Raw genomic sequence first — 269,830 nt, forward strand, 5'->3', positions numbered from 1 at the left:
TTGCCTATAAATAATGTGCTAAAGTTTGTCATGGAAAATATAATTATTTCCAGTGCTGATCACTCTTTCTCTTCTTTCCTTTACCCTTTCTCTCCTCTTTTTATGTACATATATATAGATAGATATACACCCAGAGATGACATCCTGCTATACATGGAATACAGGTGTCACCAGCCCTTGAAGATAAATGTATGAAGTGCTAGCTGGATGTAGCAGAACAATAAAATGTGCACTGCTAAAAGTTTCTTTCTGGTGCAGAAAATGATAAAGGGATGCATGTGGAGATCACTTGAGATAACTAAGACAGATAGATTAGCTGTTACTGACAGAGTAGGCAGCCAAATTCATACTTTTAAAAGCTGATGTGTTATCTTTCTAAAATACAGAGAAATAAGCAGTGGAGACACAGGAGTGACACATGAAAGCCTATCACAGCAGTGTCTCTGCAGCTCTGTGCCTCCTGTGACCACTCATAGGCTGGAACTCAAGAGCTGAACTTGGAAGAACAAGCTGGATTTACTATAGTGAAGAGATTACCTAAGTAATCAATGATGTTTTTCTCATGACAGTATTATAATCTGATCCTGAAAATATTTACCTACAGTATTATACAGTAGCATGGGAAAAACAAAGTGCTTAATGTGACTACTTACAAAGAAGTAAGTAGTGTATTTGGTATACATGGGCAGAATCAGGTCCGTCCTTAGATTATATGAAATATTTACAGGATAGGAGTCTCTGAATTTCATTTTGAAGTTGCAATAAAAGATGCCAGTTCCCCAGCGAACTGGTCTTTGTGAAGAAAAAAGAGAAAATCCTCAGAACACAAGAATGGTTTTATTTTTGAGATAAGAATTTTTAATTAAAATTTCTGAATTGTATGACTTCATTTTGAATACATTTTTAACATCTACAAATTTCTCATGATTCTGCTCTCACATAAGACTGACCTGTCAGAGAATATTTTATAAAATTAATTTCTTAGTTTGTAAAATAATAGAAAACAAAATTACAAATAAGATTTGTAAAAACACATTTGAACTAAACATATTAACTTCTCTTTCTCATCCCTATGCCACCCTTGGATCACCAAACTCTAAAATCCAGATAGGAATTTTCGTTAACAACAGCTCAAAGCAAGATTTTACTCTCTGGAAAAATGTTTACTAAATGGATTGAATCAGTGAAATGCATTTCATCAAGGCAACGGTAAAAAGAAAAAAAAATTTATGACAGTGACACTCAGTACTATGTAGAAGATCATCACAGAGCATATGTACTTTCACATCCCACAGAAATTCATTAATTTTACTAATAGACTGTAAGTAGACAGAACTCAAACTTTGTTCTTTTCTTCAAACTATACTTTGTCAGTTTTTGTATTTTTCTCATTCCCTTCTTTCTAATTGTTTCTAGTTTTTGCCAAATCCTACCTAAGTGTTTGTACCATATTCTTACTTTTTTTTGAAACTAATTTTGTAGCAGCCCTTCCTTTAGGAGTTAAAACTCTAAAGTTGAATGATGAATAATGAATTACAGCTCATTAGGTAGTCCTGGTCCTACAGTTGGTATTTCTCAATGTATTTCCTACTCTCTTTTTACAGCATGGTTACTCATGCTTTATTTTTATCATTTATTATTTACAAAGTGCCATGCGTTCCTCATTCTTCACAAAACAGCAAATGTTCCAGGTCCCTGCCCAGAAAAGTTTACGATTTATAATCAAAAGGACGTGGACTTTTCTGCTTTCAAACTTTCTTGAATGTTACATCACAGAACAACCAGTAGAAATGTTAACAGACCATCCCAGTCCACTGCTGGCCAAACAAGCCCAAGACAACAATGAGGCGTCCTTTGTTACCGTAAAGCCCTAACCCATTTCCTTTCCATGATTTCCATGCCATTATATCAGCACAGTGGAGCTGATGTTTACATCACAATTTGGTACACATCTATAAGGTGTGTTTAGATGCTGATCTGTCCTAGCTGTTCAGTGAAATCTGAATAGATAAAGAACTTGAAAAGTGACTATGACACAAAGCTGCATTGCAGAGCGTGACATCTAATTTCTTTTGCTCTTTTAAGGTCAAATTCACCAGCACACACTGGATATCTGGTTTAAAGGAACTACAGGTCTATAAATATAACTTATAGATCTGTAAAGGCAACTTGTTCATTCAATCCATGTCTGAGAGTCAGAGACATCTCATTAAATTCCAGTCAATGGCCTTTTTTGCTATTCTCTGATGTCCCAATGAAATGCCTGAAAAAGTCACTAAGATGCAGAACTGAACTTTGATTTTTCATCATTCTTTTTACACTGGTTGATGAACAGTTCATCCTGTGACAACAGAAGTTAAAACCATTACCAGGTTTCTAAACTGCCTTGTCCTTTGGGTAAGCATTTCAGGCTTTCAATAAGCTTGAGTTTTGTAACTTCTCAGAGATGAGAAAGTGCTGAGAAAACACAGTGTGCTTGAAGTTCTCAACATTAAAACAGACAAACAAGTGATTTTTGTTAAATACTGTTACAGCCATGATCATCTAGGATGATAAGCAGAGCTAGCTTTTTTATCAGACCAACTAGAATAGCTGTAAAAACCGGAGGGGCTTTCAAGTATGCGAACCTTTCTTCAGGTCCGAAATAGCAGTTAACTTTAAAGCTAAATACAAGTTATGAACAAGTCAATTTGGCACATACTGGGCCTTCTGAGAGAGAGTTTCTAGTTTATAAAATATGCAAGTCTTACTAGTGTGAGGGAAGGAAAGTTCCCAATCTCCTTCTAGAAACCATTTATTTCCAGATATCATGCAATTGTGCCCTTCTTCCTTTCTAAAGAAAGAATTAATCTTCTTTCTAAAACAACCAGTCATGATCCTCATGATCTGTTCATATCAGTTGTTAAGTTGCACAGTATTACATGAGGCCACATCACTGACTTACATAACCACATTATTGTATTTTCCTTATTATTCTCCAACAAAGACCATATGTATGTCAGTGTCAGCTTTGCTTTGTGACTGCAGCAGTACATTGTGGCACCTTGTAGCAGAATCACCTGCAGATGTGTATTTTTTGCAGCATGCTAGTACAATGAATAAAGCTGAAATATGGACAAAAAAAGAAAGAGGAGTTCAGCTATGAGAAGAAATTAACTTTGTGACAGTGTTTTGGCTACAGAGGAAGTCCAAGGCCACACAGCAAGGTTAGAGGAAAAGTCCTGTTCTGCAAATACAGAAAGTAGAGTATATAGTCTCTTCTTCTCAATTCTATTCTTCCCTTTGCAGCTAAGATTTAAAATGGTGAGGGAAATACAAGCTGGTGGAGGAATCAATGCAATTGACTTAAACTTGAAGCTAAATTCAGCTCTGTTAATCCTCTGTTATGTTTCTGACTGAACCAAGAAATATAACTCTGGTTTGAGGTAAGGCACATTTCTTCTGCTAGTCCTTAGGCTTTGTATTTGTGGGCATGACAAAACCAGAAACATTTCCCTCTACCTTAGGAGTCTTAGTTATAGTTCAGAAACCCATTATGCTAATCTAAGTACAAAAAACAAAGAAAAAAAAAGGCCTCAGGAGGTAACAATCCAGATTCAACCTATCTCTGCTCATGTGTTTACAGTAACCAGGAAACAGCTAATCATCTTTTATTTCTAATAACAGCTCAGTTCCTACAGGATGGCCAAGTGAGAATGTTTGTAATTACTGATTGCAGGAAGTGATTACTCACTTCCCTGGCCTAAAGAAACGGCTTCAGCCATACCTGAGATGTTTAGGTATTTCTGGGCTAATACAAACACTCTTCTGACTCCCTTTGGAAATTGCAAATCGTATTTTGAGAACACAGTTTTACAGAAATGACAAATGATCTTACATTTCGGAGAGAAGACTTGAAAGTTGAAGTTGTCAGTACTTCAAAGTTTCCTCTCCAAGTCATTTAGCTTTCCTCTGAGATTCAGTACATTCCTCTGTCAGATGAAGATGATAACCATATCATCATGATATTTCAAGTCTAAATTCATTAAAACTTATAAAATGTTTTGCAGTGCTTAGGAGAAAAATGGTACAGAAACTGAAAGCATTTTTGCTATACTAATTAGCTGAAGAATGAGACCTTTACAGAACTGTAGTTCATGCTTTGGAAGGATTACAGGTGTTTTTAAACTGTAAATTTTTTTTAAGTCTGAACACATTTTATTTTTTTACTGCAACTGAAACACATATAAAAAAATACTGAATGCCTGGTGCCAATACACCTCCCAGAAACACTGGCTTAGCTGGCCTTAGTTCTTCACATTTACATCTGAAATTATATAGCCATACTGGGAAGGAGTAACTCATATGTTGCCTTTTGACCTAAGGAAGTGCTGTGAAAATTAACATGTAGATTATACATAGGAATCATGACTAGAGCTTCATAGCTTCACAGCTCACAATAACTGCTCAACAAGTTAGAGCAGAAATAAAGGATAAGTAAGGGAGCCGACGGGAGCGCTGAGTGCATGGGAAGGAGCTAGAATTAAGGTGGGCAGAACGTAATTGTTTAAACTGGAATTTAGACAAGACAGCAGAGCTAACATGCCAGTAATGTAAGAAAACTGAGATGCAGGTACAGTAGATATTTTGATCACTATTAACTCACTTCACAGTTCTTGTAGGGTGATAGCACAATCTGTTACCATGAAAAGAATTGTGAAGTTTTAATGGAACATATTAAGGTCTCTTTATCCATCACTGGAGCAAAGGCTTCAATATTATATAGTCTAAGTGCATTTTCTGAAACCTTAACGGAAAACACCACTCAGTTTTTGAACCAAAGCTCGCATAAACAGTGCTTGAGCAGCAATTTGCCTGCTTTGATTTATGAAGAGGCACCCAGACTGGAACATCAGCATCCCAGAATCAGCTGTTGGAAGGATTTACAGCACATCAGAAAGAGACACCGTGTGTGTCATGAGGAGCAGATATACTCTAAGCAAGGTTTCCCTAGCAAACGGAAACAGCAGATGAGCAATACTGCAGTTTCAGTTGGAAATCACTCCATACTTCAGAGAAGAACGAGTTTTGAGAGCTTCCAAGGCAGAGAGAGAAAGACAGGACCCAAGCTTTTCTCCAAAGTGTCTCCATCTATGCGTTTGGTTACAGAGCAAAGCAGGATAGTATGCAGTAATCCAAATAAAGTGAGTAAAGGAGAATGCATTAAAAAATTAAGCTGCTGCCTCCTCCTTGGACCTATCAAGTAGTTTTTTTGCCAAAGTACAAATTATCTACATGCCCTCCAGCTTCCAAACGTCAGCAACAGTTTTGCTCTTCATCAGCCTGACACTTCCCAAGTTAATTACTTTGCCATGAACTTGTCTAACCAAATCTCCCAGCACGCACTGCATCTTCCTCCTTGTCTCATGAAACAGGGACCTCACATGCTACCTATATCTCTCTCGTATCTAAGCAAATGCATGTCTACTACACACAATATCTTAATCACTGGTACTTCCTGGAGAAAAGTTTCAACATCTGCTGTATCTTAATTATAGCATCTCAAGGGACACCAGCTGACTTTCACATTAGTTAGAAAAGCCTTTCCTATTAGGAATTCTTTGGAGGCCAAATCGTTCATCTTAACATTGCCACAACACAGCACGTGAAATACTCCGATGCAGCAAAGCAGCACAAGACCTGTTTGCCTTCCAAGCCCTTCATGTAGGATTTATTTACTAAGCCTACAACAGAGGAGGTAAACACCCCTCTGCAAAAAGACAAATTCCACCTTGAAAGAATTGTTCAGTACAGAGCAGGCCTTTGTCAGGTATAAATTATCACAACTCTGTTGTCATGGAGCTATGAGAATTTATCCCTGCTGAGGATCTGCTCCAGGATTTTGCAGCTTTTATTGCTGTGTATGTATTGTAGCAGTGAAAGGTTGTCTATCATGATGAAAGTAAGCGTAACACAATGATTTGTTTGTATTTATAACTCTGTGGTTTTATATCTGACTGTTACTCATTGCTTTCTTTTTCTAATGACATATGTTCTTGCTACTTTCTGAATCTGTAATCCCCCATTAAGATGAACCATCAGTAACAGCCTTTATCACTCTCTACTGGCCCTGGGACACATGCAGCTAATTACATGCACGCACCTCTGCCCCGGTTTATAACTGTAAAGTGTACAACAAACAGAAGTAGGGAGACTGCATTAGTGACAATTTTAAAGAGAAACAGTGCTAGAACAAGATTAGGCAACATAAGTTCCTGGTCTAAGTCCTGTGTTTACATGACCAGATAACATTCCCTGACAAAGTGAGGAAGTGTTTCTTTTTGAAAATGATGCAAAGACATCATTACAGAAAATCAAGAATTCACCTTAAAAGTGAACAAAAAGTGAATAATGAAAACTTGTAACATAACAACAGTTAGGATTAAGACTTTTTGAATCTCCTTTAAAGGTTTAATTTCATGCTTTATTCAGTTGCACAATTGAATCACTTCTATATAGTTGTTTGTAATGAGCAGGCTCATTTTTGGGATGAGATTTGCAAAAGCACAAAGAGACCTCTAAGCACAAATCCCATGTCTTTCTGTGAGACTTGTGTTATTGTATCACTCATGTTTGCTTTGAAAATCACCGCTTCTGAATCCAGTGGGGGTTTTATTCTGTTTTTGGCAATAGGGACAGAGTTAGTTAAACTGGCCCAAAGCCAAAGTAAAAATATTTTTCCTTCTCCTCCCAGTAGAATCTTAAATTATCATATGGAGATGAAAGAAACCCTAAAATAAACTTGGTTTACCTGACACTAACAAACTAGAAGCCAGCTTTCAAAGAAAAAGTTTATCAAAAGACAGACTTCAGAGCCCAGCTGTGCACTTTAATCACTTGTTTCACAGGTGTGAAAACAGAGACATTTCTCACATAGGCATAAGACGTAATTGATTATTCTTCTTGTATCTCAGCCTGCTAAACTGATGATTGCTGCTGATATTCTAGATCACAGGATGTGCATTCTTTAAAGAACTTTAAAATCTACAGTGAACTTTTCATTCTGTCTATGTCAAAGGACGTCAATCACTTTTGTCTCTGTTACCATCAACACATCCTAAAATTTTATTTTTTAATTTTAATTTAATTTAGCTATTTTGTTACTAACTGAAGAAAAGATAAAATGCATTTTTCCCCTCTGTGCAATCAAAATGAATACCTCTGTTACAAATATGCTTAGAACCATTAAATCATGAGCCTGAAACACAGGTTATTTGTGAATGACAGAGAAGCCAAAAGGAAAGATTCAGCAGAATTTGTTTGTGGCAGACTAGTCTTACATGCTGAGTCTCACATTTGAAAAGTCTCACTATTTAAAAGTTACTTCCTTGCTATTAATCGTGTCTAGCCATTTCTATGAGAGCGGGAGAAAAGATGAACTGAAGCTGGTATATTCACATAACTTGTGACCCTGCAGCTTTTCCCTTGGCAGGTCTCCATCAGACCTCCCCCCACCAGCTGGAATCAAATGGGGATCCATTCTCTTATCAGCTAGGTGATGTACATATTTCTCTGCATGGTTGCTTTTCCTGCTGTGAAATGATGTAAAAACAGAGATCGTTGTGCTGGCTCTCCACATGACACTACATCAAGCGTAAAGAATACCAAATGACTTAAGCAGTGACACTGAATCACTCAGGGACTGGCCCAGTTGGACTGAAAAATTTAAGAGTACCTCTCATATTCAAGCATCTGGGCAAGGACATGAGGATTTGGCCTACTGAGCTGGTGGGACAGACACACGTTCAGGATCCCACAAAGTCAGGACTCAGAACAGTCTTTTTTTATGTGCTCCCTTTTCAGTGGTATGCATTTTCTGTGTATCAGCAGCCAATTCCTGATCTGTGTGACAGGAACTTTTTAACCCACACAGATGTTTCAGACAAAAAAGAAAAAGAAGGAATCATCATTAATAAAAAATATTCTTACAGGTTGAAACTGAGCACGCCTTATGAAAAATCAACATCTGAAACATGAACTTCCTGCTCAGCAGAAAAAAGTAATGACTTTGGGAGCCAGCACAGCATGGGAAGGCCAAAAGCTGTAATGAAAAAAGGTTTGATGGCTCCAAGGGCACTGAGGAAAGCACATTCTCCATCTGATATGGGTGTATGTGGGAGATTGGCCCTGGCTTCCTGGAAGAGCCCTCCCAGAGTGACATCAACTGTCTAGAGGAAAGGGACCGAGGTTCAGGTTGGCCACATGTAGGGTTTCAATGCTGCTGCACTCACACAACAAAAAGTACAGCTTTATAACTGTTTCTGGGCCAGGTGTACAGATGGGAAAAAAAGCTTCCTTTAATCTCCCACACCAAGCATGAAAGCAGGATTCACACACACACACACGCCTGTTTAAAAAAATATATTTAAGAAATCCCAGCCTTTCTCTTATTTAGTAGGAAGTCATATGGTATAAAGGGTAACACCTGTAGCTTGCGAATCAGTACTATCCTAACTAGTATCTAGCAGATACTATCCTAACTTCTGCCAGTGTCCTACTAGGTAGTCTTGAGTAAATCAGTTTAAAGATTACAAAACCAGTAATTACAATGATCAACTGTTTGTTCCTATAACAAAACTATAGGTCCACTCTAAATCAGTTCCTACTCGAAGCAGAATATATTTTTCAGAAAAAAACAAGGAATCTTGATTTTAAAAACTCCAGACAGAGAATCCATAATGATCCTTGAAAAACAATTTCAACGGTTTACTACCTTCAATATAAAAATGTGCTCCTATAGTCTACTGTAGCCTAACATCCAGCTTGCCACCATTTTATTTTTTTATAACTGCTATGTTGAAAAGTTTTCCAGTATCATATTGTGTGCCTTACATAGATAGAGGCTGGGACAAATTATCTTTGCTTAAACTAAATAGGTTCAAGCCCTTGAATATCTTGCTGCACAGAATGTCCAATCCATTAGTCATTCTCTAAGCCTTCACCAACTCTTTATTCCTTTTTGAAACATGAATTTGAATCTTCACACATACTCAGATATTTAGGAAGTTATTGCATCACTACTGTCGTGGTTTAACCTCAGCCAGCAACTGAGCACCACACAGCCGCTCACTCACTCCTCGCCCCCCTGGTGGGATGGGGGAGAGAATCGGAAGAGTAAAAATGAGAAAACTCATGGGTTGAGATAAGAACAGTTTAATAATTGAAATAAAATAAGAACAACAATAATAATAATAATATAGAAAGCAAGTGATGCACAATGCAATTCCTCACCACCCACCGACCGATGCCCAGCCAGTCCCCGAGCAGCGGCCCCCCCGGCCAGCTTTCCCCTCAGTTGATGTACTGAGCATGACGTCACATGGTATGGAGTGTCCCTTTGGCCAGTTTGGGTCAGCTGTCCTGGCTGTGCCCCCTCCCAGCTCCTTGTGCACCTTCAGCCTTCTCAGTCGGTAGAGCATGGGAGGCTGAAAAGTCCTTGACTAGTGTAAGCACTACTTAGCAACAACTGAAACATCGGTGCGTTATCAACATTATTCTCATGCTAAATCCCAAACACAGCACTGTACCAGCTACTAGGAAGAAAATTAACTCTATCCCAGCCAAAACCAGGACAGTATCCACCCCTTATTCTATACTATCTATGTCATGCCCAGGTCCCACACTTTCCAATACATTCCCATTAATCACCACCCCTTTTCCTGTTTTTTAATATATATACACACAGATATCATTCCCTTAGTCTATGGACCATCCCTCTAAAATGTTCGTTGAGTTCATTTAGTCCATGCCTTTGGGCTCCATCTGTCATAATAATCTTTCAGGGCAGGAGAGATGGAGATGGTATGTGGTGTTGGATTGTTTCATGTTAAGTCAGTTCTGGTTCCGTCATCACTGTGTTTGCTTGGTTTCATTGAAGTTCATTCTTCATTAATCTGGGTGATTCTTATTGTAATATCATTAGTATGGCATATAATATTACATAGCAATTAACATCATACAATTAGATTCATTGGCTATTCTCACCCAAAATCAAATCCCCCTGAGGTACACATCGGACTTCCCCATCCTCCTGCATCACCCACCAAGTGCACCCAAGTCCTTGAGCAAAAGCAATCCCATGGATGGGTTTGCCTTTGCCCGAGGCAGGAATAACCCAAACTGTTCTCCCCAACATACTTTTTATGTGCACCACAGGGACTTTATTCCCATCTACAGTATGTAAGCTGGGCAGGGCCAGCTCGATTGGCAGATCCCCTAGTGTTGACTAACCAGGTGGCCTTTGCTAAACGTGTAACCCAATGTTTGAACATCCCGCCACCCATTGCTCTCAGTGTAGTCTTTAACAGTCCATCGTATCGTTCAATCTTCCCGGAGGCTGGTGCGTGACAGGGGATGTGATACACCCACTCAATGCCGTGCTCTTTGGCCCAGGTGTCTATGAGGTTGTTTCGGAAATGAGTCCCGTTGTCTGACTCAATTCTTTCTGGGGTGCCATGTCGCCATAGGGCTTGCTTTTCAAGGCCCAGGATAGTGTTCTGGGCAGTGCCATGGGGCACGGGATAGGTTTCCAGCCATCCGGTGGTTGCCTCCACCATTGTAAGCACGTGGCGCTTGCCTTGGCGGGTTTGTGGGAGTGTGATATAATCAATCTGCCAGGTCTCCCCATATTTACATTTCAACCATCATCCTTCATACCACAGAGGCTTTAACCACTTGGCTTGCTTGATCGTAGCACAAGTTTCACATTCATGGATAACCTGCGCAATAGTGTCCATGGTCAAGTCCACCCCTCGATCACGAGCCCATCTATATGTTGCATCTTTTCCTTGGTGGCCTGAGGTTTCATGGGCCCACCGAGCTATAAATAATTCACCCTTGTGTTGCCAGTCCGTATCATAGAATCATAGAATCATTAAGGTTGGAAAAGACCTCTAAGATCACCGAGTCCAACTGTCAACCCAACACCACCATGCCCACTAAACCATGTCCCTAAGCACCTCATCTACACGTCTTTTAAATACTTCCAGGGATGGTGACTCCACCACTTCCCTGGGCAGCCTGTTCCAATGTTTAACCACTCTTTCAGTAAAGAAATTTTTCCTTACATCCAATCTAAACCTCCCCTGCCGCAACTTGAGGCCATTTCCTCTCGTCCTATCGCTTGTAACTTGGGAGAAGAGACCGACACCCACCTCACTACAACCTCCTTTCAGGTAGTTGTAGAGAGCGATGAGGTCTCCCCTCAGCCTCCTTTTCTCCAGGCTAAACAACCCCAGTTCCCTCAGCTGCTCCTCATAAGACTTGTTCTCCAGACCCCTCACCAGCCTCGTTGCCCTTCTCTGGACACGCTCCAGCACCTCGACGTCCTTCTTGTAGTGAGGGGCCCAAAACTGAACACAGATCCACCTGAGCCACTTCAATCTTAGCAGCCTGATCCACCTGCTGGTTGTTTTGATGTTCTTCAGTGGCCCGACTCTTGGGTACGTGAGCATCTACCTACATGACGGACTTTTACAACCTGGTTCTCCACCCGGGCAGCAATATCTTGCCACAATGCAGCAGCCCAGATGGGTTTGCCTCTGCGCTGCCAGTTGCTCCGCTTCCATTGCTGCAACCACCCCCACAGGGCATTTGCCACTATCCATGAGTCAGTCTAGAGATAGAGCACTGGCCACTTTTCTTGATCAGCAATGTCTAAAGCCAGTTGGATGGCTTTCACCTCTGCAAACTGACTCGATTCACCTTCTCCTTCAGCAGTTTCTGCAACTTGTCACATGGGACTCCACACAGCAGCCTTCCACCTCCGATGCTTTCCCACAATACGACAGGACCCATCAGTGAACAGGGCACATTGCTTCTCATTTTCTGGTAGTTTGTCATACAGTGGGGCCTCTTCAGCACGTATCACCTCCTCCTCCGGCAATATTCCGAAATCTTTGCCTTCTGGCCAATCCATGATCACTTCCAAGATTCCTGGGCGACTGGGGTTTCCTGTTTGAGCCTGTTGTGTGATCAGTGCGACCCACTTACTCCATGTAGCATCAGTTGCATGATGTGTACAGGGGACCCTCCCTTTGAACATCCAGCCCAACACCGGCAGTCAGGGTGCCAGGAGGAGCTGTGCTTCAGTGCCGATCACTTCTGAAGCAGCTCGAACCCCTTCATATGCTGCCAATATCTCTTTTTCAGTTGGAGTATAGCGGGGCTCGGATCCTCTGTATCCCTGACTCCAAAACCCTAGGGGTCGACCTCGAGTCCTCCCCTGGTGCTTTCTGCCAGAGGCTGCAGGTAGGGCCATTCTCCCCGGCTGCGGTGTAGAGCACATTTTTTACGTCTTGTCCTGCCCGGACTGGCCCAAGGGCTACTGCATGGACTGTCTCCTGTTTAATTTGTTCAAAGGCTTGTCGTTGCTCAGGGCCCCATTTGAAATCGTTCTTCTTTCAGGTCACTTGATAGAGAGGGCTTACGATCAGACTGTAATTTGGAATATGCATTCTCCAAAATCCCACAACACCTAAGAAAGCTTTTGGTTCCTTTTTGCTAGTTGGTGGAGACATGGCTGTTATTTTGTTGATCACATCCATTGGGATCTGACAACGTCCATCTTGCCATTTTATTCCTAAAAACTGGATCTCCTGTGCAGGTCCCTTGACCTTACTTTGTTTTATGGCAAAACCGGCTTTTGGAAGGATTTGGACTATTTTCTTCCCTTTCTCAAAAACTTCTCCTGCTGTGTTGCCCCACACAATGATGTCATCAATGTATTGCAGGTGATCTGGAGCTCCTCCCTGTTCCAGTGCAGTCTGGATCAGTCCATGGCAAATGGTAGGGCTGTGTTTCCACCCCTGGGGCAGTCAGTTCCAGGTGTACTGGACGACCCTCCAAGTGAAAGCAAACTGTGGCCTGCACTCTGCCACCAAAGGGATTGAGAAAAACGCATTAGCGATATCAATTGCGGCATACCACTTGGCTGCCTTTGACTCCAGTTCATGTGGAAGTTCCAGCATATCCAGCACAGCAGCACTCAGCGGTGGCGTGACTTCATTCAGGCCATGATAGTCTACTGTTAGTCTCCACTCTCCATTAGACTTTCACACTGGCCATATGGGACTGCTAAAGGGTGAGCGAGTCTTGCTGATCACTCCTTGGCTTGCCAGTCGTCGAATCAGCTCATAGATGGGAACCAGGGAGCCTCGGTTGGTGCGATACTGCCACCGGTGCACCGTTGTGGTGGCGATTGGCACCTGTTGGTCTTTGACCTTCAGCAATCCCACAACAGAAGGGTCTTCCGAGAGACCAGGCAAGGTGGACAGCTGTTTAATTTCCTCCATCTCCAAGGCAGCTATACCAAAAGCCCACCGGTACCCTTTTGGATCCTTGAACTACCCTCTCCTGAGGTAGTCTATGCCAAGGATGCACGGAGCCTCTGGGCCAGTCACAATGGGGTGACTTCTGCCACTCATTCCCAGTTAGACTCACTTCGGCTTCCAATACAGTTAGCTGTTGGGATCCCCCCATCACCCCAGAAATACTGGTGGGTTCTGCCCCTTTATAGCTTGATGGCATTAGGGTACACTGTGCACCGGTGTCTACTAGAGCCTTATACTCCTGTGGGTCCGATGTGCCAGGCCACCAAATCCACACAGTCCAGTAAACCCGGTTGTCCCTTTCCTCCCCCTGGCTGGAGGCAGGGCCCCTCTAGTCCTCATCACAGTATTCATTTCTCATTTCTTGTAAATATGAGTCAGAAGTTTCCTCATTAAGATCAGAAGCAAGACTGGCCCTTCTACTCTATCTGGGGAACTGCCCGCTGGAAACTGGAGCAGCAGTTTTCCTAGAAGAACCCTCTTCTGTGATTTCCCTTGCAACTCACGTACCTGTGCCTCTAGGGCTGAGGTAGGTTTTCCATCCCATTTCCTCATGTCCTCTCCATGGTCACGCAGGTAAAACCATAGGGTGGCCCATGGTGTGTACCCTTTATATTCTCTCTCTTGAGCAAAAGAACGCTGACTCCTAATAGCGGAGATATTGGTCCGTACAGGTGGGGAGTAGGACCTATCCTCTCTGAGTTGCTGGATCTCCCAGGACAGTTTCTCCACAGCCGAGACGAGGGAGGAAGAGAGACTTTCTTTGTATTGCCGGAGTTGGCCAGCCAATTCATCCACTGTTTGTTCCTCTCCGTCTTTCCAGGTCATCACTGCCAATGAGTTGGCATATGACGATGGTGCGCTCTGTACAAACTTCCGCCACATGGGTCGTGTGCACTTGACTTCATCTGGATCTTTGGATAACTGCTCGTTGTTCAGGTCACCATAAATCACCTCCAGCACAGCTAATTCCCTCAGGAACTGGATACCCCTCTCCATGGCGGTCCACTTGCCTGGGCGACATATGACATCTTCCTTGAAGGGATACCTTTCCTTCACACTTGACAGGAGCCGCCTCCAAAAGCTGAGGACTTGTGTCCCTTTTCCAATCACTTTGTCAATGCCCCCTTCCCTAGAAAGGGATCCCAGCTGCTTGGCTTCTTTACCCTCTAATTGCAGGCTACTGGCCCCATTATCCCAGCATCGGAGCAGCCAGGTGACAACACGCACGCCTGGATGATGGCTGAAATCTTTTCGTGTATCTCACAGCTCACTCAGAGATAGAGATCAGGTGGTTACCGCCTCGTTCATGAATTCTTCCTCTTCTTCCTCCCCGAGCAGTTGCCGGCCCTCCTTCTCCTGTTCTTGTGATGGCCCTTCTCCAGGATAGTCTGCCTCGTCTGCTTCTTCCTCTGGCTCCCTTTTAGAAGTTTATTGCTCCCTTACTAAATGAGCCAACTTCCACTTCCAAGATTTCTTCTTGTGTACAGGGGCAACTGATACCGGCACAGGTTGGCTTTTTGGTTCAGCCACAGGGTGTGTCGCCAGGGTCTGAGTGGCCACAGGGCCTATCACCGGGGTCAGAGTGGCTGCAGAGCCTGTCACTGGGGTCTGAGTGGCCGCAGGGCCTGTTGCCGGGGTTGGAGTGGCCGCAGGGCCCGTCGTTTTATCATCAGATCCAGAGACCTTCTCTTCCCCTTGAGGGTACTGAATAGTGTTGAACAGGGCTCGGTAGGCATGGGCCAGGCCCCAGACGCTGCAGTGATCTGTGTCTCTCTGGAGTTGCCAGGGTCACAGCATACTTTTTCCAAATATTCTACTAATTTTTCAGGATTCTGCACTTGCTCAGGGGTGAAGTTCCAAAACACTGGGGGTGCCCACTGGCCTAGGCATTTGCCCATGCTATCCCACACACCCTGCCACTCATAACTATCCAGCCTTGGGGCAGATCTCTGGATGATAGTCTTAAATTGCTTATTAACCTTAGACAAAACCAAAACAATATTCCCAAGAGATACCAACAGAAGTATCTTAACTGCCCAAGGATGTTCAAGATACTGAAAAGTTACTGTAATGAAGGAGGAAACATCATAGAAGAAGGTAGTGACACTGCCATTCTGCATTTCCTCCATAAAAAACCGCTCAGAGGAAGAACTATAATTGCTAATTGTCTCCACGAAGTCGTACCCGAAGTACAGTAATGGCTTCAGTACAAAGCTCAAATACCAAATTAAGCTCAAGGCCAGTGTTTTAATAACAAATCTCCCAGGCAAAACATCACTAATCACTGCAGACCACAGCAAACTGCAAAAAACAACACTAATCTTTAACATGTACGGCAAAAAAAAGAGCATGGTGCAGATCAGATAAACTAATATCAAGAACAGATGAATCAATATTGTGACCCAGAACTGTTAACAGATATAAATTCCTTAATGTGCTCTGGTTAATCTGTTATTATCTCAAACTCTTTGTGCCCCACGCTGGGCACCAAAAAGGACTGTCCTGGTTTAACCTCAGCTGGCAACTGAGCACCACACAGCCACTCACTCACTCCCCGCCCCCCTGGTGGGATCGGGGAGAGAATTGGAAGAGTAGAAGTGAGAAAACTCATGGGTTGAGATAAGACCAGTTTAATAATTGAAATAAAATAATAATAATAATAATAGTAATAGTAGTAGTAGTAATAATAATAATATAGAAAGCAAGTGATGCACAATGCAATTCCTCACCACCCACCGACCGATGCCCCGCCAGTCCCCGAGCAGCGGCCCCCCTGGCCAGCTTTCCCCTCAGTTGATGTACTGAGCATGACGTCACATGGTATGGAATGTCCCTTTGGCCAGTTTGGGTCAGCTGTCCTGGCTGTGCCCCCTCCCAGCTCCTTGTGCACCTCCAGCCTTCTCAGTCGGTAGAGCATGGGAGGCTGAAAAGTCCTTGACTAGTGTAAGCACTACTTAGCAACAACTAAAATATCAGTGTGTTATCAACATTATTCTCATACTAAATCCCAAACACAGCACTGTACCAGCTACTAGGAAGAAAATTAACTACCCCAGCCGAAACCAGGACAACTACTGACACAGAAGTAGCATAACTTCATGACTCCTGTTTGAAGTTTTTCTTTAGGCCATTGGCCACTGTGTGACAGTGAAATCCTACATTCAACCAATTATCTAATCTATCATGATCTCCCAAAACCTTTTCAGTCATTATTTCTCAGGATGGAGTCATTCATCCTGCAAATGTAAGCTAAATCATTTGTTCGTATATATGAAAAAATACATATATAAAACAAATATATATGTATATGCATACGGTATTACCTTCAGTTTTACTGAACATATATGATTTAGGGATCACTTCATAAACTAACTTTATTTCCAAAGTCCCAAACTTTATTCCATCTACATAAATTTACCATTATTAATTTTTTAATATTTTCTTGGTCATTAAAAGAAATGGGAAACAGAGCATGACCCAACAATTCCTAAGGGATGCTATTAGATAATGATTCCCACTTTGCATATTAAGACTACCAGATAAGCAGTTTTAGGTCCTTTTAATGTGTTACCCAGTTGAATTTGCATTATTCTCACATCTTAATCAAAGGTTGTGTGGTACCATGACAAATGCCCTAAGAAAGTGCATTACATCAGCACTACAACATTCATTGACCAAACCTCATATATAAGAAAGCTACGGAGTTAGTCTGACAAGATAAGTTTTCCATAAACCAATGAGAACTGGCATAAATTACATTATTCCTGATTATTACTTTACTAATAATGTCCCATATCAGTCTTCCATTATTTTGCCAGGGATTGGCACCAGGCTGAAAGGCCTGTAATTACTAAGCCATCCCATTTAAAATTCTGGCACAGTATTTCCCTTCCCAGTGCTGTATCAATTAATAAAAAACAACATTAACAGTCCACAGACATTCTTAAGCAGTTCCTTGAATACTCCCCGATGAACATTATTGGAACTGTTGATCGTAAAAAGTCTTAACTTGAACAGTAGCTATTTAACAACCTCCATAGTTAGTGATGAAATGAAAATAATTTCCCAATCCCTATCTCTACCTGTACAAAATGCAGACAACAGCACTTACTCCCAAAATGCTTTGAGATCAGTAGTTTAAAAACAATTCATAAGAGCTAGGTATTTGAGTTTTTTAACTCCTTTGTATTGCAGTACCTCTCCAGTGATTAAGAATATTCATACTTCAACAAAAATCCTTCTTTCTTTTGTATTGAATAGGATTTGAGGTACAAAGTATTCTTGTATCTTTTTCATGCTGGCTACCCAGATTTTATACAGCAACATTAAACCTTTCACTGCCAGAAAATCCCTTATGTAACTGTGTGGAATCACTTTAAATGGATACTTCACTGAATCCAGTAAATTCACAAGGTTTGTCAAGTATAGTGAAGCAGTTAATATGGTAACAGGAGTATGTGTCATCTATGTTATCAGCAATCACAAGTGGATAAAAACTGATTAAAGAGCAAAAATTTTCACTTTGAGATCTGTAAAGCATTTTTGTACTTAAGAAAAAATGATCAGAAGAAAATCCTTGCAAATCATCCTTTCATTTGAGGTCTAGCATGTTTTAAGTACTGTTTGTACTAATGTTTACACAGTTTACTATGTAAACATTTTTAGCAATATTAAACCATTTAAACCAGATTTTATAGAATCATAGAATAGTTTGGGTTGGAAGGGAGCTCTAAAGGTCATCTAGTCCAACGCCCCTGCCGGGGGCAGGGACATCTTCAACTAGAGCAGGTTGCTCAGAGCCCCGTCCAACCTGACCTGGAATGTTTCCAGGGATGGGGCATCCACCACCTCTCTGGGCAACCTGTGCCAGTGCTTCACCACCCTCAGCATAAAAAATGTCTTCCTTATATCTAGTCTAAATCTACCCCCCTCTAGTTTAAAGCCATTCCCCCTTGTCCTGTCGCAACAGGCCCTGCTGAAAACTTTGTCCCCATCTTTCTGATAAGCCCCCTTTAAGTATTGAAAGGCTGCAATAAGGTCTCCCCGAAGCCTTCTCTTCTCTAGGCTGAACAACCCCAACTCCCTCAGCCTTTCTTCACAGGAGAGGTGTTCCATCCCCCTGATCATTTTTGTGGCCCTCTTCTGGACCCGCCCCAACAGGTCCGTGTCTTTCTTATGCTGAGGGCTCCAGAGCTGGATGCAGTACTCCAGGTGGGGTCTCACCAGAGCAGAGTAGAGGGGCAGAATCACCTCCCTCGACCTGCTGGCCACGCTGCTTTTGATGCAGCCCAGGATACAATTGGCCTTAATTTTCATTAACTCTATAGCGAGTATTCTATATAAGTAATTTTTCCTAACTTCAAGGTAAATTGATGTGTTTGCATTGCACTCACTGATGTAATGGCAATGTAGTGCAGACATACCTATGCTAGCTTTAAACCAAAGCCTGCTTGGATACTGGCACCCACTTGGCCACAGACATCAGAAGCTTGGAGTAGGTAAATGCCTGTGTATTTATGCAGCTTCTAAACCATGTTTTGGAACGCCCAGTGAGCCATATGCTGTTAAAATATTACTGATATCTGAAAAAAACTAGTTTTAAATTACCTAAGATGGTCAGCTGTGATCAGAAGTCTAACAGACCTAACCCCAGTGACGGGAAAACACAGGGCTGAAAGTATTTAGGCAAGTTAGTTGTTTTCCGAATAACTACACCTGATCAAATTCACCCTCAGACACTTTGAGCATAGATTGAAGCAATCTTAGAAGCATTAAATAGAACTTGTAAACAGGTACAAACATAGTGCTTAGCATTAAAAATAGGGGAAAGAAAGGCCAGAAAGCTTACTTCTAATTACAGCAGAAATACTATAACAATTAATCAAACAATTTAAGTATCTAGAAGACAATAAGGGGATGAGTAACCAGCAATACAGACTGCTTTCTCTGTACAATAGGGTAACAGGCATTACAGACAGGTAAAAAAAAGACTAGATATTTTTAATAAGAACTTTATGATGTTGTCATGAACAGCCGGGGGAAACATGGTCTAGAAAAATCACTGTTAGATAGCTGCTTAACTCTACTCAGAAAACAGTTATTGATGATTCACTATCAAACTAGAGAGGTTTCCCAACTGGCATTCCATAGATCAGCATATAATTCAATATTTTGATTAATGATTTGGCTAAAGGAATATAAAACATATTTGTTAAATTTGCAGGCAACATGAAGCTGGAAAAGCTTGTGAGAACAAGACAAGGATGTGATCAGAATTTAGGAACATCTAGATAAAGTGGAGAAATGGTTTTGAATAAGTAGGATACAAGTCATTAAGCACAGTGGCAAAATTCTACAGTTAGGTAGGACTAATCAACCACAAAAAACCACAATGGGTAAATGATTCAGGAATATCACCAAAGGTAACAGCAGATCACAAGCTGAACATGACTCAACAGCATCATGGTGCTGCAACACCATATGGGGGGATATATAAACAGAAATACTGCATGTAGTACACATGAAGAAATTTTTCTGGTCCACTGAACAAGAGTACGCTAGAGTACTTGTCCAGTTTTGGACATTACTGAAGTAAACCAGTCTAAGGAAAGTAATAAGAAAGATGATGAAGATCTAGAAAACCCAACCTATGTGACAAGGTTTAAGGAACTGGGATTGCTTAGTCTAGAAAAGAGAAAATTGAGAGAGATTAAATAATTTTCTTAAAATGTGTACAAAGCAGCTACAAAGGGAAAGGGAATACATCCTTCTTCACATCAATTTTGGCTAAAGCAAAAAGAAAAAAGTCATAAAGTTCAGCAATGCATATTTAAGTAAGGTCAATAGTTAAAACTTTCAAATAGTAGGATAGTTAAGCACTGGAGCTAATTATCCTGGGAGTTGTGGACTTTCCACATTTTGAGGCTTTCAATAAGAGGTTGCAGAATCAACCCTAATACATTTATGCTACACTACAATCATAGTAACTGCAGTACAGGCGTACACTTAGAGATTCTACATCTTCCACAAAACTTTTTTCTAGTTCATAAACGAGGAATGGTTGGTTTACAATTCTGCAACACTTACTGTTTCAATGGAGTCCGCGAAAAGTTTGTGTTTACTTCAGCAGAAGCATGCCAGGCTCCAAATTCAGGAAAACTTAAGAGCATTGGCCATTTGGCCAGTGAATTGTAGTTTTCTTGGAATCTGCAGTCAGGTGCCTGGGCAGAGTGGAGAGCCATACTTTCTCCTCCTTTCTTTGTCTAAATAGGCAGAAGATCCTTTTTGTATAAGGCACTTCTGTGAGGAGAACAGTGTTACTACACGTCGAAAACAGCCTCTCTGCAAACAAAGCAAATCTCCTCTGCTAGGAAACTGAACATATGGCTGGACAAACAACAGTAACTATGGTGCTAACAAATACAACCACACAGGACAAAGGCAGGACAGATCTACTAGAAGGCCATTTCCTGTTCTTATGCTTTTATGTGGGTGATATGTTAATGGATAACCATGACTTGTATCCTCCCTCAAATAGGCCTCATTTTGCAGCGCTAGCTGCTGCTGAACTCAGTGCAAGCGTATGTGAAAAGCCCACTCAGAGCCCACCTTTCCCAAGGAAGTTACAATTTCTCCACAGCGCTTGTTTCAGATATAGGCATAAGTGGCACAGGCTATGTAGTAGCAGCAACCTTGCCCCATCACATACCACCACCTCTACAACATGTAAGACAGTGCTAAGAGGGACGCAGATGGACTGCTCCCTCCTCTGCCCACTCATGGCACTTACCCTATACGTACAATTGGGGTAACAACAACGGGCATGCTATACATAAATCAGGGTAACAACAACGGAAGCTTCAACTGAAATAGGACTGTGGCGTTTGTAATTATGCTGGTCATAATGTGGAATAACAGGTATTTTTCTTCATTCTGTTGACAACTTCGAGGCTGGTATTTACCGACAGGAGCAGAGTTACAGGTGAAAAAAACTCATGTGACTCCAACATAACGACGAATTATCCTGTTAGTATTCTACTCAGGCTATTTACAATCTAATTGCTATTTGTTACTGTGACTTGTGGTTTCTACGTTGAGTCTTGTTAATCAATTGTTTTATATACATCATTAGCAAAACTTTCAGCTTTTTAGAATTAATTTAGGATTAAGCGTTGCTCAAATTTATTATTCCTTAAAGTATGTAAAGCACCTTAAACACCTCCTTTACATGCATTCCCTAAACACATATAAATCATGTTAGCATATAAAAGCAATATATAAATACACATAATATAATTAGCACTTTCATTGATGTGTGGTTGTACTGTTCATACCTTACAACTGCAAGTAGAAAACAAAGTATAAAGTGTAATTAGAATGTCAGAACTAACAGTATTATAAATCCTTAATTCTATGTTATTAATAAGATTTAAGACTATTAATACATCAATAACTGAATTTAATTGTCACAGTTTTTGCACCTCACTTGAGCCTAAGAATAAGCTATGTTATTTTCGGTAGTTAATTTTTAATCAGCTCCATGTTTTCACAAATTAGGCCAATTATTTTCAGTTAGCAGAAAATATTATTCATGAAAATATTTATTAGTATTAATGTTTGTAAAGATCTATTTCTTAATAAAATACAGGTGTTAGGCCTAAAAGAACCCAAAGAGTTTCCATGTACACAAATTACTTATTATCTCCATGGTTACATGAGCTAATAGACCAATGTTTTATACAAGGTATATGCACCAGAACATTAATCTACTATTGAACAAAGCAGCAAATCTGTGTCTTTATGACCAAACATATGCTCTCGTTGGATGCTAGCAATACAATCTGTTGTCATACATGAGAAACACCAAAAGATTCAGAGAGATCTGAGAAGCACAGCAGAGTGATGGAGACAACAACCTGCCGTGCACACAGAGGTCCGAGTTCCCCCAAGTCTTGCTTCTGAAGCTGCAGGAATACAGCACATCACAGGCAACGGCTGCCTCCGATGCCACTAATCATCACCCTCAATTTGCATTTAAAACTCTTTCATTGAACACTTTGCTGCATGCAACTTACACTGTGGAAACTCATTTTCCTTCAAGTTACCTATTGCCCACCTTCAGAAAAGCATCCCTATTAAGGAAGAGCACTTAACTACGTTTCACATTGAGTATATATTCGCTTTTCTGACTTGGAATGTGCAGATCTGTTCATCATTGCATGACTTCCCTAGTAAAAATCATGACTTGCCCTTACCATGTGGTTTCTTAGCATGGAAACCACAGACTTTGCCATTCCAATCACTTTGTTAATGAAGAATACTATGATAACTGTTATTAACTTGGAGTCTATATGTGTTGTCTTGTGCAGTTTCAGAGTCAGCGATTTAAAACTATGTTCTAAATTTGCAGGATGACATAAATATCAGTAGGGCCTAAAGGAATGAAATATCTACTGCTATTGAAAATCAACAGGCCTCTCAGTGGGAGTTAAATGTCAGGTTTTTGACAGTAACCAGGTAGCTACCAGATTCTCCAAAAACACCTTGTGCACTTCTGTATTTCTGAAAATGCCCCTGCACTCCCATTACTATCTCTAGGCTTCCTAATAGTCCTAATTGCCCCAGAAACATATTTGAAAACAAATTCTGAGCATTTATTTGTAAAATAAAGGATTTTTATTTGACTTCTTGCAAAATTTCCCCTGGCAATTTAATATTAATTAAAATCTGTTGAGCCATATGGTGATTCTTCTTTTTCTTAACATTATGACTTTCATGTGTTCTACCATGATTTTTCCCATTTTTGCCATAACAAACAAGAAAGCTTAAAGAGCTCATAGCACACAGACATCACTGGTTCAAACACAAATGCAGCCACACAGACAGACCAAAAGGCACCACAATAGAAAAACGTTTTCAAAGCATTTTAGGCAAGTGAACCTTGTGCAATTAAACATGCCCTGTAACAAAACAGACCATCACATTCACAAATAAAGCAGAGTCACAAACAGCGTGGGTCGTGGCACTCACCTTTTTCTAAGCTGTAAAGAACTTGCCTTTGTATTTATATTTACATCACAGAATTGCACGTTAATGCTTTCTGTCCCACCCACCATCACATTTTTTAAATTGTACTATAACTGAGCAATAAATATCATGGATTGATTCCAAATTAGAACATGAGAGAGAGAAACGATCTTGCCAAAGCTGCTTCTAGTGAAGAGTTAGAGCAAAGGCAGAGTTTACACTTGTGGAAGCACAGCACTGTGTACGCGTGAGTGTGGCTTGCACTGCAAGGTATTTAAATAACAGCTCCTTAAGAAGAAACCACTGCCACCCATCTATCTATGCATACATCTCCCTCTGTCTCTCCACTGCACCAACTGCTGCTTTGCCAGGCTTCTTACTGACCGATGCCAAGTGATTTAGCTCCCTGCTAAGGAAGAAGGTAAAAGCAGGATCTACCCGGCTTTACTGGATCTGCCAGATCCTGCCAAACTGTGGCATCTGTATGCCACTGCATCAACAAATTGCGAAATGAATGCACCTGCTTCTGATGCATTAAGAAAAATGCCTATTCCAACACACACTATACGATAAAATCTATCTAGCATTTGGATCTTGCCAAATTCTACCAATGTTTGTCCCTCGCCCACAAATAACATGGCATGAATAATCATTCCTGAACTAACAATTCTGCTACTATAAGCATACTTTTTCCTACACTGTAGGAAAAAATTAAATCATGATACATATTCTTAGATTTAGCAAAAACAGATATTGCTATGTACTGGCGTTGACAAATTTACTCCAGCTTCCCCCCTGAGAAAAACAAAAGAGCCCCATGCTTAAAACAACAAAGGAATTTTCACATGCCTTAAAAACATTCAGCTACTATAGAAAGCTTGCACACTAACCCAGGAAAGGATAATCCGGATCTACTGTAACCAGAGTGAAAAAGTGCACCTTCAAGATTACTAAAAGCTTAAGAGCCTAATACATCTCTGTTCAACAAACGGCAAAGATACCAAGGCTCCAAGTTTAAACAGGACTTGCTTTTTTTCATCTAGACCTAAACTTTCTTCTAAATTGAGCACAAAGGCAGCCAGATATTTATATCTGAAAAATCTGTACTCCATGTTTTATATTTTAAGCGGAACCACAATAATTCAAATATGGTATTTTCATCTAAGTAGTCACCTTTTGTATAATAGAGTGAAGTTTTACAGTAAGATATGTCTAACATGTATAGACAATCCCAAAGAAGTATTTTAAGCTCATCAGCTCTTAATTGAGGTATTCAAAGCAGCTTAAGGGATTTAGACAAAAAATATTTATTTCTTATTTCCTTTTATCGCCAATACATGGCTAAACTCCTAGGCTGTTCTGAAAATCTCAGTAAGCTAAATACATATTCATTGGATGTAAGAGAACTGTCACTTTTGCTATCTATCTAAAACTCTCAAGCTGAAGTGAAAAAAATAATTAGCTAGATTTTGCTTGTGCCACCACTGACAACTTTACGAACTCGTGTTCTGCAAAACCCCATTTTTTTAGCTGAATAGGAACACTTCAAAAAGGCATATTTAGTCAGCTGAAATAAGAGCTGTGATGATACAAATGTACTGGTTTCAGGAATAAGAAATCTATTTTGCATTGCTCTAGTACTAGAACACGCTTGAGGTTGGATTGCTCTGGTCAATCAAAAGCATCATAAAGTTTTGTGCAGTTTAACAGTAAGACTTGAGAGCTCAGAGCCAAGAAATTATACAATGTAGCAAATTCCAGGCGCTAGATATTTTCTGTGCTACTGAATATAGATACACTGGGTGGGACAGAAATTTGCAATGAAATTGAAGCAGCTGCTTTTTTTAGCAGATTAGAAGTTTAAGGTTTGAGGTGGGGGAGAGGAGAAAAAAGCTGGACCCAGGATGATGCAGGTATCACTTGCAAGATTTAGCCAGGCCTGTTGTGCCAGTTTAGAAGGTCAGAATTTTGCATGTACGGGCTATTGCCAGATTTTTTTTCTATATGACAGTATCTTTGATAAGTGTTGAAAAACATTACCAAGTGATACTATCCAACCAAAACAAGTGTCTCCCGATATTTTCTGTGAATCATGACAGACCACCTTTGCTCTTCGTATGCAGAGCACGAGATAGGGCCTGACCTAAGCACGTTACTAAAATTCAGTTTAATTATGACCACAGCCTGTACATCCCTCTCGTTCTGCAATGCTAAACTTTTTCAGTGCTGCAGGGAGCAGCAAGCAGCCCTCTTCCAGCTGCAGCAGCAGTGGGGAAGGGCTGTGAGCCGGGTGCAGCCGACCCCAGGTTTGGAGGCAACCATCCCCCGGGATGCGCCTGCACTCGGGCCCCTTTCCCTGCGCGCCCCCTCTCATTCCACACGAGGAGGCAAAACTCGAGGCCATCCGGGAGGCTCCGTGTGCCAGATCCAGGTTTTCCCGTGTTCTGGCTCCGGGACGCTCCGATTTTTTTGTTGTTATGCTTACTATTTTTTTTTAATCGCTGCAGTGGAAGCCGCCAGCCCTGGCGGGGCGGTGGGGCCGGGGGACCGCGGTTTCCTCGGGACCCCGGCAGGGCTCCGCCCGGTGGCCGCGGGGCTCCGCGCGTTCCCCGGATGCCGCGCGCTCCCTCTGCGGACGGAGGGAGGGAGGGAGGAAGGGAGGAGGGAAGGAAGGAGGGAGGAGGGAAGGGGGGGGAGGGAGGGAGACCGGGACTGCCTCCGGGAGGCGGGGGAGGGCCGCCGGGGCCAGGGCCGCCAGGCGGGCAGGCCGGGGCGGCTGGCAGCGGGACGAGGCGAGGTGCGGCGCGGCGGGCGAGGCCCAGTAGCGGGCGGCCCCGCTCCGCCCCGCGGCGCTCCCCGCCCGGCGGCCCCGCAGCCGCCGCCGCCTGGGTCCGGCCCGCCTCCCCCCAGCACCCCGCGAGGAACAGCTCCTTTGCAGTTTGCAGCACCGCATTAAAAAGGGAGAGAGAGGGAGAGAGGCAGAAAGGAAAAGAGAGGAGGGAAGAAAGCAGCCCAGATCACTGGGTTACTGAAAGCAGTAAAGAAGCTTCCAGGACAAACTGAATCTTTAGCAAAAAATAGCTCTTTCAGGGTAGGCTTTTTTTTTTTCCCCTCCTCTTTCTTTTAGTCGAGTGCACAGGAGAAGTGCCCTCACTCCAGCGTACGCCCAACCTGTCGGCCTGAGGGGCACCTGAACCAAACAAAGCAGAATGTACCAGGGACACATGCAGGTAAGAGGCTGCAAGCAGGCTGGAGAGGAGAAGCCCTTTGAACGGGCTCCGCTGAAACGTGATTCTGTGAAGTTTCTGTGGGTTGAACGGAGGGGAGATGCCACCTTGGCACCGTGCAACAAGTGAACTGGTGCAATATGATCGTGGCACTCCAACTCAGGGCTGAAGGGAATAGCTTGCCCGGGGCTAGCTCTGCTCGAGGGGGAGGATGGAAAAGGGGTTCTAGCAACTTTATAACTAGATGAAGTTTTGTGTGTATTTATTCATTTATTATGCCTGCTTGTTCAAACAGATTCAAGGGAGCATTCCAGGGCAAACATTGTTATGGCATGCTCTAAGTGACACATGTCTCCTGCCATCCTCTTGATGCATCTCTTCCTGTATGTCAAGTGAAGGGCAAACAATAAGGGAAAAGACAGAGCACTTGCTTTGCAAAATCTGCAAAGACTTCATGCCACCCTAAAGCTGTGGATTTGCACAGTGTGTTGTGTTTAAAGGTGATAGATTTCTGTTCTTCCCTCCCAACACGGGATGAGGATTGATTTTGCTAAGCCCCGGAATGACTTTGTAGAATGAATTCAAACACACATCTAAGTGACTTCAAAATTTTAGGCAGAAATCTTGTCTCATGATGCTATTGATCCACATCGCCGTAGCAGAAAATGCCTCTCCCCGACAAAAACATACTAATGCCTTGGACGTGATGACTTTAACCTTGACTCCCGCTCTCCTTCACATGGCTCTTCCTTGGAAAGCCAAGTCTATTTTGAAGGAGGAGGAGATGCCAAAGTGGAGTAAAGGTTTCCGCTGATCTCCCAAATTAATTTCTTTGCTTTTGGACCCAATCTGGCTTTGTGTTCATTGCCAGGAATGATCAGCTGCTTTTATCACGTACAGTGGCACCAGCCTTGCATGTAGTATTGTTAGTACTAAGGCTGTTTACAGAGAAACTGCAGTCTTGGTGAGTGCAAGCTGACCACTTCTGTTTGGTGTGATTCTGCACAGCATTTAAAAATCTGCTGAATGATCATCAGGGACATTAAACTTAAGTCAATGTCAAACACAGGTTGTGTACAATATATGTGAGTTAAGTGAGGACTCTGATTCAGCACTCTCTGCTTTCCAGAACTGAATGATAGCAGTTACTCTTTCATGTTTGTGTTATCTGATCTCAACAATGATACATAATGTGTTATAATATTGCTCGTGATAGGAGAGCAAACGGGTTTTAACAAGAAATGGAATCAATGGAAAGAGTATATCTATTATTATCTATTGCTGATAATAAGGTTGAAGTATGCATTGTTTTATGGTAACACAAAAACAATCCTGTAACTAATGGTACTGAATTGGACATTGGCAAATAGGTATTTATACCCTTAAGAAAGCAGAAGTTCTTTGCTATGAGTAATATATTGCAAGGTTTCAACAAACATACAACACTTTTTAAAAGGAAACATAATGGAATATTGAGGTGTCTGGCAGCATTGTAAATTTTCTGAGTAATTAAAAGGTTGAAATCAAATCTGCAATAGAAAATTCGGGTCAAAACATACAAATATGTTGTGACTGATGTCCTTTGAATTTTTCTTCTTTCAAAATATTTTTATTTTTCTAGCCCAAATGTAACCAAATTCTAACCAAATTCTCTGAAAAAGTCTGCTGAAATAAAAATACTACTCATACTGAGTACACTTGTCATTGTTAAAAATAAAAACCCACCTGAGTTCATCAACCAAACTTTTTAATATATTTCTGTCCTAACAGGAAGCATTAATGTTCTTCAGATAACACGTAAAAAAGGCTAAAGCATTAGGAGAGATTTTCATCTTTACTATATCCTTGATTAGAGCCTTTAATGAGTCAGACAAAGACAATAAAGAGCTAATTTCTTTGCAATGAAATTATCTACCCTAATGTTTATTAAACCATGTTGGAACACAAGCTATCAAAGTTACTATACAAGTACAGTATCAAACCACATGCTAGCAAAAATGTAGACACATCCTAAGCATTACAGGTCCTTTCTTAATATCTCCAAGACTTCTGGTAAGACTTCTACTAACTTAAGGAAAACTATTTGCAATTACCTGCCAGTCTAAAATAAGGTGAACCATAAAACCATCCAAACTTGGGTGGATTAAGTCAGGCACCTAAGTCAGTACCTGGACTCCTAAACAAAAGTGATCTTGTTTTTAAAGACACTGAGCACTCACAGAACTTCCACTTCTTTACGTGAAATTGGAGTGTTTAGCTGGACCCTACCTGGGTACTTAAGCATCTAACTTTATACATGCAAATGCAAAATGATGTGCCAATATATAACGCCTGATCCTACACTCTTTAAGGCAAAAGCTCTTCTGAAGTTACTGTGACCAAATGTAGGATCTGATTTAGAATGCCAGTTGTCGTTTCCCTTTTTCCTAGTATTTTGTTCTCAGATGTAAAAGTAAAATCTGCAGAAATAATTCCTTAGTCCAATTACTTTAAAAGATGTTTAGAGAGCCAATGTTTTACTAATAACCTGCTGTAACTCAGCTAATTCTTGGAAGACTTCTGAAAGGTGAGAACATTAACAACTGTAACAATGTAACAAGCATAATTACAGAGATTGAGAATTTACCTATCTTGAATAGGCATCAAGTATTATCAGCTTCAGTGGGGAATTTCTGACTAAGCTCAGTAAATTCTGCAAGTGTAGATGAAATATACCTTGTATTTAAGCACTGCTGAAGTCCAGCAAGCACCTAAAGTACTTTACTACATCAGGCCATAGTATGTGTATCTCTTCTTAATTTTTAGTTTATACTACAGATTGGTTTTTATTTTTTCTGAATCCCAGAAAATCACTTCGTTTATTCCAAAGACCTAGGTTTAGATTTTCCTCTTACTGTTTTATAAATGAATCCTCACAACACAGAAATATTAGAGAGGTCCTAGGCTAAAATTCCAAAGACAGTTGGAAAAAAAAAAAATCTAAAAAGAAGTAAGTAATCTAAAAAAGAAGTAAGACAGTTCAACCACTGTCTTTACATTTCCATGTACCTTTATATAGGGCTAGCTTTTGTGTTACTTGTGCACTGCATGCTTTCACATAAAATACTAGGAGAAAGGTGAAGTGGCCTTCCGCAGAGCCAGCACCACAAACAGAAACAGGATGCAGAGAAGTACAGTGCCACGGGAGCTCTTTCAAAGCTATTTCACTATCATAATAAGCATGAGCATTTGATTTAGCCATATTTACCAACCTGTTTGGTTTACACAGTAACTGTCTAAAACATAACAGGGACTGGTATAGGTTCTAAGGCACGTAGCTACCTCCTGAAGCCTAAGCCTTTAAGGTGGGGCTTTTGCATGAGAAAGAGAACTTCAGATGAGATGCGCAGAATATTTGCCTACAAACATACAACTTCAATTATGTAAGAAGTCCTGTTTAATTCAGTAAACTTAGGCTCCAACAGGATAAAACCTGATCGTTACTGGAGCACACCCTGGGATTACACAGATAGGGCAAAAGAACTGAGTCTAAATGCTAAACTGTACAGGTGAAAGAGAGTATTTGTTTCTTAGGACAATGTGTGCAACCCAATGTGTGCTGTTTTCCATCTTCTTCGAGGAAACAGTAGCAGGCCAGATGGAAGCAGAACATAAGCTGAGTTCATCCCACAGTCACTGTTCTAAAATATCTATCATTTTAACAACCAACAATAAGATGTTTTAAAGTTTTTACAGTATATTATATACCTGGTACCAGTCCCTCCCATTGACTTTTATGAGAGTTCTATAAATGAATGGAGGGTAAATCACAATCATAGAATGGGATTTTCAGCAGCATTTGGCTTCCTAGGAAATTCAAAATAAATGCTTTCAAAACTGTTTGCCTTGATGCTGTATATAGTCAGCTTTCTCCAGCACAAATGCTTGAACAGAAGAAGAGCTTTGCCGAATGTTGGCATGGGATTTTATGTATGGCAGTGTTATGTTTCGAGATGGCTTAATTTAGACGAAGCAGAAATCTTGACCACAGGTGGCTATCAGACCTCCTCTGGCATTTTTTCGCAAGAACAGACTTGTTAGTCACAATGATGATGCCTTGGCCAAGTTCAAGATGAGATAGTTAGTCTCCTAAACTTCTAATTGCATAGGCAATCAGCTTCATGCCCTTAATTGTTGTGTTGTGTTCTGTATTATTAAAGATATTTAACATTCTACCATTGGCATTTCATACTTACATGAAATGATCCGTATTAATCATTCACATTTCAGTAAGATCTCAGTCATCAAACACATACCTGTATGATTGTAGTTGGTCTACAGAAAAATAACTATGTACACATGAAAATTCTTGCAAGATGAAACCTCAAGAGCTTCACATATTTTACTGGGCCTGAAAAGCATTGCTAAATATTTTAGAAGTTATAAAAAACATTTTTGCACTCATTTCCTAACACTTAAGACACAGCTAACTCACTGGGAGAAATGAAGCAGAACTGTCTCAAGATTAGCTGCAGATGCAAGTCCCATTTTTGCTTATTTGGTAACCTATTAAAAATACTGTAATAGCGTTGGTTACACTGCCACCTAAAATAAATAAAACCCAAGCTATTAATCAATTATGAATTAAAACAGTAATCTCTCAGCTATGCATTTTGTACATGAATAAAACAACCCACAAAGAATATGCACAACATAAAATTTAATTCAATGCTAAATTGAATCTTTGCTCAGCTGTTAAGATCAACATAAACTTAATAACTTTAAGCCACAAAATTCTAAAAGTCTGGGCACATAGCTGGTATGCTAACTGATCCCTAGTGATGTTGATGAATCACAATTCCTAGCCTAGCTGAAATTCTATTATGATAAACTGATAATTTTTCATTATTACAAGCCTTTTCTGAAAGTACTCACAGTAATAGGGCAGTGTTTACGGTGGCATGTTTTTCATTTTGTCTTGATAATTTCCAGTTATTCACTAGCAGCTTCTCAAGTTTTGAACAGCAGATTATGAATTGCTTATAAATGAAACAAGCTAAAAATAATGAGCTCGCTTTCATTGAAAGAAGTTCATTCAAAGAAAGTAGGTGATATACTGCTTTTGGCTAAGACGCATACTGAAACTGTACAAATTGTGAGTATTTGTAATGCAGGTATAGAGAAGTGTTCCTTGAAGCTGTTAGGCAGTTTTACAAGGACCTAGCAGAAAATCTTGCAAAGGCTCAGAAACTCTTGGCACACAGTGTATTTTTGCTGGATGCAAATTAAGAGGAACTCTTGCTAACTAAATAAGGATCCATCCCTCTATTCTGGAATTAAATTCCTTCAAAACATGGAAAAAAACAGTCCCTAGCACTGTCATTTATTTATATAAATATGTTAGTCTAAATCCAGTATATAGCTTTCACAAAAAAGGCACTGTTTACTCAATAAATCATGCTGTATTTTTTTTTTAAATCTACCACTATTGTCACAATTTATGACAGCACGATGCAGTTGCTAGTTCTTTAAACTACACATCTAGAAACCTGGATTTTACCTCTAGCTTCATCATATAGCTTCAGCAAGCCCAGTTACCTTTCCACACATCCATTTTGCCCCACCTATGTTGTCTACTCTGATTACCTAGCATGTAAGCTAAGCTTGAATAGCAGTTACTTTTTTTTTAAATCATGTTTTCAAATATCTTAAAATGCACCTACACAACTACTAAAACCAAGGATTGATGATCAATAGCAAAACACTCAGCTGCATGAAGACCTAACAGAGAGAGAGAGAGTCTATTTTGATTACTTAGCTTATACTTATTTGAAAGCTTAGGCTTACAACATGTTTGAAAACTACTTAGTTTAATGGGGCCCACTGTTAATATATCAGAGAGAGAAAAAGGCAGGCCAGCAGTCTCAGAATGGAAGAATGTAGATGAAACTGCTATGCAAAGGAGGAGGCCAAAAAGTTGGAAAAAAGTCCACAAGCTAGATTAGGACAAAATACCCAAGTAGGACAAGGTGCATGAAAGGATGGGAAAGATAAGATAACCACATACAGAAATTTAGAGTTCCCTTTAGGAAATGCAGTCTCATAAACATTTATCTGTAGAAAATAATTCCTAATTTATAATAATCTTGTTTCTAAGTAAGCTGATTCTCCAGAAACTTTAAAAAAAGGGGTTTGATGTCAAAAGCAGGTCTGTTTAAAACCATCTATCTAGTTTAATTTGCTAACCTTTTTGCAATAGTTAGAAAATAAAATGGTAAAAACATTGGAATATTACTTAGAATGAATCTGACCAGCTTGTTTTTTCTTACATACCCAGCACAGGAAGTCTCTACTAGTTGTCTGTATCACAGAATGTAAGTTTGCGCAGTCTATTTCAGAAATAGCTGATACTGCAAAACTGAGAAGTAATTTTCTTCCAAATCAAGTGTCACGACATGTAAACTAGGAGGTGACTTTCTGTAGTTATGCATTTTCATCATTGTCCAATAACATTACTAACAAAATGCCTAAGGATCACAAAGACCATACTCAGCAAATTCTTCTACCAGGTTACAATTATTATGAACGGTATGATACTTCATTGCTCTCTTCTCAGGCTTTTGAAATTCTGAGTCATTAGTACATGAGTTTCACTTCCAATGGTTTATTTGCATATAAATGAAGTAAGTAAATTTCTAAAATATCAAGTAATTGAAACATATTATACTGAATGGAAAAAAACACGTCTCATCAGATTACATATCCCCATAAACAGAAAACACAAACCAAAGTTTGCACGATTATTCACATGTATCAGTATTACTGCAGTTCCTCCCAAACATTTTTCATTAAACTTCTGTCAGGTTGGCATAATAGATGTAAGCCCCAAGTTTCTTTCCTCCACTTCTTCGTGGCCTACCAAGACACTCAGATTTGCTAGTGTTTCTTCTCTCACTCTGTCCTATTTGTTCATTTTTTCCTCCTTATCTGGGTTCAAATGCTTTCTCGAAATGTTTTGCCTCCTACCATATTTGCACTGCAGTTTCATTTATGCTGCCTACAGTAGGGCAAGCCAAGCTCACCCATGTCATGACTGCACGCTATGTGCAACAGGGTCTGGATCACCTCTCAGCAGCACTTGGTCACAAGGCAAAACTGCTCCACAGTGCAGTTCACTGCCACGAGTAGGAAGAAGCAAACTGATGGCTGAGAACTTTTCTGCCAGCAGAGCTCACTGCTCACAAACTAAATCCAATTAGGAGACAATAGGGGACCACCAAGAAAAGGAAAGTAGCTGGCTTTAAAAGAGCAACCTGACTTTTTGCCTACAGCATGTTTGTAGGGTAGATCAATGTCCGTGAACTCTCTTTTCTCACATGCTTATCTATTTTGGCAATCCCTAGAGAAAAATAATCACACTACAGTCTTTGTGACTTTCTCTGTAAAATATGGGAACATTCTACTGCCTCATGTTCACTTGTCTTAGAGCAGTCTACTATCTTCTGGTAACTTGCCACTGTTAATTTCATATCAATCCCTTAAAACACCTTGTCCTAATATGGATGTTGCGTATAATACAAGTTACATGAATACAAACATCCTTGGACAGCATTTTTCAATTAACATACAAAATAACAGCTATGCATTTACAATCTGTCAGTATAATAACAAAAGCATATGTGATAAGGAAAGTACTGTGCAATGAATTCAGACAAACAATCTTTCTTGATTACATTAAGACTTTGTTTTCTGTTATGAGATAAATAAAAGAAATTTAAATACTCTTACCCACTGACATTTAGAAATGACAACTTCAGAATGATTTTGACATGCATTTATTTTAGGACCAGTCAATTTTTCCTTTGGTTTTTTTTTTTTTTCCTTAGATCAATCATTTGGCTTTATAGGCTAGTTTTCAAAGCTGAAAAAACAAACTTTAAAATTTGCCTTACCAACATTAGAGCCAGCTGTATCTGTCTTTCCATGAGTGAATGTAAGTGGAAATTATACTTATGTAAATAAAAGAATAATTGGCCTCCAAGCCTTCTTCATGTTAATCCCTGTCTTTCTAATGCCACCAGTTGGGTTCCAAAGTTACAGTGTCAAGTAGAGACTACAGCATGTCCTGAATAGGGGCAAAAAAGCTGTTACAAATTGCATTTTCTAATTCAACATTTTCTAACTGGTACCTGCATCAAGAAAAAAGTTCAGGAACTCCTACTCATTGTTCATTAAAAGTCAATTGAGAGATAATACTTGCCTGTTTAAGCCTACCCTGGAATATAGAGATCTGTTTCTCAATAAGTAACACTGAATATTAGAGTTTAAGTTCACAGAATTTACTAAGGTCAAGTTTGCTAATGTTAATGTAAGAATAAGCAAAGACTATAATAAATAGAAGCTTTTTGAGTATTTTGAGTATTATGTAAAACTGAGAGAAAACATCACATTTTGATGCAATGGTAGTCTGTCACAGCTTTTTAAAATCCAAGGGAGTACCCCCTAATAGGAAGATCTGAAAAAAAGTCAGTATCTGGTATTTTGCACAGAAGAACAGATTAATATTATTTGTGTAAAGTAGGAGGATGGCCTTAGTCTTCACTAAGGCCTTGGACACTACTGTCATAGAAATAATTATAGTAATGCCATAGAAATGATTAATGAAATAATAACAAGTGTAGCTCGACATGTGTCTCAAAGTGACAAGTTATTTCTGCTGTCATTCACTGAAGTTTAACAAGGAAGATAATTTTCCAGTTACAGGCTTCAGATGTAGACAAGTCATCTTTTGCTATTTGTCGTCTAACACTCCTTCCAAGAACCAGGACAATTTAAAGAAGGCTTTGAAAAAGGAATACAAGGAAGAATGACCAGCAGTAGTAAGTAAAAAAAAAAAAAAAAACAACCAAAAAAACCAAAACCAAAACCAAAACCCAACAACAGCAAACAAAACCCCACAACATAAAAAACTTCTCAAAATAAGAATGACAACAGAAGGTTAGATGATAATCATATTATCTCTAGTTTTTTAGATAAAAGAAAGAAGGAAAACGATGCACAACAGAAAAATAAGGCAAAAGAATGGAAAACTAGGAAGGAAGGAAGGGCTGTTATTGTTCTGAACAGTAGAAAACATTGTTAATATTACCACTGTACTTAATCCAGGTAATGTACACAATGTGGCAAGGTATATAAAACTGGAAGGGATGCATAGGCTTGCCTGAACCTGTGCAACAAAACAAAGGAATCTGAATTATTAGAAAACAGCTGGACACTACATGGAAACAGTGAAAGAACACTTATCCCTGGAGCACTCACAATAAAAGATTACGTGCTGTTCAGGAAAGACAGAAAACCAAAGGTGTTGGTTGCATTAGGAACCTGGATCCCAAGAAAGTGGGGGAAAATTTTGTACGAAGCTTCAGAACTCATATTTTCCATTGTTAAAATGTTAAGACTAAGCCAAGAACACACAAGGAATGGAGATAAAGTGCTCCTCAAAGGCAGAAGGAAGAAGTACAAGTTGCCTAAAGTAAAGCTTACTTAGATCTTACAAGTATATTAATACAACTGTTGAAAGTTTTTCAGTTACATGATTAAGAAGGGGGGGGCGGGGAGCAAAACATACTCAAAGTGGCATTCATATTATGGATAGCCTAATTTATGGTGCAAATCCCAAATGGTTATGAGGGTATGAATCCTGCAATTATTACAAATATGTGAAGCAAAAGTTCGTGCAGAGGTACAGTATATAATCTCTATCCCAAACTGCTGATGGAACTGGTATATGAAATTGAAGACTTGGTAGCAAATATTTAATAGTCTAGTTCTGAATCCGGGCATGGTGTCATATAACAGGACAATAGGAAATACGTCAAGATTTAAGATAAGGTGAGAAAAATGGTAAGACAACTAACAGCCCAGATACTCACATGGCTATCCATAATCTGAAAGGTGTAAGGGGACAGACTTTAAGAAAAATTAAACAAATAAACATACACAGAAAAATGGAAAAAATGCTATTTGAATTTATCAAGAGAAGATAACGTCAGGCTAACTTGAAGCATTTTCTGTTATCATAACTGGGTTTTTAGGCAAGGGAGATGTAACTGATTTGATCTATATGGTGTTTGGTAAGCATTTGTTATGGTGCCACAAAATAAATCATTAGTGAAGCTGGAGAAAGTAAGGAATAGTAGAAAAATCTGTAAAGAGGGTAAGAAACTCATTCATGGGGAAATGAAAAATAAGAGCATTAAAAGGAAGGACTGTCAGACTGAGGAAAGTTTAATAGGGAAAGTCTTTGTGGATGAGTGTTGGAATTGATGTCTGATGTTTCATCCAAAAACCTGCTAGAAACAGGAAGATGTTTACTCCATTTATTGATTACTCAATGCTGGGAAACATCATCAGTATTGGGAAACATCATCAGTACCGATGAGTTTCAGGTCACTATACAGAGGGAACTGTGTGAACTTCAACAATACAAATACGATTACATTTAACAGCACAATATGCTGTTGAACATCAATAACAAGAAATGACTGTAAACTATAATTTAGAAATTATTAAGAAAGACTTGCACATACAAGATGACTATATGCCATTAATATGATATATCCATAAAAAAGACAGATGCAGTTCTAATTTTAGAAGAGGTTTTTCCAGAATAGTCAGGAAAATATCAATGCCAGTTTACAATGCCACTAGCAAATTTTCATTTGAGAATCTTGTACAGATTTGGTCAAGAAAAGAGGCATGGAAACAGGTCCAAAGAAGGATGATCAAGGAGAAGGGAAAGTCTATCTTATGAGAAGAGACCAAAAGATTTTGGCTTACTTCATTGAGCAAAATGACAGCTCAGCAGGAGCATAATCACAGCATGTAAATGCATCGGGGAGATAAACACCAGATATGGAAAAACCTAAATTAGCTAAGGACAAAACTGGCACAGGAACAAATGGATATTAACCGGCTGTGAATAAATTTAGGTTGGAAATTAGAAGAAGGTTTCTGATCATTAGAGCAATCAAGATTTCCAATAGCCTTCCAACTGGAATAGTGGAGGCAAAAACCTAATTACTTTGAAGATGAAACAATCAATTTATGAAAGACTTTGTATGACATGCTGCCTTATGAGAGCAGAAGACTGAACCTCAATAACCCAGCAACACTCTCCTTGCCTTCTGAAATTTCTCTGACTTCAGCAGAAACAAACCCTGACTCTTGTTCAGCAAGACCAAAATCCTCAATGTCAAGAAGTCAAAAGTCTTCCTATTATGGCTGTGGAGGCCTTGATTGTCTTCACAGCTTCAGTAACCGCCTGCTAATAGAGCCATACAGGAACTGACAAATTAGTCTCACTTCTCCTCCCATTGCCTGGTCCAAAACATCGTTTTGACTACTTGTAGAGCTGAGCTCTACAGTTTGAATACTCTCTCTGCCAGCTTCCTTATCGAGTCTCCTGCTCAGCTGAACTGGTAGTTTTGCTACATATAAAACCTTAATAATCAGAGGAAATGTATTTCCCCCATACAGCTAAACTCAATGGTTCATGCCAGAAGCACTGAAGCTTTTCCTCATCTTGTATTCATGTTCCCGCAAGCAGGTACTGAGGATTTGAAATCACCAGCTGTGTTAACATTGTATAACAGTAAGCTTAAATTTATTTTAATAACAGCTGAAGTACATGTGCATGAGGATCTAAACTAGAACCCATCAGAACCAGTAGGGATATTTTCCCAGACCTCAGCAGAGCTAGGATACAGCTTTTTCTCCATACTACCACCAGCTCACTTTTCTCTCCTGAGCTCCAAAAATAAATGCAATGGTCATTACTCAGGGCATATGCTCTTAAATAAGAGAACTCAGTGCTCTGTTTTGCAGTCCTAGTCAGGAAAAACTACTGAACTCACTCTGGACTGTTCTCTTTGAAGGGATCATAAAACCACGTCTTATAGTCAGTCCCATGTGCCTTCTAGTAGATTGAGTCAGAAAACTATTTCTTAATTCAGGCTCAGAAAACTACTGCTGGGGTTCCTGTCCCATTTCAGATCACGATGGCTGTGATTTGCATCCCTCAATGTATCAGGCAGACAGATGTCCATGAACACTCCATCACAACTTGATAACATCATTACAGCCTTGCAGCTCTTGGTTGCTAGCAGCTGTTGCGCTGCAGTTTACTAAGCATCACTCTGCTACTCATATTTTAGAATTTCAGGAGTCACGCTAGCAGTTTCCAAATAGGTGAGATCACTGGATAATGGCTAGTCAAAGATATGCAAAAGCATATTGCTAAATTTACTGAGCAAGGAAATGGGATGGTCATTTGGTGAGTTAAGTAATTTCTCCTGCCAGTACACAAAAAATGAACACTTATTTCCAAAGTGTTTTATAGTTGTCAAAGAGTAACAAAATTTCACTGCTCTTTTCTCAAGTAGTCACTGACAAATATCAGAAATAAAGTTTCAAATAAAATTCCAAGTAATTAACTCAGACTCATTAATCATCACAGAAAAAAACTGTACATTCAGGTTGCTGCATATATATTTTGTGTATTTTCTAAGCACCAAGCAAAGTAAGTTTATGTGAATTTACAAATGAGAGTATTTACTATTCCCTCTTGCACACAAATTTGCTCAAGTTCCATCCTGTGTAAGTGTCATTTGCAGAATTAGGGAGCAGAAGGATTACATTACTGAAGTGGCCAACCAGACAAGATAGACATAGACTAGAAAGACTACATATATCAAGACAAAAGTTTGTCAAATGGCTAAAATGTATGCAGATAGCGTGCCCACTGAACAATTGCAATTGGCTGAAGAATTGCAAATGGAAAATAGGGGAATAATAAGGTTTTTACTAACTTTTGCACAGCTCTTCACAAGGAAATAGAGTGCTTGGCTTACACTAATCCACAATAAACAATCGACATTTATTTTTTCAACTATGATGAGTTGATGCCTGCATGGTGCTTTCGGTATATCACTGCCAACAGGCGTTCTTTGATTTCTGGTCTTCCTTACTAAATCATCAGTTCTAAAAATTAAAATCCTACCTAGCATTTCAGCAGACAAGAAAGTAGTTGCTTCAACTGCATAATCTTTCGGATAGGGGTCAGCAGGGCGTGCAAAAGGAACACATTTACACTCATCTACAAGTGGAAACAGCACTGTTAGGTTTTTCACTATGACATTTATAGGACAGATTCTGGTTTATGCTTTATTTTGAAACCACTGACATGATGGCTAGACTATCATTCCCACTTCAACTAACAATTAAATACATACCTATCAAAGACCTGCTAATACTTTACAGAATACTCTAAGTTTAATAGTCAGAGACAATTATGCATCTATATTTTTTCAGGGGTTCTTTTGATTCTTTATAACTGACACTTCTTGAAAAGCAATAGAATCACTGCTTAAGAGTTCATCTACACTTGTCATTTGTTTCTCCTCAAATAATTAAATCATTTTCTTAAAGGACAAAATAAATATATTACAGACATTAAATAAATTCTGCTCTGACTTATATTTACAGGTTCTCACTAAATAACAGGAGAAAGAGTTATTTAGTGTATCTGGTTACCATTTCTTTCCCGCCAGTTTTAATTTGGGGCAGTCCATCAGAATTTGTGTTTATGGGCAATAAAAGAATTTCTGAAATTTCTGAAATATGAGAAGCATAATTTCAAAAGAGGAAATTCATTACAGATTTCTGTCTTATGTCACCTTCTTATTAATACTTATTACTGGCAGACAATCATGGCACCATGTACTCATGTACTGCAAGATTCATTTAAAAAGATGCTACTCTGTTTATCTACTCCCCATCCAGTGAAATCCTGAAATCCTGGTTCCAGTAAAATCAGTGACAAAGATACCATTAATTTCAGTGCAATCAGGATTTTGTTTAGAATCTTTCACAGTAGGAAGCATTGTTCCTTGCCTCAAAGCAGTCTTAAAAGGGCTATCTTTATTCTGTGAACACAGAGAAATAACTAGTATAGAAGTAGACTGAATTCTACTTTGGGAATTTGTACCTGTTCATACTCCATTTGTATGTGGTACATTATCTACTTTCTGCAGAAATAGTTGAAGGATTAAAATACCTATGTTACCGTAAGTCGGCAGATGATGAACTCTCTAAGACTCAATTTGGAGTTTTAGAAAGCAGGCATTCTTTATTGCGGTGCCGGGTGCAAGGTGGAATTTCCACAAATCAAGCACACCTATGTCGAGATCACCGTTACATTTATACACAAGAATTACAAGGTAATACACTCCCAGTTACAATGATTGGTTAGTGATTTACATATAATTATAATATCGGTTGTGTCATTCGCTTGTTACTATGCTTGCACAGGGGAAGGGTCTTCACCTGGGCAAGGGTTGTCTTGACCTGTGGGTGTGTTTTTTAGTATTATAATGAAGGCAGTTCACTTCAGGACACCTTAAAAGTAAGTTTTGTTGCCAAGTTGGCCAGCTAAATATCTACCTTGCCAGGTTGTCAAATAACTCATCCTATATACAATAGAACCTAGGGGCTCTGTTTATGGTCTAGAGAGTCCAGAGAATAGGGAATAGGGACTTCAAGCAACACAGCCTCAAATAATAAGTAACAGCATCCTATACATAACGCTATCATAGGGGCTAACTTATTGGAATCAAAATGTTCTTATAGTTGATTATTTCACAACCTACAGATTCAGTAAAACTTAAGATACTCTTCAACACCTATTGTACAATTTGAAGGGTTTTAAATATGATCTACTCTGTCTATGAGAAAGGCAAATTCCATTATTTTTAGATCATTTCTTCCAACAGGTTAGGTAAGAAAAGCACTCAATCAACTATGCAATTTTTGTGAAACTGTTGTTTACTGATCAGATTTGAAAAAGGCAACACTTGGCTCAGCTCTGGGGAGAAAGAGAGAAGTTTGAAGACCTAGCATAATCAGATGTGGGAACAAAGGGCCTTCCTTACCTGACAGTTCAGTATGTGGGAAAGGTACTGGTAGGACAGTTAGAGCGACTGAAGTCTGTTTCCCCAGCAAAAATGAAATTCTCCCAAGTGTGCGCATGCCAGGTCTTAAGTCCTTCACTGGAACTGCACAGAATCTTATCTGCTGGTTACAAATCATTTACACTGGGACCAACCCCAAATGGATTGTATTTTTATTTAAATGCAAGTTCTGTCCAATAACTTTCTGGATCCATATGCATAATGAAGTAACCTCCAATGATTATGGCAGTACTACAGAGGCATCTGAGGTGAAGCTCCTGCTTTGCCATTGCTACAGATTTTTCTGTGTGAACTTAGACAAGGCACTTATTGTCTATGTGCCTCTGCTCTCCATCAGTAAGACAGGAATAAAAGCACTTCCATCCTCACGGGGTGTTATCCAGATGTATTAGAGCATATAGACGCACACATTCATACAATTATGGAGACCACTTTTGTTTCTAATTCCTAAGCTGATTTTTTTTATTCTGATAAAAATGAAAAGTCATCTTAAAAAATAACCTTTAGATTTGAATCCAAGCTTTTTGCCAGATTTCACGCAGAAATTATAGTGCAACAGCATGCTACAGGATTCAGTGCCCTTCACATAACTGAATTGGTAGGGGAGTTGGAAGATATATACAGATAATGGAATCCCAAATACAAGAGGGCTCTCTCCAAAACAGGGAAACTTGGCCAAGTAAATGTAACTCTTCCTTCTGGGATATTGCTGATAAGACACGGATAGAACAATGATTCATGTAAGAGAAGCAGATGAGTACTACAATAACAGAGAACCATAAATGGATAAGGAAAACTAAAAATAACAAAGGAACTATGAAGCAAAGTCTAGCCAGGAGCGTCCTGCCCAGTTACAGCACACAGCACTGGGCACGCAAGTCACGCCAAAGTGGGGGCAGGATTGCATGGTCGAAGCCCCAGCCACAGGGGGCAAGGAGGAGGAAAAATCTCATTCTGAACCAGGCTCAGTACCTGAGTGAGAGGTCAGAGTTTTAAGACTGGAGCTGGTTGAACTCGTGTTGTAGCAGATAGCTCAGGAACTCCTTGTGATTTTATCCATTGGTTCTATGAAACTAGAACAAATTTTTTGCACTGCAGTGCCCCACTCTAATCCCAGCTATGTCTGGCTAATCAACTGTAATGCAATTCATTCAATGCATTACTTTATAACTGTGGTATACGCAAAATCTGTAATAAGAGGTAATAAAAGAAATACAATAAATGGAATAACACCGTGAGCCCAGTCTTGATTTCCACAAATCAGTTTGCTGCACTGGGGCACACTAGCAAATGATATGGTCTTCAGGAACAAACCAACATTGCTTACTTCAGTTAAAAAGTCTTGTTTACCTGTCGCTTGCAGTGAAAGATTATTCTGGTTTCTCCATTTTTTCACATATAATGCAGAAAAATAACAATGTAGTGCAACAGATAAACCTAGTATTTTTCTAAAACAAGATGATTTGGTTTCAGAGTGGCTTTCTAAGGCTAACAACACATAATATGATAATTGTAAGAGAATAAGGAACAGAGCGGTGTTGGGCAATGGGATGCAAAAAACCAACTACTGTACATTTCCAAAGTGGCTTTTCAAGATACAGTTGTGAAAAGGTATGAAGTGAAAGAGTTTATCGAAAGCAGTAGAACCAGTTTGAATAATTCCGAGAAAAGGGCCAGAAAATGGGTGTACTGTTAGAAACAACAGAGCACACCACTTGGAGCAGGAAAGGGTTCCTAACACAGTAATTAGCAGGCATATCAACCTGAAATTTTGAAGATCATGAGATAACATCTCAAAGACTGTCTGATAGCTGATGAAAGAGTTAAAGGCTTCAGAAAGAGGCATTTTCTAGACAATTAAGATATTTTAGTCTCCACAACTAAATTCAGATGAAACACTTCAGTGAACGCTGGAATTGAAGATTAACACCTTTATATTACCTGGAGCACATCCTTGGCCATGTGATTCTTAGTTTGTTACAGTGCTAAAAAGCAGCCGTGAGAGTGGGCCAGCCAGTTAAGATAGCTATGAGACACACAGCCCCAGCCATTAGAGCACTTCTACAGAAGGAATATGCCAAAGCTGTCCTAAGTATCACCGTGGTCACCAGCTGTTTTAACAGCCTTTCTCTACAGAAGGAGACCGCAACTTCATAACTGGTATAAATCTCAGCCTGCCCCATGGGTAGAGGAGGACATATACATGCACTTCCACCCTTATCTCAAGCTATGCTAGGAAAGACAGTTTTAACAAAACCTGCTGTTAAGGGTCATAGCTTTTGCTTTAAGTAGTTTTCAGTTTTGAATGCACTTTGTCATTAGACTATGTGAGCTGTAGGCTACTGCTTGTAGAATCCCAGACCAGCTCTCCAGGGAAGATCACCAACCTCTCAAAAAAGTTAATAAGGAAAGTAAGATACTTGGATCTCAATTCCCTAGGGATTCTTGTTTAGGAGGAGGAAGGAGTCCTGAGTCCTATTCCCTCTATACGCTCTGCTGCCTTTAGAGCTATTACTAACTAATGACCATACCAAAAATTATCTGTAGTGGATCTTAGTCATAGAAAACAGAATAAAATCAGACAGATCTTGAGTTGAATGGAACAGAGCACTGCAAGTTGTTGAGCTATACCCCCCCCGACATCTGCAGAGACCTTTAGTTCAAAGGATGATACAGATGTAATTAGAAGAGAACCTGATGCAAGATATTAGAAATAACAGCTAAACAACATAATGTCATAGATTAATATTGAGAAGCTATTTAGTAATAAAAGTTTATTTTTCACCAAATGCTGAAATACAGAACATGCTGAAAACATCCAGAAACCATTAAACCCAATCATTTTAAGAGAAAGCTACATAGGTTTTTTAGAAAAAAAGAAAGAACAGAGGGCACTGCTGCTGGCTAGGTATTTGTTAATTTTTCATGTGAATTTACTGCATATGTAAGTGATTGAATTAGTAGCACTGACGGGAACCCAGGCACAGTAAAAGCTTCCTGATACTGACACAGCACTGCTCAAGCTGTACAGTCCTGACCATTAGAGTACCGCTATTGAAGCCCTGAGCCTTCCTCTCAAGCAGAGTCTGCAGAGCGCACTGGAACCGGACTGAGCGAGGTATTGTTTCTGCGATGTGAATTCGCAGACATCCATAACAAAGACTAGGATGAGACCACTACACTTTTTTAGATTAATGACCTCATTTGGACTCTGATGCCAGGCTCCAGGGAAGAAAGTCCAGTGCAAGCTAATATCATGCTACCAAAATACTGCAAGGTAAGTTTGGGGGAAAAAAATGTTAAGAGGATTTTGTATTTTGTGGTGAAGAGACTAAATGCAAAAGGGAGTCAGAAACAGCCAGCCTGCAGAAGAGACTGTAAGGTAAATCAGAATTATTTCCCACCTTTGAGAAAAAAGGGTCATGTCCAGACACTCAGAGGCTGAGCAGTGAAATCTGGATCTTCTATCACAGAGCGATAGATTGCTTCAGAGCAGTGAGGCTTTGAGAGCAAGCTAGAGGAATGTAAATTGCATATCTACTAATTTAAGCATGTAAGTCTGTTGCCAAATATTACCATCTGAAAGGAATATAGGTATCATGGCTGCTATGAAGTCCTTAGGGAGGCTCATAACCTTTCAGGAACCCTTTCCTCCTTCCCTGCAACGTATTAACCTTTTGACCACGTCGGTGCTTGGATCTGTGTAAAGAAGTCGTACACACAGACAGTAATAGTTGGGGAGCAGTAGAAACAAAACTGTGCAAAACATCAGGGATGCAGGATGCTGTGTGAATTCTGTATGAAAACCTCATATCCAAGAATAGATACAGATCTAAAAAAAAAAAAAAAAGTATTTCAGATGCATTATGAATGTGCAGATGAGCAGCCACGGGGAAACATTTCATTGCTGTCTTATAAACTACATTGCTGTAGCGTCAGATTGTAACAACTTATACGAACGTAACATGAGCTTTTTCTAAGAGTAACTCTGCTGGATTTAATGGCGCTGCTAACGGAGTAAGATTTTTCTTGGAGTAAGGGTGCCATAAACCAGCCCTCAGTCACCACTTCCTGTTTACTACTTGTGGTTTATTCTCTAGAGCAAACACGTATTTCTCTCACTTGAAACTCCTGCTTGTTACAAAAAAATCATTGCTTAATATTTTCCTTCTCACACCATTCAGCCTCATGGAAGGCACTTCTTTTTAGGTGAACCATTTTACATGTAGAAGAGTGAAAGAATTACTGTTCTCTGATTAGCAGAGTGGTAGAGCTTCACTTAATGCGTTCTTTTTCGGTAGGTCTAGACAGTCTCTTCTAAAATTTCATTTAGATATCATTTGTAATTCATTTGAACAATTTTAGTCACTTAGTAAAGTTACTTCAATATTATCCTTTTTATTGAAAGTTATTGCACTGCTGCAAGCAAGGTATTCTGATGAATTTCCACAAGGTTGATCCCAAAGGAGAGAGGACAAAACACAAAAGACCCCCAAATTAAATTCTAATCCAATTTAACAATAGCTGTAAGGAAAATGAGGAAATATTAGTTACTCTAGAACCTCAGCCTCATGGTAACATGAAAAATGAAGCTGATCATCCAGAAATTTTAACTAGTTAAGTTTTCACCTATATACAAACGTTCCATGAGCAACTACAGACAAAACCAGACAGAAGCTCCCATTGAACAATGACACTGTACCAACGACAAGATTCATGGGCTAGGATTGAGATATATATTATAAATAAACATACACTGAGGTGCACAACAATAGTAAAACTAGCAAATGTTTCTGACATTTGGACCACACTTGAAATTACAAAAAAACCCGTTCTAATTCATTGACAGATTTTGAGCCTAGAAGGATCCATTTATTGTCATCTCATATGAACGGTAACATAATACAGGCTGATGAACTTCACCCACTTATTTGATCTTCAAGATCATAGTTTGAATGAGAAAAACACACACTCTGGAAAAGCATCTCGTTTAAGTTTAAAGACTTAAAGTAATGGGAAATCTACTACCACTTGCTCAAGATATTCTAGTAGTAATTCTCCAGATTGTTCAAAGTATTCCTACTGAGTATTAGCAACATATTATAACATTTCTTTCATACTCACACAGAATACATTGGAAACTATCTTACAAGAATATAATAAAGCAGATAATATTTTTAGAATTCTCAGGTAAGCTGAATTATAATGAGAAGGTTTGAAATAATATTTATAGGCATGGAGAGTGCACCTAACTCAGTCAGGACCTGTGTAAATAAGGACATGAAAGAATCAGTTAAAAGTCACTATCTTCTTGTTCCCAACACAGCATTTCAGTTCACTTACAGTGGACAAAAGTGGCAGCTGGAGGAGTTAGAGGAATAACCCTCAAGGCAGCAGCAGCCTCTTGCTATATATGGCACAAAACGATCTTGCAGTATAAAAGTTTCCATTGCCTTTGGAGGAACCAGGATTTCACCTCTAGTCTTGTGGGAGGAAATTGTGATCAACTTTTAGAAAACAGCTGGGTCAAGAAACAGACAGGCTGCTTTGTAGAGTGAACTTAAAATCTATTCGCATATATATGTCAGGAGTGTGTTTTCCTGTCCATTATAGTAAGCAAAACATAGTCTACCTACTCTGAGGTAGTTTAATCATACACCTATTTTCGAATTTTCTCAGAAAGTTCCTGGCAACGAGAGTTTTTACCGTCCAATTAACAGAATAGGGAGCGACAGTCTCTAAGCCTGAAAACAATTCCCAATAACAATAATCTGGACAAGGCTACAGGCAAAGAACTCCTCTCTTCCTTACACATGGAAATGAAAAAGGTTATTCAACCAGTTGCAAAAAAATGGAAGAACCATTTTTACCCACACTCAGAATGAAAGCAAAAGACAAAGGAGTTTGAACTTGTCAGTGTAAGAAATAGGTTAGCATATATCCTGATTTGGGAAGAAGAATCATCAATATTTAAAGACACTAAACAGACTATAGTTGGAGACAATCCTCTCATCAAGAGAATGCTAGAAGCCAAGAAAAGACCAGAGGAAAGCTGAAAGGGGAAATTGCATTGTGCTGGTAAATCAAGGTAACAATAAACACAGGTCAGAATAGCAAATACATTGACTCTACTACTAACCTCTTATTTCCCTATTCAATGGAAAGGAGAAATATTACATGCAATACCACCCACCCCCACAGCCTATCATTTATAATAACCAAGCCAATACTACCAGCACTTACAACACTAACTCTATTCCATGCTTTCCAGTTACATTCACTGCGTTCATTTCTGTCCTGTTAACTCCACGAAGACACTCATTTCTTGTATTAATTCCCTTCTCCCCATCTATTAACGTAAATAATAGTAAGTTCTGTGCAACTAATACCAAAATGAAGTGCACTGATTTGGAAATGTACTGTATACAAGTGGAACAGAAATGGAGTGACCTTGCCTGCGAAATACATTACTTTTTGAACATTTACCTGAACTAGTCAGGAAATATTAAATTATAGAAGCTTACATATTTTGGACAGTATGATATTTAATTTCTTTCACAGAAATTATTCAGTATCATTAATTCAAACCAAAATACATCTACCATGTATTTTTTTAATGCTGGATTAGGATTGAAGGGATGTTTTCACTATTCCCTCGTGACAATACAAAGGCAAAAAATCCCTCTATAGGGACTCAGTAGTTGAATCAACTTGTTTATGAAGCAAAGCCTACTTGTTTTATTTAGAACAGTCTCAGCAGACCTCAGGTAGTGCAATGAATCTCTACCTGGATGCTGTCAGCCTTACTTAGCTAAAGCAGCTTCTTACCTTGAATTTCTAACATTTTGACCAATTATTTTCTTCTCTCCCAAGTACTTTAATTGTATTTATCCAGCAGAAAGCATTGATACTTAATAATTCACTGACAAGATTATGTGCCTGTACCTTTCCCTTGCAGCTGTATTTACTCAAAACAAAGCTATTCAAATAAGCCTTAATCAAGACACATCATTCTACCACACTGTGTGTGTGCAAATCTACTTGGATCCCTTCAGCTGGGAATACATCAGTGAAGCCCCAGACTAGCAGGGCAGTTAACTGGCAGGACAAACCAGGTCTATTGTGATGGGACATCAGTGTCACATTTAGCTGATTTAAAAGTCACCTGGGTTCCCTAAGTACTCAGCAAAAGACATGCTGTTTCTCCTGTGCCTGTTGAGTTATTGTTTGGAAGCTAACAGAGGATCTCCTGACAGCCCTGGCCTCCACATTCCTTCTCACACAGTGTTTGCCGCCCTTTCTTAAAGATGGCTCCACAGAGGTGCCACAAACACCTCTGATAGGGAGGTGTCTGGCCCCTCTGAACCAGATCGGTTCAGCTGTTGGCAGGGCCCTTGGGGAGCTGGCTGGAACTGGCTGTGACCAGCACAGGGCAGCCCCTGGCCCCCTCCCACAGCAGCCACCCCTGCGCTACCAGAGCCTGGCCAGTTATACCCAACGTGTGGAGACGGATGCTTAACCATTTGTTTTGGCAGTACAGCTTTTCCTAGTCTAACATTCTAATGGACAACATAGGTGTAAGTCTTTGTCCTGCACTGTAATTGTTTAGAGTTGGGGACTGTAACTGCAGGTCATGGTGAGCAGTTCCCTGGCAGTGGTGCCACGTAGAGAACAGTGTTAGCTGGAAATTCCCAGGGAAAGACATCTCTCTTTTTTAAAGCTTACTTTATTACAATTAGGGGTTAAATTACAGTTAAAACTATTGGAAATGGAATTACGAAAAGATAAAATAATTAAAAGCTTTATCAACAACTACAGAGTGCTAAGAGTCTTGCTTACCTGAGGCCTAATCTCCTGAATACCATCCATCAGTATTATTTAAATAACATTTTGAGAATCCAACATATCAAGTTATACTGAAGAGTTTTCACAGAAACTGAATGTGATACGTTAATAACGCAGACAGCATTTGAGGTACTTGCGATTCCCTCGTATGTCAGACTCGTGGGATTCTGCCACACTACCCTGTATAACTCAATTAAAGCTAACTTCATATGGGTGCGTACAAGTTAACAAGCTGCAGTCATATTTTGGAAAAAGGAGGAGATCACTTTGCTGAGTAATGGTACACGTTCTTTTAATTACTTTTACTCCCCTTTCACTCCATCACCTCCCACAAAAAATAGCATTTCCAGTGCTTTCTGCATGAAGAGTGACTATGAGCTGAAGTTAATTCAGTGCCTAAGACTTACCAATACATCAAACAGTGACAATACAGTGGAAGGAAACAACAAACTTCCAATGGGTCCAAGAAAATAGCTTGAACATGAGACAGAATCTTTCATCTTTTGACTTGAAATTACAGATCCTGTATATTTTATGCTCTAAGCACTAAAAACAATACAATGGGCAGATGCCAAAAGTAAGATAACAATTTTAAAAACATGTCAACACTTAACAGCAAACTCTTTTTGCCAATACACAGTTGTGGGAACTTTCTGCTAGTCAGCATCGATCTGCACATCCGAGTCCATGACAACAAGCAGGCAAGGCCACCACTGCTGCAGTTCATGCTGCAAGAGGCTGTACCGTTCTGTAACTTCTTAAAATAAAGCTCTATATATTTTATCAGTACAGCAATCTGAAGTTCAAGCATCTTGAACGATTTCTCACTTTATTTTTAAATACATTTCACATTTTAGATAAAGTTTTCCTGTAAAACTAGCATTTCTGGCCCAATTACTGCAGAAGATAATGGGAGCCTTGTGGAAAATAAAGCTATTTGTGTAAGATTATGAGGGACCTTTTCCAAACAGTATACTTTTGAACATATCCAGCTCTATAGCCATATTTACTTGAAAAAGCTGGTTTTAACTATGTGACTGCTACTCTCAAACGGTAGATTTAAGAATGAACTATATAAATCAATCAAAATCTGATTCCACATGAGTTTTAGATCATTTGTATACAAGAAATAAAGAATTGAACTTTTCTAAATAGACAACTTGTATAACTAGTACTTCAAGCACAGAAATGCAGGATTAGACAGAATCATTTGGAAGGTCACAGAAAGAGCCTGCAAAAATATTTCCATTCTGACTTCCTACCAGACTTATAATGAAAAAATATTTCATGATATTGTGAAAATTGGTATCGCTGTAATCTCTACATAAGAGCACTCTTGTCCCCAGAAGAATCCATAGCTGCATCTTCATTAGATCTAATTGCTAAGGCTAAAATTCTAAATGCATTTTGGCAAAACTATTTTATTTACATATGCATTTTTATATAGATAACCAGAGAAACAAAATTAAAGGAGACATATGACATTAACACAAAACTGCCAGTAAACACCAGAATATCAGCTCCACAGGAATTCTAAAAATTCTTGCGCTGTGTGTATGGACTTTAATATTTCCTTACTAACCCCTCTGCCTTGAATATGAACTTTAGTGCCATGCTGGAAATCATTCCATACAGACCATAAAGTTAACAATCAAAAATAAACATTTCACACCAATATTTATTGGTATGTTGTCAGCCCTGCACATACCAAAGATCTTTTATTAGGATTCCAAAGTATTTGAAAAGTGCCAGCACTCTGGAGGATATTACTGGACACATGGTTCACTGTGCCTATGAATACAATCCTGTTTTCTGAGGTTCTCTGTGCCTCAGCTTCTCTGTTTATAAAAATACTTTAGGGACAGTACCAACCTACCTTACAGAGATCTAGCACAGTTAAATTCACTGCTGCCTCTCAAGTGCTTCTAGATCCTTGGATTAAAAAAAAGTGAAATGGTACTGGAATAAGTATTGGCAAATAAGGTGTTCTAAACTAAGGTAGAAAACACACTAGCTTCCCAAAGTGCATGCAGTGGAAAAAGGAGCTATCCTCTTCTTATATGCAAAGTACAGATGTATTTTTTTCATATGTTGGTAATTAAAGTTAAAATGAGACTCCACATAGCTGCAAATGAAATTTTTATCACCTTTTCCCATTTTCCTCCTTTTTATGTCATCATTTACAATGCTTTTCTGGACTATCACGAAGCCCTTCATCTGAGAATTAACTTTCTGAACTCCATTCCCTGCCTTCCAAACCTCACAAAATGCAGAAATTACCTGCCTCGTTCACTGTTCTAACCACATTTTTTTCTTTTTAGTAGTCTTTCTATCATGACAAGTTTAACCACTTCACTTAATGTGTACATATGAAAATGAGATCAAGACAAAGCCCTAAATTACCTGGTCAGTGTGGGATCACGCTCACAAAACCATTCAGATCTGCCATCACACATTTTGTCCATCACTGTCCTATTGTAACTATATAATCCCTTTAGCATTGCATTTTAATACCTCAGCATTTTAATGTACAGTGAAGTTTCAGACTGCTTCATTCCAGGTTTTTGTTTTATGTAATCTGGATCTTGAAATAGTGGGAATTGTTAACCATTATAATATAGCAAGTTATTTATTTTTGAGGCATAGAACAAGAAATACTAAATCCTAATTAAAAATTATTCTGTACATACATAGCATAAATCCAAGAAGAACATATATACATACACCAAGAAGAATCTATTGTTTCAGCACATCCACAGGGTTGTGTGGGAAAACAGCTCAACCTGTTAAGAAACAGCTCACATCAGCACTTTCTGCAGTATGACCTAGCTACTTCATCTTATTGAGCTTCGGCGGGTTTTGCTGGCTGGCAGCAGTGAGCAGAGATACTGAGAGAGAAAAACAAAATGAAGTTGGGGCGAGACATTAGCTTGAGAAAGCTGCAAAGGGAATCTCTTTACCCAACTCTATTTCTCCCAGGCTTGCAGGCACTCACCAGTGAACAGCAAAAACCTGCTTGTTTTCCTCACATACATGCAACTTAATTTTTCTTGCATAAGATTTAGTGTCTTTTAAAAAACACATCGGGAGTCTAGATACTAAAATCAAGATTCTAACTAATAAGAAAATTATTGTAAAACTTCACCATAGCTGATAAATTTATAGACAGAAGACCTGAATACACTAATATGTGATCTCTTCAAGTTTTTCTGGGACTTGAGCCCTTGGGTAATGAGAAGAAAGCCCTTGCTGGTTCTGCTGTTCTGTGGATAAATATGAGTTTTCAGTGCCTTTAATACTTCTGTTTTTACCAGTGTCCCCATAATGACTTAGAAAAAAAATAACGACAAACACAAGCACTAAATACATGTACCATCTCATTCATATGCAGGCAGAGAAGTGCAAGTGTAACAGTGGTCAAAGAGCCCTGCCCTGAAATACTCATTGGAGTAAGAGGTGAATGGTGGAAGTGGGAGCCCAGCTCTGGTTAGAAGCTGGTATGCAATCACCCAACCACACTGAGGTTGCAGCAGAGACAAGTGTTGTACCTACTACCTTTCTTACATACGTAGTGGCTTTATCAGTATAGTATGTTAAACAATTCTGACTTATTTCTGGACTGTAATTGGAGATTGGGGCAGTAGTTTTATCTCCATGTTGTAAACAGTAAAATGTAAAGAAAGAAGTCACTTTTCAATTGTCTGTGGCAGACTGGAAGTTAAAACAAAGCAGAATTTGTATACCTAAATTTCAGTATCTAAATTAGCTCCCTAGGTGCCCTTTGAAATCAGCAGGCTCCCTTGGAGAGAAAGCGTAGGCTGAACCCCTTACTTCAGCAGTTAAGTGCCTAATGTTGGATTATATGAATGGCTGTCCACCGACTTCAGAATACCACTCAATAATGCCACCTTTTTTCTTCATTCAGTTCCTTCTCTCTTCCAAAAGTCAGTGCCTGAAGGAAACACAGCATTTGCAATTCCAGTAAGCCCGTACCATATGTGTATGAGGCTGATCAACAGAAAAAAACTCCTCCTTCTGCAGTCCCCCCATGAAGCAACAATTTGTCTGACACAAATTCATGCTTTTAGAGCACAACTAGAACACAAACCAATTTGCAGTCAGCAATTTTAATAAAATTAACAAGTTACATTTCCTACTGCAAATCTTAACATTGACATCTCTTCATTCTGATGCTCCAGCATAATGTAATTGTACCAGAAATCTTTATGAAAGACATTGTCTGTCTGCTTTAAAATTGGTTCACACACACAAAAAAAAAGTCATGGAGAATAATCCTGAGCTGTGAGCAGAGGAAGTAGCATAACATGCAGCTTTTTTCCACCCCTCACATCTAGGAAGCAGTAATACAGTAGCCTCAAAGAGCTTTCAAGTTTCATTTTTCAAAACATTGCTTCTTTTTAAAATAACAACTCACCCATTGCTAACAACCTACAGGCAGCTATCCCAAACACAAAGTCTGAGAAATTAAGCTAAATGCTGTTACCCTACAGGTTATGTTTATGCTAGTAAAAGGTCAGGGAAAGTTCCTGGGCACTGGACTGTAATCATTGCTACTGGTAGACTGCCGTAGCAGTCCCTGAAATACTTTTGGCCCATGTTAACTTGCAATCTTCCAAACAATTCCCAGGCTTGATTCAGGAGGTGGTAGAGGACAGTGACCGCTTCTAGTAGCAGTCTGGTTGCAGAGTACCTTCGCGGGAGGGTAAGAGTTTGGTAGTATGGATGACAGTTGTTCTATGCCAGTTAGGTTCAACAACGAGGAATGGACCTAGGTACATTTAACTTAGTACAGATGTAGCCAGAGGAACTAAGGAACCCTCCATTTCTTCCACTGCAGAGTATGTCCAAACAACACGTACTCCATGAAGGAATCACTTTTGGCTCCAAACACTCGCAGCTCCCTCCTCCTACTTCAAACCATTCTTCTGCTCTCAGCAGAAATGCAGACTTCACATGCTGGTTTTGTATGGACTGATTCCACCAATATGGCACATACAGCTTTTAACTGTGAAAGAAACCACTGTGATCATCTAGGCTAATCTCCAGTAATGCAAACCAAAGAATATGACTCTGATTCCTCAGTTGAGTCCAAGAGACTGTGTTCAGAATACATCTTTTAGAAAGCCAAGCAATCTTGACAGAAAGACAAGAGACAGACAAGCTGCTGCATCTCTCAGTGCATTCACAGTTAAACAGTATGCAGCAGTTTGCTTCAAATGCACACGGTTGGTGTATTTTCAGCACTGTTACCTGCTTTGTCTAATTAGTTTTTCCCAATTTTATAACCCAGCACTAACTGCATGGCAATAATGACTTAGGAAGAAGCTTGTCATAGCTGAGAGAGAGAAGGTATTTTGCTTAAAAATCCCCAAGTTGAAAACTCATTAATAGAAATTATAGCATGCCCATTATGCAAAAATATGCAGAATTATCTGAAAATGAGCAGTCAGCAAAGGGCAGGTAGACTGTGCTGATGTCTCTGGGTGATATGTACATTTTGCTGTCTTAACCATTCTCAGCAGTTTATTTTGCTAAAAAAAAAATTATGCTTTCTGAAAAAGATCATAGGCAATCTAATGCTTGTTGCAGATTTGCAGCTAAGAATTTGTTTGACATACCTTTTCTTCAGACCAGGCTACAGTGAAGGTTTATTCCCTATATAATTCTCATCTGGAAAGCACTGATACTATGTCAACATTGGAGATTTAAGACAATGAATGTTTACAAAAAGTATATCTGTAATAGACTATGTTTATAAAGAGTAATTGTATGTCTCTAAATATCTGCATAAATTATACCAGTCAACTAAAGACACTTCCTATTCTTACCAGCCAGCATTAGCTTATCGTTTCTGCGCCCAAGTCCTGTTCTAAAGGCTTGTAATGGACAAACGCTTTGAGATTACTTCCTTGCAAGACTGAATCTCACTCTCAATGAATAGATAATCCTAACATCAAGCCAGTCGTCTTCTAAAAACAAACAACAAAACAAACAGCCACCTGGCCAAGGGGTCCAAGCTAATTTAACATTGTAGGGAACATCACTACTCTCAAAGCTATTCCTGCCAAACTCTCTTCCCTACTGATGGAAGTGGTTGGGTTCTTTCAGTGCCAGCAGCATGAAATAATATAACTACTCTACCATAGAGCATGACATCAGATCTGTCATTGCAAGCCAGAAAATCCATCAAGTTGAGACTTTGTTCCCTCAAACAGTAATTTACTACAGATCATTGAGGTGCTTATTTAATATTCATGCAAACTCTTCATGATATTGTACTGGACCATGTATAAGACAATCTGTGCAAAGACAACTTATCTCCTAAGAGGCTAAAAAAAGTCCTAAATACATAAAGGAACACTTGTATTCACTTTGCTCATAAGACCAACTTCAGTATACAGCTGCTTTTGAGAGCCCCATCAGTGATATTTTTGAAAGCCTGCATGAACCCAAGGGGCTACCACTCTCGTTACTGTCTAGTCTGGCATATAGTGCTCCAGATCTTAGGATTTGGAATCGGTGATCTGCTTGAGGTCCTGAGGAGCGAGAGTCCAATACTAGGACACAAGCAGTTGTGTAGTCCTAAAACTAGACCAATCTTTGCACACCAAAAAGGAACTTGGATGGTTCACTACAGGGAGCACTGCTGCGCAGCAACTCAGTATGGGCACAAGTAGCTGGATACTGAGTTTGAAACAGGTGGGTGCTACAAGCTAAGCTCAACATTTTTCCATTGATCAAATATATGTAGACCAGTTCAGATTTGTATTACAGAGAACAAGAAAAAACAAAGGGAAGTCCTTTCCCTTTGTGTTCTCCCCAGTCCCCTTAAGGAAGGTTGTCTAGACACATGGAAACACAATCACCTAACTGTGGTTTCTCAATTGCAGTTTCCTCTCCAGCACAATTCACTGGCGGATTTCTAAATTGGAAGCACAGTACAAACCCAACTGCCTTCCAAATTGGTCTGCTTGGCACAGCGATAAAAAAAATCTCAGATGCCACATCATTAATCAACCTAGCCCTTACACAACTATTTCCACCATGAGCTCCACTCTTATGTAAGAGTCACAAATACCATAATTAGTATCAGCTCATGCCAGAGGAGTGGATCAAAATCTGTTATTTGATCATTTGTTTTTGATCAGAACTCACTTTTGGGAAAGCAAAAAAGAAAGATAAAAGAAAGAAAATTCACTTTGATCAGGACTTATTTTGCATAATCTTGATCACAGGACTTCCTCGGTATTTGCAAACTGTAGCAGTCATATCTAACTTACACCTTACCATCCTAAGTAATTCATAAAATAAAATAAGCATAAAATTAAAATCCCCTTAACTCTTAAAATTTTAAAAGTATTTAGGATCTAGATAATGTTTAACTAACAATTTCTCCCTTGGAGTTATTACGTTGATTTTATTATTCCTGTCATGTTCTGTCTGTTTAATTGGATAATAACTGCAGTCATATTATTGCCTTGTAAGTACGTACAAGCACCTAACAGTGTTTATGCAAAGAACTCCATATGCCTTGCTGGTTAAATGGGAACATTATATTTTGAATGTGTAGCATAGGGTGGCGAGTTGCTTCATGAATGTGAATCACAGGAACGAGCAGAACAGAAGGTGAATTAATAAGAACTCTGGTATCTGACCATTGAATCATTGCTGCTAATAACACAAGTGAGGACTAATGCTTTAGTAGCACAAGGTCTCCTCCTGACTTCCCCTACAGTCACTACCGATGCTCTGTCTTTTTCTTTCTTTCCTCGTACTTGTTGGATTAAAATAATAGGGAACAGAGAGGAATGAGTTATTTGAGTATAGGTATTGATAGTTCAAGCTTTCCCCTCCACACACTATTGCTATATATATTTCACAACACAACAGGTTTCCAGGTCACATGCCAGGGAAGAAAAGGCAAGCACAGTTTTTTGCTTCCTAATCTGGCAGAATTCACACAAGACAGGGAGGTAAAGTACAGTGACCTCAGACTTCAGTCCAGCTGCTTATTATAGGTCAGATTCAAAATTCTCTACAACTCCATTCACTTATGTAGCTTATCATTAACATCAAGAATAGATTATAAACATTTCTTTTATTGTCACGTCCTAGACTCTGAAGACACTGGGTGCAACCCAGGACAGCACTTTATTTACCATAATTTATAATGAAGTTAGCACAATCTGAGAGCAATATCACTGAAAGCTCTCACAGAGGAGTTATCAGATGTTTACATTGTATAACTCAGTATAAGCTTGATTTGCATCAATTTAATATTTGATATGTAGAGGAACCATTTCCAGAGGGTTCCAAATTGTCTCTTCCAGAGAAATTGGGAGAGAGTTAGACTTTTTATTACAATATCCATGTAAATACTCTTTTTCTCTTATATATATATATTTTTTTAGGGAAAAGTTTCTCCTCCTACTGTACACCTAGGTAGATTTAAAAGAAAAGGTGCAGTTGACACCATCTCAATTTATGTTTTCCCCCAGTGAGCTCATTCATTCTACTTCACAAAAGTCTGAATCCTGACGGAAAAAAATGAAAATGTAGATCAGTCTTCAAGCACTAATGTAAATGATTGAGTTCTGACACTAATAAAGGCATGTTGTTTTCCCTCCAGGTTGCCTGCTTTTCACATAGGCAAGCAAGATTAAAGGCATAAGACTACTCTTCATGTGGGGAGGTGATAACCTGCCTTCTCAGAGTGGTTTGATTATCTCAGAACATGTGCAAAGAAAAAAATGCACAAGCAACTTCCTGAGGCGGGTTGTTTTGTAAAAGGTTTTTGTCTTTTAGTTGGAATGTTGTTCAGGGAAACAATGTTTCAGTATATTTTTTTAAGGATAAAAGAAGGTATATCTTTAATTTTATACCAATCAAGTGACTTCAATGGTCTATGCAAAATGAAAATCAGAAAAAGTCCTCGGTTATTAATTTAAATCCTGACTACCTACACTCAAGTCATAACTCCTATAGATACGAGTTCTTAAGTACCAACTAGTAAAGAAAAAGTAAGAATTTCAGAATCTGGAACACCACATGTAAGGATGGTACTCTGTATCTCACAATCAACACAATCTCTGGACAACCTATAATAATACGTTAGGGAGGTTAAAAAAAAAAAAACTTCCAACAGATATTTTGCCAAATATCTGACAGTGTCATTAGATGGGCATCTCTCTCACTTCACAAGGCAATGTACGACCCCAAAGAAATTTCAGGTCTCAGTTCTATGAAGTACTTCACAGTTCCTGGTGATTAAGAGCATCCCCAGTACCATACTGGTCTCATGTTTACTATGGTATCATAGAAGTACTTTGCTTTCAAATAATGGAAACTAAATCAACAGTGGGAGACAAACCATTTAAATGACTGAGATAACTTCTGACATTCCCTTAGAAGGTTCCACTTAAGAAACTGATGAGGTGAAGAGGAAAAAAAAAAGAGAAAAAAAGTGTGAACTCATGATTTCTTTTCCATACGAACAATTAGAATCAGCAGTAATAGGTTACTTTGCTGCAAGGCAATCTTGCATTTTTAAGATTATAACCACATCTCAGAATCCTAAATCTTCAGATTAGGATCAAAAGGTTAGGTAAATATGAGTATTTTCATTACACTGTATTAACAAATTCAAAGGAATGGTGCCTTACTAACTGTATGAGTTAGTCAACGCATCATTAAGAGATTTTTGCTTGAAACACTCCAGCATACACTAAAGAAATGTGCTTCTAATCTCTTTACCTGCCACATATTTAATTTATTTACAGCAACTCCAAAGCATCCAGTTCAAATCAAGCATATAAGAAGGAAATACATCCACACTACCAGGTGGTGTATGAAACTGCTGTTCTAAGCAGTTAGGCTCTGAGGAAAGGAACCACTGAGAAGTACGCAATTTAGCGTACCACTTTGCATGGCTCTAGGATTTAATGTCTGTACATAAGTCTTTTATGCAAAATGAGAAAAGTTACATTCTAAAAAAAATTTCAGGTCCTCATCTCTCACTTAATTTTCTTCCTAGCAATTGTCTCCCAGGAGAAATACTGCTGAGCAGATACATAGCCAGATTCTTAAGGCATTTTGCATGGTATGCTTGGGAACCTTACACAAAAACAGCCCAGTTTATTTTTAGAGTCCCTTAACTTTATTTATGGATTTAGGAGGATATGAAGAATGGGCATAAGCGAAGAGAGTTTTGTAAAAATGGTATCTTTTATTAGATTAGCTGATACAGCTTGAAAAAGCAAGGATGCTTTTGGGCACAAGGTGCCTTCTTCAGCAAAATCTAACTCAATACAGACAACTGCAGTTTAAGCTTATTATATTGATGACAATGCTATTATGAAATAACTGTGGAACTAAGTAAGAAGAGGGGTATGTTGAAGGTTTCTTTATTTAATTTGGAATTTCAAACTTCCACATGAAGCCAAATGAAATGTCTTGGTCAAGATTATGGGGAAAAAAGCACAAGATTTCTTCTAAACCCCTCTTCATTCCCCTCATCACTGCTCAGAAACCTGGCTCTGGCTGTTGCTGCTAATCTTAATTTTTATAAAACCAATAGTTATTCTAAAGTTTCTGTACAACAGTAAAGATACTATTGTCAGTAATGTTCCACGCTTACTAGACACATAAAAGAAATGGTGAAATATCATTGGTTTTACACAGTCTTGTTTGTCTCCTAGTTCCTGTTAGAAAAGGACTATGAAAACAGAATGTGGGAGATATCCAAGTGTGGATTGCTAGTGCAACTGCAACAGACTGAGAAACAAAGTGCAGTGAATAAAAGGCCATCACGTAGCTTCACTATTTAAAGATCTAACAATAACAGAGAACTTGCACTAAAAATGAAGAGAAGGAGAGAGAGTCAAACAAGACTAGAGAGAAACCACTAAGGCCAGTTGGGAAATGGTCAGGAGAGAAATAAAGGCAGACTGCCTGAATGCTAAGATGTGTAAGAAAGACTTATAAATTCATGAGAGTAAAGAAAATATCAGACAGCAATCCATTAATAAGTGGAGACCAGCCTCCGTGGTGATTCCTGGCAATGCCACTGATAGCTTACAATTAGATTTTTCCACAGCAAAACATAACTGCACAACTAAGCAAAAATACACTATTTTTTTATAATGAGCAGAAAAACAAGTCAGCAGTGTCAGTCAAAATTATCCTAATTAATTTACAACTAAATAAATGTGAAAATCCTGAAGAACCAGGCATTTATTAGATGAACTACAGCAAACAAGTCAAGTGCAGCACTGATTATTGCACCAACACAATGTTTTTACTCATCTGCGTCAAGTACAAGACTTAGCTTTCTTTTAATTCTTTCTGACTCTGTTGCTAGAAAACTCCTTCCTGACAGCAGGACCATGAAAGCAGCATTTAGACACAAAGGCTAGGGGCTTTGCAACCTATCTCAGAAAGATCATCCTAAGCACACAAAGCTGCAGAAAAGAAAATGATGCAGTTGGAAGAAATGGTCCAATGAGGCATCAAAGCTGACATCCGTAGGACTGCATGGGAGAAATGTGGAGAGTGTTACTGTGTACAGAGGATGACACTATTCTCTATTTTTCTTTCCATCCTGTCCAGGCTTCAGCTTCCATTAATGTTCATTAATAGAAAATATTTCTATTCAGTATTCATTAAGCAGAAAATGAATAGGGAGAAAAGTTCTGGCTGGTTTTAATCCTATCTCTGTTATTAGTGAGCTGCAGAAACAGCAGGCAAGTTATTTATCACCTTGTAATAAGACACTGAGGGAGAAGGCAGCGTATTTCAAGTGCTTCTAGAGGCTACTAAGGAAAAAGAACAACATTGCCTCTAGATTGAAATAGAGAGAGAGGTTCACTCAGCTCAGATAGGTCTGGTTCTATCTGGGATTACTATAAAACGGTATCGGGAATGACTATGGCCACATTTCCCAGCTCTTCTCTGCCCTCATTGTCACACACGTACTGGGATTAATGGTACGGGGATTAAAGTTTGCCTGTGAGCTAAAAGAAACAAAGGATATTTGTATATCTCCTCTGCTTTTGTACTTTTACTTCTCTTTGCTTTGAATTATCCCATCTGTAAAACAGGACCAAAATAGTTCTTTACTGTACCTGCAAGTGTTACTGTGGCTCTGCAGCTCAAGTACAGTGCTACTTAACAAGGAAGACAGAAGTCATAGCTCTTTATTCACTACCTTTCATCCTACAGTACTGTGCTTTACTAACCTAGCTGGCATGATCTTCTTTAGTAAGCTGTTTCATTTGTGTTTTGACATATGCTTTTCAAATTGCATCATTAAAAACACAGCTTGTCTTTTCCATGTACTATTGATAGTAAATTTTATCATTTGAGCAACCATTTTGCTTTATCATTGTGAATATTCTGAAAATCCTTGTGAATAAAAATAATCCTTTAAGCTGAAATACAGACAAGAGATGAAATCTTTGCAAAACACTTGCTCATTAGGATTCTTATCTTTCCATCAAGCACCTGGTTAGGGCAGCAGAAGCACAGAGGCACTGCGGTGCTGAACAGGGCATCGCCTAACTCAGAAGTATTGCACTGTCTCCCGAAATCTATAGCTCAAGCTTGGGCCCCAGGCACCTGGGGTGAGCGTGTGCCTGAAATCAGCATTCATGTTCATTAGTAGCTGGAGTAGGAGCTGCTTAAGAAATCCAATGCTCAGAAAAGGCTGCTTTGGCTTATTTCTGGGGGCTACAGAAACCCCTTCATTAGACCCCTTACCGGGAATCTGATGCCCAACACTTTGCTGTTAAGAAACTGAGATGGCCTAGGCCTAAGCCCCACCTCCCAAAATACAGAAAATGGAGAGCAGCAGTGCCCTCTCCAGCACGCAGCACTTATTCAGGTTCCAGAAGAGAGGTATCGCATTCTAGAATATGCCTTAGGAATCCAAAACAACGTCTGCCATCTTCAAGGTGTCCCCAAACCAACAGATGTAGGACAATCTGCTATATTAATGGCATTTCATTCCTTCCTGCTGAATTTGCTCCACTGTGCATGGAATTGATTAAATATTCATGGCAACAGTCAGAAAAGGGATAAAAGCAAACTTGGATATAGCCCAGCAGCCAAAGTAGTCATGCTGGAAAGAAAAAACACCTGAGTTTTAGGCTTTCTTTTGCTGAACACACTTCAAAATAAATAATGAAAAGTTCACTAGGAGCATGGGTCTGAAACTCAGGGTATTCCCCCCACCACTAGGCTTTCTCTATGTTGATAAACATAGGCTTTCTCCAGCCCACTGAAAAATATTTATTCCACACAAATTAGAGTTGATTCAATAAAAAAGTAGCAAGAATACCTTCCAGCTACCCCAGGATATCCTACAGTTTGGCATGTGAGTACTCTGATGGTGCGAGGAAGCTTAAATAATTTTGGGAAAACGAAATGGGACACAGGATGATTATTCTAACCATGGCATTACTGGGTGAAAGAGAAGGCTGCTGTGGTTGTATGGACTTGACATGCTCTGAGAAGGCCTGCCAGATTAAACCGAGCAGGCAAAATAGACATGAGAACATTTATTTCATGAATCTTATAGATGCAGTATGAGATAGTTCAGTACTATCAAGATGGAGATGCCCAGAAGCAAAACTTTAGGTCGTTGAGAAACTGCAAGATAATTAATTTTAATGTAAGGCCCTCCTTCCCCCACCAAAAAAACCCTCCAAAACACACAAAGAGCTTTTACCTCATTTGGAAGCTCTTTGGGCAAGACAGCATTTGATTAGGCAAATAAATTTACAACTTATGTACCTAGAGTAGAAATTTTGTATCTAAAGTCTGCCTACCTAAAGGAAATCATCACAACAAGAGAAAGGCAATGCATAGAAAGGGACACATACACAATATATAATATATAATTAATATTTAACAAATTTGAAAAATAACCTATCCATTGACTCAGTTTTGGAGACTGTGTAAAGTGATAAGGGATATGGACCATCTTGCTGTAAAGCCATGTAACAGGGGAGATGATCTCACAAGCACTCAGAGTCCTCCTGGGCCTATTCCTCACTTCTGCTCAAGGATGGGAGGTTTTTTTACCTTCAATTAACAATAAAAGAATTCTGGAGCTTTCTAGCACAAACAGCATATGTCACACAACATATGACACATAAAATACATATAGGCAAGTACAGAAACAAGAAAAATGTGATAACATATATTATGGAGGTCTAGCCTGAAATGATAAGAGGTGGGTGCTAATGCCTGAGACTGACTGAAATACAGCTGTACCAAGGAGAAGGAAATAACCTCCCTTGGCACTATGTGCTATACATTGTACACTCTGAACTTTACTACAGTATTAATTGCCCTCATTTGTCAGTGTTTAACGTACAAAGTGCAGAATAAAATCACTTAGGCAATTCAGTCCAAGTAATTAGCTATTTTACATCCTTTCTACTGTAAAATAATCTGGTCTCATTTTATGACTTTTCACTATCAATTTAGTGAAAATATATTAATAATTGTGCAATGTTCCAAACAGTTTCAATAGATGATGTCATGTCCACAGAACAGCTTATTATCAAGAGAACAGATCTAAGATGCAAATCAGTGAGAATTTAATTATGTTAAAATGGACACATGCTCTGCCATTCACTGAGCTGTCTATTGACAACACTCAGTAAAACATAAATTGAATGCAAGTTGTTACACACAACTGTTACTTCCTCGGTCATATAATCTACATAAATTGCCCCTTCCCTGTACACACTCTCCTGGCTTAGTAAACAAAATAACCACATACAATGAATTCCAGTTGACTTCAATCCAAGCAACTGTGTACCACAAAAAGGAGCTTTCTTCCATACATTTCTTTCTTATTGTTATTGCATCATTTTCCATTTTCACCAATTTGCTTTTCAGTCTCATTCTGTTCTTTTTTAAACAGCTAGCCCCTAGAGTTACACGATTATATCTAAAGCTCTCTTTTTATTTCAGAAAAACGTTTCTAGGTTTTATGGTTGTTGAGAGAAACTTTAAAATGTAAAAACTTAACAAGCCAGAAAGCAAGTAAAATAATTGCCAATTTTATTTTTACCTTCTCATTATTTTTAATGAATTGGCTCATGATTCCTAAAGGATTCAGAAATTCTTGACTTTCAGAGCCACATTAGGACAACACTGAATCTAAGACATGAAATTTTCTCCTCAGAGAGCAAATTTTCAAAAGGCATAGACCTACAAGTAGGACAAGTTCATGAATTTGAGAGTATAAAACTCCTCAGGTTGAAAATACTTGTGTGTGCAAAATGAATCATGCACATACTCCTAGAATGCTAAAGTATATATAAAAAAAGACTTTTTTTATTAAAAAAAAAGATCAGTCATGTTTAAGCTGATTTGACTTGACTGCACTTGCAACTATAGATAACATACTGAAAACACAGAACTTATTTTCTTTTAAAAACAAAGGCGCAAATATCATTAAATTTAGTGACTGAAGAGAGAGTTGCTAAAGCAACAAAATATTTTGATGATGAGAATATTCCTCAAAACCTGACTGGTGCCACGTAAATCTAAGTAACAGCAAGCTGAAAAAAAATCTCTTCTGATCACATCTTCACTGTAAGATGGGCTTTTCCACGTCCACATCTCGCTCAGTTTAAAATTGCCTCCATATAGGTGAATACAGCTACAGCACGCTATTTCGTTCTTGCCATGACACTACAGGAAAGATTAATCAGTTTACTTCTTCCCTCCCCAGAATTGCCTGCATTCATTTTTTTTCCTCTGATTTTTCCTAACCCCCAATTCCAACAGTGAAAAGCATCTTACAATAAGCAGCCCTTCTGTACTTAACTCAAAAGTAGTCAGATGTGAATCACTATTCTAGGCTTTTCCGCAGCTTCTCTCAGCTGTTCCAACAGTATTTGGCTTTGAAAAATGTCTCAACATACATTAAGCTAGGGAAATGTCTAGGGATTGATTATTGTTAGTGTGCTGTAAATGTTTTTTCCTATTCATCCTGTTTAGTTTATCTTCAAAACCTGAAAGACTGTGTAAAAGATTAGCTACATAAACTAATTAGCTGTTACCAAATCTTCATTCTAAAGAGGGATCTGCTTCTTATTGAAAGCTGCAAGAAGCAGGTGACTTCTGGTTTCTTTGAGCATGCTAATTTATACTGGGCTTTAATCTAGAAAATGCTTGTAAGTTCTCATGTCTTTCTTGTGATAGGTACATAAAGCGAGGCATCCCTTGTTTGCTTGTTTGAAAGGGACAGGAATGCTGATAAACACAAATTACCATGCTGTGGAAAGTGGTATCAGATCTATGTAATATAGGAAGCATGAATGTTCAGATTTGTATTTAATATGCAGAACAACTATGTCTCCATAACTTTGCACACAGAGTTTCTATTAGTACAGGCTGAGCACAGATAAGTTGATATGGCTTTTGGATATTTCTTTTTAAACTTTTTCAGCCTTTAAAGTGTCTTCTCATAATCACCTACTAACTTTCAGCTTAAATCTATGCTTTCCTGACCCTGCTCCGGGAACCAAGATCCAAAGCTTCCAGCCTCTAACCTGCTTGAAGTCCTAACCATCTGCAAACATATGCATGTGTACAGCAGACATCTCCTTTAGGACTGCCTTTTTCGTTCTTCTCCAGTATTTTGCCAAAAGCAATAGCCAGTCTTAATATGAATGGAAAAGACAACATCTGAGTCAAGCTCTTCTACACCAATTTGAGGTCAATAGACAGCTTTAATTAGGATTTGAAACGTGCACATTTTGTCTTTTGTGGCCAAACTATTCTCTCAGTTTCAGTTGAATAACTCCACCAACCTAAGTCCTCATGGACAATCCTGTATGACCAAAGTTTGCAGTACATGCATTAAAAGAATTTACATAACAACCATTTAGCTGAAAATTAATGCAAATTAGAAAAGTTGGTGTATTATTTATGTTAAATTTTTTTAGCAGAATGGATATATTTCAGTATGTAGACTTCAGCTGGCTTAGGAGAATAGACTCTGCAACTGTGGAAAATATGTATTCCTGCTATGCTTTCTCCAACATAATAACATGCAGTCTCAGCAATTTCTTGTCCTCTTTGGGAAAAACTGCAAAGACTCAGTGTATTGTAATCTACTGTGAATTCAGCATCTGTTTATGGTATTCTCAACAGGAAAAGTTGTTTCTTTTCATCATCTGCAGATGCAATTATAACAGCAAGGCCTGCAAAATGTTCAGATATCAGATGTTTAAGACTAGCAAAAAACCTAGAATGAAATGTTAACTTTTGTCATGAAAAAAGATCCCCGGGGTTCTTCTGTTCAGAACCTTTTAGCTTGAGCATAAGTATCATGTAACTATAATACTTTGCACCTTCGTTTCACCTTCCATCTAAGCCTCTCAATTCATTTTGCAAACATAACTGGATTAAGTATTCCAACAGAGAAGCATTCTGCAAGATGCAAAGCCAAAGACCCCAGAGGTCACACTTACACATTGAGTTCTGCATGTCTCCCACTGTTTATACACAAATATGCTAGCACTGTACATACAAAATAGAAATTTAAACCTTTCAATGCCAACATGCACATTTTCAAAATAAGCATGAGAATATATCAAGATTTTGACCTGCTAATGACAATAAGATCTGAGTTTGAAGGGACATTTCAATGCACAGTTCAGGGAGGGTTCAGAGCCATATTCCCCACAGATAAAGAAACAAAAGCAGTCCCACGCTCAAAGACTTCAGCTAAATTTGTCAAAAGTACCTATATAATTAAGGACACTATGGGCTTAGATACATGAAATTGTCATGAGCTAGTTAAACTCACCACAATAGTTAACTCAGTCACAATAAGGATTGACTCTCCTAGCCTGCACCAAATGCAAAACAATTCAAGTTACTTTAGCCATTCTTCATCGATTTCACAGAATCACATAGTTGTTGATGTTAGCAGGAACCTCTAGAGATCATCTAGATCATCTCTGCTCAGAGAAGAATTAACTAAAGCAAGTTGCCAAGGACCATGTCCATTGGGATTTTTTTTAATATCTCCAAGGATGGAGAGTCCACAGCTGCTCTAGGCAACCTGTTCCAGTGTTCAATCACCCTTTTAGTAAAAATGCTGTCTCATGTTTAAATGGAATTTCCTGTATTTTAGTTTGTGCTTACTACTTCTTGTCCTTTCACTAAGAACAACTGAGAAGAGCCTGGCTCAGTCTTCTTTACTTTCCCTATGAGGGATTTATACACATTGACAAAATCCCAGACTAAATAATCCCAGCTCTCAGACTTCCCCTCGTATTTAAGATGCTCCAGTCCCTTCATCATCTTCATTGCCCTTCGCTGGTCTCACTCCAGTGCGTTCATGTCTCTCTCGTACTGGGGAGCCCAGGAATGGACGCAGCACTCCAGATATGGTGTCACCAGGGCTGAATAGTGGGAAAGAAACACCTTCCTCAGTCTGCTGGATATGATTTTCATAACGCAGCACAGGACACTGTTGGACTACTCTGCTGCAAGGGCGCGTTGCTGGCTCACGTTCAATTTGGTGTCCACCAGGAACCTCCGTGTCCTTTTCTGCCAAGCTGCTTTCTAGCTGGTCAGCCCCTAGCCTGTACTGGTGCAGGGGGTTATTCCTCCTCCGGTGCAGGACTTTGCAGTTCCTTCTGTTGAACTCCTGAGATTCATGTCAGCCCATTTTTCCAGCCTCTTGAGGTCACTCTGAATGGCAGCACAACCATTTGGTGAACCAGCCACTCCTTCCAGCTTTGTGTCTGCAGTCGTGCTGGGTGCACTGTGGCCCGTCAACCAAGTCATTAATGAAGGTGTTTAACCGTATCGGGTCCAGTATTGATCCCTGGGGTAGACAAGCAGATACACAGTATTTCCCTACAGCTGAAGTAATTTATTTCTGTCTGATCCTTAGTCCCACTTCACTAAGTGCCTAAAGATGACACTTTGCAGGATTTACACGATCATCAAACAGACTATGTCCCAAACTTCCATTAAGATCAGCAACCTAATCTTTGTAGATACTTTGAAAATACCACTGGACACCTATCTGCATCTTTTGGCAACCAAAAGCTTGGCAAAAATCTAACAGGAATAACATTTTAAATGAAACTCCAGCTCCTAAAAAATTTGTCACATTTGAAATTTTTATTCTTACTTTGTAAATGGACAATTAGTCATCACTGTCCTCTTAGAGGTGACAAATTGAAACAATAAGAATCTGGGCAAAGTTTCACAAAAAGAATTGTATGTGAGCCAGAAGCTGAACCTAATCACATTGATTTAAGCATCATTCCTTTCAGAATTAAGTTGTGGTAGAATGGCTGAAGATATATGAAAGTTATGCAGAAGGAGCATATATATCCATTCTCATTACAAATAATGGACAAGTTCGTTTTGATTAAAATAATGTTTGTCCTTTATTTTAGGACTCTCCTTGCTGCTAATTTTCTCCAGCTCTGCCCTTCTGCCTCATGTTTCTCATACCAACATTTATGTCTGGTTCACAAGTCTACTACAAGCCGGAGTAGGAGGCTGACAGAAGGAGCAATCAGAAGAAGGTGGGCAGCAAAGCAGGAGACATTTGCTTTGTTTTTCACTTGCTTGGTGCTGAGCTGATATGGTTCCAGCTAGGAAGTCCAGACCAAACAAGACATCTGAGACAGTACAGAGGGCAAGTAACTGAAAGACAGACTTTAAAGCAGTGAATTGGTGAAAATTCTTGTGTGCAAGACAGGCGACTGTTGCACACCTCCAGCTTATGCAATCTAAGTAGATCCTAAGATAGTTTTTCTATCACTAATTAAAACTACCCAAAATTCTACTGCCAATATTCAGTGGGATGATTCTGCAAAGATGAATAAGTGTGAAGTTACAGGAAGCAGCGTGGTTTCTGATCAGCTGGCAGTTAGTTACTCTCAAAGATAGATGATTTACTGGAGAAGACCTCGTCTCATTTCTTGCCACACAGTCGTGGTCAAATTTAGATAAACTGTATAAAGGGATTAAATTTTACTGTAAGGGTAGTAAAGGCTAGGCTTTAAGTAACCATTTATTGCAAAGGAACAAATGAGTCAGGGCCAAATCTGATCCAGAATGTCCAAGTGACTATAGAGCCATCCAGACGGCAGTAGTAAAATACAAAACAGAGACAAAAATACCACCATTACTACTTTTTTTTTGTCTGCTGCATATTGTTGCTTTATCCAATAAATCTTAGCCCACACCAATGGTTTTCCATCTGTGGCCCACAGAGAGAGAAGATTCACAATTAAGGAAAATTCATAAATAATATCTAGGGAGACTAGAAATGCGATTAACAAAAGCAATGTCACAGTTGCGAGGCCTAAGTTCCCTCTGCAGAGATTTGTACCTCCACTGGAAATGTACAAGGGCCTACCAGTGAAAAAGATTCAAAAATAGTACCCACGCTTCCCACCCAGGAGAGAAAGAACAATTCATTGATTACAAAGCAAGCTTATGAACTGGAGAAAAATATTCAAACCTCTGCTCTGCCATGCACTTATGTGATCCTCAGCAAATCAATCACTCTGTTCCCAAGTCTCTACCTGCAAAATAGGGCATGCACATCCTTATCTCTTCAGATACTTGTGAGAATAGCATTAAAGATGTTCACTTCAAATGGATTATTGTCAATAGGTGTCACTAGATGGAGGAACAGCTGCCAATTGAATTATTTCAGAAACGTTCATAAAAGAAGCTACCTGTAATTATCAGTGGATTAACTGGCTTTACCGCACTGTGGAAGAAGGAATATGAGAAACAGCACCCAGTCAACTGTGTAGTCATTTATGAGACAGCTATGAATAAATGAAAGATTTTCAGGAAAAAAATATGAAAAACAAAAGCCAAAAGTATCCCTCAACTGTCATATATGAGATTAATCACAGGATAACATCAGTCACTGCATTCCATTGCTCAAACTATACTATTACACCAGAGAGCCTACAGGAAGCAAGAGAAAAATCAGTCAGTAGCTTAAAATTATTTGGGATGTGCTCAGTCATAGCATAAAAGAGATTTCATTTTGTACTTGCAAAGAAGAAAGTACTTATATAGGAATTTGTTGTTTCATAGTTTCTAGATACTAAGGAATGACATTAAAATGCCTCTCATAACTATTTATAAGTTCAAAGATAGTCAAAGCTTCCAGTATTTTAAACAGTACTCCACGACCATTTCTGGGCTACTATGTATTTCCTCCTCCAGCAGAAATGCTGATGCACAAAGTATCAAAAGATCTATCTACCTTGTGAATTTACCTGTCAGTATGGAAATACAGGCTCAAAAGGAGTATAAATTGCAAGCTGTTGCCAGTGGAGTTATTACAGCTAGTAACAACCAAGGATTTTGTCTCTGATATCCAAGATGAAACATACATCTACCAAGTGCACAATAAGAAAAAATAAAATAACATTAAAAAAAAAAAATCGAGCTTGTAGAAGTAACATAAAGTACGAATATTTTGTAAAGCATTATAAATAATGCTGAGTATTCTGAGGGCTTTGGTCAATACAGATGTTTCAAAAATGTCACTAGTCATTGAGCCATTCCAGGCTGCTAAAGACCTTTAAATATTTGTCTTAAGCTCTTTGTGCAAGATATCCTTGCCTCTTGGCTATACTGTGAAGTCAGAAATTCATGGCTGAACAGGCCACTCCTGATTCCAGAGAAGGTGTTACATAGTGCAGCCTAGACCATTAAAAATGCAAGTGGCACAATTCACAGTGCACAGGTAAGATGACTTCCAATACCAGCACCCATATGCTGAAACAGGCAGGGTTAATGCTCTCTTTGTCAGGGTCAAGACAGATCTGGTAAAGGTTTGCAAAGATAAATATTTGTGAAGCATTCAGATACTACAGTGATAACCACAAATAACAGAAAGGTGATGACAAAAATAACGTCACTCCTAAAACATCTTTAGAAGCAATAAAAATCTCACTAGGGATTATCTTGATTTTCTCAAATAAAAATGAGTGATATTACATAAAACACAAACACAATTAAAAACATCATCAAATCTGTAAAATAAAGTACTGCAATATATCATATTTAGTCAGCACCTTCTATCTAAAGCCTTCTGTAACAATCTCATTTGCTCGGCAGCTACATTTCTGAAGTGGAATCTTATGGGTCTCCTATAGTGAAGGTTTCCTGAGGTTTATCTTTGAAAATAGTATGCCCTATCACTGATACATTTCTTAGAAAATGGCCTTTGCATCTTGGGCAACACTATTAGATTCCAGTTCTATTTCAAATCACATAATATATGCTGTCTTCAGTAAGATGACAAGTCTTGGAATAACATGATTTTCTCAGTAAAAAAAACCAGGAAGAATATAAAAAGTCTATAAAAGCAGAAGGTAATAAAGAACCTCAAATGAAGCATCTGCAAATTCCCAAGGCTTTTATAGATGATTTTGTCATTTTGAAGGGTATGGTGCAACATTTTATCATTTAGGTTAGATAGCTCTCATTTTGCCTGCCAAAGCATGACTGCTTTTAACATTACATATGCAAATGAACACACACACCTAAAAGCTGCATATGTGGTCAATCAACACTCATATTCAAACCAATAGAAACACTTGCCCATACATTTTCTCAAAATCCCCAAAATGTTAATGCATCTGGAACTCAAAAACTTCTCTAAAAGATTTCAAAGGAATAAGATTGAAAAGTTTGCTAATAAATTGCTACAAATTGCTTGAATGCTGATCCACTTAGTAACATTTGTATTGTAATGCAATTCATAACCCAAATTGCATTTCAGAGTCTGCTACATTTCAGTAATGAATATAGCAATTCCTTCACAATAGGTTCATAAGAGTAAAGTTCAGCAAGTTCGCTAGGAAAAAATGTATAAAGAATTCAGTTTAAACATTTATTAGTTGCTTATGTTTCTTGAAAAAGTGTCTACATCTGATTTCCAATGCAAGTGTTTTTAGAAGAATTCTGCACAACCTGGTTATGGGCACAATAATAATCATAGAATCATTTAGGTTGGAAAAAGACCTTTAAGATCATCAAGTCCAACAATTAACCTAGCACTGCCAAGTCCACCACTAAACCATGTCCCTAAGCACCACATCTACACGTCTTTTAAATACCTCCAGGGATGGGGACTCCACCACTTCCCTGGGCAGCCTGTTCCAATGCTTGACAACCCTTTTGGTGAAGAGATTTTTCCTAATATCCAATCTAAACCTCCCCTGGCGCAACTTGAGGCCATTTCCTCTCGTCCTATCGCTTGTTACTTGGGAGAAGAGACCGACACCCACCTCGCTACAACCTTCTTTCAGGTAGTTGTAGAGAGCGATGAGGTCTCCCCTCAGCCTCCTTTTCTCCAGGCTAAACAAACCCAGTTCCCTCAGCCGCTCCTCAGAAGACTTGTTCTCCAGACCCCTCACCAGCCTCGTTGCCCTTCTCTGGACACGCTCCAGCACCTCGACGTCCTTCTTGTAGTGAGGGGTCCAAAACTGAACACAGGATTTGAGGTGTGGTCTCACCAGTGCCGAGTCTGAAAAGTCTTGGAAGTCTTCAAGGAAACAGCTGATCATATGCTCAAAATATACAACTCTGCCAAAATTTCAGTCTACTACAGCTTGGACAATGACAAATACTCAAGAATGTTACAAGCAGGTGAAAAAAAAGACCCTTAGAAATGGAAAAAGGCATGGTCTTTTTTTAATTAAAGGAGTCCATCTGTTCATATGCAAACAGTTGTACCTAGCCTGGGCCCTACTAACCTTTTACCTACAGCTATCCTCAGCACCAATTTCAGAAAGAAAAAAAATTGAAAGCTCAGCAGAAATTTGCATTAAGCAAATTAGTAAGCAAATTGTTTCAAAAAGTTACTAAGTAGATAAATTGAAGGAGAAATTAATAGTATACAAAACCTAGGAGAATTGAGTTTCTGGCAATAAATTATAGATTTCATCAAGTCACGCTAGCATATCTCTTTCTCTCAACCTCTGGCAAGATCATCAACCGTATCTTATCCTGCTAACTACCTTTTCCCTATTCCCTGTATTTTGTCCCAAGACAAAATAAAGTAACATCCATATCCAAAGTTTCTGGGCGTAGATAGCACCAGAACAACGGCAATATCTCTGACACAATATGCAAGTTATATCCGTGGAGTTAAATTTATTTGCTTGGCAAACTCTTTCCTCCTTCATGTATTATCACCTTCAGCTTACAAAATTTGGTGATGATTAACACAGGTCTGCAGAGCCTAATGCTTAATGGATTTAACAGAAGGTGTTGAAGAAATGTCCACGATGCTTGAGGCATAAGTCCTGACACAGAAATGCATATGCATACATATGCTTTAAGTTCACCACATCAGATATTATACAGGATATTTTCTCCTTGTAACAATGCCTCTAGCAAGGTTCAGCTCAAGAAACCCAGAATAGAGTATGTAAAGATCCCTTACTCAGCTAGTCATCTTCTATCAGCTTTTAAAAAAATGTTTTTAGCTCTGATTATATTTCTCAAGTCTTTGCTAGAGCTACATTCATCCAACCAAGAAACAGAGAGCCAATACCACATCCTCAAAGTAACAAATCACACAGAAGCTGAGTATTGAAAACACATCTTTAATCCTTCAGTAGCCTGAAATATGTTTACATGAGAATCCATTCAATAGTTCTGAATAAAAAGCCTGCAACTGAGAAGCATGGAATGTTCACACGTGATTTCTCAACAGGAAGGAAGGACTGAATATTCAACCCATCTCTAGTGCTGTTTATAAAGTAGTATATGATTCATTATTTACATCAAATACTCACTGGAGAAAAAGGCTTACACTCCAAGTTGTTAACCTTTTAGGCATGCTTTCTTTCTTTTGAAGATTTATTTTAGCTGAATGGTTATGTGGGTGACACACTACTAAGTAAAAAGATTATCCAAAATTTGCAGCCTAACACTGAAAACTGGCTAGTTTTAGACTATACTTAATCATGGATTTGAAGCAAGGATGCAAATAGGGGCCAGTGCCTATATCACAGTTAATACAATTGGAAAGAACATGATGTTCAGCAGAAGAGACAGAGCCTGCCTGCTTCAGGTACACAGGAACTGATTAGTTTCATATAATAGCAAGAAAATTCAGTGAGCATGGATCTGTCAGAGTATTTGTGTGATGACTTACACTGAATGATGTGCACCAACACAAAGAATTTACGGTCTAAATCAACTACAATGCGGGAAGAGATGAAAATAAAGAAGTGGAAGCATGTGGCCATTTTTCTTGTTAGAATTTTACATGTGAAAAATTGAGTTGATATAGACATCAGTACTCAAAGGGCTACTTGAAAACAGTGAGTCTGGAGACATTTTTGTTACCGTACAGGTAACAGAAATTAATTTCTTAGTTCAATGATTCTGTAAGGTACCAAGAATTTTTTTAGAAGGGTGAAAATGAAGATGATCGTTATCTCCTAGGAGACAATCTTCAGTAGGATCATCCTCCTGACCATATTTAGCGATTCTGTAGGGTTCAGTTGTTTTACAGGAAGAATTCAGAGTTCACTTGTGCTTTTAAATGCTTCTAAAGGGAGGATAACAACTGAAGCTTTTCTACAGCTTTTGAAAGGCCAGTAAAGAGAAATTATTGGAGAGGGACCAATACAATTTACAATTATTCCTTGTTTATAGTCTCCTGACATAACATAGTAGCAATATGTATTTCTTCAGAAGTCTTCTTATCTCCATGGACAGATTTCATGCTTTAGTCTTTAGAGCCATCCTCTCCATCAGCTCCATCACAAATCATGTAAGAATTTCTCTTTTCAAAGCAAAGGTACACATTCAAAACTCCCAACAGAAATCTAAAGGTCAGGCATTTACATTTTCACCAGTTAGTACCCTTCTAGCAAAAAAGTCCCATGTGTCTGTTCAGCACATTCCTTATTATTCTAACATTTTTTTTACCCTTTAGAGAACAGAGGGCGATACACCCTCTTTTAATGGGAATATTGGTGGAAACCAGTTATTAAACAGCGTCATTTTCTCTTAATACTGAAACAAATAGTTTATAATTTTAAAATGATTGCCTTGTGTAACAAATACAGAACGTAACATTTCCTTCCACTGGAAATGCCCTAATGAGCCACTGTCTTCTCTGCACAAGAGGATTGCTCATACATATCAATCTTGAAATGTGTCAAAGACTTTTGTTTCTTTGACACAGGCTAATCTTAGATCAGCCTTGACTCTGGAGAACATCCTTACAAAAATTAATCAAAGTGACAGACACAGAAAGAGGAGCAGATCAAACAGCAAAGTTACCATCAGCAATTAGAGAGAGCACTCTCTGAGGCCGCTGCCTGTTACGGGGCAACCCTTTTCCTGCTCCGGACCAAAAGGCCCCTAACTGGAGCAGGAGGGTGAGCAAGAAGAGGGGCAAGCGTGACAGTCTGCCGGGGCTTGCACCTCCCTGTGCTGAATGGACTCAGCTCTTGCATTCGAGTTCAGTAAGAGGGATAGGTTTTCATACTCTTCCCTTTCAGATACCCAATTACTCACTCTATCAATTTGAATGTTTTCATATTTCCAGCTCATTCACATTCCTTCACAGCTGTTTTTCCCTGAGTCAAGACTCAGTTTGCTGCAGGATTTTTCAGGATTATCACACAGTACATGCTTTATATGACATACTGGAGATGAAATACTCCCACCATTTGTAAGAAAGTCTTTTGCCAGATGGCATCTACAGAACAAGAATCTTGGACAACTGCATAAACACTGTCCCTCAGTTCTTACCTAGGTACTGAATGATTCACAGGCAGAAATGTACCACAGGTGGCTCTGTGCTCCCTCACCTTGGGTGTGCTATTAAAAATTTAAAACTTTTTTTTTTAAAATGAAGTGAAGATTAAATTCAGGATAAGATAATAGAAGCATAGATTAATTTAGTTTGGAATAGGCCTCTGGAGATCACCTGATGCAAACCCCTTTGCCCCACCAAAGTAGGGCTATTTATCTAATACAAAAAGTATCTATAAATCTGCAGAACATAATCTTATACAGAGTCCCATACTATAATATCCTTCATAGGACATAGATATTAATTGAACTTATAACAAATGTAAACAGAATTGACAACCTTTCTTTTGATACCCAGTGGCTGACCTAATCATAGGCTTTAACTGGGAAATGCATTCAGGCTCCCGTGATAAGCATTAACAACAGTTTTCCCAAATACGAATGATTTCCTGCCTTACACGTGGTCTAAGTCCCACAAAACCCACAAACAGAAGGAATGAACAGTTACAATAAAAGAACGAGTATTTTACTTTGTCTTCCTTCTTGCAAAAGGCAAAGAGGAAGCTTTGCTCAGTGACATCATAGCACAGCTAAAGTAACCAAGAAGCTGTGTCACCCCACTCTTCCACACACAGACACAGCAGCAGCCAAATGCAGAAGACATTTAATTAAAACTCTCAAGTTAGTTCTTTCAGTGGAAGTACTCCAAACTTAAATACGTTCTCTCACATAAAAAGAAAATTATAATCAACCAGTATTGTGGGACCCACTGACAAGAGGATCAACGGGCTTTCTGATGCTGCCTGCAGATTTTATTAGTACTCTCTAAAAAAAATACTATTTTAAAATTATTTTAATGACAGCAATACAGCAAAGTCAAAATACAAAGAGATGGACAAGGATTGAAAAACCCATATAACTCCATCATTTACTGAGAGAATTTTACTATAGCTAAGAATATACCTTGCCACATTTTTAACTAAATGCTATGAACCCAATAAGCATAATGTAAAGATCAAATGCCAGGTACAGTCCAGATCATCCATTCCTTCTAGTGCAAGTAAATTAAACCAGATTCAAAATAGAGATTAGGATCAGATTATAGCACTTGAGTTAACTGCAAATAGTTTTTGTCATTTCTGCCTACAGACCATAGCTATTATACCATCAGCAATATTCACAAAATTGGTTATAAGCAATTTCAGAGGGAACCCTGTGGAAAGCTGCACCGTGATAGAGCTGTCTGGGCCACCTCTTCAGCTGCATTTTCTGCAGATACATGCCAAGTACAACATTTTGAAAAAGATGAAACTCTTTAGATGCATCCAGGGACCAAAGCTCTCTCTATGGCAAAGCAGATTTAATAACTCCTTTGAAGAAAGCTCTTGAGGAAGTTAGAGGAGCCACTAGTGTCTTATAAGTAGCACTTCTAATGATTCAATTCCAGCACCATGCTGTGGTGCCCTTTACTTCCTCCATTTAACACAAAGCCTGAATCACAGTATTAGCAGGCAGATAATAGTTACATAAAGTGGGCTTAGACAGGAGGACAGTAAAAAGAAACATTATTTGTGCTCCTCTTGCTTGCATCAGTACCTGGAGCGTTCCTAACTCAGCTCTTCCAGGAAGGATATACAGAAGACGAGTACCCAAAATCCATACCGGGCAGCTGGTAACAGAGTGATGAGATTGCCTGGTAGCAGCACAGAATTGTCTTTCAGCATGACTCATGAACACAGGGGCTGCACACAGCTACAAGCAACACTGACTTCAACCTTTCTATAAACAATTAGGCTCCAGACCTGCTTCTGTTATGAATGTAGAAGTCCACCTACATTTGCCAAAAGGAGGATACAGGATCACACATACTTTGAATTGGTTTAAAAGATACTGCAACAAAAATACAACTACATTTTCCTGGCAAAGATATATCAGACAGATGGGAGCTACTAGCTCAAAAGAAGGGCATATTAAAAATTACCAAGGCAGAATTAGGAGGAACAAGGCACCTGGCCTTCCAGGTGTAGCATATTCCCAAGAAACATCCCTTCACACCTGAGTCTTTTAGAAAGAGCATGCTGAATTTATAACATATGTAAGACTGAACAGCCACCCAATATGATGTGCCAAGGCACACAATTAGTTTCAGAAGGTGCACAGACATAGATAGGAGGAAAAAAAAGAAACTTTTTACATTCCCCTCCCCCCCCCCCCCCCCCCAAAATTAACGTTAATCTTTATCAATAAATTGTCCTCTAGGGGAAGGGGAGAAAAAAGATTCCTAGAGTAGATTTTAAAACTTCAGGTTTTTGGCATTCTCCTTCAAGGTTTTTTCAGCTGGTAGATACCATCATAAACAGCTGCTCACAGTCACAGTACACTTACCACTGCCAGACTGCACACTGAGAGCTGGAAATCTACTGTAAGAAGAGGATTGTACAGAGTAAAACTCCACAGGTTACTTTTAAGGCTGATTTAGTACTCTAGACGTTAATAATTGAATTCCAGTTTTTACTGGAATTTTACAATTTTACTGGAAGCTTTACTTCTATGTTTGATTATGTGATAGACCTTTAGTTTCAAAAAGAAAGGTTGCACGCTCTGTGCAACTTGTCACTATTTGGTATTTTACATATGCAATAGGTAAAATAACATGACAGCACAAATCCTGCAAAATTTTGCAAATAATGTGACTTTTCAGTTGAAATCTTCATACCTATTTACATCCTTCTGTGCATTTAGGAAAGCAGCATGGATAACATGATTAATTGCAAATGAGTGCATGTTGTTGAAATATGACCATCCAATAGTTAGAAGCTTTAAAACTCCCATATTCATGTTTCTGCTGTTGCTGAATCTTCTTCCTAACTGGTCTTTTAAAAAGATTTCACTCTAGAAAAATTAAATGTCTCACTTCACTGAGTCTTTTCACTAATTTAAGCAGTAAAAGAAGTTCATTATACAAGGTAGATCACATATTTAAAAGCTTAATTCTCTAGATTATGACTTTTAACTGGATATATATAAGTTCAGCTAATGTATCCCTGCAGAAAAATGTTACGCCTCAGAATACAATGCCTTTTGCAGGCAGCAGCTGGAGACAGTATTTTCTAACCACATGCAGTGCATGGAGACGCAGGGCTATAGGATTACTGCAAGTCATATTTGTACAATATATTTCTGGAGTTTAAGACAATCAACTTTCACTGTTTACTACCAATTTGAACTTTATATCTCAATAGGAAGTCCAGGTTCATTTGTAGTCCAGAAACTGCCAAAGACTGGACACAAGATGGTTTTGAGCTTTAGCAAATCACAGCAAAGCTTCTATTGAAAATGGGCTCATAGGAGAACCTGCAAAGACACCTTTAACCATTACAATTCTTGGATGGTCCTGAACAGACACGATCCTTCCTCCCTTGTGAAAAGGTCTAGGGAACTTGGTCCTGATGTAGCATGACTTCATGCAGTTGCATACGTCTCATAAGACTGTCAAACATATGAGATCTACCTCTCTGAAGGCCCAACAACACAATTAGAAAAAAATACAAGAATGATTACAAAAGATAACACAAAGACTGGGAGATAAAATATAAATTGCACAAGCATATGTCAATTACCTGCCCACTCTAATAACATTATTACTTATTAAAAATACTTTATTACAAAACAAATCATACCAGGGAAACAGAGGCAGTGATGCCAGCTACACGCATAACAACTCCAAAGCCAGCCAGCTCTATTTCACCTTCCCTCAAAATAAGTACATAGGACAAGTTCCAAGTGTAAGGTGGTACAGTTAGAGCAACGTGCTGTGCTGGTATTCGGATTTCACAACTGCCATGAGACTGCTCTAACTTGAGTGGAAGTCTTCTGAAATCCACAGATGGTGATCATTACCTATAAATGCAAACAACAGTGAAAATGCACTGCCATGATGAATTACTTACAACGCAGATACAGTTCCCAAGCTTTGCTTGCTGTAGCTCCTGATTGATCCCATGCATTTCAAGCTCTCTGTGCTACAAGTTCTGTGGCAGACTCTTTGGAAAGATTACACTGCCAAAGTCCACAGGAGAACGGGTTTTTTCCCTTTGAGGCTTTAATCACAAACATGATCTAAAAAAATTCAGTGCTACAGATATGTGAGTGTATAAGCAGAGAAGCTTTCAATGTATGGTATATGCTTATAATCTCACTTCATCATGTCTAACACTTTTGCCTCTTATAAACCCTTGACTGAGCTCATCCCATGGCATGCTTCACTAGGGCTCATGATCTCATCAGTCTTCTCGTCGTCTTTACTTCTGACATTTTTCATTATCTGTGTTCTCTCTTCTTCTGTGTGACCTCAGCAATTTTCACCTCAACAGCTGTCTACTCTCCTGAAACCAGCATTTCTCTACAAGTATACTTAATCCCTGATGGTATTTGGAAGAGGGAGATGTGGTGAAACTGGTAATAGGATTGTGAATTTTGTCAAGAACTTTTTTTTTTTTAAATCTGTGCAAAGAGTAACTGATAAGGAGTATTTACCATCCAGGAGTTTTATGGCTTGCCTGTGGCTGTGCACACTGGCTGGGGCTACCTTCAGACTGTCCCATTTCTAAATATTCAAGATGTTTCATGATCGTAATTCCCTATCATTCATACAATACAATTATGAGCTTCATTTGCTGCTTGGAACCAAGTTTAGTCTAAAGTTAGACATTTCAAATCAGACACAGTTTTGTGCTGACTGAATATAAATTTTAGGCTGATTTTCAATGTTTATTTTGAATGGATTCTGAATGCTTCCACTAATTCAGGAACTCAACTGATTACAAGAAGAGAAGGAGCACTTATTTTGCTAAATGTAATTCCTGCTTACGGGATTTACTGAGTACCCCTTATAGCTGGAGAAGGCAATGGGATTGTGAGCATTTAACATCTTACAGGGTCAGGCCATAACCACTGTCTAAATTCCACCAGGTTAATGCTCTAAGGGCAGATAACAAATGCTAGCCTGTATCACATCCCTAACTACAGACAGGGGATTATATTTAGCATTTAAGTGTGTGAGGTTTGGTTGTTATACATGTTAAAATAGATTGTTATATTTAGATCTTAGACAAGCTTTTCTCTTAATACAAGTGTCACATGTAGCTACAACTAGAATCCAGGATGTAGTTATGTAGTTATCCAGGATGTAGTGCAGTTATAAAAACAGAGACTCAGACCTTAATAGAAGTGGAGGGGATATGCAAAACTACCTATTCCTGCTGTGAGCTACCAACAGTTTGGCTTTAGGAAATACTTACAGAACATGCTGTACTCATGTTCTCATGGGCTTGTAATCTAGCAATACCAACATGGATGGGCAGCAGTATAAAACCTTACAATAGGAGTATTTGTAATATTTTAAACTGGCTTCTAGCCATTTTGATAATTGCTAGTTTTACAGTACAAAAGCTAATAACTGTTCTGGATTTCTGAGCAAAAGTGGTATTATTTTTCAATAGCTTATTTTACAGCATAAATTTCCAACAACCTAGATGGGACAAAGCACCTGTGTGATTTTTTGTTGCTCTTCACTCTTATTTCAATAGTTTTATATATAAAAGAAGTAAAAGACTAAAGACATTATTACTGCAAGAAGTTTAAGTACAGTCTCATCTTTGATTTCACATTAATAGCTGAAACTATTTTAGAAAACTGAACTATGGAAAAATATTTTCTCTTTAAAGCGGTGAGGGACAGCTGTGCTTATTCATTACCCTTCGTGCCACATTCCCATATTTCTTTCGATTTGTCTTTCACAATGGTATCCTCTTAGCCAGTATGCTGCTATATGGCCTCTAGCCTTGGTTCACAATTCTGAACAATTTTTAAGTTAATACTCCTTTATAGAAGTGTTTCCTCACATCCATCCACTCACCAGGACCCCAGGGAGAAAAACATCAAACTCTCAGAAGTTGTTTTGTTCTACTATAGAGATGACAACCACATTGCTAAGATTTCCTGTCGAGCGCTGAGCCTTGCCATAAAATTCAGAAATTCCTTTACATCCCTCTAGTCCTGCTGTTTTTATTCCACTTGCTGCTAACATTAGGTAGTTCTTACAAAACAAACAATTGAGAAAGGAGATATGATTTTTTTTTTCCTTTGGAATCCATCCATGGAAATAGCAAGACCAACAAAGAAAAAAAGATATGTCTAATGCAGCAAGCTCTGAAGTAGCGTTGTAAAAAATCCTATTGATTGAACATATACAAGTTGGTTTTAAACATCCACATTTCTTTTCACTGAGAGGGATTGACCAATATGACTGAGAGTTGCATGCAAATTTTATAAACATTCAATGAACATAGATTTTTCAGGAAAAATATAGCATATATGGACTGGCAGGCTGGTGATGTCTGCAGTACACGTCAAATGAATGTGCGATAAAAGTAAAAGTTTGGATAGGGTCAAGCCTCTCTAGCCATCTTGATTTCAGAGACCCCTATTCATTATTACTATGAACTGTGTTCAGGTTTCATAAAAGGAGAGTATTAGAAACGTCAGCACTGCATTCAAGGAATAGGTAATCTCTCAGGGTGCATTTACCTGCTCTGGTGAGCTTCACCAAGACACAAATACAATCACCCCATGACAGCTGTTGTATTAGTTTGTCAAAAAAAGTTTTGTCACATGATTCGTATGTGCCATAAAGCACATTTCCATATTTGTTTTAACATCAAAATTATGTCATGGAAACATTTAAAAGATGAATCAACAAGAGAATCTTTTTATAGATTCCTAAATGTAGGAAGCCTGCTGGCTTTACAACATGCAAGTATCCTGCTGAGAGAGAACAAAAATGCAGTTGGGACAGAATTTCTTAGTCAATACATCATTCACTGAAAAAAGAAGAGTCAGCATGGTATATTTACCCAACAGGTATGAAGTAAGCTGCTTAGTTTGAAAATTTGTTGAGAGTTTTTGATCCTCATTTTGAAATGGCATTCTGTTCAAAACTTACGTGCACTTATGTTAAAAATAAAGCTAGAAACCCAGGAACATGGATTCTGTTGAATGTCCAGTCCCCTACAGTAATAGGTCACTGTCCCTTCTGTATGCAGAGATCCATCTTAAAAATAATTTTTCCCCATTACTTCTTTTAGACAGCTTCAGAAACTTTTCATTCCCAACCTAAGTCTACTCATTATCCATCTTTTATTCTGCTAAAAATACAGCCTTTCAATTTTTCCAATAAAAGCTTTCATCTCCTCGATTGGCCCTTTTGTGCATCTTTTAGTGTCAATCAACCCCTCTCAAACGTGACTACTATGGTATTTAAATGAGGACCTAGAAGTGTTTGTACAATAGAAACATTTCCTGTCTTGAACCAAAATACATATGATCAATTCACAGCTGCATAATATCACTAGCTTGCAGTAGTCCTGTGACTGACTGGTGTTTTTTCTTACTGGTTATTTCCAAATGATAGACTCCCAGATGACAGCAGAAGTTCCTTGTTATTAGAAGGACCTTTCATCCTGGTTCTATTATTCTGATAAGCCTCTGTATTAATGATGCCTTCAAGCCTTGTATCATCCATAGGTTTATTAGCATCCCCAGCTTTTGGTGCCAGTCTTCTGTGAAAAATATTTGGAGATATCAAATCTCAGATATCCCAGATGTTCAGCTACTGATTTCCTTCCGACCTCTATTTTTTCTGCCACCTCAGTAACTGTATAGAATACTTGGACTTAATAAAACATCCCATTTGATTCAAAGTTAAATATTTTCATAATTTTGCATTGCATTGATAGTCACTTTAGTTGTGGGTCAAACAACAAGAATTTTTTCATTGTGATTTTTCCAGTCAGCCAATGAACCAAACACGTTTGGTTCAAACTCACACACCAGAGGCAGATACAATCTGGATACGAACAGAATGTTTACAAGGGTGTTCCCATAGCACGTACACTGCTGCTGGTGCTAACTGAGCAGAGGTCCCAGCAGTTCTCCTGCTAAATCTATGCTTGGACATTGCTTTATTCAGATCATCTTGTAAGGTGCTCGGTATTCCAGACCATTCACATATTCTTTTTCTAAATAAGGATATTAAATCAATATATAAACAAGTTAGGAGAAATGTCAACATTGTACAATAGCTACTGCAATATAATCTGTGTCCCTAAGAAGCCACAGTTGTGCTTTATTGGTCCACAGTGTAATTGTAACTTGTCAGTTTCATTACAGAATACTTCACATCCTGCTTTACAAACACTTCCTATTGTTTCTAGGTATGATATTCAGTATAACAAACAGAATAGTGGGCAACCTGCATCAGGACAAACCTCCTGTTAGTCAAAAAGTGAAACAGAAATACCTAATTTTAGTTCTGTAACAGCATTTCTGACTCACTGAACATGTAATTCTCAGAGGATGAACTTCAAGTGTTGATATATTTATTGTAAAGTAAAATTAAGGGTCAAAAACTAGCCTTCATTACTATTTTATAGATATTTACTAGGAGGGTTTATAGAAATCATAACTTGAAACAGCTAGCAAGCGATTATCTGAAATTCAACCATTACATACAATAGAACACCACTGTGCTAGCAGGCTGTCTGCTACCTTTTGGGCTGTGCTATAGAGAGTAGAAAAGTAGCAGCAAAAAAAAGAGGAAGACCAGCAGAGAATCCTAAGGCCACTGAAGGGAGATAGAGAACAGAACTGAAAATTCATGAAATCCTCTCTGCATAACATCACACCTGACCTGAAGTGTGGACCCAGGAGAAGAAAGGTAGCAGCTTTCCAAAATAAAGCATTCCCCTCCAGATCAAGTAATGCCACTTGAACATGCTGCTGAAGTCACTGCCTGTGGGAGTATTCTGCACCATCTACTCTCACTGGAGAAGTGAGGCACAGACATGATGGAGTGAATAGCAGAATGGTTTTTGTGGATGCATCCCATGAGGTAGGAGTATGGAGCAAGTCAGTCTCTCAATCTGAGCTTACTTTTTCTCCGAGCTGAGAGGTCAGGTAGTCAACAAACATGCTCCTCTCACTTAAGAGCAGCACTAGGGAGCTTCACAAGCAGAATATTACAAATTCCATTAATTGACTTTTTAATTATAAAAATATATATATATAATTGACAATATTCCCTGTGAGATACAAGTGACGTACAAAACTTTTTTTTATATCAGTTATATATGAGCTCAACTAAGGTAAGCACATCGAATATTATAACCTTAAAAGCTATGAGTTACTAAGAATTGCTCCATCACATGGTACCACACAGCCCAGAAATTTAAAACTATTTTCTTAATGGTAGAAAAAACCTTACTGCAAAACCTTGCAAAGGAAGTCCTCCTTTTCTTAGCTCCTACAGTAGTTGTAACAATTGAAAGTCATCTATAATTTGCCAATCTGGTGATATCTGTAATACTTCTCATTAGACTTAAACAGCTAACTTGAAATAGTCATAAACAAGTCACGCTTGGTAATAGGAGTTCTAAATTAGGCAGCTACAAGACAAACAACAGCCTGTATTTTGTTCTTGAGCCTTCTCTTGTGCACAGGAAAGCGATTGTGCATACAGCCTTTGATTCACAAATAAACAAGGAAACTTCAGACTGAAATTTCAAAATGCCCCAAAATACAAGCACTTGCTTGTGTTCACTGCATGTGTGTCTGATCTACATTTACTCTCAAAAAGCTCACTTTCGCACAGAAGACAATGTCTCGTTTTTATTAACAATTGATTTCCAGCTATCTATATGTATGGAAACTAACATGTATTTTTAACATTTGCAAGCAGATCTTGAAGAGAGTTTCTATAAACCCACTTACAGCCTCTGGTATTGTCAGAATGCTTACAGAGTGCAAAAATAAATAAAAAAGCCCATATGCAGAAATAATACACAGTTAATATTGTTGAGTTCTCACTCTTGAAGAGTAAAATTTAAACTATATTGTCACAGGCAATAAAGAAATAAAAGGTCAGCATTTGACATAAATGCCAACACCAAAAAAACCCCCCCTTTGGAGAAAATAGCCACAGCCTCAGCATGCATACAGGGAGTTAATACCTCTACTTGTGAGAGCACAGGGGCATGAAAGAAATAGGGGGTTTTTTTTCACCTCTTTCAGGATAACACGGTAACATTTGAAAGGAGATGGTCTTTCATGTACTAGAAAATAAGAACAAGTTCTGGGTCTACCTTAGTCAAACTGTCTTCAATCATTGGCACTGTTACTGACCAAAGAAACTTATTCTATTAATGAAATGAGACAAAAATGTGTGAAAAACTCAAGTGCAGTTGAGGAGAGGACAGTGCAATTCAGAAAGGAGTGTGTGAAAATAGCTCCAAGCTATCCTTTCCACTTCACTGACTGTGAATCAGCTCCTTGTATTTTTTATTGGCTTGTAATGACTCCAAGGGCACTTTATGTTAAGGTGTGAACAGGCGGTGGAAAAAGAAAATCCTAGCCATACTGTGTAGACTCTTAGTTCAGCCTTTATAGATCAACCACAGCTTGGCAGGGTTTCAAACAAGACAGCTCATATGTGGCCCAGGTAACACCCTCCCTTACAGGAGAACACCAGTATTTTCCTATTCTACCAGGCATTTTACAAAATTGTAGGTAATTCTTCCTTACCCTGACCATGCAGTAGCTACACCATGCCAATACCACAGGCTGCCTCACTCCTGGAAATCCTCATTCCCTCATCTCTGCTGGATGCTCTCTGGCACTGATCACTTGGGACAGACACACACATTTCTCAGTTCACTTTTCTACTCATGAACATCTCTCCATAGAAAGGAATGATTCGATTCACTCTCTTTACAAATATGCAAGTCTAATTAGTTAATAAGCATGTTTCTTAGAGCCTGAGATTTTGGCAGTTGCTCTAGTATGTTACCCTACCACATTTAACTCCCCTGTAGCAAACTTTGGGTTGAAGCACACGTCACTGGGCCTCTCACTGCTATCACCATCTGCGACAGCTTCTTTTTTTCCTTAATTATGCTCATGCTATCTAGGCTGGGGGAAAAAAAAAAAAAAAAATCAATCTTCCAGTCCTTGCCAGTCTAAGCATATGCCTACATATTTATTCAAGTAATTTTTATCGATCTGAGTTGACCATGCCATCTTTCACATCATTTCACTGGGGTTTCATTAACATGAAGTGTCTGAACCTTAATGGGAAAGAGTCAAGTTCGGATCAAGACTTCCTTATTTTCAAGTTTTTCAGAGTGAAATGGAGCAGCAATGTGTTTCAGTGAATGGTACATACAAACTCAGAGTGCTGCCTGATAGACTGATTTCACAGTCAAAGCATTGTCACTAGAAAAGCTACCTAAGGCCACTCTACTCTCTTCCTAAACCCACCAGGAGACAATATAGTAAATTACTGCTGGACTATACCAAGAGCAAACTAGTATTTCTTTTCCTGTGGTGGCTCAGTTGCTCTCCTCAGTAAGTAGAAAGCAAAGTCAAGATACATATAGATACATATATTTGAAACTCCACCGCTTATCCCCTACACCCAGGCCTAATATCTCTCTCACCCATGCTGGGGTGCCAGAAATACCTGTACCTCCCTCCATGTGTTTTACAGCTACGTCCCCGTCTATTACTCAGTACAAATGGCAAACGCAAGCTGCTGCACCCCTTTCCCTCAGATACCAGCTTGTTAATTCTCTGATAATAAGCACATTTATTGAGGCTGTCTGCAAGCACTTCAGAAAGTGGTTAACTCATCCCTGCTCTTTCACTTGATCAAGATTTATTTTGATGTTCAAGAACAGTCCTGCTAAATAAATGTGTTCTTGTGGAAGGGCACACAAGCTGCGTATAGCACTGGACTACAAGATTAATACAGATATTTCTTTTTTACAGAACCTCTGAGGAGAAATATTTCTTACAATAGCTGTCATGCTATTGTCAGGCAACTTAACCTCCACAGCATTAGGTTACTATGCCCTGAACTACATGGAAGATTTAGTTTCGCTTTAACTACATAGAACAGACTGGCACTAGATTTGACATCCCAGCTGAAGAGACAGAATCCACTAATTAGCGCAACAGTACATCCAAGGGATTTTCTATGCACCAGAAGCCAATTTTGAAATACAAGCAGTATCATTTACATCCCAAGAAAGTAAGTGATAAAGACGCTTCACAGCAAGCACAATTGATGACTGAACAATTCTTTGCATATGAAGTCCTAAGTAAGATGTTTTGAGAATCAAGAACCTCTCTGTAAGAGGCATTTACCATTACCAGCTTCTTTTTATTACCTGGTCACAGGTATCATGCTGTAGGTACAGATTTATTATTATGCAAAATTACTACTCCACCAGCCAAACTAAGCTGGTTTAGATAGTTGCTATGAAAAGTGTGGACACACCACCTTTTTCATTATACTGCAGACTTGCAAACATCCCCAAACTGATAGGAAATAATTGAATTTGGAAACTGTTGAATTACCGGGGGGGGGGGGGGGGAGGGCGGGGAGAGACTTTACTTCTCTAATGAGGAACCTGGCAACCTAAGCACATGCGACTGCAAAATGTAGTGTGCTTTATAAACATTATTATTATATAACGTTAAAGCATACATTTTAAAAGCATGCGTAAGGTGAGTGAATAAGTACATTTTTTCTTCTTTTTAATAGATGCTTGTTACTTTATAAGTATGCAAAAATAAGAGATAAATTATGAAATATAGTGCTTTTGATTGCATTACAGTAACTTGATATAGGAGAGGGTGAATGCCTATTTAAACAGAACAAAACAAAGAATATCTGATATCAGTGTTGTGGTGGCTATTACAAATAGAGATACTGCTTTCAGCCCCTTGTAGAACAGGCCAAATGCTAATCACTGTCATTGATGTAAAATGAAATTAAATCCACTGAAGCCAGAAAGAATACAGAATACTTGCAAACATATACAAAAGAGCACATTTATACAAATGTAACTGATGTGGCCCATTATGCTAAAAAATTATCTTAAACAGTAAAGATAGAAGAATGAGCTTTTAATAGTCCAAGGCAGCTGAACTTCTGATTAGGTCTAGAAGTAATTATCTACTAGTGCACCTACATTTTTTCATTTTTGTAATTACAACATTTTTGCAGTATTAGAGAAGTCCATTCTCCACACTAATAGTACACATCAAAGATTAGGAATATCTTTTAAGAGTACACTCATAATACCTCAATTTTAAGAACTTGCTTCCTGAAGGTTTCCAGACTGTGATAAACGAGGGGCTAAATGAAGGGACAGTAGCATAATCCTCTCTAAGTGGGCTTATGCGATGCTGTTAATGCTGCTTTTGTGGCATTAACATACTTCAGATGAGATCATTCCAAAGCTGAAACTGTGTGCAGAGGCCATCTCCGGGTCAGGGACATTAAGTTATTTTGCAGTCACACTTACTGCACTGCCTCATCTACTATTGCTGTTGTCTGATAAATGGCAACCTGCTATTTTTAGGGAATAAAAATAAGAGGGTAAACATATTCTACTATGCTGTGTTAAAAATAGAGGTTTATTCTAGCAAGTAAGTACACTAAGACTCAGAAACCTTTGTTACCAAGATCACACAGCACAAGAGAGAATGAAGAATTTTGGGTCAAGGATAGAGCATAAAGCCCCTTTATTACCAAAGTGCTGTAACAGCTCTACTTTAGTCTCCATTCATTGCAGAAAGGACTCAAATCTTAAGGTCGTGGCAGAAAAATGACAAATTCAAGGGTATCAAATGTTTATATTATGGTGGGAATCAAATGTTTGTATTACAGAAAGTGCTAAATCTATCCTGGCAACATTCAGAATGGTGGCTGGAAAGAACTCAAATAGGTCAAGAAAATAAGTCCTAAAATTATTTTTTAATCATAAACTATCCTGATCTGTTGTTTTCAAACCTGCCATCTAGTATATCTTTTTCTTATTTAATATGTACAGGTCTAATCACAGGCCTGATGAGAAAGTAACAACAATCTGCTTCAAAACAAATCCAGATCATAACCCTCCATCTACCCCTTTTTACTTTTTTTGTTCCATTCATTCTCTGCCTCACCATCTTTCTATCCTTTTAAGTAGTAGAATCACATATATTGTTATGTCAGGATTAAATACATTTTAGCATTTCATGTTAAGAAAATTTTCCATTCTTTTTACATAGCATTTGAGCAAGGCATTTAACAAAAGAGCCAAAGAAAAACAAAAATCCTAAATAGAATTAAATCTTTTCCTATAATTATTATACACAAATCATGAAAGAATCTATACGAAAGAATTAAACTGAAGGCATGGATTTTGATCACAATGTTTATCCCATATTTATAGAACTCAAATCCTGAGATTTTCATCCTAATCTTCAGTAAGAGTTAATACTGATGAGAGTACATTACAAACTGTCTTCTCCATCCAAGCTGTCTTCCTTCATAAACAAAATCAGAACAATCAAAATAACAGTCATTTTAAAAGCAATACAAGTTTAAACTGGTTCTGAAATTAGGCACCTAGCAAAAGACATATACCAATTCATTTATTTGAATACATATCTTATTATTCAAAACAGTATGCAGAATTTTATCTGACTCTGAAGTCACAGAGCATCTGAACAGTTGCCCTTATTCAACATAGTTTCACCTTTCCTAAATAATACCACCTTTCTTAAGGGCTTTCAAAACAAGAGTAAAGCCATCCCTATAGCAACAGTAAGCAACATAGACTCTTAATCTGGCAATGTAAAAGCCAGAGGAAACAACAGACAACTGCTATGTCCATCCAGCAGTTTTGATAAAAATTTGTTATATTCTCTACAGGTATGCCAGTTCTTTTCTGTGCAGAAAACCACAGTTTCAGGACTTAAATGATCTTAAGACTCTCATAGAATTATAACTATAGGATATGATTGGATTTGTATGCATGCAGAGCCTTCTTTTAACTCTGTAAGAGATTTCTTCTTTTAAATTATGTTTATTTCTTTGCCTCTCTTTTTCTCATTCTAAATGTCTGATGAGTCTCTGCCCAATCTAGAGAAAGTATCCACAAACAAGAATATTGGGCTAATGGTTTTATAATGATATCTGGAACAAGAACAAAGTACTTAAGCTTGCAAACACTGGAAAAAAATACACATTTCTTCTATGTTCCAGGCAGGAAGAGCACAGATTATACCATTTTAACATCAGAACCTGCATCACTTTCTTTTTTAAAAGAACTTGCATCATATTCCAGGCACAGTTATACTTCTAGTTGTCTTTTATGCATACTTAAAAGTATCGTCATACACTTTTCAGAGTCTCTGGTCCCAAGTGAAGAAGTAATAAAAGAGAGAACCAACCCACAAACTGATCTCTGCCCAGAGACCATCCACTTTTTTCTCTGCAAAAGCTGGAGTCTCAGACTGAAGACAGACTGCTGCTAGGTACTTGGAGATTGCCTTTTACGTGAGGCCAAAAATACTTCTATGTTGCCACATCTAAGTGCATTTTTTTATTGAGAAACATTAGTGATATCAAGATACAACAGTTAAGGCACAACAGTTTCTGGGAACAGCTGGATCTGTCTTTTTTTTTTTTTAAATAAACAGGAACATTGAAGCTATGCCATGACTGACTCCACATTTTGCTCTGGTCAACACTGCCTTTGCTATGTTAATATCAATAAATAAATGTTTTGACTCTCAGGGCACCACACCTGAGAGTACAAGAACCTCTCTCTAACAGCAACAGTTAAAGGCAGAGATAATTCAAAAGCAGATCCAAGCAAAACTGTCAAAATCAAGATTCCCAACATCTATAAACATTTGTGACAAGTATGCAAAAAGTTAAATGTTTGTCTCAAGCTTTGTAAGCTCAAGCCATTGTCTGAGGTTAAATAAGAACAGCTATTCATTTCACTGAGGGTTACCCTATCACTACACCTATAAAATATTTTATATAAAACAGGCTCAGAAACAGCTGTCTTGTAATCATCAGTTAGCTCAGAACAATGTTCTATATTCTAAATTTCCTATGAAGACTATTCTGTATTCCTGCTCTTCGAAAAGCCTGATTTTTCCACATAAAAAGATACCACCTCTCAGTTTCCTTTCATTGTTTTTCCTAAACAATTCTTTTTTAAAAAAGCACAAGCTATGTATATATTTTTCTAACTGTCCTGTTTACTCAGCTTACCATCAATTCTGTGTTTAGTCTAGCTGTGGCATTACATCTTGAACAGCTTTAGCACTAATACAAAAGTTCTACAAGTCCACAGATTACTTATAATCCAAATTGATTTCAGCTGTATTAAATGGTTTACTTATCATACTGGATTAACATCCTCTGTGTCTGGGGGAGAGAGTAAAAGAATTGAAATATAATTTCAACTTCTACCCCCTAAAATAACAAATTCTAGATTTTTAAAGAGAAAACATTTAATAGCTAAATAATTCTTAGACAGTTTTAAAATCAAATGCTGAAATTTTTACTGTCTGTTTTAAGTCAAAATTCTCAATAATTCTTAGTGATGATCAAACTTTTAGTTGATCAAGTTATTCAGGAAATGAACTAAACTTATCGAAAAGGTGGGAGGTGGTGGGGTGGTGGTGCAAATGACCAGCCAGTGCTTCAGGTCTACATACATCTAAGTCATTCTTAAGGCATATTAAGAAGGGTATATGGAAGAGGGCATACTTCTGTAATGCTGATAAGAAATCTTATGGATTTATCAAAAATTCTTCCATTTGGTATTTATGGTCCACTGACCAACCTGTTTCAGCTGAAACATCTGGGTTTGTGAACCAGCAGAGGAATATAAGGAAAATTTGCTAGAGCATGTTCCTGTCTCCCATCTGAAGACAAGCACATTGAAGATTATTCAAAACTATCTCCTGGCCAGTTTCTTATATGCTGAAACATTGCTAATTAGTAAACACAATGTATGTGCACTAAATGTTTTAAGGCACAGATTTCACTGCTTTCTCACTGATGTGAATTTTTGACAAACTACCACAGTTCCAGCACACACACGTAACTCAGGTGGCATTTTTTCTTTATTAGGAAGTACAATTTCAATTATCATTTGAAAACAACAGATAAAATACAATGCCTAACTATTTGTATATGTGATAAATGTCATCGAAATTAAATTATCTTCACTCCTATGGCATGAAAGCAAGATCTACGTTACACACACAGACATCACGGCAGATCCTGTCTGCCAGACATCTGTTCCAGGAGCTCTCTGTGCTCCTGACTTTATCCTTAGTGTCTGCTGTTGCTGTAGCCCTTCATTCAACATGAACTGCATCCTGGGAAACTCCACTAAAGATAACATGTGGAGCAGTGCACAAAACTGGAAGTCATATCAGGAGAACTTGTTTCATCAGTAATATTATGTGTATCAAAGTAGCAAGTCAGACTTACTGTATAGCCTTTAATCTCACTACGTTTGCCGCAGACTGTTAGTCTGAGTTCTCTGAACATCTCATGAAACAAAACCATTAAAAATTGTATAGCAGCTTTCAGAGGTGAGGAACCCCTACCACTTTAGAGAACAATACATTATGCGCTGGGAGGAAGTGAACAAAATACATAGTTTACACATCACGTGTGCAGTAAACACACATTTAAACAATGGACAGTACATTAGTCACCAATCTGTTTATTTTGAAAGTGATCTGAGCTCCTTGAATTTCACTTGAACTAGTACTAGAGGAATGCGTGATTCTAATTCAGTACATGCATTATCACAGTAATAAACTAATTCTGTTGTTATTATGTGTATGTTATGATTGGGGCTCATGATCTGAAGTCAACATAAAATGAACCCCAATTGAGAGAGAGAAAATACCTTAGCATATTAATTCTCTGCTGAAGACTACCAAAGAAATTTGAAATTGCCAGTTGCTAAATCCAATGATTTCACAATGTTCCTTGACACAGACTAAGCAGAGACGAAAGAAATTCTACACCTATTCCCTGAAATTTTTGAGGTCAAATACCATTGTGCAGTCAAAAGACTCACCCCTTTGATAATGCAGTTCCAAATTATCACGAAGTCAATCAAATAAGTGCTAAAAAAATAGTTTCTACATATTCACAATGGCCTTATTAAAAGATGACACTTACATAGAAAGAAAGGACTGCAAACTGTCTCGTCCAAGCCTGCTATCACAAGCAGCTATATTATATAACTCATTCATAAAAGCATCAGAACCTTAAACAACCTTTACACAGTTAGTTCTGTCCCAGACCTTGCTCTTCTTACCAACTCTATATTCCAGGCTGGATTTACTATTTACAGTTAGGTCAACATTATTGTTCCAACATTAGAAAGTGTTACCTTGCTCAAAAGATACACTCCCTATGTATATTCCAAATAAAAATTTTTGACTTAAAAGAAAAAAAAAAAAAAACCCGAGTTTCACTGCATCTTCCTCCTATTAGCCTGCAGGAATCATACTAGTTTATAGAGAATGAATTACATTTGACAGAATTGTTTATTAATTACCAGTCATATGTGTTCAGATGCATTAAGTACAATAAATTTGCATAAGTTCTTAAAAGCAAAACAGGTCTTGCAGAGCTTTCACCGGAGATGCTTTGGAAGCAGTCCCACTTGGCTTTCAGAATTAATCTATAGGCATCGGAATGAGACAACTTCTAAAGGGAGCACACATAATGCAACAGTTACTGATGGTCAATAAACAGAAAACCTAACAATGCCATTTCAATGCAAATGCTTCTCAAACTGGAATGCAATTTAACCACAGTATTGACATTTAAATGGACATAAGACAATCCAACGAAGGTAAATGTGAACGTTTGTGCTGATTACCTTTTATCAGCTATTATCCCTTTCTTTGCCAATTTTCTTGTATGCAGTAAAAGTCTTTCCATATTAATATTGAAATCTGTTATTCCATCAACATAAGAATGAAAAAAGAAAGGAATGAAAGATGAGTAGTACACTTCAACTCAGCCAATATGGATTTAGCTGCTTTACTGTAAATTACTTCTTAAGCAAGCCTTCCTATACCTGATTCCTTCTCCGCAGCCAACACTATCTGTATTTCATCATAATCTCGTAAGAATGAACTCCTAAAGGTCACGAGTCAAGAGAGGTTAGACCAGGACTAAGAGAAAGCTTGATAAGAGGTTCTGAAGGATGCAAGTACAATATGGAAATACTAGCTCATGTCCTGAAACCTGGTCTACCTTGACAATACTGCTTTCAGTTCAGGACATATAGCCTGTTCACATGTCTCCACACCACAGTCAACTGAGCACTGCCTAAAGGAATTATGTTCCCATTTATCTTAGATATATACCTCACTTTGTTAAGCTCATAATAAAAAACTACCAAGAGCTTTGATAAAACAGAATTTTCTGTTTAAATATCCGTCTTATATTGGTTCATAAAACAGCCTCACCATATGGTTTCTCATTATTTTTAATGATATATAAGATGCAAGATATAACACCACTAGAAAACAGTAGAAAAGCATAGATGATGAAAAGAAAGATATATGGAGAAAACATGAACAGAAGAGCCTGAGAAGGGAAAAATACAAAGTAATAAACAGATCATCTGTGAAATCAAGAGCTCAAAGTCGTATTGTGGACACTAGAACTCTCATGGTACCATTGCATAGCTGTGTGTGCTCATTTTGAGAGGTAAAAATGTTAGCGCTGCATAATTTTAAACAGCAAAGCCAAGTTTGTCCCTTCATTTTTATTTTTAGATTGCACAAAACACAAAGATTTGTGGTGCATGAAGCCATTTTGAATAGGCTGCTTAATTGGTACTGTAAGTCTAATATATCAGCTGCCTGGGGATCTAGACAGCAGCCGAGCATCCCAAGTTCAGTATGTACAGTAGCTCTATCTGTTATTTCTCCTAACATAGAAGGACTACAGCTATTATAACTTAAAGTTACCACTAATGCATCTTTCATAAAGTTTGCTTTATAAAAGCCCTCCCCAACCTATTAAAGCTATTAAAAGAGCAGATCAGTACTTCAAGATATTCTGGACTGAAAAGTACTTGGTATTATTTTGTTTTTAAACATACTTCAATTCAATAGCCCGATGTGAAAAGTTCAGGATAGCTGGTCACTTTTTTGGCATTATAGTCATAAATATAGCAAGTTGTTATTCTGTTTCTCCTCAACCAGAAAGGAGAGATGCCACATGAAATCAGTAATTGTATCATACATGTACTAGCACTGTCCGCATATCACTTTTTTCTATCAAATTTCTTTACAAGGGAAGCTGTGTTAAAACTTCTATTTTACGAACGCTTAAATTTAAATATGCCCATGTTGAGATGATTTTTCAATAGCTCGGTGAATAGCGATGCATTGTAGTGTGTCAAGTAAAGCTGAAACAGCTTGGCAGAATCTTTGGAAAATAAATGGAACAGCACAGGTTTATAAAAAGGCAGAATTTCTTTCTCCGTGTATACATATTTTAAAAAAAAAAAAAAAGACTCCCATCACTCAATTTCTTTCCATTCACTTTCTCACAAGAATAAATGGTATAAATATTCCTGAAAGGTGAATTTGGGACTCAAGTACCTTAAATATTTTTCAAAAGCAAATTTCTAATTATGTTATGGATTTAGATAAAATCCTTTTATTGCATAGATGATGACAAAGAATTTCTGTAATTAATCATTATAGTTTAAATACTGTTGTCAAAATGTTAAATATTTACAAGGCACTAGCCATTGGCTTTTCATATACAAGAACAAATTTGTAAACTGTAATGAAAAAAAGAATTACAGAATTATATAGTATTTCACCAAACAGTAATGTTTCAAATAGGTCCATGTATTCATTCTAACTGATCTGCTCATCATGACTTGAAGGTGATCTATTGGTCCCATGTACTTAGAGAAGAAAAGCTTTATCGTACATGAGCATGGTTACAAACCTATATGCATCAGTGATTTAAAAAAAACAGAAGCCTGTATGCTGTCCTAGAAATTTACATTAATATGCTCTTACAGTAGCTTAATTAAGTACTCACTACTAAGTACCACATCTAAATAGTGTGACTTGTACAAAATTTAATTTGGAACTATTCAGAAACATCAGCTGCAAAAAAAATAGAGTATTTCCTTACAAAATCCTGCCAAATCAGCATACTCCTTTGGAAATGTCAATTACTATCCATTATCTGATCCCAAAGAATAAACCTAGAGGAACCGTTATTAAGTTTTGAACCCAATTCTATTATAAACATTTAGCATCATGGGAATACTCTGAACTCTACTCTTTATTTTGCTCTGGAGACATCACCTAAAGGAACCATTCCATTTTAAGTAAATCAAATAATGAAATACTGGCACGTCTCAGTTTTTCTTAAGCAATATGTTCCATGAAAACAAATAATGTATTTTTCCTTCATCAATTCATGTTTGTCTTGATTTGTACATAAGTTGTCATGCTCTGCATCACAATTGTTTCCATTTATATATGGCAGACAAATAGGGAATGATGAAATTTATTTACTAAATTATTAAACTGTTGTTTACATGAGAAAATAACTTACCTTGCAAATCTGCACTGTCACCAAACTGTTCATTTTAAAGATCTTGCAAGCGTAAAATTAGCTGTTACAGAATTACAGGGTTTGAGCAATAAGCTACTGTAACAGATAAATACATACAGCAAGCCAAAATGCTAAGAAACAACACTTAATATTGAAGGAGGCCAAGTAAATAACACCTTTAAAAAAAAAAAAGACTAATCCCTCAATGGTTATTGTAATAAATATGCTACAGATTATCATGTCAGCTGCAGTTCACAACAGTAACAAGGTTGTTCTGGTCATAGAAGAACTTGTTATTCCTCTCCAATTCTTCTGCCTAATCACTTCATAGGCAAGGATTAAACATATAGTATTCACTACAGCGAATACAGCAACCAACATTTTCAAGCTTACATACACTACATTGGACAACAAAATCCATTTCTAGTCACCAGAATAAAAAAAACTGGATTTTCCAATGAATACACACCTGTGTATCCCTCCACCAGAATCTGAGAATTTAAGCTATTTCACTGCAGTGCCTTTCTCTGCTATCCAAGAAATTGCCTACTAACTTCTAGTTTCAGAATAATGTTTTTCATACCATAGGCCGAATAGCCAGAAATAAATCAACCTGACTTACATGTAGTCTTTTAGGAAAGCCAAAAAAAGACCTAATAAAAAAAGTAGTATCAAACCACTTGCTTTGACTAGCAAATATACAGTCTGCTCATAAAAAAAAATAGCAGAGAGGTATTCATCAGGTTACTATTCCACGTTGTACTATAGCCACTTTAAACTGATAAGACAAGTTTTACATATGGTATCAACCACTCCCAGGGTTTTGCAGAGTTATGTTTACGAAAGGTTAACAGCAGGCACTAATACGAGTATCATGACTCTTTTCAGGCAGTAGGTGAAACCTTGAAGAAAAAGTGGCTCTGTCTTCAAAAAAGTGACCTGACCTTTGCTTTGGTGGGTTTTTACTCTGCAAGAAATAAAAACCACTGCATGCTTTCCAATGCATCCTTTCTAGCTGATAAACTATTTTGTTCTAGCACTCGGCACAAAAGGACTACATTTTATAAAGATCAAATAGCATGTTATTAGTGCTAGCTAACAATAGCTCCATGCATCATACTAGAAACAAGCTTCATAGACCTGGAATATGTCATGAATCATGAACAGAGTATATACATAATTGGCCAAGAACCTTTGATAAGCTTACCAATTAGAAGTAATTCTCATTGAATTAAATATATTTAATTTTACAATGACTTTGCAGTTCTTTGGATATCAAAGGCATCACAAATCCAGCATGCTTATCATTTATGACACTTCTGCTCTGAGAATTTCTTGCAGCATGCAAAGAACTCTCTGTAGGGTAACTGTGATGTGTTGCACAAGCAAGCTTACCTAAGATTGACCAGGTGATTAATAAAGTCTGTTCAAAAACTGCAATAGTATGTAATGTTTTTACCTGCAATTGATGAAATGTTTCTGAAACAACCTGTAGTTCAGTATAAGCAATAGTGGTTTTTTATTGGACACAGAATACAGCGCTAGTGGAAGTAATTCTAGTATATGATGTGGTAGTAAAGAACCCCTTCTGTTAATAGACTTTTAAGTATTTAAATATATTTAAGTCTAGTGTGAAATACTGCTTTTATGGAGCCAGATCCTGCAGTCTTTGCACAGCTAAAACTTCCATGGAAATCAATTGAAGCATTTAAAGTATAATAGTAAGGACATGCCCAGGGTCACTAGCATAATACAGTTCTGCTGCTAAGCTTTACGTGTATGCTCGGACTTTCTCTGTCACTTGCAAGAGTGTAAGAGATCAAAATACAGAAATCCATGTGAATTCAAGAAGAAAAATACCCTTTTTAAATAGAGTGTGGCTTCAGAAAGAGTATAGCACATAATGTTAGTGCATTTTTTTGTTTGACTAAAGTATTAAATAATGTTAAAATATTTTAACTTTGTCTTCAATATTTACAATATATTAAGTGAATTTTAAGAAAAGTGAAGTTTAAAAAAAAAATCCTTACAGTAAGTTCAACAACAATGACCATTTTTGGGAAAACTGTAGCAATGCCTATGATGGCAGAATTTGGCTCCATATATTCTGTTAGCAAAAAAACAGACTGTTTATATGATGTAAATTGCTTTTTAAAAATGTTACTAGAGCTAGAAACACTGTGGGCCCAGCCCTACAGGTTATACTTTCAAATTTCAGGGAGAGTTTGCCTCAGTGAACTAAAGGGAACTGTGCTTTATTTGCAAAATCAGCTTGATGCTATTTTTAAGCAAAAAAACAGGTATTGCAGACATAACTTTTGGGCAAATGAAATTAAATCAAGGGGCTGATGCTCCAGACGGGATTCCTGTGGAGATCCTGTACTGCAAAAGGTCCAAATCCTTCCCTTCACACTGGAGTATTTCCAGCCAGCCTTGCCCCAGCAAGGCAGCACCATATTCCCGTTGACTTCAATGGGGCAACTCTTAACAAGTCACGAGACTACGGCTAGACCCCAACTGCACTGCTAACTAATGGGTTCGCAGATAATTTACTATTATTTTTAAACAGTGTTTGTGTATTCTACTTTGAACCAAGCTTTGCTTCCAGCCGTAAACACCGTCAGTTTAACGACTGGATGGTTCTGGGGTGTATTGTTGGGAAGCGGTTGTTGCCAGGCTCGCTGCTGACTCGCGCCATTGTTGATTTCGCTGTTGTAGGGGAAAGGCTCTAGGGCGGCAGATAAGGCTGTTGCCATGGTGATGAAGGAGATTCCGAGGGAGGAGTCTGCAGAAGAAAAGCCCCTCCTTACTATGGCATCACAGGTGGGCGGAGCGCGGGGCTCTCAGGAGGCCGCGGACAGAGCGCGAGTCACCGGCCGCGGCGGCGCCGCCCGGCTGCAGCCGTACGGGAGCTGCAAACGCCCCACACCGACCACGCACGGCACGCGCAGCCCGAGGGGAGCCTCACCCTCTCCTTAGCTTCCCCTCGGTGCAATTTCAGTTGTAGCGGAGCGGGGTGAACCCATCTGCGGGAGGATCTCACATCCGTGTCCCATTTCCTCACTGACACAGGGAAAAACGGCGTGGAGTAAATAATGCAATCGCTTGGGGTTTCAGATGTTTTGACCTGAAAACTGAAACGAAAATGCATTTTCGTCCCCCAAATAAAGGGAGTTGTAGGAAGTACAGGATATGTCAGCTACCAGAAAGTTATCTAAAACTGATTTAAAACGGCAATTATAATTCATGCCGTCAGCATTCATGCCACAAGCGCTCATTTGCAATGCATATATAAAATATTCAATGCATATATAAAGTAAGAAACAACCACTTCACAGTAGTATCATCTGCAGTATCTCAGATCCCATCCCTAAGCTCTCGGTGGGATTCTACTCCTGGTCCACGTCAGAGTATGTTGTTTTGCACACCCCATTACTTTCATTTCCACAGCTTCAGTCGAAGGAAGGACGTAATGTCATCACACTAAACCCTACACCTTGGAGCTGCCATCGAGCCTTAGGTGGTTTCATTAGTTTATTGAAGACAGTGACTGAACACTACCATAACACACAACGCTTCCATCTCACTGCAAGAGTGGATTTTATTCCCTCCTGTTGCTCGCATACATAAATTTGTTCCCCAAGCAAGGGCGTTTAGTTTACTGTTAATATTTAGTGCACATAAGTTATTCCTACTCAACAGGAGGTTTAATGGAAGTAATCTCACCACATAGGCGTTCTTTTGCAAGAGCCTCCAACAAAATCCACAATCCTGCTTTATTCCTTTCATGTTTTAGGATAACAGCTACTGTACTTTTTGAAAGTATTTAAGATGCACACCAGGCCAGAGCATACTTCTCCTACAGAGCACCACAGATGCGCTGCACTAATACACCCATGTCGTAGAAATATCATCTACTACTTTGGAAACCAGATCTGGCAATCTCCTCCTCAGCCCCTGTTGAACACCATATTTTGCTCATGGTGAACTCTATGAAGTAATTGCACAGAAGAAAAGGATGCTGTCTTTAAGGCATCATTTCTAATTTTCTACTAAGCGATTAACAATCAGAAACCAGCATAAAATGCTGCCCCCCTCTACCCCCACCCACCCCCCCCCCCCCCAAAAAAAAAAGTGCAAAACTTCCATTGGCTTCAACAGGGCCAGGGGTTCAGTCTGGGTTCATTAAATGTTTAATGCACCATTTGTAGTGGTTGTCTGTCAGGCTACTCAGCAATAGTCTATGATAAATTTATGAGTAAAATGCTTGTGTCTGTTAGTCAGTGTAATTTCTTCCACTAAACACAAATACCTACTTCCCTGCTATGCACCAAAGGGGTGCAGAAGCCAAAAGGAAGCAGAATCAAGTGAAAAAGTGAGTATTTTCCATAGCCATCTCTGCATCATGTATGTGTGATGTGCAGTTATACGACCATATCACATACATCATTTGTATCCTAATTGTCTGGCTGTAACGTTGTTTTGAGATGCTTCCTCTTTAGTGTGTCTGTGTAAACCTCTCCTTCAGACCATTCGTTCAGAATAACGCACTGCTATATTGTGATACACATTAAGCCATCACCATCAAAGTGTTTGTCTCTGCTCTTTACATGATGAAACAGATGGACGTGGTTGCTGCTCACAGGGTGAAACATGCAAGTTCCAAATTGGCTGCAAATGAGTTTCCCAAGCCAGATCAAATTGGGTCATGAGAATAAGGCCTGGTCTTTCTAAAGTTATCACCACCACCAAACCCAGTACAGGCACGTGCGTATCTTAGGAAGTAATTATTTACATTAGGTATCTATGTTGCTCTATCCCTAAAACTAAGCAAGAAACCTGCAAGTAAAATGCAAGGATCAAGCCCAGATAGAGGAGTATTGGCTTTTCTAAAAGTAAAAAAAAAAAAAAAAAAAAAGTGAAATGGACTCGATCTTAGAGGTCTTTTCCAACCTTAATGATTCTATGATTCTATTTCCAAAATCTTTGATGAATGGAGGATTAATCATGTCTGACTCTGGAAGCAGACTCCACAGGAAGCATTAAGTAGAATCTGATACACAAAGAAGAGACCCTAAATCCTCGTTTTGAGAGAAATAGATAGTGATAATGAACAGAGGCCCCTGAATTTATATTTTAAGAGATGCCTCTTCGCTCTCTTCCTCTGGAAAATGTTAACATACCCAACACAGAACAAGTCAGATAAATATTACTTTCAATGAAAGTCACTTTATTAGTGTGAGAAGCATTCAGTAGTTGCCAGATTTAATACTTTCAAGCATCGAGTGAGCTTTCAGTACTAATGGGTTTTGTAGAACATAACTCTATACTATGCTGCTGTCTCCCTTTATGTTTTTAAAGATAATTCAGAAGAGACTGGAACAAATGAAAAAAGGTATTTTTATATGAATAGAACCTAGAAAAAGTGAAAGAAAGTTTGCTGAAGGTTCAAAGATTAACTAGAAGTTAAGCTATGAGCAAATATCCTGCTAACTGAGGCAGAGAAATAAAGGAGAAGAATTGTGCATAAAAGTTTGATTTGAATTCCAAAATAAAATTTTTGTTTAACCTCTTCACAGCTTCTTTGCATTTTACAGGAGGAAAAAAGATCACTTCAGAATTACTTTGTAATGAGAAATTTAAACCTAAATATCCCCTGGAGTCAAAGTTTAATTGTACAGTCAGCTATGAAATTCCCAATTTACTACAGGTCAGTGAACTTCAAAGGATTTGATTCAATAAAGTACTTCGATCCACACTTATACTTTAAAATATGATTAACTGCTTTATTGAGCAGTAAAAAGTGCATGCTTAAATGCCTTGCCAGCCTGATTTTAAACAAACAAATCTCCTAGTGTCACAAGAGTTATTTGTCCCAGATTCATCACACCTAATTTAGATTCTTCATTAGAGTACATAAATTGGAAAGCTAGTGATGGTAGGATCCCTATCAAGATAATAGAAAGAAAAAAGACCTGCAGGAGGTGATTCCTGTCCAAGATGATCCTGTGGCAAATATAATCTGGTATTATATGGAACAAAAATGGGAGCCCATGAAAAATTCACCAGTAAGAAAAAGAAATGCAAAGTATATCTTGAAAGCTATCCCCACTTCTGTTTATAACTGAAAAATATGAGACTGCCTACCTAGAATTTACATGAACTACACAGACATTGCTCAGAGTACAATTTTGACTACTTATGATTTTTAAATTTAAAAGTTAACCTACAGAACACTTAGTTTTAGAATTTGAACTGCAAAGACTTTTAAAAAGTTGAAATTACGTTGTAAGAAACATGCTGAAATTCATCCTATCCCATGAAAAATGCAGGCTACAACACACAAGTTGTCAAAAAAGAAATGTTTCGTGACTGCACCCCAATTAGCTCCACCAGATGCTTAAGACTTTTTTTATAGACTCTCTATGAGGTATTAGTATTCAGAGTAGGAACTTTTTTTTTTTAAAGTGACCTTCATTTGCATGCCATTTGTTGATCCAAGCACATTTCTATTTGCTCAAGGGCTTATAAGTAAAATACTCAAACACTTCCACTGCCTAAATTCCACTGTTTTTTGGGGGGGGGGGTGGGGGTGGGGGGGTGTTCTTGGTTGGTTGGGCTTTTTGTTTTGTTCTGGGGGTTTGGTTTTTTGTCTGTTTTGGTTTTTTTGTTTGTTTGTTTTAAACTCTGATAAGAGATCTTTTGAATGCTTCCCTTCAACTTTATAAAGGAAACAGAGTAAAGATAGCTAATATTCAGTTCCCAATGTCGTTAGTAGATTTTCTGATGTGTATCAAGGACTCAGTACATGAATTTGATTGCATAATCAGTTTTCCTTATAAAAGTTATAGTCCCATTTGAATCAATCGTGTTCACTCTAAGCTTCTTAGCATTAGACTTGCATTGACTTACAGCCCACTCCATAAATGTTTACTAAATAACATTACAACAGAATGGCAGAAAGTTAAAGTGCATGTAATTAGCTTCTGTTCTCTTTTATACCAATCTAAACCAAAATTAACTCCATTTTAACTAATTGATATACATTAACGTAAAAAAAAAGGCAGAAATTGTGCCAGTTTTAGATAATGACAATAATTAAGTTTGGACTACAATAATTCACTCTACATTCCAATCTGCTCTCTGAGAACAGTGGCAATTTCCTCACTGATCTTAGGAGGACTAGACCCAAGATCATATTTTTATATTCTTTTTAAAGGATTCATGATAAATTCATTAGCAGTATTTTCCGTACATCTCAAATCTGTCTCATTTGATTTATTATAAATTTTGAGTAGGTTAGCAGGAGACATTTAAGTCCTACTGATAACTCTTTTTCATCTATTATTAAAACAGGGTAAATAAAAGAAGGGTAAAAAAATACAAAATTCATAAATGCATGCCTAGCAGCACAAACATTGATTGATTATTTACCTCTAAGTTAAATACTGCTCAACACTATTATTGCTTTTAGGGCAGTATGAATAATTTCAGCAGAAATTCTCATGAGTATAATAAAGTTGCCTTGACAATATGCTTAAAAGTCATAAATTGGCTGCTTGCCTAACAGATTTTTCTGTCACATAAATTAAATACATTTTCCATGAAATAACAGTTTTAATTTGAAATTACCATGGGAATTGATGGTGCAATTTTTTCATAAAATAAAAAATTAATTATACTGTTTCATACATTTTAAAATGCCTTACCATTCATTAAGCACAGAAGGATTTGGACAAACATTTTTTGTAAATAATATATTATGCCAGTTTAACCCTGTTTTTTAATATGAATTATTTATAAATAGGAATTAATTTTTAGAAATTTTTTGGTTCTTCATTCATGAATACCCTAAGTAAAAAATATACTATCCTTTTAAAGGTTGCAAGCCATGTACTACAGTTGTTCTATATTCAATGAACTCGCTGTTTGTACAGTGAAACTGTTCCACTGAATTGCAAGTCCAAAAAAATTCACAAACAGCTTTCGACTTTCAAGCTTTTCAATCTGCAAAAAACATTCCAAAGCAAACACACATGCCATGACAGATCCCTACGGAGAAAGGCTGTATAACTTAACAAGAAATTATGACTTGCTTCCTATTACTGCCCACGGTAATTCATCCAAAACCACAGCCTTATTCTAGATATACTACAGAACTCTGTTTTAAAAGAAAAATCCACAGAAAGGACAAGAAAAATCTGTGTGATTTCAAAGTAATTACAGCCTATATGCAAAGATACAGCAAGGGTACAGTAAAAGATGAATTTTGTTGCATGGGAAATGAACAAAGGTCATTTTCCATACAGTTGAAGATCAGTAGGAATGGCATAAGCTTTACAAAAATTAAATTCTGTGATAAGCCACGATATATTTGATACTGTTAATTCTGTCTTTACAGTCTTCATGCTGCCATAGCATGAAGATTTGGTCTTAAAAAAGCATCAGTTGTGCATCTTTCATCTAAATTGACATTCGATTACGTACCATGCTCAGAATAGCGCATGAGGCTGTATACAATGCACTACTGCTGAAACTCTTGAACTTATCTATGGATCACTGGTGGTTCACAAAGAATTTGTACATGCAGCTCAGTTCCATGTGCTGGCAGCCTTCTTTACTTTCAGCTAATGAAAAACATTAAATAATTTTCTAATGTTTTGTAAGCAATCATCATAGTTGCCCCCAGAGAGGCTGCAAGAGTACAAATGTAATACCTGCAATGCGAGTGAAACAGGACTCCTCTAGTTTCTGTCCTCTGCACCTTATTTAAAAGCATTTGAGAACTGTGGTTCTCAAAGCCTGACTTCCTCTTCAGCTGGAGTTGCCACACAAAAAGTAATTTCAATGAATGATACAGAAACCAAAATCTAGCATCATGAGTTACCATTTGTTCCCAGTCATGACACTTGTGCCCCTCCAGGTCTCCCACTGTAGAAGTTTCTTCAGGGCTTTCTCAACAGATAACTTTGGATTCTGTAGCCTTCCTGTTCTACAGGACTTTCCCAACCTGTATTTAACATGTCAAATTTGTTAATCCCTCAGTTAACTAGCAGGCCATTTTAGGAGCACAGACTAGGTACTTCCATAAACTAACATTACAGAAATAATTTCTTTAAAGGAACACTCTGTAACTTCTTAGTGACTATATTACTTTAAGGATCTCTAAGCATCTATGATGAGTTAATTTTGTCTTTGATCACTGTTGCAGAGTAATTCTCCAGTTCTGATAGTGGTACGGGGAAGGGGAGAGGCTAAAACACAAATCACAGGGTAACATCACAAAGACAATGCATAGCCAAGTGAGGGAGAATAAATAAATAAAATCATCTAACACCCAGGAAAGGGAGGTGCTCCATTTTAGTAAACAGCTTCCTTTACTTAAAAAGTGCATAGAGCATGCAACAGATTTACAGTAAATCACATTTTTATGAGTAGTAAAGGCCAAATTGTCAGTCACAGCAGAAATATGACAACAAGAGTAACTTTTCTCCCCTTCCCCCATGGCTCTGATCCAGCAAGACAGTTAAGCGCATGCTTAACTTTGAGTTTTGCAGGACATGCGTAAGTGCTTTGCTGGAGCAAGGCCAAAATGCAGGAGCCAGATACAACTACAATTCCCATGTTTAGTTTCCTTTAGCCGGACCAAGAGGAACAGAGGGAAGGAGATAGTGAACTGTGAGATATTTTAGCAGTACACCATAACTTGTATAGGTCAGTACTTACAAACACAGATAGGATGCTACTGTGACACAGCGATCACAGAAAGAGTTATCACCAAGCAATGCAACTGTTATCAAGACACAACATAAGCATGTTATCATTTACCAATTTAGATATCAAGCACAGGTTTTAAACACAGCTGGCACATGAATTTAAATATCCAACACAGCATCTATAGTAATCCTCCCACAGCTTCTCTGACTTCACACAAGCCCTCTGTCAGTTCTTTGCATTAAGCCCCAGGGGGTCACTTGGCTTGTGTGATTTCAGGTAAGATATTGTCACATCTGATTCACAGGCCGCTCCACACACTACCTACTACTTAGCAACAGAGTACCAGTTATCACCTGCTGAGCAAGACTAGTCTTCAGAGAGGCAGCAACACCAAACCGCTCTTTGCAGGAGGGTGAAGTGAGGTTGTCTCAGTTCTAATTTAGAGCTTCCTGCAATTCATGTTAGGTGGATGTCTATTATACTGTGTGCCCTATGAATTGATTCTCTGATCTTGTGAAAACCAAGTAATTGGCTACATGTCAGTTTTGTCAGAACATAAATTCACACTAGAGTGACAGAGAAAAAATTAGTATGACCCTGGCACAATGACGATGCAAAAAGTCAAGTAGTGATCACACTTACTATACGATAGTAAATAAAGTGCGTGAGGTGGTAATTTTGATTGTGAAATATTTATAAACATGCTAGAAGAGCAGGTGAAGAAAAACATAACACGCAATTTGAACTTTTAGCACGCAATTTGAACTTTTAGCATGAGACTAGTGATTTTTTCAGGAGTTCCCTTTCCAAACATCCCTCAGTGAGCTGAAAAGGAGGTCTTCCAGTTCTTATCCTGCCAAGATAATGATCTGCAAGACAACTGTCAGGCCAGTACTTCCAGTTATGCTCTAGAGAGCAATAACCTCAATTTCTAGTTGTCATTCCCATTTATCAGTTTTCAGAAATAGCTAGTTAGTGGAAATGAATTCACTTGTTTCCTCTTACCCTAGTGAATGCCACCAAAGATCACAATGTGCCAAATAGGTGCAGAGAACCTATCTATCAAGAACCATTACTGTGTATTATACAAATTAATTAGTGATTGAAATTCATGCTTTAGTAGATGCCTCTGGTTAAGTTCAAAGAACAGTATAACACTGAAACTACTCAAATTAATCTAACTCATTCACCTATTTGTCTCATCTCACCCAAGCAGCAGACAAGTTTCTCAGAGTACAGTTCAAAAATACAATTTCTCCAACAGAAAATCTGAATTAAAAGGTTCCTACTTTCTCCCATGCTCATTACCATACCCTGAGCTTTCTAGGTCAGATCATTTCACTGATGCAGTCAGCAGCCCAAACGCAGTCTCACCAGCACACTGAGTGGGCAATACAGCAAAAGACCTAAGTGCCCAGGAACAGCTTTGCTGCTGAACTGTACAGGAGGATTACCCATTAGTAGTTTGGGGCTTCCTAAATTAGCGCATTGAGTAATTCAATCAGCCTCAGGTGACAAAATGGGTAGAATCCAATCCAACTAACTTGGGTAGCTAATTACATCTAAATTTTAGGTGCCTCTTGAACCAGTCCTTCTAAAATAAGTTCCATGTATCACCAGTGGGAAAGCTAGGTGCCTTTGAGAGCCTCCTGAGGGACAGCCTAAATTAGGCAGGGAGGATCTCCCTCTGGAGTTGCTTTTCTAGGCATTTATCTCTTCCTATTGAAGATAGGAGGAATTTAGGCACTTAATTTAAGAGAACTAGTTCATTATGTGCTCAAAACATAGGTGCTAATTAGCTGCCTATGCCTGACTGGAACCCCCCAATTTAGATTCCAAATAATTTATCTTAAAGACTAGCATTATGTCATGCCCTACTAACATTAAAAAAAGAAACAAACCAGCATGCATTGTGCACTGCAAACAGATCAAGATCAGGAATGCAGTAAGAGAGTGTATAAAATGGGATGTCAGGACCATACCTTACTGACAGCCTGGGTGCGCTCCAGCACTCCCACAGAATAAGCCCCAGCACTCTAGGAAGAGAAAGCAGACAAAGCACTTGTAGCCATGAGCAGGGCAAGTTGTGCAGGTGAACATTATCAACTGTAAATGTGACACTAGGTAAGAAGTTGGTCCTCTCAGCTATTCCCCTGAGCACCAGGTATGCTCCAGCTCCCTCTGCCTCAAGGCCAAACTAAGGTGCTCTGTGGAAACTTTTCACAACAGAGCCCCTGTCAACTGCCCACCTCTTTTTTTCTGTTTTTTTAAAATCAGGCTACTCCCTAGGTATTTCATAACCCTCTCACTACAACGTAAGATGTAGACTGGGAGCAAAGCAAAACCAAAGCCGTAGCAGTTGCTGTGTACATACATAAGCTCACATTGTCTCTGGCACAGTAAAACACAGCACCACTGACACTAGCATTGCAAGAGGCACCTGCATTAAAACCATAAGCCAAAGACCCTGAAGACGAGCAGAAAACAAGTTTTTACAGAACAGCAGAGCTGCCACCATGATAGCAACTGGGCACTCGCTGTGCCCCATGCAGGCTCCCTAGGGCAGCGCCAGGCCTGAGGAGAGGCCCTGGGGCCAAGGCTTCAGGAAGGTGTTTTACCAGGCAGGGCACTCCTGTGGGAGCAAGGGGAGAAAATAAGGCCTGGGAGGTTTTAGGGGTGACTGCAGGGCAGAGGTGCTAGGTGGGTGACTGAGGCAAGCCGAGGCCAGGCTGTATATTAGCTAGAGGGAAGAAATCCCTCTCATGGCCACTGCTCCCTTTCAGGGGGCCAGCACCGCACCTCTTCCACAGCAATGTCTCCCCTCCTGCCCCAACACACCCATGCCCAAGCCCACCTAGGGTTTGATATTTTTTACCCCAAACCAGCACCATTCATTGGGCTCCCACTTACCTTTCAGGCCTGAGGATCACCCAGAGAGGGAACTGCCATGAGCTGCTGCTGCCGCCTCCTCCTCATCTCACAGCAGCTCTAGAGGCAGCATGGAGACCACTAGCCAAACCAGAGCACTGAGGAAAGGAAAATTCGTCAGCAAAGGCAGCTGCAAGTAATAAACTACATCAGCTGAATAAATGCAGACAGCTGGAGATGGGGCAGGTGACAGGGCACAGAAAATGGAGACCAGGTGATTCTCCTCAGTGCAGGCTGGATAGTCCTGCAGCCCAGGGCACTGAGGGAAAACATGGCAGACATGGCTTCCAGCATAGCAATTGCCACTGCCCAACCCGGCCTCTGTGCCTTGTCTTAGATCTCTGCTAAATAATCCTTGCTTTGAGTATATTTAAGCAGTGGGGCTGATATCAGCCATCAGATGACACTTTTGACTCTCCCCCACAGCACGGAAAAAACCCACAGATATGCTTTTTGGAACAAAAAAGTCCAATAGCAGTATTGGGGTGAGAAAAAGTGCTTTTTTCTGTGGTGCTGTCCAACAGCAGAAGTCAGTCACAGAAAATTCATTTGAATTTAGGAGTAGTTAATACTATCGATAAGTCTCTTCAGATGTATTAGTAATAGGGAGTATCACCCTCCACAGATTTTAGACATCCTTCAGTTAAAGGAGCATGGGGGATTTTTCTTTAGTTAAAATAGATTTTATAAAGAACAATTAAGTTCTTAGAGACATTATGAGAATTCGTGGCACTCACTGGTTAAATTAGTACTCAGAAATCAACAGTTTCACAAGCTGAGTCTATACAGCTTGGCATGTGTGCAAATATTGCACACGTAAATACTGTGCGGCGGTGCAGCGCCAGCCACCTGGCTTCTGCTCCCAGCGCCGCTTCCTCCAGCGCTGGGTGACGTTGGGCGGCTTTCTTAATTTCATTTTGCTTCTCTCATCTGCAACATAGAGATAATACTTCTCAGCTCTGCGGTGGTGCCAGGCTTGATTCATGAATGTTTTAAAGCATTCTGTGATATTCACCCTGAAAGGTGCTTGAGAACCATAAATTATTACTTTAATATAGATAATAGTTTTCATCTCATGAATGCTTTACAGCACTACTCCAAATTCATGCCTGATATAACTCTAATAACTTGAGCAGATTTAAACTAGGGAAAAATTTGGTACAATATATGAGGCAGCAAAATGAAATCCAAAGTGTGAGACCGAGGGCTTAGCAAGTGGCACTGCATACACAGTAATGTCAGAAACCTACCCCACTGCCCACTTACCTACGGAAAAAATAGCAGCTCATGGCACTCTTTAACCTGTTAAGGTTTGATTCATCATGACATGCCTGCCTCATAACAAAAACATATTTTTCTAATACATTCTATTGCTACACATATGTAGTTTGTATTTATTGAGAATTAATAGACTTGATCATATATTGGCTCTCGGTTTTGACCCAGATATTTCAGTTGAAAGCAGATTATTTTTCACAGGAACAGTCCTTTTAATAAGACACTCCTACAGCTTCCAGTCCTTAGTCATGGGAGTATAGGACACAGGACTGGGAGGTATCCTCTGGGCCACAGTCCACTTCTCAAAAGCAATCACATCATAAACAACCATGTAGAAAGCTTGTCAAAAGCCATTTTAAATAGTTAGGCTTTTTCTCCCCCTACCCTAAAAAAATACTGTTCATACACTTCACTGCTGTGATCGTTAGATTCTTTTAATTCCCAGACCAGATATATGCATGGCCGGTTTAGATCTCTTTGTTGTCGTGCCAGCCTTTCTCTATAGCTGAAATAACTTTCCTCCTCCAATGTCATCTAACCACTCTCCCTTTATGTATACATGAAGAATAATTATATTCCTACTCAATCTTCATTTTGTTAGCCTAAGCAACAAAATGTAAAATCTTTTAGTCTCCCTGTAAAATGCATTCTTTATTCCTCTGATCATTTGGGTGGCCCATCTCTGATGAATTTAGTGTATATGTTCACAAAGTAAGAGTCAGAGAAGATTAATCTATTTGTTTTCTAATTAAACAAAAATGCTGCAAATGCAGCAGAAAGAAGACACAACTTAGTAAAAATTAAATCTTGGTGTTTGCTGGCAAAATTGATGAAGTGGATATTACCGCCAATCTTCTTTCAGTTTGATGGTAGAATTTTTTCAAGGGACTTTGAACAATACACTGCTGGTGTCAAACTAATGAAGGCCTGTTGCTGAGCAGGTCTTCCTTATATAAACAACATAATAAAGAAATGTCTAGGGATGTGGTAACCAGCTTTGAAAAGAAAAAAATATTTGCCACACATCTGCTACTTCATACTTCACCTGAACCCTGGAGAAGTTCAGATCTTTGTTGATTCTAGTCTCCTTCCCCTCCACGATTCTGATTCTCAGCATTACTGCTGCTCTTCCCAGAGCTTATTCTCTTACCCCACAACAGGTTTGGCAATAATTTGCCTTTCCAGTTGGTCTTCAGATTTTCTATTCTTCACTGTCTCCAGTGAGTGATCTTGGCTGTCTTGGTTCTCATGATCCTTCTTCATTCCCCCCTTCTCCCATTCTTTCCTATTAAAGAAAATTTCCATGGAATGTAATGGGAAACTTGATAAGCATCCAAATCTTACATGATAATGTACCCTATTGATACACTCTTATAGATCCAGAAACAGAATATTTCCTATGAAGTTTTACATTTACAGTGATTCCTATGGAACCTCTTCTTTCATCCCTCCTGTCCCCCTCCGAATGGTGTAGGATTTTTCTTTATGCTGTTAGTGTATCACAGAATAGATCATTAAAGATCCAGCTGATCCAGAGGCTTTGACAATCTTTCTGCTGGATGCTATGTGCACCCGAATATGCAACTTGTTGCAAAAGTGCAGCAGCTGTTACTGATGCTAGTTACTAGAATGGGATGTGTAAATGCAGAAAGAAAAATGTATTCAAGCAATTTTTGCTGATAATCTGGATTTGATCATAAAGAAACTTTTTAAACATTAAAAATAATTTGGACAAGAATTAACTAGGCATCCACCTTCATTTTTTCACCTATAGAAATGAGTAAGGACTGTCACCTAATCAGAAACAGAAAAATAAGGTCCTCTTAAGTCTTAAATATCAGTATTAGGTAAAAGTATACACCTGGAGGTAATGTGGGTACTGTAGAGCCACCTTTAATGGAAATCAAAGGTGTGCAGTTGGTATAAGTGCAATTTCCAATCAAGTGCTGAGATTTACAAAATTAAGCAAGTAACTTCTATGCGTTGAATGAGACGGCAACCTGGGCAATCAATTCGGAGAGTTAAAAACCCACATGATTAAGTCACCCGTAAGGTGCATCTGCAGTCTGGGTTTAGCATATGCAGAATTAGAGTTTGGGACAATATAATTGCCAGATTCTAAATTAAATGCCCGCATTTGCACGTTCTGCTACACACAGTTGGGCAAGCAATCACTCATCTGTCTTCCATGTTAATCGTGTAAATTGGTATTTCAGTGCAAAGCTGTAAGGTCCTGGGCAAATGAGTAAGTGCACATATTCTACAGTCAGTCAGTGTTAGGTACCAGCTTAAATGTTTGACCCGTCAAAATAATGGACTTTTTATTTCAATAGCTCCAGTATTTTCTTGCAACCTTGTAATACAAAAATCAAGTACCAAACAACAGTGAATCTAAGCTGTTTCACTGTAATAACTTTAGAGGCAATTCTGCTACTGGAGTAGCTAAATGCCAGTAATTAACAAATATCAAATGAGGATGAGTAAATACCTTTTTTGCCAGTTTTACTCCATGTTAGCATCCTAAATTTAAAAGTTCAAATATATCTGAGAGAGTTTTGAAAATTCAACAATGGAAAAAGAGTGAGAACAGAACAGAGAGAAGGAGAGCAGAGAGGATAAAAGTAAAGCTAAATAGCTCCAGATGAAAGTAACAGACAGAGGGAAAACACGTTTTCACATTATTAAAGATGAAGTAAATGCAGGCCACACCATCAGGCATCCATCCAGCTCAGCTTAGGTCTTGATCCTCCAATCAGAGATAGATTGCAGAGCAGAGAGTTATTTATTTATGAGACTATTTTACTGTTTTGTCTTTTTAATCCCTAATACATGAAATAGCCTGTAATATAGAGATTTCTTTTAGGTAGCAGAAAACCAATGCATTCATGCAATTAAAATAAAAAGGAAAAACTGCTCATAAATAAAAACTGTATTGTGAGTGTTCACACAGTCAAAACTCATGCGGGAAGTTCATACATTCACCAGGCTCCATCCACTGTTACTCATATGCCTTTGTATTGCAGAGAAGTGTTTTCTGTCTCAGCAGGTTATTGTTTAATGGGCTAATGCACATTTGCTAGATGAAATGGTATTGTGCAAGTTCTGTGGGGAGGCATGTTACTGGTGAAAAAAATGACCACTTCCAAATACTAAAAAAGCCCTGCTTAGCCTCCTGGTGATAGAAAAGGCCAACTTCACCCATTGATTTGAAGGGAGATACATCAGGCCTTGTATACTTTAGCCCTATAAGCAATAGTATGCAATAATTGCTATGGAAAAAAATCACCTTGCTGCTTTATTTTTGTGCAATCTGTAAAACTGGAATATAATTTTGCCCCAAAAGAGTGACTGCAGTTTTTTATTTTAAGCCCAGAGCTATTTGTACATCTTCTAATTGCAATCTCTTACTTTCACAATCAAAAATAAAGCGCATGATTTTGTGAGAATATGTTTTATTTGTTTAAATTCTGCATCCCAACAACACTCTATGACCCTGGTTTTTTTGTTGCTAGCTGGTGAATGAGCAACAAGAAAGCAGACCCCTTCTGAGCCCCTCCATTGATGATTTTCTCTGTGAAACTAAACCAGAAGCTGTTGCAAGGCCTGTAACATCAAATACTGCAGGTAAACAAATTTTTTTACTATCCCTCATTAGGGAGAAATAATTTTAGTTTTATCTTAATTATGGTACGTTTTTGTCAAGTGATTTCTCAATTTGTTACTATTTGCACAAAATTACAAGCTGGTATTAAATTATAATTGCCTGACCTATTAGTGGAAAAAACTTTGTTCATTACATTTGAGGGCAAATCTGATGTGATCCAAATCACATGTATTCTAGCAGATCTCTGGGGCTGAATTAAAGGGAAGTTGTTTAAGTTCAACAGGAAGTACATATCAGTTTGACCAATTCTCAGTCTTTGTTTTTGCAAAATTTTAACCTATGGGTAAGCAACATTTAGTCTGGTTTTAACCAAACCCATTCCTTACTCTAGAAAGATTTTCTTTAATAAAAACTTGGATGGGATGTCAAAGAAAAGGGAAGAGATAGCAAACCAGCTTATCCAGGCTGAGTTCAGACACTTTATTAGTGAAAGGATCTAACGCATTTTATAGCTCCTTTGTGTTGCACTGAGCTAGTAGAGCAGATAATAAAAAGTAAGAGTGAATCCTGAAAGCCTTTTGAATTATATTGAATTATGTTTGAAGTATATTGTCCTTTGGAAGTGTTTTTAGAAATTGGCCTCCTCCTATTCAGTATTTGTGCAAAGGTAATCAAAGCGGTTGAGCAGATCAACTGAGATACAATAAAATCAGCATAGCACTACTATGTTCTATTGCTGTCTCATAAAATGACTTGGCTTGTTAGAAGCCATTTAGTTAAAATCTATATACATGCAAATTATTAAAATGACTAATTGACAGCTGGGTGATTATCTTCACATCTAGTTAATATGTGTCTAAAGCAATATGCAAGTTTTAATAACAGGAACACTGAATTAAATAACAATTGTAAATAATATTTTTTCCTTTATATATAGCGAAAGCTATTACAGGGATGAATAGAAATATTTCAGGTTGTTTAAGAGTGGTGTTTATTGTAAAAAAGTAAGTATCTGTAGATCCTATATCTGCCTTGAATATCTATCAGATTTGGGGGGGGTAATCAGATTTATTTAATAACAGAATTAAAAATTCTATGAAGATTGATGAAATTCAGTGATTTACCAAGAACACAGATAAAGCACTGCAAGAGATAATACAAATTGATCTGTCAAAAACACCTGCCCTATAAAGTGATGATAAAGAGGGAGTTTTTATCTTTTAAGTGCTAAAGAATTTTAAATGTTACTCTTTAAGCAACTTTTAAATGAAGAACTCAGACTGAACATGCCTTTTATACTGATATAGTCCTTAATAGAAATAGCAGTAGAATTTATAATTATATTCAATATTTATCCCCCAAAAGACGAACAGCAACAACAGTAGAAACCATCACTAAACGTACCATTATTCCTTTATGACCCAAGAGGTCCACCCAAGAAGCTGTCTACTTTTCAGCTTTTTCCATAATGGCATGTGGCACAACAGTAGTGCCCCAAGCAGCTGTAACCAGTACTTGATAAATCATAAGATTAAACCAAATCTTATCTAAAACCTCAGTTGTACAGGGAACCCTCACAACATAAGAAAATCTGTGGAGTGGGGCCAGAGCCTTAAGACCTAAGATGTCTTTGAGATTTTCAGAGGAAAAGCCTTTTATGCAAATCAAGTGTTTTTAAACTGCATCCAGTTAAGCACCTGAAATCCCTAGTCATATTTGGATATGCTGGTCATTATCTTTAGCCGGGAAATATACACCTACTCTAGTCAAATGCAAATACATTAATAATTTTTTTCCCAACTAAAACAAATTTTAAAAAGTGAGCTATTTGAATTAAAGCAACATTGAATTCTAACATTTTGTCTCTAAGTATTATCAACAGGTCTGGATCTATTGGATCTTAGTGAACCTGTCTTACAAACCCAAAACAAAGCAAAGAAATCAGAGACTCCATCAAGAAGTGAAGGCTTAAAAGCCTCAACCCACAGAAAGAAGACAGACAATTCTGACCTTATCAGTGTGGATGCTGAGCAGAAAGTCCAGACTGCCAGAGTTTCAGACAAGTCTTCACTAGATTTAGGTAAGAGTGTAGCTATTATATCAGTGCTACATAGCCTTGCTTAGCACAAGTTTCTCCATGCTACTACCACAAAATAACGAGCAACACTGGGATTTTTGTTGCACCGCATTTTAGCAGGGAGTGTAACCTTTGTTCCACATTTTAAACTACTTGAAACGCTAAACTTGAAACACTGTAAACACATTTTGCCTTTGCCATTATACCTATTAAGTTGTCACTAAATGTGCAAATAAAGTTTTAGGAGGATTCTTTCAAAAAAGAATTTAGTCAGGGAGAGTAAAATCGTAGAAAAATCTATAGAGGGATCATGAGAAATTGGTAAAGGACACAAATCAGAGGCAGCCCACACTGGATGTCCTTTGCAGAACTGCAGATGTCAGAAATACACATTATATTTGTAAATACTGCTTTATCTATGCATACAAGAGAAAAAAAAAACATTCTTGACAAAAGAGCTATTTTTATACAGATTGAACAAAAATCCCAAACACAACTCAATATCCTGCCCAGCATGATCTATAGATGACCTTTGGAAAAGGTGAATTTAATTTATTTCCATCCAAACTAAATTACTTGCACCGCAACTGAAAAATTTGCATGGTAAATGTAATTTATTCCAAGGTAGCAAATCTTCCATTCATCAGCACAGAAATTCTTTTAGAGAACTTTATCTTCAAACAGGAGCTGAACATCTCATTTTTGCAAAGCAAGTCCAAATTATGACTTAATATCAGTTGCCTACACAGTCATTTTCAAATGGTAGTCAGTAAAAGAAGTTTTATTTTTACAATTTGACTAAAATTAGGAAATTAAAAATATCCAAAACTATCAAATAGTATAATTTTATCAACAGATCTAAATTACATACAAATCACTGATTTTAAGTCAAGAGTTCCACTGACATTCTGACCATGAATGCTAATAGATTTAGAAAAATATTGTGAATTCCCAAATGTTTTCACAGAATATCAGCTAGAAAGGTGCACAACATTTCTGTATATTGGACCTTAACTAAAATACAGTCTTTGGTGGCACCATTTTTATAACTTACATTTAACAGAGGAGAGAAAATTTTCTGCAGTAGTTTCTTTAAAAGATTCATATTTTCTTTTCTTATTTTTTAGTTGATATTCAGACACACCTAGAGAAATGGGATGATGTCAATTTTCATGGGGACAGGAGTAGCAAGGTCCACCCTTCTACAGAGCGAACATCATCATCATCTAGAGCTCCATCAAAAGAGCTTTTATGGTACAACTTTTTGCTTTCCTTACAAAAATATTTCCAGTCCAGCTTTCTTAATTCACAGAAATGCTTGCTTGATGACAAGTCATATTATTAAATCTGTTATGATTACATTAAATGTGTTCAAGCAGACATTTTGGAAAATGTATCATAAGCAAGTATAAAATCATAAGCACTATAAAATGACATTTTGCCAGCAATTTTTAATGTTGTAAAAAGTAGCAGGTGCAATTATTAAATAAATGGTGGTGAGAAGTCTAGAGAGGCATGCAGAGATCTGAAACCAACTACAAACATGTGAGTAAAATGAGTAAAAAAGGATGCTTGGCAGTGATTTGACAGTCACTGGCTATCCAGTGTATTTTGGTTTTGCTACTGAGGGCAGAATTTCTGTGTATAACTGGAAGAGGCAAGATAAAATATCCAAGCCAAGTACTACCTCTTTCATGAGGTTCAACTAAAATTGCAGGGGACGTAAATGAGGGAAAAATTGGACTTTGCCTTTAGGAACAGTTCATGTAGATTAATTCTGCTGCCCTCTTGATATGTAAGCAACACTCATTCACTACATTACGCATGACCATAATTAGCATTTTCATACACTAGAAGAAGTTTTCTGACCAAATGATGCTTATCCTGTATCTTAACCTGCCCTTTATCTGGGTGTTTCATTAACGTGGAGCTTTACAGTTCTCAGTTAACTTGATTTTGGTCTACAGGGTTTCATTTTCTAGGAAGAAAGAATATTAGGGTATTGTGGCACAAAAATGCACGTATGCCAACATGAAACCTTGTAATGTGGTGGTTGATTCTTAGACACTGACCGCAGGTACAGTCTTGTGTCACTGCCTAACCTCATTTTGCCTGGCTATGAAATAGAAGCACAGTGGTAGAGGCGAAGTCTTCGTTCCATTATACTAGTTTCATGCCAATATATACCCAGGGCTCTACTGGTGGAATCAGGCCTGACTCTGTTCTGTTGTATTAACTATTGTCTGCCTGCGACTGAAAAGTGTAAGAGTAAACACTGAAAACACTGAGAAGGGTCCAGGCACTTTTGATAACTGCCAGTTGAACAACTCAGTTAAAAGAAATAAACTAATTAATCAGTATGTACTTATGAACCTGAAAGACATAAGGCAGCATGTCTTAGTGTGCAGTGGTGAGTATGTAAATGCATTATTTCTAGGTCCACAGAAAACAGATCACAGTCTGAGCTGACTAATGTCAAGAGTGCCTTGGAGTCTGATTCAACGTCAGAATTAGAACTTGCACCTGCAACACAGGTAAGAGGATTTGGTAGATTTAGTAACAATAAAAAGGCAAGTAGGAATTGTCCCAGTGGCTAACCGTTCACATTCTGGAAGAACTATTTAAGGGATATTTTCAGGATCATCAGTTAAAAGATTCATACAGCTGAATCTTCACACAGCTTCCCAATTAATATGTTATGAAAATAACTTAACTATGTCAGCATCTCAAACATTCAGAGTTCCATACTGCAGTGAACTGTGACCTTCCTGTACAGAGAGAAAGACTTCAAACTACAGTTTACAGCATCATCATTTTTCCCTTCCTCCAGTTCTGAAATTCAAACTTCTAACAGTTCCCTCTCCTTGTAGTATATCTGTTCTCAAGGTCTCTTGGTCAACCAGGAATCCCCAGAATTGGGAAATGGCTAAGGAATACAGGAAGGAATCATTAGACCAACGTTCATTAGCAGTTTATCTCCACAGGTGGGAGAGCAGTGTGGTCAAAGGACTTTTTCCTGCTGGAAAAGGAACTCTAATATGGAGGGCTCTGGGCTGAAGGTTTGTAGATTTGCCCAGTTCCACTGTCATATTGTATATTGGACGGGACCTTGTGGAAATGATTACTTAGAGTTGTATGGTTTTAGAGACATATGTACGCATATATATGTGCAAACACACATTTATATATGCATTCACATAGATCAGGTTGCTTATACACCTTCTCTCCTGCTTCTTATTTTCTAACTGAAAGATTTCAAGTCCAGCCAATGCCACTGGCAAGGGGGAGAGAGAGTTGTTTGGTGGATTAACTTTTAGTTGAAAATAATTTTCTCCTCTTCCACAGCTATTTTTAGGCCTGCACTTCAAAACCTTTCTGTCAGATGTAAAATCTGGAAATTAATGGAAAATAATAGCCTCATTTGAAAATGGAAAAATGAGACACTAAAATGCCAAATGTCCTTCCCGAGATTATGCACCAGTTTTTGCTGAAAATAGAAATAGAACCCAGTTATCAGGATCCATTCCTGTGTTTTGGTTAGGAAAAAAGTCTCCTTTACTTCCCTGCCATCTCTACATTACAAACAGGACTTTTTTTTCCCTTTGGAAAGTCTAACACTAGTTGTAATGCATGGTATCTTTCCTTTCTGTGCAGTAGATTTATACATCTTAGTAATGGAAAAGATCTATTGCATAGTATCATCCACTTGAGATGGACGCTGTGTTTTCACGTGCTTTGTCCAGCTTATCTTTAAGTACCTCTAACCCCTTTTTAGGACGCTGTTCCTCAGCCTAATAGATCTAAATGCCAGGAAGTTTGTACTCAACAGAGATATGTGTAAATCAAGTAGACAGTCAGAGAATTTAAGTACTGTGGCTTTCTGTAAAAACAGTTACAAATTTAGTTTATAACATCTCTACTTTATATGGTCCATTTCCTGTTTATCTTCCACTAGAATAACTGCAGAAGCAAAAATCCACATTTTTAATTCAGTACAAGTTCAGCCAGTTGAGGGTCCATACTATTTTGTAAAATGACTGGTATTTCAAAATTAAAAAAAGTAAAGTTGAATCAGCCAACTTGAAAAAGAAGCAGAGTATAAAATTCTTATCTGTCGTTCTGGTATATTTCATGTTTTGTTTTGTTTTATCATAAGCTGCTTTTTTTCAAACTTGTGATCTATTCAAGTAATGAAATGTTGTTAAAACTGGTAATTAGTAGTGCAGAGAAATGACCTGAAGTGAGATTGCGTTCTTATTCTAAGTTGTTTACTTAGAATTTGAGTATTTTCATTCCCTGCCTGCTTCATCCTTCTTATACTTGGGCTGTCAAAGTTGTCAGTTCCCAACAAACAGGCTCATCTGTCTTGACCGAGTTCTTAATCTGCTTGTAAAAGAAATCACGTTAGAGCTTTTATCAAAGCATGTTTTCCATACTTTGTCCTCTATAGATCTTGTCTATCTCATTTAAGGGTAACCTTTGCATATGCAACAGATTTTGCCATACCCTAAAGATTTCATCTTGTCAAACTTGCTGCAGTTTTCCATCAGCGATTTCTCAGACAATCACCTTCATCACTCATATTTGACAAGTTAGATTTAGTTCCTCAAAGTGAAATACTAAGTAACTAGGTCATATTTTCATTAAGATTATGCAATCTTCTTAACAAAATCCTGTGTTTACCAGCACTTATGCCAATACAAAATCACAAAGGCAAGCTTTGAATTAATAAGGAAGAAATATGTTTGAAGGCTGGAACGGGCAATAGCATAGTGGCTGTCATTGGATATGGCCGTCTTGCTTCTCAGTATTCTACTCACATCATACGTTACCTATTATTAACTCTTAAACTGCATTGGCCCAAAGTATCTTTGTTCTTTCTTTTATCTGCCATGCTGGAAAGTTCCTTGTTACACTTTTATTAGTACTGAGATATCCTACAGTGTTTGGGGGTTTTTGAAGGTTTATTTCTTCTCTTATAATTACAAACTGCAGAGGGAGATAATGTGTTCAATTGTATATGCATAAAGTCTGCTCATGTTTTAACTCTCTAAATACAGTTTCAAACCTGGGCCTCCCTGGGCATTTTAGATATTTTATTGCTCACTCAGAATGCATACACAAAACTCTGACATGCTAAAAAACTGTACCTAATTCTAATATGTCAGCACTCTTGGACAAAGATATAGTGCAAAGCCTGTAAACCTTAGAAATCTGCAGTTTGGGGCAACAATATTTAGAATGCAAAATTTATTCCCCACTTCTCCCAAATAGCTACAGTCAGACTAATGGCCCTAGCTCTCCTTGGATGTGCCCATTACTCTAATGAAATGAAGAGTTACAAGGGACAGATTTAGCTCATTATTTGAAGACCTGCTCAAAAATTAAGACTATAATTTAAGCCTCTCACCAACAGTTAAGGTCCACCAGCACATAAGCAGACTACAAGTGCAGGAAAGTGTGTGCAAATGCATTGGAATGGAAGATTTTGTCCCTGAAGACAGCAGCCAGTGATCAGCTACAGCACCTCCACTGTAGAGTGGTGAGCATATCAAACCACAGTGTGTACAGAGTGTCCATGCCTCAGACATACCCAGCCCACCCTGACCCATACATACCCCACCTTGCGCTACCCTTAAGGGAGGCAGGTGCAGAGTTGCACCCCATCGCCAGCTGAAGATGTGTTCTCCAGTGCTGGCACTCCATTCCCATCCCCTCTCTTCCTGCACTAGCGAAAGGCCGTGTGTTTGTTATATGTGGTGTCTTTCATTTCTGGGTATCACAACTCAGAACATGACTCTGCATTGTCTATATGTAAATGCAGCTTATGTGGGTTTTGTTAATTCTTTTTTCCCTCTGTTTGAGGGCAGGTGTGCATTTAATGGAGGAGAAGGTATATTTCTGTGGGGATTATGCAGGGACAATGTATATACTCTGACATGTGGGAGAGGAGGGGCCTTCTGTGCTTCTTGTCCTCTTCCCCCTCACCTCTCTACTGCCCCAACAAGCCCACTCTCCCCTTCTGCAGTACTACTCAGTCTGAACATCGTGATTTACAGTCTTGTCCTTGGCCTAAGGAAACTGCAGTCACTGGAAACAAAAGATTAAAAAGCGGAAGTAATCAAATGGTTTGCAAAAGCCAACTCATAAATAATGAAAAGGCTAGGAACATAATTAATGTCTATCAACAGAGTTTTGTGTCAAGAAAACCAAATTTAATTCTTTGATCAGATTACAGGTCGGGTTGATAAACGTTGCTGTCTGATATTCTGCAAGATGTTTTGTAGGGGTTAACGCCACAGACTCTTGCTTAGTTCCAGCATTCAAGTCCCTGTTCATGTGCCATTTGTGGGGATTTAAGCAGCACGGACTCTGGCAGGCACGGCAACCAAAGACCTTTATTGCTCTTTGTTCACATCTTTTATAGCAAGCAGAAGTGTACACATGCTAGCTGCAGCTTGCAGAGAGGTTATAGCCTCGTGTTCACATGCATCTATGCTCTAGCAGACTGACCCATTCTTCCTCCTGCTTCATCCTCCTGTGAAATGCCTTCATGGCCTTTATCTGGTTTTCTCCTTCCAGCTGCAGCACATTCCTTTTCCTCCTTTCAGCTGCAGCATATCTTCTGTTTACGTGCCTTCTCGTGCCAGGTGGTACAATGTTTGCTCATTAAGGTCAAACTCAGGAGATTCCCATCCCCACAACGTTTGAATTAACATACCATATTCTGATTTTAAAATTAGCACCATACAATATGAATAAAGCAGCTGTTAAACAGCTTAAAACTGGCTAACTTAATTTCTCAAGAACAGTAGTTATTTACTAGGAATTGTAACCACATGGGGGTTCTTCTGTGATTCCAAAGAGAACCGGTTACCTCTTCTGCCCTAAATTCTATTAATCAGTAAAATGACTATTTAGTGTATAGGATTGTTTTTTGGTATGTTTTCAGTGACAACCTGAAATCTTTTCCTGGCCTCACCAAAGAAAAAAAATATTTTTCAAACAACATGGACCACAGGTACTAGATGTGAAAACAAATGATAGATCCTCAGTGTAGACCTTCCCTCACGCTCTGTGCTTCCTGTCACCTGCAGCAAAGTCCAGAAGCCAACACAGTGCCCCCCCCCCCCGCGCTTCTCACAGAAACGGTGCTGTATCGGTCTTTTCTAACCGTATGTGTATCATGAACCCAATATACATTTCACTCATCAATCTCTACTTGAGAGACCAAAGACTCAGGAACAAAACAGAAACTTTAGGGCTAGATTAACAAACGAATGTCATCTTTCTAGGTAAAAAACCATGTGTGTACACACACAGACATATGTGTTTGACCATGCATTGCACATTACTTATATGAACACCCAGGAATGTATTGGGTGTTTCATCCCAGTAGTGCACATTCCAACACTTGGAGATGCAGCCCAATGAGTCTGAAGTGAGCAAAATTAGTCTTTTAGCAACGTGCCTCATTGAAATTGAATATTACAAGTAAAGTAATCAGAAATATAATCACATAAATTAATGCAGTTGGGACCATGGTCAGGCAAATGGCTAATGAGTTTAACCTCTGACAAACACAAGGGAAGGGATTAGCAGTCAGAGCTCTGTTTAGCAAGATTAGGCCACTTTGTGCTTTTTTGTACCATCATTGAATACTGTTTGATTTTGTACTGTGCCTTTTGTGCAAAAAAACCCATAAATAAAATGTTTTTAATAAAAGAATAGGGAGAAAATTGTTATGTATTTCCAATCAAATCGACTGATAGTAAGGCACAGAAGAGAGCTGACTGTAAAAAGGATTTGTCCTTCCAGTGAAATCCATAGCAGACCTTGCTCTCCAATGTGATCCCAAAGCAGAACCTGAAAGAAAAACACTAAATGTACAGGGAAAATGAGATGCTTTCTTCCTGGAGCATAGCGAGTGGAATGCATTGCCACAGTCATAATACAGGAGTAGAAACAATTAAGGTAAAAGTCTTATACAAAATAGTCAGCTCTTCCCTTTGTAGCCCAACTCTTGCATTGTCTTTTCTCGGATGTCTCTTATCTTTCATGCATCCTGAGTGAAAAGAAAAGTCTGGAAAAGATAAATTACTCTGCTTCCCATGAGGAATGATCTCTGCTACAGTGTAAGAGAATTCAGAGGAATTCATGCAGGGACACAACTAGTTTTGTGCAAGAAAAAGGACATTTGGGGCTCTAGGCAATTAAGGAAATAACTCAGAAATGTGGCAGAGACTATATCATCCCTTTCTGATTTATTCTTTTATTTTTTAGGCACGATCAACTAAGGAGCAGCGTTGGGGAGGGCCTCTTCTCTCCAGAAATCACTCCTTGGAGGAGGAATTTGAAAGAGCAAAGGCAGCTGTTGAGGTATTACTTTATTTGTTTTCATTTTCAGCTAATGTTCTATGGATTTCTTATTCATCTTGCAGCACAAGTATAGGAGAAAGTTGGAACCGGATTATTTAAAGCAGAGAAAAGATACGTTTCCTGGAGTTACTCATTTAAAATAGCAGTTTCTCTCTTAAAAAAACCAAAACCCTTAGCTATAAATGAAGATTAGACAGAACCAACTTTTCAAGTTCCATTTTGTATTGCTATAGCAAGTGGGTCAAGAAAAATTCCCCATAAATGTAAGTACTTCGAAACTGAAAGTATAAGAGTGAAGCGTATTTTTCCCCAGCAACTGAATGTGTGCAATCAGTTCTTTAAGCTCAGACATAAACCAGTTCTCCACAGGGAAACTGGAATTCAGAACCATTGATAAACAGAATGATTACCTGCTGTAATGGGTAACTGCACGTATAGCAGTAACTGTGCACCAATGCATTTTTGTAATTAGTGGCAGAATGTTAAACACAGTACTCTCGTTTCCTGGTAAATCAATTCAGTTTGAGAAGGTGCAGGTATTTGGATAGTTCTCCTATTGCACTTCTGTTTTTTTCACCAACTACTACTTTTCCAACATGAAAAGTGCCTCTTGAGTGTTGTCCTATACCACTAGTCCCAGCTGAAATCCTGATCCTGTCTAGAGACAAGGTGGCATACATTTTTTTTAACAGAATCCAATAAAAAATTTGATACAAACATCGATCTTCAGCATCATATCTTCTCAGGGGTTCTGTCAGTAACCCTTCAAAATCCCATCGCCATAAAGAGCCAAGACAGCTGCATCCCACTGAGGACAGAAGTTCAGGCTGAATTATGTAACAGCCACTGAAATGAAGTTTTAGGGTGAAAAGGATGAGGCTGTGAAACTGATTCCTCAGAACTGATTATTTTTAGCATGAACTGCAGTCTCATTAGTCTCCAAACATCTAGAACACTTTAGGGATATTTGGGTTTAGATTTAAATTTTAGTGTCTGTATTTTAATACTACTCTAACTCAAGTTTTATACCATTGTAATTCCAGTGTTGGCAGTTGAACTATTCTAGATTAGTATTGGTTGATTACAAACAAAACTAGGCCTAAATAATATGCTGGCTTCTAGCTAGAAACGGAATTTCTTATTTAAGAAATTAATTTGATTTGTAGGATTTTTTCATGATATGCTAAGGTAAGACTGCATGGTTTTGACCATGGTTTTGTAGGATCATATTGCACGCAAAAAAATTCTTCTATCAGTGTACAAAGCTAAAATGGACACAATCAGTAAGTTTGCTGTTTTATAAACTATACACTGAATGCATTTTTCTTGTATTTTCTGAGTGCATTGTTCTTTCCAGATCAAATATATTCTTTATAAACAATGGCTGGTGACACACAATAGGTTTTTTGATGTCACACATCATACACATTTGCTCCAGGCAGGAAAGGAGGGGCTTGCTTTCAAATGGCCACTGCTTAAAATGCTGTAGATGTTCCTAATCGCACTGCAGAGTGATCCTAAAGATGGGACGTGTTGTGCCGTAATCTGTGATTGTGACACAGGGAAATTGATGATGAACATCTCTGCGTTACAGTTAGTGGTTAAGTAAATGATGTCAGTACTCTTGCAATTGCCAGAAACCATGTGTGATGGGGAGTTCCCAGACATTCAGCTGAAAGAAAAATGAGTTGAGGCCAACAATAGCTTACAAGACATTATTGAATTACTTTGTAAAGTAAAGTAAGGAGGAAAATACATTGAAAAAAAACCATTGCACATTAAAAGGTCATTCTGAGGCAACAAAGGTTGTTAAAATGCTTTAATGTGGTCTCAAAAACAGCTATTAAAAAGAATCTAATTAAATGTTTCCCTAACTGTGTACCTGGCAGCCTTAAGTTATTCTTTCTGCTTAAAATAGAAACTTGGACCAGGTAGTTAAAATGTAAAGGAAAGGATTCTTCAAGACCTTATAGAGCAGTTATTTCCATTTGCATATGAAAAAAGCTGGATTTTCATCTTAGCTAAAATGAAGTGGTAAGAAAGCTAGAATGATTGAAATAAATTGCAGCCCATCTCAGAAAGATTAGTGCTTTCTTAAGCGGAGAACAGATACAGCTCAAAAATTCATCTGTTAGGCTTTGGATGTTTCTGTAATATTCTTCAACTGGGAAAGCTCCAACTGGTAAGGTTAGCCAGAAAACTGATCAAGAAAAGGAAGCAAATCTCAGGTTCTTTGTGGCCTAGTTCGAAAGGAATTAATTAACAATTCAGTAAATGAAGACACCAAACTTTATCCTCTACCCAGTATTCACTGTAGAGTTTTGGGAATGGTTTTAAGATGTCAAACTTTGAGATTAATGAAGATCTGTGAGGTAATTCTTTCTTAAGAAGGTTTAAAGATGTCTATGCCATTGGGGAATCTTTTAAGAATGAAGAGGTAAGTAAATTAGCTTTTTTACTAGAGAGGGTCCAGATTCACTTGCAGTGATTGGATGCTTGCAGACTTGGCTACCTGTTCTGTCACTCTGGAAATTGGATTTGATTTTTGCCTCATCCCTTTGCTATACACGTCAGGGAAGCACAAATAGCCTAAAGTCTTCATGATTTCCAAGTGCCATACCAAATATGTTTTAACGGAATCTTTCTAATAATTAGCTGTGTTTTCCCCAAAATTGGTACTTTTGAATTTTTTAAAAATGCCAGCATGAGGATTCAGATCCATCCTGTACCTATATTCTGTTAAAACGATTGTTTTATCATCCACTGCCCTATTGGTAATGAGTTAAAATAAATAAAAATGAAACCAGGAAAGTGCAAAAACTTCCAACTGAGAAATATCTCAGAGATGGAAAAAAAGCAATTTTTATATTTTCTTATTCCACATTTCCCTGATGTAGAGATTAAACTGCAGATGCCATACTGTTTTGTGAGCTTATGCAAAAGAAATTTTGAGCGGTCCTTCTCAGCATCATTTTATTTACAACACCGTGTCACATGAGCCATCGGCTGTATAATATACTGTTAAGAAGCATCAGAACATATTACGGCTAAATTATGTGACAATAGTAGGAAGAAGATGGGATTAATTTATTCTAGCCTAGCAAAACATAGCCCAGAATCATCAGCTCTGTGGTTCCTGTGAATACCGGTTAGAATCCTTTCTGTACCTATGATATTCCTGTTTCACTGTTTCAACGTCCCTTTTAGATGTGCCTAAGACTGCCTAAACCACATTTTAAATTGGGATCTAGGAACTCGAGTCATTCAGCTGCATTTTATTTGGTACGCTCTCAAATCACAATGGGAAGCTTTGCCTTGATATACATTTTTTTACCTCTATCTTTACTAAAAAGGCATACTTCAACTTTTGTTTTGAGAAGGTATCAGCTAAGGAAATCTTACGTCGTTAGCACATAAGTTTAACTTACTGTGTCTTTCACATTGAAGAGTATGTTGCAGTAATTCAAAGAAAGACCAACCACAGAACCTTTGTTTCTTATACATTGGTCGAGAAGGAACATTGCAAATTAATTTTTGGCAGTACAGGACAGACAAAGTTCTATTCTTAAAGTTATGAAAATAGGTAAGTTTAGAAATTAGCCAGCAATATTCAGAAAGTACACCCCCACCCCCCTTCACTGTATCGTAGGATGTAGAGAGCCTGGAAAGATTCTGCCTCCCATTTGTTTAACTGCTTCAGCATATTTTTAAATACTAAAAGTAAAAATAGCTTCTTTGACAAAATGCAGAATATTCTGCTTGCAAGTAGTCAGATGGTACAAACATTTTTCCTGGTTGTCATTCCACTTAACTGCTGCAGATGATCTGAGAACGAGTTAAATGTGTTCAACTGGTCTGAAAACTTTCAGTACATCCAAAGTAATTCGCCAGCATTAAGGTAGCAAAAACATCGAAATGAAGTAATTGGCACCAGTCACATAGCAAATAGAGTTAAAATTAGATCTAGGAGTCTTGATCCAAAGCCAGGTTTTCAGAAACACTCAATATTAATTTAACCCTCCTGCCACTGAAGTCAATGAAAAAATTACTGCTAACGACAGCTGAAGTAGACTTAGGCCTTTAACAAAGACTGTGTAATATTTATGGTCCTCTTCCTCAAGGACATTAAACTGCTCTGCTGCTGACATTGTTGTTTTTCACGGCAATATTATAGCATTTTATCGGTTGCCATAATTGTGCATGATCCAGTTGCTCAGTGCAGCTTTGCCATACCAGTTTCAGAACCCCCACATGCTGGATGTACTTAGGAAGCTGTAGCTGGGACTTAAGCCCATTTGGCCCAAACAAGCAAATCTTTGCTTATAGTTGCAAAATAGCAGTTGGGTCCTGGCCCATGTCCAAGTAGCACATGATGAGTTGGGAGACGTTATAGTAAAGCAGGTCTTCTCCCCATTACATTTTTCCTCCACCTTTGACTCACTACAGATAGACATTAAGCACGGCTATTTGAATACATAGTAATTCATTAGCTTTTTAAGGGCAGTTATGCAGACAGTGAACTTCTGTGTGAATTATAAATAAGTAATTAAGCAGCAGAATTTGAGCTTACGACATAAAACCACTCATATCCTTGCTTACAATCTGCAGAAATGTGATTTGGTATGTTTCCAAATCATTGATTCATAAGGGATTTTTGTGGGAAAAATACAAGCAAAAATTCTGATACAAACATCATATATATATATGTATCTATATATAATTAATTCTGTAAGTTAATCTGTTTAAAAAGGCATTACTTTTCAGTAGTTTTATTAATATTAATCTGTAGGAAAGGGAAATTTCCACTCCTTTACCTCATCCTGAATCTCAAAATAACTGCTAGTAGAAACATGGTCAAGTAATTTTTTCTTCAGTGCAGTGCAGATTTGCACTGAATGCTGAATAGTTGATAGTGACATTTGTTGAACAGGATAGTTTAAGAGATTCAAGTGCCTCTGGTCACGGCTGATAAAAGAGGGAGCAATCTGATTCATTATCCTAGCCTTTTCAAACCCTAAATGGACATTTCAGCACAATCTCACAACTATTTAAAAGACTGTATTTCCTTCAAATTTGTAATGAAAGCAGATTTTGATACCTCAGAAGTTGTTGTGTAACAAGAGTTGTCATGTTCTGTTCGCTTCTATTACAAAGAGTGAAATCTCCTCTCCAGGAGTGAATGATTCATGTTTGTTTCCTAGTCCACAGAGGAACATAGCAGGTACCTTCACAGATCCAATAATTGCATAATTTGGACAATGCTGAGTCTCCTGGAAGAAAGTGTTGTATATCAGGAGGCACATGCTACAGTAAGAGCCAAAGGGAAATGCCTGTTAGATTTCTAGAGAGGGAATGCACCTTGCCACTTGTAAAGAGCCTTATGATTTCCAGCAACCACACCTAATGTTAGCCAGCGCAAGTCCTCCTAATCCTTCACACCTAATCTCAAATGTTCTCATTGCTGACTCATTCTAGATATGTTAATAGCCTGTGCTTTCCTTTTTCCAAGTGCCTAAGAATGAGGGTTGTAGCAAGTCATGCAATCACAGACTAAACTCTCTTTTTGCAAATCATGCCTAGCTGTGGAGCAGTAGCAAAGTGGCCAGTCTTGGAACGAAGATTCAGACAAAACTATCTGGACCAGTTTATAATACCTTCAATTAATTTTGATTAGCACCTCCCTTTCAAATAGTTCTGTCTAAACCTCAGTAGAATTATTTGTGCTGATGTCTTTGACATAATTAAGCTGGGAAACTGTGCCCTCAGTAGTGTCAGTTCACTGGAGTTCTGGCCATGACCTTGTAGGAACTGGAAAACTTTGCAAAGGCTCCTAGTGCTGAACCTATATTCTGCTATGGAACTGCTTTTCAGGGCTTATGACTAATGTGTGGAGGCTGAAAAAATAGCATCTTAAATTTGATTCTCCCCTCTTTTTTTTTTTTTATCCTATTTCTGTTTTTTGGCATCATTTTCTAGTAACCACAGTGGTTCCCCCATTCTGGTCGTTACATGTCCTAAATCTCATTCTTTTTTCATTATTTCTGTTTCTCTTGTATATGCATTCTTCCCTCTTGTCTTTGAGCTGAATGTTAATCTTACTGTACAATTTTATAATCTCTTATAGTTTCCTCTCACCAGCACAGTATATGATAAAATATTAGGATTTCTCCACTATGTCTAAAACCCCCATTTATATTAATTCTCTTGTGCAAAAACCGTCTGTCTAAGCTTTGCCATTACTCTTTTACATAGTTGAAAATGATGCTGAACCTACCAAAGTGGGATGTTTGTTCTCTTTTAAACTGTTTCATCTATTGTTACTCTTTAGCATGTATGCTTAGTTTTTTCTTTTTTTTTCATTTCCTTCAAATTTTATGTAACAATTTGCTGTTAGCATCAATAAGATGCAGTGCTGCAAATAGAACATACGCTGCCTCTGAGATAAAGAGTTTTCTGTTGACGAAATGCATTCCAATATAAGAGATGAAATTTAATTATATGGAATTCCAAATGTGTGCTGTAGTATTTCAGTCAGTATGATTATTAATAGAATTAATGCTGCTCAGCAAAATTGCCAGACTCAGAACACTGGTAGAAAGAAACTAAAAGCTTACCATTTTATTTTAAAGTTTTGTTGTTCATTTTCTTCCCTTTTTACCTCTTTTTCTTCTAGTCAGACACAGAGTTTTGGGATAAAATGCAAGCAGAATGGGAAGAAATGGCTCGCAGAAACTGGATTTCAGAGAACCAGGAAGCACCAGGGCAAGTCACCATCTCAACCATTGAGAAGGTAACACAAAGTTTTTTAATACAGTACATCCTTCCTGTGAAACTTTGAGATGAGCCTCAGCTATTCAGGGGAACTCAAGAAAATTCTTTGGACATGGAAGCTAATTTTACCCAAAAGAGCTCATCCTCTTTAGGTGTCTGTGAGCGGGGTAGATTTAAAAGACCTTACCATAGTGAGAATACATCTAGACTTGCACACGGCCTGAATTCAGCTGAAAGGATCACGAAGCAAACTGCTGGATTATGGGCACTTTTGAAGATGGGCACTTAAGGAAGAGCACCAAATATAAAAATCTGGGCTGGCACATTCAAACACTGTTGAGGATAGAAATGATAGAGATTCTGTCTCTCTTCTTCATTCCCTCCATTGTATGTTTTAATTTCATTTATATTACGTAGCTGATATTAGCACACACCCTTTACACTGCAGTGGCAAGAAGAGAAAAAGGCAAAATTTAAAGAAATCCTAAAATAAACTCAGGTGCTTGCAACACTGTTCTGTATCTTGAAGGTTAATTGAAGATTTCAGGGTATTAACTGAACAGACATCAGGTTACAAGCACTGCAGGGAGTCAACTGCTTGATGTGTGCTCTTTACCATCAAATTGGATATACTGGGCTCATGCTAGGTTCAGTTCTGCTTTTACTGCAGTTAGTGTGAGTTGTTGACATTATCTTTGATGGGAGCAGGAGAGTCCAACATGAGTACCAGTTAGTATAACTTCAGCGCTAAAGTAAAAATAAAGAGAGCAGGAACGTCAATGTCCAGTGATGCTGACTTTTTACACTTTTTGTCATTGAAATTTCATGGGGGAGCTCATACCGTTTTTACAGAACAAAGGATGTTTACATCCAGTTGGAAAGTAGTGAGTCACTTAATTTTATAGAGTTGCCATTCCTTGCTTACAGTGCTTCATCATGGGTCCGCTATCTCTCTTCTCCAGGGTTATTATTTCCATACTGAGAATCCCTTCAAAGACTGGCCTGGTGCTTTTGAGGAAGGACTGAAAAAAATGAAAGAAGGTGACCTGCCAGTTACAATCTTATACCTGGAGGCTGCTATTCTACAAGAACCCAATGATGCAGAGGTATTCACTCATGTGCCTTTTACCGATAAAGGAAAAGGGGACTCCCTTTAGCATGCAATGCTGGAAATGATTTTGGGGCCCAAACCTTTGCTAGTCATGACTGACTGAAACAGAATGAACGCTAACGGTGGTTTTGGAATAGTGTATACCTTGAAATAGGTACAGGTGAGCTCTTCGTAAGATGAGAATCCATTTTTCAAATTATAGAATTTCCAAGCTGTCATTTAAAAGCATTCAAAAGAGACAATATTTCAAACCTTGCCTTCTTTTCCTGATGTTTTCAAACTATCTTTTAAACACTGCTATTGAAAAGGTGAACATTTTTGATTTAACAAGAAATTTGACAAATTTTTAAAAGTTATACCAATTTCTGCAATATTGATGTTTTCAATGAGTATATATTTGAAGTCTATTTTCTGTGAAACATGAAAAATATTTACAGTGTAAGTATCTAGGTCTCTTTGAATCTATTGCTACATTAAATTAAGCAGCAGTATTTTAAAAAGCAGAGAGAATTCCCAGACTCTCTAGAATCCTTTATAGCTATACAATTTAATAATTGTTCTTTACCGTTCTCCATAAAATTCTAGCAACATTTAAAATGTACAGTAACTCAAATTTAAGAAATCAGCATGTGATCATACACTGACAGAATACCTTTGCGTTCATTGATTATAAATATTGTCAGGCCCAAAGATATTCAAAACTGCATTGATTTGTATTGTTGGTATGCATGCCGTAGAAAAATCTGTAGTTAGTGCTGGACAGATCTGCTATTTTTATTCACTCCACTGCTTAACAGTGATATTAGTTGTAACTCTGCTTGCAGTTAGGTATATATAACAAAATAACACGACGATGATTATTTTTGCAGGCCTGGCAGTTCCTGGGCATAACACAGGCAGAGAATGAAAATGAGCAGGCAGCCATTGTCGCCCTCCAAAGGTAGATGAAGATAATTGCTAAATAAGGGGTCTGATGACTATTAGGTAATGGAGGCCTAGGTATATTTATCATCATACTTACCTTGTAACATGAAGCATTTATTTAACTAAGTAAAGCATTGACATAGATACAGAAATCTTCCTAGTGACTTCAGAGGAATGACTAGTGATTAATATTTCTGTTTTATTAAGTAAGTGCAATATTTAATCTAGTAATTTAAGTAGTTGCACAAAAGAAAAGTTACATGGCCTGATAAACATGAATTAGGCATAATGCAAATAAAGTGCCTTTTTGATATTCTAGCCACTTGGCATATTTTCTGTAGTTTGTCCTTTAATGAAGAGGTTTTCTTAATTGGAATGAGCTCTGTTCAGCTGCTGAATACTAAACTGACAACATTTTTAGGTTGATAGAGATGTGAAGATCATGGTATGCTTGTATGTAAAATGTCAGTTCCAAAATATCAGCATTAGTATTACCTTTCTGTAGTGGGTTTTCATGTTTCCATTTGAAGCAAGTACCACATTAGTGATGTTAACCATCAAGTCATTTCACCTAAGGATACTCTAACTTTTTTATATGTAACTTATTAGCTTACCTGGATAGAAATCCAAGGGGTTGCCTGATTTAGGGCTTGCTCATCCCCGCAGTTTTGAAACAAGCAACAGTGATGTTCACAAAATAGACTAGATTCTGTTTTCAGTTAATGGTATATAACCGTAGAAAGACTGCTTGAGTTGATTGGCTCCAGCTTTATCAAAGGAAAACTGAGAATTCCGGATGACTGAGAAGATTCACAGGGATGGAAGAAATTTTATCTTCAAAATACTTTTTTGTATAGCTGCAAACCATATTAAACTGTTTGCTTGAATTTACATAAAGCTTCTCTTTGTTTACCGGACAGATACTATAAAAATGAATCTACCTACATTTATTCATAACCAGAAGAATGACAACAAAACTTGTATGCATATGTTTATGTACATATGCGTGTATGCAATGTGCATGCATATATCTGTGTATACATATGCATAATGCACTTATCACAGAAAAATTAGACAAAGTCCCTTCTCTAAAAGTATTATTGGGTAGATCTTACTTGTATGAGTGATTTTTTTACACAGATTATTTTGGAAGAATTCAAGAATTGTGTTTGGCTAAAAAAAACCCTCAATATATTTTTATTTTCTGCCTAGGTGCTTGGAACTACAGCCAAACAACCTAAAAGCTCTGATGGCCCTGGCTGTAAGTTATACTAACACTGGCCATCAACAAGAAGCCTATCAAGCTCTAAGAAACTGGATAAAGCAAAATCCCAAATATAAGTATATAGCTAAAAGCAAAAAAGGGTCCCCAGCACTTACCAGGAGAATGTCTAAGACATCAGTTGAAAGGTAAATGCAGTGTAAATCCTGATGGTGGAAATTTTAACGACATCACTAGAAATGATGGTGCATGCTGTGCCCCCTTACTCTGTAGAAGTCCAGCCTGTTCCCTATGGTGGAAGACTGAATGTCTCTAGTGGCAGGAGTGGGAAACCAACACAGGACATTTGGTTTAGCTGTATCTTATGCCATCCCTGGAAGTTAAAAAAACCCCAAACAAAACAGCTAAAAAGAGATGCTTCCCCTCAACTCCCATCACTTTCCTTTGACCTTGTCTGCTGCCTCTGTATTCCCACATCCTCATTCTTCAGCTGCTTCCAAATCCATACCAGGCCTGTATCCTGCTCTACATGTGTGTGTTCTTCTCACTCTTCATCACATTTCCTATATCCCAACCAAGCCACTAGAATCCAGGCATGATAGCCATTTTGCAGTGGGACATGGCTTCAGTTCACTGAAAATATTGGGAGGTAGCATCTGCTTATTTAAAAGGTTCTCTCTGGCTCTAACCAAAGAGACAGTGTAGTCATTTTATCTGACTTCAGCCTTGCATACCGTAATGGGAGCTGGCAGGCATTTTAAATAACAAAAAAATTCATGAGTTGGCAGCCCTTCGTCATGATTTCATGAGGTCGATAAATAAGTATCTCTGAACTGCGAGATGCATGATAAAGTCATTAAAGGCATAAACGTGATTTATAGAACTAAAACACTAGGGCTATCTCACTGCTTGTCATTTTGAAGACAGGCCTTATATTATACCCTTATCACTAACAAGCTCTGGGTTGACAAGATAATTTAGTATAAGCAAAAATAAAATATGCAAGTTCTGCTTAATTGCTAAGTGTGTTATTCTACTTTGGCCTCATCCGGCTGACATCTGGTGTTGTCAGTGCAAAGGTTTTATGAAGCCTACAGTGGGTACAGAAGTCTTAAATTTTGGCATCTTTCTTCAGGGGTCTTGGCTAGTCACTTGATCTATTCCTCTTAAGAAAGTCATTTTTAAGAAAGACTATTTTTGCCAGTAAAGAACTCTTTTACATCTGAGAAACTCATCCAATTCTAATAGTTTTAATAAGCCTTCATGTTATCTCACTTGGGTTCATAGCTGCACTTTGACTTCATAGAATAGTAATCATAGAATCATTTAGGTTGGAAAAAGACCTTTAAGATCATCAAGTCCATCTGTTAACCTAGCACTGCCAAGTCCACCACTAAACCATGTCCCTAAGCGCCGCATCTACTCGTCTTTTAAATACCTCCAGGGATGGTGACTCCACCACTTCCCTGGGCAGCCTGGTCCAATGCTTGACAACCCTTTCGGTGAAAAGATTTTTCCTAATATCCAATCTAAACCTCCCCTGGAGCAACTTGAGGCCATTTCATCTTGTCCTATTGCTTGTTACTTGGGAGAAGAGACCGACACCCCCCTCGCTACAACTTCCTTTCAGGTAGTTGTAGAGAGCGATGAGGTCTCCCCTCAGCCTCCTTTTCTCCAGGCTAAACAACCCCAGTTCCCTCAGCCGCTCCTCATAAGACGTGTTCTCTTCATTATATAGGTGAACTTCATTATATAGGTGAACTCTTTTATTCCAGACATGAGTTTACAACAGCACCTGGAAATAAATCTTTGCCATGATGAAGTTGAAGAAGCTTATTTTCAAATTTTAGGAGTATATCACTTCTGATACGTCCACTGCAAGGATTTTATTTTCTGGCTATGCAATCAATATTGCAATACTTGTAAAGAAATGTAAGATGGAACTTCTAAGTTATTTTTCGCTCTTGTCTAGCTCATTACTTGAAGAAGTAAAGGATTTGTACCTGGAGGCTGCTCACCAGAATGGTGATATGATAGACCCTGACTTGCAGACGGGACTTGGAGTTCTTTTCCACCTGAATGGAGAATTTAACAGAGCAATAGATGCATTTAGTGCTGCTTTAACTGTTCGGCCAGAGGTACATTTTATGCTTTTACATTTTTAAGAATTTAGCTTTATGGGCCATTTTCTTTTTTCCCTCTTGATCAGGCTAATATTAATGAGATGTCACTTCAGCCATTAATATTTCAATACCTGAAATAGAAATGTTAATTACAAGACAGTCCCATTTAGAAGCAGATTTATACATGTCCAATTTCTAGCTGTGTGCTGATTAATAGTACTAGTTCTATAAAGTTGCCTGTAATCATGAGTCAGAACCTCACATTCCGTGTCAATTAAGAGAAGATACGATACTGTTATTTTCTGCAGTCCTCTCTACTTTGCAAGCAAAAATGGGCTATTCTGTCCCTTTTTGACACCTACAGTAGAAAACTCATTTTCTCACCAGGACTATACATTATGGAACCGTCTTGGAGCAACCTTGGCAAACGGGGATCGAAGTGAAGAAGCTGTCGAGGCCTACACACGTGCTTTAGAAATACAACCTGGCTTCATTAGGTCCAGATACAATTTAGGGATAAGCTGCATAAACCTAGGGGCGTACAGGTAAGTCACAAAAATGTGTAAACAAAAAAGTCAGGGATCATAACTACCAAGTGAAAATTCATTTTCTAGCTGGAGCTATCTAAGAAAAAAAAAATAAGCAGAATATAGCTACATAATCTCAGCTATTGTAAAATTTTGTAATTATTTTTTACAAAGTACTAACAAAGCAAGGATACTTTTCTTATATCCACAAATTCTACATAACAGAACTACTCAATTTCTGTCAAAAGAAAATAAATCACTCATCGAGCAAGCTGCTTAAGCATTTTTTTAGCTCTAAGTGCAAGTACTCTTATTATAATCAGTGGGATTGTTCTCACACTTAAACTTAGTCCTGTGCTTAAGAGCTTTTCTAAAAGAAAATAGAAGAGCCTGTCTTCAGAAGGGAAACTTCAGTTAAACTGCTTCAAGTAGGTAATGCCATCAAAAACACTTTCAGTACATCCTTCAGGAATCAAGGGTGATATTCCAGGGTCCCAACTGTCATCTTAAGACAGTTAAGATGAAGGGGAGCTACACAGCAATGAAGACAACATCCCCAGATGTATGCATAGACTGAGCTCTGCATTACTACAAACCACGTCCACTTGTGTAAAGAAAATCAAGCAAGACTAACACAAAGAGACTGATGAACTGCATTGTAAAATAATATACTTGAGTCTAGCATAGAACTTCAGAAAGTTTTACTCTAGCTGTTAAGCAAATTATATTGCTTGTTTCTTTTTTCTTCTCCCCTACAGAGAGGCTGTCAGCAATTTTCTCACTGCTCTCAGTTTGCAAAGAAAGAGCAGGAATCAACAACAGGTTCCCCATCCTGCTTTATCAGGCAATATCTGGGCAGCACTTCGAATTGCTCTGTCTATGATGGACCAGCCAGAACTATTTCAAGCTGCCAATGTGGGTGATCTAGACATTCTGTTAAGAGCTTTTAATCTAGAGCCGTAATAAAAAGTATCCACAAATTGATTAAATTGTATTAGGAAACAGAGAACTCTTTTATTACTCATCTCAAAATGACCACATTTTCCAAAAGATCATGGCTGTAGATCAGTAGGGGAATTCTCTCGGACATTATTCAAAAAGGAAAAGTTCAAAAGCACAAAATATTGTAAATAAATTCAAACTCAAAGGATTGAAATGAGCTGCCGCTAATCTGACAAAGCCCTGAACTAGATGAAGTAGCCATTTCTGAAGAATCTTCATCCCATGCAAGCTATATCTCTCTATATATACACAGCTATACAAAGGAAAATATGTTACGAACAAACCTAGATAATTGTTACTGCACATTAGAATGGCAAGCAATGCATCCAAGGAACCTGCTTAGTAGCTCATCGCACTATGCTGACATCGCTTTGCCCTACAATGTGGATTCCCTATCCTTTGGTTTCTTTGTTGAAGTCTTTTCAAGGTCCATTTTTAAAATAGCTCTGAAAATAGATGCATGTGAAATGGATGTATTTTGTTTTGAATATATTTATTAGTTGGCAGTCAAGAAAATTTTTGCTTCCAAAGGTACCTTGATTAATTTGAGCCCAATTCTGCAGGCTCATAGAGTTGTAAACCATGTGCAATGTTAAGAGGAACACTGTACATAGAGATCGGATTAGGCCATGTACATATGGGAAGGCCAAGTACTGCCAGCAGAAGTGATAATTTGCACTAGAATTGTTGCTGTTTAAACCAGCTATCCCTGATCTTGGACAGAGTATGTCTGCTTCAAAGGAGCTCATAGCAGGATCTGCACCTATCTATGTACTTATGCACTTTAATCCTTCTTTTTGTAAAATAGCGCTATGCTTTTATTTTAGTTACTAACAACAGAATGTACAGGATAGCCTTGTTGGCATAAAGGACCAAATATCATTTCCTAAAATGTGATGAGAGGGTTTTCAGTATTCTTATGTTTAAAAAATGCAAATACAGTATAAACTGCAATATCTATTAGAAAGATTATTCTATTATGCATCCATCAGGTACTATACACATACATGCATGTGCATGCACATACATGTTGTATGTGAATTATGTCATTTCGGAACATAATAAGCCACAGATCTTTATTGCAAATAAAGAAAAGTCTTCATAGGAGTTAATGTCTGCAGACCATGCTCCATGGAAAATTTTCCCTGAAAAATTGGTCTATATAATGCTTGTAGGATTGAGGCTAAGATTTGATCCTGCTGTTACGGCAAGCAGTAGCAAAAGTTTCAGTGACCTCCATGATAGCAGACTAAATCCTTAGATAACTTCAGTATTTGTAGCTGCTTAAAAATGTATATATATATACACACACAATCTTAGTTTTCCCTGATTGGATGAATAGGGAACAGTACTGGGGGCAGTACACTGCCACATGATGAACAGATTGATTCGGCTACAGTCAAACACATTCAGCTCAAGGTGAATGTGTCAATCAAAGATATGAAGAGAAATTTTTAAGGAGGTAATTTTCAGTTGCTGATATTTTTAATATTTTTCCTAAATAGTGAAAGATAAAAAGTGTAATTAGATGGCTACTGCGTTGATCTGTGGTCAGGAATTCAATGTGGACGATAGCTATTGGAATGTGTTAAAGTGGGACAAATAGCACATATCCTATAAACAGCATTAAAAGAAAAATCCAGCTTCATCAGCTGGACAAAAAGAAAAATCCAACTGCACAGATCACAGAGAAAGAAGCTCTGTGGGAATTGGACAGTTTCACCAGTACAAACCTAAAGTTTCTTGCAGCTGTCTGTTATTTTGAGCAACCACTTAAAGGAAAATTCCCTGTAAGACAGTGTAATCACTGCATCTAATCATCAACTATAGTTTGTTAAATAAAAATAATCCATTCTCATTAAAAAATAAAAGGCTTACCCCTCACTCTCTCCCACCGAATAGAGATGCTAAACAGCTACAGGAATTTTTTTAATAGTGCTTTATTAATTCATTGCTTTCATATATATTGCTATTTATCTATCAAGCGTTTCATAACTGATTCCTGCAACTTTCTCTAAGGATTGGTTATCAAGGACTGACTGGGAATGTCATTTTAGCTAAGTGGGCTGCTGTATGCGTATCTGCTGACAACAGTTTGCTCTTTTGCTTTGACAGCAATGTGTGATGACAGCTCTTTATTGATAAGGCAGAGCAGAAGGTGCAGTGCAATTGAACCTAGAAAGTGATAAAAGAGAAGGGAGGCAGCTTTGAGAAGAGGCTGTAAAGCAAAGGCATATGTGCTTAGATTTTGCTTGATGCCCTGCCATCACACAAGTTCTTCTAGAATATCCTCCGTGCTGTGGTGTAGGATAATCAGTGCTTTTCCAGCTGTTCAGGAGCTTCATTGTTATACCTTTCAAATAAAAAAAACCCCTTAACTGCTTGACTTGTCAGAGTCAGAATACGGGGCATTTGATACTGATGGCAGTTCACCAAACCTCTTCTCCTCTAGCATGCGGATGAGTAACACAGCAATTCTGTTAGGAAAACCTAATGCAACCCCTAGCCTCCCCAAAAAGAACAAAGTAGGTAGCTTTTGATTTATCCTGGGATGCACTGCTCAAAACTGCATTTATCTGCCGATGCATGTCCACACCCATGCGACTGGTACGAGGAAAGTTGTCTGTGTAAACCTAGAGACAAATCACTGGGGCTGAACTCTGCCTCCCAAGGGGCTACTCAGGCCCCCATTCATCACAAGCACTGCAGTTCTGCTGTATGGGGGACAGGCTACAAAGTGTATCCAAAGAGACTGTGCACACTCTCAGAGATTATCTCAACTGTTCTCTACTAACTAGCCTATGGCCAGTTAACTACGTACCACTGACCAAGACACTGCGTGAGGGAAAGACTAAAGCCGATAGAGTTATAGGGGGTGGTGGCACATCTCCTCATACTAGACACCAGTTCTGGCCTGGTCCGTGTGGGAGGGTGGCCGGTGACTGAGCTCACCTCACTCTTAACAGGTCAGGCTCAGCAGCTCTTGGTACTTCTGGGGACTCCTTCAATATCCTGGGCTTTATTGTCCTCCTCTATCCCCCCACTGCCAAGCACTGTCAGTGCAGAAGACAGGATTAGATAGAGCTTTGATCTGACCTCCTCATGGTGTTTCTTAAATATTCAGTGGCAAGCATGTATATTTGCCTGAAACAGCAAGAGGAAACATGTGAGGAGGCTGCAGCATATTAACACCCTGAAGAGGAAATTCATCTACTCATACTTCTAACCAAGCATGAGGTAGGATAAATAAGGCGGCTGCTGAACAGTAGCAGATTGAGCCTGAGAGTGAGAGACAGGAAATCTGGGTCCTGTTCTCAGTGCTCCCTGTGAGCTCGACCAAGTCAAAACCTCCAGTCATCCATGACTTGCCCAGGTGTGCAAGGAAGGAAGATGGGCAAGTAACAGCCATTGCATGTGATGGCACTACATGAGAGCAGGGGAGTGCCGCCGTCTCACAGACTGCATGGGTGAGGTCACCACTTGTGTAAATTGAAAGGTAACACACAAACACAAGGTTGCTCAGGTCTAAGTAAGGAAGCAGTTTTACATAGAGACTAGCAATTTCAGCAGAGGAGAGACTTGGAGACATTTCAGGATTACAACTGCACAGCATCTATGGGATGATGCCAAATTAGAGTGCTGCAATGGTTTATCATCCTCTCCCACCCGTTTCCCCTTCTTGTTACTCCCCTCTTTCTCCAGAGGTGATTTATCACTGCCAGGTAATTGATTCCAAGTTTTTGAGTCTTTCTTCTATTTTATATTTCATGCAATTAAAAAACGTTTTCCTAATGCCAGCTTGTGACTGTCCCTCTCCTCTGCAAAGCTTTATAAATAGGTATGACCTGTAAGTCTGATCCATCAAGCTGCTGAACACTGAAAGTCTGTAGTCTTCACAGGAGTGCTCAGCACTTTGCATGATTAGCTCGTGTGCATGTATTCAGTTACCAGACGAGAGCTGGCCTCCGATACCACTGCACATGCTGAACAGGCACTGAAATCAGTCATTATTTATGGAGTGAGGCTTTGCGATGAAAGCAATAGGCTCATTTCTTGCTGATCTCTTTAAACTGTAATGACTCTAGAAACCTTGTTGCAATAGACTGGTTTATGTCAGTTTGAAGAATCGATTTGATCTTTAGGTAAACACATATGTATATCTGTATTTAATGGTATTTTCTTACGCTCTGATAAATCACAGCACTTGTAAAAATATTGAGGGAGAGGTTCAAATGACACAAAACCTCACGTGACAATATTGCATGCAACTACATTAATAAATAACCACACTGAAATATTAACACAAAGCATGCAGCAATGTTACTTGAGTATATGTTTACAGAATGCACGCAGAAGGCCCACCCATAGTGTATTTTTAAACTATTGACTGGTATCTTCTATGGATATTTTAAAAGTACTTTGCATCTGCCAAACTCAAAAATGAGTTGTTCATGTTATTTGGAACAGGTTAGACCTAACGCAGAGCCCTTTTTAAATCCCATCCTTAGAAATCACTTTGTGTTGTGGATTTCATGTTTGCTTCAAGTGTTTAATTAATGACAGACATCTGTAGTAACAGCTTTTGCAGACATGTTTTAGTATCCTCTTAAGAATTAAAAAGCTAAACGTGCGCAGCTTTCACAGTGAAGCTGGGTGTTTGGATTTTCACATTTTCTTCTCTAGTCTAAACCAGATAGCACGAAACCAGAGAAAAAGATTCCCAGAACCAGTGAAACAACTATTGTCTCTGTCTACACTTACCATGGGTCAGGCTTTTCAAACTTGCCCACTAGCTCTGAAGGCAGCTCAGTGTCCGACTGTCCTGTTTGAAATACGTAAATGTAAAACTTCACAGGATCTGAGTATCTGCTGCATCCACTGATTTCAGCTGCAGACAACTCAGCTGAGAGCTCAGAACATCAAGTTAGGCATGAAGAGCTAATGAGCCAATTTAGAAAACTTGGGCCTGTCTGTCAGATGAAAAGGAGGACCCTGACAACACCAACAGATCAGCCAGGTGATCCTATGAACATCCATAAAGCACGGGCCTCCATAACACAAAAGTCACAATGACAGAAATAATAACTGGTAACATTACTGGCAGCCACAGAGGCAAAGCCTGCGGCCTAAATCATTGCCTGTTGGAGCCAGTGAGAATTGGAGTGAAACAAATTGGTTGCAGGTCTCTCTTGCCTAAACGTGCATCTGCAAAATGAGACATATTAGTTACTTCGCATGAATAACCTGCATAGTTGAAAAACTGAGATTTCTGGTCACCAGTGTTGTCAGCTTAGCAGTCTGCACAGTGAATTTATGTAATAAATGTTTATAAAATACTGAGTATTCATAGATAGAAGTGATAGACAAAATGCACTGCACATTATGAAAAAAATGGTGGGTATGCAATACAGTATTATCTACTACTCAAACCTCATCGAGGCTAGAAATCAGATTCCTTCATTATAGTTCTATTTTTGGACTGGTGAAATAAATCAGAGAAAAGGAGTGCCATGCATGAAGAGATCACTGACACTTTGAACAAACCTAGGCAAAATGAAAAACGAGCACGTCACAGAATCCACAGGAAGTTTCAGAGCCTCAGCCCACAAAGCAATAGGTATTAGGCATGGGAAAGAGACAGAAGGAATCTAAAGTTTCCTAAAACTTCACAAATGCTTGCACGTGACAGCCCACTGAGCAAGCTTGCATGGTCAAGACTTAATGTGCTTTGATCTTTTTTCCCCTTCCACATTTACAGAATGCCATTGACATTGGCTAAAACTTTACTTTAAATAGCCTTTTTAATATCAGTAATCAATTGTAAATTCAGGAAAATTGAAACATTTATAAATATATTTTATATATCAGAGTATAACATATCTAGAGTAAAGTAAAACTATATAGTTTTGAGAGGCATTCTGTGCTGCTTCTTCTATATGCTGTAAACTGTTTGAAAACCTTTGCAATCTTGCATCAGTTTTTTTGGCTTTATTTTTAAGCCAACATACAAGAAAGAAGATATTACAGGGTTGGCAGATACTTTTGCCTGGGCCATCTGAAAAGCCCTGCTGCTGCAAAGACTTACATTGCTCACTTAACTTTTTGTGTTGATAGTTAAGTGTAGGTGCAAGGCTTAGCAGTGAGGTGGGCAGTGGATGCGGAGGTGGGAGTTCAGCCCTACACCTGAATGTTTACATTCCGTTACAAAGGTTCATATTGACCCAGATTGAAAATCTGAGTCTGGAAGTACATATGGAGTAAAAGATTAGTTTCTTACTACAGATAACTTTGCCTCTGTATACTTAGTGCATTATCAGCTGTGTATAATATTGAACACAGACCTGTAATTTATTGATGCTTTAATTTGATGTTTCCTTGCACTGCTCTTTAAAATAATCTATTTCCTCAACAATGAACGATGTGCATATTGGATGTGTTGAATTTATTAAGGTCATAGATTACTATTTGCAGAGCACCACATTTAATGTAGTATTTTTGTACTGTAATGGAAGCATGCCTTCCTTGGGTTCTTTTCCACATATTAAATTGTATTTATTTACCTGTATTTATAACTGTGCAATTTTTAAATATGTTTTAAAAATAAACTTTGTCTGTGGCTTCAAATATTTCAAAATCTCTTTTCAATTTGAAAATGGTCTTGACTATAATTACTTGAACTGAAAGGAGGGACCTACTTCTCCAAGTGAAATAAAGGATTTTTTTTTAATGAGGTCTTCTAATCTATTGTTTACGATGTGAACTTGCTTCTCTGCTTAAAAATTAAGCCCAGACGAGGCTTTTTTCATTACCAAACATTTTTCATAAATTCATCGTTACTCTGAGGTAGAGTTATTTTTATAATTTATTTTTATTTCAACATGTTGATAATTATACTTACAACTGGAATTTATACTAGCTGAGGTCTGGCCCAAAGGATTTTGCGCATACACTCCACATGAAGAAAAAGGGAAAAAAGTACATCAGAATTTTTCCTGAAGATCATGCAACTGCACACCTCAAAATTAAAACAGAAGTGGTAATATTAGAACACAATCTTTCTGAAAAAACAAAGCCAACTTGCAGTGATTGAAATCGTTATTCAAGCAACTTCCCATAAACCACAGTAGGAGTTGGCTAGTGGTGTTTTTCAGTTGTGGCTTTCATGGGATGAGGTGAAAGAGCTGACAGAGTAGAAATGACATCATCTTTATACTTTTGCTATGGGACACTGACATAAGCACAGACATGAGAGGGACATAAAATTCCCGTGCCCCGCTGTGGACAGAAAAGATGACAGCCAGCAAGGGGGCTGTGACAGTTACAGCTATTGACAAAGCAGGACAACATTGGCATGGATCTGAAGGCCGACACTCTCAACGGACGTGTGGATTGCTCCAGAAAAAGCCTCAGAAGATACAGCCACAGTTTGCCTGTAGAAGGAAAGCTCTGTCAGAAAAGCCAACTGGCTGCCTATGGCTTTAACCAGAACCTTCTACTAAAGAAGAAAAGGGAACAGACACTGAAAACACACTAACCCTTAGGATGCAAGTAATGTGTGCTCTTGACACTGGCATGTTTTGCCAGGAGATGTTAAGGTTAGTTTAGTTGTTGCTGCTCAAATGTACCAACAAAGAAGCAGCAGGAATGCCCGTTAGTTATGTGCACTGTAGCAAACAAGGACCAGGAACACAGCACGGCAGTCCTGAAGCCAACAGCACGGCAGTCCTGAAGCCAAACAAAGAGAGAGGTTGGGAGAAAAGCATTAGTACCAAATCCTACGTACAAAACTGCTCAGAAAATCACTGGGAAGGATACTGGTAAAGGAGTGTGAAAATATAATCACCTACTCCACACCAGCTGTCAGCCATGCACTATCTGTCTTCAATATTTTTATGGCATTCATCTTTCACCACAGCTGTCAGTGCCTCTCTTACTCATGTTATCCTTGTAGCATACCTGAGGGACAAAGAAGTGTTACTTCCCATTTTAGTGAGGGGGAACAGAGACCAAGGGTGGTGCTAACTTGTCAGTTATCTAATACTGCCTTCCACAAGCAGTCCGTGAAAGTTAGCAGGCACAAATCCTATACAGGAAATTCTTGCATGGAGTCTGAACATGGCCCTTTAGCTTGCACAAGGAGCCACATTCTCCCACCTCTTCCAGTTGCTACAAGTGGTGTGAACACAGTGCGGCGTGACTTGCTGTGGTCACAAAGGACATCTGTGATAGAAAAGAAACCAAAACAGATCATTAAATTTGGACTTCAGGAGCTGAACCATCTTTACCTTTCCTATCATTCAACAATTCACATGGCCTCTACTTCCATGTCAGGAAATTTCACTTATAGCCCGGTAGGTTTACCTCTTACCTCTCCTCCTGTTCCTGGTCCCATGATCCTATAAAAAGATGAAAGGGTTGCCATCCCTCAGTCTTCTTTTTTGGCCTATTCTTGCATCTATCAAAAAGTCCCAGTGGTCACACTGCTATGTAAAGCCCTTGCACATGAGGAAAAAAGGCTTCTCTTTTACTGAACAGCAGGTCAAATTTCTAAATGAGTATGAGGAGTTACAGACCAAGATAAAACTGTGATTGAACAGCAGGAATTTGGGGGGTGAAATGACAACACTCTTCCACATGAACATTGCGAACTCTTGTGTTCAACGAACATCAACTGGCTTGAAAGTTAAAAACAAAAAATTAATCTTATTTTCTATTTTTGCCATGTTTTATATTCACTCAGGGCTTGGGGATTTTTTTTTTCCCATCCATAGAAGTGCCACAAGTCACAAGAAATCAAGACTCTCAAAAACCTTTTTGTTCCCTATGCAGGTTTAAGTAAAACACCAAACATGACCACAAAAAGTAAGAAAAGAGGGAGCATCAAAACATACTCAGTCTATTCCTCTTCAGGCAGGAAAGAAAGAAGCAAGAATCCACACAATCACAAGATGTGAGAATATTTCTTTTTAATTTAAAACAGTTGCAACAATGTCATTCACAACCTTTCTCATCTCAGACAATTACTCTCCAAAATGTTAACAGTGCTTCAAGCAAACTCTGAATGGTGCAAAGTAAACCAGTACAGACACTTCCAGGATACAACAGTAAAACCACTGAAGAGTGAATGGAAATCAGAAACCGATCTCAGCCATTAAGGTAGGAAGGGTGATGGGAAAAGAATAAAAAGTTATGTCCAGTTACATGTTTTGCATAGTCTTTCAATGCATGAAAACAGCAAAGAAGATAAGAATGGCTGCTGCCAGGATGGAGAACAAAAAGAATGAATAGTTTCAGAAGCATCATCCAATGTAACAAGCTCTGGTTGCATCTGTATTCAGAATGTGCGCTACGACCCAGTGGAGGCTTCCTGAATCAAAGAAAATGGATTGATTCCAATTTCAGTTACACCAAAGTAAGTCAGAAGTAATGCCACTGAACCCAGTAGAATTACAAGTGATAGTAGTCCAGAAACATCTAGGCTTGTTTTTAAACCATAGCTTTGAATAAATTAAATTTTTATCCTAATTATATTTTAGCTAGGAAGATTAAATAGGAGTTTGTGTCTACATGTGTTTTGGAGACTGGAGATTGTGACTCAGAATGAGGGGTCTACTGGATCCAGCATGCTGCTAGGAATGAGAGGGGAAGAGGAAAACAAGGAAAAGTTATTGAGTTTTTCTTCCTTCCACTCTCCTAACCTGAATGTATCATGAAAAAGTAAAAATCAGTCTGAGAAGTAAGAGCATTGTTTGCGGCCAAGTCCTGGCTTGCCATAATTCTCAGGTTAGATTGTCTCAAACAGCTCACAGTGATTTTTCTTCCTCCATCCTTTTTTGTCAAGAAGCTCTCAGCACACCTAACCCCCCAACAGGTATTACAGTACCCAGACACATGGAGTTTCCCCATCAGCCACTGCCCAGGTTGTGTACTGAGGCCTGGCCCAGCACAACTAAGTGCATACAAATTTTAGCAGGCAAAGCTTGATAACTTAGTCATCTATTCAGTACAGTCTGTTTGATTGTGGCTTCTGCATGCTGAAGTTTAAAACAAACAAATAAAGAAAACCCCCAAACTCCTCTCCCCCGCATTAGGCTGAAGAGTCAGGAGTTTACATCCTGCTCCTCCAGGTTCATGATGTTCTTCCCACATATCCCATCGCAAAAGTGAGATGACTTAACTGGCCATTTGAAAAAGGAGGGAAGCCACTACTTCGGGAGATAGTAATTCCTCAAACAGCTGAAGAACTTTAACATATTTTCAAGTGCTAAATTTTAGAAGATCCATAAGCCTTTCCCCTAAACTGCTCCCTGCACTTCTGACCCACTTGGCAGTTTAAGCAGGCAGTACACAAAAGAGCGATGAACTGAACAGAATTTCAGAAGCCGAGCTGCTACAGTTCACCTATCACAGCCAGCAAATGGCTCTCCCCTTTCATTTACCATTTCCAGTTTATCACCTGCCAGCTTTCTATCAACTGAGATCAATCAGTCCCACAGCCATTCCAGTTTTAGGATGTACCAGACAAATGGTTTGCAAGAGTCCAAGTTCCATCCTTAATCCTATGAGACCAGCCATGTTTCCAGTTTAATTATAAACATGGGAACAACTCTGCTGGCATTTATTTACCTGAGGTTTCTAAATAAAAAGGTAGTGGCCACCAGATCATCTTAGTTTATAAACAGCCCTTTAAGTTCATGAGGCAAGAAGGAAGCCGTTGTGTTGAAATTCCTTGGAATATAACTGACATTCAAAAAAATTAAAGAGGGGAAAAAAGAAAAAAAAAAGAAAGAGAGGCCTTTTGTCCTTTTTCTACTGCCAGAATGAAAAAGCACAAACAGATATACGGAAGTTTTGTTCTTTCACTTTAAATAGAAGATGTATCACTGCATAATTTGCTGATCCCATTTTCAAATCTGGCATTTTCTGGTGAAATACACAAATACTCAAAACCCAGAAGAAGGAAAAAAATTACTGGCAGCTTTTATTTTGTCCAGAACTGGTGGCTCAATAATTACAAGGCAGCTGAATCTCACAGGAGCCACTCAGTAATGTACTAGGACGCCGTTCTTTTGTGTCAGTAAGAGCACTAAATGCAGGAAGCTTTCCCAGCAATTAGGCACCATTTACAGTCTACAGAATTATTGCACTAGAATTTCTCTCATAATCTTTTAAGATTGAAAACTGATTTTAAAAAAAATCAACAGTGTTTTTTGGCTCTGCATGAGGCTATATGACCAGAAGGAGAACTATTTTTCCCCAAATGCTGGAAAAAATAAAATGCCCTACTCATAACCAGATCTTTAATTTGGGTTCTCTTCTGTAGTGTGTAGCTGCCTGAATTTTGCTATTAAATTTGCAGGCATTGACTGCAGAGAAAATGTAATTATACCTCCCTGCCCCTCTTGCACTCTGTAAGGAGGATTTTTTTTTTTTTTTTTTGACTGTTCCAATTTATTTTGAGGGCTCAGTAAGATTGTATGAGGCAACTTCAGCAACAGTCTCTTAAGCAGTGGCCAACACTGAGAACCTTTTGGGGTTTTTTGGAATCATGAAAGGTTTCACACTCACCATTGTATTTTTTCTAGAATTAGTGTTTTCAAATACAATTTAAAAACCCACATATATATTCTTGCCTGTAACACAAACTGAAATAACACCCCCCAAAAAAAAAAAAAAGACAGGAAAGGCCAGCCCCTACCTACATACCCCTTCATCCCTGCCAGAGATATAAAACTTCTTTTAGAAGGTGTCTGTTGAAGAGATCACATTATTGGTGTGTTTGCAATTTTTAAGAAAGCTGAAACATCATTTCAAGGTGGGGGTTTTTTTGTTGTTTGGGTTTTGTTGTTGCTGGATTTTTTTTTTTTTTTTTTTTTTTTAAACGGGGAGGGAGGAGAGAAGGGCAAATCAATAAATCAGCAATTTTACTAAGCAATTTCCCCCACTCATGGATGGAACTAAATGTTTAAGCAATCTTTGGCAGAAAGCAGAATTGCACTGCGAGTTCTTTGTCAGGGAGTTGGTTTCAGCTGGAATGTGAGTGGTCTAGATGCAAATTTCCCCGAAATAAATATAATGGGACATTAACCTCTCCTTTACCTCCTTCATAAGAAAATAAAATGTAAATAATAGCCTTGCCTTTCCTGAGGGTATGCATTTAATTTTATAGTCTGCTTCTTTTAGCCATCTGTAATCCTGAATCTGTTGGAAGAACTTGCAAAACAAACATTCAAGATGAAGAAACCTATGTCTGCAAAAATAAAATCTACTATTTCTCTTTGGCAGAAAACGTACAGGGCACTGACAGCAGATTGCTTCCATCTCCATTAGTTTCTTAGGTTTATGCATCAGAAAGGCGAACCAAAATACTATAAAACTGAATTCCAGCAGATATAACTTTAGTTGACTTTTCTCACTGTACTGAAAATAATCTCTCAAATAAGACATTCTGCTTTGAAGAACACTCACACACACCCGACCTCCAACTTTATATGCGATATGATTTCTCTAAGTGGTCTGGACTCTGGCTGAAAACACTGACTCTCAGTTACCAAAGAGGCAAGTATTTCTTCCTGGTCTTCAAAGGATGCATGGACAGAACAGGAAGGAGCTGGGCTGAACTGGGCTATTCTTGTTCAACTCTGAAACTTCTGTTTTCTCCATATACTAGCTGCAAACTCCACCAGTAATCTGCATGGTCTTAAGGTATCCTTTAAGGTGTATAAATTTAAAACAACGTACTATAAATCACCTAATAGAATTTTCTCTCTAATGCTTAAGGCGGCATCAAATGACTGTTTTTAAATAAACTATAAATATCCCATGCTTTCCTTTGCTTTTTGGCAGTCCAAGAGTTAGGGGTCTTTTGTTGGTTTTAAATTTTCTTTTTTATTGTATGCTTTTTTGGCAGGTTAAAAAGGCTTATGGCTTGTTAAGGCCAGGTAATAGATTTGAGGCCTAACTTGGTATCCTGTGGTAAAAATAAACGTAGCCCAGGTCTTTGGGAGGTCGTTCTGAGGCACAGACTCTAAGGTCATTGTAGATCACCCATCTGAAATGAAAACAAGATTGATTACATTCCATGTGTATAAAAATCATCACAAGTTTATTAGGGACTTCTCAGACCCAAACTTCAAAGAGCTTAAAATCTAAAATTAGGCACTGCAGCAAGAACAAAAGACCAGAGAAACAGCCAAAGCAGGTTTACTGGCAGAGTCAGGAACTGAAAAGGAAGAGGGACATGCAGAGGAATGTGTAGTTACAGTTCAATTGAAGGAAAATCAGGGATTCCCAAGGCCAAATAATAGAAACATATCAAAATTGCAGCCAAGATCAGCACTGCAGTACTAGCAATACTAGTATCAGCCCATAGTTTGATGGGTTTCTATGATGGGGAATGAAAGAAAGTTGGGGGAAGCTCAGATAAACAAAGACAGATACAGAACTGATGCCCCAAAATGAACAGAGATTTAGAACAGCAAGCACAGGAGAGCTGATGATATGTTTCAGCATAGACCTCAGTGGAATCAGAACTGACTCATCACATCTACAATCTGTAACAATCTTCATTTCTTTGCTGGGAATGGTAATGACATGCATGCTTTGTCTGCCATGAATACACATCCTGCTCTGTACAGATGCATGCTTCAAAGAAAACGTTTGCTCATCCTTGTGTGTCTCTCCCAATTCCACTCACCTTCCTTCTTTTTTGATATGACAAACATAGTGGCCACTCATTGTGGATGTTCCCATGTGGCTGATGAACCCAAACAGCTCGTATCCTGTTTAAGAAATACGAATGGGAGCATAAGTCTTCTATTGCTAACATTGCAATATGACTCCAGGGGAAACTTTCTTTCTAATACTGGAGAAGCGCTAAGCACTCCTAACTCAGACTCTGCATCCCCAAACACAGTTTCTGTTAAGACTGCAGCATATTCTCGCTTTAACTAGCGGTCAGATTCACTGTCAAACATCAAACCAATTCAAATCAAACCCACATAGATCTGTGCACATACAGCAGGGCTGTGATCACAGCCCCTACTAGGAAAGGGAAAACGGCAGATCCATTCCTAGTTCACAGAGAGCACCACAGAAAGTGCCAGATACGGAGTTCATTCTGCACACAAGTTAGCTATAAGTGTGATCACAGATCCCCTATAAATCAAACAAAAACCAGAAGTTTATATTTCAGCAGCCCACAAAAGAGAGGACAGGAAAGAAACCTCTTCCTTCAATACGAGGACAATTTTTGTGCTTAATGTCTCTGGAGAACTCAGCATTGGTTCTTGCTCCCCACCCATTCATGCCATTCACCCAAATTACCACCAAAAGTAAAAGGGTACCTTCTTTCAGGATATTGCATAAGGACAGGGGCCTGGATTTTGGTGGAGAGGGCTTTCTGGAGCCATTTTACAGTATCATGTTGGTTATCAGGATTTCAGGCACTCAGTAAATGGTCTCAGTCTATAAAGGCTAAGTACCACAAAAAATAATTATTCCAAATCTTTTTTTTTTTTTTAACCTAACGATAATCAATGTTTCCCATGTCTCCAAGAGACTTAAGATTGGTCTTTATAATGTTACAAAACAAAGAAATGAATGTTCTTATACAATAACAGCAACCACAGAAACAAAAAATCAAATTGGCTGTTAATTTTTTTTTTATAAGACCATTACAGTCAAGATCAGAGGTACAAGTTTAGAACAGACTACAGTTATTAGAATTGGTCACTAAAGACCCTTCAAAAAACGTTATATCCTTATGTTAGAACCACCGCTGAGCTTTTGTACTCTAGTGCTTTTACACTTACAATAGGTTCTTTGCCTACTTCACAACTTTGACTGCTGTACATTAGCCCCATCTTGTGGTTTATTTAGCAGTAGTATGACTGAGGATCTCAAAGAAAAAAACAAAAGAAAATAGCAAAGCAGTACACGCAGGATAACAGTTATACCTGCCATATTTAGAACAAGGAACTTGGTCGAAGGGATTATCAAATCTCCCATCAGACCACAGGAGGACAGAAACTCAGGTGGTCTGTAACAGCAGCGTTATCTTTAGGATGCTCAGCCTCTGAAAATTTAAACATTCTAGGTTTTCTTTGTCTTTTTGTCTTATAGCAACAAAACAAAAAGTAAAGCTAGGCCAGGAAAGACTTATATGCTGTGGCAACATGAAACTTGGACTCAGGTTATTCAGTGAGTCCAGCGAAAGAGTTTTCTGAGCAAACACAGCCCACCAAACAGTCCCACAGAATTGGACTCAGCCCCAGAAGCAAGACTGGAAGTAAATTGTCTGGATCATGTCCAAAAAACCACGATAACTACTTTCAAAACAGAAAAGAGTTCTACAAGTGGTGTAGGTGTGACGCAACAACATGATAGCCAGTTCTAAGCTGAAGAACTTACTTCCAGACCCATCTTTGATCCTGGGTCCCTCCGACCCTGTCTCTGCAAGGATATTGGCATTAGCATTGTTCTCCATATTCATCATGTCCAAAGCAGGCTCACTTTCTTCCTCGAGTTCAGGGTGGCTGAAGATCCATTCCAGTGCACGCTCCAAATTATTGTTCTGCAGGTCAAACAAGCAAAAGAGCAGCCTTTAATACATTCTCTAGCATCATGCTACCACTCAGTCTTTGAACAGAGTAAGGATCGTGTTCGACAGCACTTAAAATCTTGTAAAATACATACTCTACCTCCATCGAAATAGTATTCAACAAGCACTCTGCAGAAGCTTGACAGATGGAAAAGATTTCCTCCCACAGTTAACGCCCATGGCCCCCAGGTTCTCATCTTGAAGATTCATAGTCTTTAGGCACCCAGGTTGTTTCTCAATAGATGGTAAAAGAAGCTAAGTTTTCCTCACTTTCCTCCACATTTTAACATTCAAGTGAAACACACAAACCACCTTCCCCACTCTAACCCAGACAAGTCAGGCATCAAACACTTTGCCAGAATAGTTCTATGTGCATCATCCACTAACTGCATTTTTATACACGTTTCAAAGGCATCTGAGCATGCACATGTACAAAACACATAATATGAAATGAAGCCCAAGTGCTACCGATAACTCATGGAACTCACCGTTGCCTTCAGCGCTTGAATTGATAGATTCCTTTGGAAGCCCATGGAAATGATAATTGCAACCATCTCTTCGGGAGGTTGGTTATCTAGCCCAACAATTCCAAACGCAGCTGCTCCACTGGAAGCAACTTCTCCAAATGCAGGTGTGACCAATGGCTCAGCAAAGTCTGGAACAAACAAACATTCATCAGTTCCTTCTTTTGCCCCATTGAACTGGAAAGTCAACAACAAAACACAAACAAACGAACAGGACCTCAAAAGCAGTCCTGAAATCAATGTAAGTTCATTTCACTGGCCCAGTTGGGACTTAGATGTGCGGAAAGCCTTAAAAACAAGATGAACATGCACATTACAAAATATCTAGGTGGACAAACTCATACTGAGCAGGCTGGAACAACTTGGCACATCACAGAAGTAAAACAACTGCAGGAAAGTAGCAAAGATTGGTATGGAAGCAATGACGACACCAGAATAGTAGACAACCCAGCTGATATACGTATAGATGTAAAATGAACTGATTCCATAGCTGAAATATATCAGTTAAGCACAAGTAAAACGCATTGCCCATTTACACAAAAGCCCACAGTGAAATGTGAACTCAACCAAATCTGGAATTTCCTGGCAAGGGAGTGCTCAGGTGTACTCAGTGCTGAATCATGGATCCAGACTTTGCATGGATGAAACACAGGAAGTAGAGAACATCTAGAAGCCCTGTCCATCAGTAGACAGCCCAAGTTCTAAGTACAGCGTGAATACTCTAGCCTGAGCTAGAGAAGGCTGATATGGAAGAAAAGCATCTGGACCACAGGATTCTTTGTACTTACACTTGATCACAAGTCAGCTTCCCCCTTAGCAGCACGGACCTAACCAAAGGGTGGAAAAGAGAGCTGGCCCACACCATCAGTGAGGACAGGAGACCATACTGCTGGTGTAGCTTAGGTTTGTTGTCTTATTCTAGGCAGAGGATGCCACATAAGGGTCAAGATCTGCATATCCCAGGAACAGCTTAGGAAAATTCACTCACACCTCCAGGCTTCCTGGGGTGGGGAAGGGGGCCATTGTTTCTGTCACACATTATAGAATTTCTACTAACTGCCAAAATACACAACTAGGAGTTGAGTTTAACTTACACCTTCCAGTCACTGACCTGGTTCTTCCATGTGTGCGATGATCCAGTTGAAAGCGACTTCAGCACCCAGGTTGCCTGTATAGTACACAGCTTTCCGACATGCTTCCAAAGGAAAACCCATCTCTGCCAGTTGCATAACTGAAGACTCATCAATATCTAGAGCTACAAGAAAGGACCTTCTAAAACATAAAAGTCTAATTTCATCCATTGCATAGTATTTCTTATTGTTATTCATGGTGCCACATATTACAATACATATCTCTCGTATTTGTTTTAGTACTGCAGTAAACCCACACCCATTAGAAAACAGCCTTGTACAAAGCATTATATTATATTTGCTATGGATTACTGGTAATCTTTTGTCTCAGTAATCTACATAGATCCTTATACCTTGATGAATTCCTACAGGGCTTTATTTATTAAAAGACTCACCACTGGATTTCAAGGGGTGAAGAAGTTAGGTGCTGAGCTTAGCTAGAGATGGCAGCCAAAAGCAATCACCTCTCTTAAAGGCAGGATCTTGCAGGTGAGAGAAACAACGGCTGCTGGATCTGGCAGTCTCCAGTTGAACTCCACCTCTGAATGACAGGGCCTGACAGCTTCAGCTGAGATCAGAGTCCAGAGGGAGCCAGGATCAAGTAGCTGTGACCCCCAGAACTGCAAGATCCTGCTGATGAGCAGCAGATAGAGGGGCAGCTCATAGTCTGGCTACACTGATGCTACTACAGACTCTTAAAGAGTCCTGCACACATGCAAGTAAATGCTGAACAAGTACAAAAATCAGCTGTTATTTAGAAGCATGCAGGGCAATACTCCATGCATCTCTGTGAGGACAGAGAATCCATTAGCTGAGAAAAAACATGACAATTTTTTAAGCAGCTAAAATACCAGTCTCAGAAAAATGAGATACGTACACTCCACAAAATGGTTCGTCATATGATCTGAAAATTGAGAAAGGAAAAAACAGGGAAGAGGACTTATATGAAGGCTAAGTAGATTCATATGTGAACAACAATTCCATGTTTTTAAAGTCATAGAAACATTTGACCTCATACAGGCAGGGCATGTTCATCCTTACATCCCTGACGTTTTTGCCATGAATTAGACCAGGGATTTCTGCCCAGTAATTTCCCTAACTCAACTCAGAGCAAAGTGTCATTGGTACTATAAACCAGTAGGAAATATAGCTGATGGCTGACCTAAACTGACTTAAGCAAGAATCTATTTTGTTATCAATAAGGTACCATCACCCATGCACTTACATTAAAACTAGGTCAGTACATTGAGCAAGAGGATAAAAAAGGATAGGCCTTGGGAAGGAACCCACAGATAAGGGACAAAATTAAAACCTTTAGAGAACTGAATTTTGCCATAGCCTTTGCTCTGACACACAATTTCAGGTACTAGCTACTTTTCACATGCGTACATCTTGATATTATACCACCACTATTATAAATATCCAAGCAAACGGGGCAATTGTTATGACAGTAGTTACATTACTAGTTTCCTATTAAATACTGAGGCACCCAAACTTAAGTCATCTGGAAGAAATTGCAACAACCTGGGTCTAAAGGTCACACTATAAAAATATGATTTCACTTGCTATAAACCATTTCATTCTCCAGAGAAACCCAGGGAACAAGGAAGGAGGATATTCTAATATTCTTTCTGAACTTTAGCGTAAAAGAAACAGTCTTCAGTTACAGAAGCACAGAGCTGCTTTTTTGTCCATAGCTCCAAAAGGTGAAGCTTAAGGAGAATCAGTACGTGCTAGAGGGAAAGGGGAATACAGGAGAGAATCAAGAGAGAAGTAGTCAGTAAGTACCTTTTGGGTCATCAGGAATGATAATGGGAGGAGCAATGTCTGGAAGTTCCTCTTCTCCTGGCTGGAGACCCCTGGCCCGAAGGTGGCTGATATCTAGGAAATCTGGCATGTCTATAGAAACATCTACAAAAGCAGAGAAACAGGCTAAGCTTATGAATCCAGCAAAATGACCTCATGGTGCAACCTACCCCTTCAGGGAGGGGACTCTGGTACTCAAGCTACAAACACAGCCAGGATTCTCCTCCTGAAAATGGTTATTTGATAAATTCCGAACACTAAAGCACAATTTAACTAGGAGGTCAGACTCTATGAAACTGTATTTTAACTCCACAGACCTGATGGATTGGTTTAATTTGTCATAAAAGAAAAGAAGATTCAATTGGGATCTTCACAGTATAAATTTGAGACTCAAGCCAGGTCCTCATTATACACCAAAACGTGTACAACTTATAGGTTATCTTGGATAGAATGAGAAAAAGGTAAATGTAAAAGTCACATACCAAGCTTTTTGGGTACCCAATCAAGGCCAAAGGTGAATTTCTTTATCTGCACCACTAAGTACTCAGGAAACGAGGCAAAACGAGAAGTCCTGGGAAGCACAAGAAATACAAGTCAGTGAAACAAGGCAACAAAAATCACAAGCAGCACAGATTTCAGTACCTCATGCACACTGCGATGAGTAACTTTAGCCCTGAGTGAGATGAATAGTGATGGATTTTATAAACATAGATGTCAAAAAAATGTTTTCAAGTACAGTGGAGAAGTATGGTAGTAGCTTTCCATGCATTCATATCCTGAACATCAGCCCAACTCCGCTTGTAGGAAGATTATAGAAAACAACTACAAGTAATATTAAACTTGCTTACTCAAGTTGTTCTGAAGTTGAATGTCAGGAAATAAATTTTGAATGACATATTAGCTAGAACTTCAGGGCATGGGCTTAAAACACAGGTTGGACAGAATGGAGTAACAATTAAATCTGCGTTTTTTTCACTCCCTTTCTAGTAACAGTAGCATTGTCCATGAGGTATCAGTCCACTTATAAAGCATTTCATCAAGCAAAGGTAAAAAAGCCGTCATTTGTAGTTTTTCACATGAAAAGTGCTATATAAAAAAACCTACACGATATTGTTTTTGAGCTACTATGATCTTTATCAAAATAGAGAATGACTCTTGAGTTTAAGGGGATCCCTGATATTTGCCCACTTAGCAAAAAGAAAAAGTTTAATCTTGAACACAATGTAACATTATATGTACCACCATTCTCCTCCTCTATGCTCCCATTTTCCCCACATTTAATCTCCTGCATCCTTCCCTTTACCTTCCATTCACACATGGCATCCTTTCTTCTAATTCACCTAACTCTCTGGATAAAATACAGTAAATGCATCATAAATGTAAGGCCTTCCTACCATACTATAAATAACTACTTTCTAAATTATTGTTAGCACCACCTTGCAATTTTAGTAACTTTATCATCTGCAGCACGAAACTTTTGAATTTTAAATAGCAAATTATTCTTCATCTTTCAATGCTTTTAAAGACCTAGGGGATGAAGAACAGCTGAATTACAAATTAACCCTGGATCTATTTAAAAGACTAGAATGTTCTTCCAACATATTCACAGTTAATACAAAAAACCTTTTAGATTTCTGCCACATTTTTCTCCACCATGTGCACTTGTCTCCCAATTTTCAATACAATGTCAGTGAAACTGTACGCTAAGACAGCAATGAGTCATTGATATGTTAAGTGATCTAAAAACAGAAGGTACCTAGCCACAGCAAACCAGTTGCAGAGCCCAATTTTCAACCACTCCTTGCTGCTGACATAGAAATGGAACTGGATAAGAGACTAACTCTTGTTCTCAGCAAGAAATACGGCCCTTGAAAATTGCACTGATCTCTACCTTCCGTCTTACTACTTCTTAATGCTTTTTTAAGCCCCAAATGTTCTTGGTTCTTTTATCCACCTGACTATAAACACAGAAGATGGGTTCCTTCTTTTATATGTCCATCTTGTATCATGGCCCCATGTAAGTGACAGCAAACTTAACAGATGCAACCAAACACTGTAGCATACAAAGATGATGTGTTGAAATCCAAACACAAACAAGAAATAAACATAAAACATAACAACATAAACCCAAAGTTTTCAGCATAGCACTTCACAAATGGAAAAATTTCCACCCATCTAAAGAACTTTCTCACAAGAAACACCAACTTCGTTTACTTCACCCTGTTTTGTTGCCACACAATGCCCTTCAACATTTTTAGTCAAATCAAGACATCAGACTAAGCACAGAGATCCAGACTGTATCTCCTACTACACAGTACAGAGCTCTATCACTAGTTAATACACAGGATGCAATTTTAAAACGTGGGCAGACAATTAAGCTACAAGCATTTGAAGTTCAAGCTCTTAACAACCAGACTGCATCACCTCTTGAAGTTTGACAGTTGAGAACAATTTATTTCCTGCTCAGTTGGTCATTACAACTCGTCAGGCTTGATCTGCACATTACATTTATAAGCCCCAGCACTAATACAATGCCAAAGCCCACTATGTCTTTGTCTACTTCTCTCTGCATCACGTCCAAGCGGGATAAGCACAGAGCACTACGATATAGGTTTTTAATAGGCAGCCAGACACACACTCACTTAACTCCTGCAGATTTTGCTTGAAGGGCACTGCTCCAGAAATCCTCTACATTATTTGGTTCAGAAAAGGCCTGCAGACACGCACTAAATGGGATCTTGGCACGGACAAGCTCTGGTGGAGCTCTCCTTGCAGCTTCTGCTTCTCGCCTCTTCAATTCATAGGCAATTAATTCATCTGAGAAATATACATGACACTAAAAGCTAAATAAAGATTGTTGTGGTTATGAAGTCCCTCACCAGTCTTATTTTTGCAAGTTTTAGAAATACAAAAACCTACTTATCAATAAAACTTTTACATGGCTTTAACTAGACATCAAATCTTTTTGTATGCATTCCGGTCAGGAGCTACACTTACAACCACATCTCTTTTTTGAAGGTTTCTGTTCATGGTGAAAACACAGAACTGGAAATAGTGGGCAACAGGCAATTAAAACCTTGCCATGACAGACAGAATCCTGTGTTAATAGTAACACCAAATACCACTTTATCAGCTCAATCTGACTTTGGAAAATTATTGCTGTCTATCTGTGTCATCTGACTTTCTAGACAGGACAGGATTATGTATGAGCTCGAGAGTCCTGACACTGGCAAGTTGAACAGCGTGATATGATAAATTCATAAACTAATATACCTCCTGAGCCATTATGTGGAAATAACATGCTCTTTTATAAGCAACAGAATCATCACTGAAACTGATGAACAAAGAATGCAAAGTTCTCCAAAACTTATATTTTCAAATCAAAATGGTCTTTTTAAAATACATCATCCAGTTCAAGGAGTTGTGGGCTAGGTGACAAACAGTAGGTAGAATTCTGTCTTGTGTTATTTCAAAGGATCTGATCAAATAACCAGAATAGTTCATTCTGACTTTAAAATATTTTAAATTTTGAGATTATAAAGGAAACCAGAGGCACATCCCCCTTCTAGTGTTCCTGTGATGTCCCCTTCACTTCCACCTCAAGCATACATTTATTTACCTCAAGCACACATTAGCAGGACTAGGGAAGTGATTGTCCCCCTGTACTCAGCACTGGTGAGACCACACCTCAAATACTGTGTTCAGTTTTGGACCCCTCACTACAAGAAGGACATCGAGGTGCTGGAGCGTGTCCAGAGAAGGGCAACGAGGCTGGTGAGGGGTCTGGAGAACAAGTCTTATGAGGAGCGGCTGAGGGAACTGGGTTTGTTTAGCCTGGAGAAAAGGAGGCTGAGGGGAGACCTCATCGCTCTCTACAACTACCTGAAAGGAGGTTGTAGCGAGGGGGGTGTCGGTCTCTTCTCCCAAGTAACTAGTGATAGGACGAGAGGAAATGGCCTCAAGTTGCACCAGCGGAGGTTTAGATTGGATATTAGGAAAAAATCTCTTCACCGAAAGGGTTGTCAAGCATTGGACCAGGCTGCCCAGGGAAGTGGTGGAGTCACCATCCCTGGAGGTATTTAAAAGACGAGTAGATGCGGCGCTTAGGGACATGGTTTAGTGGTGGACTTGGCAGTGTTAGGTTTACAGCTGCACTTGATATTCATAAAGGTCTTTTCCAACCTAAATTATTCTATGACTTATTATCTTAGTCTGCAAGACTCTTCACCATTGATTGCAGGCACAACCAAGATTTGTCATTAACTCCCTCCTGCTCCCAAGTCTTCCAGCCTCCTCAGCCATTTTCTCCTTTAAAAACAAGTATGCTTTCCCAGGCAGCCCCCAGGCATGAAAATATCATTCCTGTATATTAAATCAACGTCCCCCATTTCACCTTCCTTCCCTCCTCTCCTCAAGCCCAGGATATCCAAATCCTGTATTTTGGCTTTATAGATGACAAGCTATCTTATACCCCTATTCTCTATTATCACATTAGATCTTATAATCTGCTGCTAACCAACACAAAGTTGATTTGGGTTTTTTTGTGTGTGTATGTGTGTGTGTGTTTGTTTTTACAAGATATTCATTAGCTAGTATGTTCAGTTCCTTTTTTAGCATTAAGAAGTTTTTATATACTGGTTCACTGTCCAGGACAAAGGAAATCCATTCCTAATGGGGATCTTTGGGCACACACACGCACAAAAAACAAGGGTAAATAAATTGTATTACAAGTGGTGTGGCACATCCCTGGGTCAAATCCAGGTTAAGGCTGTAAATCACAAATCTCTGACATCTTTATCATACAAACTGCTACCATTCTTGGTGATATATTCCTGAGTGGTGACACTTAATGGTGGTCCCACAGTCTGAGAAGAAATCTGTCTGAAAACTTGCCAAGAGTATCCAGGTAGAATCCTTCTTCCCTAAAAATATAATCAGGGACAGTAAAGCCACAAGCTGATGTGTGTTTAAAATCTCCTTTAAAGAAAACCAAGCCAAGTAACTTTCCCCTGATCAGTTCATTGGTTTGATTTGCCACAAGACCTTGAACCATTCTATCCATACAAAGAGACCACATGGAAGTGAGAACTTCAATCCCTCATGGTTGAGAGAGTCACCAGAAGGTCAGCCAATGGACCAGTTTCTTTCTTTACCTTTGTTCGTTGCTGCCTCCATGGCAACAGGTAACTGCATGATATAGTCCACCCTCTCTGTGTAGCGGACCTTTCTGGACTGGCAGCATTGTGTGCGTTCTTCCACCAGGAACCGGAAAACATCACTAGGGTTTTCTGAACCTACAGGGTTCCTCTGAAAGGAATATTAGATCCAATCATTTAAGTGTCAAACATTAAAGTGATCAGAGAACCCAAAGGCTGCTGGTTGTTTTATGGCAAGCACAAAGATGCCAATCTTGCACCCAGATCTGACAGCTCAGCTTGCATTTTGTTGCATGCAGAACTTTTGCACCCACAGAGAATCCCACTGAAGTCCACAATGTCTGCTGCATACACAGCAGAATCTTTCTACACATAGTCACTTGCAGAATATGTACCTAATGAATCTGACTAAGTCAAGGTGAACAGAAGAAGGTAGGAAGGTGGCAGGTTATAATAAAGATAGAAAGCTGAGGTAAATAACATGGAGGATCCTTTCAGCAAATAGAATTGCTCTTACCACTCCGAATCTGCACTGAAACAGAACAAGCAACTTGTAGTTCATTATCCAGATGGGAATGTCATACAAATAATATACCTCCTCTTTATTGTTCATGTTAATGTCTGTTATCAGGCAAAAAACAGAAAAATGTCTTTAACCACCCTGTAATCAGTACATGCGTTTTGGGATGTGGAACATTATGCATGCAAATGTAAATAACTTCATCTAGACTGTAACGCATGAATAAACACACTCAATTCTTGGGGAAAATGGGAAAAAGAGGGAGGAAGGATGGACAAGAAAGAAATGCTTTAAATCAAAACTGCATGTATTTGTAAATTTCCTTCTCAGAAAGACAGCATTAAAATTCACAGTACTGATTCTTTTACACACAGCATTGAGCTGGAGCTCAGTGGAACTAACATTTTATACAGAAATATTCAACTGACAAATAGTCACTTTGCTTTCAGCAGGGGAGTCCTTCCTCCTATTATGATTCAATGACATACAGCTGGGATTTGTAGAAGAACTGGACATGGTAATTAGTTTGCTCCCAACGATGATATAAATTTGGAATAATAATAATAATAATAATAATAATAATAATAATAATAATAATAATAATAATACCCAATTCATTAATATTGCAAGACAGACTTCAATATGATAAAGAAATGGATAGCATGTAATCATAAAACAAACAGCAATTTAAAAGGACAGTCACATATGTTTATAAATCTTGTATCTTGTACAGTGATGCTTGACCTTTCTATATCTCTTGCAGTCGCTATCAGCGGCATTGGCCCTGTGTGTGGTCATGCAATAGTCTGAAGTAAAGAGAAGGGAGAATTAAAGAAACAAATGTTTCTAAACTAAAATCCATTTAAATTAGTGCCATTTTCTACATATCCAAGGCTAAAAAGAATATAATTAAAAAAAAGAGCCACTCATAACAGCTCTGCCCTCATTGTCTAATATAATCAGGAAAAGAAGCAGTAATTCAGATTTTCTCACCTCTACTAGATTTATAAGATGTAGGAAAAATTCTTGTGCGTCTTGTTGTCTATTAGAGGAAAATTCTGGGTGGCCTTTACTTATAAATGCTTTAAACATTCGGGGAGATATTCCATTGTGTTGAGGCTAAATAAAAGAAAGAGAAACCTTTTAAAGAAGGATTTTTATTCATTCCTGGACCAAATATCCCAAAGTCACTCCACTAGATCTATCTACGGCCCATTTCTGCCACTGGAGACATGATAGTTTCAGTTTCATCCAGTTTTCCATTGTAATAAAAATGGAAAGGGTCCTGAAACATGATTTGGGGGTTTTAGAATATGTTTGATGACATAGTTCCTACAGCGTTCACTCTATCTGATTTTTCTATGGCATTTGCAAGTTAAAAGAGATTACTGAAGGTTTGCTAAAGGTTAGTAGTTTTCAGAAAGGCTAAATGCCTACACTGTTTTTTAACATTTGACATTCCTTTCAGAACCCTGTTCCACGTAAAAGTACATGGGCATTGAAGCACTTTGGTATATCAGCTAACAGCTTTACTCAGGTCAAAACTTTTCCAGAGATCTCTACAGAATCAAGCAGAGAACAACTAATGTGTGCAGCAGGCATTCCCAGATAGGTTGTTAAGAACAGACATGAATTTGCAATTTGCAGGTGTTGGTCATGTTGAAGGACCAGAACATACTGCCTTTAGCCATTCAGTTACATGAGTACGAAACTACCCTAAATCAGAAAATCTCTAGCTTCCAGGAGAGTCCTAGTTTCGACTTTCTCACCGTCTGTACCAATTTAAGAAGCCTCCCCAATCACCCCAAATTGCATCCTCAAGATAACACTAGCTATTATCCCTTTTAAATAACACTTTTGAAAGGGTCAGAATCTTTTACTCAGATTTGCCCTCATTCTCCATGAGACCAAATAATTGCCAAGACAATCCAAGCAAAAGCGTAGCCTTTAGGATATGTCAGAGGCTGTTAAATACTCAGCCAATCTCATTCTTTACTACAGTTGCGCTACCATACCAATATAAAAATAGAAAAAGCAGCATGAAATGGAAGGCATTTAAAACACACAGTGAAAGAGCAAAATTTTATTCTTGGTTTCACCAGGGTAAGGTATTCCTAGACCCACTGAAATCAGAAGCAGATTCTCAATTTTCATGCTTTTTGAATTTCTGGCAGTACACCAGTAACCACATTAGGCTAAGATGCTCTTTAAAGGCTCTCATAAAGAGACAGAGTCTCAGTATTGCTTGAACAAAGAGAAGTTCTAGGGATTTCTGAATCTTGGGTTATATATCACTTCAGTGTCCTCAGCTGCCTTGCATCAAAGCTAGGACTGGGGAAAGAAATGTATAAACTAGCTCAAATTACTATATACCAGGCTTCTTTCTATGTCAGAAGCAAGAATACGGCAAGGTGGCACATTTGCCCTGATGTATAATGCAATGAGTTTGGAATCAAGCCTTGTTTCCATCTATACACTTTTTATGCAACCATTTGAGCAGGAAGAAGAGAAACATGCCATGTGTGACAGTCTATAGAAGAGGATCAGATCTTGCCCTCTAAACCCTTTCCACCTCAAGGACAAGAAAAAATAACAGAAGAAATAGCAAAGCTCTAAACAGAGAATCAAGTCCTAGCTGATAACCCTTTAGGCTTTCAGCCTGTTTTTAATGTTAAAGTGGGTCCAAGAAAACTGCTGCCATTTCCACACTAAACTCCTGTGGTGAAAGATTTTAGCTCCACAGTACCATGAATATTTATAGAGTACCTAGCATACTTTCCCCATCAACAGTTGCAGAACAGTTTAGCTAAATATAGACTGTGCTGGACCACTGCAGATCTCTCATTAATGCTTTTACAGGCAACAACTCCCAAAAACTTTGGATGAATTCCAAAGACCCAGAAAGCTACAGAACTTCTTTGCATGTAGGAGGGGAAAAAAAGGTGAAAGAATAAAAATAAAATGAATAATTGATTTTATAGACACAAAGCAGAAGCACTTGAAAATGCTGAAGGTCTGAAATCCTATGCAATTATATTTATTGTAAATGTCAGTACAACTCTCTGGATGACAAAGTACTATCTGTATGTATACCAGTATTATCGGGGGGGGAAGACACCAAACAAAAAGCACACACCCAAACCGATAAAACAGATTTGTATGCCCAGAGTGAGGGAATGGAGAAAATATCTATACTTGATTTTTTTTTTTCCTAAATAAATCTTCAATACAAGAAAGAACAAAAGCAGTAAAAGCTGTTTCAAATCCTAATACGTGCTATGAATTGCTTGATAAGGAAGTCATCTGATGCATGTAACTACACCTTTATTAAACTGAACTTATGAACAACACAAGTATTGTTAAATGCCGGTAGATGGCTATTACTACCTGACAGAGTTTTATACAATCTGTCATGAAAAAGTTCTCAATATCTCATTGCTAGTAGTGGCTGCTGGGCTAAACATGGAGGTGTAGCTTTATTTGAATGGTTCAAGTCCCTGAACTTCCAAGCACATTATTCTTCATTCATATCCTGTATGCGTTTAAGAAAGCAGGTCAGTCAGTATACATAATTTACTGTGAGGAGTCTGTGAAATCTATTCCACTATTCCTTAGTCACAGTGATGCGCTGCTAAGTTTTAAACATTATTTAAAGGAACCAAGCAGGATTCATTCATTGTTCCAAAACAATGAATAGCTACTGTACAAAGCAATTACTCAGGAGATAAGGATTTTCAGATCATGCAAACTACTCTGTACCAGATGCTCCATCTTTGTCCAAAATCCCTTTGGCATTCTGACTTCAGAAGGAGAAATTCCTGTATCAATAACTGATCAATGAAGGTAGAAGAAAGTATCTATTTCCATGGAAACTATCAGCATGATTCTGTGACAGAAGCATGCATGACTTCTACTGTGTACAAAACTACAACTTGGTGTCAGAAATTCTTTCTCCATGAAGACAGCTCTTTTCTACAGGTTATTATTTCAGTATTGGTTATTAATTGACCTTTCATTTCTAAATATCCCATCTGTGGAGTCTGTGGTTTGACTCCACATGCTGCTTGGGGTCACAATAACAGAGGTTGGCAGGGACACAAATATATTCTAGGTCCAGTTTTCCCAGCATCAGTCTAAACAAGATGTTTCAAGGTAGATGGTTTGAATAGTAAACCAAATCTAAAACAACAGATTCGCTTAGGTAGACAATATTGTCCCAATAACTAACATTTTGCTTAAGACAACTGTTAATTGGATGACCCTAGGGAAAACAAAGGCAATTCCAAAAGCAGCAGTGTTTGAGCAGAGAGGCAAAATCTGAACTAATCTCACTCTCCAAAGGCTGATGTAAACTTAAATCAACTTACAAAAAGAGAAGAAACTTTTCCATCTCACCACTAAGCTACCCACAGCTTTTCTTCTTCACAAAAGCAAGCAAGAACAGGTAAAAAGATAAACCAGTGAATCAAGCGGTGCCCATGAACCTTGTTAATACAAATAGATCAGTCAGGCCTTCGTCAAAAATTATCCTTACTGCTAAAACCAAAAGACTGTCGGACAAAGAATATGAAGAGGCTTTCTGATGACTGTGAGAGCGAATGTATTCATTGCTGGATGAGGAAGAAGCACAGACGGATGAAGACACAGGTCTATGGATGTTACAATGCCAACACATGCCTTAATGATTTTTGCAGCATAAGAGAAAAAAGCTACTTTCATGTTGCAGAAGAACAACACAACGGCAATACGAAGATTACAGAACCAACAATACTGGAGTTCTCGAAGCTAGATAGATATTGTGAGCTAAGCATCTGTTTTGCTGCAAAATTACTGCAAATTACAGTAGAAATAAAAGTCTCCCACTGGTAACACTATGACAGAGAAGTAAAATTCTGTATTACATAAACATGGGAAAAAAGGTTGTTTCATCCTCCAATTCCTCTTTCCTTTGTGTCTAGCATGTTAGCTGTACCGTACTTGCCCCTCAGTATACCTTTGTTCTGAAATTGCCTATTCTGAGAAAGCTAATTCCAAGGTTTTTTCTATTGTGAATTATTATAAATCAGGATATATACATTGTTCTCCCCAGGCTGTCCAGCAATTAGAGTTTCAATTTATATCCAAAACCATGTATACCACTGTGTTTCCATGATAGATCCCACTGGCACAGACATGCTTCTACATGATTTCTGTACCATGAAATACTTGAATAAAGCCCCAGTGGACATGGCTCTGCATGGCCCCTCCTTCATCTACATGAAAGCCTCCAGCACCACTTAATCTTGCATTACCTAGACAGCTTCTCCTGAGATCAGGTGGAATATTGTCAGACACTTCCTGGAAACAACTCTTTAGTTCTTTATACTTCTTTCTGAAATTTAAAAAGGGTTTAGGAGTTTGCTTCCAAATACTCAGGACTCTCTAGATAACTTTTTTTTTTTTGTTCCTCAGAGAATATAAACGTAAGTTGCAAGTTCTATGAACTTTTGCACTCCTCACTGGAGCAGCAGGATACTTTATTAGCAGAACCAATGGTTGCTTTAATGCTTTGCACAAATAGCCCCTGACTAATATATTCCTGACTAGAATCCTGCACATTCCACCTTGCTAAGCAGACCATGCTGGATCCATGTGTTCTTCAATGCCCAGCACCTGTTCCCTTTTCTCAGGATATCACTTTTACCTAGTTACCAGGCTGCACAAACTCAGTCAAATACCTTGTGTTCTTCTTTCATCACCTGCTCAATAAGCTCAGATTTCATGGGTGGCTTAGAGTATTGGCCTGAAAGGAGGCCGTGTCCCAGTTTAGCCCTGTAGGGAAGAAAATGTCAGGGTGGAAACAAACGTGAGAAAAACAGAAAAGAAGAGAAGATTTTTATTCCAAGCAAAAGTTTACTGTCTTTGACCCCCGATGAAACATCGTATCTGCAACTAAGCGGGCAAACCTTCCCATTCTACCTTGCGCCATATTTCACTTTCAAGCCCATGCAGATATGTTCTTCTGCCCTGCCATTAAATCATTTAGATTCTATTTAACTTGACCAAGTAAACCACTGAGAAATGTCACTTACATCTGAGTGTTGAAATCTTGTGTTGGATCAAGAGGAGAGTAGTCAAATATTCGTGGAAGGTTTCCCACATACCTGGGCAACAAGAACAAAACAGAAACATTAAAATATTGCAGCTAGATTTACTCAAGGATATCCTAACAGATCCTCAGCCCTCAGCAGTAATATAATCAGCAGGCTTCCTCTGGGCTAACAAGTCAAATTTTGTATCATAGCAATGACTTAATCTATCCCTAGTGAGTGCTTCTATCATGGAAAAATAATAGTAAAGAAATTAGGAAATGGACATTTAAGTTTTGCTTAGAAGCTTCTAGCTATAAAGGATATGGTGCTGTTCATCCGGAATTTAAATTCTATTCCTTGATCTTGAAATAGCTGCAGGATAGTGTTGCTCAAAACCATAGAGCTGGCTTGAGAACCGATGTACTTTCTACTCCTAACCAACATCGCCAAATAAATTCCAAATTTGTATCAGGACCAAAACATGTAAAAAAAGTTTCTATTGAGTTTCTTCAGAGAAACAAAGGCTAACTCCTGACAACAAACACTGAGGTATATATTGTTCTAGCCAGTGCGTTGGAAAGTGAAGCATTTAGTAGCACACTATCTGAGCATTGCTTCCCCTGAGCACAAGAAAACCAGGCTAGGTAGGTATGGCCATGCTGAAAGAACACATCTAATTTCTGTCTGGTCCCTCTTTCATCAAAGATCTCCGCTACTTTATTGATACTAAGTGCTCCAGGTAACTCCAAGGACCATGCTATGGAAAACAACCTCCCTCAGTAAAGTCCATTTTGATATTTTTTGAAAATGCAGGTAGAAAAGCTGGCACTTAATGAATCTACAGACTATACTCCATATGGCTTACAAAGTAAACAAACACAAGTTTTCTCCCTCTTCTTCTCCAGAAGGCAATTGCTACATGAAAACCTGGGAGGCTTCCCAAAAATCTAAAAGCCTTACTTCCAGCACACACACTACTACTGCTATGGAATGAAAGAGCGCTCTGAATTTTATTGCAAACCATATACTGTCCTTTATAAAAAGGCTTCTCTCCTTGGAGTGATGTGTTCAGTTTTGATCAGTCAAGAATATTTCATATTCTTCTGTTGTGCTTATGATGGACAGCAGGCAGACTCAAACAAAAATGCTTTTGTCCTTTTACTCTTAATTGTTCAGTGGAAGAATATGCTCACGCTGCCCTTTTCATGAAATGAGAATTTTTTTTTTAAATTAGAATTTTAATTAAAAAATGCCTCTGATAGTTTCCCTCTTCTTAGCCAGACCTGCATGCAAAAGGTGCATTGCTTTTCACTAGCATGGATCAGTATTAACATGTTTGTGCCAGTTCAGTTTTTTGCACAAATGACACTGGAGCAATAGAATGACTCCTGCAGCTATACAAAAGCATGGGCCAGTACAAAAAACCCTAATGTGATACTGAGATAAATATAGAGATATGTATATAAAAAGCAGAGACAGAGCAATCAAGTTTACAAGGTGGCATATGATTTCCCACCACTGAAGCTAAGTGAGTAAGTTCTATTTCAAAGGCAGACTGGGTTTTGTGTTCCAACTTTTTGCAGAACAGAACAATACAATCATTAAATCCTCTAAGCGGCCACTGAACTGACTGAAAGAGACTTGTTTGCAGGTGAGACAAAAATTAAAATACCATTTTGCTTAGAAAAACAAGAGATTGAGGAATGCAGCAGCTAGTGACAAGAACTAGTTTGAAGCTACTTACGCTCGCTGGAACTCTGGGATGCTGAAAATGGCTTGCATGACAGCACTGAGGTAGCAGCTATTTCCCAGGTTCTTCATGCCGGTGTATCCTGGGCCATACATGGGCTTGAGTTTCACACCAGCTTCCTGAATCACTTCCCATTCAGAGACTCTTGGTTTTATATCATTATCTCTTAGCCCATTCTCTGTCTGAAGGCAACAAGATTATTTTTTTTAATCATCTGTTTAACTTCTGCAACAATTATGTTGCTGCTATCATCATCACCAACTTTGCGATCTATACTCTAGAAAAGAAGAGCCAAATCAATGGGCAAAGGGAGGTAAATCCTGCATGTAGGGGAGAAGATCAGGGTCAGAAGGCTAGCAGCTTGTTCTTCCAATATACCTCTTAGCTCTTTACCACAGACCACCGGCTCTTGGAGTGTTCCTAGTTACGACCTCAATGGGAGCTTCACTTCTCTCAGGGCTGTGACCTCAAGCCTCAGCATCAAAACACTGCATTTTTTCAGGTTTCATATTCCATTTGTAATGGCCAGGAACAGCTGCTGCTGTAGAAGCTGGTCCTAGCAAACAAACCAGATGAAAAGCTGCAGATCCAAGAACTCTTCCCTTCTTCCAAATGGGAAAAGCCAAAATTTGTGATGCTCAAGTTTCTCCCCTTTACAGCTCAGCTTTCAGCTTGTAGGTACAGGTCACTACAGTGTCATTTACTGCTAGCACTACTCCGCCACTTCAATAAGAATTTTTCAGACTGGTCTGAAGACCAGAGGCAAAAACTTTGCAACGGCTGAGACTGAGTTTTCAAGGCTGCTGAGTAAAACAGGTTTTCCAGAAAGACCACTGGATGAAAGAGACTTTTTATTCATGATATTGGCAAGGAAATTAGTATACCAAAAATATTATTAGTACCACAAAGGCTTTTGAAATTGCAGTTTAACTCTTCTCTATCATTTTAGAGTTGTTATTAGTTTCCTCTCCATTTGGAAAATGAAATACGCTAGTATTAGGTTTCTTCATTTTTAACAGTTTTCTTGTTCAGGTTCTCAGGTAGTGATACTAGGCTATGTGCTTCAGTGAAAAAATAAAAACACCTGCCTTTATAGCCATATTCCATTCAGACTTCTTGATCATTTAAACAGAACTGGAATCAACACCCAGTAAAATACAAATTATTAAAAGGACTTCTCTACTAATACAGACCAGCAACAAGTTCAGGAACAGAACCCTTTTTGCCCCGGTCCCTTTCTAGTGTACCACACCATAGACCATGCTGTTTTCTAGACTTGAGAGAATGTATTTTTTCATTTTATAATGTATTTATTAACAAGACCTAAACTGAAATTTATAACTTTGCATAAAGAACCTTTCAACCACTTTTTTACTTATCCATTGCTTAGCTTATTTTTGCTAAGATTTGCGTCTGTTTACACATGCAATAGGCTTTCCTTCACTCACTGCAATTAAATATTCTAGATATTCTTCTCTAATTAAATGAGGTTTTTCATCTTGAAGGAAAATGGTGCATAACACACGAGAAGTGAAACATGTAAACTAAAGACTACAAAGGAACTCTTTTGGAAGGCAATTGTCAGATTTGAGAGTAATGATTCACTCAGACCTCAGAAAATAAAACACGAACTGGCTGGCTGAACTTTACAAAACTAAATACTATCGTAACAGTCTGAAGGAATCACACAAATACAAGCTACAAGTATCATTCTTCTCCTGTTTCTCTCCCACCCCCAACTAAACAAACAAAAAGTAAATAACAAACTAAATAAAAGATGGATTTCCTACCACTTGCATCTGCAGCATATCAATTCCGAAGTGTGCCAAATGTTTTGCTATATGTGGATCTAAAACCGGCTCCTCTTCATCAAAGGAATAGACATCTACAAAAGCAGAGAGAAACAGAGGAGCTGCAGTATCAAGTATTATCCCTTCTCTGTTTACCAACATTGCATTCTCAGTACAGGACTGCCTATATAAGATGCCTTATTCATATTCTCTAAGTTTAGTTACGACCAGCAGAAAAATGCAGACATCCATATAGCTCAGTAAATATCTTAAATATTCTCAACACAATCACCTCAACTACTCTCCTCAAAAGAAATTACACGCCCTCACAGTACTAAAACCTAAGAATATTTATAGTGATCATAATGTTTCCTCCCAAAAAATAAGAAACTTGTAGGGAAAACAAGGAACGGGGCATGCAAAATTCTCAGGTATGTGGCCAGTCCACATTTTGAATATGACAACAAGAGATTCTGAATTTTTGTGGACCTACTAGATACAGGCAGACACATTATAACTGTGAGTGTATGGAGCCAACTGACTACTGCCACTGGTATTCTAATTTCTAGTACAGTTTAAGGAATCCACTTATGCCCTTTTCCCACAGAAATGCAGGGAGAACTGAGAAATTCTTTATTAGAAATAAAGAGGTGTTTATTGGATTGGACTTGGAAGATTAATCTTGTGGTTAGGGAGAAAGGCCAATTTTGTGACTAAGGTGTCTTGCTTTATTGTATGGGAGATCTAGATTTCAGTTCTAGCTCTATGATAGGTCCTTATGGCCTTTGTAAGAGCCCATAAACATTTTGGCAGGGCAAAGTTCAAACTGTGGAGGGAAGCAATATGTCTAGTGATGATATTTTCATTATGAAACCAAGTTTAATAAATCCAACAGAAGGACAAAATGGTTGAGAAAGAACTCATTTTTAGTGTTTACCAAGCAAGCCCTGTAACGAAGCTGAGTCCAGAGCAGGCTTCACCTACTTGAGCAAATAACAATAAAGCTGCAGGCATCATGAAAGGATATGAGTGATAAGACATGCACTAGTAAGACTTGAACAGGCCTTCCATCTTTTCTCTTCTCTGGCCTGTTCCTCTGTAGTGAACAACTACTTCTCTGCTTCGGTCTCTACTCATACCAAAATCCAGAATCCCTCTGCCAGTCTGCCTGCACTTCTCTCAGCCAAGTTTCTTTCATGTCCAGCAGAGTTTCTCACAGTGACCTTGCCCCGTATGACCAGATCTAGGCTGACAGAGAAATCTTAGCCAGGAGAAAGATTAAACAAACTCAGAAGAAGAGAGCAGGAACCCAGATAAAGGCAGTTCACAGCACAAATACAGCTTCTGAAGGGTCCTTACCCTGCCCCTGACTCAGCCCATCACCTATGTAAGACTTCAACAAAAAAGCAGTCTCCTTGAAGGCTGCTAGTACCAAACCCACACTGAAATGATAGGTTGAAGGTTAGCCAAGACCTCAAAGACATAACACAACTTTTACAATTTACCAGCCCTATGAAAAACTTTAACTCTCTCAAACCAGGGAATTGTGCTTGAGTCATGCTGCCAGCTGCTGATTAGCCATCAGACCCCCTATTAACATTGTTCCTGATGACCAATGGCATGTGTGTGGCTGTAGCTGCCCATCTGCTGGAATTCCACTGTGTGGTAGCAAGCGTGCCCAGAAGACATGACTGTTCATCCACACACAAAAAGATCAGAACATTCCCATAGTTTTCTGGTGAGGTCACAGCACAGGCAAAAGGTCCTGTAAAGTTCAAACACTTAATGGAGTGAGATTACACATCAACTGGTCTTGGGTGACTACTTTCAACGTGGAAGCTTTGATTTTGTTTTTCCTCAGCTCTGGCAACTGAAGAGAGCGCAGCCATCTGGGACTACTGACCCAGAGCAGCAGAAATGGAACACAAGACACATTAATCTTTGCTCAAGCCCAGCTCTTGTGTCATATACTTTAGTACTTTCTGCTGTGTAGCCAACTTAAATTCATGGGAGAGAGACAGAAGTCACTTATTTCAAAAAATTCAAGAGCAGCAAATCAAAAAAAAAAAAAAGAAGGTGAGAGCCCCCAAACACAGGCCTGTAGTGCTGTCATATGGACTCTGGTAGATAAGGAATGTAGACAAGTCAGCAAATGTGACACACAAAAGCTGGTATCATAACAGTGAGAAAGGGGAAGAAGGTAGGAATATAAGGAGGAAAAAAACCAGAAAACCCAAGAAAAATCCGAGACAGACAACACAGAATATTATTAAACAGAGAATAATCATTATTATTCATACTATGGTAAGAAAAGAAAAACGACAACGCTACCTGTACTTCCTTTTCTTCCACAGCCCAAGATTTACGCCTGTTCTGGCTGTGTAGACATCACTCCTCCCTACTCAAACGATAACAGGCAATGGCAACACTGTCCCTGAAGAAACAAGTTGCACAGGATCCCCCAAAGAAATATCTGACACATGCTGAGATTAGCATCCACAAAGCAACTCATTCAAGTACCTGTCAGATAGGGCTTCCCACTGCCAAACCCCCATTCCATTCCTCAAACCAGTTTCAAACACGCAACCTCACAATGACTTGAAATGAAATCTAATGGCATTGTCGAGAGAGGCAGCAGGTAGCAGACTCTGCTGAGTAGTACTCAACCTGTTGAAGCAAGCAACTTTTCCGACTCTCTCATGCATCCTGTCCAAGGTCCAAGAGTGGAAGAAGTTTGATTCAATTTCTGCCCTGATCCCAGATCTGTTTGTTGACAGAATGCTACAAAATGGGGCTAACACCCCAGAAATCTTTTGTAATGTATACAACACAGATTTCTCAAGGAAAGGCAAGGACTTCTCCTCTGCTCCCTCTGTGTACATGTAGGGTAAGTATAACCTCTTTCTCCTTCTTACTGGTGTGAAAAAGGAGTAAGTTATGTCAGCAGAGGGACTAACGCTTATTACTCCCCTACCATCACCTCTTCACCTCCAGTCCAGGGAAGCAGAAACCAGACAGACTTTGCATCACAACCAGCCACAGAGCCTCTTTCCTGAAGCTCATCTGTCATCCAGCCCTATCGAGAGGTTATGATTACCCACTGCAACATAGATCAGAGAAAGAATAATTACTGAAAAGGAAACAAGAAGGGTTGGGGGAGGGAAGTCTTTCCTATAGGGAAACCAAGTAAACGTCATCCAGAAGAACAAAGGTCTGTGGAGAACAGCTGGTGCCCCTCATTCAGAGGGAAGGATGACAGCCTGTCCTTTATTATCCCAAAGGCCACGTAAAAGAGGAAGCAGCTGATCTGTGGGAGGCAGAAGGACAGCAGCTGTAAAGAAGCAAGTACTGCTGCTAAAGATAAGAAAGAAGAGAAAAAAAAAAATTTGAAAAAACCACTAAAGAATATTCTGTTTATTTTCTAGATGCAGTTGAAACCTACAGCTGGGCAAGTCCTAAACACCTTCAATAATTGACAGATTTGGATAGAAATCATCCAAGACCAGGCTCATACAAGGAAACAATATTCCATCTGGGATAGAAAAGAATGAATTTTGCTCAGTGTTTCTGTGGCACAGCTGGTTGAATCTGACTACAGCCTCCTTTCCCTGACACTGAATAGGACTTAAAGATGAAAAACTCCCAACTGACATGTGTTAAAAAAAGGGGCTGCTCTAAACAGCTATTTTTCATCCATATGGTCATAAGCACTAAAAACCAAAATATAATCATGCTATGTGTTCTTCCATTTTTTATTTCTCTGTACAGCTGCAGCAAAGGATCTCTTTGCTTATTACTTTTTCAGCTTCTCATGTTTTTACTCCATCTAATCCTCACACACCATAATCCCCTTCACAGCAACACTGCAGAATGTCACACTCGGAGAATATGCAAACAAAGATACATCTGTAGCTTTTTTCCCCCCTCTCAAGATCATCAGGCATTTTACAAATGAGCATCACAGCAGCCCCATGAAGATAAGCGTTCATTAGACTGAACAAAATGTTACCGAACAACAAGGGAAAATAGCACAGTTTCCAGCATGATTAAAAAAACATGCATGCCGTTAAGAACAGACTTTTCTGACTTTAAAAATCGTTACCCTGTTATTGTTTCTATGTTACGTAAGATTGAACCGTTTGCCCTAGCAAATGTAGCAGAACTGAAAAATACTGTTTCTCCAGATTCTGCTGTTTCAAAATAATACCATTCTTCTATTATAAATCTACTATTATACAAACCCAAAAAACTATTTACACCAAATATAAAACAGGAGAAGAGCAGATAAAAAAGGTAAGGGCTTTCTCCGAATGGAGTGTGTGTCATTCCCCCCAACCCCAACGAAGATTCACAGACTCACAGGGTTTTCTTTGCGAATCACTCTCAAACATTTGCACTAGAAGCACAAACCCACTTGGTAATAGAAACATACTGTTAGTCTCATGCACAAAAGATACCCCATCTCAGAACCTGCCAGGTGGCTGACCTGCTCCATCAGGAGTGATGGTTCCCAACTTCACGGCCAGGGGATAACCCGTCTCCTTGTAGTGCTCCACTGCATGCCCGTTCCCCCCACTGCCATCAAAGAACCACTTTCCACACAGCACAGAACCATCTGTCAGGTTTAGCCACAGATTCTCCCGCAGGTCACATTTTGAGCACTTCCAACCACTGCAAGAGAAAACAGGAAGAAAGGACAGAAATAAGTAAGGCAGGAACCAGTCCTGTATTTGCAACTATGGTAGGTCAAACCAAACAGACACCCAGCCTGGAGTCATGCAAAAGAATTGTTGGCTGAGTTGCTGGCTTTAGTTCTGTTACTCTGGACAGTATTAGAGAGCCTACAATGAACAAACCTTATTACCCTCACCTGGGGGGAATTCTAACACCATTGTCTAACTGTACAAGTGTTTTGGCATGTTTAGATGCCTGTAGCTCTTCTTCCCAGGAGTCAGGGTCCTGCTTCCTGTAGGGTGATTTTGCACTGAGGAGTGCATCACAAGCTATTGTCACCTGGAAGACAAATGTATGTCAATCAAAACCTAACACGATTCAGTGACTGGACAGAACTTGGCATTCAGCCCATTGCTAACCACATACAGAACTAGATATCAGTAAGACTATTTATATACTTAAATATGCACGTAATCCTCCAGATTGCAGTTGTTATTATTTTAGCAGGAGAGGAAGCACAACATGTGCTACGTGAGCTTCCCCGTGACAAGCTGGCATCATAATAAGGGAAGGAATACAGGAGGTAAAATGAAATCCAAGAAACAAAGACAAAGCAGACTTTTAAAAGTGACTGACTCTCTATTATAGCTGGTTAAGAAAGATCTTTATGTAAAAACAAGCACCACACGTAAGAAAACAAAGCACCATCTTGACAAAAACTGAAGCAGGAGACAATTCCTATCACCACTTGCACACACTCACTGACCAGTGCTGGTAACTCTTCTATATTGGGTAATGAGATTTCATAGTGATCAGGAAATATAATGAGTTTTGCTTCATCTTCATATTCAGAGTCATCACTGTTGAGATCACTGTTTGTCTCTAGATCTGGAAAACAAGATGGGGAATGTTAGGAGATTGTCCCGAGATCAAGGTTCCTAAATTGTGGCGGGGTACCACTATGAAGCATTGCTTGCCTGGCATCAGCCTGCCAGTTGACACTGTCAGTAGTTTTGTCTGGTTAGAAGTGTTTGTGAAATCCTGATCTAAACTGAAATCTAACCATCCTGCAAGAGGATGTTCTGAGGACCAAAATTTCCATCTTAATCTCATCCCCAGTCACAGCCGATTTAGCCCCCCTCCAAGCAGTGCACTGTTGCAGACATCACATTCTGAGAAGCAGCCAACAAAATGCTGCTTATTTTGGACAAAATTAGGACATAATACTGCTGTGCCTTTTACCCAGGATCTTGAAATGCTATACAATATGGATGCCAGATCACACTACCCATGCGCAAATTGCAGAGCAGGAGTAAGCACCTCAGTTTCAGCCCCCCATATTTTCCAGATCACAGACCTGGCTGAAACAAGCTATGGCTCCCATCCATCTTGAACCTGTGGCCTTTCCTCCCATGAAGATGTCCATGGCTGGAAGTATTCCTGCATCTCATCCATAGTCTCAAATAGCTACAGCAAGTACAGTTATACCAGCATTATCCCTCTCTTGCTAACTCCACTCTGTAACCTGTGTAACTATCTGTTTAAAAAGCACTTAGTAACTAATAAAGCTTTCCTTTGAAGATCAAGCCTTCCATAGTGTTTGTGTACACTCTTATTCCAGTATAAGGATGACTTTTTTTGCTTAAATATGAGCCTTGATCAAGCAACATCAGCTAAAATGCTTGTCCAGAAATAAGTAGACCCAGAGAGAAGACAGGAGGGTATATAAATAACAAATTGGCTTCATCAAAAACATAATTATCCCATAGTGACAAGACTGAGTTAAAATCTTGCTCAGTTCTTTCGAGGACAACTGAAAAAGTTAAGACCAAACATGTGCATGTTGTGTCAGACACTTCAAAAGATTCAACTGCAAGAATAGCCTGGGCAAGGATGGGATCTTCTGATCCTTCTCTCATCTGGAGATGCTGGATCTACTGCATTCCGATGTACCAGACAGTTACCGACAGAACAAGGTTCAACCAAGAAAGAAGATGCATTAGCAGTAGCTAAAGCTGGCTCTTATTTTCACTCCAAGTACATGCATATGCTTAATGAGTCACTCAATACTAAACGAGCATTGGCAGCAACCACTGCACCCTGGGAATGCCTGAAATCTCAAATGTATACTTGGGAGAGAGATGAGGATGACAGAGGCCAGATTCAGAAAACTAAGCTCTCTATTTACCCAGTGGGCAGTAACAGCCTGAACATCCTAAATGATAAAACAAGTATCAAAAGATATTTTAACTTGACCTGGAAAGACCACCTCTTAAGAGGAACATAATCCAGTTTCCATTCAATTCTTGGCTCACCTGCTGCACCAGCCAGTCCTGAGGGGTGACAACACCCACTGTCAGTGACTTGCAGCAGGACAACCTTTCTCAGCAGCAAACAACAAAAGCCCCTTCTCATCAGCTGAATATAAACACAGAAGCAAGAACTTTTTCTTATACTGAAAGCATAACATTTATAAAGAAAATATTAATTCATTACTAATTCCCCGAATCACACTATTTTCGCTAACTATCCCTTCCCTTACTGCAGCATAATAGACATAACCAGCGACCTTACTTTACTCCGGGCTTCTTTCCCAGCTTGTATTACAATCCTGTGTTTTGATAAAGGGGTGAATTTCAACAGATGCAGTCTGCAACAGTGTCCTGGTTTCGGCTGGGATAGAGTTAATTTTTTTCCTAGTAGCTGGTACAGTGCTGTGTTTGGGATTTAGCATGAGAATAATGTTGATAACACACCGATGCTTTAGCTGTTGCTAAGCAGTGCTTACACTAGTCAAGGACTTTTCAGCTTCTCATGCCCTGCCAGTGAGAAGCTGGGAGGGGGCACAGCCAGGACAGCTGACCCAAACTGGCCAAAGGGATATTCCATGCCATGTGACATCATGCTCAGTATATAAACTGGGGGGAGTTAGCCAGGGGAAGGGTAACCGCTGCTTGGAAACTGGCTGGGCATCGGTCGGTGGGTGGTGAGCAATTGCATTGTGCATCACTTGTTTTGTATATTCTTTTATCATTATTATTATTATTATTATTGTCCTTTCCTTTTCTGTCCTATTAAACTGTCTTTATCTCAACCCATGAATTTTACTTTCTTTTTTTTCGATTCTCTCCCCCATCCCACTGGGGGTGGGGGGATTGAGCGAACGGCTGTGTGGTGTTTAGCTGCCTGCCGGGTTAAACCGCAACAAACAGTAAGCTCTTTTGCTCTATGAAGCAAAGAAACTGAGTATCTCCAAGCTGATGATACATATGGCAACGCATCACAGAGAATTTTCTCTTAATGCCCAGAAATTTGATGGTGGCCAGCATAGGAGATGGTCGGTACTTTTGGTTTTGCTAACTATGACAGAGGTTCCTCAGAGAGGATAAAAACCTCAGTGTATGTTCAGACAGGTTTAAAGGCAGCAAACGCCTCTTCCAAGGGCCGGCAGTCACACACTTCGCTCAGCCACTAGAGGGAACCTGAGGACAGCTCACATCAGCCGCTGTTATCTGTAGACGTGTAAGACCCGCTGGTATTTTCATTTGCTTATGATACCAACATTAAGTTTATAGTATTTACAATCCACTATATATAAACAGCAATGACACACACTTCAGCTCATCTCACAAGCCAGACAACAACGGCCAGATAGTAGCGACTTTACTGCTACTGATCTGACCTGCATTTGAACTAGTGATCTAGGGATGAAAGACTGAGTATCCTATTAGCAATCACCTGCTGCCATCTAAGGACTTCATACACTTAGGAGCATCAGCCTTTTCTGTGCAATGGGTAGGGAAGGAAAATTCCTTTTTACCTTCTCAGGCTTCATACCATTCACGTTACCAGAAAAGCAGAAAACGATGTCCTGTCAGCATGGCATTCTGGATGTCTGACAAGCCAACATGGCAGCATCACACTTCTTATTTTAAAGAAAGATACACACATCCAGGAAAAAACCATGAGGATTTAACTGGCAGTCCCACTTTTGAAGGTGACCATGTAAAGCTGGCACACTTCCACTCCACACACCTACTCCCTCTGAATAGGAATTAAAAGGACCGACAGTGCTTTTTGGCAATTATCACTCTGAAGACAGTTTCTCAGGGTTCAGATCCAGTATGTAAGAGTGGGAAGGACTTCTAAGGTCACTGGCTGAAATCCCTTGATACAGCAGATGACCATATAAACTAATCCCTTTTGTTGACTGTCAGACAGGCCCCTTAACGATGTCCAGTTGAAAACCCCCAGATCACTACTCATATTTTTACATCTTGGCGTGTATGCGCTGAGAGCCATAGTTGCTAAGTTCAGTACGAAGTTCTACCTGCATTGTATTTTCTGTGCCTGTGCAAGGGCCAACATGGCTAAAGCATGAGCATAGATATAATAAAAACAGATGACTATTACTTTAGAAGGCAATGGAGCCACACTAAATGAGGGCAGAGGTTGACCCCGTAGCCACTGGGCATCATGTGCAGCCTGCAGGCAGTTTCGAACTTGGATGTTAAAACTAGTGCAGAATTTGACAGAGGAACAAGAGTAACTATAGAAAAGAGGAGCAGGGGGAAATCTACTTGCAAATGGAGCATATTTGATTAAAAATTACTGTAACACTAAAGGCACTGAAAAATATGAACTTTCAAGCACTATACAAAGCAAGCTGTTTCTTAGACAAGGATGTTCTTCCAAGATGCACTATGAGTACAAGAATCTCGGGCAAAAAAGTTTACTCAGTTCTAAGACAGAGCCACAAGACAACCAACCAGTTGGTAATCTTTTTAAAGAGCTGACAGCTTGGTGGTGAATGTCCACATGACAATGTTCCCCTTCTAGTGGACTAACAGCTTTATGGTGCCTCCTCAGAGCCCCAATTAAACATCATGTTCACTAAAACAAAGCGTCCGTAGGTCATAAGTGTTGTGTTGGGAGGCCAGGACAACAGGCAAAGCAAAATAACAGACACATTAAAATAGAGGCTTGACTGACATTGTTATTTTGGGCAAGTGGTCAGTAGAGTAAATTTACTCCAGCTCACAGGCATCACTTTAGTGATGGTGAGAAATGCATTGCTGCTAAACTGACTGAAAACAGCAGCTGGAAGTGGAAGACAGAGTACTGTAAACCAACCCACCGGCCGGGAAGAAAAGGAGTGGACATGCCCAGGTCAGATTTAGACAAGTTACCGACTGACTGTGCTAATAATAGTGGCATAAGGAGACTCCAGGCAGGACCCCCAAACAGGATTTCCTGTGCATATGGATGTGTCTGTATGCATATGAAAGGGAATACAAACATGAAAATTGAGTAAGGATGTTGACTAGAGAGCCTACAACTAATTTTGAAACACTAGAAAGATGTGTTAGGAATCTGGGCTTGATCCTGCTCTCACTGAAAGCAATGGACAAATTTGTATTGACTTGGAAGTGGAGGACTGAGTCTTTATATCAAGTAATTTCTTCCTGATGCCTCTAAATAATAATGAATTGCAGCAGCAGCACTTTTCAAACTATAAGCTATTCAGTTCATCTGTCTTCAGGCACATCTGAGACACTGACCTCATCAGATGAACTATGAAAAAGAAGAAATTAAAAAAAAAAAGATTCACTTTGCAGTCGTAACGTTCTTCTTTGTGGCAAAAGGAAAAGCTTTCTACTAGGATCATTTGGATCATTCACTACTTGTAAAATAACATTCAAATTGCTTGCTACATCTCCAAAGCATTAGTATGCTGTTCTTATTGCTAGATATAGACCTCACCCCTTGGATTGCTGGCACAGTCACATGTTAAACAAGCAAAGTTAAACCACCAAAATTCAAATTCTTCACTATTTTGCTAGCTGCATTAGCCTTTGTTAATCTAGCCTAATTTCCACAGTTCTACCTAAACCAGCAAACTATTAAGACTCTATTAGTGTAAGGTATCTGCTCACCATTCTGCACTCAACTCAAGCTTAGATGGCAAAGCCAGAAAGCAACAGGTTCACTCATGGTCTAATCAATTCCACTGCTACTGCTGGGGAGCATGCACAACTTTACTGGGCTAAAATTTAATATTCTCAGAAAACACTCAAATCCTCCTAAATCACAACTTTTCTATTCATAGATATATACTCTATATGTGCTTACTTACATAAATATAAACTTAAACCACTCAAACAGCTCGTGGTGAAAGTCCTCTTCAGAAGCTTACCAAATAAAAACATCCCTTCTGAAAACAGGGTTCTGCTACTGGCTGCTATGAGATCTAGGAGAGCTAAGTGGAGCTGTGGTCAAATCCAGTAGGGCCACTCTTATGAACGGTCTTTACACTTGGAAACTGTAGCTGTAAGTGCATTTGCTGCCGTAGGCAGGCATGTGCCATCCAGGAAAAGCTCAGCAAGTTTACACGTTCTCCCAGACTCTCTAAGTGGAAGTTTTCTCTTCCTTTCCGAGGCCTTCTCTGAGACCAGCTGTGTGTCATGGATACTGCTCCTCACTGACACTCCTCTCGCCAACAATTACCATCCTCACAGATCTGCTGACAGAGCTGTTCATTTGAGTACTTCAAAACACTTTTAATTGATGGTCTAAGTTAGCCCCGACTTTGCTCAAAACAGAGCTCACACAACTTGCTGCACTGGCAGATACTGCTATGGTAACTAGTCTGGAAGAGGACATCTGTCTACGGACAAGTTTTATGACAGCCACTCTGCCAGCCCTGTTTAGCCTAGAGTCCAGGCTCTGCCATGGACCAACAGATGCCCAGGAAGAGGGTACCAGAACAAGGCAAAAATGCGGTGATTCCTCCCCTCAGTGTATACCTCCTAGCTTCCAGATGTCTCTCTGGGTTTTTTTGTTTGTTGGGGGGGCACGGGTGTGTGGTTTGATTGTCTGTTTGGTTTTGGAGAAAGAGATAACAGGGGGAGATACTGCATGCAGCTGTGGTTTCTCTATTCAAAAGAGAGGTTCATTTCTTATTTATAAACCAAAATAATAGAGAATAAAATACAAAATGTCACTCTACTCCTGATGTTCCACTTGATTCTTTCACTGCTGCTGACAACTGAGCTGACATTTTCACAGAACCATTCACACCATCTCTCTCAACTACCTTTCTGAACAGTAATAGCTAATTTAGTCCACATCACTGTGCATGCGCAGTTAAAGCACTTCTTGTCTTCTTTGCATTTTTCAACATTTTCTTCATCTACTGTTTAGTTAGTAACATATTAAAAATAACTTTTAGATTTAATCTCTTAGATAATGTTAAATCAACCAGCAAACTCTATTTCCTAATTTTTCAATCCCTTTCCAGACCATTTACGATTGCATTAATTCTTCATAATTAGAACATTATGAAGGAGTCTGCTGATAACTCCTGGGAGTAACAGGTCCAGGGGGACTCTGCTGGTAACTTTCTAACTGTAAGAACTGGGCCTCCAATCCCTTCAACACAAGGATCTTCTCTCTTATTCTACTACCCCTTTTGACCAGGATCTTGTAAGGAAGATCACAGTACATCCTGTTAATTGAATTGCTCTTATTTACACAGTCACTGAATACGTAGGGGGACTACTACATATAATCCCAGAGTATTCTGGCAGACCCAGAACCATTACTTCACTTCGGAAAATCCACAACAGTTCTTTTCTGTTCTGTCATATTTACACAACTTTCTAGCAATTTTGATCCATTCTTTTTCTTCCAGATGGGCTAATATGAAAATTAAATTTAGTGATGATACTTTTCCTGGTCCCATCATGCCTTTTTTTTTTTTCCAAAACTGGTATCACATTTACCATACTGTTGCTAATTTAAACAAGAGGTTGCATACCAAAGACAACAGTGCAGCTGTTTCTTATCTGAGAACCTTGTGAAGTCATGGGGAGCTATCATCTTGTCCCATCAATTAATTTCTTTCCATTTTACAAACTGGATCTAAAACTTCTTTGTGTGATAGCCACACATATTGACAAGCACAAAGTATCTTCAAACTTGCTAGCCTAGATAACAATGCAGTGAAGATACTACTCCATGCATTGTGATGCAGTCTGCTTTAAATATCACCCCAAATCCCCTGAAAGCTTGCACAGTCTGAGCTGAAGTTACCATATCCACACTGCCTAGCAACATCTTAACAATCTAGATTAAAGGCAGTTCTTACATTTCAATGCACAATGTTATTATGCTTCCTGATTACACAGAACACTCACAGCCAACACCCTCCAGCCTTCTCCAAAAGAAAAACAAAACAAAACGAGCCCAAAACCTAATGCACGTGTGCACATGCACACACACTTTGCTATGGGTCTTTTAATGTTTAGGGAAAGATAAAGCTTCCAGTTGACTGACCCAACCAGTCTGTGTTTCCATTGCATTTGCTGGATAGCAGCAGCACTAGAAAGTAATCAGTGGGCATCCAAAAGATGTTTTCCCAATACTAAGGAGATTGTAAAGGGTTTAGTATCTTTAATAGCTTTACATCAAAGAGGATTATAAGAAGCAATGTAACAAATGCCCAAACTGGATTGACTTTGTATGGAAACCTTAAATCTCTGGGCCTTCAGGGAATTATTCAGACACCTAGAAACACAGTGATGTTAGTTACCCATTGATCATTGTCTATTCTTGTCAGACAGGGTAAGCCCTAAATGGCAGGCTACATATATGGGCTGATAATAGTCAGTTTGGTGCAAACCTCTACCATAGGTGGTACCCAAGGTCACAATGAGAAAGACAGAACTAAACCGACCTGTTAAGATGAGAAGTGCAGCAGCTCTGAAACAATGAGGAATATGTTGGATTAAGAGGTAAGATGCCAAATTTTACTAACCATCTCTGCTGCTGTCACATGCAAAATTATCAAATCAGCTGACCTCTCCGTGATTTCATTTCCTCAGCTATGAACAAGGACAGGAATAATTCTTTGTTCTTTTCTTTAAGCATGGCCAACAAATAATGAAATCTGCTGAGCCAAAGAAGTGGATACAAAGCATTTGGATGCACAGAAGTACGATCTCAAGGATCAGAGCAGAGAGTTGATACCATTTTACTCTCAGCCAGCAGGGGCTGCAAAGAGGACTACAGCAGAACAGACCAGATGAGATACATTCTCAAAAGTGTGTTAGACTCCAGAAGTGCTGGATTAAGTGGTGATAGTTCCATGTGCTAAATCCACTCCAGTGAAAGTGCACCACCTTCAGAAGTTCATTGGGACCAGGACACCTGGAACTGCTGCACCACATCTACTCAGTGGGAACAAAATGCTCATGTGCAAGGATGCAATTTGAGGACTCCAACATGGCACATCAGAGATACTATGCCATGTACACTGCATGCTGGCATACCACAATGACAGGAGTCTCAAAAGGTATGCAGTAAATCAGCAAGAATAAAATTTGACTGTGTTTTTGTACTTCTTGTTTACACTCACGTTGCTAACACTGTACAACCATTGTTGCATTGCAGCCAGCTTTGTTTCTGAACCAATTATTTTATAAGCATCCAGTGACAAACATTATCTTCAGTGTAAACTGACAGTAAATGGCATTTAGACCAGCATCTGCGACTTAACAGTCTCTTCTTACAGAAGAAGTTTCATTTCTTTATGACTCATCTTAAGACTTTTTTTCTCTCTAAGTCCTCCTTACAAAACTTACTCCAGACACTAACAGCAACAATTTAATCAATCACAATCTGCAAAGGCCTCTTAGGGACACATTCCACAGATCAAAGGAATTCCAAAGGGAGGCCATGCTATTGTTTCCCCTTAGCCATAAGAGCTGGCAATTGTAAAGAAAACATTTAACCTCTTCATTACCAGAAGAAAAAAATCACTATTCACTATTAATACAGAGAGAATAAATAGATGAATAAGAAATACCACAAGTGGTGGGAGGAGCAAGAATATAGGCATTACATTAAGTTCCTCATGCCCATATTTATGAGGCCCTCAGGTTTTTAGGTAATCTGAATCAATGGATATTGGATTAAATGGACATGGTAAGAAAACTGCTTTCCATGAAGTAAGGGGATATAATTGTGGACATACTGGAATAAGAATTGGTAAGAGATGCTCATGATATATGCATTGTTGCATTCATTACAGGAGAGACCACAACAAGACTTAAGAACATTTACCTGTGTAACAGCTTTGAGGTAACAACCCTTCCTATGACCAGCTGCTGAGCAGAACAGCACCACACTGAGGCCCTGTTACATCTAAACATTAAGTATAGATAAACATTTTAATAAAAGGGTGCTTTGTGGATATCACAAAGAGAGAGAGGGGACAGCATTAGTCAAAAAATACCTATCAAACCCTAAGCTGTTTGAGAATAGTTGAGGACCTACTTTAGATTAAAATGTTTCATGTACACATACACATATCTCTGAATATGCACCAAAATTGCTAAGAGTTACTTATTTGTCTGGACCAACTTTAACACCTAGAACCAAAAGTTTAAAAAAATAACCCAACAGAAAAAGAAAACCCACAAGGAGCCCCAAAGCCAGACACAATGGTGGACAGAACCCAAGTACACATGCAGACAGGGTCAGAAAAGGACTGTGTGAAAGCAGCTGTTCACAATACCTAAAAATAGCTTAGCATTCCTCCTTTTTGGTGAAGCTCCACCAGATGCCCCTGGTACCTTCTGGAAAGAGAGAAAGAAACAATTAAAAATCCATCAAGCGAGGCAACAGTAAATCAGCAATAACCCCATACCATCACCATTTCTGACACACATCTATCTGTTCACGGTCCTTCTATTAAATCACAGTCCTTGCTGAGCAAGAAAATCCTCTTCATTAACCTCTGACAACAGGATTCAACTCATCATTGCTTATTACCCTCATGGAGTGAGAAAGCCACCATCTGAATCCTTCATACTTTGCTCTGTTAGCCATCAAGCAGAGCATGTGTCATGGTCACCGTGGGTGACTGCTGTTCTATCAACAAGACGGGGACATCTAGCATCACTCAGACCTCTCACCACTAGATCCCCTACAGTATTTCTTAATGACTAAAGCTGAATTAGAGAGGGGAAGAAAAAGCTATTATCTGCAGAAAAGATTCAATCCTTCATAACTAATTCCAGTATGATCACTTTGCTGCGATCTATTAGTTCAGCTAATTTTCTTCTATCCAGAAAAAAATGCCCTTTCTGTCAGGATCCATACCTGCTTCCATTAAGGTCAATCCAAGTTACCACTATGATTTCTCAATATTAGAGAGTATGGAGGAAACCTGACAACACCCAAGCAATTGTTTAGCGCGGATTTTATTTTATTTTTTAATTTAAACTCCACAGCAGAGAATAGTAACTTCGAAGTGACATTCAGTTTCAAGCACTACTTTCCCAGTTCAAAATACCTCAGACTACTAGGGAAAACGCTAGTAGCTGAGGAAATGTAAAAGTCAATGTACTTGCTTCTTAAACTGTTTATTAACAGGCACAATTAAATCAAACCAAATTAAATCAAATAAGCCTCTGTGGCTATAACGCCAACGTGATGCATTATGTAGTGTATAACGTTAGTGTAACTGGCAAGGTTGTTAGGCAACTTTTTTTTTTAATAATAATATTGGGATACAACAGGTGGAGAGAAACCAGCCAAGAACCTGTCAGCCTAGGGCAAGTTCATGTTTGCCTCTGCTCCTTGGTAGATGAAGGGGTCACATATTTTGGGTGGTTCCCTTCACCATGTAAATAAAGCTTTGGCCAAAGCAGACCGCTTGAATCATCAGTGAGGTCTTATACATCATAGAAAAGTTTTCCATTCTTAGAAAGAGCAGATGCCAACTAACACTCCTTGGCCGCACTTAAGAACAGAACCTATTATCCATATATACGAGCCCTAGGGAAAGGGAGTCAGGGTTGCAACTCCAGCATTACAAAAAAAATTCCTCAATGAAGTGAAAATAACAAGCAGAACATTTTTTTTCCATTAAGGAAAATGGAAAGAAAGTAGCCAAGAATCCAAATCTATTTTAAAAAAGCAGCAACGAGACACAACATAACTCAATTACAAATATATTATGAATAAATTACACATACTCCCAGGATTATAGCGTCAGAACTAAAAAAAATCCAATTGAATTCTGACGTCACCAGGTGGGATGTTGTGAAAGTCATTAAGACTAGAGATTTCAAAGAGGAAGAATTCACATGGAGGTTTTATCACTGCCAGCCTGACATTAAATATTTCAGCTTGATTTTCCAAACTGCTGAAAATATCTGGACTGGAATTGCAGATGCTCAATACTCCTGAAAAACCCAGAATCTGACAGGTTTTTACCCTGTTTCTCCACCTGTCAGGAATCACTGAAAATGTTCCCCATTCACAAAACAATTTTGGCTTCTAACAGATGTGACACACCCAGCAAATGGGAGTCCACACAATGCATCAGTTGTGGCATTAAATTCCATTTGTGATGCTTTTCGTACAAGGTGTCAGTGTAGCCTATTCCGCATTCCCTTTAACTGCACCATTGCCACATTTTTTATAACAGGGCCATCACCGAATAATATCCAGGAACCCATCACTGTAGGTAATTTCATGCTTCTCTGCCCAGTGTTTTCAACAGGGCTGAGGTACCATTATAGCACCAAGCTAAAGCTCTGCCCGGGGCTGAATATTACCCAGACAGTTGTATAAACAGTCATACGCTACAGGAGAGTGGCTGATTTAAAAATTCTGAAGAATGAAATTCAGGGAAAAAGAAACAGAAAAAAATCAATTTTCTTGATATAGCTAAGAATTTTACCAGAGGGTGCTCCAGAACTTGCACTTGTGCACGTTTCTGATGATTCAACAGATGCCTCTGGTGCTGATCTGCCACTGGCAGATACTCTAGCTCTACTGAAGCCAGTAGGCTGAAGATCTGACCCTTATTTTCTAATTGAATTGTGACAAGATACACGACTCATACTTAATCCAAACACCTTCGGAAGCAAACAGGGATTTCTGCAGCAATGCAGTGCATTCTGCAAGGATGATGCCAAGGGAACCACAAGCAAGAATAGCAGCCTCACTAAAAGAATCTTAAGATAGCATATCCAATGCCTTTGGCTTTACTGTATCCCACACCATCAAAAGCTTGGCTTAAAAAAACCAAAACCACAATGCAGCATGTGCCAGACACTTCATAAAACTGTTCCAGTGAAGGCCTGATGTTTCACATCGCTCAAAAGAAAACACAGATAGCACGTAAGAAGCAAACAGTCATGGTAAATAAAATCCACAGCTAACATATGAGGAATCCTATCTATAAGCCATGTTAGATGACACAATATTCACCTGTACTGTATAGTCAAACACTGTTTCCTACCACATGACCCAGTGCACCAGGGTGTCACCACCTTCCAACATAGGTGCCAGGCCCCTCTGCTACATCATGATTCACAAGGAGAAAAACAGGAACCACTGAACTAGTTCAATTGAAGGTGTACACAACACCAAACAACAGTTGGTATATTTGTTTCTCCCTTTTGGAGTTCTTCAGCCTAATCTTTATCCAGGAAAGGAATTTTTGAGGCCTCACTTTAACCCCAGTTTACCTTAATATTAAAAATTCCCAGGTCACATGCTGGAATAAAGTGACAGGATTTCTGCCCACCTGTCTCTAGTCCTAGATATCATCTTTCAAGAATGTTAAATTCACTCAGATGAACTGTTGCTAAAACTAGACTAGGCTCTCCAAAAACTCAGTTAACAGTGTGACGGAAAATGTTGCTATCGCCTTTACAAGGAAAGGCAATTCTAAAGTATAACAAACATAATTAACAATCTCAACCTGGGAGACATGCAATCCACCTCACTATAATTCTGATAAAATATGAATAGTCATCTACTGGAAATAAATGGTCAGGGCACTTTACATAACTCAGGGCCTTCATCACCCAGGGGAAACATTGCTGTGAAATGAGAAACGTGAAGTATTCTATCCCGCTCCAAGCAGCTATTTTAGGCCCTCTAACTTGCCAAAAGAGACAGGGCTTATGGGAGAGTGAGCTATAAGCAAACCCAGTGCCTTCCATATAGCTCAGGTCAGAAGTCATTAACAGCCCTTTAAAGATGCCAGACAAATCACACACAAACAGGTGTTCTAAAAAGCACAGGTTATAAATTACTGTTGATATGCAGTGATATTACGGAAGAACAGTGAACATGAAGTTTGTATGTATACATCCATGTGTGTGCAGGCATAAGACTGAACGAGGTCAGTGTGTGGCTCTAGAATCCAGCATTAATTTAAGCTAAGCTTTAGATCCCAGGCCAGGTCAGGATTAGGGCTCATGATTTAATTGTACAGAAGTCTTAGGATGAAAAGAAGTCCTGTCACCCTGAGATGAAACCTCATATAAAAAAAAAAAAATCTCAGAAGCTTCCAGCCAAATCTGAGCCAAAACCAGTAATTCTACACTTCAAAGGCAGGTTTCAGAAAAGTATTTAGTTACCTACAGTATGCGCATAATATGCAGACAGTATGTATGTGATACGCAGAAGCGTGTAGTGAGAGAGATCAGTGGAAGTCACGCAACAAACTGCCTTTAAGATCTGACTCTTCAGGGCATTTGATTCATCTCAGAACTGAACCTATAGGATTGGTTGAGATCCAAGCACCTGAATTTGATATCCAGCTCCAAATATGAACATGTTCATTTCTGTCATTCAAGATTTGGCCTATGTCTGAAATGCATTACCTAAACAAGCACAAGAGACCCAAGAACTGCCGGGTTAGTTAGTTGGGAAGCCACAAGTCTCACCTCTATCACATGTCGTTTCAGATGCAAATATACACACTGTCCTGTTTTCCGGTAATGCCTTTCAATGTGTTCCCTTCCAAATCCCAGAAACGTGTTCATGCACACATAGAGTCCTCCTTCTGAATCCTAAAAGGAATGACACAAATAGTTACAGCACAGAAGGAACTGAACAGGACAGAAAGGACTCAGCAAGCAGAAAAACCAAAGAATTGCAGACCCTCCCTGTTATCAGGCAAGCACTTAAAACATGGCTTTCATAGCACATTATGGTGTTTACATTATCAGTCCTCTAACAAACTTCCACATCATATCACAGCCTATAGAAACTCATTTAAATGGCTTACCTTACAACTACAGATTAGTGAGTGTCCGAATTGGAGGTCTAGAAGTTAGTCTTGAAAAATTCTGCTGGAGTGCCCAATTCACAGAGATTTGTAGGCACAGAAATTTGTAAAGCATAGAAATAATGAAGCACAGACATTTATTTGAAATAGAAGAACTCTTTTTGGCCATTTGATTGCAAGAACAACATTCCAAATCAGAAGCACGGCAGAGCTGATAGTCTAGGGATTCAGGCACAACTTCTACTGTTGCTCACAATCTTGTCCGAGAAAAACAGATTTCAAGTGATCTTACAGCTCTCAGAACTGGCTAACAAGAAAATTGGCAAGTGTTTTGTAAACATTCTTCAGTATCTATCGGGGATTCTCCCTAGTCATGCAATTAGAGTGCTTGGAGACAAGGGCACTACAAAGGAAATATGAAGACATATATCCTGGTACTGATCACAAATGCTGACATTTCCGTAACATGACCTAGCAGGAGTCCCATCACTTTTTGCTCTCCCAGAAGCTGGGTGTTGATGCTGGCTGTTATCAGGGTTTTGCTCCATTTTAACACCACTCCCAGATCTCTCCTACATCATTCAGACTGCCAGGAGGACTTTCAGTCATCTGGCTTGTTGGTGTTGGATCAATTTTTTAAGCCCTCTCGAGCATGTATTGTTTTGAATACATGGTGCATAACAAAGGCTGAGCCTTTCAGAAGCACTGTGACCTTCCTTCTATTGTGAATCTGTTTGTGCTATTGGATAGCACAGAACATCTCATGTTAAATTCCCCAAAGAACAACATGAACTAAACTCATCCCTAGGCACCTTAGAAGGAGGGGAAAAAAAAAAAATCATTATCTCCAGAAACAAGTCACATTAGGCACATACATGCGCATAATCATGTATTGAGAATTGTTACAGCAACAATTGCTTTGACAGGATACCACCTGATAGTGCCACACCTGAAACATATTCAGTACAGTAAACCAAGAAGTTCTCTCCTGCCTGGCCTACCTCTCTTCAAGGCTCTGCCAGGCAGGAACCTCCGCTCTGCCTCTGAGTCCAGCCAGGCCCCTCTCTCAGAGCGAGCACAAAGCTGCCCGTCCTGCTGCGCCAGCCATGGCACGAGTTAGGCTCTCTCCAGTCCCGTGGAGTGGAACAAGTAGCAGAGGGCAAGTCTGACAGAGATCATAGCTGATCTCCAAATTTTCCGAACCAGCACCAGATTAATACACCCTATTCTCTTCCAGAAAAGGAAGCTGAAGGGCTTGTAGTGTTGAGCAGTTATTGCTCATTTGCTACCTGGCACAGACTAGCTGAGGCCTGACAAGTCTCTCCCCTCCCACCACTGCCTCAAAACCAGGCTTGAATGTGCCACTCTAAACCCTGTTAATTCTCCCCAACCCATTTCAAAGACTGGCACTGAGTATTTCTGTAGGACTTGAAGGAATCTAAACTTCCAGCTTACCTACAACCCTTATCCGTACCTGTATGTTACCCTTTAAAACATGTTCGTTTTTATCAATATAACTAAAGCCAGAACTGAAGAACTGCCTCAAGCACCAATAAATACTGGCACTTCCACAGCGGCCAGCAGAGCCACGGAGCTGATGAACAGAACATGAAGACAGACCAGAGAATGATGTTTTAACCCAAGACTTTAGAAAATACCCGTCTCTTCTGCTTTTCTTAATGTGAACCAACACATACAAGCTTTAGCTTTTCAGATTTAGCTGAAAGTTGAACACGTAATGAACTCTACAGCTGTTGCTTTACCTACCTCAAAAGGACAAAAAATTGCACCGAGCATTCCAGGATTCAAATATGCGATCTGAAGCAAGGGTTTAGACTATCTGCCATTCACACTTACCATATACCATGAAGTCATTCTTTCAGCATCTAGATATCACAATGATTTTGTCTCTCTGCAGAGTAAATAGTAAACTATTTAGCTGTCTCATTTCTGAGCCACATAACCCCTATCTGAGATTCTATTTAAGAAAAAAACACAGCTCCTTTGAATTTGAAGTATTCACAGCCTTGAGAACACGGCTGATATCTACAATTGCGCTCAAAAGTAATAAAGTGGTTAAAAGAAAACTCCACATCTGGTATTCAAAATATTAATAAAATACAATTGTATTTAAAATATATTACATTTATTTTAATTTCCACTACTCTTTCACAGATTTATCTACTTTAAGGCCCATTATACCTTTGCTGTCTGCTCTTATATGCTGTATTCCAAATTCTTTTGCATTATCTCCTTCTGTGAGAAAGTCATGGATGTGTCCTCTATAAGAGAATCCTATAGGTACCCAGCCTAAATAAAAAAAATATAGTGTTGTCACTCCAGGGTCTCAGGAACTTTGTTTACAATTTTGTTTTCTTGGAGACCACTCTCTCTTTTTCTGGAGGGAATCCAAGAGACCACTGCGCCGTTTCTGATAAGCAGCCTATGAAAACAATCTGACACTTTCAGTATATGAGCTAAATGTAGCATCTGAGTAAGTTGGTTGTGGTTACTAACAAAATAGTTATTTCTCCTGGAGAACACAGGCAGACTATTCTCTCACACAACTTGGAAGAAGTGGACAGACTGTTCAAAAGCCTAAAAGGTCACAGCAAAACAGGTGCACGTGTGAAAAAGCCACCTTTGCAAAAGGCTGTATAAAGGATTAGGCCCCCTGTTTGGTGCTCAAAGAATACTCAACTGTGATCTAAAACAGGCTTTGTGCTGGTGAATTTAACCCTACCAAGCACACAACCAGTTCTGGAAAGAACGATATATTACATAGGCATGTAAGTCTTTGTAATCAACATTCATTCAAGATGTGTGTGAAAGTTTATGCTGCAGGAACGCAACATATCTAAAGTACCAAAGACACTATTTTACACCAGAAAAATACAGCTTGTTCTGAGACACAAAAATAGGAATTTTAGCTGGGTTTTTTTCCCCCCTCACACTTGCCTCAGCATGTGGTGGGCATGTAGTATGAAGTTTAGGATAAAGTAATATATAAACATTGTCTTCCCTTATTATTCCAATCTAAAGACATTGTTGGGGCAGAAGCTTGTACTTGCTGCTCAGGCCTTGATCACTACCCAGAAGGCCACTCAAGAGTGCACTAGTCTTCTTACCCTCTGAACAGAAGAAAAAGTGGTTGCTCTTCACTGTATTTCTTCCTATTCTTTGCTGGTAAGATGGTCACAGTATGACAAATGCTTTACTGATAGAGAGGGAGACACGCTGGCCACACCAGGGAGAAAAGAATTAAAAAACGAAAAATAGCTCTTCTTACTTATTTAGATAATAATTTATGTTTTGCAGAGGTAGGATGAGGAAGGAAAGGGACGGGGAATCCACAGTGAAAGAGAGCTAAAGTGTGACAGAGTTACTCCCTCTCACACCTGGAAAACAGAGTAAGGAAGATGGTGGATAAGAGGTCTGGCAAACAAACACCAGTCCACAAGGAAACAGAGAAAGATCACCACCTCATTTCACACACACTCATGGCACCAGACACTAATAGCTTTCAAACACCGCCAACCTGATCAGGATTTGAACTAATGACCTGTATCCCATTACCAAACCCCCAAACCATTTAGATCCCTCAGGGAAATCTAGGGTTTAGCAATTTCAACTCCTGAGGTGGCTCAGACAATAAGGAACTTATAAAAACACAATTGCTGTGGTGATCTACTAACGTGGCAAACAGTTACAGACTTGGGCACAATGTCTACTACACAGGTGTTTGCTTCAGATCCACTAGAACAACGGTAAAACTTGCTAATATAGGTATCAGAGAAGAGAGTAAAATGGCACCTTGAGTCTTGACAAGCCTCCATACCCAAATACAAAGAATGAAAAGTTTGTTCAGCCTACCACATAAATAAAAAGTGCCAGTTACGACAGAGGGTCACTGGCTCCTCTGTGCATTCTGCCATGGTTTCCATGAGAGTGTTTCCCTACAAAAACCACGACCATACAGAACTGTTACAGGCTCTTTTCAGAGCTGTGGTCACAAGACACTTGTATAACTACAACTGAACACCATAGCACAGAGATGGCTCCAGCTAAACAAAAAGTTCACTTTCAAGCTTCCACTGCAATAAATATGGTAACTTCAGGAGGGGGGGGAGGAGGAAGGGATGGGAATCAACCCCAAAAATGTGTGCCGAAGGCCAGGAATATATCTAGGCTCATTCAAAAGGAATATGGGGTATGAACACTGGCATAATTCTGCCTTTTAGACAACTGTCCTTTGTCACCCAAAGGTGACAAGAAAGCAATGGCGACAAAAGGAAAGCAGAAAAGGAATAGTAAGAAAAGGGCAAAATTGTGCATCTGGTAAAGAGGAGGAGAGGGAGAACCAACAGAATCAGAAAAAGGAACAGAATGACACAGACATACACAAGCATTGATGTGAAAACATACACAAGCAGTGAAGAGGAGCCATGTACTACTGGAACTGGTGAAAGATGAAAGAGATGGGAAAAGAAGAGCTGGGTCGGGCAGAGAAAGAAAGGACAAATGATCTGACAGTAGGAAATTAAGGACAGGGCTTCTAATAACTGGCCTGTTAGCTTCAAGTGCAACAGAAATCCTTCCCCTGCCCTCCCTTAAAAAAAAAAAAAAAAAAGAGAGAAACAAATATCAAAGTTACTATTTACTATTTTATCACACCTTGTGACAGCAATATGCAAAATAGTGAACAGCTTGAAGAAAGTACATGTCACTGAAATCAAAAACTTATCAGGACTCCAGGGTTCTGATGTTATGTGGACAACCAGATAAAGTTATAACAGCAAATATATTACAGTTTTGGAAGGTTTAAAATCCTCCATTTTCTGGGCTAAATGCCAACTACTAGGGATGGCACTCAGTATTTCCCTATGAGCAGATTATTTCACAATTGCTTACGAAGACGTCCAGTATCTCTGTTGTAGCTTCTAGACGGACACATGGACAAGGTCAATCCAGCACAGCGCTTACAGTATTTCCTGGGAAGAAAAAAGCTGTGTGGGCCAGTCAGACACTAAAATGAAATCAAACCACCATTCCAAGAGGTGGATCGACTGCCTGCTCACGTGCATAAGTCAGAGAAGGACTCCAGAGCAGGGCATACATAATCCCAAAGCAGTATCTTGTACAAATCACATTCACAGGCAGGATGAGGGCTTCAAGATAAGTGAGCAGATACAATGGCAACACTAACATTAGGTCATGAGTACTTCTAACCTGCAACCAGGAACGCAGAACTTCCATCCATCAATCAACACTGTTCGGGGTCAAATTATCCAGGTGCAGATTGCATGGGTCACTGATAGAGATGGCTCAGATCCATCACGACTTACTTCCTAGCTCAAGTCCAGTACCGCAGCTCAAGCGGTGTCACCTATACTGCTTCCATGGCAGCTTAGATTTAGAGAGAGACTGATGATTTTTTTGCTTTGTGCAGAGCCCTAGCCGTACAATTCTGTTGGTCACAAAGACAGCACTGTCTTTCCAGAACAGAAAATGTGGGGAGAAGAGCTGAGAGGAAACCTAATGGTTCCACAACAATTCAGCAGAACTCCAGGGCTGTCCGTTTGTCTGCATCTCTGTGTTTATCCTCTAGCACTCCAGGTACCAAATAAAGTCTCTCTGCTACCCAGAATATTCCAGCCCATCATTACCCTGGATAACAGGATAACTAAAGTTTAGTCAGTCACAGATATAGAGGGAAAGGCTAGTGAGATCCAAATTTAGATCAAACTCACAGAAATACACATACACACTGGTTGTTCTCCAAAGCTGCATAGTTATTTCTCATTTGTGAGCCACTGCAGGCACAATCCTTACTGATTTTACCATTCTCCAACTTTGGAAGCCCACTTAGTTAACCTCAGTGTCCTGGTGCACTCCCAGCCAGCAAAATACTCGCCCATGGGACAGTTTTGGTATCTCCCTGTGATGCAACAGTACAACACTGCTTTGATTTTTCACGTGATCACCCACCACCAAGCAACTCACTGCCTCAATAATTTGCAGGTCATTTTGCAGCTAGGCCAAAATCTTTTGTCTGGAGTATTCGATTTGTCTTGGTATATTCAATCCTCTTATTTGTTTCCTCACTGCTGCTCCCGTCCCATTAATAGAAACAAGATACCAGCCTACTCCTCCCAGACAGTGGCCCCAGTGACTTTCTAATTTTCTTCAAGGAGTATTAACCAAAGGAACAGCCAGATAGGAGGCACTTATTTCTAGAAAGTTTTATGCAGCATGGTCCCCGATATCCATTACATACTGCAAACTCTCAAGGATTTCAGTCTCAACTGTAGTGTCTAATAAACAGCTGAGCATCAGCACAGTTTAGCCTTTGGGAATTGTCCTAACATAACCATTACAGAGTCCCCGAGCCACAAAAATGAAGTCAGCAAGATTCACAGAGGAAGCTGTTGTCAGCAGCAAGGTTTTCCAGCGGACTGAGGCCAAGCTTTAAGCTGATCAAACAAACACAGTCCTGCAATCTACAGAACCAAACTGCTTGGTCCTGTTGCTGTGTTGGACTCATGACCTGTGCTGTAGTTGTAACCAATACCCTTCATGGGGAAGGCTTCAGAGCACATCCACCCACAACATGCATAGCCTGCACATGAGCCTTTCTTATACTCCAGTTTGTATCCCTTCTCTAGCAGTTGCCTCTCCCTCGGATGCATTTGGTCTAAAATGATCAGAGATCTTTGAGACAAGGACCCCACTGAAAGGTGAAATTTCCAGCTGAGTACTACACTTCTATATAAATAATAATAAGAGAACAAAAGATTATATAAATACAACCTTTTTGCCTCCTGCATTCTACTGAACACAAAGTCAAGCTCATCTGCCAAAAGAGGAAGAGAGGTTACAGGGGACAAAATAGGAGAGAAGAAACCTACAGCACAGCGGCACAGATACAGAAAAACAGTCACCAGGAGGGACTGTGCATCAGATCTGAAAAATGAGAGGTACAGGATTTCATCCATCAAATTGTAGGGAACCGGTAGGCTACCATAGCAGCTGGGCCAGTCACTAGAGATACTCAACACTAGGCCGCGCTTGTGTTCTGTAGGCAGCCTTCCTTCCCTTCTCAATTCCCATATAAAGAATCAATGGCTAACTGGAGTAGGAGCCCTCATCAACGAAACACAGTTTTTCTAGAAGCCACCGAAAAACCGGAAAAGCAATTAAAAATTGTCATAAAAGGCATATTTTCTAATGAGACAAGCAAACTAAAAAGTGTCACGAGGGCTTTTAAGTGCACAGAAATTTGCCTCCTGTTTCTGCTGAATTTCCTGGAAACTAACCCTAGTATGTTCTGTTGGAAATAGGCCGAATCTAAGGACATGAATTTCTTATCTGTTTAGTGGTCTAACAATACTACCTTTCTGACAAGATCATCATGCTACGGTTAATCCACATGGAAAAAATACACTAAATATCCACTTGTACCTCTCCTACGCTCACAGTTCTGAAATCTCTCAACTAATGACTCTCTTTGTAGCACAAAGATGCCATTGGTCTCAGATCTTCACCCAGGGAAGTAAGATTTAAAACTCATGGAAAGGGAACAGTGAGTCAACCAATTTTGAGAACAATCAGTGAAGCTGCCTGTAACCACTAGGACGGGAATCTTCAGTGACACTACAACACTTAAATCCAGACAAGAGGACACAACTGACAGAGTGACAAACAGGTCTGCAAAAGCCAGATCTCACAGCCACGTTAAATGTTGCACAATTGGAAGTAAAAGATGGAGCTACTCACACCCAGTACCTCATTTTCTTTGGCACCCCCTGACACAAACAGCTCTGGTTTTGACCATCCCACCCTTCTTGGTCCTTTTCAAAATTGCTGCAGAATCTTTCTCTGTAATAATAATACTTTGTATTCTAATACTCATAGGTCTGATGGTGTTTAGTGTATTTTAAAGATCACAACACTTTCTTACAGGGAAAGTAATAATATACAATTAGTATAGCTAAAGAAACTTAAGTATAAAGCTGCTGTGTGACTGGGTATGTCACTTTAAAAGATAAATACTCAGGAAACTCACTTCTTTGGAGAAGAAAAAAAAAAGGTAAAGCTTGTGATACAGTCTTATGGTGTTAATGAAAGAAACTACTGAAATAAGATCTGGTATTGAAGAAAAGTGACAGAAGACAACATCTTGCATTGAGTTTACTCCAAATGGAGACAAGCTGAAGTTAGAACTGTAACAGGAGCATATTTAAAATGGCAAAATGAGAAGATATGAGGAAATACTGAGAAATAAGCTTACAAGAGAAAACACCTCCCCCATCAAAAATGTAATCTGGAATTTTACCACGGATAATAAAAACAAGAGCATGTTTTTTAACATTGATCATTTGCTTTAATATTATAACAAAACAACCAACCAACCTGTATATCTTCTTTCAAAAAGAGGCAGACAGCTCAATCGGAAGAGGCTTGCTTAGGTTATACATAGCTAACATGAGAAAATAAGTCACTAAACCAACCTAATACAAAGCATACAGAGATGAACATCTCCCTTTAGCCAAGGCAACAACCTGTCTGTATCCTTTCACTTTCCTTCTTAATGAAAGACTGTAAAAACACAGCTTTGCTATTTTTAATTTGTAAATGACAGTGTTTTACCCAAGAAAGCACACATTTGCCTTTTAGAATCGTCATCCTAGACACAATATCCAAGTATCTGTTAGATTATATGGGAATAAAAAATAAAATCTGAGACAAGTCTGTTGCCCAGCTGAGCTGAGGAGTAGTATGGGCTGAAGAGCCGCGGAAAACAATAGAAACTGAGACTAGTTTTATTTTTACTGGTACTGCATAGGTTCAGTCAAGCCTTTTGCCCAGTGAATGCCTGTAATGCAGTAACAAAAAGCTTTAACAATGGAGGGCAGCATTTTCCAAAATCTGAAATTGCTTCCCAATAAAGTCAAAAGGATGAAAAGTTTTTGGGGGGGGGGGGGGGGGGGGGGAAATCATGTGGTGATTCCAACTCCTTTTGCTACTTTTATACATAGTTTGTTAAGTTTTGCTCATATGTTTTATGTTTTGTTCAAACATATTGTTTTGCTAAACACAGCTTTTGATGTGTTTACTTGAGGCTTGTTGGGGCTGGTGGTGATAGGTTGTTTTTTAATTTGAAGCAGCATTTAATATCCCTTCCTACTGGTTAACAGAAACTTTTTATAAACTATAATGTCGAAGAAGCCTGACAGTGTTACTAACAACATCAACCACGTGTTCACCCAAGCAGAAGTTTGAAGGAAAGATTGTGGTACATTGATTTTCCCCCAAAAAACCCTTATTAAGTATATAATGCAATTAGCGCCTCTGCAGTAGAGTCTGATTTGGCGGTTTTAATCAGACCGCCTCCCGGTACAGTCAGGGCTGCTGGGTGACACTTGAGATCTGAAGAGTGTGGGTAAAAATAACCTCTGTTCAACAAGACATGATGAACGCCAGACAGCTGAGTCACCTTTAAAACCAATTTTGATTTTCTGTATTAGAAGGAATTATCAAAGAGAGGGGGATAAAGGATTAAAAAATCTGTCTGAAATGTATCTTTCATGACTATTCTGTAATGTAAATCCTGAGCTTCCTTTTGATTGCTGTCATTGACTTTAACATCAATATATAGTGCTCAATCACCTCTGGGAAACTTCAGCTTCATGTAGAAAAGCAACTTCTTATAAAATTTCAGCTCCATTTAAAAAGTGTAATTTCTAAGCACTTGTTTCTTACCTAGTATCAACCATTACTACATACGAAGACTTCCAGTATTGTCAGCAAAGTTAAAAATGAGTTAGGCCCCAAGTCTGCCATTGAACACATGCAATCTGTGGAGCTTGTGGATGTTTTACAAGACAGCTGTAACACCATAGAAAGTTTACTGTGCATCAAACATTCATTTAACAGCAAACTAAACAAACTAGTGGGCAAATACTACAAGTTTGTTGAAGTCCCGTGATATAACTGAAACCCTGGGAGAGAAAGTGTTTCAAGAGGACTTTCACACTGATTTTCAGGTTGAGCCTTTGGAAGCTTTCTCTGTAGATTTTAAAAAGGATAACGAGCACCGAGCCAGCAGGAAAGCAAAACGATTGGCATCTGCTAGCCAAAATATGCAAACGACAAGGCCAGCTACTGCTCCTTTTTACCATCTCAGTGTGAAAGTAAAAACAAGGGCTCCCGGGGGGAGCGGGCAGACCTCGGACAGCCAGAGCCCATTTCCCAGCAGGCAGGAAAGTTTCCCAAAACCCGCAAAATCCCCGTGTCTAAGCAACCACTTCAGACCGCCTTAAGGAGAAAAATAAAGAAACGAACGAACGAACACCGCTACTGCGTACGAGCCGGCAGCGATTTGCCGTGAGGAGCCCCGACCGCAGCAGACCGCGCACCGGCCGCGCAGTGCGAAGGCACGGGGCAGGGCAGGGCAGGGCCCTCACCCCGCCGCGACCCCCACGCGTGGCGGAGGAGGCACTGCAGCTCGGGCGGGGAGGGCGAGGGGAAACCTGGCCGCGGAGGAAGCCAGGGCAGGTGGAGGCAGGCGGGCTGGTACGGGAAGGAATGGGGGAAGATTTCTGAAGCCTGAGGGGGAGAGAGCGGCCGGGGGAGAGGGCGAGGGGCTGCCCTCGGAGCGGGGGGGGGGGTGCAGCGGGGAGCGGGAAAGGGGCCGCAGGAGGGACGGGTTTGCCGCAGGGCGCCGGCTGAGGGCAGGTCGGCAGCTCGCGGCGGGGAGAGGGAGCGGAGGCAGCCGGGGGCGGCTTCGCTGCACTCACAGGCGAGTCGTAGGAGAAGGCACACTCCGTCTTGTAGACCCGGTCCCCTGACTTGGGCACCCGGATCGTGGGCATGTAGGGGACGAGCAGCTCGCCCAGGTCCCCGGCGGCCATCTGCGCATCGCCGCCGCTGAAGAGCGCGGGCCGCTGCATGCTCCCTCCCTCCGGCCGGCCGGCCGACAGCGAGCGGGCAATGCGAGGGCAATGGAGGCGGAGGGCAACCGGGCCCGGGGCAGGGCGCGGCGGCGGCGGCGGGAGCTGGGCCCGAGGGAGGGGAGGGGAGGGGGAGGGAAGATGCTATTTTTAATCCAATGGCAGCGGGAGCGGCACCAGCTGCGGCGGCGGTGGCACTCGGGGGTCGCGGCGAGGGCGGGAGGGAGGGGCAGGGCGGCGGGGGCGGGCCGCGCCCGGCGGCCCCCCGCGGCCTTCGCTCGTCCCTCGGCGGCGGGCGCTGAGAGGTGCCTGCGGGGGCGGCCGCGGGCTTTGGGGCGGCGGGGCCGCTCTCCTGAGGTGATTCCCGCCCCCGGCGCGTGCCGCGGGCGACCGTTAGGTGGCAGCCGGCGTCGCGCGGCCGCCCAGCTTCCCCGCCGAGGCCCCGCGGCCGGCGCCCGGGGGAGCCGGAGGGGTCACGCCGCTCTGCGCGGCCGGGGCGCCGCGCTCCCTCCGCGGGGGTGTGCTTGCAGGCGGGGCGGGAGAAGGACTGCGCACGCTTCTTCACGCGTTTTACCAGAAAACCTTCATTCCCATGAGAGGAGGATGGTGACTTCGTCTCCTGTTCCCCTGTGCAGCTCAGAGCAGGTTCCCCTTTCACTAGTAATACTCTCCTACAGGGTCTTTTGTTTATTTTTTAAGCAATTAAATACTATATATATATATATGTTTTAATTCTCAGCTGCAAGGATTTAGTAACTTCACATGTCTAAAATAAGGCTTTTGACTGCGAAGTCCCTAACCTGTAATTAACTGTGGTACAGTGCCCGTTAGGTACAGATGCCGCTCAGCGTGTACAAGTGAGTCCCTCACAGTCCCGCTATAGATGGTGCTGATGGTGTTGTATGTTGGCACAGCCAGGTTGCCGCCTGCCTTAGCGGTTTGTAACCTGCCAGGGCAAGTAGAACGGTTGGTATGGAGGAACGAGCTGTTGGGATACAGAGGGGGAACACCCAGCCTGAGATACCCTAGGAAGCCTGCGGCAGTGCCAGTAGCCAAACCCAGATTTCCTGTCTTGAGGGACAGTACCTTTAGCTTAAAATGGCCTTTTTTTGGCATTTGCTGTGTTTCTCTGCTTTTCACTTCAAAAGAATACTGGTAGGGGAAGGAGGAATAGAGTAAAGTAACTTTGTAGGAAAAAAATATTGAAATATTTTTTTAAGCAATATCTAATAACTATTGCATATGCCTGACAGCAGCAGGATTAAAGAAATGACCGATCCATTTAAAATGAAGATTAATAATGTAGATGAATAGCCTTTCACCCGTAGTCCATGTTATATCCAAGGATTCATCAATCACTTCCAAGCAGGTGATGTGGCCTTTGCTAGAACCACCTTTACCTCAAAAATTAAAGTTTCAAAAGGCAGTTCTAGTAAAATCTCAATTAACAACAGAACTGAAAAATAAGTTTGTATCCAGCTATGACGAAACAGGCTGTGAGAGTGAGCAGACCAGTGCAGTCTGTTCTCAGCAATTTTTCTAGCAAAAAATCAAGTGTTGGGAACAATGTGAAATACCGAGGGCAGAATTTGATGTCAATGGAATGGCCTTAGACTTACTCAAGAACAGACATTACATCAAAGACTTGTGAGCATTGTTGGATGCTGGATAAAAACCACAAATTCATACAGGGTCACCAGACATTTATTTTGCCAGAGAAGGCTTCGTGCTTTTTTAATGGCCTCTCTTAGGATTAACTCAGCATTTTAAACAATGAGAGCCATAATAAGACATAGAAGCCGTCTAACCTGAAAGATTGACTCAAACAAAAAGGACAAGTCAAAGCACTGATAAAAAATCAGTCAGAATCTTTCTAATGTTTGGCAGTGCTAGGAACCAGCAAACAAGGTGGTCTTTGCTTAATGTTGCTTAACGTAAAGAAAGAAATTCATTACGTGTTTTAACAGTTTGAAACCACAAGATGATCAGGGGTTACTAAAGGACTTGGGCTTATTTCCTTAAAAAAGTGGGAATTTTGAATATGGAGATAGTTTAGGGTCATAAACTGTAAGAGGCACTTTCCATCACTCTCTTGAGGCAATTGAAACCAGAGGAATACCATGGGCAGTAGAACCTGAGGAAACGCATCCCTCTAGTGGCAAAAGTCTACCAGATAAAGAGAGTACCCTCTATATTCCCTATGTAGTTATCAAAAGTGTTACAGAAGAATAGCTGCACAGTTCCGAAAATGCATGTCAGGTATGTGTGTGGATGTCGTCAGGTGCAACTTGCCTTATTCGCCTTATGCATTTCTTAATTTGTTCTTGGTTAATAATGGTTGGATGGCACATTTCCACTTGATTTTTTATATAAACTCTTTTGCTTTGCTTTTTTAATTCCAGTTCACTCTGGAAAAGAAGCCTTTGAATTATCCTGAATGCTACGAGAAAGATTTACCCTTTTCATCTCCAAAATCGCTTACGTGGCCTCTCTACATTAAATGCATTGGGAGTATAAAGTTTGAAGTTTTCATCTTGAGATTTTGCTGTCAGGACTTACCTTTTTAGGAACTAAAAGCTGTGTAATCACACAGCAGAAGATGGTATCTGTTCACCCAGCAGTGATAAGATGATCCATAAAGCCCATTAATTCATGTCAACCTATACCATATACCATTCTCCCTGGCTTGGTCCTTGCTCTTCAGACATCCAGCAATCCTTTCGTAACAACCTTCATTAAGCAGTTTCCTGTTTTGCCCTTCTTCATCTTACTAAGCCTGTTACAGAAAGTGGAAAGCTAACAACAGTATCAATAACTTGAATATATTGCTAAAAATGTTAGATATACAGCAGCTACTAGGAAAATACTTAGTTTAATATTTGTCCACTTAAGATTCTTCCTACTCACGAGAAGCTTTACGTGACGGAGCATAGTCTTTAGCCTAGGAACTGTGGGATATTTTCAAGAGTACATGAAAGACTTAGCACCCCCTAAAATCACTAAAATGTGAATGTACATGCACCACACGCTTTTAAATGTTTAAGAACTTTTCCTTTGCTTTCTACTCCTACATCTGACAGTACAGTCATAGGTCTAGGCAAGCACTTCTGTCTTAATTCTGCCTTCTGAAAACACAGGAGATATCTGAGGTAATAAAACCAAAGCCTTGTTAAAATTCATTTTAAAGACTATCCTCCCCACAGCTACTTTGCATGCAATTCACCATGTCACTAGATATATATTTAAAACATGAAAATTATGTGACAATGGTAGGTACCCCTCAGTAAGAGTTTTCTGAAATATTAACATATTACCGGTCACTGACCGTGTTTTCATCAATGAAGATCCCTTCTGCCACACAGGGAGTATGTGGCTGGTTTAGATCTATTACCATATACAATAGGAAGCATATATCATAGCAAAAGTACCTGTTATGCTTTTAAACCTCATTTAAAAACAAACCATTAAAAAAAAAAGCACAAAACCCCAAACAACAGAACAATGTAGAAAGATGTTCTAGAAAGACTTTTTGGATGACCTACGCAGAGAAGTGTCCAGTTCTAAAAGACGCATGGAAGTCAGTCATCTTTGGGTTTTTTGGGGGCTTGGTGGTGGTGTTTTTTTTTTTTTAAGAGTCTCTTTAAGAAGTCTTTTACAGACACAGACTGTAGGAGGAGAGACTGGAGAAAATAGAAGAGCAGACAAGCATAAATTACACATACACAAGAGGAAAAAAGTTGAAAACTGGTGACAAAACTAGTGAAGAAGCAGCATGTCTGACACTATTAGGGATGAAGGGTATTAACAGAAATCTAAAGAGAAACTTTTGAGATAATGCAGAGAAAATGATAGCAGATGTTGAACAATATGCAAGTTGGGAAAAAACAGTGAAAGATGAGTTTGACTACAAGTACTGAGAAAGTATGTTTAAAGTGGTAGATAGAATCCTAATACCCCAAAGATCTGAAGGTCTTTTTCTTACTTAGTTCATCTTCGACAAATTATCTGACACGAGAGAAAAAAGCCTTACAGTTTCCTGTACCTTTCATTTAAAACTTTAAATACTAGAAATCACATGATGAAGACTAATATTACCAACTTGTTTTGCATATATTAGGGCACAAAGCCCATTCTACATTAATGTTCTAGAGAAAAGGAGTAATTGTTGGCAACTGACGTAAGGCATTTTCTCTGATTAACAACCTGAACAGCTATATGAGCTTAACTGCCACAACAGTTTCTTTCAAATTATCTCAATCAACACAAACATTGTTTATTTTTATTGATTTCCATCAGTAAACAGCAGGATGTATATTACATAGCTCAGTCACAATTTGTCAGTATGCATTTAAGACCATGCATACTGTCTTAAAATTGTTTAATTGTCAGGTGTGGATTTCATAGAATTGTCAACAAGATTTTTATCGGGTGTTTCATAATGATACCAAGGTCCATCTCCCCTGTGTCTCATCAGTCTGCGTGCCTCCAACTCCATCAGCCTAAAAAAAAGAGCAACAGATACACTAAACATGAAGTTTATTGGTTTTGATCATACACATATCAATGTTTAACATCAGGGCATTACTGACAACAGCAATGAGTTTAGCATCTATGGTTTATAAATACTACTGAAACATAGGTAATACCAAAATATGAAGGGTTCAACTAAACCATGAGCTATTACGTCCTTCTATTCCAATTTTTTTCAGCAAGTCATCTCACAGAAGAGTAATAAAAATACTTGCAGGAGTTCTGTCACAGGTTCTTGCCTAGTAAGGGGCTAGACAGTTCTGACACAGCTTTCAACTAAAAATAAATAGGAGCAAGAAAATCGGAAGTAAATGTGATGGTAGAAGGAACTATGCTGTCTTGGTCCCAATAGCAACAGTTTGTGAAACTCAGAATTTCTTCTACCACCACAGTTTACTCTGAGTAAGTATAGAGTAAACAACAATGTCGTTGCTGCCCACAAAATTTTCAACAGCAACAAGGAACATGACCCGTCCTGTAAACTGTCATTTAGCTACTCAATTAAGCTATAAGCATATAGAGCTGTTCATTTCCTGACTCAGGAAGACAGAGCTATACCTTTGTAAATATGAACTGTTTTGATGAGACACTGTTGTTTTACAAGACCGCCCTTGGATCGTTCCAGTTTTGGTAATCTTAATACTGAGAAGGCAGGGACTACAGATACTGTCACTTCCACTCTGCCACCAGCCAGTGCAGCAAGCACGCAGGGTCAAGTGATACATGAATAAGCACATTATGTCAGCATCCAACTCAGTATGTTCAGCAAAATAAAAGAGTCAACTACAGTATCTATCAGTATTTTAAAACCCTCAACTACATAACATACCTCAGTTCAGTTTTCTTCGCTTCAACATCAAGCAAAGCCATCTCTTTTTCATAATTCTTTTCAGGGGGATCAAGGAAGTAACGAGCTATCCAGCGACTTATAGGGTGCTGGAAAATATAAAAGCAAAGGTTATTCATGGAATTTCCAAGCAGAAATGTCATCATAACTATATCATTTTGCATGTTCCCACTCCTGAAAACATTATCAACACTATGGGTGCTGCCATTCAAACCATAATAGTAAAGTTAAAAACATGCTCAACTATTTGTAAGATCAGAACCCCAAAAAGCTGTATTTCTTTTGCCATTTTTAATGCCAAGATAACCTGCAGATGACTGTTCTGTAGCAAAATGAAAAGTTAATGGAAGACGTGATTTATTTTCTTTCTGTTGAAGTAAAGTTCCTTAAACTGCCACTGTGATCACAGAAATGGACCCCAAACCGCTTACTGTAATCAGTGACATGTTAAAGTTTTGCTTCCACACAGAGGTCATTTCACTAGGAACAGAAGTCTAAATGAGTTGAAACAGTCATAATAGTATTGCTGAATTCAATTACTTCCTATCAAAAACAAAGAAGTGCTTGCAGCAAGAAGCCAGGGACTAATTTTAAGAAAATACAATGAAATGAAAAAAAGTACAACCTTGAGTTTCTGATATAAAAATCTTCAATTCTAGATATAAAAACATGTGTGATGTTGGACTTTGAAACAACGCTAGCAAGCAATACAGAAGTAATGTCACTTTAAACTCCAGTATCTTAAGATGATGTCGTTCCAGAGCAAGAGACAAAGACAAAAACTGCATGCTAAGAATAAAGAGAACAGAAGATTGTTCTTACTATTTAGGAATATTAGAAGAGAATTCTTGGCATATAGCTTCAGCAGTTTACTTGCGTAAAGTTACAGATCATTTGCATCTACTTGTGTCAATAAAGAGATTTCCTACAGCAACACACATGTTCTGTGAAGCTGAAAAAAAGCGTTTACCAAAATCATAATCGCACAATTCGAGTTCTACGACACTGATACCCAATGGCAGGGATATGGCCATCCTCATTATCATACTCCACACATCTTATGCCCAAAAGTATCATCAAGAGGAAGGCTGTCCATAACATGCCACCCTTTTATATGTTACACTCACTTTGTAGTATTCCCAGTACTCTGGAATATAACCTTCGGGAATCTCTGCAAGTTCAGCTTCACCTGACAAGGAAAGGAGGGGAGGAACATTTCATACAAGTTTTTTTTTTTTTTAAGTACCTTATATTCTGCCTTTCACATTAAGGAAAGTTCATTATTTCACATGGAGAGTACTTAATCCCTCAATGTGAGCTGTATTCAGAAAAATTGGACTTGTAATTTTTCCAGACGCTTCATACTGCATGTATCTAGCTCACAGACTTTAAGCCACACAACAAAAGGGTGAAATTAGCAGCTATACAGAAGAAATAACTAAGATCAAGTCCACAGAAGTGCCCTTTAAAGTATATGAGCTGAAAGCATAGATTTTTCCTAATTTCTCTATTAAATTAATTCCGTTTTATTACAGTAGTAGATTTAAAACACATATTGCCAAGCAGAATTTTGGCTTTTTTGCTAGATAAAAAGCGACGCTTGCAGTGTATGCAGCCTTCATAAAGAAGTATGTAAAACAAGGTAACACAGACTCCTCATTTGAATACAGAAGAACTCTTCACTAAACCTCACTGACATTTGAAAGACTGTCAAAAGATGGAATTTTTCCATTTTTAAAAATGTGGAAAGCTTTTTAAAAAAAAAGCAACAACTATAGAAAAATAAAAGTACGGGGAAGATCTTCTATATACTTATACAATATTACCGTAACTGTTTGGCCTATTTCATGGTCTTCCAAAGAGCAAGCCTTACAAGATCTCTTTTTTCTATCCAGCACGCTTAGTTTCCATTTAATAATTTTGATTGTGTACTTAGCTTAGTCATGACAGAGCACTCACCAATGAAGATGTTGACATACGTTATGAATAGCGCCACTGGTATTCCCGTCAGAAATATATAGAATCTCTGTACAGGGGATAAAAAGAAAAAGAAACAGTATGGGAAACTCGGAAGCCTGACAAAATTTAGATGAGGTTAGTCTGAAAGTGATGCAACGGCCAATAATTCTTAGATTTGCGTTCATAGGTTAGATAGGGATGTTTTATGTAAAGACATATTGCTGCTTAAAATGAGTTAATTCACAAACTAGAATACAGAAACAGCGATGCTGTGTCAGTCCATGAGCCTATTTAGCTCAGCTTTCCATCTCCCGGAGAGGTCAGTCTCTGCAGAAGCAGACAGTAATGCTTTCCCCAAATGCTGTCTCAGCATCTTGTGATGACGGGCTTCAGCATTTAACTGTAATGAGGCACTAACACCAACGCAATGTAATCCAACATAAATACAACCACTGCTGGCTTCGGTAACTGTGGAAGACAGATAAAGGAAGCCTGATCGCACGTAGGGAGTTGTATCAAGTTGGCTGTTACACATCATAATAGGCTTTATCCGAGACCTAGCTTTTTAGGGGTCAAACTCAGGTCAGGCTTCCTAAGTCTAATCTCTGGTATTAGTGGTTTAGGTAACTGAAGGCAAACCCTGCAGAAGAGTAACCTAATACATTTTAAAAAGGGGGATGGAGTGGAAAGCACTTGTAGGTCACGCACATATGAATACAGACACATAATTTAAGAATGCTGCTACAGCATTAATTTAAATACCTATCATAATCTTTCCATTTAGCCAATCTTTTTGCTTCATCTGGCCCTGATTTTACAACATACGGCAAAAAATTCTTTAGGAGGAGGACTGGAAATTCTTGTTTATGTGAGTAGTGCCAACCACATTTTAGATGCTGTCACGTAAACAATAGAGAAAATTGTATTTTAGACACTCTTACACCATTTGCAAGGGATGTGTTATACTGAATGTAATAGATTTGTTTTTAACTCACCAACAAGTTCAGAAATCGAGTATCGTAAAAACTCGTTGCCTTGATAATAAACATTCTCTTCCCATGGCTGCTGCTATGTCGTACAGGAGCTGAAAATTGAACCAAAGTATTACGCTTTTTTCTCCCTTTGGTGGTTGTGCCAGGATAAGGTCAACAACGCATGTGGGGGGAAAAAAAAGCGGCATACAGCAGTGGCTGAGTAGTTACGGGCTGGTTTTCTGGAGGATATCAGTATTCCTAAAAGCCTGCCTACTTTCCTATTTTGCTAGAATGAACCTATTTTTTTTCCTAACTTTAGACATAGATCTATTTCTGCCTGTAAGTCCCAACAAATAAATCACTGAATGCCATTATACAGGGCCAAGTAAATTTACAGATTAGTATATTAGTAAGTTTGGCCTGCTGCCGATTTTGATCCATGTCCTGCCCACGAAATGTAATTTCTCAGAGGAATAGAGATACATGTCGCGCCCCTCGGGTGCGCGTCGAACGGGAAGCTCCTACACCTGCTCAGCCAAGAAGAGCCGCAGCAGCCCGTAATTACCGCCGCCCAGCTCCGTGCTCCTGCCCCAGCCCCAGAGCCAAGGTAGCGGGGAAAGGCCTGAGCCCAGCGACGGCCCCGAGCCGGGGAGCCGAGCCGGAGGCACCCGTCCCGCGCCCGCTGTGCTGCCGAGACGCGGCCCCCGCCTCGCACCGGCCGCGGCGGGCGAAACTCCGTGAGGCGGCGGCCCCGCGGCCTCCCGCGCCCCTCTCCTCTGGGGGGCACCTCGCCTCCGCTCCCCAAGGTCACCTCGCCCCTGGCACACCCACCCCCTCGTTCCCGCCGCCGAGGCCCTACCGACGGTGCCGGGGAGGCGGGCGGCCCCGGCGAGACAGGGGAGGCGAGCGCCGCCCGCCGCGCCGCTCGCCGCCCGCCGAGCTCCCCAGGCAGCCGCTGCCCGGAGCAGCAGGCTCATGGCCGCCATAGCTGGAACTGGCACGGGGGCGGGGCCGGCGGCGCCGCTCTCCGCGGCAGGGTGAAGCTAGGCGGCCGCCATCTTGGAAAAGGGCAGATCCTTCACTCTCCTTCCGGTGCCCTCGCGGGACGCCGTCCGCGGCGCCAGGCATTGTGGGAGGGGAGGCGGGTGTCATGGCGGCCTCCGTGGCGATGGCCGCGCTGTGCCGGCGCCTCACGGCTGCGCTGCGGGTGTCAGGAGCGCGGCCGGGCTCGACGGCTGCCGGCCTCCCCGGGTAGGCACCGGGGCGGCGGAGGCTGAGGCTCAGGAACCGGTTGGGGTGGGGATGGGCGCGTCGCGGCCCGTAGCCCTGTTCCCGGGAAGAAGGAGAGCCGCCCTTAGCGGCCTTCGCGCTCCGCGTTGCGGGGGAGGCGGCAGGAGACCGGCTGTCCTGGCTTCTGAAACCTCGGCTGAGGGTTGCAGCGCGGCTTGTATTGTAAAGCATTGCGTAAGCGTAGTATGAAGCGTTTCCCTGTGCACCTTACTGTTTTGCAGTCGTTACGCTCATGCTTCCAGCGTGGGGTTTTGTCGTGCTTATACCGTGTGTTTACTGCTTCTGCCGTTTAATTAAAGTCGGCGTGGGAGGTCGTGTTCTTGGACAGTGTAGCTCAAACATATTCTTTCTTTTAATTTTCAAGTTGCTATTTATCTCTGAGTATAGATAAACGATAATTAGATGAGACAGGAGGAGGAAAAAACAACACCGAGATGACATTTTTATGAATAATGGAACCCGTGCCTTTTCCCCCTAGGCTGTGGCATTCATCTGTCTGTAGGACCTGCGCCTTTATGAATGAAAGAAATACTCTCATTTAGCTGAACATTATTTTTCTTATCATATATAGTTTTCCTTCTAATTTTTATGCAGATTGACACTGAATCTATTCCACAAGAACCTAGCAAAAGTTGAGCCCCTCCATCAGTTGAAGTTTCTGCATACTACTTTGTCTCGGAGAGGTCTGGAGGAATTTTTTGATGATCCGAGAAACTGGGGAGAAAAAACTGTAAAGTCTGGTGAGTTATATTTAGCACTTCTGATAGTGATCTTTGAGCCACTTGTGCTCAGCTGAAATCTGACCTATTCTTTTGCATGATAGGAAGTATTCATAGCTACGCAAAACTCATTTTTTATATGTACATAAATATACTTGAGCATTTTATGCCTCTTAATTTTATTTTTTCTGTGTATGCTGTGTTTATGAAGGCAAATAGCTATTATGCAGCAAAATATTTTGCTGTAAATTCTCCGCCTTGCTCTTAAGTGAGAGTGTATCACAGAAGAGATGTTCTTTGATTAAATATACAGTACCATGGAAGAAAAATATTTCAGTGTAAAGATTCATCTTACAGCTTTCCCTGTTCCCAGCCTTTTACAAACACAAATAAAGAGTACATGTCATTGCCTTTTTAACGTATTTGTATATTCAAAGCAAAGCTGAATATCCACAAGGATAGCTTTCCAAGAGGTAGTATTTTTTTAAAAAAGTGATCTTTGTTCTGTTGAGTCAGCTGAGCCTGCTAATAGAAGCACTTTTTTTCAGAATAAGACAACTTTGTGCTATTAAATCGATTTTTTTTTTTTTTTTTTTTTTACAGGGGATGCATGGAATATAAAGCAGCTAAGGGGCAAGAGTAGTGAAGACTTGCACAAACTTTGGTAAGTAAGTTTTAGTGAAGTAGCTTCTCTTCTTTCAAAGCAGCTCTGCACGTTTTATTAAAACGTGGCTAGTGAACTTACTAGCCAGTAGCTTTAGTCTGCTGTACAGCTCTGCATGCTTAAGCCCGCTTTGGGCTTGGAGCAGCCCAAGTTCTGGTACTGCTCAGAATACGAAAGCTGTACTGCAGGTGCTTGTGTGATAGTTGTGTCCAGTACAAAGGGTTCAGGTTTGGTACGAAGAGGCTGAGTTTGAGCCCTTTGGGGGTTGTTCAGACTGCAGGACAGACTTGGTTGGAAGTGACCTCTGGTGGGGCTAACCACTATATTGGATCAGGTTGCTCAGGTCTGCATCCATTCCGATTTTGAAAGTCTCCGAGGCTGGAGATTGCCTCACTACTCGACAACTTGTGCCAGGGCTAAACTAGTACTTGATTATTGCTGTGAATAGTTTTTTCCTTGCTATATCTTGTCCTTTTGCTGTGCACCTGTAAGAAGAGTCTGTCTCGGTCAGGTAGTGGAAGACTACTTAGTGTTAATCTCTTCCCTCCTTAGCCTTCTTTGTTCCAGGTTGAGTAAACCTGTCTCCCTCAGCCTCTCCTTGCCTGTCCTGTACGTCAGCCCTCCCTGGCCCACCTCTGGGCTTTCTCCAGTTGGTCAGTAACTTTTCGCTTCTTTATAGGTACAGGATATGGGGTTATATGTGCTCTATCCAGCAGGGTAGTGAGTGAATAATTGCCAGTGATTCTAGAAATTATTTTTGAAGTACTATGCTTTCTGATCTAGGTATGTCCTACTGAAGGAAAAAAACATGCTTTTAACTTTAGAGCAAGAATCAAAACGACAACTCAGGCCTATGCCAAGTCCAGAACGATTAGAAAAGGTAACTTTTTCATACTAGCTAAAAATATAACTCTTAAGTAAAATTGCTGAGTGAAAGGTAATGTGTTTGTAAACTTGTTAAAGACCATTTCTAAAATACTTCCCTGATTTTAGTATAAGCACAAACACTGTGCTCAAGCAACATTGTGGGAAAGGCCTCTCCACCTGTTATAATGTTAAGAAATACTTTGCCATCTTTATGCCCTGAAACTGCACTAGAGGATTTCTAGAAACTTCCTAGTAAACCCTTCACAAACTCTTTTATCTACTTAATTGTTGCCAACTTCTTGCCTGACATTGTCTTCTCCAAACTTGTGCCCTTTGCTGTCCTCACTTTTGTCATCCCTTCCTTCTTTTGTATTATTGTGATTCTGTAACTAATTTATTACATTCTTTCCTCAGTATCTTTACCATTGACAACTTCATTTACTTATAAATCGACTGCCATGCTTATGTCTCACAGATGGAAATCTACACCTTCACTGACCAATTAAATAATCCAGCTGTTTGACATGAGATATTCTCGGATACCCCACTATTTATCCAAATTAATTTGGGAAAAGTCTGACCTTTATATTGTTCCTCTGAATTTCTTTGTATGGTTTATCATTTAACTGTATATTTGCCATCACATGCATCTGCAACTGTGTTATGATCTCTGTTTTTTGTGTCAGATGTGGATTTGGTCTCCTACTCCTGTCATTTCATCACTGTAGTTATGAATTAGGGAAGATCCAATACAAAGCTCTCCTCTGGATCTCCTGGTGTATCTTGTTCTAATTTATCATAATACGGTTTCTCAACTGTGATTTGTAATTCCCATTCTGAAGAGTATTTTCTGCTTAGTCCCACCTACACATCCCTATTCAGCAACTCTGAATCACAGTAGAACTTGCTTTGGGAGGGAACTTGTTAAGTGGCCCCAACATTCCAAAAGTAAAATCTTACTAATTGCCTGTTTGGTTTTGGCTGAAGCCCAAGAGAAGTAGAAGTCAAGCAGCAGTTAAATACTATGATTGCACAGAGACAAAATACAGCAATCTGTTTATTAAAATGAGCTCTAGCAGCTTCCCAGAGCATTTAACATGTTGCCATATGTAATGTGTGTTACAGTAATATTATGTGGCAGACCTGACTAAAAACCTTCAACTCAAGTGTCATAGTTTGGTTAAGGCAGCTTCCTAATCAGCCAACAGGCATTACGGAGTCTGGTCACAGTCTCAAAGTGCAAACTAGAATAACAAACAGCCATTACAAACCATCTGACAGAAATGCATATAGCCTATCTTCTATTTGCTTCTCCTACTTTCTTCCTGCCTCAGAGCTTTCTACGCTTCTAGCATCAGCATTAGATCTGGCTTTATGTATTTAGCCAGGTGGTCTTTAATGAATATTCAGACTGTCAGTTATTTAATCTCTCTTCTACTTGTAAGTTAAGGTTTTTTTAAGCACCCATTCTTTACTGTTCTAGTACACAGGGCCAGTTCAGCTGTTTCACTCAGTCCCCAACTGTGAGATTACTCATGATGGAAGTCCTAGTGTGTTTTGCTTTTCCTTTAAATTTTGTCTTAGATCTCCATTTGAGATCTTTTAAATTGTCAGCATTGTGTTTTGTTGGCTCATCCTGAAACTATTTCCTATTTCCAGGTAGAAAAATCTATGAAAAATATAGACTTGGTTGTCAGAGAAAGAGAAATTGCTTTGAGGCTTTTACAAACTGGCCATGAAAAACCAGTACCTGGCGAGTGGAGACATGACTTCTTAGGACGCACCTACTGGTATGAAAAAAAACTTTTTTTTTTTCTCATATATGTGAATTTTTCTTGTGGTATGTCTCTTTACCAGAAAATCCTTATCTAATTAAGAAAGAATGTATATACTGTATAGAAAGAAACATGTTTTCTGGTCAGCATTCAGGTGCTTCTTGAGTTTTGGTTTTTGTGGGGTTTTTTTTTAATGTGGTTATAATTATTGCTAAATAATTCAATGGCAAACTCTACCATTAGTTACATGAAACTAATTTTGTTATAATTAATGTGATTTCTGTGCTCGGAGGATGTCTGTTACTATAGCGATTCTGTAACACATGAATGAACTAGGGAGTACTGTTCAAGTTGAACTGTCTGGACTTCCCCAGTTATAATGCAAAATCCACATATTGGGGGACAACTGTGTTCTGACTGCACCACCCAAAGTATTGCATGAGACCACATAAACATCCGTTGGAATTCCCTACTAGACTTAGCAGATATTTAACTTACTTAGAAGCTTCTACCTTTAGAATTACTTATTGTCCAGATACTTCCAATAATCTGTAATTTCAGGTGATGATGCTGAAGGCTCTGGCAGGACCTGCTATTTCATTAACCAGAATTTTACCCTCATCATATTGGCATTTGAAGCAATAATTACAGCATTCAGCTCTGCAGTAACAGTGTACATAACAGAAAGTCACACGTTATAATAATGGTGAATTTTGAGTTGTTATCCATTTATTTACCCATTAAATATAAATCAGCAGAGTACTAAATGCACTAACCACTAGATTTACGTCTCTAGGGATAAGGCTTCTGTACACCTCTTTCTGTTTGGAAACATTGTCCACAAAGAAGTGTTTGCCCATATATTTGGAAGTCCAGTCGCCAGTTAAAGCAGGGTGAGAGGGCAGATGACATGAATGGTCTTTCAGCACACGCTGAACCTCTGCAATACACATAATAGTAGGTCTGACACAATCTAGATGCACTGGAGTCTGTAGGTAAGTCTGCACAAGCCATCTGTGCAGCCCATATGCAAAAGAAACCCCAAACAGAAATAATAGAGTCTGTATCTAGAGGGAAAGACTTATGTTCAGGCAGATTCTGTATCTAGAGGGAAAGACTTATGTTCAGGCAGATTTGCACTTGGCATGACACTCAAACACTGACATTCAAAGAAAATTGTAGTAGAAACAAAACTCTCTTCACATAGTTTGTTCACATCAGCTTTTGCAAGTTTTCTTATGAAGGAGTAACTTTGAAATATAAATGCAAAGAATCACTATCTATATCAGGCCCTCTCTTCAAACATCTACAGTTTTTAAAGCAAGACCACTTTCTACAGAAAGATGCTGAACTACGTATGAGATGTAGTTACAAACTCAGCCAGCAATAGAGCTGAAAGTAAATACCCACATGGAAATTCTGCGATCTACCAGTCAGACCACTTTATCACCCTACTGTAACCAAGTGGTAACTAACTGGTAGAATCCAAGAATGAAGACAAAAAGTATACATTCTATAATCACTTTTTTCTATCTTTAACAGGTACACTTATAAGGAATGGCCAATACCATGGTACTTGAACAAAAAATACAAAAAGAGGAAATTCTATTACTTACCTCATGTGAATCACTTCATCAGGTAAAAATATTTTTTGACATTGAAAGTTATTTTCTGATTTGTTCCTCAGTCCTCCTTATTCCACTTGCAAGGAAAAAATAGTAATCTTCTTGTTTTGCTGTTTTTACAGCTAGTAGACGGAAAAGAAGGCTTTTTTAAAATTACAGCTTGCTCTGTTTCTTTTTGCTGTTCCCATCTTAGTTATTAAGAGACTTGGTTATCTATGAAGTTGTACTGTAAAAGTCATTTTACATGCAGAGTACCTAAAATCCTCCCAGGGGTTGAATTTCTGTAGAATTCAAAAGCAGAAGGGAAAAAAAAAAAAAGCTTGCTTTGCAGGCATTTTTGCTTATTGAAAGCAAATTAATACTGAAGTTGTTAATCAGTGGGAGCCTCTATTTGATTGGGCAGGTGAGCTCATTAAGGATTTTACAAGCTAGCTAGAAATTAACCACACTGACTTCCTTATTTCAGGCTCAGACTTGAAAAATCTTTACGTAGAAGGGCAAGGCGGCAAAACCTAGAGAAGACGAGGCAGAAGGTCTTAAAAAGGAAGTTCCCTCACCTTGCTGTAAAATCTCAGAGCCAGTAACATGCTGGAAGAGCACTGCAAGCAACTGGTCAAGTGGCTTTGTGACTGGAACATGAAACGTGTTCTGAAACCAGCAAACAACTCGACTGAGACATTCCTGAGAGTCTCCATCTTTCTTCTTTTTTTTAATCCCACATTTGACCTAAATTAAACTTGTGATCTGGAATTAAAAAGCAGCTTTGGTGCATAACTCAAATTAATCCTAACAGTTGTTTCTAGAAACATTTGAAAAATGATATATTAACCAGCTATTATAAAAATGAGACATACATCATTAACAGTGAAAAGCAGCAACTAACTGCCAGATGAAAGTATAAACTGTAGGGATAGTATTTACCTGGTTTAGTTTAACAAACATGCATTAAAACCAGACAGAAACATGAGAGCCTCTGAAGCTCACATGCTAGCCTTTGTTCCCTGATCATCTGGGTTATGGGTACGTCACCTAAGTTACATGTGCTTTCTGCATAAAAGCATGGAAAAATGCACTCTTCAGTCTGCTCCAAGAAACTTTTTCCCTCCTTTAAGTCTGGCTTGTTAGAAAGCATGAAATATTTAGCACGTGAACTTTTAGCAATGCAGTCTTTATACACCTAGATTTCTAGATACCTATGACCAATTCAAACATTTGTGCAATTATTTTTTTTGCAGCGTGCAAAATGTTTGAAGGAAGACTGGTAATAGTCTTCTATGAAACTGAAGTAGAAAAGTGCTGCTACTGCTCAATTCAGGAAGAGAAACCACAAAAGCCTACTTTGTATCTTCACCTCTAGCTACAAGCTGTCCAGTCAATCTTAGTACTTCGCCGATGCCACAGTAACTTGATAAAGCATTACTCGTTGCCGTGTGCTAAGGTACAGTTGACATTCCACATTCTACTTGAATGCAAACTAGACTAAGTCTTTTTCTTCCAGTATGACAACAATAGCTGCTGACTTCTATCACCTAGTGTAGCTGACTTACGTTTGCCTCATTTTGTGAGGGAAATACAGTTTGGCAATAGCTTTGAAAATCGTGAGCAAGCAACTTTGTCTCAGGAGCAACTAATGGTTATCACGATAAGACAAAAGCAGGCTGTTTTGATAAATTACTTTATTGTTTGGAGGTAACGTGAAACTGTTTTCAACTAGAGTCCTCATCATTATTTACCCACAAGGTCTTTTAGGATACGAAAAATGTAGCAGTACTGTTTACATTATTTTTTTTTTTAAATCAGTTAAATGCTATTTGGTTTTCCAGAGCTTTTAAGATAAGGAGCAAGACTTCATTGTGTCCCAATACAGAACATCACACAGTTGTAAATTAGAGTAATCTTAAGAGCAACATAGAGCTGCATCTTGACAGCCAGTTCCTGCCAAAAAAAAAAAAAAAATCATCCTACTTCCTCTGACCCTGAGTGCACGCTCCCCATGCAAAATGCAGGCACTTATCAACCCTGCCGTGAGCCAGCTGAGGGAGCTATACCAGCAATAAACCAGTAGTGACTGCCCCTTTGAGTTACAGCTCCCTGTAAAATGTCAAGCCACACCCTGAGGTCTTCTATGACTATTCTTGTCTTGGAAAGACAATTCTTTGCCTTAACTTCCCAGGCTCGAACAAGTTTTGCTTCTCACCTACATCACAAAGGCATTATGTACATTCTTAGAAATCAGGTGGAAAGCACTGATTGTTTGCTGAAATGAAACTGCCCCATAATAGAAAATTAGCAAACCAGTGTTTAATATAACATTCACTAAGTGGAATGTAACACTTTCACTAGACAGTAAAAGTTCACACTGAACTGAGTCACCTATAGTAGATCACTAAATACAAACTTTCCATTTTTAAAACAGAAGAATAACTTTCTCTGCAAGTACTCACAAAGTTGCTCAAATATAAAAGACCAAATTTTATTTTTTAAGAGAGAAATAAGAGCAATTTAAGGCCAAAGTACCAGCAAGGAAGACTAATATGTGAAAGTAGACAAGAGATTTTTAATAAATTTGCACGGGCATTGGCAAGGTTATGCCTCCATCTATTAGGTAACCTGTAAAGCTGTTCCCAGGAAAAGATACTAGAGAAAATAGACATTTATACAAAATTATAAAATGCTTGTTACATGAATTATTGCTTTACAAGGGATGTAAACATCCTTTTTCTATGACAGTACCAATTAGGTCTCTCAAAATTTCTAAGGTTTGTTAAAATGGAACTTGAATTATGCAAAAAATCCAATATAAAACTTTCTACAAAAAAGAGTCCATCCCATTCCTGAGTATGCTAAAGCTATAAAACAGAAGGAGCACTGAGCAGGCAGCAGTTTTCACAGTAAGACGTTTAAGGACATTTTCTTTCTACACACTGTTTTCCTCCTTCTTCATATTCTTGTTTAGAAATCCACATTTGTTGAAAAGTACCCTACAAAAAAAAAAAAAAAAAAAACAAAACCACAAACCAAACAACAACAAAACACAAAACACACACACACAAAAAAAAAAAAATCAGAAAACAAATGAAGGTTAAGTGAAACATGATTAACTTTTCCTAGAAGGAAAAACAAGCAAGTCTTTACATTAAGTGAGGTGAGAAGACTTGACCTGCTTAACTATCATTTCCTTTGAGTTTTATATTGCTAGTGATTAAACTAAAGACAGGAAGTTGCAGTACTGAAAGCTGATTTAGCCTCCCTTTCCCACTCTGCTAAATTAATCCCCACAAACCATTTCAGTACTCAGTAACTTGTAGAATTAAGCTCAGGAATATGAGGCAGAAGCAGGTTTGCTACTTCCATGGTGTACTAGATACATACCATTTCTAGATAGCGTATTTCAAGTCTGCACCTTGCCATTAAAAATGGGAGAATGTGGCAAGTTATTTTTTGATTGGAAATGCTCATGTTGTCTTGTTTTTAAATAGATTCCCTTCACCTGACCACAAGGATAGACAAGATTATGATTGCTACGGTAGCACAAACTCTACAATGCACATTTACGCGGAATTAGATTTTTGGGTGACAGTGCTGCTTAGCATAGCAACATAGTAACACAGGTTTACTCACCAAAGAAGCCAAAATAGAACCACCAATCCATGAGCTGAACCTCCGCTCCACTGTTGTGTTGTTTGCTATCAACTTGAGGCGCATGCTCTGAATAGAAAAGGAGGTAAAATGAAAGAACAATCGGACAAATTGTAGGCTGGTAACCTCTAGGGACAAGAGAAGGACAGCACAAGGAACTTGGTGTATATACCAACATGCAGGTGAAAAAGGTCAATTTTATTAAACTTGCAATGATGCTCATCTGCCCTGTACTTCGAATTCAAGAATACCCATAGTGGAACAGAACACGTGTGGCTTTTATCTTGTCTCCCAACAGGGAGCAGCAGCAAATGCTTAAGGCTAGAAATAGGGCAGGTAGAGAGCAGTAATACTCACAGTATATATTGTCATCTCTAACACTGGGCTACTTAAAGTGTGCACTGGGATTACAATGTCTAACGTTGCTGAACTTAATTCATCTAGTCCTTTTTGGACCCATTCATTCCTTTTGCTTTCAAAATGTCTTGTAGCAATAAAATCTTTGAATTTCAGTGGGCTCCTCCTCAGCTATTATAAGAAGCACCAAGTAACTACCTTTCTCAGTTTCTCATAATAGTCATGATTTCAGAGTTGCTACAAGTAGATCATTTTTTCTTGAATATGAATATTCAAGAAACACCATACGCTGTATGTGCTCTCAAGAACACAGGTGTAAGGTATTAATACTTTCTTTGACATCAAGTGTTTAAAAAAAAAAAAAAAATACAAGTATGTTAAATCACCAGGTTTTATCTATGAGTAGGTTGAGTTGTCTGTAGAATCCAGAAAGAACAATTCCCGTGACAATGTGACAAGACCTCAGGCAGAATGACTGAATGTGCCTCAAGTTAGTCAGCAACACTTCAGAAGAGAGGCCATCAAGGGAAATAGTGACTGTTGCTTAGGGACAATTACAGAACTTAGAATCACAATCTGAAAGCAGGAATGGAGAAGTAAAATGTTCGGAAAGCAGTTATAATATCTGCTGGAATTCATTTAATGTAAGAACTTTTCAAGACTTCTTCCTTTTCTTTGGAGAAGGAGGAGACTTCTTTCCCCACAGAAATCTCTTCAGCTGTTGGGTTCCTAACAAAGTCAAAGCTATGATACATGCTTGTGTATTTATGCAGCAGAAAAGCAAAATGGTAAGTAACTCAACACAGTAATTTAAAGAGTTGTTTTACCGGTGGAGTCTTCTGAGACAGTTCTCTGTTCAATCTGTCTGTGAAACTCTGTATTAGAGTGTTTCCTCCTGCTACAATCACACTGCCATAGAGGCCCTAAAAAGAGAATAAGCAACCTACAATATTAACTCTGAAATCATTCTGAAAACAACTGTTTCACAGAATAGAGAGGAATGGCACACAAGTACATATAATCAACAGCAATAATACATCACTTGATGCCAACAATATGACCTCTCTGATTCCAATGAATTTTTTAATCACTTGAAAAATATTTCAAGACAGCTTAATATTAAACTATACAAGGAAGACAGAAGCTATGTGACTAATGATTCTAAATGATTTCACAGAATATTTTCTACTATAGAGAACCCTACACCTACACATATCTCCTGTATCCAAACTGTTCGTTTCCTTACAGCTGGATGTTCCAACCACATAGGAAAACCCCACAGCACTGCAACAGTTTTCAACCTCACTAATGCTGCAGCTGGTGAACGCAAATCATGGCCTGTCCTAAGCCAGCCTGACACACAAGTTAAGAGGAAAAATTTTTGAAACAACCCCCATGCAGTCCGTATCAAACTTGAGTATTTTCAAATTGACACCTGAGAAAGTTAGAACAGAGTTTTAAAAAGAAAGTTCTCCTTTAAAACCTCTTCTCTTCCTTCTACTTTCTACAAAAGTTCCGTACGATTGATTATGTTTAGAAAGTGTGTCTGCCACGCCCAAAAATCTGAAGATAACACTCAAAATTATGTACAATGCACATTATGCAGTGCCAGCCACAAAATCTGGACGTTAGCTATTTAAATATAGGTAGAAACACAGAGTAAAAGTAAAAAATCCTGATTTAGCATTTTGTAAGACGAAACAGTAATTGTACATAATCCTATATACAAATATGTAATACTTAAGAGAATTATTCTGATGTGTTTATCATTATCCTAGGAAATGCACATTTCTTCATTGACAGTGTTCTAGTCCCAAAAAATTATATCAGCAGAAAAATATCTATGCCTTAAAGTAATACATGTCTGACTAACACTTACCGGCCTGATGTCTATATCACACATTCCAACGCTTGTTGTGACAACGTGGCTCACACCCAACATCGTGTTACCAGATAAACCCTAGAATTAAAATTAGTAATCTACACATCATCACTTTAAAAGAGCAAGGCACATAGAAACCCTGAATGTGTTGAATTTACAAATATTACTAGAGAGGGAGCTAAGCATTTTTTAGGGAAGGAAAAAAAAGAAAAAATCCTATTTTCCCATTCAGGTCATCACCACCCATTTTGAACTACATTTCATGCTTCGCTAGCTCAACCCTAAAACAACACAGGCAAGTTGTACCCCCAAGAGAACCACACTGTGTAAATACACACATACAAATCATGAAATTAAGCACATCATACAAAAGGAAGCCATGTGATAATCTAGTAATCTAAAGCCTTCCAATTACTACATATCACAGTTGTTTTACCTTCACATTAGAAGGGTCAAACAGCCCCTCAGGAATTTTTAGACGCTCAGCACCAAAGTCACAGTTATAGCCATTGGGGAACTCGTAATGAACTGTTGGCATCTGTGCTGCTACCCTAGAGCATTCGTCAGAAAGTAACATGTTAAAGTGCAATGTAAACAGGATCTTAAGTTATCTAAGTAGCATTATAAACCAAGGTTTCAACTGGAGCATTGTGATTGATATGACCTACACTTTCGATAATATTTATTATGATCTCATGCATCTTGGAATATTAAGTAAAAAACTATCACCTGGATGTACACTGTATTTCTACTTTCAGAAATAAACAGATTTTATCTAAAAATGTCCTCTGTAATAAAACCAGCCAACAGCAATGAACAGGCTAAGCACCCCATGCACAACTGACAATTAATTTTACAAGAAGGAAAACAGTGACGTACTGTTCATCATAGGTTGAATCTGATACTTGGAGGACAGAAGCTTGGAAGTCCTGAATGACACACTATGGAGTTAAGAATAATATGGTTATAAGAATTTCAGTCTTCAGTTTGACAGAATTTATAGAATTGATACTGACTTTTTAAAGATTCTCTAGTTCTTCAAGAGGAAAACCTGACATACTTGCAAACAAAACTTCTCTATGGGATGCCTAGGGGAGTTTGTGTGGGAGAAATGACCTACTTACATTACACATGTAATTGTGCCAGGACCTAGTGACCTGGGGTAACTTCTCTTTTCTCTTCCAATTTGCTGGTGACCCCTCACGAACTGCCTCCTAAGATAGTAGGAAACATGATCATCAGTTAACTATTTAAGCTTCTCCCCAAGCAAACACTTACTAAATAAAGTTACTTTCCCACCTTTGAAGCAATCATATATGGAGGAATTATCTCTATGTTCATTTCTTGAAACAATTCCCGGCACTGCATAGTAATAAAGTCTCCTGCAAGTGGTGATTTTACAATACCTAAAAAAAAAATATATTAAAAAAAAAAAAAAAAAAAAGAGAGAGAAACAAAAAGAACCAACCCCCCTCACCAACCTAGAAAGCACGGAAATCATGAATAAACTCTCCCAACAAACTATTTGTCAGTGAACACCATTAGGGTTTTTTTATTTTTCCCCTCCATATTTAAGGGGATACGGTTTTGTTGTTGTTTTTAAATCTGTGTAAAAGCAGAAAGCAAGCTAACTCTACCTTGATACTGCAATGATGTTATCCATGAAAATTTTTACCTTGCTGAAGTACATATCCATCATGCACTGGAATAGCAGTGGTGTGTGTTGCTCCGCTATCCAAAATGAGACCTGTAGATCTCCCATTAGCAAAACTAGCCAAAATGATTAAGGAAAACATTGTAATTTTCACTTTAGAAAAAAATGTTGCCATACAATTAGAGCATAACTAGGAATGAGGATTCCTGTGTGTTATTCCTTGGCTCTACAAAAGGATTTGCCATTTTCCAGCGCATATCTTCTTTCTATGAAGTGCACAACCTCATAGAGAGAACGACATTTAAATTTCTATCTGTGAACTAACTTGAGCTTTGGACGTACAAAGGTGAGACTCACATCAATACTATGCAGCAAGCTCTAAGTACATCCAGCTCATTTAGACTCTGAAGCTGAAAACATGTTATTAGTTTAAAATAATCACAAATATTCATTTTAAGGCTATGGGAACTTCAAGCTCTGATTACTGTATTTAGTAGTCTGGATAACACCGTTTCAGGTCTGTAATATTCTCACCCATGGTACACAATGGGAAAAAAATAAAAAAGACCAAAAAACCAAAAAAGACATTGCCTCCAAGGAAAACAGTCAGATTGGGAGAACTTCAAAACTGAGCTCTAAAGCTTTAAAGTTCAGAAATGGAATTTGTTTACTTCCTCCTTAGATGTTTACGGAAAAATTAATTTGAAAGAAGTTAGACATGCTGTTATACTAGGAATTGCCTGGAATAAGTTTACCGTAATTTCCGGGGGTGGGGTGGGGTGGGGTGGGGGGGTGGAGGGGCGCGGCGCAAAGGGGAAGGGGTAAAGCATTCCAAAGGATACGCTGTTAGAACAGCGGTTTTACACAAGAAAAAAGCAGGGATGTTGTAGTGTTCAAACATCAATTCAGTCAGTTTTTCACGTTTTGCTCTAGTATTCCACTAGAAGAAAAAAATAAACCAAACCACAAATAAGTGACCAAAAGGAAGATATGTTTATCTTGAGGATCATTAGAGCACACTAAAAGAATGCTAACACAATAAAGAAGTAATTAGAATTATTATAGCCATGGTTTCAAATCATATCAAAATTCTATAGAGACAGATTTCTAGTAGTTTACTTCTTTAGAACCTTTTTATTCCAATTCTACAACAATACCTTAATGCTTATCTATCACACACAATTAAAAGTGATATACACTTTTACTGTTACAATAGTTTTCTTTACGCTTCTACAGGTCTTCCAGTATCAGACTCTCAAAGAACTCTCTAAAACAAGTAACATGCCCATTTTACAAGTGGAAAGACACATGAAATAACTTGCCCAGTTGAAGAAAAATAAATCCAGACCTTCCTGTTTCCAAGGTATCTTCCTACAGTTCTACTGCACTTGTGATTAAGCCAGGATATATATCAAATATTCTACACATTACTGAAAACATGAAGTTTTTTCCAAGCCAATACGTTAAAGTAAAATTAGTTCTGTACGGAGAATGTTAATGGGAACCTCTAGTCAGACACCCACTGAGCCATCAAATATGAAATAACCATCGCAAATTCATCCATACTCCACAAGCAACAATTCAACACAAGGGAATAATGAAAAAGAAAATCCCTTTCATAAGACTTTATTAAAGAAAGGCATAACTTTTGTATGGTATGTCTACGTTTTGTATTCTGACTTTAAGATCTGCCCTTCAAATGCTGAGCATTATTACACGACAGAAACCTTGTCCGCATATTTTCCCAGAAATTTGCATTCGTCCACTTCACTTACCTTACAGGGCCATTTACAGAAATGAAGACAGAAAAAAATAAAACTTCTCCATTATAAATATTATTCTCTGTCACATAATATTAGTTGTAAGGTTGAATGAAGCGACATTTTCAATGGCATTTTATTAAGTGTAACTTAATACATAAGACATCCAAACATCTTTTTGCTTTTATTCTAGGCAGTAAAGCGAGATTCATTTTTAATTTTGACTCCTTTTCGATAAGTGAAAAACAATAGCACATTATAAATACTTTCTAATACAACTCATGCAAACTATTTCAAATTGCTTTCTTCTTTTAGACGTTTTTCTTGAACAGATTATTTTCCAGAACCTGGCAGAGTATTTTAAAATTGTTATTTCTGTAGCTAAGTTTTAACACTCGTAACCTACAAGCCAATGTCAGACTTGTCCAAGACTAACGTGTGTAGAGTCAGCAAGAAGATACAGTTAAGACTTAATCAAAATGCAAAGCTGCTTTTACTCACTGGTGCTTCAGACATAAGGACAGGATGCAAACTTGCTTCAGATTTAATATGCATCTTGTAAGTGTGATCCAAAATTGCCTGGAAGCTATCCCAGTCTTCAACTGTAACAACATTGAAGCGAGCAGATTAGTTACTTCTAAGTTTTGTTCCATTTCGTAAATACATAAAAGTTTTCCAATGCTTTTTTTGCATAGCGCTCTTTTGTCAAAAGCTATCCTCAGCAGACATACACCTCCTTTAATAGCTTTGAGAATTCTCTTCCTCTGTAAGCATCGTGATCATAACATTTCAAGAATTATGCTGAAAGTCCACTAACACTGTAAACCAACTGTACGTCATGCAATTTGTAAATCAGGTATCTGTTCTTACAGCTTATGTTGCCATACATAGCACTTGTTTACATGAAAGCTGTGACTTTTTGCAGCTCAGCAATTCTATTTTAAAAACAGGTAGAAAAAGACAGAGCACCATACTCATTCCATTTTTTAAAGGTGAAATGGCCTCCATATTTTCCCTTGGAACTCTCAGGGCATTGGTGTCTATATAGTAAGTTGGGCCCCCTTGTTTGCCTTTGTCACCATCTATCTCCATCAGAGTGCTGCCATTGTCCCTTTCTAGCACCACACCAATGGCTGTTGGAAAATCAACCTGTAAGGCAAAAGGTAAGCAGTATATGAGAATTATTAATATTTTGGGTGGGTTATTTGCTCATAAATTCAGAGCTTTCCTTATACAATACAGTCAGAACAAAACCCAGCGTATTCTGAAAACTCATAACTAACAAACAAGATCTAAGGCATAAATTCATGTTGCATTTCCATTGAGTCACACAGATTCTCACCTTTGGACAGTCCTCGCCTGCATAGCCTGCTCTCACCGTATACGAGCCAATGTCAAAAACAAGAGCCCCAACTTCATCTGAAAAGATTGTTAACAAAGAGGTGGTGAATCATTATTACACTCTGCTACAATCCTGACCTTTCCCTGCCCACTGTGTTTTGCTTGCAAAAGAAGAAAAGCAAGTGAAGGCATCTTTTTCAAGGCAAGGAGAAACTTCTCTATTCAGAACACCAGTTACCAAAGAGCTATTAGAAGACTGCAGATAGGCTTTAGCTGGGACATTACAATACTTCCCTTTGGCATAAGTAAAAGGGGAATTTTAACAGAAGAGTGAGAATGTAGTTGCATCTAAATATATTACAATACAAAGCTTTCAAAAAGTACTAATTTAACAGTCACGCAAATCCAGGTGAGCCCAGACCTCGCGGGGGTGACCAGAATTAGAAAGGTGGGCCTGAAAACACCAACTCTGTCAGTGAAGGCTGCCACACCACGAAGCGCCCTCATCCTTGTGGGCTCCAATCCTCGCTGAGGTGCTCTGCGCACCCTAAAGAAAACCAAAGTCTGAAACAAAACACCTGGACTTCAGTCCTCACGGAAGGGTGTACAGATGTGCTCTGGGAGGAAACTACACCCCAGTTTCCAAAGCGCGGGGTCTTCTCGGGCCACCCGGCACCTGAGCAGCGCTAGTTCAGCCCAAGGCCACGGCTTGGCCGGTCGCCGGGGGAAGCATCTCAGCGAAACGACGCCGGGAGGAACATAAACAAGGCCTGCAGCCGCCTCCTCTTCCTCACGCATGCTGCCACCCCGCGTCTAAGAAACGGAGGGACCAGGAGGACTCCTGCTCCGCTGCGGAGTTGTGGGAGAACCGTGCCGCGGCCCCCCGTGCTCGGGGCCTGAGGGAACGGCGGGGAGGCGGGAAGCGCCCGGGGGAGGCTCGCACGCGCTGCCTCACGGGACGGCGCCGAGCTCAACGGTCGCGGGGCGGGGGAGGGGAGGACAGGCAAGCGAGGCGGCGCCGGACTCACCTCCCCCATACACGCCGCCACTCATGGCTACCGCTGGGCCCGCGCCGCGCTGCCCGGCCCCGGTGTCCGCCGGCTCCTCTCCTCGGCGATCCGGCAACAATAGCGCCTTCGCCCCTCTCTCCGCCGGCGCTCAGCCTAACATGCAGGCCGCCGCCTTCCCGCCAATAGCAGCGCCGCTGCCTCTCGCCCTCCCACCGCGCGGCGCCCCGCCGAACGGCCGCTCGGGCACAGGGGCCAATCGCGACCGGCGGGGGGCGGGGCCATGCCGCGGACAGCCAATCCTGAGGCAGGAAGTGGAGGGCGGGCAGGCAAGCAAGCATAGGTGCAGTGTGCGGGAGCGGCGGTGTGAGGAGAGTGGCGAGGCGGGGAGGTGTGAGGAGCGGGCTGGTGAGGCCTGGGAGGGCGGATGAGGTGGGGAGGGTTGAGGGGAAGGCTGCTGGGTTCGGTGGAATGGGGAGGGGTAGCTTGGGAGTCCTGAGGGCTCGTGGGGTGGGCTTGCTGCCGCATGAGGGGATACGGAGGAGTGGGGTGAGTGGAGCGCCTCTGGGGGAGAGAGGCTGGCTGTGGAAAGGAGCGGCAGTTAACTGCAGCTGGGCTCTCCCCGAGTCCTTCCCTTGCTACCGTCACTGCTCCTTTGGGCTCTTCCACTGAGAATAAAACGTGTTTAAAGTATATCTTGATGTGCCAACCTTGTGTTCCCTTCTCGCTTGGGGCACTCCTTTGCACCTCAGACCTTGATCCATGAGGCTGGCTTGTCTGGATAGTTGGGCAGTTCTGATTTGTCAGCTCAGCTGCCTGTTTAGCAGTTAAAATTGTAATTAGGATTTCAGATCGCCTTGTTTGGTGTCAAGAGTTCTCAGCCAAACTTGGCGCTCAGCCAGAACAACCAGAGAGGGAAAACTATAAAGTTGTAGGAATTAAAGGAAACAAAAGAAAGAGACCTCAGGCATAACCAGAGGTTAGCACTAGAGAAGACTAAAATTCTAAGTGCAGAATAGAGGAATTGGCTTAAAGTGCAAGCATTCCTGGTGTGCACCTTTTTAAATTCCTATATGACAGGGGTTTTTTTTTGGAGGGAATGGAGGACTGGTTTGGTGGGGAGTTTTTGTGTATGGCTTACTGTAATCATGAGTGTTCTTTTCAAGTTCACAGAAGAGGTATAGCTTATTTCTGTAATACTGTAGTAAGGATCTCCAAGTGATTATATTTAGTCAGCAGAATAGAATGACATTTTTATTTATTACCTTTACGTTTACCTATAAAGTGTTACATAGCATAATGAGTGATCTTAATAGCAATTAATTATTGGACTGTAAATAATAAAAAAGTGTTTCTTATATTTTCACCGTAAGACAAAAATTAGTGCTGTAAGTCTCGCATTGTCTTATTTTGATAGGGAGTTCAGAACTTCCTACAAATGTTTTTGTTTTTTTCTCTAACTTGTAACTTAAGTTTCAATTATATCTCCTTATTTACACTGAATTTAATCAGTGAAGTAAGAAGAGAGATAAAATTTGCATTTGATGTACCCAGTAGTTTTATTCAGGAGGTTTGTAAAGCTGTTGTGAATAGAACAGATTATTACAAATTCCAGTAAACTTTATGCTAGTGAAGGAGAAAAGCAGGCTAGATGTGTATGTTTGGACTCCAGCTCCCAAGATGCTACAGTTAACCTTAGGCTGGTGACTAGCAATCCCCCTTTAAGTCTTATCCTGAATCAAAACATAGGAAAAATAGTAAAATCCAACAGTAAGGGACAATCAGTTGGGTGGGGTTTTTTAAACACAATTATGGGAATATCAGGAGGTGGTTGGACTTATTAACTCTCAAGGGTAAGGAATTTAATTTGACACAGTTTGATTCTTTCTTTAATGAGGAAAATTCATAATTTTATCATACAATTAAGAAATGTAAGTTTTTACATAAGTTATAATACAGTACAACTACAAAGTACAGATGCTAGCATTAGAAAGATAAATATAAATACTGCTGTTTCACTAACTATACCTCGTAAAGTCAGTGCATCTCGATTTTGTACTATGAAATCTTTTAAAGTTAATGTGTTATCATGATTTCCAGTATGTGGCACTAATACCCAAGGTAGAGTTGTTTGAGGAAGAGGAATTAATTACAGATGGGAAAAGCAGTTCAGAAAATTTCGAATTACAATGCCAGAGGATCTTCATTTAGCTCATGCTTGTACTTGTATTTGTAGTAATGGTTCATTGTAGTCATATGATAAATGACACTTTGAGCCAGATCCTGCTCTCTGCATAAGAGCTACTTCTGATTGATCTGCAAGCCAGAAACAAACATAGCATTCTGCTGCTTTATTTTTCTCCAGTATTTCTTCAACACAGAAGAATTCCCAGTGATGCCATCAGAAAATGTGTGCCGGGGTAAAGAGGCTTGTGGCTGTGTGAGGCATGGAGAGAGGGCGTGCCTGTGCTTGACTCATCTTTACTGCTCCAGTGGTTGATCGGGACTGATAGTAAGAACTGCAAGGTAATGTGCACTGGAAATCATGCTGGTATCTAGAAGTCTCAGGATTTGACAAACATAAGGAAATAAAGCCAAATCTGTGTAATCCTTAAGAAGCCTGGAGGATATAGGGAAGGAAATTTAGACTGACATGTAAGACCTGTCTAGGTCTTACTTTTCTCTGCCTTGCACTTTTATAGGCATTTACATCAGTGGAAAATGTGTAGAACATCATCACTGTGGTTTGATAACATTTTACAGTGACTTTGCTTTACAGCAGTGAGGATGACCCTACAAAGTTCAATGCACAAGAGAAATAGACTCCAGGCATCTTTTTTGAGCAGAGTCCAACCTTGCTTAAAGAGACACAAATCTAGGATTATTTCAGTGAATTCCTGCACATTATCCTATGTTTGCATAAGAGCAGGTGAAATCTAGAGTTTTGCCACCACTGTCCATAACGTCCACAAATACTTTTTTTTTTAAGTATTTTTGCTTAGTTTCCTCAGAAGCAAGGATTATCAAACCAAAGTAGATAGAAAGAATGAATGTATTTTATCTAGGTTCCCACATTGGTACAAATGGCCATAGTATCTCAGCAGGAGTTGCAGGTATAGGTATAATGCAAACTATGTGCTTTTCATGGGAGTATCACGTACTGATTTACTGTATGTGACATTGTATATAATAACGCTAGAGTCAGGCATTAACATAAATTGTCCACAGGAATAAACAGAAGAATCATTTTAAAAGTGAGGCATGAATCAAGACTCCAAATGATGATGCTTACTAGTAGGCAAAAGTTAATTTAATCAGTGATAGTCTGGAGAATCTGAAGCTGATTATTGCTTTGAGGTTTTTAAAACTTCATTAAGATGTAATTGTTTCAAGCAAGTGCTTTCACCTTTCTGGTAATATAAAGCAGTGTAGAAAGTGATGTATATGTCAAGCCAAAACTGAACAGAATGATTTTTTTGCTTCTCAACAAGCTGCACTTTCCCATTGGGTGGCTGATGGCCTGTTGCTTTTGAACAGTGCCATACAACTGCCAGTCAATCTCCCAGACTGCAGTGCCAGCTTTTAGATGTGGCAGCAGACTGGTTGTGACAATGGGTTATTCATAATGTCTGTGTTCCTTCTTGTTTCTCGGTTGCAAAATGCACGTTAAAGGTTTTATTTTTCTTATTTTCAGAAGAGGTCTTAAATGTTTATGTGAACTAAAAAAGCGTCTGTAGATGAAAAAGCAAAATAATCAGTAATACTCATTCACTCAAGCACTTTGTATGACCTCTCAACTTTCCACTTTCTTTGCTAAAGTACTTAGGTACTTTGTTAATTTTAATACTTCTCTTCTTTACAGGGATGCTGTGACTATAAATATGCTATAATCCTCCTTCTGCAGAGAAAGAGCTAGAACACAAACTAAATGCTAAACCTCACTAAGGGGCCTCAACATTGCCACACCTGACCTTTAGGTTCTTACCTCAGACTGGAATTCAAGCGCTGAATTATGTTTCATATAAAATGCACTAAAGACAGACACCTTAAACCTGGATTTGCGACAGCATAAGCACTGTACAGGGTGTTTGGGCTTAGCGGTTGAAAATGCTGAGGAGCCAAGATATGTCTGAAATCTGCCTGTGACTCCAGCCAGGCAGTTATGGGGATATATGTTCCAAAATCTTTTGGAGCTGGTGTGTTTAACTTGTCCTTTTGTAAAAGACTCATGACTCGCTCTTACTTTAGAACATTATTGAAGGAAGAGGTGATGGTGCTTGCTGTTAATATACAGTCAACTTTCCATCACCAATAGATGGTCTGACTAGTTTTTGGAGAGGGGGAAGAAAAAAAAAGAGAATGCATGCTGAGATTCCAGCTGACTGGCTGGAATAATAGCGGCTAGGATACACTGGAGAATGGGGAAAAAAGCCACATAATATTAGTGCCGCTTTATTGTTCTGAACTGTAAGTGGTTCCTGTGAAACCAAATTGGAGGACTCTGGACCACTTTTCTTGTTTAGCTCAGGCATAGTATGAATTCACAGAGCCAGATTAGGTCTGAAGGTGGTACAGCAACATTTGCCTGGAACTGGTTCAAAGGTAATAGATCTGCTGGGCTAAGCCAGCCCTGGCCAGATCTTAAGTGTGCCTATATTGCCCTTCTCAAATGAGTCTCTTGTGTGCATATGTCTCATTTGGTGCAGATCTGGCAGAACTTACTGTTTCAGGCTTAGTGCTTAGTCTGTAGTCACTCTGGATTCTTGCAGGGCTTATTTGCTGGGTCAAACCTGACCTGACTCAGTACCTCTCATCTGTAGAAACAAAGCTACTTACAGTTGGGAAGCCAGCTTAGCCTGATAAACAGAAGATCTTTGTGTCAGCTGAGCCTTACCATTATATGAGGCATTTTGATCCTCTGCACTTCCTACTGCTAGAATGGCAATTTGGCTATAATAGCTGAGCAGGTAGCGTGGAGCACAGATCTCCTGTTCCTTGGTCAGATGCTCTGTCTTCAGCCTCGCAAGGTTAAAATTCCTATTCCCAACTTTCCAGGAGAGTGCTGTGTTGCCTCACTAGCAGTTTCAAACTGCGATACCATGCAGCTAAGAATCATGGCTCTGTGCAGTCAGAGGTAAGGAATCCAAAAGGACAGGCTGCTGATTAACCTACTCCTCTGAGAGGGAAAAGCCCTGAGTGCCTATTTCTGCATATGCATTCTTTATTGGATGAAATAAGGCAGTCTTGGGAGTAGAGCTGTGCGCTAATCAATGATCTTATAGGAGTCATGACACTTTCTATGCTACCTTTTTGGAATCCCGTTAGGCTTGGAATCTTGGCCTGTTTTACAATAGAAAGCTGTTTTCACTTGACATCTGGAAATGTTTGTTGTGAAGGGGAGGTTTTGGTGTAACCATGTCTATTCTGTGCAACGTTTGTTCTACCACCAGGAAAGGGCATAGGGAAAGCGGGGGGCAGAGACACTGACAATCAACATCAATGTAGCAGATTTTGGAGTACAAACTAGAGTAGCATTATTTCTACTGGGTTTCAAAAAACAAGGTATTGGCTTGATTTTCTAGATTTATTTATTGTATTACAAAAAAGAGATTGTTATAAACTTAATTATTAAATGGTAGTGAGGAAAAATAATAGTGTATTTGCTGGATGGGCATGTTTGCAAAGAGATTGTCACTTTTTTCCTGAATTCATTTAGGTCATTACTATGACAAGTATGTACTTTATCATCCAAAATGAGTATGTAGAGCAATGCAGTTGCACTGCAGCAAGAAGTCTGATGCAGAAAAGGGTGTGCTTTTATTCAGGAGACACCGATTTATACAGGGAAGCTGAGGATTGCAGTGCTTTATGTGAATATTTATTCACAGAAAATCTGTATTCTAGGGCAGTCATGCTATTACTGTTCAAAAGTATCAGCTGCTAAATTACAGCATCAGCACACATCTGTATTAATATGCTCCATTTTAAAAAGTCGTTGGGGTGGTAGATAAAATCTTTGCATTATTTGATGATCATTGAAATTGCTGTAACAGATAAGTTCATAGCGTTTTTAGTAACTATTATAAGAATTCTGATTTTTATATCACATGCAAATTTGTAATCCCTTTTTCTTCCACTTATGTGGTTATCTTGGAGTCTGATTCTTCTCTCTCACCACTTTTACACTGGCACAGTGTCTTTTATTTCAGTGCAGCATAATTGTAGCCAAGAGGTGCATCAGACCCAAGGCATCTTCCTTGCAAGTGAAATTGAGAGGAATCAGTGTTTCCAAATGTTGTCAGGAAAAGATGTCGTACAGTGCAGAACTTGACAAGATCTGCAGATGATGCGCTTTCCTTGAGTCCTGATATGTCACCTTACGTGTGTGGGTAGTCTTCATTATTTACTCCTTTATATGAAAATTAGCTATGTCATAAGGAATACTGGCTAGGAGGGTGGTCAGGGATGTTCTTTCTCACAGGACATAAACAGCATATACGAGCACCACTCCATGACAGTCTTGGTATTTTGTATTTATTAATTTCTTGAACCTTTTAACTAGAGCAGGCTTTTAGGGGGAGAGTTTTATTGTGAGTCGTGATACTTGTTTTCTTTGAACAATCAAGAAAAATAGAGATAGAAAACTGTCTAGCACTGTGGGATGCTTGTGGTAGGGGAGAACTAATGTGAGCAAGTCTCAGGTATTTTTAAACTAGTGCTTTTAGGAAACTGGGCTTATGCTACCTTTTTGATTGTTTCCACAGATTATAAGGTTGCAGCATAAGCTATATTATATTATATTAGTTGACAACAGATAATCCATCTAGAACACAGACTGCATGAATACCTTTATCCTAGTAAGAGCTTTGATCAGAAGTTTTTGCTTTTTGAGGTGCACAAAAGAATCCAAACATGAAACACAACTGGAGGAAACCAGGCCTTTTAAGCTGTATTTCTCAGAAGCTGCTTATTTTCAATGGCTTGTTTAGATCTGCCTTAAAGTTGTAAACACAGTTTCTCTAAGTGTATACGAGTGCTTTCATGTTTGCTGGTGCTACAGGGATAGCCAGTGCTAGGCACTTAAGATCTATGTAGTTTACTAGAAGTTCTAGTGTTGTATGGATCCTGAGGCTGTGTCACGTACCAGAAGCGTGGTTTGGTTGACTAGCTAGCTGATGGTTAATCTGAACTACTAGCCCTGAAAGTAATTCAGCAGAGACTGCAGGTGTCATCATCACTGGTGGCCTGTATGACCTTGCCCTGTCCTGTGTTGGAATGGCTGGACTTGCCACCGTCCTTTCTTGTCAGAATACTCCAGTTTTCCTGCCCCAGGGTTCCCCAGCTAAGGTGGTTGTCACTATTGGAATATTTTGGCACATAGTTTATGGGGTCAGGAGAGACTGGTCTGAGTCACAAAGGTGCTAGATGACAAATGCTGGAACTGGAAAAAAGATGGAGCGAGACTAATGAATTGCTGGTTTTGGGTGCATCTGTGTTAAAGAGCAGACTGTGTCTGTGAATTTGATTAAAATTGAGTACTAAAGGATACTAACAGCAGTGTGTTCATGTTCAGATGTTTGCATTTTCTGAATGTTAGTACTTTCTATTCCTTAGTTTATCTCACTGAATTTCAGTGTAATAATGTTTCCAGTTAAAGCCAAATCATGTGAAAGCCAGGGAATGCTGAAAGCCAACTAAGGAATGTTGTTATCTTTCAACACTGGCATCCTTGACATCAGCTAGTCTACTGCAATATCGCTAATGGAGAAGCGCAAGGACATTAATAATGGGTTTGGAATCATCTGACAAGGCACACATCTGTCCTCTAGAAGGACAGAGAAAGAAAAAAATAATTTGCTTACTTAACAGTGTATTGTTTGGAATCATATTCATAGCTTAGGAAACAAAAACCATGATTCACCCCTTTCTGACGTTTACATGACATGACAGTGTAAGGGCCTTTATAGAAATAATATGTTCTGATAGGTTTTTTTTTTTTTATTTTCTGTAACTCTCTGGCATATAGTGCATTGGGTCTGCTAAAACCTGAGCTAATTTTCTCAAAAAACAGATTGGAGTAGACACACATAAGAGGAAGGACAGAGCTTGGAAAGTACGGAGGAGGCCCTGTGTGATTGTCTTTTACGCCAGGTGACTACAGACATGTTTAAGTGGCTGGATTCTGCAACATGATGCATTTCACAAGCATTTAAATGGTTGGTCCAGAAAAATCCTGCAGACTTTTTAACTCCTGCTGACTTGAGTGAGCTGATCCTTTCCTGGGATGAATCACTCAGAATAAAATCAGTAATAACTTACTTATCTGATTATTTCTGTCTCCAATCTTTTTTTAATGCACTGACCAATTTTTAATTTAATTTTCTAATGTATTGGCAAATTTTATCAGTGTATGGAAAGGATTCTTCAAGGATTGGCAACCCAGTTTTCCATCAGGCACTACGTATGTTAGACTCAGCAGCGTGGCTGACACAATGTCATGAAATGGGTGTAACATTCTGTGCCTCTTCCTAAGACTCTGTTAGAAGCCTTGTTCCTGACTGCAGCTCTGCACCAGCTCTGCACCCCTTCTCCCCATTCATTGACTGGATTTGTCCCCGTTGTGCTGCCCAGAACATTCACATGAGTCAATCTCACATGCTGAGACAAAAGTGAATTGGTAGGGTTGGATATGATTAGAAAAGATGAAGGTTTTGTTAAGACCATCTTTTTGCAAAAACACAGAAAGTTTTTGTATATTTAAAAATACTTTTTGGTCTTATATAGTAATAACATTTCATACAAAATATGTCCGTGACAGGCTGCATTTGTTCTTAAAAAGCATGTTTGGGAACACTGAGGGTAAGATTTTTGTTCAGTTGTAGTAATGAGTGGAAGGTAGGTAGAAAGATTGTAGTTGGATCTAAATTTCTGCAAAGGGTAATTGTGAAAAAAATGAGCAGCTTAGATTTAGACCATTGAACAGAAGATTTACGGGAAGCATAGAGGATGCATTGGCCATCTACATATTGGTGAACTTTGCCTTCTGTGGTTTCTAAACACAAAATAGTGCTTTCTGTCCTCCTGTCAGGAAAAAATGTAGTATCAAAGGTAATGTTATACTGAGGTTCCACTTCACTCAGATCAAGATATTTCTGTCAATTATAACCCAGCAGAACATTTGCTAGTATGATGTTGCCAGAGTTTAAATAATTAAAAATTAGTTGTCTTCAGCAAATAAATAAAGTACACCTGGTGAAGCATTATCTTTTGAATATCTCTTCTGTTCATTACTTGTTTTGTCATAAAATTCAGTCACTTGCAATGTCTCATTCAGCCTTTTTGGAAAATTGTCACGATACAAGTGTACTGCCTTCTTCCTGATTGCAGGGGGATAGTAGATTTTGAAAGTAATAAAAATGAAGCCCTTTCTTATATAAACCTTTTCAGTGATAGCACTGAAAGCACTTTTTAAAGGAGTTAGACTCTTTATTCACATTGTACAGCTGGGGAAACATTTTGTGAGAACTCATCCAACAAGCTAGTACTATAGCTGAGTTAAATAACTTGGGTCTCCTTAAATCTCAGCTCACTGCCCTAGTCATGAGGACAATCAGGGGCCCTGCTGCTGATCTAGTTACATTTTCTCTCAGGTAGATGGTGATTCTGTATAGATCTAACACTCTGACTGGAAACAAGTGGAAAGAGAACGAGTGAAGATACTTGTCTTCCCTTTTGTTACTCTGCTTTCTAATTGTGGAGCTGTACAAGATTCAGTCAAATCTCCAGTCTGACCAAAAGCAACCAGAGGGTAACGCTAATTCATGTTTAGTGTCAGTAGGCTCTTTCCAAGTGCAGAGCAACGGTGCAGCAATGTTGTGCCTTTGCCACACCCTGAAACTGAGGGCTCTGAGTGTTGCTATGTCCGTAAGGAAATCTCACTATTCCAGAGCAACTGTTCTGATAAAGATTTTTCTTTTACATCAACTTCGTTATTTGGTGAAGTAGTGCATGTACTTCTCTGTACAATTATCAGTTCAGAGTCTTCATTCTGTTACACTTAGGAAATCGTATTTTTAACAGGATTTCTTTGGCAGACATGTACGTTGTGCTTAATACGCAGATTCTTCCTAGCTTTACAGTTTGTTTGCTCTTAAAGGACCTAGATGTAATTTTTTAACTTAGGTGTTGGCAAAGTTTCTTGCCTTTATTCTTGTATGAACAAGCTGGGCTTCTAAAGCCTGTCTGTCTTCTTCGAAGACACCTAAATTTGAATGCATCTAAATTTCAATGAGTGCTAAATTTTACTCCAAAAAGTTTTAACTAAGTGTATTTAGGCAGCTAGGTACAGAAATATCCTAGTTGCAGCTACTGGTTACTTCTACTTCATTTCAGGTTTGAAGTGGGGCAGAGTTCAAATACATCTAACGTGTTTTCATCAGGAGTTCAGCACAAAACTCAGTTGTCATGGTAGAGCCATTCCCATCCAACTTTTACATAATAGTTAAGTGATTAGAACAGCTACCTTGGTTCACTTACTTCCTCAGTTCTTCTTATTTCATCTCTGAGAATTGTGCCCTTTCCTTTAGGTTATAAAATGATCTGAGTGCTAATGCTTTCCAGTATGCTCCTTGAAAGTTGGCTTATGTGCATTTAGGAATACAGAAATCCTGAGGTCCAAAGAAGAGCAAGTAAAAGGATGCCTGATCCTGAATTGTAATTGGTAACATGTGCAAGCAGGGGTGGAAGACGCTTTTCTTGGGTTTTGTACCCAGAATTCCTTCAGTTTTACTTAATGGTCTAAAGAAGAGTGGTGCAGATGCTAAAGAATCTCAAAGCAGATTTCCTTTTTATCTTACTTGTGATTTTTTCCATCTAATTGTGGAAGAATTAGTCACACCCAAATTTCTTTAGCTCTGTGATGTACACATCATAGTGTGGTCAAATTCACTGTGATCATGCTGTGCAAAAGTAACAAAATGCTTTTTAATTTGTTCTCTGATGTTTGGCTAGAATCTTGTCTTCTTTAGGCAGAGTATAGTAATCAGTAACACTAAATACAACTGCTAATGTGTTTATTTCTAATGACATAAACACAAGAACTCTTGCACAATTTGTACAAATGCATTGTTAGGTAAAAATGAGAGTATGAGAGCTAATGTGAATAAATATAATAATAAGTAACTTTTACGTAACAATAAAGTGAAAAGGAATAATGAAAAATACATCCACTCTAGTCTGAATACCACTGTGAGCTATTTTAATGGGAAATTTTAATAGAATTGAAAAAAAGAGAATAAAAACAGTGTCTGAATTATTAAAATAATCAGAAACCAATTTGCTTCAATTAAAGACTTAAAGATGCTCCCAATGCTTTGATTATGAAAAAAATTAGAAAGTTTCATATTCACCTTGGCAGGCATCTCTGTAAAATGGATCCTCTTGTGCTCCTCTGAAGCCATTTAATGCATATCTGAGCATGGATTCTCAGAACTATCTATAATGCATATAGTGCTTTCTGCTCTCAGTGGCTTTTTTCCCACTCTCTTTACGTCATTTGCCATTTGTGAGGGTTGCCAGGGTAATGACCAATCATCCCTGGAGAGATGCCTGCTAGTAAGGACAACATAGGCTTTCTCTTTTTTGGTATTCTGCAGTATGTATTTGAGAGCTATTCTAGCATCAAGATTGCAGAACTTTTGTTTAGATAGTAGGGAGTGAAAGTTTGCAGAGTATGAAATAACAGCTTACAACTATTGAGGTAAGTGAGGATTTTTCTTTTCTATTTTATTAACAGCTTTGTCTGGATTTATTCAAAACACTAAGCATCATTACCAATTTTTTTTGCTATACCTGTAGCTGACCTTGAAATAAGTAATAGCAGAGAGGTTTTGCCTAATTTGGACAATGAAATCTTAGTAGTGCTGCATATACAGCAGGTCAGAATTTTATTCTCTTTGTAATTATGAATCCCACAGCCTTTCTCGCCACTACATTCACCATATATATCCACTCATCCCAAAAATATTTTTGAAAGAATTAATTAAAAACAAAAATCCCACAGTGTGTTGTAATGCAGATTACAGAGCATTAACTGTGGTTGCCTCTAAGGCAAATGGGAAGTTCTGAATAGTCTTCATTGTACTCTATGTATATAACAGGCCACATCAACTGGAAAACTGAAAATCCAGAGTTGAGCCCTGTTCTAGAAGATGTTAAAGATTTTGAGCTCCTGTTGTTTTTAAATTTTGTCTATTAAATAGACACTTGCAGGCTCATAGGCTAACTCTTTGCTCACCTGTGGGCAATAAGAAAATAGAGCCTCCAGGTTGCAGAATTTTTTCTGGAACTGATCCTACCAGTGGAAGCTGGTGGTGACAAGTGCCTTGCAGAATTGGCTCAAATTTTGTTCTTTTGCATGTGAGGGCACATAAATAATACATAGGAAAGGCGGCAAAAAAAATCCATTCAGAAGTTTCCAATGACCTCAGAAGTTTCTATGGAGTATTTATGTGTAATCTGGGTTATAACACATATGACTGAAGTGGCTGGTTTGGGGTGGCGTTTTTTTTGTTGTTGTTCTAAATGAACTACATTGGAATTATTTTGAGCCAAGAGCATGTTTGTTGGTACAGTCCTCTGTTTGTGTGCTGGCTTCCTGTGAGAAAGGGGCAATTGAAGAGGTTGTTGTATTGTTTTTCTTGCAGAATTGCTAAAGTATCAAAGTTCAAAATAGTAACTGTCTCATGAAAATTACTATTTGCTGCTTAATATATTTGCACCTATGCATAGCTTCCATGTGCTTCACGTCCTGGCAATCTTACATGTCGTGATGGGCATGACATATATTAACCAGAGTAAAGCACATATATTTATTTCACTCTATTTCCTGCTTATTACAAATACATACAGAGTGTGAGTTTGACTCACACTTCTTCCCAGAGGAAATATACATTTAGGGCATTTAATTTAGCATGGTAAATTCCAGTTGCTAAATTTTAGATGTTGCTATGTATTCAGATGTTTTTATGATAGCTTTGCATTATCAAAACAGCTGGAGCACAGCAGTGAGTCTGGATGTGTATATATGAGACAGAAGAAAATTGAGAGTGACAATTTTAGTCTGAGGTGAAAATGATCTTTTTATCAGGCTGTTGAGAAAATACATTCAGAAAGTAGACCTGTTTCCTCTTTCTAAAAATTGTTACTGTTTTTTTGACACCTCTGTTCTGAATATCACTTTTAAGTAGTTTAAGATATGCATAATAGTTAAATGGTCACACTGGAGGAAAAAAAAAATCAGTAAGCTCAAAGAAAATTTATCATTATCTAATGTTCCTAGTTTATCAGCATTACGTATGATTCCACCATTTTTAGTAATCTGGGGAACAAAACCACAAACAGACCATTTTGTATTATTCTAGGTGGTGTCTTATGGCAGAAAAATAACATGATGACAACTAGGTAAGGCATGTTAATTAATAAAGTAGGTTTTCAAATGAGAGACTCGGAGGTAAACCTTTCTGGAGAAGATGGTGTGTAGCAAGCCTCAGTCTTTGTCTTTCTGTTCACCTTTTTCCTGCCTATCTACTTCTCCTCTCTCTTTCCAACTTGAAAATGCTCTGTGACTGTATTATGCAGAGAATAGCATTTACATTCAGACAGTGGGACAGAGAGATAGAAAGGAGGAGAAGGGAATAAAGTTGCATTGTGATTTGTTCACAGTATAATGTCTGTCAACAATTAGGGCAAGGTATTTGTGGCTCTGAGGAGTGATGCAGGAGACAGGCAATTCTGCAGCAACAAGTCTGAGAAATCAGGAGGCAAACAGACTGGGAGTAATGAAAGAAAGCTGTAAGGTTAGGTGGAACTAAGTGGTTTTAGCGGTGCTTGTATTGGGAATGCAGTAAACTAACCAAGTAGTAGAGAGCTCCAGGGAGCAGGCTAGGAAAAGACAGGGTTCTTGGATATCTTTATCTCGATAAAGCTGGTATGTAGGGTTTGGGGTGGTAAGCTGGGGAGGATAAGTTGGATAGAGACAGACACTAAAGTTTGGGATACAGTATTTACCCATGACACAGCATAAGTGCTGTTGAGCAATTTGACCCTTTTAATGCCGTGTCTATTGCTGGAAACTTTGGAGTGGTGAATTCCAGTTGTTTCCTTATCTTCTACTTTTGAATACATAGAAAAGAAGAGGAAGAATTAACAGCACAAATTGATCCACTGATGAAAAGTCAGGCTTCAGACCAGGATGGAAAAGTATGGCACAGGCTGGGAAACAAGGAGATACTCATGAATGGGAGGACAAGTTAGGATGACAAAAGAGAAGGAGTGCTTACCCTAGAAAGATTGAGACATGCTGGATAAGTGCAAGAAAATATAAAAACATTCAGTAGCCCAAAGTCCTCATCCGTTGCGAAACAGAAGACAAAAAATAAATGAACATGAATAATCATTGAGTGAACAATAGTTTCTAAACATAGCGTGTGACAAAGCAAATCATTATTGATAATATCACTGCACTGGACAGCTCAGCCTAAACTGTGGCCTTTGCTGTTAGAGGTTCATTCTCCTGAGACCTGATAGATTATTTTATCTGATAGGTGATCTGGCATTACTTTTTTTGCTGGTTTGTTGTTATTTTTTTTTAAATGAACAGTATCTCTCTTAAAGGAATACTGTGAGTTTTAATGAGACCATCTGATGAAAAATTTACTAATTCATTTTTATCTAACCAAAGCCCTACGGTTCTGTATTTTGTCGCTGCTGTTTGGAATCCAAACTGTTATTGCATTACCTGGGCCTGACTGTCCACTGCTATGAATAAGCACAGCTCTATACTATATTCACTATTACTTCTGGGATCTGGTGACATAACTCCAAAACTCTGATGTGAAATCATGAAATGCATGTATTCAGGGCATTAGGGAAATAATTTAATTGCATGAACTTAGTTAAAGTGGCGCCAGAAGGCGCAGGAATAGTTACAATAGAAATGTCTGATTTTAAATTGCCACTTACTGGCATTTTTGAAAAAGAGTGGTGAAAATGTGCTTTATTGTCCAAAGCTGCAATCCAGGAACACAATAAAGGCATGCAGAAGGAAGAAGTATGCATAGTTGGGAAAGTTTGAAATTTAGTATGTATTACAGTACTTTACAATGTCTCTTTTAAAGTGCACTTTAAGGTTCACTTTGAACAAGTAATTAGAGAGAAAGTGTCTTGTGGTTTAAAACAGAAGCAGTTGTCAGAAGATGGGCATTTTAAACCACTTTACTAAAAGCTTCCAATTTATACTTTTAATCCTATTTTCAAATGGTTTAATTTGAGTTTCATTGCATGTCTGTGGGCTCTAAGTTTCAAAGACACATAGATGCTTTTGAACACTGGATCACTTATTCCTGAATTGTTACGTATTTACCGTATGATGTTGGACAAGTCCATTAAACACTTTAGGGCTTGCTGTTTTCCATATGTAAGCTGGGAATAAGTAGTATTTACCTTATAAGACTGTGGATGTTATCTGTTATTCTTTGTGTAGTGTTTTGAGTAGTCATGTTGTTCAGGGCCTAGTTACTTAGATATGCATGTTGTTCAGGGCCTAGTTACTTAGGTATGCAAAGTACTACAACACACAGCCCTCTGAGATCCCCCAGTTCATCTTGTTTTTCTATTGTAGTTACAAGGTCAAGTTGAAATAATCTGTACGATTATAAGAGTTTGTATGAAAAACTTCCCTGGAGAGTAACATCTGTTATCTGGTGGTAATAGTAATTCAAAGGAGCTCTCTGGGAAGAGAATACAGTCTGTCTCACATGAACAGGATGACTCAGTAGTTTACATTTGGAAAGAGAAACGTTCTCCAGGCCTCACAAACGTGATTCTGGAGACTCATTACATGCATTATTACATGCTTTTGTGAAGCTCTCTGACACAGTGAATGGTTTCTGGCAGCCATGATCCTGTCTTCCCCAGAAGCAGAAGTGATACCAAACCATCTGCAGTGCCAGTGCTGCAGACTGACTCTCATTCCTCTCTGATTCCTCAGTGGCAACACATGTGGCTCTCATTTCACATGCTTGGTAATAAAGCTGAGTAAGGGGTGTAACAGCTAAGGACTCTAACAAATGCTGAAGTCCCAGAGCCTTGTAAGTCCTGACACAAGTGTACCTTGTATAAACTATCCTGTAACATGATAGGTCTGTGCCAGACACGTACCTGTTTATTTGTAAGTGTTTAACAGCTGATACTACAGCTTGGGTTAGTGCGTTTAGAGAAATTCTATTACTCTGATGATGAGTATTTGGGGCTATGGACGTGCACATCAAATTTCACAAGAATTTAATTTTATTTCCCATTTTATCTAAAATTTGCGTCAAATTCAGTCCCCCTATAACAAGACTGACCTTACTGTTTCAGGCCTACAAATCAAAGTAGCCTTATAGCTTCACCTAGATAAGTGAATAGGTATCCTACCTTAATGTGGTGTTGACTGATGACTGCAGTTTGGTTCAACTGAAACTAAATAACTGAACTACATATGGGTGTTCCAGTCCTGTCTGCTTTCACAGAGGCTTGCATCTTGCAAACAGTGCCCTATACAAATAAAACTACTTGTAGGTGCTATGTAGTAACATTATGTAAAATGCTATAGACCTGAAATACTGTACAGCTTAATTGACTGCAATTCCTATTGACTTCAGTGGGCGTTTTATTTAATTAGGGACTGCAGAATTTAGATCATTGCCTTTGGCTTACATCATTGCAAATATTATTGATGCTTATAAAGCTTTCAGGGATCTTTCAGGCTTTTAGTCCACAAATTGACTGCAATGTGAAAGTCTTGCTCAGGGGTGAGAGGAGTACTTATATCCATCTCATCTTTCATTTACTTATTCCTGAGTCTTTCTGTGCTATTCCTTTGGGAGTGCTCATATAAAATATGCAGTTTAACAAAGAGGGGGAAAGTAGGGTTGTCTCAATATAGCAAGATTCAAGTTTCATTTTTGTATATTAGAAGTATGCCTTTCATATTTTCTTGCCTAAAATGTAGAAGTGAATCTGATTAATTTTAATTCTCATAAAATGATGAAATTAAGGCAGAATAAATTTAGAACGAATATTTGTTGTGGTTTAACCCGGCAGGCAGCTAAACACCACACAGCCGTTCTCTCACTCCCTCCCCCTCCCCCCCTGCCCCCAGTGGGATGGGGGAGAGAACTGGAGGGGGGAAAAAAAAAAGTAAAATTCGTGGGTTGAGATAAAGACAGTTTAATAGGACAGAAAAGGAAGGGGAAATAATAATCATGATAATGATAAAAGAATATACAAAACAAGTGATGCACAATGCAGTTGCTCACCACCTGCTGACCAATGCCCAGCCAGTTCCCGAGCAGCGGTCACCACCCCCTGGCTAATTCCCCCAGTTTATATACTGGGCATGATGTCATATGGTATGGAATATCCCTTTGGCCAGTTTGGGTCAGCTGTCCTGGCTGTGCCCCCTTCCAGCTCCTCGTGCACCTCCAGCCTTCTCAGTCAGTAGAGCATGGGAAGCTGGAACAGTCCTTGACTAGTGTAAGCACTACTTAGCGACAACTAAAACATCGGTGTGTTATCAGCATTATTCTAGTACTAAATCCCAAACACAGCACTGTACCAGCTACTAGGAAGAAAATTAACTCTATCCCAGCCGAAACCAAGACAATATTGAGGAAAATCAACAGTTTCCCAGGGGCGAGCATGGATACAGTGCTTGAAACTTTAAAACTACAATGCACTAGAAATTTTAACAAAAAGAATCAACCTGCTTTGGCAAGAAGGGGCTGGATGGCTTAAAAGATTTTTTACCTTTCTAATCTGTATGCAATATAAAGCCGATGCCCGAGTTACTCTACATGAGTAGCACAAGCAGGCCTTGTGTAACTTAATTCTGACCACTCAGCCTCTGATCACAGTAGGAATATGGATAGGATAGAAATCTTTATGCTGGCTCTGTGTTAGCCCCAGAGAGAAACAGGATACAGTTTCTACTCTTTTCCATTCAGTGCTTTGTGGAAAAACAGTGAGTAAACCATTTCATGTATAGTGCATGTAATTGCATTTAATACTTCTTTTTATCTAGAATGAGCAATGAAACATCTAGAAAAATATATATATGTATGTGAAAGTAAATGAAAACAAAAGAGGTTGGTAGGGATGGGCCCAAGGACTTTTAGGACGTGTATTGTAGAAATCTGATTACATTTCAGGCAATATATTCTTACTATAGATCTTCCTGGAAAAATCTGCACAAAGAGCTAGGAAAAGTCACACATATACACATGCATGTTTTAGGTATATTTAGTAAAATTTGAGAAATGTATCTATGGGAAAATTGATACACATCCTGGCTAGAACACTGACTACTTAATTCTGTTGTCTTAGGTGAAGTGAAATTGGACATTAAAAAAAAAAAAGGTAGCCTCCTTATAGAAGGTGTTTTTTTGCAGCAGCAGAGAGCAGAATAAATGTTATCTGTCAGGGAAAGAAACAGGCTATTTAAATTCAGGCAGCATAGCATCTTCAGGCAAGAAGGGCTATTTTTAACTTCAGATGTAGCTTAATTTAGAAACTGAGCAGTTGAAGTCCCCCCCCCACCCCCCCCCAACTGGGGATTTTTTATAATGATTGTAGATATCCTTGTGTGAAGATACTGAACAGAATAAAAAATACATTATCCTGAGCTTCAAGGTCATGAAAATACACAGCTAAACAGAGTAGCTTTGCGGTAATATTGTCATACATGTGTACACACAGAGATTAGATTAGATTGATGCACTATTTTGTAAGCATAAGGGCCACTTTGGCAATTTGCCAGGAGGTTGCATATAATTTTTATATCCATTTATGCAAGATCTTACCCAGATTTGTATTACTTTATGTAGGAAGTGCTGTAATTGCGTATAACCGTACACAACACATGATAAAGAGAGTGTAAATTTCAGTGGTTTCTAAGGGAGAAATATTTATGAGAAAACTGGCAATGATTCCCTGCATTGATTTTTCTGAACCAACTTCTTCTATTTGGCTTCGTTTGTAAGTTAATCACAAGAATTGAGAAGCTCATCTTGTTACAGAAGATACTCAGAATTAAGAATTGCAGATTTGACTCTATTAACTGATTACAGGCTTTTTAATGTATTCAGATTCAGAATATGAAAAAATCCTCTCACAAATGGAAGTACTTCCAAGATGGCTTGTTGCAAACAGTCTTCTTGCATAATTGCATACTCTATGTCACTCAACATTCATCTATTGAATTTCAATAGCATTTCAGCATAAAACTTGATTCTAGCTGAATTTTATAGTTTACCTGTTCAAGCTCAGCCAAAAGTGATTCTGAAAGCTATTCTAGTTGCATAACAATAACAAAAAGCGAAGAGAGATATGTGCCATTGCGACAGAAATAATTGGGTTATTAATAAGCTGAATGTGACACGGAAAAGTTGGCTCTATTTCGGAGCGTACTGACACCTTCACCATTAACTCTTAAGCATACACAACTACTTACAATTTCTGACATTTTGCTTAAATGGTTGAGCATTTGTTCACGTACAGAAACGATAACTTTTTCTGTAGCTACCTAAAATCCTGCAATTATAAGTGAAAACTTCTGCTGCCATTTATTCTTTAACTTACGGCAGCTAAAATTAGAGGCTTTCGTTCCATTGTTTTTATACACAGGGTAGCATGATGTAATGTAGTGAGAACATCATAAAACAAGTTAGAAATTTAGAGTTATAATCATTAATGTTCAATGGACGTTAAAAAGAAATATCATCTAGAGCTGGACTACTCCTGAATTGCCCACTTTGGATGGGGATTCTTTCATCTTCCTCTTAAATGTTTGTTTTTGAGGAATGCTCCTTTGCCCGGCTACTTTCTATGTGGAGGGAATATGGGAGTTAGCATCGAAGCTGTTAGAGCTGTTAGGCTCTGCTGTGGGGTTTCCTTAATTCTCTGCTGTCCAGACAAGCCTGAATTAAGGCTGAATTTAGTCTCTGGGAGGCATTTTAGTAGTGCTATCAGACTAGGAAATTCAGACTGTGACGCACAGTTTGGATTGGGAATTTGAATTCAGAGCCCTTTCTTAAAGAGGATTTTCTTTATAATAAAGCAGATATATTGCACCAATATTTGCTGAAATGTTTCACCTTTAGAAAGAGAATGTGTTTTTCTCATCAAAGGCTTGATCTGAAGCTTGTAGCAAAAGAAACTCAGCGCATACGTGTACTTTCTTGTTTTGGGTATGTTGGTATGCTGTCAGGAGGCAGGATTCAGTTTTCCTATTAAAGAGGTTTAAAAAAAGAATAAAAACCATCCAAAAGGAGCAGTGGGGTTGTCAAGAAAAAGCTGAAATCTGATGGAACCGAGGGTAGTATTTTTGGTCTTACAGAAACACAGGATCTACTTTAAATAATTTTCTGAATGGCTTTATAAAATCTAATCAGCTTGAAATTATCACTGTCCATTTGTATCTGCTTTGTTTTCATTCCGTTTGTAGTAAAGAGGAAAACAACTGTTTTGGGAGCAAATAGTAATTCTATTTTCAGGCATTCTAACTCTTAAATAGCAAAATGCAGCTATGAAGAATTATGGTAAGACACAGATGATGAGGCTTAGGTAAGGCTAGACATTGAGACTTGAGTTTCAAGTAAAGCTAGGGTTTCTAATAGAACAGCACTGAAATACTCGGAATTATCCTTAGGAGATTTCTGCCATTTTAGGCCAAAATCTTCTGGTGAGATTATAATTAGAGTCACGAGTAAGGCTGAACTACAAAAAACCGACGACTTTTGGTTCTGGATCCAACCTAATGATAAAAATTAGTTCTTATTTAGTACTCTTCATCCACAGCTCTCAAAGTGTTTTATAATGAAGGTCAATATCATGGCCTTATTTTACAGAACTGGAAGCATAGAAAAAGGAAGTGAGTACCTAAGATTGTGTTTTCCTACCTTGTGGTTTCCTACAAATTCCTGCCTAAATGTCCAGATAGATTTGTGTCCCAGAAGCATGAGTAATCCAAGCAGGCATTCATGTACTACCTGCTAAGAATAACAGAAATTCCTACGTAGGAGAATGGCTGGATAGAATACCCCCAGGGGTTTCATGAGCAGCTCCCTAAGACCTGCTCAGTACTGTGCAAATTCGTCACTTTGTCTCCAGAAGGACTGAGATATGGATATTCCTGAATATACAGTAGTCTGCTGTATATTGTGTGTCTTCATCCTTTTATAAATCCTTAGCATGACAGATTCCATGTTTCCCCTTGTAAAGTGACTGCTGTGGAGCTGGGAATATTTAATCATAGAATCATAGAATGGTTTGAATTGGAAGGGACCTTTAAAGATCATCTAGTTCCAACCCCCCTGCCATGGTCAGGGACACCTTCCACTAGACCAGGTTGCTCAAAGCCCCATCCAACCTGGCCTTGAACGCTTCCAGGGATGGGGCATCCACAACTTCTCTGGGCAACCTGTGCCAGTGCCTCACCACCCTCATAGTGAAGAATTTCTTCCATATATCTGTCGTGGTTTAACTTCAGTCGACAACTGAGCACCACACAGCCGCTCGCTCACTCTCCCCGCCACCCGGTGGGATGGGGGCGAGAATTGAAAGAGTAGAAGTGAGAAAAACTTGTGGGTTGAGATAAAAACAGTTTAATAATTGAAATAAAATAATAATAATAATAATAATAATAATAATAATAATAATACACAAAGTAAGTGATGCACAGTGCAATTGCCCACCACCCACTGACCAATGCCCAGCCAGTCCCCGAGCAGCAGCTCCCCCAGCCAATTGTCCCCAGTTTATGTACTGGGCATGATGTCACGTGGTATGGAATGTCCCTTTGGCCAGTTGGGGTCAGCTGTCCTGGCTGTGCCCCCTCCCAGCTCCTTGTGCACCTCCAGCCTTCTCAGTCGGTAGAGCATGGGAGGCTGAAAAGTCCTTGACTAGTGTAAGCACTACTTAGCATCACTGTGTTATCAACTTTGTTCTCCTCCTAAATCCAAAACACAGCACTGTACCAGCTACTAGGAAGGGAATTAACTCTATCCCTGCTGAAACCAGGATAATATCTAATCTATATCTACCCTCTTTCAGTTTAAAGCCATTACCTGTTGTCCTATCAGTACATACCCTTGTAAAAAGTTTCTCCTTTTTTTTTTTTTTTCTTTTCTTTTCCCTGCAGCCATTTACATCTCTGTGACCTCCCCGAGAGATACTGACATCTGCTCCGTAACAAAGAGCCTGGTTTCCCTCTCTTTTATGCCTTTCCTCCTCTGGGTAGTTATCAGCTATTGTGACTGGGTCACTTTTAAAAGACTTGGTAGTGGTCCATACTATAACCTGCAGGCTGGATCCAGACCTGATGTGTCCAGTAGGGTCTCTGAGAGAGATGGAACCAAACTGCTGGAGCCTTCTGACTTGTATGTCTCTCTGATCCCAAAACAGTGATTACACTCTTTGCTGTCTGTCTGTATAGTCTGTATAGATTGTTTCTATTGGCAGGGAATCACATGCTTAATGTACTGGCTCTTCCGTAAGAATTGTATTATAATTTTTCACTTCAAAAAGTTTAAGCCTTCTCTTCTGTGTCACTTGTTGCAGAATTTTTTTGCTTAGCAAAGAAAATGTATCAGTGTTTTCCATGCCCGCAAATCACAGGAGGGAGGACATGCAGTAGACTGGAGTTTTTATTAATCAGTATGCTGTCTTCTCAGAAGTGGGAAATTGATTTTATCTGAGTGTGAAAAATTACAAGAAGTAAATAAATTGATATTTAGGTGAAATACAGGAGCCTGTAACAGTCATACTGATTAATTATAAAAATAATTATAAAAATACAATATGCTATGCCTGTATAGGTATTTTCACACATCAGTATGTACGCAGTTCACAAACCTATGTAGGCATCACCTTCCCATGTTATATAGATAGGGACATCTTTCATCTTGGAGGAGATGGTCATAGATGAGGTACTAAAAATAGTCATATTTAAGAGTGCGTGCTCCCTAGAGGGGATCAAAGACTGAGATGCTGTTCAGACATGCAAACAACCAGAAGTATCAGAGCAGGAAAGAGTGTGGTTGAACCAGTTAGTGCACTGATAAAATCTGCTACTTCTAGCTTCAGCAAAATTTGTGAAAGTAATAGAAATGGAGTGCAGAAACACAGGGAAAGAGATGTGTAAGGCAGTTCCTATTGCCTAACCTTACATGCCTAACATAGGTGCCTAAATGAGGGAGACACATTTTCCTGGGCTATTGAGAGATTAAATGCAGATGATGTTCTTTCAGAAAGTAATTCAGAATCCACAAGTATGGCTTCTACTCTGAAGCACCTCTAGAGGAGCCTGACACTCTTCACTGATTATGTAGGAGACTTAGGTAAACTAACTGCCTACCTTAAGCCCCTGAGTTAGGTATTAAACTTAAGCAGTGGTAAAAACCCAGTCCATGTAGCGTCACTGCAAAGGCAACTTTGTACTTAGGACTACAAACCTAATATTGATTCTTTCCTTGTATGCCATCATCTTGGGAAACTTCCATTTTCCCCTCAGACTTCTCTTTCTGTTCTATATATGACATTCAGATCTCATGTGCGAAGGCTGAATAGTTTGTCTGAAAGACAAAGTCAACGGAAGAGAGCATCTTAGATCTGTGCATTGCATTTGTAACCGAATCTAAAGTCAGACAGACTCAAGGACTCTCCTCTTCTATGTTCTTTCCTAGAGATGGGAGGTTATTTCTCTAATCAGGATTGGCTTTCGTAAAAGTCCCTGGCAAAATCATAAATTGTGCTGTTTAGTTCAATCAGATCTCTGAAAAATACAGAGAAGTTCATAATCAAAATGAGCAATAGTTTTTGTGCCATATCTGATTTAATAAGAAAGCCGTATTTACTTGAAAAGGGATATAAGTAAAATCTGGCTTTTCATTAAAATGGATGAAAATTTTTTAACTCAAAAAAGATTAATTTTTTTAAATTTATGGTTAAAATACTTTTTTACAAATGTCTTTACTGAAAATTTTGCATCCAAGGACTAGCTTCAGAAGATCTGTTGAATTTTCTGTCCTTTGCATCTGACTTGCAGCACTATTAACACTTTTCATGTTTCTCTGTTGCACTTGTCTTGTTTAATACAAGACAAGAAGCCATGTGGGTGACAGCTCTATACCAACAAATCTTTACAGACAGATGCTACAATTTGATCCTGATACTCACTGTATGTTTTACTTACTGCTGCAACCGGGACTTAAAAATATAAGCACCAGCTTTTTTTCCTGTATATATCTCCATAAAAAAGCCTGTTCTGATTTAATGTAATATTGATAGGAAACTATTATTAACCTAAATGAAGCAGGGAGACAATGACATCAATATGTTTCATGGTGCAAGAAAGGATTTCTTCCTTTTGCCTGACATTCATCACCAGTTTCTTGCATAAGCATTCACCATACCTAAATAAAGTAGTAAGAAGAAACTTCCTCCTCCTATTAAGTGGCCCTTTATACAGAGAAGATCAAATTCAGCTGATAATGTCATCAGGAAGTATGTGCAATATTTAAAATCAGGTTGACAGTGTAAATACTGCTGCAGAAGGAAAAAAATGGCAGTTTGCCTCGGAAATGATGCTATGAATTTCAGGTTGGTCCTATGACAGAATTAAGGACAGACTCATTGGTTAGAATTTTTACCACTGTATGATCAGTGTTAGATTTAGGAGTTATGGGAGGGAATCTGAAAAGGAATTTTGTGTGCTGCATGCCACAAAACCATTCTGAAACCCTGTTGCTAGACTGACTCTCTAAAATGGCTTAGTGAAAGGCCAGTTACTGGACTTGCATGCCTGGACATAAAATGTTACATAATATATGTTAAGGAACAATTTCACATTAGCCAAAGGATGAAATAGGAATATGTTAATTCTTTTCTGTAATTTTGTTTGATTTGTTTGATTGGATGTTTAGTTCTTGTGTGAACAGGTCCTTTTTCATTGTCAGTTTTGGTTGCAAGTTCGATTGATTAACCAGACCATCTGTGGTCCTACAGTACTCCATAATACAAAGGAGAGAGAAATAATGTCAGTTAAAATAAAAATTGGAAACACGGAGCAGAGATGCCCTCACCCAGAAAATTAGGAAATTAAATCCCTTATACTTAGCATGGAATAGCTAAGCAATAGTGGGTATATTCCCCCAAAACTGAAAAATTAGGAATTGAGCAAGGAAACAGATGTTTATGCAGTATGGTAATTCAGTCCTGGAGATGACAAAGCAATGAAGCCAATTTTTTATTTAGGAATCTGAGTATTATTTTCTTGCATATGTAAATAAGCATAAATATGTGTTAAAAAAAAAAAATTGGACTAAAAGAAAATCTCAAGGGAAAGAGCACAAGGACAAACAAAGAAATGGTTTAAATGTGTAAAGCACGACTTGTTCAGTGAACCACTCAAACATTTGTAAAAAGTGAGCAAAGTGGTAGCAAAGACAGTTAAAGGGAAATGCATTTTAAAATTCTAGCAAGTAGACCTAACTTCTAAATATAACTACTGTAATAAATCACTTTGGAAAGTTTTACATAGAGACACAAAACATCCTCATCCCTGTGGTTGAGAAATGCCATGAATTCAATGGAAAAATACACTAACGCTGTTCATGGATGCGTGTTTTGTGGAGAGAAAACCTCTGTTTCCCTGATGCGTATTCATAAACAATGAATTAATCCAAGACCTTAAAATGCATGCAACCTATATCTGTATTGGTGCTAAACTCTTCTACTGCCAAAGAAAATACACACACATATAAATCTACTCATTGCACCATTGTTAAGCTTTACTCTTCAGTCTTTTTTTGATGTACTTTTTGACTGTGAGGAGACGACAAGCAATCATAGTTACAAACATGTTCTTCTCGAGGCAAAACTCTGGGTGAGCAGCATGCTTTCACATCCCTAGGCCTACTACTGTGTCATCCCGTTATTTCTGGTGCCAGCAATTCCTCTGTGCTTGTCTGATGTGGGTGCTACTACACTGTAGCTTATAACAAGCCTTTCAGCTGCGTTTAGACAGACCCTTCAAATGCCCCTCTGACGTCAGCTCAGCTTTGGGGACTAGCTGGTATTTTTCATGTGACTGATAACAGGAGGTTTCCCGATACAGCCTTTCAAAGGAATGGGCAAAAGAAGCACAGCATGATTCTCTAGGGGGCATCATCTTTGATACTTGAAAGGGACCTTTTAATCTTAGGCTTTGAAAGACTGTGTGCCCAACATGCTAAGAAGATTTGTAACATCCTTGTTTAGATTTTTGCCTCAGGAGATTACTGTCTGATAGTTAAGAATGAACAAATTCCAAGGTAAATTCTAAGTGTTTAATTGTTCATGGAGAAAAAAAATGTTTCACGTGAATTTCAGCCATGTGCATGAGATTCCATGTGCTCAAGCTGTCAAGTGCGTTTAGGGAGGAAAAGGAAAACTGTTAATAAAGGGATATTCCTGAATGGAAATATCACACACAATTTCTTCAGTAATCGGTATTCCTGGTTAGGTCACTGTATCGATATTTGTTATTTGCATAAGCAACTGTTACAACTTGTGTGCACATACAAAACAAGGTGTATTGTACTGCATATAAAATTTATATTCGGTGTCAAATAAGAAAGAAGTGGGACGCCTCATACAAAGGCTAGAATACAGATTAACGGTTTGGTGGCTGTGACCCACATATCAAATGAATGTTTAGTCTCAGTTATCAGTATAGTTGATGAGAGCAGTGATAATTCTATCATACGAATTATGATGATGCACTAAAAATTACAGCTGCTGGCATGGAAGCAAAGCTTACTTGTAAGACAAATTTAGGTGATGCAGATAATTTCCAGAATGCTGAAGAAATTGCAGTAATGCGGGGTTTGTAGTGAGTCTGTTTTTTTGTTTTGTTTCGTTGGGGTTCTTTGGGAAGTTAGGATTTTTTGTTTGTTTGTTGTTTTTTTCCCTGTGACTGGAAAATAGCAAGTGTGGACCTATTTTGGAATAAATTACAGCATTGTTTTATCAACGGTAGATCATAATGCTCAATATATTTCAATATGATAATTGATTTTTTAGGAGTAATAAAAGTGAGCTTCATCCACTTAGATTCCAGTAACTGATATCCCACAGGAAATTGTTCTTGAATTTGGGAATGATGGTGGTGAACACAAGAATTATGAGCTGGCTAAAGTGCTGGCTAAAAGTAATATTCAAAAGAAAGCGACAAGGCTGGAGAAACGTTACTAGTAGTGTTTCTCTGCGGTTAGTCTTGGGACCTGCTGTATTTAGTATCTTTACCAGTCTGTTGAGGTGAAATTCCTAGATAAGACAAAGTTGGGAGGTGCTGCCAATGCTGAGGAAGACTGGGTTGTTGTTCAAAAAGAATTAGACTAACTTTTTTACTAGCTTGCTGGTAATGTCATATAAGTAAGTAGCATACGGTACAAAGCCATACTTTGGGTTCAATAATAACTTCATCTATAACCTGGGGGTTTATGAACTGGAAGTAACAGAGGTGGAAACAAATCTGAGTGTACTTGTCAGTGGAAGGATGAATATGATTAGAGAATGGAATATAATTCTGGTAGAAAAGATAATGCAATCCTGGAAGGCGAGTTTTTTAACAGAGAGAAAGAAATATTGGTACCATCTTACGAGGAGTGTTAACTCCTTTTGAGTATTTCGACAGTTGTGTTTAGCTATTTTCAGACAAATGAACTTTAACTGTGAGAGGTGCAAAGAAGAGCTACAGGATGAGTAAGGGAATGAAGATCCATCTTTTGAAGGGAAATTAGAAATGCCTCATATACCCAACGAAATGGAGGCTTCTAGGGCGATGAATCATTAAATACACTGGGACCAAATATCGATAAATGGATAGGTTCAGTGCCCATGGTCACTTAGTCCTTAGCCTCGCTGCTGAGATTGTTAACAAAGCTGCCAGTTGCTGCCTGTTCAATAGTTTTCTTTTGTGATGTGCATAGTTAACTGATGTTAATTCCAAAAGTCGACAAAACTTTTGCATGTGACACTGACAAGAGGATTGCCAGTAAGACTATTAGTACTGTAAAAAGTATTCAGCAGCCTTAAAAAATGCACACCATTTTTCAAATCTTGGCTGCAGATTACTTACAAAAGAAGGAATATTCGTTATTCTAGATCTTACTGAACTTCCTCCTGTTTCGTCTTTTGAACTCGGCTCTGGTGGTGTCACTCCCTTACCCTTGCCTAATGAGCCAGCTCACCATGATGACAGCTGCTGCTGTCTGGTTTTGACTTTCGAGAGCTCCATAAGTGTGAAGTGTGATGACATCATGCTCCCTAGGGTGTCAGTTATTAGCTGCTAAAAATAGTTACAGGCAAACACAGCACAGAAAAATCAAATGTCTGTTTAAACCACTAGTGAATGGGAAGGTATAGAGCTCAGCTGAGGGGCTTTTTATTTAAATGCAAGGGCAACAATGTTGGACTGCAATCTTGGCAAATGTTGCAGATGATGCTTTAGAACTCGTGAGCTGGGAGAGCCCACAGAGACAAGTTCATCCCTGGTGCCATTCCAAAACTGTCATGGTAAGTGAGCTTTTTGTGTTTATTTCCCACTGGTTAGGTTATCTGATCTGAGTAATCTGTGTTTTGCAGTTCTTAATGTAACTATGGGATTCACAGCACGAGAATGATGTCAGTGTTACTGCCAGTATAATCACTGTTCTATTAAAAAATAAAACACAAAGCAATATTCATATTGTAAAATGAAATGTTTAAGTTAAGAAATAATGTACAGTAAAAACTATATGCAGACATCAATGGTGCTTCCAGTCTCCAAGTTCAGGAAAGTATCCTGTTCAGCATGTGTTTTGCAGCTATTTGGTGCAAGTTCTTCTGACACCACTTATGACCTTTAGGCCTTGATTACAGATCTACGAGCTAAGACAGGCTTGAAGACAGAGGTCACATTTTCAGGCTTTAACTTAATTCCAGTTTTGTAATGTAGACTTCTGTTTAATGTTTCTGTAGTACTAGCAAGGTGTTTCAGATATCAAGCTGCTCCAAATTAAAGCTGATCTAATAAAGAAAACACATATAAATACAGAAGCAATATAACATGAAAGTTAAAATTAACATGGGACTGGGTGTCTCACAACCTTTGAAAATCTCATCCTGGGTTTTTTATACTAATTGGACCACAGACAGAAATGTTCAACTAGGCTTATCAGTGCTGTTAGAAGATTTTCTAATCTGAGCTACTCATGACAGTCTTTTCTACACTTCTTAACTTACTGTCTAAGGACAGGCAGGGGTAGAAATACGAAGCTGTGACTCTTCCAGACAAACACCAGAGATTCTCATTCAAACTTACAAATGCTAACCCATGGGCCTGAAACTCCCTTGGCCAAAGTATAATCTCTTTCTCACCCGTTCGGAGTCACCTACAACAGCCTCATGGCGATTCAAAAACATCAGAAATCACTTGTAACTAGCACTGGTCCCCTTATCAGGGAGAACAACCTGTTCTCCCTCCAAGTTTTGCACCCTGGCCTCAAACTGCCTGGTCTCCTGTTTGCAGCCAGTACACAAGCTAAAAACACAAGTCTGCTGATCCTACAGAGCCTGACTCACGTCTCTGTCAACCACTTGCAGCAGCCTTTCCCAGAGGGAATGAAGAGCTTGATGGATGTTGTATTGCAGGTTATCAGAGTGCATGCTAATGAAGCAACAGATCCATTACAGTATTTATCCATTTTGCAAGATCCAATTACAGAAACTTTGTGAAGTATAAAGTAGTTTGATTTTACCCTGTGTTCATCCTGTAAAAGATGATGTCTCTAAAAGATATTCCCATCCTATCATTATTTCCTTGTGCTGATTCATCTCTGTTCAAGATTGTTTAGAGCCAGGATTTGATTCTGCCTTGTTGCTGATAATGTTTTTTTGTACATCTGTTTGATAATTGTCATGGATAAAGCTGAAGAATCCCTGGGCTTTTGCTTGCGGGGTGTGACATGTAAAGTATAAGTTTTTCTTGCAGATCAGAAGGCAAGGGACTGATGTAGGAATTATTGTGTGAAATTACATTGTCTCTGTTATGTAGGGATTCAGGCAGTGATTGTGGTAGTCCCTTTTGTCCTTTAAAAATGAGAATTTATGACTCAAAAGGTGCTCCTCTGTCACAAAATTTTTACCATTATACTGAATCTTATTTTTAATGGTATAATATCCTGTCCTTTTAGTTGCAAGTGTGGTGTTTTGAATGCAAACTGATTTACAGTCATTTTCTTCAGTCTGCAAAACAGGCACACACACACAAAAAAAGATGGAAGAAATTCTATATTCAGTGGTGGTGTCCAGAGGGGCAAACTATAATATAATTAAAAAACCTTATTGAAGAATTTTTCCTCTTTGCATGGGTTTGTGAGATTTATTTTTTTAAGGAAGAGGACTATTTTTAGGTGACTCCTTAAAACTACCTGAAGGAGTAGCATCTGAAAGAGAATGATAATAAGAAAGAGAAATATGGGGAAGTTTTCGCAACATAAAATGCATTTTTAGCAGGTGGCCAACTTCTTGTTTAGAAGGATTTCCTGCTGCATTAAATTTTCTTTGCTGCATCCCCCAGAAGGCTGAACATTGCTATCTCCTGCAGACAATGCAGCAACGCCCTTATTTTGTACTAGTGAATGATTTTTCCATTCACAAGCTGTTTCAGTATTCCAGAGCATCTCACTGCTCTAGCATGCATCGATCTGAATTTAAAGTAATTGTATTCATAAAAAGATTATTCTCTCTTGGTTTGGGGGATGCCGTCAGGGATAAAGGCACATGCAGTAGCACAAACAACTGAAATCTTCTGGCAGACGTTTTGTCTGCTTAATGCTTTCACTGATGGCCTTGACACTGATGATAATGCCAATAGAATAAAATATCCTCTACAAAATATAATTTCCTGTTGGAATGCTGGCAAAGTAGTGCTGATGTGGCATACGCTTACTGCATCATCTACAGGTGATGGCACTGTATCTTGCATGTTCTATTTTCAACGTTAAACAAAGAAGTGTACAAAATACCCTCAGCAAGAGGTAGGACTACCTGAGCCTTAGGTCTGACTTTAGCTGAGCATTCAAACCCTTGTGCTATGCTTTTTGTGTGCAAATGGACCTGCTGTGTATGGAAATTATCTCAGTTTAAACAGAAGCAATGTAGAAAACTAAACTGTGTAAATGACTGTGAATGGATCTACCTGATTTTTGTAGAAAATCTAAGGATGGTGGACCTAAATAATCAATAAAATCAGGGTAAAAGTCTTTGTAAAGCACCTGTGGAAGTACATATTTATCAGTTTTATGTATCCCAAGCTAGGTCACACTGAAATGATGGACAATTCAACCAACTGTATGCCTGGAATATATTTAGATCCAATAGCAGGAAGCTGAGTCTAGATAGATTCAGACTGGAAATGAGGCATATATGTCTATTAGTGTGGGTCATTAAACATTAGCATATCTAGACAAGAAACGTGATATTTCACATGCACAGTAAATTGAGGGTTTGTCTACATAAGACTATGCACGTGTAATCCGAATTAACGTCGACAAGTTAAAGGATCTGATGTAGGAACTACTTAGGGAATATGGTTGACTGTTGCTGTAAAATGTCAGACTAAAAGATTAGAATAATCTCTCTGGCTGGAAAATACATGAGTCTATAGCAATAGCTCTGTCCTGTATGTGCACAGCAGACAGAGAACAAGAAAAGGATTTCATTCTGCTGCATAAGAAGATATTAATGGCACTGTCTCACCACGAATTTTCACACGATTAGATAGTTAGATCGTGTCAAATCTTGGCTCATCACCAAGACTGCTTGCCATAAAATTTCTGACATCAGAAGAGGGGCATCTGCATTAAAGTGAAATTTGAAGATTGTCTAATATGTAAGTTTGTGAGAGACAGAGTCCTTATCCACAGAAAGTGTTGTCAGCAGTGCTGTTTGTTTGAATTAAAGCTGCAGATTGGATCTAGTCATTGATGCTGATCTCAACTTTTATGTAGGACATAAATTGAATACATTACATTTTCTAGCACGCCAGGCCAGCATTCTCTGACGCAGATACCAAAGCTGAAGTAACTGGGAGCAGGCAGTGTTTTCCAGCCTGAGGTGTCAGGCCATTAGAAATTTCAGGTGCCTAAATGTAAATGTAGCATAGATATCTAAGTTGAAAGATGTCTCGAAAATATATCCAAAGATATATATTATTCTGACAACACTCTGGAATCAGCTATTACTGCTGACACTGTGCCAACCCAGTGAAGGAGTCTTTTGATGTATTTCAAGAAACATGTACGTTCAGTGTCCTGTAACTGCATCCGCAACCACCAGCCTCTCAGGAAAAAAACTTGAGAAGGCTGTTTTTTGTTTTTTAATCGTTAACTTCGCACTCTTGTGCCTTCCTTCCTCTCTAAGCTTCCTTTTTGTGAAGATGAAACCTAGTGATGCAGTGTTTGCCTATGGGCGTCCTTTTTCCTGTGAACACAGAGAACCCTGAAGAACAAATAAACTTTTTAAGTTGCTGATCCTGCACGTTTGCAAATTCATTGAGAGATTTGGCTCACATGTAAGGACACAAGGATCTGGCTCCTAGGGAATAAACGTCAAAGAACATGAAAAGAAAAGCCTTAGTAGTCACTGAGACTATAAGAACAAAGAGTGCTTCCAAACTGCAGTAGTGAAAACCACTGGGAAATGTGGAATAGTCTGACAAAAGCAATAAGAATGATGATTCTGAGTCAGGCACTGAATCGGGGTGGGGGGCGGGGGGAGAAAGAAAAAAAAAAAAAGAGGCTTGATCCAAGTGAATTAAAGCCACTTATATTCCTGGAAATGAATTATTTTCCCTTTATCAAAAAGGAAAAAAAGACAAAGAGGTTAAGAATGTAATTATATGTTGCAGAAAGAATTATATGGCAATTTCTGTCTCCCAGGCTTACGTTCAGGGTACTAACCAGAACTCTGACACACTGACTGACTTTCTGTAGTGAGTCTCGGCAGCGTTGCCTGCACTGCCTATTTACTTTTCAGTACTTCCTCTTGGAGGCATTCTTTTAGTCTATGTTCTGAGCAGGATTTTAGAGGAAGCTCTGGGTCTTATTTTGTGTCCAAAATAAACAGAAAGCACAGTGTTGTCTTCTGTGCATAAGCTCTCTTCTTCCCTTGTGAATTTACAAATATTGTAGAAAAACAAAATGATCACAGAAATGGTGTTTTGTTAAATGATCACTCAAAACTAGTGCTGAGGACGTGGTTCTTTGCTTTGTCAATGAGTTCAAGCGTATCAGGTACATAATATACTATTTATGTTGTGAAGGCCTTCAAGGAAGTGCTGAAACCTATGAACCATCTCCTCCCTTTCCTATCTTAGGCTGAGAATATTTTCATTCCATTCATCTCTGCTTAGATGCGGAGTGTCTGAAGACTGTTGCAGAGTATCTGTTTTCAATGCACACTGATGTTTTGCCAGTCATATGTCATGAGGGAGCGTACTCCCATTGGTATGAACAATATGACCATGAAAGAAGGCAAACAGTAACTGCATTATGTCCTCCAGAAGATGGATAGAAGTTACAGGGAATATGTTTTTGCACACTGTGTTTCAGGGCCTTGCTCATTAGTTGCACAACATTGCTAAATTTGTTTCCTAGCACTCACAAATGAAATTAAATCAAGGTTGTAAAACAGAAAATTGTATTCATATGCTTCGTAGATTGATGATGACAGACATACCGTAAAATGCTAAAAAAGAGATCAGCTGCAATTAGTCTATAAAGAACCTAATCACCAATATGAATTTGACAACCAAGTTTTCAAATAGTTAACTTCACTCTGTCCTATATATTCACTAAGAATGTCTTTTTGTGTTGATTTTGTTGATGGATGGAAGTTGGTTGGAAATAATTATATTAAGATTCAGTTATTCATAAAACTGTATCATTTAATAACAAAAATCCATTTGCTTATGAATGCATTTAGGTTGCTGCACTGTACGTACCCAGACTCCTGTCCTCCAGTCACTGAAGAGGGTCTCTGTCATTCTTAATTGGCTGAAGAGTAGAAAAGGACTGGGGCAATTTCCTACAGACTTTTTTCTGGCTCTCCTGGTATGATGCCCTGAAGTAGATGAGACGCTGCTATATCCCAGAGACCACTGGGTTAAATTAACCAAGATATAATTAAGATTACAAAAACAACCCCAAAAGTTTTATGGGGTTGCAAGCAGCATTATCTCTCATTATCCCAAAGAAAGTTTATTTCTTGCTACTTCCCTTGAGAGAAGAGTTAAAAATTGCCCTATTATGGGATGAGGACTGCCCAATAGATAGCCAGAAAAAGCAATCTGAGAGCTAGCATGGCCAGCTGGAGCCCAGCCAGTATGACTGTGACTGGTGATGGCCCGAAACAAAACTGTGCAGCAGAAGCTGCTGCCCACTGCTGCTGCAGAAAGCATCCCCCAGCAAGTGCCACCTAGAGAAGCCAGTGATAGCCAGGCCTGTGAGAGTCGAAGACAAAGCAAGGTGATCGGGAATGAAAGAAAAACAGGAGCGGGAACAGTGGGAAAATGAATTAGTCTTTATTTGGTGTGCTGGAAAGATCAAACTGCATTGTGCTTTTGCAGTGTTTTGAAGTACATTTTGTCTTAGGACCTGACTCTCCTTATGCCAATTTAAATCATCAGTTTAATACACAGTGATGCAAATAAGCATCAACTCCTTGCTTGCCTACTTATACAAACTTTTATGTTGGATGCTTGCTTTTTAGCACAGTAGTGAACCAACAATGCTAAAACACCATCTGTTTTGCCATGTCAAGGGAACCAGCTATCACTGTAGCCACGTCACTAAATCACATTACAACCCTTGGTCTAATGACATTTGTATAGATCTCCAGCTCTCTACTATTTGTCACTAATCAGAGTAGTCTGAAGATAATCATGCAGGGACATTATCCCATTTGATGTTCTTTCCCTCTACCTTAGCTAATAATTTCTACAATGCACACATAAACCAGCATATCCTGACTTCTCCAATTCCTTTTGCTATTTGTATTTTTCTTTCTTTTAGCAGAAATAATTGAGAGATCAATGAGGTTATTGTGCCAAGCCTATTGCTCAACTCCTCAGTTTCCTGTTGCGGTGGGATCTACCAGGAAACTTGAAGAAATCCAAAGAACAGCCAAACCTCTTCTCATACTTGCTCTGAGAGGCCTACCCTGCCTGTGTAACAAGGATAGTTTAACATAATTTAGCCTTAAAAGATTAAATATTTTTTTATTACAGTATGCCTCATCCCAATGGAGACAATGTTAGGATTCATATTAGCACTACTGAGTGCTTTTGTTTTCTCTTTCTGTTTTAGCAATGCAAAAAAAAACCCACGTAAATTCTCTTCCCTGTTACAGATGCTTGAAACTGCAATGAATTTCATGAAGTGAACGGAATTGCTTAGGATTTTAATCAATGTAGCTGCAGAATTTGACCAGCCATCTTAAAACCACTGTATTTATTTTTAAGATTCAAAATGTTATACTAATAATTTAAACAATTGTAGGGAATATCCTGTTATATTGACCTTGAAAATGTTATTAAACATAGTAAATACAACATTTGCTTGCTAAAATGGAAAGATAAAATGCTCAGTCACTTAGAGCTTCATATGGTAATCATCAGGAAAACAGCTCCTTTTTTAAATGTAGCTGTCCAACTGACAGGTTGCAAAAGAAACAGATTCCCAGCTATTCAGTAGTTATAAAAGATCGAGATCATCCAGTTTCATCAGGCCATCAAAGAGGGAGACTTGAATTTGTTGAATTCAAATCAGTTTTTTCTGTTTGCTCACTTAGGCTGGTCCTAACCACAGGTTCATAAGAAATTCATAATGAACTTTTGAGCTGTTACTCATTCCAAGATGGCACTGAACATCAAATAGCTGTCAATTATAAGGTGGCAGAGACTTGAATAAAAATGCAACTGCCTTTTTTGAGAAATGCTTTGGGTTGATCACAACCACTTTGACATAAGATGCAATTCTCTGCAAGTGCAGATAGCAACTGATTCTGGCAATTTCCTTATTGGAATTTTTCCAGGGGTGTTTGATGTAAGCAAATGTCTCTGAAAATAAGCTTGATGCACGACGAGGATCATTTAGAAGTCTTTTCTGAAAAAGACACCTCTGTGTCTGCTGTAGTTTAGACAACATTGTGTAACTTCATTGATTCCTGACCCTTTTGTCCCTGTCTGTCGCTCAGCCTCCACCACTCTAAACCAGCCTTTTCTTCTTTGGAGTTGTGGAAACCTTGGGTTTTTTCACATGCTTGTTAATGTATTTGCCAAGATACTTGGGACTTCTTTGCAAAGGTGCTACTGCTCTGCTGATTGACATTCAGCATGGGCAGGCAGAGCAGGCCAAGGAAAGAAGCAAGAAGCCAGAAAGGAACAAAAACCTTCAATTTTTGAGTTCTTATTCCAAATGTCTTTGAATCAGCAGCTCTGGGCCCTTCCCAGCTCTTGAAGGAATGCCAGTTCAGTACAGTGAGTGAATAAGGTGTGTGCGGGGGCGACTGCTTCTCTGTCAGTTGTGAGAAGCTTTATTTTAAAAAGTGCCTCTTTTTTGCCAGCATTACAGAGGTTTGAATGGTTCAGAGGAGCTGGTAATGGTTTAGGGAGGCTTTCTTGTTTATGGCCTGTTGCCCAGTCAAATCCAGCCCAGGTCATTAGTGACTAGAAATTGTTACCATGTTAACACAGTCTGATGGATGATGTGAACTGTGCCTGAGTCCAGTTTCTAGCAGAAAAAGCATCACAGAAACCAGTATTGCTGTTGTCCCTAACTGACTCTCTCGCAAGCAAAGGGGGACGGAACTGTGCCAGCGGGTTCATTCGGGGCAGAGCTGAGCTGAGGCATGCAGCTGAGCGCTGTTGTAGCAAGCTTCCTCCGCTGCCGCATATCCTTCCCGTCTCTGCAAAGAGAGAACATTAGCCTGCGAAGCTGTCAAGCTGATGCTTTCCCCAGCATTGAAATGACACGCAGTGAAAACTGGCAAGCAAAATGAACAAAAATAAGGAGCACCTTGGCTAAGGAGCACTGATATCTTCTGGTAAAAGATACACGGAAGAGCATGAATGGTTTCATTCAGAGTTTTGGATGAAAGCCCTGTGTATATGAGGAAAATCATTAACACACCATTAGCAGTCATGCGTTAAAATGGAGATTACTTTTTAATTGTAATCTCTAATTTTATTTTACAGTGTTTTTACTGTTTCCTTTTTGCATTTTGCTTATTTGGACTCTCGTACTGGTCATTTTCACTTTGCTTATATTTAGTTTCACTCCTTTGCTTGTTTGTTCTTCCATCTGAAAAGGTCTCATGTTGGGTAACTTGTTCAGCAGCAAGGATAGAAGGAAGGCAGGTGGGCAAGCAATCTGAATTCTGATTTTGGCTCTGCCACCGGTTGCTTGGCAAGCTGTTTACACCACTCTGTGCCTTACTTTCCCACAGAAGGAGACTCATAGTTGAGGAACAGTTTAAAATCTTTGACAAAAAAGAACTATGCATCTACTAGTGCTATTTACTGAAGGAGAACACAAATGAAACCAAGTATTTTATTCCATGTGCTCCTTGAAGTGTATATGAGTTGATTAAGCCCAATAAGCCTCCGTTCTTCATTTTCCTTTCCTTAATTAGGTCTAAATATTGAGTCATCATTGATGTACACATCCAAATCACTATAGACATCTTAGCCTTCAAATTGTAAAAACTCAAAAACATTCTAGGTTCTTCAGCCCATTTAACAGATGTGACATACAAGTAGCAAATCCTAGTAACTAGTGAAACACAGTTATAGTACAGATCTGAACTGGCACTGCTGAGAGTATGTATTGCTGTCTCCCTAAACTTCAATGTTCTCTCCGATTTAATTTGAATAAAGTGTCCACAGTAGTTTGTTAAGGGCGCAGCTGCTGTATAATTTTATATTACTTACAGTCTTTTAAAACTGCTGCAGGTAACAATAGAAATAGTGTCATTTCTCTGCCTAGGCCACGGTGCCTTTTCCAGTATCATTAATTCACTATAACTGAAACCCTTTTCCCTCAGGAATGGCTGGGGTCATAGCAACAACGTTGATGCAGATGCAGATTAAGAGCCAGTAGCAGCAGTATGCTGAAAAGCCTACTAAAAATGGTCTCTGTCTCTCTAGACCTAGAAACCTAGCCTCT

At 39.0% G+C, this 269,830-nt stretch overlaps 5 protein-coding genes across 7 annotated transcripts; 2 read left to right on the forward strand and 3 right to left on the reverse strand.

Annotated features, from left to right (window-relative positions):
* Positions 1-26,298: 26,298 nt before the first annotated feature.
* On the forward strand, positions 26,299-146,142 carry PEX5L (peroxisomal biogenesis factor 5 like). Of its 3 annotated transcripts, none has more exons than XM_076341317.1 (15): positions 26,299-26,626; positions 100,574-100,678; positions 102,192-102,230; positions 115,291-115,402; positions 117,253-117,462; positions 118,587-118,713; positions 119,897-119,993; positions 125,743-125,838; positions 132,512-132,628; positions 133,572-133,715; positions 134,590-134,660; positions 135,857-136,054; positions 137,839-138,004; positions 138,377-138,534; positions 139,275-146,142. In XM_076341317.1, the coding sequence occupies exons 1-15, from the start codon at positions 26,606-26,608 to the stop codon at positions 139,477-139,479; spliced, it is 1,866 nt and encodes a 621-aa protein (XP_076197432.1). In that variant the 5' UTR covers positions 26,299-26,605; the 3' UTR covers positions 139,480-146,142. The 3 variants fall into 3 exon arrangements, with proteins under 3 accessions (XP_076197432.1, XP_076197433.1, XP_076197434.1); XM_076341318.1 differs by having other exon boundaries at positions 117,265-117,462; XM_076341319.1 differs by lacking the exon at positions 102,192-102,230.
* A 2,325-nt stretch (positions 146,143-148,467) lies between these two features.
* On the reverse strand, positions 148,468-204,660 carry USP13 (ubiquitin specific peptidase 13). Its single transcript, XM_076341320.1, has 21 exons — positions 204,440-204,660; positions 193,297-193,422; positions 189,120-189,180; positions 179,307-179,428; positions 178,737-178,879; positions 178,353-178,537; positions 173,867-173,961; positions 172,071-172,258; positions 170,327-170,398; positions 169,973-170,066; positions 165,249-165,374; positions 163,733-163,886; positions 161,222-161,396; positions 159,062-159,150; positions 158,562-158,684; positions 157,651-157,677; positions 156,755-156,898; positions 155,608-155,774; positions 154,930-155,092; positions 153,215-153,299; positions 148,468-152,569 (listed from the first exon to the last, which is right to left on the reverse strand). Exons 1-21 carry the CDS (start codon positions 204,590-204,592, stop codon positions 152,476-152,478), a joined length of 2,586 nt encoding a protein of 861 aa, XP_076197435.1. The 5' UTR covers positions 204,593-204,660; the 3' UTR covers positions 148,468-152,475.
* A 4,197-nt stretch (positions 204,661-208,857) lies between these two features.
* NDUFB5 (NADH:ubiquinone oxidoreductase subunit B5) lies at positions 208,858-213,888 on the reverse strand. The gene is made up of 6 exons (XM_076341324.1): positions 213,762-213,888; positions 212,924-213,012; positions 211,929-211,995; positions 211,097-211,158; positions 209,952-210,058; positions 208,858-209,091 (listed from the first exon to the last, which is right to left on the reverse strand). Exons 1-6 carry the CDS (start codon positions 213,886-213,888, stop codon positions 208,971-208,973), a joined length of 573 nt encoding a protein of 190 aa, XP_076197439.1. The 3' UTR covers positions 208,858-208,970.
* A 164-nt stretch (positions 213,889-214,052) lies between these two features.
* MRPL47 (mitochondrial ribosomal protein L47) lies at positions 214,053-220,602 on the forward strand. The gene is made up of 7 exons (XM_076341323.1): positions 214,053-214,153; positions 214,787-214,932; positions 215,515-215,575; positions 216,359-216,455; positions 218,102-218,232; positions 219,760-219,855; positions 220,309-220,602. Exons 1-7 carry the CDS (start codon positions 214,053-214,055, stop codon positions 220,424-220,426), a joined length of 750 nt encoding a protein of 249 aa, XP_076197438.1. The 3' UTR covers positions 220,427-220,602.
* Positions 220,603-222,301: 1,699 nt separating this feature from the next.
* On the reverse strand, positions 222,302-231,635 carry ACTL6A (actin like 6A). Its single transcript, XM_076341321.1, has 14 exons — positions 231,504-231,635; positions 230,477-230,553; positions 230,109-230,283; positions 229,636-229,736; positions 228,217-228,314; positions 227,396-227,490; positions 227,020-227,126; positions 226,845-226,934; positions 226,600-226,661; positions 226,157-226,271; positions 225,718-225,798; positions 224,666-224,761; positions 223,464-223,550; positions 222,302-222,823 (listed from the first exon to the last, which is right to left on the reverse strand). The coding sequence occupies exons 1-14, from the start codon at positions 231,526-231,528 to the stop codon at positions 222,743-222,745; spliced, it is 1,290 nt and encodes a 429-aa protein (XP_076197436.1). The 5' UTR covers positions 231,529-231,635; the 3' UTR covers positions 222,302-222,742.
* Positions 231,636-269,830: the final 38,195 nt, after the last annotated feature.

The sequence above is a fragment of the Aptenodytes patagonicus genome, chromosome 6, assembly GCF_965638725.1.
Source record: "Aptenodytes patagonicus chromosome 6, bAptPat1.pri.cur, whole genome shotgun sequence".
Classification (NCBI taxonomy): domain Eukaryota; kingdom Metazoa; phylum Chordata; class Aves; order Sphenisciformes; family Spheniscidae; genus Aptenodytes; species Aptenodytes patagonicus.

Excerpts from the sequence above, each read along its gene's own strand:
- NDUFB5 (XM_076341324.1), bottom strand. The coding sequence starts at position 213,888 with ATGGCGGCCATGAGCCTGCTGCTCCGGGCAGCGGCTGCCTGGGGAGCT. Across the intron at positions 211,996-212,923 it reads CTCGATTTCTGAACTTGTTG|AGATTCTATATATTTCTGAC; the intron begins GTGAGTTAAAAA and ends TCCCCTGTACAG. Across the intron at positions 210,059-211,096 it reads AGTACTGGGAATACTACAAA|CACCCTATAAGTCGCTGGAT; the intron begins GTGAGTGTAACA and ends TATATTTTCCAG.
- ACTL6A (XM_076341321.1), bottom strand. The coding sequence starts at position 231,528 with ATGAGTGGCGGCGTGTATGGGGGAG. Across the intron at positions 229,737-230,108 it reads ACCTTTAAAAAATGGAATGA|TTGAAGACTGGGATAGCTTC; the intron begins GTATGGTGCTCT and ends ATGTTGTTACAG. Across the intron at positions 222,824-223,463 it reads GTTCTATTTTGGCTTCTTTG|GGTACTTTTCAACAAATGTG; the intron begins GTGAGTAAACCT and ends TTTTTTTTGTAG.
- PEX5L (XM_076341317.1), top strand. The coding sequence starts at position 26,606 with ATGTACCAGGGACACATGCAG. Across the intron at positions 118,714-119,896 it reads CCATCAAAAGAGCTTTTATG|GTCCACAGAAAACAGATCAC; the intron begins GTACAACTTTTT and ends CATTATTTCTAG. Across the intron at positions 136,055-137,838 it reads TCTAAGACATCAGTTGAAAG|CTCATTACTTGAAGAAGTAA; the intron begins GTAAATGCAGTG and ends GCTCTTGTCTAG.
- MRPL47 (XM_076341323.1), top strand. The coding sequence starts at position 214,053 with ATGGCGGCCTCCGTGGCGATGGCCGCGCTGTGCCGGCGCCTCACGGCT. Across the intron at positions 214,933-215,514 it reads AGAAAAAACTGTAAAGTCTG|GGGATGCATGGAATATAAAG; the intron begins GTGAGTTATATT and ends TTTTTTTTACAG. Across the intron at positions 216,456-218,101 it reads GTCCAGAACGATTAGAAAAG|GTAGAAAAATCTATGAAAAA; the intron begins GTAACTTTTTCA and ends TCCTATTTCCAG.
- USP13 (XM_076341320.1), bottom strand. The coding sequence starts at position 204,592 with ATGCAGCGGCCCGCGCTCTTCAGCGGCGGCGATGCGCAGATGGCCGCC. Across the intron at positions 179,429-189,119 it reads GAATGCTAAGCTATTTTTAG|ATCTAGAGACAAACAGTGAT; the intron begins GTATTGTGAACA and ends CTTGTTTTCCAG. Across the intron at positions 163,887-165,248 it reads ATCTTATAAATCTAGTAGAG|AGGAACCCTGTAGGTTCAGA; the intron begins GTGAGAAAATCT and ends TATTCCTTTCAG.